The sequence below is a fragment of the Globicephala melas genome, chromosome 13 (genome assembly GCF_963455315.2).
Source record: "Globicephala melas chromosome 13, mGloMel1.2, whole genome shotgun sequence".
NCBI classification, from domain to species: domain Eukaryota; kingdom Metazoa; phylum Chordata; class Mammalia; order Artiodactyla; family Delphinidae; genus Globicephala; species Globicephala melas.
Genome location: NC_083326.1, coordinates 67,332,858 through 67,538,478, shown reverse-complemented (window position 1 = coordinate 67,538,478; position 205,621 = coordinate 67,332,858). Strand labels below are relative to the sequence as shown.

The 205,621-nt window shown below is 49.8% G+C and overlaps 6 protein-coding genes and 1 long non-coding RNA gene across 16 annotated transcripts; 3 read left to right on the top strand and 4 right to left on the bottom strand.

Moving 5' to 3' along the window:
• Positions 1–6,079: 6,079 nt before the first annotated feature.
• On the bottom strand, positions 6,080–38,760 carry THOC5 (THO complex subunit 5). Of its 7 annotated transcripts, none has more exons than XM_060310053.2 (23): positions 38,206–38,760; positions 37,417–37,529; positions 36,066–36,197; positions 33,322–33,465; positions 32,094–32,207; positions 31,848–31,945; positions 29,830–29,976; positions 28,096–28,210; positions 24,536–24,668; positions 23,780–23,812; positions 22,418–22,495; positions 21,711–21,751; positions 21,383–21,482; positions 20,596–20,732; positions 19,650–19,762; positions 15,921–16,022; positions 15,252–15,348; positions 14,622–14,736; positions 12,477–12,580; positions 12,245–12,332; positions 9,969–10,084; positions 9,106–9,296; positions 6,080–6,303 (listed from the first exon to the last, which is right to left on the bottom strand). In XM_060310053.2, the coding sequence occupies exons 3-23, from the start codon at positions 36,159–36,161 to the stop codon at positions 6,240–6,242; spliced, it is 2,226 nt and encodes a 741-aa protein (XP_060166036.1). In that variant the 5' UTR covers positions 36,162–36,197; positions 37,417–37,529; positions 38,206–38,760; the 3' UTR covers positions 6,080–6,239. The 7 variants fall into 7 exon arrangements, with proteins under 7 accessions (XP_060166036.1, XP_060166038.1, XP_060166037.1 ...); XM_060310055.2 differs by having other exon boundaries at positions 37,417–37,491; XM_060310054.2 differs by having other exon boundaries at positions 38,222–38,760.
• A 1,169-nt stretch (positions 38,761–39,929) lies between these two features.
• NIPSNAP1 (nipsnap homolog 1) lies at positions 39,930–55,915 on the bottom strand. Of its 2 annotated transcripts, XM_060310059.1 has the most exons (11): positions 55,787–55,915; positions 48,153–48,280; positions 47,908–47,953; positions 47,563–47,657; positions 44,360–44,430; positions 44,074–44,214; positions 43,739–43,770; positions 43,295–43,389; positions 41,904–41,987; positions 41,151–41,321; positions 39,930–40,262 (listed from the first exon to the last, which is right to left on the bottom strand). In XM_060310059.1, exons 1-10 carry the CDS (start codon positions 55,882–55,884, stop codon positions 41,182–41,184), a joined length of 930 nt encoding a protein of 309 aa, XP_060166042.1. In that variant the 5' UTR covers positions 55,885–55,915; the 3' UTR covers positions 39,930–40,262; positions 41,151–41,181. The 2 variants fall into 2 exon arrangements, with proteins under 2 accessions (XP_060166042.1, XP_030716615.1); XM_030860755.2 differs by lacking the exon at positions 41,151–41,321.
• Positions 55,916–66,098: 10,183 nt separating this feature from the next.
• NF2 (NF2, moesin-ezrin-radixin like (MERLIN) tumor suppressor) lies at positions 66,099–146,136 on the top strand. Of its 3 annotated transcripts, XM_030860757.2 has the most exons (17): positions 66,099–66,661; positions 91,820–91,945; positions 93,889–94,011; positions 95,979–96,062; positions 105,226–105,294; positions 106,135–106,217; positions 112,716–112,791; positions 115,180–115,314; positions 121,905–121,979; positions 123,642–123,755; positions 126,325–126,447; positions 127,110–127,327; positions 128,526–128,631; positions 129,105–129,232; positions 131,257–131,422; positions 132,818–132,862; positions 143,325–146,136. In XM_030860757.2, the coding sequence occupies exons 1-16, from the start codon at positions 66,548–66,550 to the stop codon at positions 132,851–132,853; spliced, it is 1,776 nt and encodes a 591-aa protein (XP_030716617.1). In that variant the 5' UTR covers positions 66,099–66,547; the 3' UTR covers positions 132,854–132,862; positions 143,325–146,136. The 3 variants fall into 3 exon arrangements, with proteins under 3 accessions (XP_030716617.1, XP_030716616.1, XP_030716618.1); XM_030860756.2 differs by lacking the exon at positions 132,818–132,862; XM_030860758.2 differs by lacking the exon at positions 143,325–146,136 and having other exon boundaries at positions 131,257–131,429; positions 132,818–132,930.
• Positions 146,137–151,008: 4,872 nt separating this feature from the next.
• Positions 151,009–154,139, bottom strand: LOC132598367 (uncharacterized). Its single transcript, XR_009566465.1, has 3 exons — positions 153,957–154,139; positions 152,062–152,149; positions 151,009–151,230 (listed from the first exon to the last, which is right to left on the bottom strand). It is a non-coding gene; the product is annotated as an uncharacterized lncRNA (long non-coding RNA).
• An 11,610-nt stretch (positions 154,140–165,749) lies between these two features.
• On the top strand, positions 165,750–177,347 carry CABP7 (calcium binding protein 7). Its single transcript, XM_030860759.2, has 5 exons — positions 165,750–165,941; positions 173,071–173,214; positions 174,014–174,126; positions 174,441–174,594; positions 174,819–177,347. The coding sequence occupies exons 1-5, from the start codon at positions 165,833–165,835 to the stop codon at positions 174,944–174,946; spliced, it is 648 nt and encodes a 215-aa protein (XP_030716619.2). The 5' UTR covers positions 165,750–165,832; the 3' UTR covers positions 174,947–177,347.
• Positions 176,277–201,811, bottom strand: ZMAT5 (zinc finger matrin-type 5). The gene is made up of 6 exons (XM_030860760.3): positions 201,728–201,811; positions 190,462–190,616; positions 185,517–185,579; positions 183,413–183,493; positions 182,045–182,156; positions 176,277–176,694 (listed from the first exon to the last, which is right to left on the bottom strand). The coding sequence occupies exons 2-6, from the start codon at positions 190,586–190,588 to the stop codon at positions 176,565–176,567; spliced, it is 513 nt and encodes a 170-aa protein (XP_030716620.1). The 5' UTR covers positions 190,589–190,616; positions 201,728–201,811; the 3' UTR covers positions 176,277–176,564.
• A 321-nt stretch (positions 201,812–202,132) lies between these two features.
• Positions 202,133–204,108, top strand: UQCR10 (ubiquinol-cytochrome c reductase, complex III subunit X). Its single transcript, XM_030860761.2, has 2 exons — positions 202,133–202,320; positions 203,843–204,108. The coding sequence occupies exons 1-2, from the start codon at positions 202,171–202,173 to the stop codon at positions 203,885–203,887; spliced, it is 195 nt and encodes a 64-aa protein (XP_030716621.1). The 5' UTR covers positions 202,133–202,170; the 3' UTR covers positions 203,888–204,108.
• The last annotated feature ends 1,513 nt before the right edge of the window (positions 204,109–205,621 follow it).

Here is a 205,621-nt window from a genome sequence, read left to right as displayed (position 1 = left end):
AGCTGCTGTGGAAAGCAGTTTGGCGGGTCCTCAAAAAGATAAACATAGAATTAGCATGTAACTGAGCAATTTCACTCCTAGCTATATACTCAAAAGAATTGAAAACAGATACTCAAACAAAAATATACACACATGTTCATAGCAGAACTATTCACAACAGCCAAAAGGTAGAAACAGTAGAAACTACTCTTCGTTGCGGTGTGCGGGCTTCTCATTGCAGTGGCTTCTCTTATTGCAGAGCACAGGCTCTAGGCACACGGGCTTCAGTAGTTGTGGCTCGTGGGCTCTAGAGAGCAGGCTCAGTAGTTGTGGCGCATGGGCTTAGTTACTCCATGGCATGTGGGATCTTCCTGGACCAGGGCTCGAACCTGTGTCCCCTGCATTGGCAGGCAGATTCTTAACCACTGTGCCACCAGGGAAGCCCCTCAAGAGATATTTATTGATCTCCTACTGTACCCACCTTGTGCAAGATCCTGGAGATATAGAGGTGAGCAAGATAGAGGTGTGTTCTGCCTTTTCTGGAGCCTGCAGTCTAGTAGGAGAGCAAATAAAGAAGAGTAAACACAAAGGGTTGTGTAATAAAATTGGTTGTATGTTACATTCTTGTGGGTCTCTGTTGGCTTTTGCCACTCTAGCTTCCATTTTTTCTTTTACTGATAAAAAGAGAAACCACATGTCCCCACTCTCATGCCATGTATTAGGGTGAATAATGATGCCCCAAAGATGTCTAAGTCCTAATCCCTGGACTTTTCATATGTGATTAAGTCAAGGATTTTGAGATGGGAGATTATCCTGAATTACTTGGATGGGCCCAATGTCATCATAAGGCTCCTTATTAGAGGGAGCAGGAGTCAGAGGAGAAAGTGATGTGATGATGGAAGCAGAGATTGGAGTGATGCACTTTGAAGATGGAGGAAGGGACCACAAGCCAAGTAAAACAGGAAGCTAGCTCTAGAAGCTGGAAAAAGCAAGGAAATAGATTCCCTCCTGGAGCCCCCAGCCCTGCCAAAATCTTGACTTTAGCCCAGTGAAATTGATTTTGCACTTCTGGCTTCCAAAATAGTAAGAGAATAAATTGGCGTTGTTTTTAGGCCAGTAAGTTAGTGGTAATTTGTTACAGCAGCCACAGAAACCTAATATAGGCCACGTGGTTTGGGTGACCCCATGTACCCAGAACTCAGAGATGAACATGTTCCAGGCATTGCGGATCATGCACTATCCCCTGGCCTCTGTGATTAGTTCACAGATTCACATGTGATGCAAGTTTATCCAATGAGAGCCAATTCCAATGATATTGTGGGAGCTGTTGGTGCAGAGAAGCCTTACCAAAGGCTACCCCGAGAACAAATAGCAGCAGAGAAGACAGCACCTTGGAATTACTGACAGTGTTCAGGTGACAATGACACGGTTTGAACAGCTGAATCGAGCCATGCCTGAAGTCTTTCTCTGCGGGACTTCTTAGTTACCTGGGTCAATGAATTCTCTCTTTTGCTTAAAAATAAACAAACAAACAAACAACTATAATGAATGCAATTTTTTAGTTATTGTATCAACAAAAATCCAAAAGTTTAATAATATTTTGGTGAGGCTGTGGAGAAACTAGTCCTCTCATAGGTTGCTGGTGGGAACATAAGCTGGTATATCTCTCATGGAGGAGAATTGGGAAATATCCTTCCAAATTATGAAAACAGAGACCCTCTACTCTGGTATTTCTACTTTTGAAAGTTTAACCTACAGATGTATTAGCATATGGGTGAAATGGCTCTGTGCACAGGTTATTTACTAAAGCAAAGGTTAGTAACCAAATATCCATTAATAAGACTAAATAAATTATAATACATCTATTCAATAGAATATTATGCAGCTCTAAAAAAGAACAAGGAAACTTTGTATCTCTGTACTGATAAGGAAAGATATCCAAGATATGAAAGAAAATCAAGATGCATATAGTATGATATTTGTGTGCAAAAATAATTGTGTTTGCTTAAAGAATTTGAAAGGATACAAAAGAAACTAAGCAACTTGGTTGCCTATTTGTGAGGGAGATGGGAACTAGGCAGGTGGGGGATAAGATTGGTAGTGAAACCTTTCACTGTATTTCACTTCTTATGTTTTCTGGTTTTTGAAGTTTGTGAATGTATTACACTTATTCTAAAAATTAGATTTAAAAAACCAATTTGTACACTGTGATCCAAGTTTAGTAAGAAAATAAATGTGCATGAAATCAGAAAATAGAAAACATCTAGCCTATAAGTGGTTATTCTGGATACAGTGGGAAGTAAATATTGTACTGGTTCTGTGGAATCAGGGAAGGAATAGCATAATTTCAGGGTCTACCAACTCTCTGCATTGCCAGAACAGGTGCCCCATCAGGCATTTTAAACCAGTTGCTCACCCAAACTGTCACATATTTTAACTCGAGCTGTTGTTACATCCCAGCACATGGGTGAGTGATTGGATTTTAGGTCTTTTTGTAGGACTTTACATTTCAACTTGTTAGACTGGGTTCATCTTCGAAATATTTTGGGACCCCCATCCATTCACTCATTTCACAAATACTCTGAGGGTCCTTCTCCACCAGCCCCACTGGGGAGTGCTGGGGTTTCCTTTCCCACCTTAGGTCATCTGCAGAGGTGGGGGAAAGCCAAGTTAGAACAAGATGTGGTGAGAGCCCAGGAAGTTGAGGTGATCCTCTGGTGGGGACCAGGACACAGGCCCACAGACAGCAGGGAATAGGTGTGGCTAACAGGCTGTGGTTGGCCTAGTGTGACGGGTAATGAGAGCCTGACTCCAGATGAGGACAGAGCCCAGCTTGGCCACTGACTGGTGGACATGAGGCCGAAAAGGAGGGACAGGGCCGGAGAGAGTGAGGCTTCCAGAGCCTGGGAACACTCCAGCAGGGGAAAGGGCATCAGGAAGGTAAGGCCTTCCTCACTCAGGAGGCCTCTTCTCCAGGTGGAAACCTGGAGGCAGAGACAAGAATCGCTCCCCTTTACTGAGTGGTGCTTGGTGTTGGACACGGTCCTGAGTTGATTCTTAATTCCCACAACCACCCTGGGAGGAAGGTTGACTGTCACCTCTAGTTGCAGATGAGGACCCCCTGAGGCTTCGAGTGATTCATGCAATCTGCCCAGGGTACACAGCTGCTCAGGGGTGGGACAGGATCCAGCTGGTAGGTCTGACACCAGGCTGTAACTCTTGACCACCACAGTTCTCTTGGTGTACTTGTGTTGCTGAAATGAATAAATGGCCCAGAAGGAGCACCAGCCTGAAGCTACGTTGAGCCTGAAGCTACTCTTGTGGAAAGGAAAGCCTTGGAGGCAGACAGACCTCGCTGGGCTTGCATCCTGGGTGGGCAGCTCAAGAACCCTGTGAGCAATGGACAAGTCATTTAACCCTCTGAGTCTCAGTTTCCTCATCTGTAGACATGAAGGGAATGTGTACCCTTGGCAGCCTGCAGTAATTAAATAGGACAGTGAATGTAAAATCATGACTAGCACAGGGCCTGACCCAAAGTCGATGCTTGACATCTGAGCTCAACAGAGAGGCTGCTGAACACCATGGAAAGGCCAGAGTTGGGGCTAGCTACAGAGACAGGGAGAAAGTTCCTTTGGAAGCCTGGCAGCTCTGCTCCATCCCATGGATAGGGCTTTTAGCTTTGTTTCCCCAGAGTGATCATCAGGAATGCCCTTAAAATAAAAGGGGTCTTTGGATTTACTTGCAGAGAAAACAATTAGGGGAGGGCAAGCTTGGAAAAAGGGAGAGACTAGGAGACACAGAGAAATCAAAAATATGGGTAGTAGCTTTAAAAAGGCAAGGAACCTGGGCTGAGTCCCAGGTGTGGGAGGATGACAGAAGGGGGCTGCCATCTGGGATGTGCCCCAGTCAAGGCCAAGGCCAAGGCTGAAGAGGAAGCTTTGAGGTCCTCCCAAGCCAGGCCCCTTCCCCCTAAACTGCCCACTGGTGACACAAAAGGCTCAGTTCAGTAACTCAAAGGGGCTGGATTGTCTTGGGCTTCTCACTAGTTTTAAAACCTTACTCCTGAAGGCCAAAGGATTCTTTTGTTCAGCTTGTTCCTTTCAAGAGGGAAAATCTCTTCTGGAGGGTGACAGGCCCTGATATCCTCTGCCCAGGAAGCAGAGCCTCCTCCCAGCCCTCACAAGCTGTCTTTGCAACCTTGTCCCAGCTCTCGGAGACGGGCTTGTGTGCTGAGTCAGTTTGGCCGCCTTCCAGCCAAGAAGACAGTGAAGGCTGCAATGCAGGGGCCATTAAAGGAACTATTTTTAGGCTCCATTTCAATCTTATTCAGCACAGGCTGTGAGATGCTAGGCTTGAAAGTGGCCAGACCAAGGAGATGCTGGCGGAGACAGAGTCCCAGGCAAGTAGGTCAGGGAAAAGACAAAGAAATCTCACTATGGGAGAGAAAGAAGCTCCCAGAGGTTCATGTTGCTGTCCAAGGTGCAGGAGACAGACGAGGGGAGCTTATCAGAGAATCAGCCCTCCTGCATTACCTGAGGAGTCACCAAGAAAAATGAGGAAAGTACAGCGACTTCCAAAAAGAGACTAGGGCAACATGCACCTGGGGAGCTCATTAAAAATATACCTCCCTGGCTCATCTTAGTTATCTGAGTCCAAATATTACAGTGGGGATGTGTGTTTCCAACCTACTCCCAGGGTAGGTGACTCTCACACACAATGAAGTTCAAGGACCTGAGGTCTGGAGAGTATCTAGGTCTAGAATTCAAAGGAATGATCCAGACTGAGGGGAAGGAAAGGCACAGGTGGTGGTGGTTATTTAACAACCCCCAGAGGTGCCATTCTCCTTTCCTCACTGGTCTCAGGCTTCCACCTATAAAGTGCAGGGTCCTGGCAGGACTAGGAGTCTCTTAGTTCATTGTCAGATGTTTATAACAGCCACCAATCAGGAGAATTTGGCCATCAGAGACAGTGGAAAGAGTGAGGGGAAGGGGGAAAAAGAGCTTTTGCTTTTTGTGCTATGCGACTTTGGCTTCCCCGGCCACCTGCTAACAGCAGGGACTTAGCATAACAAATACCAAGATAATGAGGACCTGCCAAAGCAAGGTGAATTGTTCTCACTCTGCTTTTCTTGGCCACCTAGGGAAAGCCTATCCACACATGCTCTTTCACATTGTGCCTTGGCTCCCACCTGCCCATGCAGACTGCAAAGCCACCCCTTCTTCCCTAAGGAGACACAAAGGCCACATGGTCAGGTGACACTTTAATAGGCTAGAAATAGAAAACCTGTCTTTGGAGACTATCAAGAGCCACATGCTTTACATGTACCTGTCCAGTTTTCCCAGCACCACTTATTGAAGAGGCTGTCCTTTCTCCACTGTACATTCTTGCCCCTTTATCAAAGATAAGGTGACCATATGTGTGTGGGTTTATCTCTGGGCTTTCTATCCTGTTCCATTGATCTTTGTTTTTGTGCCAGTACCATACTGTCTTGATTACTGTAGCTTTGTAGTATAGTCTGAAGTCAGGAAGCCTGATTCCTCCAGCTCCGTTTTTCGTTCTCAAGATTGCTTTGGCTATTTGGGGTCTTTTGTGTTTCCATACAAATTGTGAAATTTTTTGTTCTAGTTCTCTGAAAAATGCCAGTGGTAGTTTGATAGGGATTGCATTGAATCTGTAGATTGCTTTGGGTAGTAGAGTCATTTTCACAATGTTGGTTCTTCCAATCCAAGAACATGGTATATCTCTCCATCTATTTGTATCACCTTTAATTTCTTTCATTAGTGTCTTATAATTTTCTGCATACAGGTCTTTTGTCTCCTTAGGTAGGTTTATTCCTAGATATTTTATTCTTTTTGTTGCAATGGTAAATGGGAGTGTTTTCTTGATTTCACTTTCAGATTTTTCATCATTAGTGTATAGGAATGCAGGAGATTTCTGTGCATTAATTTTGTATCCTACCAAACGTAAGATAGATAACTAGTGGGAAGCAGCCGCATAATAGCACAGGGAGATCCGCTCGGTGCTTTGTGACCGCCTGGAGGGGTGGGAGGGAGGGAGACGCAAGAGGGAAGAGATATGGGAACATATGTATATTTATAACTGATTCACTTTATTATAAAGCAGAACCTAACACACCATTGTAAAGCAATTATACTCCAATAAAGATGTAAAAAAAAAAAAAAAGAGCCACATGTGCGCCAGAGCAGAAAGCAGAGGCGCAGCAGTTGGGTCTGGGGGGAAACAACAGGCTGAGTGGGAGGTCAGCGATGGCTGAAGAATCCTTGAGGATGGTTATATTTAAATGGCTTCATCCTGCTGGGGCCCCTAGAGAAACAGGAGAAGGGAGAATAGTGTTAATACTATACCCTTTGGGCTGATAAAATAAATTACAATTCATCCACACTAATAGGGACTACTATTAGCTGTTAAGGAAAAAAAAAAAAGGAATGTTGTAAGAAAAGCAGACTGCAGAACAATATGAAAGGTGTGATGCACTTTTGAAAAAATGTCTTTATGTGCCTGCAAAGGCATGAACACAAACCTGGAAGGGCCCTCACTGACGATGTGCACTTTGGGGGACAGGGCCTGGGCATCTTCACTTTTTAGTGTTTTTACCAAACTGCTCACTGTTGTTTGTTATATTTAACAACAAACATGTTTTATTTCTATGATTAAAGAAAAACCATAAAATCCTCCTTTGCAGGGAGATTCCCATGCAGGTAGGAGTCTGGGTGTGAAAAGAATCTGTACAAAGTTCCTGCCAAGAGCCACGTGCTTTATACTCATTACTTCTCAGACGCTATTTCTATCATTTTATAGATTTTAAAGATGAAGAAACAGGCTTAGGGACGTAAACTGTCTGCCCAACATTATATGGTCAGAAAGCAGCACAGCACAAATTCAAAACCAGGTCTGATGCCAAAGCCTGCTGGCCACAGGCAGGCTGACAATCACAGCCAAAGCCTGGACCCTGAGAAGCTTAGGTGCTTCAGCTCCAATCCTGAGCCCCCCAAGCAAAACTTCACACAGGGTTCTTTTCCATACAACTCCACAGTGAATGGCATCCAGCTAAAGGGCCTCTCGTTTATCTGCCTATGACTGACATTCAATGGTAACCAGGAGGTGACACCTTGGATCTTGGTCTGAGGGAGGGTGAGAGGCAGTGTGTGGTATGTGTGTGTGTAGGGGTGTGCAATCACTTACTTAAGGGAGGGCTTACTCTGCCTGCACTGTGCTTGGCACTTTGCATGCTCTGCCTGGTTTAATTTCATCCTCCCAACAACACCTGAAGTGGATGCCATTTTAGGGATGAGGAATCTGAATCTCAGAGGGGTTAAGTACAGACCCCAATCACATAGGCTGGAGCTGCAATTTGAACCTAGGCCTTTCTGGCCCCAAAGGCTTTGCTCTTTTTTTTCCGACCGTGCCGCACTGCATGTGGGATCTTAGTTCCCTGACCAGGGATCGAACCCGAGCCCCCTGCGTTGGAAGCACGGACTCTTAACCACTGGACCACCAGGGCAAGTCCCCCAAAGCCTCTGCTCCTAGCCATGACGTCATGTACCTCCCCAACATCAGAAGGGTGCAGTCATCCAGGTAAGTCTAGGCATACAGCTGATGGAGACCCCATAGCCTGAAGGTACCCAGCCACAGGCAGAGCCAGACCTTGCGTTTCCTGCGGCCCAGGCCAGCCCTTTGCAGCCCAGCCCCTTGGCCTGATCCCAGTGGTCAGCTGAATTCCAGGCCAAGAACCTCACATCCCACATCTCATCAGTCATGGAATTAACTGGATCTGAGTAGCCAAAGGAGCACCTTCCCAGAATGTCCTGCCAGAGGAGCTCAGCCTGGGAGACATACCAACCACTTCAGAAAATGGGTCCTTCGGGAACCATTAGATAACAGAATATAAACACTGGCTGTGTGAGAACTCCCACCCTGGAAATGTGCTACAGCAGGCTGGGAGCGGGGGTAAGAGCTGAGTTCTCACGCAGACACACCAAGGAAAGCAAGTCCTAGAAGGCACCAACATCTAGCCGCCAGCTCTGCCTGTCAGCAGCCACTCCGGGGCTGCAGCTGGTTATTATCAGCTAGCATGACAAACCAGGCCAGGTGGAGGTGCCAGACGGAGGTGGGAGGATGCTGGGACAGCTTCCAGGAGCTGAAGCTGGCTGTGTGAGAAGAAGGTAAGGGGCAGGTAAGGCACCTTTTAGACTGACAGAGAACAAAGGGATGTCCTGATTAGATACAGATGCTAGCCCTTCGCAGACATCATTCCTCCCCAACCCCTTGCCCAAAAGGGAAGGGATGCCTGAGCAGTGTGGACTCTATAGAGTTCTGAAACTGGCTCTAAGAACGCTAGTTAAGGAATGAAAGGGAAAGAAAGGACCCAACATCAAGGAGAAAGGAAAAGCAGCTAGCAGTGCCGTGCATGTAGACACGCTAAATACCAAGCTGTCAGGGCCTGCTGGCATTTTCTGAGCCTCGGCCTGTGCCAGGATCCATTCTGGAAGCTTTACATGAACTCTCTCTACTTCATCATGAGTTAGAAAGTAACACCTTTGGGAAAGGTTCAGAGCTGAGCTGAAGTGACTCTTCCAAAGTCACACAGCTGGTGAGCAGGAAAGCAGAGATCTGCACTTGTGTTTGTGTTACTTCAAAGCTAGTTCCTTCTGTGACGCCTGACTGCCTATAGCTGCGATCCCCCGAGATGTTTGAGTACCTTAGGAAGTATAGCAGACTCTGGGGACTGGTGGAATGCATAGAGTTTAAAAAGTTCATTTGGACCATGAAAAGCAAACCTACTGTTTTCCACAGAAAGTAGAGAAAGGCAAGTTCAGTCAAATCCTCTTGCTCACTTGGCGTGTGACCCACCTCTGGGGGGTGTGCATGATGAACAACTGGACCAGGCTGGTAGGATGGGGGCCACAGGGAAAGTTTTAGGAATAAGGGAGCAAGCTCTCCCCAGGAAATCTGGAAGCAGGATTTTAATTTCCACAGTGAATGGAGACTAGTGCACCGGGAAACGTGCGTGCCTTCCATGCCAGGCTCACCTCTGCCCCAGGTCCCTGTGAGAGGCAGGGCTGGAGGTCCCTGGACCCGGCACCCCCACCCCTCCCCTCACCTCACCTGAAAAGCCGCAGACACATTTTCTCCTGGGGAAATTCCTTGGGCCCCTCCACGCTGTCGTCGTGGCTCTCCGTCTCCAGGTAGACATCCAGCAGCACGCACAGGCGCTGCAGCTGGTTCGTCAAGAGCTGGTGGCCGGGCCAGGGGCCACACAGCTCCTTGTAGCACACATTGACTTCACTCTCCATGGCCTATGGGTGGGAAAACCAGAAACTAAGCACCACTTTCAGGCCAGCTGGGTCTGATGGTTTCACAAGAACTGCACCCAGGCCTCCACGGGAGCTGGGCCTCTGCAGATCAAGCCGGACCGACTTGTCCCGAGGCTCCCTCTCCTCAAGACAATGGGGTCTTCCTGATCCTGACTCGGAACTTTCCCTGCCTTGCACATCCACAGACAGAGACGAAGATGTGTAGAAGATGAATCTCAAGATGAGATCCAAATCAGGTGTTAGGGTTAAAAACGTGCTCCATGACTACTGAATCAAATCCACAGGTATAACAATAATTAACAGGTGCAATGATCTCGGACATCATCTCATTCCAGCACTTTCTGTGCATCTGAGTTTATTCTCATTTCCACAAAAGCCCAAACAACAACCTTTCACAGCAGGTATTTATATTACCCCTATTTCATAAATAGGGTGAACCTGTGGACCCCAAGCTAGATAAGGGGTTGGGATGGGTCTGAGCTCTTTCTGCTACTATGTCATGCACCCTCCAGCAAACTCTACAAATCCCGGCAGACCCCTCTGCCCCGGGAATTGTGCCAGTGCCCAAGCCCTCAGCTGCGGCAGGTTCGGCCACTGCCCACCTCCCCAAGAAGGTTCTCCCTGCTCCTCCCACCACCCCCAGCAGGTCCTTACCCGAATATTGTCGTCGTTGTTGTTGGTTTTCTCCCCTTTCCAGTTCAGACAGAGCTGGAAAATGGGTGGGATGGAGGAGTAGCCGGGGTTCAGCACCACGGCAGCCTGGAGCTTAGCTGGGAAGGGATGGGAAAGGAGGAAAACTCAGTTCTGAGACCTGGCTTGTTAGCCGAGGCATGCTCCCCGCTGGACCCCTGAGGGGACACGAGCCACGACACCCCTCTGTGTCTCACATTAATCCAAGTGCTCAAAGCACATTCTGGTACTGACTTTTACTTTTGTTCTAGAATCTCCCAAGTGGAACTGCCAGGTTGCAGAAAGTGAGGTCCTGTGACTCTGGTCCCTCCAAGGACACAGAGCTGTGTGGACTCCCCAGAGTCTGGTCCACAATGAGTTTGCCCAAGAGTTCTATTTACTCCTTTGGCAGAAGTTTGTTTTCATTGGCATTTATTTGCCAGCAAGTTAAGGATTTTCCCATGTGAAGGTTTCCTGTTTTTCCTTTTCAACAATATTGGGTATTAACTGTTACATTAGTCAAATATATTTTTTCTATTCTGTTCTTTATCTTTATCTATTTTGTTATGTGCAGCTTTTTCACAGCTAACATTTAATGACTACCTACTGTTTTCCAAGCATTGTGCTAAGCCCTTTGCACACATTTTATTTCATCCTAATAACGATTCTGAGGTAGGTACCATTATTATCATCCCATTTTACATATAGAAAAACTGAGGCTCTGACAGAAACTTCCTTAAGATCATCAAGCAGCTGCAAAGCAGCAATGCTGAGTTTAATCAGAACTACCTGATGCCAAAGCTGTGTTCATAATCATTAAATGAAATATTTGCATTTTTTAACTTTTTCATTTTTTCTCTGGTGATAGCCTTTGCCTTTTTCAATAGGATGACATTTATCCTTTCCATCAATGGGCTAGGCATTTAGCCACTCCTTTTCATTATTTATGGAGAAAAAAAGGAACTCTCTGACCCACCAGTAATTCAAATAAATAAGAGAACAAGAGAGTGTAGGTTAAAACAATTCTTCCCTGACAGTCACAACAACATTTATTAAAAAGTGACACTTTCCTGTTGTTTCTGCGGTAACAGTTTGCACATATTTCGGGGTTTATCTCTATTCACTAATTTTTGGTTTTTAACCCATACCATGTAACTGTTGTCCACTTATTCATTTAAATTTCACTCTTAATTTTTCAAATTCTATAATGCATCTAATGAAAATTTAAATGATCACATTCATTCCATGTACGAATCTAGAATACTTATCATCTTTCCAAGCTTTCTTCCGCTCAACCAGGAAGCAGAAATGATGTCCTCCAATGACCTCCCACCCTTGGGGCTTTGTAAATTTACTGGATGCATATTTTGTGCCCTTTCAAAATAGCACTCTGTTGTTTAGGGATGAGGTTAAAGTATTTTTTAAAAGGGGAGAGGATGGAAAGCAAATGCAAAATTCCAAATAGCAGTCACCTATCGTCAGGGTGAGAATGAAGTGGGATCAAGGAGCCTCAACTGTATCTGAAATTATTTAATTTCCTCAGAATATTTCTAAAAACATGCAAAGAAAAAAAAAGGAGAAGGGAAGAAATAGAGACAATTGAACATCAAAGAGTGCAAGCTTTCCTGACATGTCTCGTACTGTCTTGGAACTACAGACAACTTCCTCCGCCCGGTGGCCTCAGCACTGAGCCCCTGGGGTGGGATCCTGCAGGCTGTGCCAGACCTGCCAAGGCTGGGGCCGGATGACAGCACCACAGGCAGCATCAGGGTGGCTCCAGCAGGAAACCCTGGCCGATCAGATGCCAGGACAGCTGTGAGGTATCACAGCTCTCGATGCCTCCCAAGTGAGTGCAGGGACTGCAGAGGGAGGAGGGTCCTGCACTTCACATCCTGAGAGTGACAGCCCTTCCCTGAAGAGGGGGACGAGCAAGCATCTGATTCTAAAATGTAATGAAACAAAGGGGCTAAGAGCTCAGGCTCAGAGGTCAGACTGGGTTTGTAACTAAGCCCTACTTTCCTCATCTACAAAGCAGGAATATCACCAGCCCCAGGACTGTCCTAAGGATTAGCTGATAAACCACGGACATGACTGTTGCAGAACAAGTCCTGGCTGAATGCTGCCTCTCACAACTATGACTGTTTGCTAAGTCCCCACTACAGGATTCCAGGATCTTTCGCTTCCTTTGGGCAACTCCCAGGAGTGTTTTATTCTCAGCGGCTCCCCTTGCCTAGAGCAACTGTGATCAGCAGAGCAATTACCTGTGCCCCTTTCCACGAGTGCCATATAGTAGAGATTGGTGTCCCCAGCCAGTCCCGCCTCCATGATGTCTTTGGTAAAATGCAGTTCCTAGAAGTCACCAAGGACAAGGGGTGAACTGCTGGCTCCTCTAGTCAAATCACCTGCTCTTCTGGTGGAGGAGCAGGAGCTGAAAGGTGACGTGGGCCTGCAGTCCCCAGGACAGCAACAGTGGCCTGTCACCCCTCCACCTACCGTATAATCCTCATGGGGAATCGTCACCCACTTCACCAGGCGAGAGACAACCTTTGCAGGGAAGAGGTACTGGCAGTCACTGGTAACTGGCACAATGCCGTGTTCTAAAAGAGAGCAGGACAGGTGGTGTCACAGGTAGAAATCAGCTGTGTAACTAGCTGTGTAACTAGCATCTTCTGTAGGGCTCAGATGGCCCTGCCAACTGTCCAGGTACACTCGGTACTCAGGTGCCCAGGTCAACATGTGCCAGAAACGAAGGCACACCAACCTGACCTTTACCCAGTGCTTGTGCTTGAGGCCGGACCCAGCACCAGCATTCACAGCACTTTATCCTTAATGCAAATGATGGCCTGCCAAACAAAAAAACCCCCTGCAGCCAGAAACAGAGATGTACGGTGTCTCTGCAGCAGTGACTGTTAATTAGACCAAATAGCCAAGAGGGCTGTTCTCAGAGCTCACCTTGATGGAGAAAGGACTGAAGTGTTCTGTGTTGGTTCCTCTAAGGGAAAAGAGCAGGAGGACTGCTCCAGGGTGAATTCCTGCTGGCGTTTCAATAAGCAAACGTGCCAACATGGTAAACGCTGTCCAGGATGACAATCACCCAACCCTGGGACAAAACAAACTAAGCAATGCTGATGGGGAGCAAGTAATGCTGCCCTGGAGAAAATAGGGTCCACGTGAGGCCTTCAGACGGGTCCTGGGAACTCAAAGCCTTTCCTGACAGTGGCTCTTTTAGATCAGAAAGATCTTAACCCTCACTCCTTACAAGTCCCTTGTACATGGTAGGCTCTTACAAGTATTTACAGAATGAACAAATGAAAAGCCCCACATGGCCATCATCTTGGTCAAGGGCTCATCAGAATAACCTGGGACCTTATGGAAAACACAGGGGCTCAGCCCCACCCTGGAGGATGTCAGCTCAGGTGTCAGGGGAGGGATGAGGCGTGGATCCCTGGACAGCTGTATTCAAGTAAGCTGAGCGTAAGCTCCACAAAAGCAGGGCTCTGTCTTGTGCTCATGGCTCTTCTCCCAGCACTATTCTGGCTGCCTGGAATGAATTAGGTTCCTATTAAAACGCACATCAGGACTTCCCTGGTGGCACGGTGTTTAAGAATCCGCCTGCTGGGGCTTCCCTGGTGGTGCAGTGGTTGAGAATCCGCCTACCAGTGCAGGGGACATGGGTTCGAGCCCTGGTCTGGGAAGATCTCACATGCCGCGGAGCAACTAAGCCTGTGCACCACAACTACTGAGCCTGTGATCTAGAGCCCGCGAGCCACAACTACTGAGCTCGTGTGCCACAACTACTGAAGCCCGCATGCCTAGAGCCTGTGCTCCACAAGAGAAGGCACCGCAATGAGAAGCCTGCACACCGCAACAAAAGAGTAGCCCCTGCTCGCTGCAACGAGAGAAAGCCCGCGCGTGGCAACAAAGACCCAATGCAGCAAAAAATAACAAATAAATAAATAAAATAAAATAAATTTATATATATAAAAAAAAGAATCTGCCTGCCAATGCAGAGGACACGGGTTCGATCCCTAGTCTAGGAAGATCCCACATGCTGCAGAGGAACGAAGCCCGTGTGCCACAACTATTGAGCCTGTGCTCTAGAGTCCGCGAGCCACAACTACTGAAGCCTGTGAGCCACAACTACTGAAGCCTGCGTGCCTAGAGCCCGTGCTCTGCAACAAGAGAAGCCACTGCAATGAGAAGTCCGTGCACCCCAACGAAGAGTAGCTTCCGCTTGCCACAACTAGAGAAAGCCTGCACATAGCAACGAAGACCCAACACAGACCAAAATAAATACATAATTAAAAATATATTTTTTTTAAATAAATAAAACGCACATCAAAGTCTGACGTGCACTGACCTAGCATGATGCTCCTGACCAATCTGCTAACCTGGGCGCCCAAAAGGCTTTGGGCTGAGACAGCCCTGGTGGCCCTGAGGAGAGCTCAGACCTCTGCTTGGCAGCCTACAGCTCTCCCCAGTGGCCCAGCTAACACCTCTGCTCAACAAGAGCCAGAAAGCCAGCCCGTTTTGATTTGTCATCAGGATTCAAGAAATCTGAGTGCAGGGCTCCGTTGTCTTTGTCCCTGTGTTGTCTGAGTGGCTCTCAGGTCACAGCCCTAACTAGCACCAGCTTACCCAGGGAGGCAAACTGCTTGTGGAGGGCCAAGCGGGACTGCACCCTGGTCTTCAGCAGTTTCATGGTGGTCTCCATGTGGCTGGCGCTCAGAGAATGGTCAGTGATCACAGTGTGCTGTGGAGGACAGCGAGTGGCACACATGTTAGTAGCTCCCCATCCCTTCCTCCAGGCACCCCTCTCTCCTAGGACTTGCCTGCCCGTGGCAACCTGGACTACCCACGTCCTGAGATGCCTTCTGGGGACAGCAGGGTTTCCCTACTGTGACAGGCCAGAGGCTCAGTCCCAACAGGAACGATACAAGGTGCTGAGATCTTAAGAGGTCCCCTAGGGTTCATTTCTGGCACCTTCGTAAATAAGACCAAGGGGTAGCAGCGCCTGGAGCTGCACTGCACGCAGGGCAAGGATCCAAGTTACTTTGACCTAGAGGGCTAACAGGCTCATGGCAAAGGCAAAAGGTACCTAAACACTTGTAGGCCTTGGAAATTTTAGTATCCTGAGTGGAGGGAAGATAGATCATAGCCCAGAGGGATAGCATTCTGCTAGTTCAAAGTCCCAAAGCCCTTCTGGAGTCTGTATGGGACAAGAGGAATAGAGGTCCTCAGCCGAGGGGACCGGATCAGTAGACACACCTGGGGCTGCTCTTTGGGGAAGTGGAGGCCACCCATCTTCTGCACCCACAAATAGGGATGCCCTAAGTCAAGTACGTAGTCCCTCAAAGTCAGGATGCTGCAGATAAGAACACAGAATGAAATGATTCTATAAGTCATTTCTGCAGTGGTCCCCGGATATATCCCTCCTCCCACCTTCTCATCCCCCCAAAACAGAACGGTCCCACAGGCTCAGCTGCACCCACGGCCAGGCTGCCAGCAAAGCCTCTTAACTTCATCAGTTCCCTACTGTGAATTTCATCTCTCCTAGTCACTTTTCTCTTTTTCCCTTGGCAGCCTTCAACTCATTAGCAAATATCAATAAAAAGGCAGTACACTTGATCTCTTCATCAGTCCACCAATTTATAAAATATTTTTTAAACTTTAATCCTCAGAGAATTAAAATGTTAAATACATCTATTATCACGTTCCCAGAGTTTTGATCCTTCCACCCTTCCCCACCCTCCATGGCCTCATAAGCAGGAAAAGGCATGTGTTCCCTTCTCTGGACAGAGCACTCCCTCTTGCCCAGCCGCCTCCCCTGTCCCCTGGGAGGCCTCTGGCCCTAACAGGTCTCCAGCTTTGGGTTTGAGCCACAGGAGAAACTCAGAAGCAGAGAGGCTGGGAGAGGAGGAAATGCTGCTGACTCACCCAACTTTATCAAACTGATACTGATTGGCTGGATTTGGAGTTTTCTTTCCATGATCCCCAGGATACAAACAGCTCAGTACTGAGTCAGGAGACAGCAAGTCACTGGAAGAGGAAAAAGACTGCAGTGAGAACGCCGGCCAACCCATTGCTTCCACGCAGACGTGGGCATTTGGCGGTGGTAACGCCCCCTCTCACTGATGATCAAAGCCAGACACTTTACATGCCTGAGGTCATCAGATAGTCATAACCCTATGAGGTAGGGAGTATCATCATTTCCATTCTACAGAGGAGAAGATCAAGGCTTTAAAAGATATGGCTTGTCCAAGATCACACTGCTATTAAGTGCTGGAGCCAGGATTTACTCTATTCCATCAAAGACAGTAATACTCTTAAACCACCAATTTTTTAAGAAACCTATCCCTTCAAGAGTCACATGGTGACCAGAGCCTTTTCCTCAGGGGAGCAAAGCCCTGTGACACAATAGGAATAATCAGAATTTTCATAGGAGCAAAACAGATCCCTTCTAACCCAGAGAGATCCAGTGTGAAGCTTTGATATTGTGCTTATCTCACTTTTTACCAAATCTCATGCTATCACAGAAATAGGTCCCCTTTAAAATTCCCAGAAAAAGATATATCACATAGACTGGAGACAAGGTGACCTAGTGCTGTAAGCAGAGAGACACGGTGATGCCACAGCCACCTACTCACAATGGTTAAACATGTAATTAAACGTGACAATCAGAGAAGAGATGGGGAGAGAATGGAGTAATTTGATCACAAAGGTCAACGAGGTCCATTCTTTCCCTTCACCAAAGGGAGTTCCCCTTCGCCTTCCAGGGACAGCGTCAGGAGTGACTCAGGCGGAAACTGCTGCTCTGAGCCAGCAGGCCTCCAGGAACTTAGCACCAGGAGGGTGGCAGCTTCTGGCTCTGCCCTGCTCTCTCTCCTGACAGTGTCTCCCTGCACCTCCACGACCCCCAAGGGTCTCTGTCCCCTTCGCTGCTTCACACAGAGAACCGGCTAGAAAATGAATAATTGTCAGTCTTTTAGCCAATGTTTAGTGACTGTTACTAATATACAGAATCAGCCAAAATGAAACAGAACAGCTAAAAATGCACAAGATTAGGATTTTAAATTGATGAAACCTGATGGAAGAATCAAATCTTCTCGACAAAATTTCCATCTGCAATATGTGGCTCAGGACAACTGAATTTGGTAAAAATAATGGCCATTAAAGAGAAGGCTATATACTCATAAAAATATGGCTATTCAAAACACTATTCAATTACTCAAGTCTTTGTTATAAAGTTTTAAAAAAAGAGATTTTTAAAATCTTCGTAAAGTGGAAATGGAAAATAATTTAAAATAATTCAATGCCTTAATGAAAAACTGATTAATGAATTAAAGTGGCCTAATGGAGATCATTCTGGAAAACAATTTCTTGATGAAAATTCAGCAAGGTTCATATAATTCTGAATAAAATGTTCATAATAAAAACATGAATTTCCTAATGAATTAAGAGATCCTGGCATCAGTCGTCAATGTTGCTAACATCTCAAAAATAGAGACAGCCTGTGCCTCCTGATAAAATCATGCAACATCTCTGACACAGTGCTGCACACCCACCTCCCCCGCTAAAAATGGAATCTGATCAGGTCTCTAACTCTACCTACAATTTACAGGAAATACAGGGGGAGGGAGTAACACGTTCAATTGTACCGCAGGGATGCAATCATCAAAATGCAGCCTGGGGGAAACCTACAGAGCAAACAACCTACTTTCCTCAACAAATAAAAGATGGCAGGACATTCAGATGGGAAGACACCTGAAAGAAGCTTCATCCAGCTGCAACACATGGATCTTAAAAAGATCCAGATTCAAAACCCAAACTGTAAGAACAAAACTAACAAAGAACACTTATAGGGAAATCTGAACTCTGACTAGATAATTGATATTAAGGAATTAGTGTCATACTGTGATTAAACTGAAATTTTTAAAAAGTATCCCTGTTTTAGTTGATAAATAAATAAAACCACACACCATGGTGTCTCCTTTGGGCAAAAGCAGCCTTGAGCAAAGGCCTCTAGGCTGGGAGTCTGAAGTCTAGGCCCAGCACTTCCATAATTGGACATATGCCCCTGAACTCAGTTTCTCCATCTGTAAAACAGGGGGATGAGCTAGACAACACCTGAAGGCCCTTAAAGAGCTAATCCTGGCTTCAGGGTGGTGTTTCCTTTTGGGTTTCCTCCCCTTTGGGGACCAGGGCAATGACAGTAGTGTAGTACCATGGTACACAGGCCCAGCTGGCTTTGAATCATCACTCTCCATGCACTACCTGTGACCCTGGGGCAGCCTCTTAACTCTGCAGAGCCTCAGTTTCTTCACCTTGTAGAGTTACTGTGAGAATTAAATCTGATGATGACAAACAGCTGTCACTTACCAAGCATTTCACCTATGCTAAGCATTTTACCTGACTCACACAGGCACCCTGGGAGGGGATCTAATTAATGACCGGAGTGAGGAAACAGACTCAGAGGTCAGGTAATCTGGCTAAAGGTGCACACACAGCTGTGAGGGGAGACCCGGCACTCGCAGAGCTCATAGCCAGTGTGCAGTCCTGCCCCTATCACGGTATGTGCAGTGCCCCGCAGGGGAGTGGGCTTCAGTGCACACTGGGGCCAGCCTGCAGCCCCGTGACTTAGCAGACAGGACATCTGAGAAGTGAGCAGGCAGAACGATCACGACAAAGAGCTCCACTGTGGCCAGGGCCATCATGGGGCCCTCGAGCTGCTCACTGGACCAGCACTGCAACTGGGTTCTCTGAAGAAGCCAGCCCTAGGCTCCCTCTGCTGGGGTGAGGTGGGAACAAGGTCAACTCCATCCAGAGTGCTCGGGGTGGTCCAGCAACACTCTCAAGCACAGGGACCAAGGATGCAGCCTGAAGTGGGTGTGGACTCTAAGTGCAGGGTTGAAAACCCAGGGGAAACGCCACCATCAGGCAGGCCTGGGAAGAGTTCCATCCCACCAGACCCACGTCTCCCTCACTGATCTTTCTACACCTGACGTGAGGACTCACTGGAAGCAGGTGGGGCAGGGTCGGGAGGTGTGCCAGGCCAGGTGAGCCTATTTCACCCCCAGGCCCTCTCGGTCCTCCTCCCTTCTTCCCACGCTGGCTGTGGAACAAGCAGCCACGGTCAGGGCCTTTCTGGGGATGCTCCACCTGTGGCTGCCACTACGTGCCTCTGCTCACCCTCCTCAAAACCCCCACAGGGACCCGCCAGTCTTCCTCCCACTGCCCAGGTAAGGACAACCTGGGATTGAGCTGAGCTGCAAAGTGAAATCCCAGCACCTTGGGACAGAAAGAGACAAGAAAAAGAGAGGCCTAAATTTGTCAACCTGGTAAGGTCTGCCAAATCTCACTTTCACATTCACACTCTTTCCACTGGTGTAAAAGGTGGTGCCCTGCCCACTCAATTTACAACAGGCTGTAGTCACTTCTAGCATCTGCTGTGTAGTGAGAGGACTTCACCAATTCAAGTCAGTGAGTGCTTTCCAAATACCTGTGATGTACCAGGACTTCGGGGCTGTGTGGACGTGACAACAGAAGCCAGTGTGGCCATGAACTCCACTCAGAGCCAGATGAGGGAGGATCCGAGAGGAGCCCAGCACCAAGGCTGCCACCACACCCCCCTCCCACGCCCCACCCCCCGCAGCACCTGTCCAATACCCTGCACTGATGGGGGTGATCAGTTCTGTGGCAGTTGTCACTTTGGCTTTTACCGTCATGATGTTGAGGTTCATGAGGTAGTAGAAAGTCAGGTGCAGTACACTGTCATCTGGAGGGGAGGAGGAAAAGAAGACATCATTTACGAGTTAAACACTAGAAGAGCGTCAACAGTATTATAGAAAGCAAAGTCAACAAGACTTTTAAGATCTTTCACTATAAAAACAACTTGATGGCAACTTAACATTGAGTAAAAAAAGTCTCTACAAATTCTTTGCTACTACTCTCTCCAAGAGGTGGAGCTTCATTTCCCTCCCTTGAGTGTGGACTGGACTTAGAGACTCTGCTTCTAACTAACACAACATGGAAAGGAAGCGATCAAGGGATCACCAAGTGATATGGGTTAACATCACTATTAACGAGACGAATTGATACCTCCGACCCCTGACAAGACGTGACGGTGAACACTGCCATCTGTGGTATTCCTTCCCCAAAACCCACAACCTCAGTCTAATCAGGAGAAAACAACAGACAAGCCCAAATTGACAGCCTTTCTACATAATACATAAACCTCATCTCCCAAAGTGTCAAGGTCATGAAAGACAAGCAAAGACTGGAGGAGACTAATAGGCATGACGACTAAATGCAATGTGAGATCCTAGATTGGATCCTGGAAGAGAAAAAGGACACTGGTGGAAAAACCAGGGGAATGTGAATAAGTTTGGTAGTTAATAGTACTGTACCAATGAAATTGACACTGATTTTGATTACTGTGGTTAAGAAAGATGTTGATATTGGGGTGAAGAGCAGGTGTGAAATCTTTGTATCATCACTGAAACTCTTCTGAGTCTAAAATTATCTCAAAAATTTTTTTATAAAAAGGCAAAGAGAAGACAAGTGTGTAGAGTGTTTCCATTTATGTAAAAAATAAAAGGCGGGGCTTCCCTGGTGGCGCAGTGGTTGAGAGTCCGCCTGCCGATGCAGGGGACACCAGTTCGTGCCCCGGTCCGGGAAGATCCCACATGCCGTGGAGCGGCTGGGCCCGTGAGCCATGGCCGCTGAGCCTGCGCGTCCGGAGCCTGTGCTCTGCAACGGGAGATGCCACAACAGTGAGAGGCCCGCGTACCACCAAAAAAAATAAATAAATAAAAGGCGAAGGGGTTAAGTATAAACTTGTGTAAAAGCTTCTAAATGCATAGTTTATTTCTTGAAAATACATAGGAAACTGTCACAATGGTTGCCCTTGAAGGTAATGACCAGGACCAGGGTCTGGAAGTCTGGGGTGAGAAGGAAACTTACATCTGACTGCTAACTCTTATCCTGCTGGGATGCTTTACCATGTGCTCCTTTACCCATATGAAGCCAGTTTCAAAACCCACTGTCTCTGCAAAATACGAAGTTCTACTTATATTTATTAAATTAAGCAGGTTGGTCATATTACTCAAAGCCTGCATACTCTTGGCAACTTGTTCTGTGTATCTAACCTGTCAAGTTCAGAAAGAGGTGTAGTTCCATCAAGCATCCCTAATGTGTCTGATGTTTTTGCTATGTTTTCAAAGTTATGGCTTAGGAGGGGGGAAAAAATCAAACTCCATGAAGAACAACAAAGGAAAACAGAAATATGAAACCAGAATCTTTTCCTGGGTAAGGAGGCATCAGCTTGCTGGACCCCGCAGAGCGGCAGCTGGCTGCACTCCTAGGCGCTACGAGATCCCCCAGACCAAGGGGAGCCAGACCTTTGCACCTCAGGTCCAGCATGACGGACAGCGGGTGCCTCTTCAGCATCTCCTTGCGCTTGTCGTCCAGCTGAACTCCCAGTGTGGGTCGCCGGCGTTTCTGGACAAAGGAAAGGGTCGAGCCGGTAAGCACTGCTCACGGGAATCTCCCCCGTCCCCTTCTCCCTGCTGGCCAGGGCCTCACCACTGGGACCCGTGCTTCAGCTCTCCAGCTGCCAGGATCCCAGCTCCCTTTCTTTCAAACCTCTTTCTTCTGCTTCTAGGGAGGATGGCACCCGCCAACTAGTGGGCCCCTAGGGCAGCCGCTCGGCACTCCCCACACTCTCACCGTGGTCTGCTCCTCCTCAGCATCCGAGTCACTCTCGTCATCTGCAGCGACAGAGAGAAGGCAGCTCGAGGTGAGGGCTCCCAATTCTCCTGAGAGCACCTCAACCCAGGGCGCATAATAGGGCCCAGGCTTTTGTAAATGGGTTCCTTTAGAATAAATATTTGCTGCTTCTTATTCAGTATAGAAAACAGAGTGATGCAAGGAAAAGAAAAATGACTTATAATCCCATCACCCTGTTTTTTTTTCAGTGATTTTTAATGTCATCCTATGGACCACAAGCTCCTCCATTGGTGGTGGTGGTGGCAGTAATAACAGTAGTATAAACAACAATAACAGAAGCTCATATAATTTGAGGGGTTACTGTGTGCTGAGGATGATGCTAAGGGTTCTGCATGCATGACCTCATTTAATCCACATAATAATTCTACATGAGGTATTACTATCTTGTTTTGACAGGAGAGTAAACTGAGGCTCCAAAACGTTAAAGAACTTCCCTAGGATCAGTGAGCTGGTGAGAGGCAGGCTGAAATCCAAAGGCAGTGCTTTTCCCTGTCTACCCCGAGCACTAAGACATTAAAGCTAAGCTCCCTGCCACACAGAACCAGTACGGCTAATTACCAAAGGACCAGCACTGGCCCTGGGTGGTGACCTGGCATTCCTGGAACCAGCTACAGTAGACGTGGGGGAGGATCCTGACCACCACTTACCTTGGGAGTCCTCGGGAGGCTTGAACAGAGCCTTGGCCTCATCCACGCTGCCTTCAATCGCCACAGACAACGTCTTATCTAGGAGCAAGAAACAGCTTTCTGTGCAAGTTGCTGAGAGATGGAGCTAAGCTACACGACCAGGCCCGCCCTGGGGCTGCACTTCCTCTGCTTCTGTCACAGCTTCTTACTGACCGGGGCTGGAGGGCAAAAGTCCTTTCTCCAGATGAAGAGGAGCAAGGTGGGAAACCTAAGTTTCCCATCATTTTTTCCCATCATTTACTGAAAACAAGGAACCCAAAATGCAGATTCCTGGCCAAGCATCACCTGAGACTAGGGGTGAATGCTTCTCTTTTCAGGCTTACAACAAGGCACAGAAATCCAAATCGATGGCCTAAAGCCACACGGCACAATTCTACCAACTGTCTTAATGGTTCTCATCCAGAACCTGTAACTGTCCACATTCTGGAAACGACAGCTCTCCCCTCAGTTCTTATTCTCTGTTCTGCACTACACCTAGCACCTGGCACCTGCCTGATACCACAACATTTAACTGGGAGGCAGCAGGACAGTGGGTAGGAACCTGGAACCTGCAGTCCAGTCCCGGCCTGAGTCTCTGCTCAACCAATTCCCAAACTTACAACCTGGAAAGTTATGTCACTGCTCTGAGCCTCAGTTTCTGCACCTATGAAACAGGGACTTGACAAATGGTGGCTGCCCAGTTGGGTTAGGAGGACTGAATTTTAATTATAAAATTACTTTTAAAAATTAATTTTCAATCCTCACAGCAATCCTATAGGAGCAATACTATTACTCTAGCCATTTACAGATGAAAAAATTAAGGCTCAAGGAAGTTAGATACAACAGCCAAGAGGTAAATAAGTTAGGATTCAAGACCAAGTCTATTCAACTTGAGCTTGGTATCTCAAACACAAAGCTAAGTGGCCTGCTCCCTGCACCAGGCCTGACACCTCAATGAGCAATGCCTGGGCCTGCCTCTGTGCAACTCCGTGGGTCTAGCGCTGAGAGATCAGATAGGCCATCACCCTTCCTTCTCCATTCAAAAGGGTATACAGAGACGCAGATAGTCACAGGAGCCTGAAAGGGTTTGTTCAAGTGCACAAAGAGGGATGACAAACTTCCCCCAAGTGGCGGGCCCTTGGGATATTCCTCAGTGGCTGACCACTGCTTATCTCTGACAACCCTCATGAACCATCACACCTCATCCCAAACAAGCTGGCTGCCCCCATTAACACTGGCAAATGCTAGACTGTTCTTTTGACTAGTTTATTCCTGGAATTTTACAGTAAAATGGGAATGGAAACAGGCTGGGTTTTAAACACAAAAGAAAAGAAAATTACTCACCCTGTCTAGGGGGCTGGGAGGATTTCATATGAGCTGATGATGAAAACAGGAGGGAGAAGAAAGGGGAGGGAGAGGATCAAAAGGACCAGGAAGACACAAGAAGAGAGACAGTAATGTGTTGATGCCCATGGCTGGGAGGAGAGGCATGCACTGGCGCAATGTGTGTCTGTCTGATGCAGTGGGGTGGGCGTAGGGAAGAAAACTTTAGGTGCTGGGTGAAAGCTTGCAGTAGGGCAAAAGGCAGGATCTCTAAAAGCTTCTCAAAATCCTAGTGGAGTCATGGGCTGCCTTCAAGCTTAATGAGGACACCTCCTCTCCTTCCGTAATTCACTGTTATGACATGCAGCCTGTTCCAGGGCTTGGTGAAAGCCTGAGACAGCTGGCTGGGACCTGTGTTCACCAAACCCTCTCTGTGAAGAGAGCAGGAGGCACTGATCCACCTGCCAAGTGTGCCTTGATGGGGTGAATGCTTGGGAGGCCAGACAGGCTGCCTGGGCACTGAACACAACAGCCGACCAGTCAGGCTCATCAAAGATTCAAAGCCATCCATTCTGAAATGCCCATCAGGTTAGTCCAGCCTCAGGCCAGCTGGTCAAAACAGCCATGCCGGGCAGTGCAGAGGGGAGGCAGCATCTATCACCTGAGGGCTTCTGAGTAGGGCCAGGGAGCTTTCCTCAGCAGGAGGTGCTTCCAAATGACTCAATTGGCCACAGCTGCTGCTCCCACAGCCCCTCCCTGCCCAGCCCCCATACTCACCACAGGCTTGCCCATACGCAGTGGCCTGGACAAAGAGGACATAGAGGGGAGGTGGTAGGTGTCGGGCTGTCTCATACTGCTTGTGAGCTTGGTCGAAGGGCATAAACAGATACTCCTGCACCGGTAGGGAAGCCTGTGAGCAAGGAAGGAGGGATTTTGTTTTTCTTTTACAGGCACACACAGGAACATGTGGCTTCTTAGTTACTTAGTATACAGTTTTTTATTTATGAAAGTGATAGCAGCAATAAACAGTAAGAAAATGAACTTTAAAAAAAGATACCATTTCGTCTAGCATCAAGAAAACAACAAATATCTAAATGTCAAAAGTGTGTCAACCTCTACACAAACACCTGAGAAATGAAAGATCTAAATGAATGCAGATATATGCCATGTTAATGGCCTCCAAGGCTTAATACCACCCAGATGTCAATTCTCCCCAAAGTATCTATGGATTCAATGCAATCCAATCTAAATCCCAGCAGATGAAAATAGACTAGCTGATTCTAAAACTTATATGTAAATAGAAGAGGCCAAGAATAACAGAGATAATCCTGAAAAATTAAATTGGAGGACTTACATTATTGAGCATCAAGACTTCTGATACAGCTAGAGTAATAAGTCAGTGTGATATTGGTGCAGAGACAACTAGATCACGCACACACAAACCCAAACATATACAGATATCTGATTTATGACAAAAAAGGCACTGCAGAACAGTGGGGGAAAGAATGGTCTTTTCAATAAATGAATCAGCTGAATACCTATGTGGGGAAAGAATCTGACCTTCACCTCACACTATATACAAAATTCACTTCCAGGAAGACTATAGATTTCAATGTGGAAGGTTAAACAATAGGGCTCTATAAGAAAATACGAGAATATTTCCATGACCTTGGGACAGAGAAAGGAAAAGACTGATAACTGGATCATGTTAAAATTAAGAACATCTGCTCATTAAAGGATACTATTATGAAAGTGAAAAGGAAAGATATCTGCAGAAGACTCATCTCCAGAAAATATAAAGAATTCCGGGCAACCCAACAGAAAAATGAGCAAAAGACTTTAACAGGCCCTTCACAAATGAGGTACTCCAAAAGCCAGTTAGTATATAAAATGTGCTGTGCTCAACGTCACTGGTCCCCAGGGAAATGGAAATTTAAACCATAAAAGATACCCTCCAGAATGGCTATAATCAAGAAAAATGACAACATCAAGAGTTGACAAGGATGTGGAAAATTAGAACTTTCACATGGTGATGGTGGGAATTTCAAAAATCAGTACAATCACTTTAGAAAATTGTTTCACTGAATACCAAAACTAAATATACGCATAGCATACTATGATCCAACAATTTCATTCCTGGGTATATATTCAAAAGAAATGTGTACACATGTACACCAAAGGACACGTGTAAGAAGGCTCCTAGTGGCATTATTCGCAACAGCCCCAAACTGGAAACACCCCAAATCAAACACTAAACATCAATGAGAATAAATGAACTCCTGGTACTCACAACAACCTAGATAAATCTCACAAACTGTTGAATCAAAGAAGCCAGACACAGGGCTTCCCTGGTGGTGCAGTGGTTGAGAGTCAGCCTGCCGATGCAGGGGACACCGGTTTGTGCCCTGGTCTGGGAAGATCCCACATGCCGCGGAGCGGCTGGGCCCGTGAGCCATGGCCGCTGAGCCTGCGCGTCCGGAGCCTGTGCTCCGCAATGGGAGTGGCCACAACAGTGAGACCGTGTACCGCCAAAAAAAAGAAAAAAAAAAAAAAGAAGCCAGACACAAAAGAATATGTATTATATCATTCCATCTATTTAAGTTAAAAAACAGTCCAGGACTTCCCTGGTGGCACAGTGGTTAAGAATCCGCCTGCCAATGCAGGGGACATGGGTTCGAGCGCTGGTCTGGGAAGATCCCACATGCCGCGGAGAAACTAAGCCCATAGGCCACAACTACTGAGCCTGCACTCTAGAGCCCGTGAGCCACAACTACTGAGCCCGCATGCCACAACTACTGAAGCCCGTGTGCCTAGAGCCCGTGCTCCGCAACGAGCCACCACAATGAGAAGCCCGCACACCACAACAGAGTAGCCCCTGCTCGCTGCAACTAGAGAAAGCCCGCGCGCAGCAACGAAGACCCGTAGCAGTCAAAAAAACAAAACAAACAAACCAACAAAAACAGGCCAAGCTAACCTGTGATGTTAGAAGTCAAGATTAAAGGTTATGGGGTGGGGGGACAGTGACTGGGAGGGGAATAAAGTATCTTCTGGAAAATTGCTAATGTTCTTGATTTGGGTGATTACACAGATGTGTTCACAAATGTGTACACAGGGAATATCCACTGAACTGTGAGTATGCTTACGAGTTGTATGCTTTTCTTTATATAAAATTATTTTTTTTAAGTAGTATATGTACATTTTTTTTTAAAGTTGTATTCTAGTTTATAAGGCAAAAATTCCCAGTTCCCAACCACCAAAGGTAACTGTTAATGGTTTGGTGTGAAAACATACTTTTCTAAGCACATACATGACTTACACATATATACAGCCATTCGAATACTTTGTAAATGAAGGTATACAAATGGGATTATACATGTTCTACAACGTGCAGTTTTTGATTTCATAATTTAATAGATCTTTCTGTCCAGTTATTCTGTCAGTAACAGGATGCTCCATACTTCCATTATAGGTGTAAGACTGAACCACACAAGAATTTATTTAACCTGTACCCTATTTAGGAGCATTCAGTGTTTCCAGTTAACAGGAAAAATTGAAGTACAACCAAAATTTTTAGTTTCTGATTTTTGTCCCATATGAAGTGTTACTGAGCATATTTGTTAACTCTAATTCTATGCCTAGAGTTGAAGAGAAGAAATGTAGATCTTGCCAAATCCTACAAAAGTGAATTTTCAATTTCACTAGGGTCCTTTTACAAAGTTCCTCCATATTAGCCATTTACCCTGCTTTATAAAACTATATTTAGATCAAACTTGGCTTCACAAAGCAAACAAAAATCAGGTCACCCATATAGAAAGAAATTACATTTTACAGGTAAAGTGGGGACTTTTCCTCCTAAGGTACCTAACGGTTTTCAAATATGAGTAAAGTTCTTTTCAGAGCAAGTAGATTTGCTGAGCAGCTGGCCCCTGTGGTGCAGTCAGGGGGATCTAATAGACATCTGTGGAAGCATGCTTAGATACCTGGGGACTGTGGGCTGGCGGAGATCACGCAAGGTGTAAACTAAACTTACAGTTTGTGAAAGCGTTTTACCCGGAATAGGCGCTGGTGAAAAGAATACGCCGAGGTACGTGTGTGTATACGTTCCAGAGCGAATCCTGCTAGCAATTCCTCCACACAGGACACAACCTTATCACACCTGCTGTGGGCATGCAGACGGGACCATCCTTGCACTGTGCTCTAACACTGATTAGGGTAACAGACCCGACAAAACCCACAGGGTGATGTGGCTGCTGGTGGCCTCAGGTCAGCAATGTGCCACTGAGTGGTGAAGGCAAAGCAAAAGCCGAGGAGGTGGCAGGGTGTGGGGAGACCCTCACCTGCATGATGCTGTTGAGACGAGGCTGGAGGCTACTCAGGTACTCCTTCTTTACTTCAATCTCCTTAAGGATCTTCTCCTTGTTGGACAGGCACTCTCGGTACTTCTCCGCCAGCCTGTTGGGGGAAGACAGAGCACTGTCGCCTGATGCTCTCCAGGGACACCCCAACACACCTGTTCACTATCAGACTCTACCTAATGACAGCAGTCACGATTATCTGCTCATGTTTACCTAGCACTTACTATGTGCCAGGCACTTTGGAAAATGGTGTACAAGCATTATGGCATTTAATCCTTATAAAAACCCTGGAAGATAGGGACTTTTTTTTATCCCCGAAGGAGGAAACAAAGGCTCAGGGAGGTAGATAACTTGCCCAAGGTCATCCAGTAAGAGCAAGCACAGAGCTGGGCTCTGAACCCATGCCTGTCTGCTCCAAAGGCTGTGCCCATGACCACTGGTATCACCTACTGCTCCGTTTCTTGCCTCAGAGGCTAGACCCAGAACTTTCACAAATATATGGACTCAGCAGCTATAGGACACAAATGAGGCCCATGGACCTGAGTGGGGCAGAGTGGGGATAGATTCCAGACCAGAGCCACAGGAATGGAACACTTATGGCTTAGCCAAGGGCAAGTGATGTACTGGACAGGGGTGTGACAGGCCAGCCCCATCTGCTAAAAAACTGACACCAAGTCCCTAAGATCCAGACTCAGGACTTATTAAATTCATTATGTAGACCAAAGGCACAAAATATACTCAACAACAGAAAAAGGTAAGGAATTTAAAAACAGCAGCTTCTCTGACAGAAAACAGAACAAATGTGCCAACCAAAAGCCCTGGAACTCGTGTACAAACATGAAAGGGAAAAAGGTCACCATGATGGAAGGGATGCAACCATAAAAAGTTCAGGATGGGGCTTCCCTGGTGGCGCAGTCGTTGGGAGTCCGCCTGCTGATGTTGGGGACATGGGTTCGTGCCCCGGTCTGGGAGGATCCCACGTGCCGTGGAGCGGCTGGGCCCGTGAGCCGTGGCCGCTGGGCCTGCCCGTCCGGAGCCTGTGCTCCGCAGCGGGAGAGGCCACAGCAGTGAGAGGCCCGCATACCGCAAAAAAAAAAAAAAAAGTTCAGGATGAAAAAAATATACATACCATATTCTAAGGAAGATCTAGATTAAATTATACAGTATAGACATTCTACTTACGGTTAATAAATAAAAGCTCTTTATTAGTACAAAAAGTCTTATATGTAAAGGGGTGCCTCAAAGCATTATTTATAATACCAAAACAATGCAAACAACTTAAAGTCCAATTCAATATGGGAACAATTATGTGATTTACAATTTACCCTGGAATGTTGTACAACCTTCTAAAATAATGTTTGCACAGCTTTGCAATACCACACAAATATGCTTACAGGTGGGGGAAAAGGCAAAAAAAAAATCAGATTAATAATACAAAAGGTATTTAGGTCTTAGGCACTAAAATTTTAAAGAAAAGGTTACTCTTTCGCATAACGGCGTTAAGCAATTCCGACCCCACTTATGATGCAGTTCAGTTGGTCAAGTGTGAACTGCTAAGTGTGAATTAATCACAAAATGGGATTTGGTCTTAGAGACTATTCTGCTGGTTCCACAGTGCTTTGCTATCTGATCCTGGGTCAGGACAAAGCACTGTCCCTCATGGATAAAGGTCCGTGTCTGCACAGGTGAACAAGGGCAGGAAGGAGGAAACGCTACCTTTTCCGCTGCTCCAGCTCCCAGTCCAGACGTGCAAGGGTTTGCTGGTGAGGGTCTCCCATGGTGACTTCCACCTTGCTGATATCTGGAGGAGCCTCCTTATAAAACTCCTCTAAGCTGACCAGATCGATTTCTTCATGCTTTGACCTGCAGTCAAAAACTCAATGTCAGGGCTTCCCTGGTGGCGCAGTGGTTGAGAGTCCGCCTGCCGATGCAGGGGACGTGGTTTGTGCCCTGGTCCGGGAAGATCCCGCATGCCGCGGAGTGGCTACGCCCGTGAGCCATGGCCGCTGAGCCTGTACGTCCGGAGCCTGTGCTCCACGACGGGAGAGGCCACAACAGTAAGAGGCCCGTGTAGCGCAGAAAAAAAACCCCAAAAAACTCAATGTCAAGCTGCGGCCCTCAGAAACCCAAACCGTGGCTTAAACAGGCCCAGAGTTCCACCCCGTGTACGTCAACTCAGCCCTGGTCTACAGCTACCCAGGAACCTAGAATCCAGTCTTCTCAGCAAATGCTCATTAGCAGGTGTTTCAATGTGAAGAGAGGTAGTTGGTGACATGCCACAGGATCCTTATCCATGTTGCCCAAGCTTTATATCCATGATTTAGCTGAAAACCTAAAAATACACTTATGAAATTTATAGACCTCTCCAAGCTGTGCAAGAGAGCTAAGAGCTTAAAGAATCAAATAAAAACACCATGGTCTAGGTCTAGACTGTCAGGTTGAAACCAAGAAATGCCATTTAACAGGAATAAACATAAGAGTCTACACTTAAGTTCAAATTATTAACTGCCTAAATATAGCATGGGGAAGATCCAACATAATATGACCAGATGTGAAAAGATCTAGAGGCTCTAACTGTTGATGTACAGTGACACACAATAACTGAGATGGGGATTTTTATCTCCATTTTTCAAATGATAGAGGCTTCCATCAGTAAGCAGCTTGCCCAAGGTCACACAGCTAGGGAGAGGGAGAGCTGGGATTTGAACCCAGACTGTCTGATTCCAGGGCCCCTGATCCTTCCACATGGCCACCTGCCTCGCTACAGGGTTTGCTGGCTTTCATCTGAACAACGGTTACAGGTGGAGCATCCTATCTTTCTTCTTTTTAAATAGTACTATTTTTGAAACTTCTTGTAAGTCTTAAACTGAGAGTTTATTTCCTCCATGAACCCTTCTCCCAGGTTCCCCCAATGATAATATCTTAGCTAAGCATAATACATTGTCAAAACTAGGAAACTGACAATTGTACAATACTATTAACTCAGGTACCTGATGTGGATTTCACTTCTATTAGTATTTAAATATTATTATGTGGATGGACTCGTGAAGCAGATAAAGAAACCTCTCAAAAATCAGCATACACCAGACCCAATGCCTAACGTGGTCCCCCTCATCCCAAGTTTATTACAAATAAAACCTGACTCCTTACAGTTTACACAAATAGATCTGACAAGGCAAGAACACGTTCCCTTCTCTTATTTTGTCTATTCCGTCCTCTTTCACATCTCTCAGCTTGGATTTGCCAAGGGGCATCACAGTTTAAGGACACTGACAAACTGTAGTTTTTTCACCTAAAGGCAGCTAGGCAGCAAGAAGTTCAGGTTCCAAATAATGAAATCCAGTTGCAAAAATGAATTGCTGGAACTTTAGAGAGGAAAGCTGGGCCAAAAGGTTAAAAAGATGTAATTGGAAGTGAGCTGCTCCCATACAACGTGCTCAGGAATCAAACAGGTAACGCAAAGGCTCTGCCTGCTGGGGAGAGACAACTGTTTTTCACCAGGTTCAGAGCACAAAACTCAAAAGGGTCAGACAGGCTTCTGAGGTTCTTTGTGCAGCCTGGAACTACTGCTTCCAATTCTCCCACTCAAAGTGATCTATTCAGCCTTCCCCCAGATCCTGTAGTCTCCAAGGGCATCTGACTTCTTTTTAAAAAAAATGGCTCATACTGAGCTATGTAGGAAAAAGCAGTTACCAACGGACCATCTTGCCAAAGCCCTGTGCTCCAACACTCACTTAAACTCCAGACATTTGGTGATCTCCTTCTGCAGGTGCATCACCTCATACAACAGGTTCTGGAGCTGCAGGTGATAGGCGTCCACTTTCTGCTTGGCCTGAAAGGAGGACAAGGTCAGAGGTGAGTGGGGCAAGTCGGGGTGGGGTGGGGCAAAGCAGAGCAGCAGCAAACTCAGAAAAGGGGTAAAGGAGATTAAAGATGGGATGAGAAGGAGGAAGAGGAGGGTTAAATCTCTCAGATCCTACCTCATGAGTCTGATCTCTTCCTTTCTTCAACCTGATGTGGGCTAATCGGTTAAGCTTTTTTAGAGTCATGAAATGCACACAGCTCTGGATCTTCCGATCTTCGATCTCAATTGCCTACAGGCCAAAAAAACTGGTAAAGACCTTGACAACTGGAGCTGGCTCAGCTTCCTTCAGCCCCTCATTGCTCATCCTCATCCAGAGTCAAAAACAGACACTAGGGCTTCCCTGGTGGCGCAGTGGTTGAGAGTCCGCCTGTCGATGCAGGGGACATGGGTTCGTGCCCTGGTCTGGGAGGATCCCACATGCCACGGAGCAGCTGGGCCCGTGAGCCATGGCCACTGAGCCTGCACGTCCGGAGCAACGGGAGGGGCCACAACAGTGAGAGGCCCGCATATCGGGGGGAAAAAAAAAGAACAGACACTGGAAGGAGCTCAGAACCATAAGAAGTGTCGGGGGAAATGGAAGAATGACTGTATAAGGGAATGCTTAAGGTTCCCAGGCATAAAAAACTAATTTCTACTTGGACCAAAGTAACAGGAATCAAAGATGGAGCAAAGGCAGCCAATGCAAACAACAGCTGTCTCTACACAATGTACACAGAGATCCTAACAACGACAACATCATACCATACAACTTGACCTCTGTAAACAACATTACAGAATAATTTAAATGAAAATAGCAGAATTACAGCTGTAAAACTTGACTACAGTAAAATAGATAGAATGTAATAATCTTAACAATATTGGCCAGTATAAGAACAAATAAGTGAGATTCCTGGAAAAATATGGATTGTTTTATTTTGAACTTACCCATTTAGTTTTCAGTCACACTGTTTTGCTTCTCTGCTCTGAAACCTTTTTTTTCATTTAATATTAATACTTTAATTTTTGGTCTCTGATTTATTTGTACATATCTAGCCTTATAATAGCAATGGTGATTGACATGTACCATAATTTCTCCACGCCCAGCACTTAATAAATATCATTTGGATGAATTATCAAATTACAGTTATGGAAAACATTAATTATCCTGTACTTTCATGACTGTAATTGATGACTGGGTGGTGATGTTACAATAAATTAATAGGCAGGTCTCTGGAGCCCTCAGGCTCTAACCCCATGATGATGGCAGGACATAAGACCAATATAAAGAAGGGCTCTGATAGGTGCGAAACAGGTCCATCCATGCAGACCCACCAGGTCCGTGTCCTCCCAGCCCCACTCCTTACCACATCCTTGCCTCCCCTGCTCTTCAGGTCCTGGATCTCCGCCATGAGCCTCTGCAACTCCTGGCACGTGTACTTGTACAGCTCATAGTCTCTGCCAGGGTCCCGCAGGTCCACCTCAGCCTCCTCGCTGTAGTATTTACCTTCCTGTGGAGGCAAGGATATAGGCCTTGGGTGGAGAGTAAAAGTCTCTCTGTTGGAACAGGGACACTTGGCTGAGATGAGTAACAGTGAAGCCCCAAATCAGGTCTCTAAAGGATCTGATCTGCAAATCAAATGTTTTTCTTTTTTTCAAAATGGAAAAGAATTCCTCTTTTCCTCTTTCTGATTATAAAATGCATGCTTGGTGTCAGAGATTCAGAACATAGAGAGGAGTATCAAAAACAAAACGAAAACTTGCCTATAATCTCACCTCCCAGCCTGAAGTAACTCCATTGTTAGTATTGTGTATAAATACATTAAAAAAATAAATAAGGGCTTCCCTGGTGGCGCAGTGGTTAAGAGTCAGCCTGCCGATGCAGGGGACACGGGTTCGTGCCCCGGTCTGGGAGGATCCCACGTGCCGCGGAGCGGCTGGGCCCGTGAGCCATTGCCGCTGAGCCTGCGCATCCAGAGCCTGTGCTCCGCAACGGGAGAGGCCACAACAGTGAGAGGCCACAACAGTGAGAGGCCCACATACCGCAAAAAAATAAATAAAATAAAAAATATAAATAAATAAATAAATAAAATAAAATGGGATATTGTTCATGCTATTTAGTGCAATTTCCCATCACAATAAATATAAATCTCCATCAAAATGGCTACATATAGATGAACCAGAATTCATTTAACCAAATTTCTACTGATGGGTGTTTAGACGGTCAAATCAAGCTTTAGCAGAAACTAAAATATCCTAATTGGTCTCCCAGACTTTGGCATAAACAAACACATCTCTTTAAGAGAGAGTCAGTTACAATTAAAAATATTGCATTGCATATTTGAAAGTTGCTAAAAGAGTGGATCTTAAAAGTTCTCATCACAAGAAAAAAATTTTTGTAACAACTATGTAACACGTTGGATGTTAACTAGACTTATTTCGGTGATCTTTTCACAAAATAAACAAATATCAACCATTATGTTGTACACCTGAAATTAATATAATGTTATATACCAATTATACCTCAATTTAAGTTTTTTAAAAAAGAGTCAGAATCAATACCTCCCAAAGGATAAGGTTCTTCGTTAATTTTAATTTCCTAAATCTGAGGAAAGCATCATCTTCCATTTAAGTTGAAGCTGGTATGTTTCTCTATTCTAGTTAAAAAACAAACAAAAACCACAACCAACCAAAAAATCAAGTTAAGTCATACAATCTATGGACTGGGAGAAAATATTTGCAAGCAATGCGACCAACAAGGGCTTAATTTCCAAAATACACAAACAGCTCATACAACTCAATAACAAGAAACCAAACAACCCAATCAAAAAGTGGGCAGAAGAGTAAACAGACATTTCTCCAACGAAGACATACAGATGGCCAAGAAGCACATGAAAAGATGCTCCACATCGCTAATTATTAGAGAAATGCAAATCAAAACTACAGTGAGGTACCACCTCATGCCAGTCAGAATGGCCATCATTAAAGTCTACAAATAAATGCTGGAGAGGGAGTAAAGAAAAGGGAACCTTCCTACACTGTTGGTGGGAACGTAAACTGGTGCACACTATGTAAAACAGTATGGAGGTTCCTCAAAAAACTAAAAATAGAGTTGCCATATGATCCAGCAATCCCATTCCTGGGCACATCCAGACAAAACTCTAATTAGAAATGATACATGCACCTCAACATTCATAGCAGCACTGTTCACAATAGCCAAGACATAGAAGCAACCTAACTGTCCATCGACAGATGAATGGATAAAGAAGATGTGGTGTATATACAGACAATGGAATACTACTCAGCCATAAGAAAGAATGAAATAATAGCATTTGCAGCAACATGGATGGACCTGGAGATTAGGTACAAAGTGAAGTCAGTCATAAAGAGAAAGACAAATATCATATGATACCACTTACATGTGGAATCTAAAATATGACACAAATGAACTTATTTACAAAACAGGTTCACAGACACAGAGAACAGATTTGTGGTTGCCAAGGGGAAGGATGGATTGGGAGTTTGGGATTAGCAGATGCAAACTATTATACATAGAATGGATAAACAACAAGGTTCTACTGCATTGCACAAGGAACTATATTCAAGATTCTGTAATAAACCATAATGGAGAAGAAAAAAATTGTTAAGTCATAAATTAGCTTGACAGATTCAAGGACAGAGAAACAGCAAAAGAAGAACCTGCTGACTACAACAGCACTCAGGCCTCAGAAGACGTTCTTTAGCTACATGGTTCTGGTACTGTCTCGGTAGCAGACCAGGGATGTCACATCTCCAAAGCCTTAGTGGCCGCTGCGGATGGACTGCCTTCTTCTGACCATCAGGAAAGCTGGAGACACACACCATACTAGAATGCATTCTCTGTTCAGGCACTAATCGTGTCTAGTACAGGCTTGTTGGTTCTTGGGATGCTGCAGCTAAATCTGATATGGATTCTCAGGTCTTGAAGAGCCAAGGGAATTCCAGGCACCTGGTCAAACAGAGGCCACCTGGGAGGTTACGCCTATGATCCTCGGCTGCTGCAAACCCACAGCCAGGTGCTTGGCCACGAGCTGCAATTTCTCAGCAGCACAGCAGCCCTGGCTGATCTCACCTGTTCAATGTCAGAACGATTACGCTTCCCTTCAGCTGGAGCTCCATCACTTCGGATCACTTTGGGCTTTCGTTTTTTGCTCGATTCCGATGACATGGTTGTTTGGTGAAGTCAGGAGGAAACAGCAGAGACCTGTTAAGAGGAGAAAGCTTCTGAGCTTTTCCAGAGTTGGAACTGGAGATTTTCCTAGAGTCAGAATACTGAAGTCTAACTAGCAGTTGTGCCCGCTTACACTCTTGGTAACTCAAGAAAAGTCATCAACCCTCCAAAGCCTCAATTTAATCCTCTGTAAAAAGCAGAATCATCCCTCAGACTGTTCAAAATGAACTCATCTTCCCCAACTCCACCTCCTTTAAAGGCACCACCACAACCCCACTGACCAAACTCCTCAGCCAGGCACATAAGCCCATTCTCAACACAACTGATTGATCATTGTGTGCTGGACCTTGATCTAAGCACTTCAAAGGTATGTTCTCATTTGGTTCTTATAACAAGGATCCTCTCAGATATGAACAAGCACCATTTTACAGGTGAGAACACTGAGGGTCAGGAAGGTGAATGACTTGCCCAAGGTCACACACCTAGTGTGCTAAAGCTAGGGTCCAACCCATGCCACAGCAGTGCTCCTGACAACTACGTTACTGTATCTTGTAGTGCTGCCACCATGTCATCTGGCGATGCCATCAACTCCCTGGTTGACGCGAAAATTTAAAAGAACAGAATAGGGACTTCCCTGGTGGCGCAGTGGTTAAGAATCCGCCTGCCAGTGCAGGGGACACGGGTTTGAGCCCTGGTCCAGGAAGATCCCACATGCCGCGCAGCAACTAAGCCCATGCACCACAGCTACTGAGCCTGAGCTCTAGAGCCTGCGAGCCACAACTACTGAGCCCACGTGCCACAACTACTGAAGCCTACACGCCTAGAGCCTACTCCACAACAAGAGAAGCCACGAAGAGTAGCCCCTGCTCACCGCAACTAGAGAAAGCCCGCGCACAGCAACGAAGACCCAACGCAGCCAAGAAAATAATAAAAATAAAATAAAATAGAAAATAAAAAATTTAAAAGAACAGAACATACATTCATGGGCCTCTAGCGTCACAAAGTATCCTCTCTCTGCTACCTCTACTGACTGTCACCAGCAGCCTCTGAGGTGGGCAGCACTAACCCCCCTACCCCAGTGAATCTGTCACCAACACTTATTGAGGGAGCCAATGCCTCAACAGAGTTGTGTCAGAGAAACCCTGGGCTGGAGTCTCCAGTCCTCTATTTCATGGCTGAGTCCTGCAACAAGTCACTTCACTTTTCTCTGCATCTACTTCCTCCCATATCAAATGAAAATAGCCATCCCTACCTCAGAGGTGGCTGTGGACATTAACGCAGGAGGCGCTCCACTGGGGCAGGTGATGAAGATGATCTGAGAGCAGGGCTTTAGATGGTACACAAGTGGTTAATAATGTTAAACACCTACGGAGAAAGTTAATCCCTTTCAATTCTTTTTAGAAACTTCTGATTGCTTCAAGAAGAACGTGTCATTTCCCTAGTTAGTCTTTAACACCTATGAATGACAACGTCCTTTTGTTAACAAAAGGATTCTATCTCAGACCCTTAGACAATGAAATCTAGCCACAATTATTAACGATAACCTTTACATATTAAATACATTAATTTTTATCACTACCTTCTGCATAGGACAAGTGAGAAAAGTTTTCTATTTATGGTAAAGATTTAAATTTTTCTTTTAAAGTAAATTTAAATTTTAAAAGTGACTCAATTAAAAGCCTTTAGTAAACAATCGTACAAGATAAGTTGATTTTTCACAGAGGGACCCGAAAAGCGTTAAGTGTGCGAAATCCTGACTTTGGCAAGACAGTAGACAGTGCCTGGCACACACAAGCGCATAATAAATGTGAGCTGATATCACCACCACCGTGGTGGTCGTTATCTAGAAGCTGCCCCATAAGGCCTGACGATGCTGCAGCCACCATTTTCCACAGGAGGAAACTGAGAGTGCGGCGCCGAGCGGCCGGGGTCCCCGGAGAATAAGGACGGAGAACCGGGTCAGACCCCAGCCCGGGGACGCCCTCGGGAGGTCCGCACACCAGTCCCAGCGCGCCCAGCCCCACCCCGGTCCTCTCCTCACCACACTGCACCCCGACCTGTCGCGGCCAGCGAGCCACTTCCCACAGCTCCCGCACCACAGAGAAGCGGAAGGAAGGAGTGGCCGACCGGAAGTGAGGCGTGGAGGCCGGAAGCGGAGCGCGAAGGGTCCCGACGCAGCCACCAAGCGGTGCGGGCGGCTGCTGGGCTGCAAGGGGTCTAGGAGCTGGTGGCACCTGGGTTGTCTGGGCGGGTCCCAGCCGGCCAACAGCCTCACGCTGCCCTCTGAAACCAGGAAACCGAAGTTGCAAGGGCAAAGACTATGTGCCTCGTTCATTCTTTCCCCAGCGCCTAAAGCTATGCCCAGCAACTAGTAGGTGCTCGGCCAAGTATTTGTTGAATGAATTTGTCGAGAGCCCAAGATAACCCAAGAATGTAGTAGTGCCATGATTTGGACACTTGTGAATTTGCTTCCATAACCTGGATTCTTAACCACTGTCATACTCACCCGAACATCCCACACTAGCAAGAGCAGCAAGTCAAGGTGGGCATTAATCCCATCTAACCCCGCCTCTTTCCCCCCACAAGTTCATCCCCATTTTAGGCCCGATTTGCCCTAGGACAGAGTCACAAATCTAACGCAGCATTTGACAGCTTCAAGTATTTTCTACCCCTGGTATGAATTGTACTGATGAGGTTCAGTAAATCCTACTCATCTGAAGATAGAAACACTGATGTCCTGAATCCCTGGTTATGCAGTGTATTTCCTTCTGCCGTAGAAGGAGGCCCTCCCCAAAAGTAGCTCAGGGAACGCAATAACCTCCAGTGGGGTAGATCAGCCAGGTGGACCGGCGAAGCTGGCCCTGCCTGGGGCACTTGCCAAATTTCCTTGCAGATGAAGAAAAGACACCATGGTTATAGTAAATATTTAACTGGTTCCATCAGTGACTCCACCACAAGTTTTCCTGAAACGGAGGCAGAATCAAGATACTCAGAAGTTCATGAGGTGTGGGGGTCACTGAGGAGGTCCCCAAAGTCACTGACCCCACTAAACACACCTGATGGCCCAGTGGAATGAGGGTTGGGCTGAGAGAATGTGAAGAGGGAGAAAAGGAATACGGGGTGAGGGAAATACGGGACCTAGTCCGTAGTTCTGCCTGCAGGAAGGCAATAGGGAGGGCAGAAGACACTCCCTGCACAGAAGGGCTGGAACAACTTGTTCAAGTTCTCAACCTCATTATGTGGGAAGAAAGAGATGCACCTCTCTCCAACTGTCTTGTATTAGGAACCCCTCCCCAAGTGGTCTTCTGTCATCTCTGTTCTATCTTCCCAATTCTGTATTCCAAATTCTTCAGTTCAAACCCAAGTTCTGAGTTCTAAGTTCTACCTTCTGGGTTCCTGTTCCATTCTGCTTCCCTCCCCCAGGTTCTTCCCAGCTCCCATCCCTTTTCCCAGCCTTTCTGGGTGGAATATGTGGATGTCCTGCTGACTTAGCTAACTTGAGGGTTTTCCCTTTTGCTTCTTGAGGAAGTTCTAGGCTTTTCTCCAGCAGAAGGGACTTGGCTCAGACTGTCCACCAAGTGGGTGGGGCCAGTAGAGACCAGGGAATTCCTGAGAGCCTGGCCTGGTCTGACCTCCTCCCTTCCCACCCCACCTCTAACCAATGGACACACTACCTTTTGTACAACTTAAGCAAAGCTGAGGATTTCCATGGTGATGATTATGGACTGGTGGCCTTGAGATGAGGAATCTTAGGGGAAAATGTGAAAAGACACAAAAGGTTGCTGTTCTTCATTCAGAGAAATTAACAACTGCTTCCAGCAAGGGGAACGGGTGTGCGGGGAAGGTGGGAAGGGTCTGGACAGGGCTGCGAGTCCTCAGAACCCCATCATCCTTCAGCTCCCCCTTCTCTGAGCTGAGCACTACTCCCAGAGTCCACAGAGTCTGAGAGAAAACCAAGACATCAGGGCTGGGATCTCCTCTGTCCATGGCTACCCTGAGGGAGAGGTGGGAGGAGGTGGAGGCAGCGGCAGCATCACTGGAGAGGTGAGATCTTCAAAGGGATCATGATCCGAGACTCCATGTGTCGAACCAGGGGGACTGCAGAGAGAGAGGCAGAGGTCACGAGGGGGCTGAGGTGAGCCAACCGCCCAAAACTAGCCCCTGAAGGAGGAGGAGGCCTGGGATGCTGAGACAGGGAAACCCCACTGCTCTCCTGGAATGGCCCATGGAGAGCACCACATCTCCCAAACTGTGGGATATGAGGGGACTTAGGCTGTGATGAAAGGCAGCTTTTAAACTTTTTCATAATTGGGACTTCCCTGGTGGTGCAGTAGTTAAGAATCCGCCTGCCAATGCAGGCGACACGGGTTCGAGCCCTGGTCCGGGAAGATCCCACATGCCGTGGAGCAACTAAGCCCATGCGCCACAACTACTGAGCCTGCGTGCTGCAACTACTGAAGCCCACATGCCTAGAGCCTGTCCTCCACAACAAGAGAAGCCACCACAATAAGAAGCCCGTGCACCACAACAAAGAGTAGCCCGCGCTCGCCGCAACTAGAGAAAGCCTGCACGCAGCAACGAAGACCCAACACAGCCATAAATAAATAAATAAATAAATTTATTTATTTATTAAATTTTTTTTCATAATTATGTATTTACTTCCTATGTATGTGAAAAAACAACCAGCATAGCTTAAAAGTGATTTCACAGATATTACTGCTTAGGACAAAGCTAGGTGAAGAACAAAGCAGGGGGATTTAAAGGAAGAGATCAAGAAAATAATTGTAGCAGAAGAAAATTGGCAGGACAAAAGCTGTGAGGGTGTCCTCAAGGGGCTAAAGTTTGAAAAACACTGATTTAGTTCAACTGACTCATTTTACAGGTGGGGACACTGCAGCTCAGAGTGGGTCACCCCAAGGTCACCCAGAAGGTCAGACTCTTTCCTCCTGCTCAGTGCAGTTAAACTTTACCATGCTTACAAATTACCTACAGTTCTCGTTCAAGTGCAGATCTTGATTCAGTGCGGGGAGGTAGGGGGTTGAGATTGGGCATTTCTAACAAGCTTCCAGGGGATGCTGACACTGTCATTTGGGACCACACTTGGAAGAGCGAGACTCCCGCTAACTCCTTCAGGAGATGCATTCTCCCACACACCAGCTGTTAAGTGTGGAAGCTCAGCTGTAAGTTCCTTAAGGGCAGGGCATTCTCTGCCTCCCAACTCCCGCCCACCACAGTCCCTGGTACACAGTGAGTGCTCACCCAGCACCTACTGACTCCAGGTGGTTCCCAGGCGTCCCTGCAAAGTGGCAAATGCTGTAGGCAAAAAACTTGCTCGAAAAAATTGACTGTGCGCCTCCTCTGCGCCAGAGTCTAGGCCAAGCACTTTTCATAAATTAGCTTCTCCAGCCCTCTGAGGGAGGCTTTCTCACCATTGCCACCTTACAGATTGAAAACAGCATCAGTGAGGTGAAGAACCAGGCCCAAGGTCACACTGTGTGCTCAACTACAACACTTCTCTGAGGCAGGGACCACCTGGCTGTGTTATTGTCCCTTAGGGCACTCACCCAGGACAGCCTGCATCCCGGGGAGCATGCCACCAGGACAGGAACCTACTAACTCATTGTCCTGAAAGTGAGTTCTCCATCACGAGAGGTAATCAAACAAGGTCAGATCTACTTGCAGAGGGGATTCCATCCTCAGATAGGGCTCTTGGCAGATGACCTCAGAGGAGGTGCTCACCTGTGTAGTAGACATTTTCGTCCCAGCCCCTCTTCCTCCAGGCAGCATTTCTGGTCTCCTCCCGAGACTGCAGGTCTTTATAGGCTGTGGGGGGAAGGCATAGGCTCATTCCTGAGGCACAGAGGATCTGAGCCTGTACCCAGCACAAGGCCCTCCTTCTGGTGCCCCAAACCCTGCCCTGCTGTCTCTTCCTCCCCGGATGCCTCCAACTGTTAGCAAACACTGTCTGCTTTGACAATCTCATCCAATCAGTACATTTCTTGTGTATTTCCAGCCCAGAACTCTCCCTTGAGCTCTAGACTCGATTATCCAGTGTTCACTTGACATTTCCACTCAGATGTGTCAGTGTCTCAAAGGTAACACTTCTAAGGACCAAAAGTACACTCCTGACTCTCCAACCTGCTCCTCCAAGGGTCTCAGTAAGCAATACAGAGCTGCTCAAACAGGAGTCTTGGTGTCCTGGGGTCCTCTCTCCCTCCCCCACCCCAGACAGACAATTCATCCACCAGTCCGATTGGTTCCACCTCCAGACCAAAGAATCTGTGGACTTCTCAGCATCCTCATTGTCACCACCTTAGGCCAGGCCACCATCCTCTCCCCCCTGAGCTACTATAACCATCTCCTGATGCCCCACATCCTCTCTCGCTCCCCTACAAAGTGCTCCCAACAAAGCACATGGCAGCCAGAGGAACCATTAGAACACAAATCAGGTCATTTCATGCTGCTTGAAACGCTGCAGCAGTCGCCCGCTGAAGTTAGAATAAATCCCAGGAATTCCCTGATGGTCCAGTGGTTAGGACTCTACACTTCCAGTGCAGGGGGATCAGGTTCGATCTCTGGTTGGGGAACTAAGATCCCTCAAGCCTCGCGGTGCAGCCCAAAAAAAAAAAAGGAGAAAAAGAAAAAGAATAAATCCCAACTCATCTCATCCCCATGGCCTGCAAGACCTAGTCTAACCTGGTCGATCCACATCTTCCCACTCTCTTCCCCACTCCCTCCACACAGGCCTCCTTTGCACTCCTCAAAACCCTGAAGGCCTTTCCCCGCCGCAGGGCCTTTGCACGTGTTGTTCCCTCTACTTGGAATACCCTTCCCTGGCAATTCACAGCTGACTCCTCATCCTTTAGCTGAGCTTACATTTCACCTCCTTAGAGAGGCGTTCTAGTCTATCAAGCCAATGAAACTTCCCATATTTTTCTTCATTATTTCTCCCTCTCTCTTTATGATTTGTAATAATCTGAAATTATCTTTTTTGTTACTTTATGTCTGAGGTGGTATCTCCCTCTGCTGGAATGTAAGCTCCACAAGGGCCCTAATGTATTCGCATTGTTGACATGGACTGAGAGTAGAGAAAGGGGGCCACAGAGGGTCCTGGAGGGTCCCCAGCCTACCCCAGAGATGGTGCACAACGTATAGCTCTCCTATCTGCGAGAAGAAGCCGCCCACTGCCTCCTGGTTCTCCTGCCGGTACTTGATGGCCCGAGCCCTGGGGATGGCAGAAAAGTGTGGGGCAGAGGCCAGGGCCGGTGCAAAGGGCCCTCCGGGGTGTTCCCAGGCTGGTTTCTCAGTTACACATCAAGGGAGGAACCTGAGGTAGGGCCCTTGGCTCTCAGAAATGATCAGGGACCAGGGTGACGGAGGTGCAGCCGCTGGCTGGGTGTTCTACCAGTGGTCTAGAGAATCCTCACCCCCCTGGTTGGATCATCACCATCTCCTGGAGATGGCATGGAGGATGACGGGTTCCCTGCTACAGGGCCCTGGGAAAGGTGGTCCACCAGGGGCCTTGATGGGGCAGGTGGGCAGGGTACCCCCAACTCCCCAGAACCACCACTCACCAGTTGTTCCCCCATTCGATCATGGTTCCCGGCTGAAAGAGAACCAGAGCAGAGGAGGCGAATGAGCCCCCTTCTGGTACTTCAAGCATCACTGTTGGGTGGGGATGGGAAACTGTCACGTTTCTGCAGCTCCTGGGGCCGCTTCACCTTATTCATGGGGCCCTGACTCACGCCTGGGTGTGCACGTGTGCACACATGCACACACACCTCTGTTCTGGGGCCAGAAGCCCCAATCTAGGTGCTGGGGCACCAGGCCCGCCCACCTCAGGGTACCAGGAAAGCAGCGCTGCTGCAGGAGGGGTGGGAGACAGGCGGGGAGCTGGCGGGGGAAGCACCTTGAGCTTGTACGTCCTCAGCTCGTAGATGTTGGGGCCGTCTCTAGGCTGTGGCTCGTTCCAGAAGCTGAACTCGAGGAGCAGCTGGTTCCTCCTGGACAGCAGCATCTGGCTCCGCTCCTTTCGGAACTCTAGGTACTCCTGCGGGCATGGTGGTTTGGGCACGGCAGCCAGGAAGTGCCCCGGCCCCATCGGTGTGTCCCACAGGGTGACGGAGGCAGCCCCCAGCACAGGGCTGAGCCAGAACCAGCATCTGGAGAGGTTTGCCGAGTGTATGCCAACATACCTTGTTGTTTTTGAGCTTGTTCATGCAGTCCATGAGGGCTGGGTAGCCACCTGAGAATCGCCACAGGTGCACTGTTGGGAGGCAGGGAGGACGGTACAGGTCAGGGGGCTGCGGGGACCCTGCCCTGCTTACCCCGAGGCTGGTTAGGTGTGTATGTAAAAGGGGAGGCTCCAGTCTGGTTCCCTATAGCACCAGGACTCTCTGAGTTCCCTCTGCCTTGGTGCGGGCAGCTCTAGGCAGGCGGAAGAGCCAGACACAAGACCCGGAGACCTAGGTTTGAGGTGCAGCTTTGCCAGGTGGCCTTTGACCCCTCTAGGACTCAATGTCCTCATCTTGAAAATGAGAATAACGCTCCCACCCAAACTTCTTTAAGTAGCAACAAGAGGATCAGACATGAACTTGTACCCTAGGAGCTGCGCATGCGTAAAGCAGACCACCAGGCCTGTGGGGGACAGGCTGGGCCAGAGGAAGGGGTAGGTCTGATGGGCAGAGATGGATGACTCCAAAACACTGAATTAAAGGAAAAAAGCTAAGGAACAGAACAGCATGTGAGGTATGGTACCACGTGTGTTTAGAGGGGGAAGAACATATCCAGAGATGCTGGTCTATGTACCACCTCTTGATGGAGAGCCATCGAGATTGTGACAGGAGATGCCCTTGGGGCAAAGAACTGAGGCCTGGGGTTCACAGGCAGGAGGGAGGCTTACTTTTCGTTGCAAACTCTTTGTACCGTTTGCATATTTTATCACCGTCTCTGTACTGGGTTAAATAGTGTCCTCCACCTCCACCCCCAAATTCATGCCAACCCAGAACCTCAGAATGTGACTTTATTTGAAATAGGGTCTTTCTAGTGGTAGTCAAGCTAAGATGAGGTCATATTGGGTTGGCCCTAACTTCAATGACTGATGTCCTTATAAGAAGAGGGAGACTTGGACACAGAGGGCAACACCACGTGAAGACAGACACCCAGGGAGAACACCACGTGACTAAGGAGGCAGAGATTGGAGCAATGCATCTGTGAGCCAAGGAGTGCCAAGGATTTCCGGCCACCACTAGAAGCTGGAAAAGGCAAGAAAAGATTCTCCCCTAGAGCCTTTGGAGGGAGCATGCCCCTACCGACACCTTGATTTCAGACTTCTGGACTCCAGAACTTGAGAGAATAGATTTCTGTTGTTTTAAGCCCACCAGTAGTTGGTACTTTTTACAGCAGCCCCAGGAAAACCCTGATACACCTTCCAGTAATAAAGAAACCTAGTCTGTGTGCAAGAGAAGGAACAGTCTTGTCATGCTTGGGAGCATGGCTGGGGCCAAGGGAGCAAGGTCCCTAAAAGGTCAATCGGGCAGGCTAAGGCTGAGAGCATTTGGCTGGCCAGTGGCTTGGCATTTCAGACTCTTGTTACTTATCCCCAGCTGGTCGCTCACCTGCCTTTTGACTCCATCTCTGCCTTGATTTTCCCATCTGCAAAACGGTCTGACCCTATGGTTTAAAGGCCTCTTTCCCAAGGGAAACAGCAAAAGTACTGTATGGATGGCAGTCTATTAAGACCAGGAATGCTGACCTGTGGAAGAGGCATTAGCCTAATTCTAGGGGCCAAGAGGTAAAAGTTACAAAGAGGGCATCCAAGGCCCATGAGAAGAAAGAATTTTCTAACAATGATAGTGGACGATGGATTGGAGGTTTTTTACAAAAAACCCGAATCTACAAATTCATTAAAATGTAGATTCCTGAGCCCTACTCCCAGGGGGTGGCTCAGTGGATCTGCTCCCCAGATGATTCTACATAGGGGACAACCCCTCAAGATACACAAAATACAGGGCATGCTTTAAAATTCACGCTCCCATTCCTCAAAGTTCATTTCTCAATTAACAGATACTTAGAAGAATCCAAGAAGTACTGCTGGAACTGATTAGGTTGTACCTAAAATGGGGAAACTGTAGGGGCTGGAACGGAAGACAGCTTTTCTCCTACCCCACTATTAATGTGTCAGTGACTGTTACTGAAACAGAATATATGATTAAGAGAATCTACCTAACTGCAGATCACAGATTTAAAAAACAAACAAACAAAACACATACAATTATCAGGGTAGTTGAAGGATGAGATAAGTTGGCTTGTGTGGTAGTGAGCTCCCCATAGCTGTGAGTGTTCAAGGGAAGCATAGAGGACCCTCTATCAAGGCTGCACCAGAGGAGCTCCCTGTGCTGTACGCAGTCTAATCAGCACTGTCCAAAAGGACTTCCTACTATGATGGAAAAGTTCTACAGCTGTGCCATCCAAGACGGTAGCCACGAGCCACATATTTCTATCAATGGGCACTTGAAATGTGGCTAGTGTGACTGAGGAACTGAATTTTTCATTTTATTTAACTTTACTCAATTTAAATTTAAGTAGCTACATGTGGTTAGTGGTTACTTTCCTGGACAGTGCAGATCTAAATGCCAAGGCCCCTGTAAGTGGCTGGGATGCTGTGAGTGAACCAAATGCATGTGTGGGTCCTCACAGCTGGTGCCAACTGAGGTGGGCATGTTGGGGTGGGATGGGGCATGCTTGGGGTACCGCTGGGAAGCTGTAAGGAACCAGCTCAGACAAGAGTCCCCTTTATTCCACAAATATGTACGGCATACCAGGGGTTCAGTGGTGAAGAAAGGCAGGGCCCCCGCCTGCTTGGAACTCACCACCTCCACGGGGAGACAGACAGAACAGGGCACATGATCAGGGCTGTGAAGAGGCAAGTCCTGGGGGCTGGGGAGCCAGGAGAGGTGCCTCACCCAGCTGGGGTGGAGGGAATCAGGGGAGGCTTCCAGGAGGAGGTGATGTCTACACCAAAATAAAAGGTGAGTAGAGGAGTGAGCCAAGTAGAGGAGGCAAAGGAGAAAGAATGCTTCAGGCTGACGAAACAGCATGAACAAGAGCGTGGAACTAGAGGGAAAAACTATCCATCTGAAGAACAGAAAAGAGTCCTGGGTGGGATCGTGCAGCGAGCAGCAGGACATGGCGAGACAAGGCTTGACGCTGGGCAGGGAAGGGCTCGAGAGCCTCGTGGGGCACCCCAAGGGCAGAGGGAGCCGCCACAGATGTTTGGGCAGGAGAGTGAGCTGACGGGGGCTGCACTTAGAAAGACCCCTCTGGGTGCCGCTGCAGAGGGAGTGGAGGGCAGCCACCTGGGCTGGGCAGCAGTGGCGCTGGGGGGTGGGCAGCTCACCTGCCTGGTCCTGTTCCCCGTACCATGTGTTCCAGTTGCCCACGAGTGAGCAGGGGTAATCCTCATCCAGGTGCAGCTTGGGCAGCACAGCCTCCCTGTGGGAGGGGCACAGAGAAGGGGGAGGGCTCACACCAGCCACCAGAGCCCCTGAGATGAGGCTTCCAACTCAGGCCCGCAAAGTTGGGCCTCAGTCTCCCCATCTCTAAGATGCAGAGGCTGCACGAGAGGATGTGTGGCTCTGAAATCTATACCCCCCTGGATTTCTGCATGGAGAACAGGGCTTGCATAGAGGTCCCCACCCAAGCAGGGACTGGGACACGAGGGTTAGGGTTAGGGTCAGCTCACGTCAGGCTGTTGTAGGCATCCAGATACTCGGGCTTCACATTGTGAACTGCAACAGAGGATAGAGAGCAGGAGGTGAAGCGAGGGGGAGCGGGGTGTCTGTGGGGAGCTGTGCTGGGGGTAGCCCCACAGGGTGTGGGCTTCCAGGACAGCTCGGGATGTCCCAGACCCTCTCAAGTCCCAGCCAGAGCCTTGCAGGCCCCCAGAGGCCCTGGGAGGGCGGGCTGGCCAACTCAGCAGCCACTCACACTGGATCTTGTAGAGGTTGCTGGTCTCCTTCTTGGACAGCAGGGTGGAGTGGGCGTCCTTCCGGGGATCCACCTTGTGTACGAACAGAGAACGGAACCAGCTGCCTTCATTGTCCTTGGAATAGAAGCTGCGGGACAGAGTTCAGGGGGGACCTGCTTACATCTGCTCGGACGTCTTGCTCCCCAATGCTAGTGACACACATTTCTGGGAATGAAGCCACGGAATCCCATGGCAGCTCCAGAAGATGTCATATCATTGGAGCCAGCTGAGCACAGCTGGTCCTTTCTACAGAGATCCTGGCTCCCCAGTTCGCTTCTTGAAGCTCTGCGGAGGCTCAGGAGGCCAGGAGAGGCAGCCCCACCTCCTGCCTCTCTCTCCAGCCTCCCTGCCTCCAATTCACCCCTTTCCAAGAGGTCGTCCACTTGGACCACACAACTGCATCCCTTGCCAAGAGGATCAACCCCGCACCCATCTTGCCTGATGTCCAAAGCCCATGACAGCCCAACCTACCTTGGCAGCCTCCCATCCTGTCCATCCCCAACCTGCGTATCCCGCTCTCCAGCTATGTTTCTCCCTGAACCAACCAGGCTCTTTCACTCTGTGCTTTCTTTGCAATTTCTGTCCCCTCTGACAAGAGGGCTGCACTCACCGTCCTCCCTGGTGCTCACACTACACCTGGCCTGTGCCCAATCCCAGCCCCACAAATGGAGAGCCCAAGACAAGCACACTTTGTCCTTGAGGAGGTCACAGTCTGCTGGGAGAAGTGGACCTTGGAACACAGTTACAGCCAGAGGTCTCTGGGAGAGCCCAGATGTGTTAGCCTGAACTTGGCCTCTGGAAGTCTGGGCTGGCTCTCCAGAGGAGGTGATCTGGCCAGTCTCCAAATCTCCAGGGCTGATTTGGCAGATAAAGGCAGGTAGAGGGGGTCAAAGGCATCACAAGGCAAGATTCATTCACTCATCCAGCCAACACTTAACTGACAAATATCTGCCCTGTGCACATTGCTGTGTTGCTGTGAGAATGAATGAATGAATGACGTGCCTTGTTCAGAGCAGGGGGACCAACCACCAGGTCCTGCCAGATCATAACTGCACTCCCCACACAAGGTCCCAGCAGGGGTGGGGATTACTTTTAGGCTGCCAAATGTGGTAAATCATCTTACTTAACAGCAGTGGTGCAGCTTGTAGCCAGGCCTGAAACACTAGCCTCCCGCTGGATGATTTCTAGCCAAGGAGCCTGGCAGTGGGGGCCCCATCAGCAAGTCCTCTCCTTTTTCAAGCCTCTTCTGTGGCTAGGATAAACGTTTTGTAAATCAAAGTATTGCTTTTTTCCAAAATATGGAGCAAGTACTGGGACTGATAAAATTTAAAAAGCATCTTAAAGTGGTGAAATATTTGTATAAGCATAGAGAAAGATAAGTAACAATCTGTCCCAGACTGCTTTTTGTTGCTTGGTTGGTTGGTTGGTTGGTTTTTGGCCACGCCAAGCAGCCTGCGGGATCCTAGTTCCCCGACCAGGGAATGAACCCGGGCCACAGCAGTGAAAGTGCCGAGTCCCAACCACTGAACTGCCCAGGAAATCCCAGTCCCAAACTGTTAATACTGCTTACCTGGGAGAGGGAAGAGGAAGATGGTTAAACTTTTCGTTATTCATTATAATTTTTTGTAAAGGTAAAAAAAAACTGTTTAAAGTATTTCCAAATTCATAGGCTTTCTATCATTTTGTGTGTATTTGCTTCATTAACAAAAAACAGACAGTTATCGTCAGATGGTCGATGTAGACTGTGAAAAATTTGGAACCAGAATAAGGGAGCCTCACTATGGCTAACGTTGGCTGAGGATATCCTCTGTGCCAGGGACCTGTGATCAGCTTAACGTGATCCCGCTGAATCTATGTAAGGATATCATAATGTTGATATTATTAATGCCCCCATTTTCAAGATGAGAAAGTAGAAGGTCGGAGGTGGGAGGGTTAAGAAACTTGTCCCCAGGTCACATAGCAAATCAGGGACAGAGAGCTCAGGAAAGAACCCAGATCTCTTTCCTCTATAGTCAGCCCCACCTCAGATCTGGCACCAACCTGGGGAACTAGCATCAGGTAGATACTGTGAAGAACCAGGTGTTTTTAACAAAGCCACGGCAGAGGGACCTGACCTTTGGTCTGAATGTAGAGAGGCTGCTTCCGCTGGAAGGGGTGGTGACAGGGAGGGCAGCCACTCCTACTATTTGTCAACCAAGACCTTTGCTCCAGGACTGGGCTTTGAGTAATTTATTAACATCAGCACTGACCAAGATAAACAGCCAAGTGGCCAGCCCTGAAGAGACAGCCTGGGACCCCGGGGGCTGGGGAGTGAGGGGGTCCAGGAGCTCTGATGGGCTCCCATCTCCTCCCACCACTGTCTAATCTTTCCTGCCTCTGGGTCTCCGTTTCCCCACGTGTCAAAAGAGCAGGGTAGAGCAGCCTATCTCTAAGGATCTTTTCTACAAGTCCCAAGAATATATATCCCAGGGCAGGGTCTGAACTTGAAGCTAGCATCCGAGGGTTCACATTTTCAAGAGTTCAAATTTCACTTTCTCAATGAAATCACAACATTCTCCTGTCCCTGAACTCCCCAACTCTTCTCACCCTGCTCTCTATTTTTCTGTAGCTCCTTCTAACACGTTATAGAATGTTTTTGTTTATTATGTGCCTTGTTTATTGTCTCCCACTAGAAGCAGAGCCCCAGGAGGATAGGGAGCTTGTCTGTCTCGTGTATCCCTGCTGTATCCCCAGTGCCTGGAAAAGTGTTGGGGATGTGGCACATGCTCAGACCACGTTTGGGGAATGAGTGCAGGCGTGTGGGGGGACACGGGTGCATGAAAATGATGAAATCTGAGAGGTAAGAAAGGAGAGAAAGTGTGGACCTTGGCTCAGAGTGTGGACTCGGGACTCAGGGGCCCTTTCCATCCCCACCACCACCAGCAGAAATAGTGCTTAAGAACACAGGTTCTGGACAAATCCAGGACTAATCCCAGCCCAGCGTCATCTCTCTGAGACTCATTTACCTCATCCATAAAATAACAGCAATATGATTGCCTTGTAGAGAATGGGGCAGACACGGCAGTGCAGCTAATATCACTCTTCCTACCTAACTTCCTAACTGAGCTCCTGCCTCCCATTCTTTCCCTTTTTTCCTAACCTGACCATCAATTTTGTAATGCACCATGGTTGTGATGCTATTCGTCCACTTGAAAATCTTCTATGGATCCCTACTGCCCATAAAACAAGGCTGGATGTCTCCACTTGGGATTCTAGCTCTAATCTATTTTGCCAAGCTTTCCAGAGTCAGTTCCCCCTTTTTTTTTTTATTTTTAATTTTTATTTGTTTATTTTTTTGGCCGCCCCACGCAGCATGTGGGATCTTAGCTCCACGACCGACCGGGGACTGAACCCATGCCCCCAGCAGTGGAAGTGCAGAGTCTTAACCACTGGACTCCCGGAGAAGTCCCCAATTCCCTCTTAAATTTGGTGACCACAGAGCCAAGATTCCCTATCGTTAGCAACACCTGAGAACGTGTTAGAAGTTTTCAGACCCCATCCCAGACCTACTGCAACAGAAACTCTGGGGGTGGGCCTAGCAATCTGGGTTTTAACAAGCCTGCCAAGGGATTCTGATGCACACTCAGGCCCGAAAATCACTGCTCTAAGGCAGTCCCAACTTACTTTCTTTCCTTCTTTTCTTCATGTAATCTCAGTAAATCATCCCAGAAACACCAAAGAGTCTGGTATCTAAACTATATTAAGAATGTATTAAGGTGGGGCTTCCCTGGTGGTGCAGTATTAAGAACCCGCCTGCCAATGCAGAGGACACGGGTTCGAGCCCTGGTCCAGGAAGATTCCACATGCTGCGGAGCAACTAAGCCCGTGTGCCACAACTACTGAGCCTGTGCTCTAGAGCCTGAGAGCCACAACTACTGAGCCCTCATGCCACAACTACTGAAGTCTGCGCGCCTAGAGCCCAAGCTCTGCAACAAAGAGAAGCCACTGCAATAAGCCCTCGCACCGCAATGAAGAGCAGCCCCCCGCTCGCCGCGACTAGAGAAAGCCCGCGCGCAGCAATGAAGACCCAATGCAGCCAAAAAATAAAATAAATTAAATAAATTAAAAAAAGAAAAAGAAGAACACCCCTTAGGACTAGAAAAACCAGTTCAACCCTTTCCATAAACACATCTCTCCTGGGACTTCCCTGGAGGTCCAGTGGTTAAGACTCTGTGCTTCAGGGAGCTCAGCTGGGTGCTCTGTGATGACCTAGATGGGTGGGATGGCTGGGGGGCTGGAGGAGGGGCAGGGAGGGAGGTCCAAGAAGGAGGGGATATATGTATACATATAGCTGATTCACTTCACTGTACAGTAGAAACTAACACAATATTGTAAAGCAATTATACTCCAATTTAAAAAAAAAAAAAGACTGTGCTTCCACTGCAGGGGGCACAGGTTAGATCCCTGGTCAGGGGAACTAAAATCCCACATGTGGGGCTCGGCCAAAAAAAAAAACCTCTCCTATTTCGCCCTCAGCCCCTCCATCATTTTCATGTGAATATGTCTCGTCTCCCCAGCCACACCGGAAGCCCAGAGCTGACGGTGTCCACCCCTCAAGGTATCAGCACAATGCTTTTAGCATGGGAGTTGCTCAGTAAATATCTGTCCCAGATGAGAACTTCTGAGACACATTTGCACTCTCAATAGGGATCAACGATCTGGTGCCTCACCACATGAAAATGCTCTGGAATGTTCTAGATTGATATGCTAGGAAGTTTGGCTCTGTGCACATTCCTGAAACACTCTTCTGTTTTGAGTTGGCTGAAAGGGGCCACAGGACTTTCCTGGTGGCGCACTGGTTAAGAATCTGCCTGCCAATGCAGGGGACACTGGTTTGATCCCTGGTCTAAGAAGATCCCACATGCCGCGGAGCAATTAAGCCTGTGTGCCACAACTACTAAGCCTGTGAGCCACAACTACTGAGCTCACGTGCCACAACTACTGAGGCCCACGTGCCTAGAGCTCGTGCTCCACAACAAGAGAAGCCACGGCAATAAGAAGCCCATGCACCACAATGAAGAGTAGCCCCTGCTTGCCACAACTAGAGAGGGCCCACACGCAGCAACGAAGACCCAACACAGCCAAAAATAAATAAATTAATTAATTAATTAAAAAAAAAAAAGAATCCACCTGCCAATGCAGGGGACACGGGTTTGAGCCTTGGTCCGGGAAGATTCCACATGCCGCGGAGCAACTAAGTCTGTGTACCACAACTACTGAACCCGCGTGCCACAACTACTGAAGCCCATGTGCCCTAGAGCCTGTGCGCCGCAACTACTGAGCCCACCTGCTGCAACTACCGAAGCCCGTGTGCCTAGAGCCTGTGCTCCACAACAAGAGGAGACATGGTAATGAGAAGTCCGCGCACTGCAACGAAGAGCAGCCCCCGCTCGCCACAACTAGAGAAAGCCAGTGCGTAGCAACGAAGACCCAATGCAGCCAAAAATAATAAATTAAAAAAAAAAGGGGCCACATTTCTGCTTATTGTTCCTGAAGTGTGTCTTTAGAAGACAAACTGGAAGAACTAAAGTTCTGTTAACGAGAGCATTACTGATGCAGCGGTAGCAACTGCTGTGTACTGAGCACTTTCTATGTGCTGAGAACAGATCCTCACAATATGTTCTTGAGAAAAATGAGGCTCAAAAACAAAATAGAGAAAAATGAGGCTCAGAGATGTACCAGGCCTTATTCGAGAACAATTACTCAATGGCCAAGAGGATTCCAATCCAGGTCTATCCGATTTCAAAGCCCACACGGTGTCTATACCCCAGTGGCCCCCAAAGCTCAGAGGCCAGAGGGCCCCTCTAGTGACTCCAGAGAGATACGGGGCAGATGGAGGGTCGGCAGGATTCCCAGGTATCCAAGGTGGGATCAGGGAGTAAGTAACTTTGAAGCAGTCCTTTAGGGACTTGATAAGTATTAATCCAAGTACCTGCACAGCAATCCTACGAAAAACACCAGGCAGGGATCTCCATTCCCACTTTACAGAGAAGGAAACCAAGGATCCCAGAGGTTCAGTGCCCCATCCAAGGTTAAGGAGTGGATAAGGGAGGAGCAGCAGGCTGCCTTAATGTCCCACGCTCCTTTTGTGGCCTCTGGCTATTCGCCACACAAATGGCTTTACCACCAACCAATTTTGTAACCCTGGGGCAGTGTGGTCCCACCCACAGCTTCCATTTCCTTATCTGGAAAACAAGGGGCTCACAGGAGGTGATCTCCCCAAAGCCCCTTCAGCCCTGACATCTTCGGGGCTCATGAAGAAATTGCTTGAGACACAGGTTTGGGCAAGGGGCAACATTTGCAGCAAATTCATCAGCGGCTGGGTACGTCGCACACATGGCCTTGTTAATCCTCAACAACTCTATGAAATACATCCTACTTTATCACCCCCATTTTACAGATTAGGAATCTGAGACTTCAAGAGGCCAAATGACTCATGCAAGGTCACTCCACTGAAAAAGGCTGAGTTAGATGTGCTGGTGCCCGGCAAACTCTAGGTAGGCTCTCTCCATGTTATCAGCTTTCTCCCCAATTACTGGGCAGTCAGGTTGGGGGCACATACCTGGCTCCTCTTTCCCAGCCTCCCCTGAGCCCCACTGCACAGCACTCTAGATCATCTCACAGCAAAGCCTAACAGAACTCAGCAGCTTCATGCCTGCGCTTCTGGGCAGCACAGACCCCTCCTTTCCACAGGTGGGGGGACAGGTGTCCTCACTTCTTTGGCCAATGTTCTTGAGCATACACTGTTGTGAGCCCTGTGCCAGGGGCTGGGGAAACAGAAATATGAGGTGATGCTCTAGTGGCAGGGACAGGCAAGTGTGTACAGGGTGGTAAGAGCAGAGATGGGGGAAGTATAGGGTACTAGAGACGGAGTCAGGGAGGCCCAGCCCTGCCTCAGCCCAGAGCAGGGACCAAACAAAAGCCCAGGCCCAGCCCATGGCCCAGCCAGCCTCCCTCTCCCAGGAGGCCACCAGTTGTGGTGCAAAGAGCACAGGGGTGTCAGGAGGCCTGGGTCCAGACCCAGTGCCGCCACAGGATGGCAGGGGGAGTGACCTTGGGCAACTCACATCCTTTCTCAGGCCTCCTTTGCCCCACTTCTACTGTTCAGGGTTGGGGAGCAAAGGATCTGTGCAGCCACGGCCTTTAGGGATCTCCCATTTGCTCCCCATATCTCTTACCCCCAGAACTTCCGGAAGGAGGTGCTGCCTCTCCTCGAAGCCCCCAGGGGGACTATCTCACAATCACCGCAAAGGCCTGGGAAGGGGCCACTCCTCCTGCCCTCTGACAGCTCCCACTCCCCAGGACCCAGGACCCGCCCCTCTCATTCACCCTACCCTTCATTCTTAGCCCAGAGCCAGGCACCCAACAGGACAAAGACCCTGAGCATACCTTTCCCACCTCCCCCGTTCTTTGACCAGACCTCATCCCCATGGCTCCACTTCTAACCACTAGATTACAAGCCCGAGTCTCTGCCCATCCCCCAAGCCCAGACCCTGACCCCCACGCGTGCACCCCCCACGCGCGCCGCCCCCGCCTGGCCCGGCCCGGCTCATACCGCGCTGCAGCCACAGCCGCAACGTCCCGGCCCCCGGGCCCCGGGCGCCCCAGCAGCCGCCGAGCCGCCGCAGAGATGCTGCACAGACGCGGAGCCATGTTGGAGCGCTGCTGATTGGAGGAAGGCCCCGCCCCCGAACCCGGCGGCGGAGGCGGAACGTGAGTAAGCCCCGCCCCACCTGGTAGCCCGCCCCTTCTCCACCCAGACTGGTGGGTGTAGTCCCTGTGCGTTCAGCAACTTAGATGCTGGGCAGAAGTCCGGATTCTTGTCCTCTGAGCCTCTGCAACCCTGCTGCAGACTTGCTCTGTGACCTGGAGCAAACCCTCTGCCTACTCTGGGCCTCGGTGTCCACCCCGGTAAAACGGGAGCATTGAACAATAATACCAGGGGTTCTTAACGGGGCACTCAAGGATGAGCGGCAGAGGGCGAGTAAGCCCCCTGAAATCGTATACAGTTATGTGCGCCTGTGCGTTCCTGGGCGGGGATGGGGTGGGGTGGGGGCGGCACAGGTAGCGTTTATCACATTATGAAAGGAAAACCCCGTAACGATTTAAGACAGATGGACAAGGCTCTGGGTTGCAGGGACACTTTCTCTCTATCATCTCCTTTTCCCTTTCCATCCGCGCCTACCATCGCTGCCTGGGCCTCCTGGGGCCCCATGCCCTTCTCCTGCTCTGCCCAGGTCTTGTGCCTCACTTCCAAACTAGTCTCCTCTCGGCCCACAATCCCCCAGGTCACAGACCTTAGCAGGAGCAGAGGGCCTGCAGACCCCACAGGGGGGCCCAGGAGCCTAATAACTTCCAGAGAGACTGTATGTGTAAAAGAATGTCCACCCGCTGAGGCTGACACTAACGGTCAGCGTGGTGTGCCTGGGGTGGAGGAGTGAGGACAGGCTTTGATTTTGTGATTCCTTCAGCAAATACTGAGTCCACGTGGCTAGGCCATGTGGTTAACTCTGAGACACCAAAGGCGGCCAGAACAACAATCCCCCAGCCCTCTTGGAACTTAAGGCCTGGCCAGGGAGACAAAATCAAACTGGTACTAACCTCCTGGGCAGAGGCCTTAGGCCTACCCCTCCCCTCCCCTCTCCTGCCTGACATACTAAATATTTACTGAATAAGTGAAAAATATACACAAAAATATTTTTTGCCAACTGTGATAGAGGCTATGAAGAAGTATGTGAAGCTATGAGGACTTATAATGGGGAGCGGGAAAGAGAAAATTCGAGGTCCTATATAGACTTTGAGGGTCAATGATAACTTCTATAAGGAAGTGAGGCTTGAACTATGATTTTTTTTCCTTGTGTTTTCTAAAGTTGCTACAATGAACATGTATTCTTTGCATGATTTATTTTAAAAGGATACGGTATATCATCATGATAAATAAAAACCGAAATCAACTGTTATACACAGGCAGAACCATCAAAATAAATGCAAAAGTATTTGCAACAGATACTGCAACAGATAATAGTATCGCCGGTACCTTGTAGCTAAGGCAGAGGGCCATGAGCCTGGAGCCTGCTCTCTGTGTTAACAAAGAAGACACAGCTGGGCCCAGTTGCTCCTTGGGTTTATCAGAGGGACAAAAAGAGTGAGCTCCTCATTCTGGAAGTCAGCATGATTGGAGGGTTCCCAGACACAGCCACTCAGGAAAAGCCCTGATGGGTAGATGGAGGTGTAGCAAGTAACGTGTCACTGGTGTCATGCTGTGGAGGAACCAGGTGTGGCAGGCGTGTAGAGGTGGGTGTGACCATCTTGATCGGGCCTCACAGGTGGCCTGATTTTAGACCTAAGCTTTAAAGGCTAAGCAGGGAGAGTCAGCCAGAAGGGAGCAGGGCAAGGAGAGCCTCAGGCAGAGGAGGCAGTATGTGCACAGTACGCGAAAGGGCCCCCAGGAAGGAAGAGGTTTGGATTGTTCAGCACCATCGAATGTCATCAGAGTGTGGAGATGATGTGAAGGCATCTCTCTCAGTACAAGGAATACTTTCCTAACAATGGAGTGGGCAGCCTTGGTGACCTGTCACTGGATTGTGCCAACAGAGGCTGCACAGCAACTTATTGGCCATGTGGTGTAGGGCATTTGGCAATCGAGCCACAGGAAGCCAGGACCCCTGGCTTCCAAGCCAGGACAGGGAAGGGCTGGCCCTCCTGGTCTAGGGTGAGAGTCCTCACCAAATTCTTGGTGTTTCTGGCCACTTCTGCTGGAGAAAACAAGGGAGGGCTGACCTGCAGCCTCCTCACACTGGTCTAGGCATTTCTAAGATGGTCTTCCCATCTCCCCCTATTCGAGTGGGATAGGAGGCTCAAACTAGGTCCTCCGGGAGCATGGTCTCACCCCTGACCAGGAGAGATGGGAGATGAGTCTCCATACCCAGGCCATGTGAACCAGTGCGGCTGGCTCACTGGAAATTCAGCTTCGAGATCTCCACCCCCACCCCAGCTAGGGTGATCAGCTCATTCCAGTTTACCCCAGACTTTCCCAGTTTGGGCACTAGATGTCCCCTATCCCAGGAAACCCCTCTATCCTGGGCAAACGGGGATGTATGGTTATCCTAATTGTGGCCCTTTCCCTCTCCCCGGGACACACATCAACTCCACCCCAGAATCTTTTCCTTGCTTAACTAACCCCATTTACCCTGCTTGAAGTGGCAGGGCAGGGGGGCTGTCTTTATGGCACTCAGTGACATGCAATGCTCGTTAACTGAGCACCTGGTATGAATAGGTCCCTGCCCCATGGACCATGCATTCTGGGCAGTAACCAGATGGATGTTGGATGACAATTCTGCAAATAAGGAGTTATATAATTAGACCATTTCCAATTACTGCAGAATAAATTACCCCCAAATTTAGCAGCTTGAAACAATAAACATTTATGATCTCACACGGTTCCAAATGGGTCAGGAATTCAGGAATGAGTGATTAGCTGGGCTGTTTCTGGCTCAGGGTCTCCCACAATTTTGCAGTCAAGATATTGTCTTGGGCTGTGGTCATCTGAAGGCCTGACGGAGGCTGTGGGATCTGCTTCCAAGGTGGGCCACTCACACACCTGGCAAGTCAGTACTGGTTGTTGGCCAGGTGCCTCAGTTCCCTGCCACGTGTGCTTCTCCAGATGCTGCTTGGGTGTCTTCACCCCATGGCAGGTGGCTTCCCCGAGCGCGAGTGATCCAAGAGAGAGTAAGGTGGAAACTTCAAGGACTTTTTTTTTTTTTTTTTTAATTCGGCCAGGCCATGCAGCATGTGGGATCTTAGTTCCACCGAACAGGGATCAAACCTGTGCCCCCTGCAGTGGAAGCGTGGAGTCGTAACCACTGGACCGCCAGGGAAGTCCCCCAAGGACTTTTATGAATTGGCCTTGGAAATCACACTCTGTCATTTCTGAATATCCCATTGGTTACACCTGTCAGCCCTGCTCAGTGTGGGAGGGGACATTACAAGGGTGTGAATATCTACATGCAAGACTCCTGGAGGCTGGCTACCACAATTATGTTCTGCACTAGGCCCAACTTAATTATTGGGATTGGACTCAGCTCTTCAAGCCATCTTCTACGAGCAGGACTCCCCAGCATCATTGTCTTCTGTTCTAGGATCTCCCCTTCCCCTTCTTCTCTGAGGTCCCTTTCTGCTCACCACTGAGTCTGTGACATCTCTTTCTCCTGAACCTGTTCATCCTCCCCTCTCTGCAGGGAGCTGACCCATTTCTTCTTCTCCCTCCCTTGTTTCCCAAAGATGCCCTCATGGAATCTACCTTCATAACTCATTGCCAAGATCTACTGCCCAATCTGTGAAGTGAAATGAGAGGAGCAGGGACAAAGATAGATGGGCAGAGCCAGGCGAAGAGGAGCAGGCAGGTTCATAAGTGTAAAATATGGACAAACCTGCCATCATCTATTCCCTGGGACAAATAGATCATCACCAAATGGGCTGCAGAAGAGCAAAGAGACAAATTATCCAGCTGTGGCAGTGTCACCTGCTCCTTATTGATGGGCTCTTATGCTCGGGCCCAACTGCTCTCTGAGAATTGCATCCTCCAGTTCCTATGAGACCCCGAACAGGAGTGACAGGAAAGACAAGAAAGCTTTTATGTCTCGGCTGGGGCATGAGCCGCACTGCCAAGTTCCAGCTTTTCTGTAGTATGCATCATATACGTATATGAATTTTGTGACTTTGACACAGTGCCACATAAAAACATGATCAAAGTGCCACCCCATGTGTAAACTGGAAATCATGCAAATGCCAGAGAAAGAGAACATTTTAACCGGTTAAATACTGAACGATTTCACAGCTGTTGGGTTGGAACAAATTATAAATTGTGTTTACGCTGATGCCACAAGGCGGCGCCACTACAGCCGGAAAACGACCACATTCTGTGTCACTAAATCACACAGTTCACACAGTTGTTAGCATGCTTTGGACTCCAGCAACTGCCTCTTTGTGACTACTGAGCTGTTATTTTGCCACTCACTGTCATTATAAACAACTTTAAAAAGCTATAACAACGTCATTCAACAACATCGTTCACGAAGTAGAGAGGTCAATGCTGAAAACCACGCCCCCAAATCAGTACTTCGGAGCGGCTATTGGACGTGATAGAACACCGTGAATAAGATTGAACCACCTCCGTGACAGGCGGTGCAGAAAATTTGGGAGAGTGCCAGCGGATAGAGATAACGCAGCAAAGACACGAAGCAGCATCAAAAGCAAAGATATGGTAAGATGGTTACAGATTTACGAGCTGTGCGAGCGCGTTTCATCGCCTCCTTCACATTCATTCCTATGGGGAAACATGGGTCTTGGTATGCAACGTTTTGAATCCTGTGAAGTTTACAGAAGGCATCCTTCCTGAAAAAAATGGGACTTCCCTGGACCTACCCAGATATCCTGGTAGAAATATGGCTCCTGGAGCCCACTGCTCGAAGGGGAATGTTGTAGGTTGAATTGTGTCCTGTGAAATAATAGAAAATCTTTATGTGGTCTCTGACCCCAGTTCCTGGCACCTGAGCTCCTAAAACTCTTGTAATTTCCTAAGTGATAAAAGCACCAGGAGCCCTGTGTATTCAAATTATTTGGTCTTTGATCCTGGTTCCTAACACAGAGCTCCTAAATCCCTTGGAATTTCCGGGGTGATGGGAGCATCTTTTGCTCTAATGAGGCAATGTTTGATGGGCTCCTGGACCGGGGGCTGGTTACTAGAAAGATTAAACCATCATTAGAAGCCTGGAGCTTTTAGCACCAGCCCGCATCCTCCTGGAAGGGAAGAAAGGCTAGAGGTTGAGTTGATGATGGATCATGCCTACATGAGGAAGCTTCCATAAAAATCCCAAAAGTATGGGGTTCAGAGAGTTTCCAGGTTGGTGAACACATGCATGTGCTTGGAAGGTGGTGCACCCCAATTCCATGGGAACAGAAGTTCCTGCTCCCTGGACCACTGCAAACCTCATCCTACGTGTCTCTTCATCTGGCTGTTCATCTGTACCCTTTATTAAATAAAAAACCGGTTAACCTAAGTGTTTCCTTGAGTTCTACAAGCCATTCTAGCAAATTATCAAACCTAAGGAGGAGGTCACAGGATCCCTGATTTATAACCAGTCCTCCAGAAGTTTAGATTACAACCTGGAATTCTGATTGGCGTCTGAAGCCAGGGGCGAGGGTGGGGGGCAGTCTCGTGGGACTGAGCCCTTAACCTGTGGGGTCTGTACTAACTCTAGTTAGTGTCAGAATTGGATTAAATTATACGACATGCAGCTGGTGTCCCAGAGAATTGCTTAGTGTGGAAAACCCATGCATCTGGTGTCAGAAGTATTGTGGGTATGAGAGTAAAGGAGAAACACAGGAGTGTTTTTCTCATATATGTCCCCTAAAAATGATATTGAAGTCCTAAGCCCAGCACCTCAGAATGTGACATTATTTGGAAATAGGGTCTTTACAGAGGTCATCAAGTTATAATGAAGTCATTAGGGTGGGCTCTAGCCCAGCCTGACTGGTGTCCTTATAAAAAGGGGAAACAGACACATAGACAGCCATGCACAGAGGGAAGAGGATGTGAAGAGACACAGGGAGAACACCATGGGAAAACTGGAGCGATGCAGCCACAAGCCAGAGAACATCTGGAGATTCCAGAAGCTACAAGAGTCAAGGAAAAGATCCTCCCCTACAGGTTACAGAAGGAGCAGGGCCCTGCTGACACCTTGATCTCAGACTTCTAGCCTCCAGAGCTGTGAGACAATACATTTCTGTTGTTCTGGGCCACCCAGTTTGTGTGATTTTGCTACAGCAGCCTTGGAAACTAATACAGAATGTCAGCTTGAGACTCAAAATTATCTGCCACAGTAAGGAGCACAGAAAAAGCAGAAAATTGGGCTTCCCTGGTGGTACAGTGGTTGAGAATCTGCCTGCTGATGCAGGGGACACGGGTTCGAGCCCTGGTCTGGGAGGATCCCACATGCCGCGGAGCAACTAGGCCCGTGAGCCACAACTACTGAGCCTGCGCGTCTGGAGCCTGTGTTTCGCAACAAGAGAGGCCACGATAGTGAGAGGCCCGCACACCGCGATGAAGTGGGCCCCGCTTGCCACAACTAGAGAAAGCCCTTGTACAGAAATGAAGACCCAACACAGCCAAAATAAATAAATTAATTAATAAACTCCTACCCCCAACATCTTCAAAAAAAGAAAAGAAAGAAAAAGAAATAGCAGAAAATTTCGAATTAGGCATGAGCATGAATTTTAGGCCAGAAAACAGTCATTTTTCAGTGCCTGCTGTAGACAAGGCCCCTTGCAACCTGCAGCATGCTGTCCTTGGAAGGCCATGGGCCCGAGTTAGAGACCTGGGTTTGGGATCCAGGCTGTATCTCTATTAGGCTGTGTGGTCTTTGGCCAGTAACTTAGCTTTGGGTGTCTCTGTTTTCTTAACTGTCAAATGAGTATAATAATCTACTTAATCATGAGAATTAAATGCAAATGCATGCATATGAAAATGAGCACCAGTTAAAGTTCTATCTATATGTGCTCTTAGGCTTTGGTATTTGCAATCCCATTTCCTATTCTCCCCATTTTAAGTGATGATGAAACGGAGGTCCAGAAATGGTTTAAAAAAAAAAACTTTTTTAGGTTACACAGCACCTTAGAGTGCTCAATAAATATTAATTCCTATTTAAGAGTGACTCTTAAACATGTCATATCATGTATTATTATGCCCATTTTTACAGATGAGGTAACTGAGGCTCAGAGAAGCTAAGTTATGCCCAAGGTCACAGAAAAGTAGAAATTCCTACTCAGATCTGCCTGCTTCCAACACTGCAGGTGACAGTCTGGGCAAATTCAATAATCTTCAGTCCTGGGCCTGAAGGGAAGAGGGTGAGCACCAGTGATTTCCTAAGGCCTTGTAGGTTCTTTTTTTTTAAAAAAAAGTATTTATTTATTTATTTATGGCTGCGTCGAGTCTTAGTTGTGGCACACGGGCTCCAGAGCTCATGGGCTCTCTAGTTGCAGCACCTGGGCTTAGTTGTTCTGTGGCATGTGGGATCTTAGTTCCCCGACCAGGGATTGAACCCATGTTCCCTGCTTCGGAAGGTGGATTCTTAACCACTGGACCACCAGGGAAGTCCCAGGCTATTCAGGTAGGAGCTGTTATCTGCAACTACTTTCATCCAGGCTCAGTGCTTCAGGATAGTGCCTTGGAGCATCCTAGCTATGGCCTCAGGGGAATTCCCTTGCAGTCCAGTGGTTAGGACTCCTTCACTGCCGAGGCCTGGGTTCAATCCCTGGTCGGGAACTAAGATCCAGCAAGCTGCTGGTGTGGCCTTAAAAAATAAATAAATAGATAAAAAAGGCTATGGCCTCAGAAGTCTTAGGTACCAGGTCACACATCCTCATCTTCCCATAGAGGGGAGAGGGGCACACCCTGGTTGTGACAACCAAAAAAAAAAAACAAAAAAAAAAACTCCAGACATTGCCAAATGCCCCCCTGGAGGGAAAGGATGTCACTTGGAGAAACTCTGATCTTCTGGAAGAATGAAGAAACAAAATATATCAGGTGAGATCTGGATTAAAACAGTCCTATATGCAAATTGCAACTCTACCAATTATGATTTTGGGTAAATTACTTCATTTCAGCCTTATCCAGTTTCCCCATGTATAAACAAGGAATATATACCTACCAAATAGGGTTTTGATAAAGATCAGAAGAAGCATGCCAGGCACTTTGCAGAGTATATGGTAAGCACTTAATATATGGCAGCTATTAACATTGTTCCCATAGTTGAGACTGTAAGTATTTCCTCATGTCCTTCACTTATTCATGTAACAAATATTCAGTAACTGGTGTCTGTGTGCCAGGTCTTTCTTAGTAAGCCCTATCTGAATTTTTCTTTCTCAAAACCTTATCTGGTATGTACTACTACCATTTCTATTTATTCTGTGTGAACAGCATTTTTAATGCCAGCATAATATTCCATCATGTCTATTTTGATTCTTGGCCCTGGCCTCCTTTCTGAGGTCCAGACCCATACATCTACCTGGATGTCCCCCAGGAATGTTAACAGCATGTTTGGCCAATTAGCCCAGTGCCTAGCACCTAGCAAGCCCTCCATAAAAATGAGCTATTACTGGCCATCAGTGTCATTTTTAGCCCCTGCTGATCCACCTCCTCTTGCTACTCCTCAGTGGGTTCTCAGAGTCACTTATTTTCTGTCAGCAGTCTTGGCCCTGGGTTAAAGCCCTGATTTGTTGTCCCTGTGGGGAGCCCATAGGAGAATCCAGCCTGGTTTTCCCACCTGCAGGGAAGAACTGAAGCAATGAAAATAGACACTCCCACGCTAATCAGAGTGCCCTAAACAACCAGTTTGGTGGGGAGAATTTGCTAGCAGTAGGCAAGACATAAAGTTCCCCACGGCAGCCTGGCAGCCTTGCTGAGTGTGCCAGCAAATGATTCCTGGGGCCTGGCTGGTGCTTCGCAGGCACCGCCGGGGCCCACGGAGAAAAGCTAATTTATGCTATTAGTATAGTTACATCAACAGTGTCTGCTGAGTGTTCCAAAACTGTATTTCATGGTCTTGGGGCCAGAACAGGGAGGAGCAATTTAGAAGCCACCACCAGGGAAGCAGAGCAGAGTAGAGGTAATACCAACAGCCTCTGGGTGAGATAGGCCTGGGTTTGAGTTCCAGCTTTGCCCCTCACTAGTTGGGTGATAGCCAGCTCTGTCATGCTGAGCTTCTATTTCTTCACCTGTAGGGTTGGGGTGATGCTAATGATAGTTATTCGTGGAATGCTTCTTGATCAACCATTCAGGTATTCAACCATTAAGAGTTATTCAAAAATAGGATTTTTTTTTTAATACACAAAGTTATACTTCCCCACCTCTCACACACACACACACACATCCATATAACCCTTGATGACATTAAAAAAATAAACAGTACACGTATATGATCCGAAATAAATTGGAAATCACACAGTATAAAATGAAAAATGCTTTTTTTTTGGTCCGGGCAGTGGCTTGCGGGATCTTAATTCCCCGACCAGGTATTGAACCCGGGCCCTCCGCTGTAAAAGTGCGGAGTCCTAACCACTGGACCGCCAGGGAATTCCCCCAAAATACTTTCATTTTAAAAAAAAAATCTACAAAAAGAGCAATTTCATAGGATTCAACCTAATATGACCAGCCACCGTTCTAAAGCTTTATAGTCCTCAACAAGCCCATGACGTAGGAACAATTATTACTCTCTCCCTCGGTAATAATAAGAATTTCTTCTAAAGAGAAGAAGGACTTGGGGGGAAAGTGCCGGCTACCTAAACGGCCTCCACAAGTGATTTGAAAGTTTGAGAAACAGAGGTCAGCACATGTAATTAATTAAGCGCTAAACAGGACTATCCGCCTGGTGTCCGAAACACGATCCCCTGGGGGTCCACACGCGGCGCAGACTTGGTCCGAAGGGCAATCCCTCGCGGTACCAGGGGTGACCCGTCTCTCTCGCCCCGGCACGACCCTCTACGTGTTTTCCCGGGAAAGGCGAGCCGGGCTCCGCCACCTCAACCAGTCTTGCTAGAGTAGGCTTATCCCTGCGAACAAAAGCATTCGGAGAGACTGCCGCCTCAGCCACTCAACGCCGAGCCCCGGCCGGCGCCTCCAATTAGATCCGAACTTTCAATTGGTGAAGTGTTGTTGAAGAAGGTGGGACAGAGCGGGAAAGTTCCTCCTCCCTCGGGGTTCTCAGCCAACCGCGGCGTCGGGGCGGCAGCCGCCGAGTTAGGTTGCACCGCGTGTAGTGATCTAGGGGGCCCGAGGGCGGGGCGGGGAGCAGGCCGGGGGCTGCGGGGAGGGGACGCTTCCCGCGGGCACGCGGAGTGAAGACGGTGACAGCCACGCGCGCACGTGCGTGCCCGGCTGCAGCGCGGCCCCGACACCTCCCTCGGCGGCTGAGAAGCGCGCGGGGTCTGGGCCTCCGGCGTCTAGGGGCCCCGTCCCCGGGCGTCACCAGCGTCCCCGGCCCGAGTCCCGGAGAGCCGGGCCGTGCCCGCCCCGTCGGTCCCCGATCGCGATCCCTTCCCGTGGCCGTCAGGGTTCGCCCCCCAACTCCCATTTCGGTTCCCGGGGCAGGGTCCTCGCGGTCCATGCTGGCCGCTGGGGGCCCGCGCCGCTCAGCCAGCTCCCGGGCCGGCCGGCCGGCCACCATGGTGGCCCTGAGGCCTGTGAGGCTCCTCCAGGGAGGCTAAAAGGTCCAGAGCGCAGGCCTCGGGGCGCGAGGGTCCCGAACCTGAGCCCCGCGCCATGGCCGGGGCCATCGCTTCCCGAATGAGCTTCAGCTCGCTCAAGAGGAAGCAGCCCAAGACGTTCACAGTGCGGATCGTCACCATGGACGCGGAGATGGAGTTCAATTGCGAGGTAACTGGCTGCAACGGGCTGCGGCGAAGGGGAGCGCGGCGGGATCCGGCCGGGTGCTGGTCCGGCACCGACGCGGACGCCCTTGCCGCGGTGACAGTGGAAGTGGAAGCTTCAGGATTCTGTTTATATCAGCTCTGGGCAGAGATAGAGTCAACCAGAACTGGAAGGGGCCATCTAGGCCCAAATCCTCATGTTAAAGATAATCGCTGCTTTTTTTCAATGGGGCTTTCGGGTTTGGAAGCACTTCCTGAAGGTTTTCATTCATTGTTACTGCAAGAGTCTGAAAGCATTCGTGGTAGCGAATTCTAGTTTTCAGTGTCACGCTTAAGCTCCAGCTCTATAGAGTTTAAACTTTATTAGATAATATTATGTACCCCAGATATTATAAGTTGCATCTCGTTTTATTGGAAAGTCTATAGTACTTGTTTCCCTTTTTCACAGCTTAAATTTTCTGGGAAAAAACAAAACAAAACTTTGAGGAAAGAGACGGTGTCTTAAACTTTCCATACAGTTTCTATCATGATGGTAACAGTTATCATTTATTGAATACTTCCTAAATGCCAGATATTCATACACTTAATTCTCAAAACAACTCAATGAGGTAGGTACCCCAAACCATATATCTAGTATGGCGAAGGGGGGGTTTTGATTCAAGATCTTAGCCAATACAGTACTGCCTCTCAAGTAGTTTAAGTCCTTGCTACTCAAAGTGTGGCCTGTGGACCAGCAGCATTGGCAGCAGTAACCTAAGTCAGGGGTTGGCAAACTTTTTCTGTAAAGGCCCACATAGTAAATATTTTCAGCTTTGCCGGCTTTAGGGTCTCAGTTGCAACTACTCAACTGAGCTCTACCATGGTAGCACAAAAGCAGCCTTAGACAGGATCAACTTCCAGCATGACAGGGTGAGGAACTCCACTGACCTGGTTCCCTGTAAACTGGTAAAACATTAAAAAAAAAAAAAATTTTAAACCCTCTGGAAATTGTCCTAAGGGCAAACATCCAGTGAAGAAACAGCTACTCAAGAAAATCTATGATAATTCGGTAAGAAAGGCAAGAGTTTGTGGTATTTGTTTTTGTTTTGGCCGAGAGGCATAAGGGATCTTAGTTCCCTGACCGGGGATCAAACCCATGGCCCCCTACAGTGGAAGCATGGAGTCTTAACCACTGGACTGCCAGGGAAGTCCCAAGAGTTTGTGGTATTTGAAGCAAGACCACTACTACCGTCCCTGCTCCCAGCTCTCAACAACGGCTGCAACCCAGTACACTGGGCTCCCTCTTCCCCTAGCTCCCAGTCAGACAGCTTTCTTCCCAGGAGGAGCATGACTTTAGGGCTTCTCCTGCCCAAGGCTACTTGCTGCTGAGGCTAAATCCTGGTTGAGTGAAGCTGAAAGATGGGGCTTCCTTCCTTCACCCAGCTCCTACTTATGGAATGGAAGCTGTACTCTGGGCATGGCCCACCGAGAGTACTGGGGTCCCATTTGCTCTATCCCCACCCTCAGTTTGTGAGATGGTGGTACCAGCCAGGAGAGGCAAACTGAGAAGACCTCAGGCTAGTGTGTCTCCCCCTCCCCACTTCTATCAAGAGCTCAGAGATTTTGCCTGGAGGGAGAAGCAGGCTCCTAATCTCTTCCCAGAAAATAGTGACTTCATTTGCAGTAGAGTGTGGAGAAATTTATGCCTAAGGGTGCTTTCAAGAACTGTGGAGGTTTTAGTGAAAGGCAATTGGGAGGAGATTTGTGGATTTAATAAAGATACAGCCTAGACTGTAAGCCAGCTAGTTTGCAGGAGAGAATAAGACAGCTGGGAAGAGCCCTCCTGGGGTCAGGACAAATATCAAACACTAATCTCAAAAGAGCCACCTTTTGATTGGATTACTTTATAGAACAAGTTATGCCCCAGAGCATTGTTGAAAATAATAGAATAATATACCACAATTAGTGGAGTTTAACAGTTGGGTGTGACCAGGGAAAGAGAGGGAGAGTCCTACTAAGACCACTGTCATCTTGGGTGACTTTGGGCAAATCCAAAGATATGTCTTCCTGAGGAGCAACATCATAGACCTCAACACTGTGACAGGGGAAATAGATTTCAGTAAAACAGTCCAGCCAGTCACTAAACAAATAAACAAGCAAATAACAGTAACCAGCCCAGTTGGGTGGGGGGACCACTCCCTAGAGTTGCTGTAAGTATGTTCACAGAACTAAAAGAAAGCATGATTAAGAAGGAAGGTATAATGACATTTTTGCATCAACTAGATAGTATCAGTAAAGCGATATGAATTATAAAAAGAACCAAATTAAAATCCTGGAATTGGGGCTTCCCGGGTGGCACAGTGGTTAAGAATCCGCCTGCCAATGCAGGGGACATGGGTTCAAGCCCTGGTCTGGGAAGATCCCACATGCCGTGGAGCAACTAAGCCCGTGTGCCACAACTCCTGAAGCCCGGGTGCTTAGAGCCCATGCTCTGCAACAAGAGGAGCCACTGCAATGAGAAGCCTGCACACCACAACAAAGAGTAGCCCCCGCTCACCACAACTAGAGAAAGCCCGTGCACAGCAACAAAGACCCAACGCAGCCAAAATAATAAAATAAATTAAATAAATTAATTAAAAAAATTCTGGAATTAGAAAATACAATGACTGAAATAAAAAATTCACTAGAGGGGCTCAAGGTAGATTCCAACAGGCAGAAGAAATAATTAGTATAGTTGATGATAGATTGATAGAGATTATGTAAGGTGAAGAGTAGAGAGAAAAAGAATGAAGAAAAATGTACAGAACCTCAGAGAAATGTGAGGATCATTCAGTGCACCAACATGTGTAATGGGACTACCGGAGGAGAGGAGAGAGAAAAAATATTCCAAAAAAATTGGCTGAAACTTCCTAAATTAATTGAAAAACAATAACCTGTATATTCAGGAAGCTCAATGAACTGCAGGGAGGATAAACACAAAGAGATTCACAGACACATCATAGTAAAAATGCTGAAAGTCGGACAGGGAGAAAATCTGGAAAACAACAAGAGAAAAATGACTTGACACTTATAAGGGAACCCCAATAAGATTAACAGCTAAGTTCTCAGCAGAAGCTGTGGAGGCCAGAGGCAGTGGGATAACATTCAAAGTGCTCAAAGAAAAAACTTGTCAACTAGGAAACCTATCTCCAACATAGCTGGATATAAATGAAAAGGACATTTCAAAAACAAAGTTAAATAAAGAATTTCCCAGATAAACAAAAACAGAGACTTTGTTGTTTAAAGACCCACCTTACAAGAAATATTAAAGGAAGCTTTTCAGGCCTAAAGCAAGTGACCCCAGATAGTAATTCAAATCCGCGTGAAAAAAATCAAAGAGCACCAGTAAATGTAATAACATAATTATAAAAGACAGTATAAATGTATATTTTCCTCCTTTTAACTGATTTAAAATGCAATTATATAAAATAATTTGTATATAATATACAATAATATTTGTATATACTATATTGTTGGGCCTATAACATGGAAACGTAATATATGTTTAATAGGTGTGCCAATAACAGTACAAAGGAGGTGGGTGAAAACCAAGCTGTAATAGGCTAAGGAAATGATTACAGATGGTAAAGTAATAACTACAACAATATATTGCTGGGTTTGTAACTTTAATAGATATAGTATACAATAATTATAATACTATAAAAAAGGGGGAAGGGAACAGAACTATGTAGAATAACATTTCTATGTAATCGCTGCAGTTAAGCTAGTATAAATCTGAAGCTGATTCTTTTTTTTAATATATATATATATTTTTAAAATTTGTTTAATTATTTACTTTTTGGCTGCATTTGATTTTCATTGCTGCGCGCGGGCTTTCTCTACTTGCAGCGAGCGGGGGCTGCTCTTTGTTAAGGTGCGCGGGCTTCTCATTGCAGTGGCTTCTCTTGTTGTGGAGCACGGGATCTAGGCATGCAGGCTTCAGTAGTTGCGGCACGTGGGCTCAGTAGTTGTGGCTTGCGGGCTCTAGAGCGCAGGCTCAGTAGTTGTGGTGCATGGGCTTAGTTGCTCCACGGCATGTGGGATCTACCGGGACCAGGGCTTGAACCCATGTCCCCTGCATTGGCAGGCGGATTCTTAACCACTGCGCCACCAGGGAATTCCAATATATATATATTTTTGGTGTGAACCATTTTTAAAGTTTTTATTGAGTTTGTTACAATTTTGCTTCTGTTTTTTGGCCCCAAGGCGTGTGGGATCTTAGCTCCCCAACCAGGGGTTGAACCTGCATTGGAAGGCGAAGTCTTAACCACTGGACTGCCAGGGAAGTCCCTCTGAAGCTGATTCTGATAAGTCAGGATTATGTGGTTAAACCCTAGAATAACCACTTTAAAAAAAAAAATCTTTAAAAATACAGTGGAAAAATAAATAAATAAATAGTGGAAAAACTATTAAAGAAATTTAAATGCTTCATTAGAAACTATTCACTTAATGCAAATCAAATAGTAAAGGAGGAATAGAGAATTTAAAAAGACAAGAAAAACATAGAAAACAAAAAATAAAATGGCAGTTGTATCCCAAATAATTAAATAACTTAAATGAAGTGGACAAATTCCTAAAATGAAACCAGCTACCAAAAGTGACTCAAGAACAAAGAGTAAATTAGCAATAAAAATACTACTCACAGTAAAAAACCCATGTGCTACCCACTAGTGGCCCAGGTGGCTTCACCACTGAATTCTACCAAACATTTCAAGATCAATAAATACCAATTCTTCACAAACGTTTCCAAAAAACTAGAAGAGGAGGGACCACGTCCCAGCTCATTTTATGAGACCATCATTATCCTGATACTGAAATAAGACAAAGATAACACAAGAAAACTAGAGATCAATATCTCTTATGAGTATGGAAGCCACAATCCTTAACAAAAATATTAGGAATCCAGCAACATATTAAAAAAACTATACTCCATAACCAAGTGAGATTTATCCCAGAAATGCAAGGTTGGTTTAACATCCAAAAATCAATTAATGTAATATATAATATCAATAGAACAAAAAGCAGAAATTACAGGATTATCTCAATCGATGCAGAAAAAGCACTTGACAAAGTGCAACAGCATTTCATGATAAAAGCACCCAACAAAATAGGAATAGAAGGGAACAGCCCAATATCACACTTAATGGTGAAAGACTGGATGTTTACTCTTTAAGATCAGGAATAAGACAAGGATGTCCCCTCTCACCACTTCTATTCAACATTGTACTGCTGGTTCTAGCCAGGACAATTAGGCAAGACATGAAATAAAAGGCATCTACATTGGAAAGGAAGAAGTAAACCTATGTCTGTTTACACATAATATTATTTTGTATACAGATATTTAAATTATTTATTTAACATCTTTATTGGAGTATAATTGCTTTACAATGGTGTGTTAGTTTCTGCTGTATAACAAAGTGAATCAGCTATACATATACATACATCCCCATATCTCCTCCCTCTTGCATCTCCCTCCCACCCTCCCTATCCCATCCCTTTAGGTGGACACAAAGCACTCTTCTCACTAGCTATCTATTTTACATTTGGTAGTGTATATATGTCCATGCCACTCTCTCACTTCGTCCCAGCTTACCCTTCCCCCTCCCCGTGTCCTCAAGGCCATTCTCTACATCTGCATCTTTTTTTTTTTTTTTTTTTGCGGTACGCGGGCCTCTCACTGTTGTGGCCTCTCCCGTTGTGGAGCACAGGCTCCGGGCGCACAGGCTCAGTGGCATGGCTCACGGGCCCAGCCGCTCCGCGGCATGTGGGATCTTCCCAGACCGGGGCACAAACCCGTGTCCGCTGCTTTGGCAGGCGGACTCTCAACCACTGTGCCACCAGGGAAGCCCTACATCTGAATCTTTATTCCTGTCCTGCCACTAGGTTCTTCAGAACCTTTTCTTTTTAGATTCCATATATATGTGTTAGCATATGGTATTTGTTTTTCTCTTTCTGACTTACTTCACTCTGTTTGACAGTCTCTAGGTTCATCCACTTCGCCACAAATAACTCAGTTTCACTTCTTTTTATGGCTGAGTAATATTCCATTGTATATATGTGCCACATCTTCTTTATCCATTCATCTGTCGATGGATACTTAGGTGGCTTCCATGTCCTGGCTATTGTAAATAGAGCTGCAGTGAACACTGTGGTACATAACTCTTTTTGAATTATGGTTTTCTCAGGTTATATGCCCAATAGTGGGATTGCTGGGTCGTATGGTAGTTCTATTTGTAGTTTTGTAAGGAACCTCCATACTGTTCTCCATAGTGGCTGTATCAATTTACATTCCCACCAACAGTGCAAGAGGGTTCCCTTTTCTCCACACCCTCTCTAGCATTTATTGTAGATTTTTTGATTATGGCCATTCTAACTGGTGTGAGGTGATACCTTATTGTAGTTTTGATTTGCATTTCTCTAATGATTAGTGTTGTTGAGCACGCTTTCATGTGTTTGTTGGCAATCTGTATATCTTTTTCGGAGAAATGTCAATTTAGGTCCTCTGCCCATTTTTGGATTGGGTTGTTTGCTTTTTTCATATTGAGCTGCATGAGCTGCTTGGAGTTTAATCCTTTGTCAGTTGCTTCATTTGCAAATATTTTCTACCATTCTGAGGGTTGTCTTTTCGTCCTATTTATGTTTTCCTTTGCTGTGCAAAAGCTTTTAAGTTTCATTAGGTCCCATTTGTTTATTTTTGGTTTTATTTCCATTTCTCTAGGGGGTGGGTCAAAAAGGATCTTGCCATGACTTATGTCATGAGTGTTCTTCCTATGTTTTCCTCTAAGAGTTTTATACTGTCTGGCCTTACATTTAGGTCATTAATCCATTTTGAGTTTATTTTTGTGTATGGTGTTAGGGAGTGTTCTAATTTCATTCTTTTACATGTAGCTGTCCAGTTTTCCCAGCACCACTTATTGAAGAGGCTGTCTTTTCTCCATTGTATATTCTTGCCTCCTTTATCAAAGATAAGGTGACCATATGTGCGTGGGTTTATCTCTGGGCTTTCTATCCTGTTCCATTGATCTATATTTCTGTTTTTGTGCTAGGACCATATTGTCTTGATTACTGTAGCTTTGTAGTATAGTCTGAAGTCAGAGAGTCTGAATCCTCCAGCTCCGTTTTTCTTTCTCAAGATTGCTTTGGCTATTTGGGGTCGTTTGTGTTTCCATACACATTGTGAAATTTTTTGTTCTAGTTCTGTGGAAAATGCCAGTGGTAGTTTGATAGGGCTTGCATTGAATCTGTAGATTGCTTTGGGTAGTAGAGTCATTTTCACAATGTTCATTCTTCCAATCCAAGAGCATGGTATATCTCTCCATCTGTTTGTATCATCTTTAATTTCTTTCATCAGTGTCTTATAGTTTTCTGCATACAGGTCTTTTGTCGCCTTAGGTAGGTTCATTCCTAGGTATTTTATTCTTTTTGTTGCAGTGGTAAATGGGAGTGTTTACTTAATTTCTCTTTCAGATTTTTCATCATTAGTGTATAGGAATGCAAAAGATTTCTGTGCATTAATTTTGTATTCTGCCACTCTAACAAATTCATTGATTAGCTCTAGTAGTTTTCTGGTAGTATCTTTAGGATTCTCTATGTATAGTATCATGTCATCTGCAAACAGTGACTGTTTTACTTCGTCTTTTCCGATTTGGATTCCTTTTATTTCATTTTCTTCTCTGATTGCTGTGGCTAAAACTTCCAAAACTATGTTGAATAATAGTGGTGAGAGTCGGCAGCCTTGTCTTGTTCCTGATCTTAGAGGAAATGGTTTCAGTTTTTCACCATTGGGAACGATATTGGCTGTGGGTTTGTCATATATGGCCTTCATTATGTTGAGGTAAGTTCCCTCTATGCCTACTTTCTGGAGTGTTTTTTTCATAAATGGGTGTTGAATTTTGTTGAAAGCTTTTTCTGCATCTTTGAGATGATCATATGGTTTTTCTCCTTCAATTTGTTAATATGGTTTTTCACATTGATTGATTTGCTTATGTTGAAGAGTCCTTGCATTCCAGGAATAAACCCCACTTGATCATGTTGTATGATCCTTTTAATGTGCTGTTGGATTCTGTTTGCTAGTATTTTGTTGAGGATTTTTACATCTATGTTCATCAGTGATATTGGCCTGTAGTTTTCTTTTTTTGCGGCATCTTTGTCTGATTTTGGTATCATGGTGATGGCCTCGTAGAATGAGTTTGGGAGTGTTCCTGCCTCTGCTATATTTTGGAAGAGTTTGAGAAGGATAGGTTTTAGCTCTTCTCTAAATGTTTGATAGAATTAGTCTATGAAGCCATCTGTTCCTGGGCTTTTGTTTGTTGGAAGATTTTTAATCACAGTTTCAATTTCAGTGCTTGTGATTGGGTGTTTATATTTTCTATTTCTTCCTCATTAAGTCTCGGAAGGTTGTGCTTTTCTAAGAATTTGTCCGTTTCTTCCAGGTTGTCCATTTTATTGGCATATAGTTGCTGTAGGAATCTCTCATGATCCTTTGTATTTCTGCAGTGTCAGTTGTTACTTCTCCTTTTTCATTTCTAATTCTATTGATTTGAGTCTTCTCGCTTTTTTTCTTGATGAATCTGGCTAATGGTCTATCAATTTTGTTTATCTTCTCAAAGAACCAGCTTTTAGTTTTATTGATCTTTGCTATTGTTTCCTTCATTTCTTTTTCATTTATTTCTGATCTGATCTTTATGATTTCTTTCCTTCTGCTAACTTTGGGGTTTTTTTGTTCTTCTTTCTCTAATTGCTTTAGGTGTAAGGTTTTTGTTTCTTGTATTGCTCTAAACTTCCCTCTTAGAACTGCTTTTGTTGCATCCCATAGGTTTTGGGTCTTTGTGTTTGTTTGTTTGTTTTTAAATTTGTTTATTTAGTTACTTATTTTGTCTGTGTTGGGTCTTTGTTGCAGTGCACGGGCTTTCTCTAGTTGTGGTGAGTGGGGGCTACTCTTCATTTTGGTGCACGGGCTTCTCACTGAAATGACGTCTCTTGTTGCGGAGAATGGGCTCTAGGCACACGGGCTTCAGTAGTTGTGGCTCGTAGGCTCTAGAGCCCGGACTCAGTAGTTGTGGCACACAGGCTTAGTTGCTCCACGGCATGTGGGATCTTCCCGGACCAAGGCTTGAACCCGTGTCCCCTGCACTGGCAGGTGGATTTTTAACCACTGTGCCACCAGGGAAGTCCAGGTCGTTGTGTTTTTATTGTCATTTGTTTCTAAGTATTTTTTGATTTCCTCTTTGATTTCTTCAGTGATCTCTTGGTTATTTAGTAGTGTATTGTTTAGCCTCCATGTGTTTGTAGTTTTTACAGATTTTTTCCTGTAATTGATATCTAGTCTCATAGCATTGTGGTCGGAAAAAATACTTGATATGATTTCAGTTTCCTTAAATTTACCAAGGCTTGATTTGTGATTCAGGGTGTGATCCATCTTGGAGAATGTTCCATGACCACTTGAGACAGAAGTGTAATCTGCTGTTTTTGGATGGAATGTCCTATAAATATCAGTTAAGTCAATCTTGTTTAATGTATTGTTTAAAGCTTGTGTTTCCTTATCACTTATCTGTCTGGATGATCTGTCCATTGGTGTAAGTGAGGTGTTAAAGTCCCCCACTATTATTGTGTTACTGTCGATTTCCTCTTTTATAGCTGTTAGTAGTTGCTTTATGTATTGAGGTGCTCCTATGTTGGGTGCATATATACTTGTAATTGTTATATCTTCTTCTTGGATTGATCCCTTGATCATTATGTAGTGTCCTTCCTTGTCTCTTGTAACATTCTTTATTTTAAAGTCTATTTTATCTGATATGAGTATTGCTGCTCCAGCTTTCTTTTGATTTCCATTTGCATGGGATATCTTTTTCCATCCCCTCCCTTTCAGTCTGTATGTGTCCCTAGGTCTGAAGTGGGTCTCTTGTAGACAGTATATATATGGGTCTTGTTTTTGTATCCATTCAGCGAGCCTGTGTCTTTTGGTTGGAGCATTTAATCCAGTCACATTTAAGGTAATTAGCGATATGTATGTCCCTATTACCATTTTCTTAATTGTTATGGGTTTGTTTTTGTAGGCCCTTTTCTTCTCTTGTGTTTCCCACTTAGAGAAGTTCCTTTAGCATTTGTTATAGAGCTGGTTTGGTGGTAGTGAATTCTCTTAGCTTTTGCTTGTCTGTAAAGCTTTTGATTTCCCCATCAAATCTGAATGAGATCCTTGCCAGGTAGAGTAATCTTGGTTGTAGGTTCTTCCCTTTCATCATTTTAAATATATTGGAAATACCATTTTACCATAATGAGAGCCAACCAGTTGTATGACTAGAATCAAAAAGACATATAGGGACTTCCCTGGTGGCACAGTGGTTAAGAATTTGCCTGCCAGTGCAGGTGACACAGGTTCGAACCCTGGTCCGGGAAGATCCCACATGCCGTTGAGTGACTAAGCCCATGTGCCACACCTACGGAGGCTTTGCTCTAGAGCCCGCAAGCCACAACTACTGAGCCCACGTGCTACAAGTACTGAAGCCCGCTCACCTAGAGCCCATGCTCTGCAACAAGAGAAGCCACCGCAATAAGAAGCCGTACACCACAACGAAGAATAGCCCCTGCTCGCCGCAACTAGAGAAAGCCCGTGAGCAGCAACGAAGACCCAATGCAGCCAAAAGTAAATAAATTAAATAAATTTAAAAAAGAAAAAAAGACATATAGTAACAAGTGTTGGTGAGAATATGAAAAAATTGGAATCCTCATATACCGCTGGTGGTGATGTAAAATGGTGCAGCGACTTTGGAAGAGTCTGGCAGTTCCTTAAACAGTTGAACATAGAGTTACCATATGGTCCAGCAATTTTACTTGTAGGTATCTACTCAAAAGTGAAAACATGTCTATAGAGAAGCTTGTACATGAATGTTTATAGCAGCATTATTCGTAAAAGCCAAAAGGTGGAACAACCCAAATGTCCATCAGATGATGGATGGATAAACAAAATGTGGTCTGTGTGTACAATGAGATATTATTTAGCAATAAAAAGGAAGGAGGTAACAATACATGCTACAACATGGATGAACCTTGAAAACATTATAAGTGGAAGAAGCAAGTTACAAAAGATCATATATTATTTCATTCATATACAAGTCTATTATAGGGATATCTATAATGAAAGTAGATTTGTGGTTGCTTAGGGCTGGGAAATTAGGTGCGGGGATGGGGCGCTATAGCTAAAGAGTACGAGGTTTCTTTTTAAGGTGATGAAAATGTTCTAAACTTGACTCTGATGGCTGCACAACTCGGTGACTATGCTAAAAACCATTTACCTGTACACTTTAAATAGGTGAATTTTAAGGTATGTGAATTATATCTCAGTAGAGCTGTTTTTTAAAAAGCAGACTTTGATAAAAGTAAAAAATAATAGACATGACTTTGTTCCAATAAAACTTGCTTTATGGACATTGAAATTTGAATTTCATGTAATTTTCACAAGTGAGGAAATGTTATTAAAATTTTTTCCCTGGCAGTCCAGTGGTTAGGACTGCATGCTTTCACTGCCGAGGGCCTGGGTTCAATCCCTGGTCGGGGAACTACAATCCCACAAGCCACACAGCATGGCCAAAGAATAAAATAAAATAAAAAAAGTTTTAAACTTAAAAAAAGTTTTCTTCAATCATTTAAAAATGTAAAACTCATTCTTAGTTCTCAAACTGCAGTGGGTTGGACTTGTCTTGTGGACCACAGTTTACTGACCCCTGATCAAAGTTACTATTTGATACATGTTGTGAGAGACTGACCCACAGGGAAAGGAATTTTTTGTGACATTGTTTGGCCATAATTTTGCAATGAAAAACTCTTAGTTTTTCTTCTTTAAACAGACCCCAGACCCAAAGAGGATGGACACTATTATCAGCAATGTCGGGATTTCTCAACCTTGGCACTATTGACATTTTGGCTGGAGGGTTCTTTGTGGTGGGGACTGTCCTGTGAACTGTAGGATGTGTAGCAGCATCTCTGGCCTCCACCCATTGGATTACAGGAGCACCTCCTACCTTGCCCCAGTTGTGACAACTGAAAAATGTCTTCAGACACCGTCAACTGTCCCTGAAGGCAAAACACCCTCCTCTTCCCTCCACCCTATCCTCCACCACATTGAGAACCAGTGGAAGGAATAATAGTAGTGATATTCAGAGAGACAGACTGTTACAACATACAGCCTGTCAAGCTTTAATGTACACATAAATGACCTGAAGATCTTGGTAAAATGCAGATTCTGATTCTGTAGTTCTGTGGTTGACTGAGAATTCTGCATTTCTAACAAATTCTCGAGTGATGCCAATGCTACTGGTCCAGGGACCACACTAAAGTAGCAAAGCATTAGTAGTAGTTAAAAAGTAGTAGTAGAGGGCCTCCCTGGTGGCGCAGTGGTTAAGAATCTGCATGCCAATGCAGGGGACACAGGTTCGAGCCCTGGTCCGGGAAGATCCCACATGCCACGGAGCAACTAAGCCCATGAGCCACAAGTACTGAGCCTGCGCTCTAGAGCCCGCAAGCCACAGCTACTGAGCCCGTGTGCCACAACTACTGAAGCCCGCATGCCTAGAGCCCATGCTTCACAACCAGAGAAGCCACTGTGATGAGAAGCCTGTGCACTGCAACAAAGAGTAGCCCCCGCTCAGTGCAACTAGAGAAAGCCCGCGCGCAGAAACGAAGACCCAACGCAGCCAAAAATAAAATAAATAAATTTATAGAAATAAAAAAGGTAGTAGTAGAAAGTGCACAGGCTTTGAAATAAGACAGACCTGGGCTTGAATTCCAGCTAAACTACTTAAAGCTTGGATAAGATACTCAAGCTCTCTGAACCTCAGTATGCACATCAGTAAAATGGAACTACTATTACTGACCCTGCAAGGTTGTTCTAAGGACTCATGGAATGCTTAGTGCTGGGCAGAAAGGAAGGGACTATAGTTAGCCTAAAGCAGGAGGCTTGGGTCACCATGGGCACTGACTGCCCTGTTGTGATTTGTCCAGCCATCGTATCTCATCAAACCTCAAATTTCCAGTGAAAATACCTCTTTGTAAACCATGTTCAAATATTCTGTCGAAAGTAATGGTAGTTTGATTTATGATGATGGAGAGAACTCTGAGAAGCCACTAGTCTTGCTCTCCTGCTCTATTTTTATGTTGTACATTAACTGAGCAAGATGCTAATGCGAGAAGATGCTAATGCAAAGATGCATTTTGAAGAAAAGAGAGATGGTACTTGAGGAATTCTTGGTTTTATTGAGGTCAAATGTAGGTGGCTTTCTAAGAAGGACTCAAATTCAGAACCAGTGGTAGTTAACATACGAATCATGTTAATGATGCTAATCATTTCAGACTGCAGAGATAGGGGGAAACATCTCTTTCTTGCACCACTTACTGCATTGCATAATTGGCTTGATGCTGTGGAGGATTTTTCCACTTGAAAGATTTGATAGTTGTCATTTTGAGAAAGCGGATGGTGAATGTAATTTGCCAGGAGGCTAAACGGTTTTGTTACTTCTTTTCTAGGTAGGAATTTTACTCTGATAATTCAATCTATCAGTAAGAAGAGCCAAATATGAAAAATTTCTCGAACTTGAGTTGTGAGAGATCCTAATACCATCTTATATCAAAACCAAAGCCTCCTTCTCCTGTTTGTTGGCATCCCAATCATTTTCACATACCCAAGCACAATTATGATTGGATTAAATACCAACATTACAGATCATTCCAGCATACAAGTGGACATACAGTGGTCCATAACGGGCGAAACTTTCAAAAGGAGAAGGCAGAACAACTCTGGTGATTTCAGTAAGATGTTAAATCCTAGACACCCCAAGATTGAGGCAAATGATTCCCTTCCAGGATGTAAACTCCAGGAGGGAGTTCAAGCTGGTGTTTGAACCCTGGCTTCTCCGTGGAGCTCTTCTGTGACCTTGGGCAAATCTCTTTTTTCTCCCAGGCCTCAGTTTTTCCACTGTAAAACAGGGGGAAGAACTTGATTTCAAAGGCTCTCAGCTTCGCATCCTATTTTAGGTGATCTGGGCAGAAGAAGCTCATTGTGCAACTTTCTGTTTCATATTTCCTCCTTAGGTAGGAAGTCATTTCAGGGTTTGAGCATGTAGGTATGAGAAAATCTGCTAGAGGACAGAACAAATATTGCTTAGGGAAAAGAGCCAGCATCCTGATGGGGTAAGTTGGCTTAGGTGGAAGGAAGACCCACCACTGCCCCCGTCTCCCTGATGGATCTTAGACTTACCTCTCTAAACCTAAATACTATTATTCTAAATGAGAATAATAGTATTCGAGGTAGACCTTTACAGGCACTTAGCCCAGGGCCCGACCATAGTAAGCACTTGGTAAACATTAGCTTCATATCATGAGTTGGGAGTGTGAGAATAAAGAGGAAAGGTCTCATGCTAGAGGCACTGTAAATTTTCTCCTTTAATCATCTCCTTCATTTTCTTTGAATCTTCTTCAGATTATCCATGGCTTTGTAATTATAGACCCTCTAGACTCCACAATTAGTCTAAATATAGTGAGCTTTACCTTATGCCATATACTTAAGGATCTTCTTTGTAATATGCTCTATAAATGGTCTCTATTTAGCTTGATGTCCACTGTGATAGCAGGATTCTTTTCTGATTTCTGCCATGCTTCATTATTCTCGATTCCTTTGTCCCCCATGTGTCATTTTGAAATTTTTCTCTTTTGTTTTTGATGACTTCTCCAATTATTCATGCTAGTTTTGCATTCTTCTCCAAGAACATTTTTGGTGCTTGTTTATTCTTAATTTCAGAAGTTAAAAAAGCATTTGTGGTCTTAAAAACCCAGAATTGAGTTTTCTCAGAGCTGGTAATCATTTTAGCCAGCTGATGACGAGGCTTCTCTGGTTTGTGACAGGATGATGTGTTCCATCCTCCTGTCTGTGCTTTGTCTGATTTAGATTCTAAGTCCACATGTTTTAGTACTTTTTAAAAAAATTTTTTAAATTTTTGGCTGCGTTGGGTCTTCGTTGCTGCGCGTGGCTTTCTCTAGTTGTGGCGAGCAGGGGCTACTCTTCATTGTGGCGCGCGGGCTTCTCATTACAGTGGCTTCTCTTGTTGTGGAGCGCAGGCTCTAGGTGCACAGGCTTCAGTAGTTGTGGCTCTCAGGTTCTAGAGCGCAGAGCTCAGTAGTTGTGGCTCACGGGCTTCGTTGCTCCGCGGCATGTGGGATCTTCCAGGCCCAGGGCTCGAACCCATGTCTCCTGCATTGGCAGGCGGACTTAACCACTGCGCCAACAGGGAAGCCCGCTTTAGTACATTTTTGTCAAGCAAAAATTTATTACCAATTTAGTGCTGATCTCGGGAAATCTTCAGTCACCTGTGCTGAGTTGAGGCACTTGTCCTAGTTCAGGAATCACTGCGACACCACTAGGTGGGGTCAGAGCACATCATTTCTAAAGGAATTGGCCTTTTTCCTCTCCTTTTTTTGAAGTACTTTTAAATATAAATTACAATTTTCACAGAGTCCAGGGCAGGAGGAGTTAATCCACTGGGTAACACTTAGTCATGGGTGGTGTTTCAGAGTCTGTTCATTTTACTTCATGTTTAGGCATTTGAAATTGAGCTTTGTGCTGCCAGCACTGAATTTACTATTGTTTCCTATTCATAGCTCTCTGCAGAATTCTTATTCTCAGTGTTTGAAACATTTTTTTTAACATCTTTATTGGAGTATAATTGCTTTACTATGGCGTGTTAGTTTCTGCTTTATAACAGGGAATCAGTTATACATATACATATGTTCCCATATCTCTTCCCTCTTGCGTCTCCCTCCCTCCCACCCTCCCTATCCCACCCCTCTAGGTGGTCACAAACCACCTAGCTGATCTCCCTGTGCTATGCGGCTACTTCCCACTAGCTATCTGTTTTACATTTGGTAGTGTATATATGTCCATGCCACTCTCTCACTTTGTCACAGCTTACCCTTCCCCCTCCCCATATCCTCAAGTCCATGCTCTAGTAGGAAACATTTGTAATCATTGGTAATTGCTGAATATCAACAGCATGCTTGGTGCTAAAAAACTTGTATTTTTCATTAGCATGACAATCACCATTTTTGTTGCATTAGAGTTCATTATTGTAAGTCAACTCCTGATTATTAGTAGTAAGGAACATGATTGCAGTGGCAGTACCTGCGTAAGGGAAAGTAGAAAGCACACAGAAATTAAGTGTTAAGGGTCATTGACATCCCCCAAAACGATTTTAAGATATAGAATGGGATGTTAAAGGATTAAAAGAAAATGATTATAGCAGTGAAAAATACTCCACGGTTTATACAAAACCATCTCAAGCTCGTAGACTCAGAGGGTATTAATCCTGCAAGCCCACTTGATGAGTGTGGAAGCTGAGACCCAGAGAGGTTAAGCGGCTTTCCCAACACAGCGGGTTTGGGTGTTTCATAGCTATTTGACAAGGCCATGATTGCCCTCATGTTGTGAGTTAAATTCCAAAGATAGAGATTGTCTTCTTTACTTTGGAGGAATTGCCTTGCTTTTATAGCATATAACTATTGTTTCTTTTTGCTTTGTCATCTGTCAGCTGACTGTCAAAGCTTCAAGCCTCTCATCTTTTTTCACAGCATTATAAAATTTGGGCCTTGCATGGGGGCACAATTGATTGACAGGTGAAGAAACTGAAGCGCAGTTGAGCTGTGTGGCTCACCCAAGGTTGTGCGTGGTGGACAGGGGAGTTTAGGACGCAGATCCCCTCTCTGGGCTCACGGCCGCTGCTAGAACCTGTCTCCGCTAAAGCAGGCAATGTGCCAGGAGCTGCAAACATAAGAACTTTTCTCCCCCCAAAAAATCTATAATCCATTTTGTTTTGAAAGACTTCTCAGAGTTTAAAACCTCCGTTTTGTGGCTTGCCGAGGCGCTGTGATCTGTTTCTTACTGGTCTCTTGTTCTGTGGAAATTTTTCTTGGTTGGCTTTTTGAGATTTAGATTTCCTTGCCAAGGTATTTTTAGAGAGTGGAGATCAGTATGTGTCCCCAAAGGGGGCGGGTATATACCTTCAGGCCCAATTATGCAATTAGAATTTTAATGAGGAGTGTCATAAATTCTTGCTTCATTGCAATCATTACCTAGAAGACTGTTCTACTCAGAAGGCTCAGCTTAGGTATCATCATCATTATCATCAACATCATCAGCCAACCACAAGCATTTGTGAAGTGGCCACAGATTATACAGCACTTGTGTGAGTCCTGGGAGACTTAGAGAGAGAGAAAGAGGAAAGGAGAAGGGGGGAGAGAGAGAGAGAGAGAGTGTGTGAGTGTGTGTGTGTGTGTGTGTGTGTGTGTGTTAGCCCTTGTCTTCAAGGAATTTATGATCTGCAGAATTGCAGGAAGGACAGGAATCTTGGGCAGAGACAGACACCTCATTTTTCCGTGTATGTAAAGTACATACTAACTCACATATCTGGTATTGTATGCGTGGGAGGGAGACAGTGGTGAGATAAAGAAGGAATCTTAGAAAGGTCTGGTTGTGGGTAACTAGAGGCATGTAGGTTTGCTGACCAGGGAGGGCAGAGGCTGCCTTGTAACAAGGCAGAGCAGTTGGTTGGAGGAGAGAGGAAGTAATTGGTGGAGGGCCTTGAAACCAATGATTTAAATAGATTCAGCATACTAACAGCGATGATTGGAGGGCTGGGAGAGGAAAATTACTTGCTGTGGTTGATTATGGCAGAAACTGACAGGGCAAGATTGGAATTGAGTTTTTTGTTTTGTTTTGTTTTGTTTTGTTTTTGCAAAAAGGAGGTTTCAGGTTTGTGAGATTTTGTGCAGATCGAGATAAGGGATTTGGGGGTCGTGATTGGTAGAGCAAAGAGACGAGTCTCTTTTTTTGGCTAAAATCTTGTTTCTATTTGGAGGGTCTCCTTTTCCCTCAGAAATAATGGCTGATTAGGAGTGGTGTGTGTGTCCTTAACCATGACAGGAAACACAGACATGAGACACAGAACCTGCTTCCATGGTATGAGTCGGGGAGGGTCGGTTTTACACCCCCATTTACTGCACTCTTTTATCCTCTTTGATTAACTGGAATAGATTTTAATGGGACTCATTATTCACTACTGCACAGCAAAATCATTTTTATAACTCTTTCCATTGTGTTTATCTTGTAAATGGAGGTGTTTGGCATCTGTTTTTTCAAAACAGACCAATAAAAGTTGTATTTAGGTTTGGATCCAGCACATCAGCATCTTAAATTCTCAACTCTTCTCTGAAATCAGTTCTCGTAGGGCAGCCACGACTGCAAAAGTCAATTAGGGGTGAACGTGGAGAGGGGAGATCACAGCCCTCCTTGCTCTTGCGTTCCCGAAATCACGGTAAACACGCTACATGTGTCCTGAGCCCGGGGAGGTACGGTCCCTTCTATTGCTCTGTCTGTAAGGGAGCTAACCTTTCAATAGTTTTTATGGAAAATGCTGGGGCAACTTGTGAACTAATTAGAAGAAACCCTGATAAGTGAATGCCGGGTCTGTCCGTCGGTTCTCTTTCCTCTTCTGTGGAGTAGACAGCCAGTCAAATAGCATCTCTTGTGTGGCTGATAATCCTGTCCCCCGACATCTATGAAATGGGATGTCACTTCTCTGCTAGCTTCTCCAGGTCTGAGTCTTCTCTGTAAAGCTGAAGTTTCTCTGGGGCTTCTGATTCTCAGGCATTTCACACATGGCAGCCACATTCGATTCTCTGCACGGCCCAGAGAAAGCAGTGCGAGAAATGCAATGCGAAGGCTGCCAAAGCCAAAAAAACAAGTGGTAGTTTTAGAGTTGTGAGTCTAAACCTGGCCTGTTGTAAGAAGATGTCTCAGACGTTATTCAAAATGCTTCCCCGGTTAATAGACCCTGATTGGTCCTGTAGGTTATTGGTGCCAGTTGCTTCCAACAACAGAAAAGTGCTGCATTCCAGCTACGTTCCTGCTGCAGAGCCTAAGTGCTTAGTGCTATTTCCTTAAAACATTTGAGGTTGATAAATGACAAGCACTTCACTCTGGGTAAAGCTCATAAATCCAGCCCCTACAAAAGATAACAAGCTGACAGCACTTAGTCCTGTTTATAAAGTTCATACACATCCATCTGTGATAGAGGCATGGGATGGATCTGGGAAATAGCACCGCAGCCCGTTAAAGTAATGCAAGAACACAGCCACGATGCAAGACGCGCCGTGCGCCCAGACTCCCTGCCATTTGCCCTGAGCTTCAAGGGCATCTGGAGGCCGAGGCCCACAGAGCTGGAGCCCACAGGCCATGGAGTCCGACTCCTTCCTGCAAATCTCCTTTCTCCCTCCCTCCACCGCTCCTTTTCTGCCTGCAAGATGAGCCCCTGCCTCGTCGCCTCCCTCCCTTCACTGGGCTGAGCAGAGGCGGGGGTGAGGGGGTATGTGGAGCAGTGGAACACTTGCCCCAGGGCGGAAGAGATGAGTTCGGGTGAACATTTCATCAGCACCAGGGACTGTTCTCTTTTTGGCAATCTGTTCGGGAAAAATGACAAACCCTCCAAAAAGGCCTGTAAGTAGCATAAGTGCAAAGCCTGAATGGCTTATGTGCTAGCAGGTATCAGAAGAGAAAATATTTTAATAAAAAAAGAAACACGAGACTCATCCCACTGGTCGTGGCTCCTTAGAGACGTGGCAGGTATTGTTCAGGGGGGCCTGGCTGCTCAGAGCAGGGACTGAACGACCCAGGCCCTGAGTGGCTGTGGTGGGTGCAAACTGTCACACGCGTGGGGCTGAAGCCATGTACATAGTACCGCACTGAACATTCAGTACTGCAGATAGGACAGTCACGCTGCTTGTCAGATACCAGAAGAACGCAAAGAGCGTTCCTTCACTTGACAACAGCCTGGACCCAAGCGGCAGACATGCTGTTCCCTCCGGCTGGAGTGACCTCTCTTCCTTCAGCCCCTTCACCAGAGGACCAGCTGCTGCCTGGCTTTTGAGACCCAGCTCAGACGGCATCTCCCCAGGGAAGCCACTCACAGACCCCCAGGCCCGAGCTGCGTTCCCTCAGTCCTCTGTTCTGTGAGCATTTGCCAGGTTGCACTTTCCTTATCCGTTCACCTGTCTTCCCCATCAGCTGTGAATAGGGACAGCGTCTTGTCCCAGATTCATCATTCATCTCTGGGGCCAAGCGCAGTGACTAGGATGTAGTGGGTGCTCAATAAATGTTTGTCAAGTGAGTGATGGCTCGGTTAGCACGATGAGAATTGATGGTGCCCTTTCTGATCTGCCATCCATCATGCGTGGAGTGGAACACAACTGGAGGCTTTAAACGATGCCCCTTGAGAATATAAGAAGAGGCGGGGTTAGAATGAGTAATCACCACCTTTTATTGAGTATTTACTGTGGCACCTTCTTAGGCTTTTCAAATGTATCAGTGCACTTAATCCTGAGATCAATCTGCTAAAACAGGTTCTGTTTATTATCCCTGTTGCAAAGCACAGGGAAGTTCAATAACTTGCCCAAGGTCACACAGCGGCAGCACTGAGATTCATACCGATGTTAGATAACCACTGTTTCTCTCTGCCTTTTAGACTGGTTCCTGGAAGGAATTAAGCCCTAATCTTCGGAAGCATCCATCTTATGTAATGATTTAGCTTCTCTCCTGTACATCTAGAATGGTACGAGTTATGTTCCATCCTAGGGAAAAAGGAGAAAACAGCCACTCAGACAGCTTTCTGTGGTTCACACGACAGGTCAGAGTTAGGAGACAAAGAATTGGTTTTATTTTTAATTTTTTTTGGCCATGCCATATGGCTTTCGGGATCTTAGTTCCCCAACCGTGCCCCCTGCAGTGGAAGCATGGAGTCCTAACCACTGGACTGCCAGAGAATTCCCAAGAATTGATTTTAGATGGTAGTTGAAAGTACAGCAAGTGTTCCCCAGCCTCTGTTCTCCAGCCAAACTGAACTACAATACTGTCATTTCCTACAAGAACCATCTAGACCTCTAGACCTTCGCATATGCTCTTCCCTCTGCCTGTAACACACTTGCCTGCTCTCTCTTCCTTCCCCAAGGCTGGTCTTCACTTGGCTTCTCTTTCCCACCAGTTCAGATGCCATTGCCCACCCGTTCAAGAGAGAGGGTCCCTCCAGTCCCTGATGTCCCTGTTGTGGCACTGGGTGCTATAGTGCTGACCACCACACCCGGAGCTGATTTGTGTGTGGGGCGAGGGGAATGATTATCTGTTTCTGACAGGTTCACACCCTGGGCCTGTTGTCTTCTGTCCCCCATTTATCCCCTGCACCTCGGCTGGTGCTCGGACACAGCGTGTGTTCACTAAATGTTTGTCGAAGGAGTGGACGAATGGGGGTTCATTTTGCTTTACACTTTTGAGCCTCAGGTTTTGAAGTGGTCAAGTCTGTTCTGTCGCACAGCCATCGTTTGCCACGTCTTGTGTGTGCACACTCGGCGGGTGCTGTGGGGAGTAGAGAGATGACCGGCGTTGCTCCTGTTCTGAGGTGCCTACGATCTAGGGAGATGCTTAGGTGGTCACATCACCTTCCCACATCAGCACAGCGCAGTGGACCAGTGATAGAACTGGAGGTGGGTGTGCTCATGCTCTTGTGAGTCAGCAGCACCAAGGAAGGCCCATTGCAACCCAAGACCTCCCATCCTCAGGGTGTCCCAAGAACCACCAGGAGTAACTGTGACCGGTGGTTCCTGTTTGTGAAGAAGTAGAAACCCAAATTAGGAAGACTAAGCAAGCCTCATACATTTGGGGAAGGCATGTTGAAAAGTGCACCCTCATGTAGGTAACAACACATTGGAGGTTAGATTTAGCCCAAGAGAAAAACTTAATGACTAAAAACTAGAACACTTTATTTTGTAAATAGAGCTAAGACTTAAAATCAGGTGTATTTAGGACATCTCTACTTGGTTTCCTCAGGCACCCTATCTTGCTTTGTCTAGAACTTAATTACTCATCTGTTTCCCTCAAAACTTGCTGCTCCTGCTTCTCCTGTCTTCCATCCCTCCTCTACTGGAACCACCTGATGCTCAAGCCAGGAATTCAGATGTTTCTCTTGATGCTTTTCTAGTTCTCAGGCTTTCTCTCCTTCGCACTGCCTTCATCAAGGTGGGAGTTGGCCTCCCTTCTGCCCTGCTTGATTCCAGGCTCCTTTCCTCCAACCTGTTGTTAGTGCACATTCTAGAATGCAGGTCTGATCCCATCATTCCTCTGCCTCTGGGTATATGGAGAGTCCTGGTCCATCCCCACCAGGCCCACTGAGTTCAGGCTGTCTGTTTCACCTCTGCCAGATGACATGCAGTTCCCTGTAGAGATCATGACGTTTGTCTGTTTTTAGACTTATTTCCTTTTCTCCTTTAACTAATTCTCCCTTGTTCTTTAAAGCTTTTTCCAACCTGGGTCGTTACTTGAGTCTTCGGCAGGGAACATTCTTCCAGAATTTCACATCCTCAGTGTCTAATATTGCTGGGCACATAGGATGTGCTGTGTAATGCTTGCTGAAAGATTAGCTGAGAGGATGGGGAGTTCCCTGGTGGCCTAGTGGTTAGGATTCCAGGCTTTCACTGCTGTGGACAGTGTTCAATCCCTGGTCGGGGAACTGAGGTCCCACAGGCTTCGAGGTGCAGCCAAAAAAAGGATTAGATGAGAGGAAGCAGAGGCTTTAATTCACATTGAGCTGTAAAGGAGCAATAAATACCGGGCTCTTCTGAAAATGGGTTTTGTTTTAGGGTGGGAGAAGAGTGTTAAGATACCAGTTACTTACTGGAAAAGGTGGCTGGGGAGTGCTGGAGGAGAGCAAGATGAAAGGAACCCCACAGAGCAGAAAAAGAGGCGATCTGGGGGGTTGCCTACCTTAGACCACCAAGAAGAAGGCCAGTTGTCTGCTGTAGCAGGCTGCCAAAGAATGTTTCCTTATACAAAAATGGGACAGGTCTACTGTGGGTAATTAATTACTCAGACTCATTTCCAATTTGACACCCTACAATTCTTAAAGTTGAAAATATAAGCCAGGCATTCTGAATCGGTGTGAAAAAATTTATCCTCTCTTCACTTTATTGCAAGCTCCACAGTAGCAAAGACATTGTCTCTGCATTCAACAGAGATAATTTTGCATTTTAGAAACAAGGAAGTAGAAAACTGCATTAATACGAGATTATGTTTGAGAATTTAAGCTCCCAAATCAGGAAATCCACTCACCATTTTCTTGGTAGCTCTCGTTTAGATGTACCACACACCCACTTGCAGACAGCCCCTCGTGCCAGAGCCCGCCCTGCCAGAGCCCGCCCTGCGGTGGCCGTGAGTTATGGCGGATTGGGGATCATTACCTTGATCTTCTTGGCCCTTGGGTATTTCACTTCTCCAAGTTAATGTGTGCTCTTAAGTGTTACATTATCTTGTAGCAAAGTAGTCATTTATAATTTATATACTATGTACTGGCTTAAAATAGAAACAAGAGGATAATCAGCATCCTGAAGCTCCTAGTTTTCCAAAATAACATTTCTTCAGTGAAGTCCGCCCGTAGGAATTAAAACCTACCGTGAATTAAAAAACCCTTTGTCCCAGTGTCAGACTGGGACACAGGTGTGCCAACAAGCATTATTAAGCCTTACAAAAGGGGAAGATCATCTTTTTAAAATAAAACATTTTATTTTATTTTACTCAAAATAATTTCTAAAGAACTCAACCTTTGTAGTGTTGCAGGGGCCCCACTGAAGTCGCAGAGAGGGGACGGGGGCAGGGCTAGAGCGTCTTTTGGAGAAGGACAAAAGCTAGTCCATATCTCCACCCTGCGTCTTCTGCAGTTTCGGTGTGCTTCCATCTAGGCTGCTTCTTTGCTTTTGGACTTTGAATATACACACGGAGAAGGATGGGCTTTCCTGTTGAGTTCCTCGTAGGGAACACGCCGTCCATTCACATATATTAAAAATAGAAGGCCTGCTTGAAAAATCCTCTAGAATCAGGTTTTAGCAAACACCAATCAGATTTTAGAGGTCTAACTTATTTTTTTTCCTTCTTGCTTTTATAAGAAGTCTCTGAACCCTGAACTTCCCCAGTTCCTTTTCATTGTGCATCTTCAGCGTGCCAGGACCTTGGGTGGAAATTTCTAATGAGAGCAGGAGAAGGACAGACGCCCCTGCAGTCAGGTGGTCTTCCTCTTCCGATGTCTGGTGACCTTGTATTTAAATCCACCATCTGTGCCCACCATCTCCGTGATGTGTCTTGTGCTCATCCCTGTACACAGGTGTCCATTTGAATGTCCACCTGATACTTGGGGGCCACTGACTGGGGTCGAGGCCAGCAGCCGCTATGGGTGGCTGCATCACGGGTGGCAACATTTACTAAGCTCCTGGGTATTTTCTTCCCCTATTATGATATTGAACCTGCTTTTCTGGCCACAAGATTGAAGAGCTGAGAAATGGGCTTAGCAGCCATTGCTTCAGGTCCTTTTGAAAATGAGGCTACGGGATTAGCACACTACAGTATATTCCTGTCTGTTTGTCCCCTGGGTTTCGATACAAGAGTTTGGAGTTGCTGCATGTGGCTGTGGGTGGACACCTCCTCTTTGGCCTTGGTTACACATCATGATGGGGAGAGACCCGTGATTGGACTGGCTGGTCTCTAGTGGTTCTTTTTCCCCATGATTTGTGACGTCAGTTACAACTTCGTACCCTATGTTGCGATTTAAAAAAAAATCAAGTAAAACTAGTCTTTACATTTTAAAAAGCTAGCCTTTTATAAAAGGGCAGAGTCATGATTAAAAAGAAAATCAACAAGAAAATCTTGAGGAAACGAATGTCTCTAGAAGCTAACCTTGGGTTAATGGGAGAAGCTTGACTCTTAAATGTGGACGTTATTTACCAGCTTTCCTAAATTGGCAGCTTTGGGCATATTAAGATCTGTAAGGAACTGTCCAAGGGAGGTATTGTGTATGCTTTGCAGTGATTAAGCTATTAAGCTCTAATTATTATTTTCCCACTCATGGTTTTGTGTAGGAAGGTTTACAATTATTTAGGAATTCTGTGCTCCTCAGCCATCTTAGCGTCATCCCTACCTTTCAGAACCTGAGGTCGGGGGAGCAGAGAAAAGGTTTTCCTGTGAGCAGATTACCACTTGGGCTCAGCTGTCTTCCCCTGTTGGTTTGTTCCCTTGCAGATGAAGTGGAAGGGGAAGGACCTGTTTGACTTGGTGTGCCGGACCCTGGGGCTTCGGGAAACCTGGTTCTTTGGCCTGCAGTATACAATCAAGGACACCGTGGCCTGGCTCAAGATGGACAAGAAGGTGGGCCCAGACCCTGATGACACCAGTGGGGCTGGCATGAGCTCTAGATTTCCCCTGAGCATGTGTCTAGCTTATTGCTCATCATGGGGCATTATGGGTACACAGCAGAGAGAGGGGCGGGTTGCGGAGGAAGTTATACGGGACAGGATGCGGGCCTAGGGAGACCCCGCCCCTGTTCCTCACCGGCTACCCCGGGGCCTGCAGAACCACCCAGGACTGACCAGCTGCCATCCCTGGCTTCTTCCTTCTTGTCACTGGGTGTCACCTGATTGCTTCAGGCTTAATGCCATTCTGTTGACTGAGCCATGAGTCAGGCTTCGTGGATAGAAATTACTATTGTATTATCGTTTTGGGTTTTTTTCCCACAGTTTATGTCTTTGAAAGATTTTCTTGGGGCTCCTGTTCTTTAGGGAATGTTTTAGAGTATTTTTGAGAAACACCATGGCCCAACTCAATTTATTCATTAACATGATCTAAGGAATAAAGAGTGCCCTGGTTCCCGCGGTGAAGGAAGAATGTCTATTTTGTTCTCATGATATTCTGGGGCTTCTGAGGCCTGGTGTACAAGTCTGGACTCCCAGCAGTTCTAATGTGGCTTAGAAATGGATATTGCCTCGGGGAACTGCCCTCTGCGTGGGTTCTTATGTGCTCACAGAGACGCTGTCACCTACTTACCTGCCAACCTATCCATGAAGACGCTGAGAGCAGGGCCATATGTTTTAGTCAGTGACTCCTAAAAGACCCCTGAATCTCTGAGTAAGTCAGTGTCTCATTTTTACCCCCAATTACCCCCTGCAATTGCCTACCTCATTCTATTATCTACTACTTTGCATGATAAACAGTGAAAGCCTCCTGTCTTCTACCAGTTTGACTCTAAACTCAGGCGTTCAAATTGTGTTTACATATGTACGCAGTAATCTGAATCTTCACGTTGGGGTCCCTGCTGGTTATAAATTTCACATGGTAATTCCCAACGATCAGGAATGTCCAAGTGCTGCCATGCCAGCAAGAGCGTCCTAGATCAGGTTTATTTTGAATCTCTTGGGCACCACGACCAGGAATTTGGGCAGGAGCCTGGAGAGTTATCTACCAAAGACAGCAAAACCTTCAGTATCATTTTGTGACTCTCGGCAAAGTAAATTTGAAATCGTACCTGAGTGTTGGCCAAATGGATATTAGATTGGGGGCCTCAGGAGCCGTGGAGCCTGCTGCTCAAAGGAAATAAATTATGACACATGTTAATGGAGCCTTGTAGCCTGTCACATGGCATGTTTATGTCCTGAGATGAAATTCATTCTGGAGAGCAGATGGCCCAAGCTTTCCAGTGGGTGGATGAAATTGTTAGAATATTAAAGGCAGAGTGGTTTACTGGCTGTGCTCAAGTATTTCGTGGGGCATCTCTAGAGGTTCCTTGAAACAAAGGGTTGCCATGATGGACGTGTTTTACTTTTGTTGCTCAGTTAATGTTTAGATGCTTTCACAAATATTTAGTTCATCATCTCTAAGCTCCATTCCAGTATGGACCTAAATGTTGTAGGTAGTCAGCAAGACAAAAGAGTAAAGGAAGATTCCACTACTTGAGAAAATTAAAAAACCTTCAGCCTACCGTAAAGGATAGTGCCCAAGGCCTTTGAGTTATAAATTTCTAGTTTTTAGCTATCTCTGTGGCCTTGAAAACATTTGTGCCTGAATCATCTTAGCTCCACTCACCACTTGGGGATATTGATTAATTTGATTAATTCACCATGTGAAGTGAATGTTACCTCCTGTTATAGATGGCTTTGTGAATGCTTCAAACTGTAGAATCACAACCTTTGGGAAATGTGATAAATTTAGAAGGGAGAAAAATGTTTATACACTCCCTGCAGAAGGTCCTTTGATGGTGGCCTGGGAGGGAGAGGGGCGAAACTAGCTTGTTTTTCTTTTGCTCTGTAATTCTGCAGGTGCTGGATCATGACGTTTCAAAGGAAGAGCCAGTCACCTTTCACTTCCTGGCCAAATTTTATCCTGAGAATGCCGAGGAGGAGCTGGTTCAGGAGATCACGCAACACTTATTCTTCTTGCAGGTACCCCTTTCCATGCTACCCCCCTGATCTTGAGAGAACCGCCCCCAGGGGTAGCAGCAGAGGCAGCCTGGGCCAACCCCTCAGATTTGACCACAAATGCCTCCACATTGTGAAAATGTTCTCCCTCTGGAAAGCCAGTCCCTTTGGTTCTATAATGAAAAACAGTCTTCAGGACAGAACTGTACTTGAGTGATGATAATTGGCATCAAATGAAATTGCAAAAGTATAATGGTGAAAGAACACATACAAGTAGCTCCCTAACTAGAAACATCTCTGAAGATGGCTCCTCACTAACTTCGAAGTACTCAATAGTTGCCCAGGAAGTCTAAAAAGAGAGTCTTGCAAAGAGTAGTTCTTCCAGAAATTTAAAATCTGTTCTCATGAAGGCAGGACTTCAGAACTCCAGTGACACTTGGTAAATCCCACACACGTGGTACTTCAAACATCATGTTTCATGCCACTCTTTGTCTATATTGCCTTATTTTCCACCTATTCCCTCATTAGACTGTAAGCCCCTTTAAGGCAAGGCTCGTTGAGTGCACGGTGGGCACCCCGTAAGTAATTGTTCCACCGAATTGAAGAAATTAGGAGATCCATAATTATAGGTTCAAAGACAGCTAGTTGACCATCTAGAGGTGCAGCTAGGGGGACTGGTGTGAGGATGAGAACCTTGTCAGTTTTGCTTGTGTTCCTACTGCTCGCTCAGAGCACTTTCCGAGTTTCACAGTTAGTTATGGTGCTTGGCGCTGGAACGGCTGGTGTGTCCACCATCAGTGACGGAAAAGACCCTAGCAGGGCGTTAATTACATGATTGCCCAGACGTATACATATAGCCTGGCCTCCTATAATTAGTTTGAGCCTCAGATTATTGCATTAAGTAAATATTAAGTTAAATGTAATAACCTCCTCCAATAATTTCTCTTGCACAAAAAAGTTTGCCAAAAAAAGTGTGTGTGTTTGTATATCCCCTCTCCAATATTTTCATGTCAAAGGGAAGCCCGTTTAGTTTTTCTGTAGTGCAGCTTAAAACCGAAGGATTAGAAAGTTGCCCTGCTTTGAATGAAACCACAAAATGACCTCCTAGGCCCCAGAATGTCCTAGCCATATAGAGATGGCTTTCTTGTAAGCAGTGCCCATTCTCCATTTGACTTTGGCTTAATTTCCCCTCCTACTGAAATGTTGGAGCGCTTTCATGGCTGAGCAAGGCAAAATTTACTACTTTTATGAATCTGGTGACTGCTGACGTCTGTGAAAGAGAGCTGGCTTTCCCGTTGTGTTTATTTCAGCATGCCCTCACTTCAGGAGGCTGTCTTGCCTCTATGTCTGGAACATCACCCACCGTACCAGTCTAAGAAATTAAATGCAATGAGATATGTTAATTCAACATTATGGCTTAAGAATTATATTTCCCGGACCTCAAGTGGACTTAAAGGTTAATTGATCAAACTTTATTGCTTCCTTTTTCCTTAGAGCAGGCATATTGAAAGTGATGGGTTTTTTTCCTGCAGTCATAACTCAGTGGCCTCGCTGACTTTGGTCTTGTGTTAAGACTTAAAAGCAGACTCCATTTCCTCTGATTCTGCGTGTGCTCAGCTGGGGCCGAGGCTGCAATCACCACCAGAGCCGCTCCTGACATTTCCCGAGTTCACAGCTCTCCTCCGTCACAACCCAGATGTCAGTCTCTTTTTTTAACTATGAAGATTGTTTTTCCTCTTTGGCATTTGATCACGAACAGAAGAGATTAAGGGTTTTTTTCTGTGTAGCCATCTTACCAATAACTTCTCGGGGACCGAGCTCCCAACCTGTCGGCAGCGGTAAAAAGAAAAAATCGTTCCCTTTGTCAGAAAATCATTAGCAGGCTGGGTTGACAGGCCTCATTAGAACACGCTGCAGTGTCTTGCTGTGACCAGCCTGCACGGCTCCTGTCCACACACACGGTATCATGTCTCCCCTGTTGCCCCTTTCAGGTAAAGAAGCAGATTTTAGATGAAAAGATCTACTGCCCTCCCGAGGCTTCTGTGCTCCTGGCTTCTTATGCCGTCCAGGCCAAGGTAGGCTCAAAGAAGAAAAATGCATTCTTCCTGGGCATTAATGCATGTCACAGGATCACACTAGTCATCTGTTTCTTTGGATCTTCTAGGCTTCAGAGACTTTCCCCAGAAAGTGGGATGCTGTGGCACTTGTGGACTTGGGGGACCACTCTCACTGTTCCACTGCTGTATCATCTTGTGATAGTGTCTGTGTGTGTATAAACGATAAGTGTACAGCTTGATGAATTATCTGTGTAATCTCACTGTGCACACATGGTTAATTATATTCACCCGGCCAACCTCTCTTTTTATTAACTAGGAAGAATGAGGTTATCGTCTCCAGTTTTGGTCAAACATGGCCTTGGGGTCAGAAAGGCCCAGGTCCTCATTGCAAACTCATCTTCTGAGGACCAGCGGCCCTATGCCTCGGGACCATGTCACACCTTGGGGACTGTCCTGCTTCATCCACCTGGATGGACGTGCTGGCTGTGCTTACGGTCGGGTACTGCAGGCTCTCGGCCCCACCAAGCCCAGCTGAGCTGTCTGGTGACCTGAGAGTCTTTCACAGAGAAATCGCTGCAGACTGGGAGTGGTGGGAGAGGGAGACCACTGGTCTTGTGCTTCTGTCCTCTCTGTTTTTATAAGATGCGCTACAGGGTCTGCCCAGGGTGCTTCATGCCCGTCAGATTTCCGACTTCAATCACATGCCACTTTCTCCTGATCCCTCTGCTTATTACCTTTCACTGCAGCATAAGATGACCTCAGAATTGGGACACCTGGGTTACTTTTGTGATTTTGCATAATCTTTTCAGTTATTATTTTCCTTTTTAGTTAGAGGTATCCATAAAGCCATTTCCCTGAAATTTTAGAGAAATTAATAAGACCCTCAACGTCTTAGCCCACTTTTTGGGGTAGCTTAAGATAATCTCAAAACTGGCCTGTCATTTGGAGGAGAAAAGGGTCTGTATGTGCTCGTCACACTAACAGAAGCATCAGGGTCATTTGATGACTCGTCTAATATTTGCTGAGTATTCACTGGCCTGAGGGGAGGTTGTTGACTCTGTCACTGATACAGACACAAGGTGAGTATCTGCCCTCAGTGATTTGCCCAAGGTCATTTGGGCAATCTTGGGTAAAGCTAAGGGCAGAATTCATGGCTTTGGGATTGCATTTTGTGCCTCCCCTATTCCATTATCCTGACAAATGAGTAATTGAGAAAACAGAAAAATGGGCCTTAATTCAACTAAAACATATGCTTCCTTTTATGCTTTGATTAAGAATATTAATAACAGGAAAAATGTGTCCTTTCAATCAGTATCGCCCTGACAGTGATGAAGCAGTTGTCACTTTCATTAAATCTGAGCACTTCCTGGCCCGGAACTGAGCTTCTCTCTAGCACGCCTTCTCCCCGGCTGAGAGGAGGCCCAGGTTCTCAAAGATACTACCTCTCTCTGAAGGGGTAGCCTTTAGTCTCAAAGGCTACATTTTCTTTGCATAAATTTTGGGCCACAAATTCAAAGGCCACCTGTAGAAAAAAAATAACTTTTCAGGGAACCAGCAGATGTTTGCTTAAACAGATTTCACTGTAGGAAAGCCCTCCTAATTTGGATCCTGCTAATTTAGAGATGAAAGTGATTCACAGACAGCATATGGGGTTCATATGGAGGAGCGTGCTTTAACTGTTTTTCCCGGTGTAAATTGTCAGGAACATACAAATAAAGGTAATCTATGGCTTCAAGTCTGCATTTGGGAAACTAAGGATTATTATAACATGCTTCCAGTTTCTAGGACAGCTGTTAATATTAATAGGGTGCCTCTGATTACAATATTGATCAGATCTTACACGCCTGTAGCGTTTTACAGTTTTACAAAGTGTTATAACCTGAATATTTCTTGCAATACTCAATGGAGTCTTTTCTGTAAGCCAAAGAATTTAAGGCTCAGAAAGGACTAATAATTTGTCTGAAGTCACAGTACTTGATGTTAATTTTTTTTTTTTAATAAATTTATTTATTTTTGGCTGCGTTGGGTCTTAGTTGCTGTGCACGGGCTTTTCTCTAGTTGCAGCGAGCAGGGGCTACTCTTCATTGTGGTGCACGGGCTTTTCATTACGGTGGCTTCTCTTGTTGCAGAGCACAGGCTCTAGGTGCACAGGCTTCAGTAGTTGTGGCCCGTGGGCTCTAGAGCGCAGCCTCAGTAGTTGTGGTGCACGGGCTTAGTTGCTCTGCGGCATGTGGGATTTTCCCAGACCAGGGCTCAAACCCGTGTCCCCTGCATTGGCAGGCGGATTCTCAACCACTGCGCCACCAGGGAAGCCCGATATAAATCCTTTTTTAAATGGAGTTTGTAGCCCACTTCTTAATGGACAGGATTTGAAGCAGAATGGAGCTGGAGAATGGAGTAGGGGTGAGAACCCTAGTGTCTGGATTGCATAATTTAGCACTTGCTCTTGCCCTCACTGTGAGAGGGGTCTCTGAGTACGACACACTACCTTTCACTAAATTCCAGGTTCATTTATATGGTCACATCAGTACAAACTTTTCAGTAAATCATCCTGGTTCCTTCCATTATATTCCATTTCTTTTCTTCCACAACCTTTCTGAGACAGATAGGAAATGTAAAAGTGTGGTGGGGAAAGTGAATTGAGCTCATTAACACATGGGATGTAATTACTCACAAATGTATTCATTACAGTATTTCAGCTGTTCAACTGATATAGACAGTTCATTCCAAAGCATAAAGAAACAATTACCCTTAAAGCATAAATACAGATATTAATCACATGGTTCAGTTAACAAGAACCATATTTCTTAGTAGGAGTTTAGGTTTTTTGTTTTTTTTTTTTTTTTTTGCGGTACGCAGGCCTCTCACGGTTGTGGCCTCTCCCGTTGCGGAGCACAGGCTCCGGACGCGCAGGCCCAGCGGCCATGGCTCACAGGCCCAGCCGCTCTGCGGCATGTGGGATCTTCCCGGACTGGGGCACGAACCCACATCCCCTGCATCGGCAGGCGGACTCTCAACCACTGTGCCACCAGGGAAGCCCATTTAGGTTATTTTTGAATCAGAAATATAGGCTGGTTTTTTTGGCCCAGTCATGTGACACACCAAACCATCTTGCAATGTCTTAAGCCACCTGTTGGATTTTATATTGACAATTTGGTGTTTGAAATGTGTTCTTATTAAAAATGACTTTGGGAAAGAATGGTATGTAATTCCCCAATCTTGCAGGGCTGGCCAGCAGATTCCTAGTGTTCAGAGAGAGAAAAGACTGGTGGGAGAGGAGGCTTGTTGTTTCCTAGTGCTCTTTGATGCTAGTTAGGGGCAGAGTGCCAAAAGGCAACTAAGAAGTTGGGTATATGTAAAGTATAGGTAGAGTGGCAAGAGTTGAGGCTGGAGAGGTCTGCTGGGGTTCAGATCATAAAGGGTCTTAACTTTATCCTGTGGGGGATGCAGAGCCAGTGAAGGGTTTATATTTTAGACAGATCCTTTGGTGGCTGTGTGAAGGACAGATTGGAGTAAACCAGTTTGGAAACAGGGAGACCTGTTAGAAGGCTGTGGTGGTCATCTGGCTGAGACTGTGGGGTTCCCAACTTGGGCAGTGGTCAGTTGGATGGGAGGAGACTAACTTTAAAATAATCCAGGGGAAAAAATACCCAGGAGGTAAAAGTTGATATAAATGGTACTATCCTCTGCATATTCCCCTTTCTGGGGGGCTTATCCTTTTGCAAATGGGTATTTTCTCTCACTCAATGTCAATTTTGATATGTATTGTGTTGTACTTGTCGATGTAGCTCATTGATTCTAACTGCTGTATGGTAGCCATTGATGAATAAGCCTAATTTATTTTTCTATCCTCCTGAGGAGGAGGTAGGTTTAGTTTCTGCTGTTTCCCTATTATAAGCAGTGCTTTACTGAGAACTCTTTTATATGCTTCCTTGTGTACCTGTGCAAAAGCTTTTTCCCCTTAAGGTAGATTTCTAGAAGTAGAATTGCAGATATATCCCTGAATATAAATAACTCTAAGGTTTCTAAGAAAAAAGCAGAAAAATGGGAGCAAAGGATACAAATAACAAGCAATTTATAGAGTATGAGAAAAATCTGTAACTACAAAAAGATGCTCAATCTTATTAGTAATCAAGAAAAAGAAGAATTAAAGCAACAATAAGGAAACATTTCAAACCCATGAGATTGACAAGGATTAATATAGGATGGATAAAGAACAAGGTCCTACTGTATAGCACAGGGAACTACATTCAATATCCTATGACAAACCATCATGGAAAAGAATATGAAAAAGAATATACATATATGTATAACTGAGTCACTTTGCTGTACAGAGAAAATTGACACAACATTGTAAATCAACCTCAATTGAAAAAAAAAAAAAAGTAAAATAAATAAATAAATTGAATAGAAGCTCTGAGCTCATTTCCATGCAGGAATAGACTGAATTGGCATAAGCTCTGTGGGGTGATGAGTATGGTAGGGGCCTGTCAGTGAGGAGACACCCCCTCCCCGAGTCCCCGAAATTCCACTCCTAGGCCGCCACTCTAGAGGAAATCCTGCATAGCGCACCCTTTTCACTTAAAACTGTCAGAAGAGATCTTAAAGTACTCAGTTTTTTAAACTATTGAACTGTATTTCATAGAACAGAGGGGCTGTGGTTTATTTAAATATCTTTTTTTGTTGTTTTGTTTTTGTTTTCTTTTTTTAAATTGAAGTATGGTTAATTTACAATGTTGTGTTGGTTTCAAGTGTCCAGCAAAGTGATTCAGTTATACATGTATGTATATATTCTTTTTCAGATTCTTTTCCGTTATAGGTTATTATAAGATATTGAGTATAGTTCCCTGTGCTATACAGTAGTTCCTTGTTGTTTATTTAAATATATCTTTATTGGTAGATACTTAGGCTTGTTTTTCTTTCTATTACTTGTCTATTTAAATGGGTGTAGTGAACATCCTTGAGTACGCCTGTTGGGGCACATACGAACAACATTTGTCTATGATAAATATCAAGAAGTGGCATAAATGGGTTGAAGGATAGGAACATTTAAAGTTTAGATAATGCTAAGTGAAAGAAGCAGACAGGAAAGGCCACATATTGTATGATTCCATTTGTATGAAATGTCCAGATGAGGCAAATTCATGGAGACAGAAGGTAGGTTGAGTGGTTGTCAGGGGACAGGAGGAGGAAATTAGGACTTACTGCTAATGGGTAAGGGATTTCTTTTTGAGGTGATGGAAATATTCTGGAATTAGACAGTGGTGATGGTTGTACAACATTTTGAAAGTACTAAAAACCACTGAATTATATGCTTAAAATTGTGAATTTTATTATGTAAATTTTATCTAAAAAAATTTAAATAGTTATGACCAAATTGCTCTCCAAAAGTTCCTAATTTAACTTCTACCAATAGTGGTGAGAATATCTGTTTTTCCATATCCTCATCAACAGTGGTTGCTATCAGCCTTTTAAATTTTTGCTAATTTGACAAAAAAGTAGATTTTTTTAAAGTTTTCATTTCCTTGATTACCACTGGGGCATCATTTTCATAGACTTATTGGCCATTTGTATTTCTTTCCTCTGTGAATCAAGTGTTTATGACTTGCCTGTTTTTTCCACTTTATTGTTTGTCTTTTTCTAATTCAGTTATAGGACCTATATATTATGGATATTAATCTTTTATCTTTTTTTACATGTCAGTCCTTTTCGTGTTTTGAGTGACTTTTGGAATGACTTCACCAACTTAATATACACATGTTCTTCTATATTTTATTCTGGTATTTTTATGGATTTTCATTTATAGGTTTAAGTCTTTAATCCATCTGGAATTTAGTGACTGGTGTGCGGTTGGGATCTAACTGTTTATTCTATATATGTATTGATTAGAACTTTATGTTTCATGAAATCCTATTCAGAGCATTTGGTCTAATTTTTCGTACATATAAGCAGAGGAAAGTATTTGTCTCTGTTTAAGAAGTGACTCTGAGAGTCCTTTAAAAGGTGAACTCCCTTCTTGAATTTAAATTCAATTGGTTTATATCAGGGGTGGATCCAGGTTTTGTGGGCCCTGAAGCTTATATAATTTAGGGTGTTCTTTTAATGCAAGAACACCAAATTATTAATATAAAATTAGGTACAGGCCCATGCAGGTGCAGAGACCTGAAACCCAAGCCTCATTAGCTTCCCAGCAAATTCACTCCTGCTTATGTTATTGGGATGCCTCTGTACATAAAATGAGGAGGAACAGCCATCTCCATCCATGGAGTGGTCTGAATTTCTTTTATATTCACCAGCCACCACAACTTGAGGATTTTCTTCTTCTTTTGTTTTTTAAAAAGACATTTAAGGGCTTCCCTGGTGGCACAGTGGTTGAGAGTCCGCCTGCCGATGCAGGGGGACACGGGTTCGTGCCCCGGTCCGGGAAGATCCCACATGCCGCGGAGCGGCTGGGCCCGTGAGCTGTGGCCGCTGAGCCTGCGCGTCCAGAGCCTGTGCTCCGCAGCGGGAGAGGCCACAACAGTGAGAGGCCCGCGTACCGCAAAAAAAAAAAAAAAAAAAAGACATTTAAGAGCAGGCACATACCTCAAGGTGGCTTTAATGTTATAAGTGGAATTAGTCCAGTGGAGAAGTTCCTTCAGCAGTGTCTTTGCCACCTCCCCAGTGCTCAGATGTAGCATTTGATCAGTGGAGTAGCTGGGAGCTCAGTATGACAATGTGGATCATTAATCTTGCAAGCCTTTGGAGCCTGAATTTACAGCTTTCATTTTGCATATCTGCTTGCAAAAGCACTAGAGTTTGGTCAGCACTGTTGAGAGGTTTGCAAGTACAACTCACAGGGCTTTCTTTATCATCCTCCCCCTTTAAGAATCTGACAGGCAAAGAGTAACCAGTATCATCATAAATAACGTAGCTGATGACAGTGATACCTGACTCATTATGAGCTGGGCACCATGCAAAATGCTTACCTGACTGTCTTCATCCTCGTCACCCCCCAGGAGGCAGGCACTGTTCTGACCCTTGCTTTCCAGATGGGGAAGCTGAGGTTTAGAGAGAGGGTGCCTGACTCGGGGCCTCAGGGGATGCTCCAGAGCCCGCCCGCCCCCCGCCCCCCCCCCCCACCCCGCTTCAAAATCCTCCAAGACAAATGCTCTCGTTTGACAAATTAGGAAACAGACTTGGAGAGTTGACATGACCTGAGTTTTTAATCTTTTGACATCAGGTTGTATTGAATGCTGTGTGTTAATCATAGTTTTAAAATTTTTATGGGTCGGGACTTCCCTGGTGGTCCAGTGGTTAAGACTCCACGATCCCAATGCAGGGGGCAAGGGTTTGATCCCTGGTTAGGGAACTAAGATCCTGCATGCCTTATGGTGCAGCCAAAAAAATTAAAAAAAAAAAAAAATTTCTGGGTATTTCATTTAATCCCCACAAGAATCCTATAAGATAAATACTGTTGTTATTCCCATTTTACATATGAGAAAACAGACACAAAATTTCTAAGGTCACAGCTAATAAGTGAAGGAGCTGGAATTGAACTTTAAGCAGCCTGCCTCCCATACCCCCTCCCCCCCAATTTCAGGCTCTTACCTGTACTCTCCGCAGAGAGTACTGTTAAAGCTCATACAGTTCCTGACTTATTACACCCCCCTGGCCTTTCAGAGATCCAGAGAAACCAGTTTCCTTCATTTTTTTTTTTTTTTAAATTTTTTTGGCCACACCGAACAGCATGCGGGAGCTTAGTTCCCCAACCAGGAATCAAACCCATGCCCCCTGCATTGAAAGCGTGTTGTCTTAACCACTGGACCACCAGGGAAGTCCCTCCTTCAAGTTTTTTAAATGAAGAAATGCATAGACAGGGTTAAGTATTTAAGTTTGACCAGTTAATTTTTTAAACTGAAAAAGCAATGCACTACAATTCTGTTATTTGCAAGGTAATTATGAGGTTCATAAGAGATATTAATCCTCGGGGCTTTTATAGAAGGGTAGTATGGGAAAAAGTCATGATTTACAGTTGATGATGAACATCTCTTCAGTCTCATGAGTGTCTGTTGGAAAACTCACCAGAAATCTAATTTAAGGTTCTTTGGGAATGAGGGTAGGCCATGTCCTCACCTAATTTGGTGGGATGTAGAGCCAACAGCCTTGTGCCAGACCTTTCTTTTGTTTTTCCAATGTTGGTGGCAAAAAGGAATGTTTATAGAAGATAATACTAAAATACTGAGCTTTGCTGTTTTGGGTCAAAAGAAAAGCCACTGAATGCTGATTGACAAGAGATAGGCTTTGATCGTCTATATATTTTATGGTTAGTTTCTTTTAAAAAATTCCTTCAATTCTGATTATTTCCTGGTCAGACTCACTTTCTAGGAAAGGGGTATTTGTTTGTTTGTTTGTTTTTTTATAAATTTATCCATTCTATTTATTTTTGGCTGTGTTGGGTCTTCATTGCTGCACGCAGGCCCTCCCTAGTTGCAGCGAGGTGCGCAGTTTCTCATTGTGGTGACCTTCCCGCTGCAGAGCAGGGAGGGGTATTTGTTTTGAAATCAGAAAATAAACTTCAAGTTATTGTCCCTGGTGAGTACATTAAAATGCAGGCCCCAGAGTGATTTGCTCTGCAGCTTCAGGAAAATCTGTTAACATTTTACTCATTTCTTTGTCTGTACGATAGAAATGACAGTGTTGGCATCAGATTTTTCCAAAGCATTTTTCAGAGCCTTGATTGAAAGGTATTAAAAATATTGCTGGCATTATCCCCAGCTCCCACCTATCAGTTGGCTCCAATTACCAGCCACTTAGAAGCATTTATAGGTAAGACTCTTATCACTGGTTGCTAATCACAACTTACACAGTTATGTTTTGTTATCTCCTTTCAAAAGCTGTTTTGGTAGTGACGGCTTCCTTCAGGAGTTAGAAAACTTGGCCACATTTCTCTACAAATGTCACATTCTTATTAGCATGTCACCCATCCATCCCTTATGGGATTATGCGACTCTGTTCACAGATATAATCAGTTTTGTATTTTCATCCAAGGATAACAAACTAGCAAGGTTGCAATCTTGACTTGTCATCAGAATTAAATTGCTCCCTGGAGCTGGGAGGGACAGAGGCTGAGTCGACCTGTTCAGAAACGCAGTTGTCTTTAGAATCTCAATCCCACGCTCTCCTTTTCCTCTCCTTCCAGTATGGTGACTACGACCCCTCTGTTCACAAGCGGGGATTTTTGGCCCAAGAGGAATTGCTTCCAAAAAGGGTAAGAAGTCAAATTCCCTGTTTGGGAAGACATAACCAAAGGACCGGAAGGAATATTGGACGTAGGTGGCAAGAACATTTTTATAAATGTTTTGTAATCAATCTCGAATAATGATCTCTGTTAAGAACATTAAAAAGCAAAGGTTCGTGGGATTCATTTGGGGTTGCCAGGACAGGCATGGCCTGCGGATGGTCCTTTCTTTAAAGGTGGGGGAGCTCAGTGATTCCTAGGGAGGGGCGTGGAGCAGCCTGAGTTCAGCCTGGGGAAATGAGCTGTTTGCAGCTGCGCAGGCGGGGTGGATAGGGATGAGTGGGGGGGGGGGCATTGTAGCTTTTAATCCTTGGTGGTGTTCGTCTTGTTCATTAGCCTCAGAAGCAGTCCTTCCCTCCCTTTTGCTGCTTCTGATTTTATAGCTCCGCTCCCCTGTCATGTGTGATAAAGGTCTGCTCCTCACCTTCCCCTGACTTTACCTGCTCCTGTGATGATTTCTGCAGAGGCAAAGGCAGCAGCACGTACAGCCTGGCCCGCGGCTGGCCCGAAATTAGTGAGCTCTGCTCCTGAGCAAGGTCCTCCCCCTGGGCTCTATGGCCCAGGAAAGAGGGGTGCTGCCAGGCGAGGGGAGCCCCGCGGCCTGAGAAATGGTGCAGCTTTCCGAGTTGTGACTCAGGTTGAACGGTGCTTATTTACACGCCCACCTCTGCATGTGACTGGCTCCCTGTATGTGGCTTTTTAAAAATAGCTTTGCTGTTTTGTAAAAATGATGCATAATTATAAAAACACCAAACAATACCAGAACTTTCTTTGTGTGTGGGTTTTTTATTTTGCTCTCTTTTTTGCTAGGTAATAAATCTGTATCAAATGACTCCAGAAATGTGGGAGGAAAGAATCACAGCCTGGTACGCAGAGCACCGAGGCCGAGCCAGGTGAGGCTGCTTCATCACTGATTTATATTACCTTATGGGCCTTTTTTTCTTTCTTAAGGAACTACAAAACTGGGATGTGTTTGTTGAACAAAATGCAGTACCGAAGTATACAGAAGAAAAAGGGAGAGCTGGCAGCAGTGCTGGTCTTCGGTATTGTGTGTGTCCTTCTTCTGGTGCGTGGGGGCGTGGGTACTTACTGCCTGTCAGGATGTACAGACCTACTGCATTCAGTGCTAATTTATGTTCATTTTAAGAATTCTACTGAGTCCCTCCCATCAGGAAGCGTGCACAAACCTCTTAGATAGCCTCATCCACCAGAGGGCAGACAGCAGAAGCATGAAGAACTACAATTCTGCAGCCTGTGGAAGGAAAACCACATTCACAGAAAGATAGACAAAATGAAAAGGCAGAGGACTATGTACCAGATGAAGGAAAAACATAAAACCCCAGAAAAACAACTAAATGAAGTGGAGATAGGCAACTTTCCAGAAAAAGAATTCACAATAATTATAGTGAAGATGATCCAGGACCTCAGAAAAAGAATGGAGACAAAGATCAAGAAGATGCAAGAAATGTTTAACAAAGACCTAGAAGAATTAAAGAACAAACACCTAGATGAATTAAAGGACAAACAAAGAGAGATGAAGAATACAATAACTGAAATGAAAAATATACTAGAAGGAATCAATAGCAGAATAACTGAGGCAGAAGAATGGATAAGTGACCTGGAAGACAGAATGGTGGAATTCACTGCCGTGGAACAGAATAAAGAAAAAAGAATGAAAAAAAATGAAGACAAGGCTTCCCTGGTGGTGCAGTGGTTAAGAATCCACCTGCCAATGCAGGCAGGGGACATGGGTTCGAGCCCTGGTCTGGGAAGATCCCACATGCCGCAGAGCAACTAAGCCCATGCACCACAGCTACTGAGCCTGTGCTCTAGAGCCCATGAGCCACAACTACTGAAGGCCGTGCTCTGCAACAAGAGAAGCCATAGCAATGAGAAGCCCGCGCACCGCAACGAAGAGTAGCCCCCGCTCACTGCAACTAGAGAAAGCCCATGTGCAGCAACAAAGACCCAATGCAGCCAAAAGTAAATAAATAAAATAAATAGAAAGAAAGAAATGAAGACAGCCTAAGAGACCTCTGGGACAATATTAAACGCAACAACATTCGCATTATAGGGATCCCAGAAGGAGAAGAGAGAGCAAAAGGACCCGAGAAAATATTTGAAGAGATTATAGTTGAAAACTTCCCTAATATGGGAAAGGAAATAGCCACTCAAGTTGAGGAAGCGCAGAGTCCCGGGCAGGATAAACCCAAGGAGAAACATGCCAAGACACATAGTAATCAAATTGTCAAAAATTAAAGACAAAATTATTGAAAGCAACAAGGGAAAAATGACAAATAACATACAAGGGAACTCCCATAAGGTTAACAGCTGATTTCTCAGCAGAAACTCTACAAGCCAGAAGGGAGTAGCACAATATATTTAAAATGATGAAAGGAAAGAACCTACAACCAAGATTACTCTACCCGGCAAGGATCTCGTTCAGATTTGACGGAGAAATCAAAAGCTTTACAGACAAGCAAAAGCTAAGAGAATTCAGTACCACCAAACCAGCTCTACGACAAATGCTAAAGGAACTTCTCTAAGTGGGAAACACAAGAGAAGAAAAGGGCCTACAAAAACAAACCCATAACAATTAAGAAAATGGTAATAGGGACATACATATCGATAATTACCTTAAATGTGACTGGATTAAATGCTCCAACCTAAAGACACAGGCTTGCTGAATGGATACAAAAACAAGACCTATATATATACTGTCTACAAGAGGCCCACTTCAGACCTAGGGACACATACAGACTGAAAGGGAGGGGATGGAAAAGGATATTCCATGCAAATGGAAATCAAAAGAAAGCTGGAGTAGCAATACTCATATCAGATAAAATAGACTTTAAAATAAAGAATGTTACAAGAGACAAGGAAGGACATAATGATCAAGGGATCAATCCAAGAAGAAGATATAACAATTACAAATATATATGCACCCAACATAGGAGTACCTCAATACATAAGGCAACTACTAACAGCTATAAAAGAGGAAATCGACAGTAACACAATAATAGTGGGGGACTTTAACACCTCACTTACACCAATGGACAGATCATCCAGACAGATAAGTAATAAGGAAACACAAGCTTTAAATGAGGTAAGTAATAAGGAAACACAAGCTTTAAATGACACAATAGACCAGATAGATTTAATTGATATTTATAGGACATTCCATCCCAAAACAGCAGATTACACTTTCTTCTCAAGTGCGCTTGGAACATTCTCCAGGATAGATCACATCTTGGGTCACAAATCAAGCCTTGGTAAATTTAAGAAAATTGAAATCATATCGAGCATCTTTTCTGACCAGCGCTATGAGATTGCAGGATACAAAATTAATGCACAGAAATCTCTTGCATTCCTATACACTAATGATGAAAAATCTGAAAGAGAAATTAGGAAACACTCCCATTTACCATTGCAACAAAAAGAATAAAATATCTAGGAATAAACCTACCTAGAGAGACAAAAGACCTCTATGCAGAAAACTATAAGACACTGGTGAAAGCAATTAAAGATGATACAAACAGATGGAGAGATATACCATGTTCTTGGACTGGAAGAATCAATACTGTGAAAATGACTATACTACCCAAAGCAATCTACAGTTTCAATTCAATCCCTATGAAATTACCACTGGCATTTTTTACAGAACTAGAACAAAAAATCTTAAAATTTGTATGGAGACACAAAATACCCTGAATAGCCAAAGCAGTCTTGAGGGAAAAAAATGGAGTTGGAGGAATGAGACTCCCTGACTTCAGACTGTACTACAAAGGTACAGTAATCAAGACAATATGGTACTGGCACAAAAACATAAATATAGATCAATGGAACAGGATAGAAAGCCCAGAGATAAACCCACGCACCTATGGTCAACTAATCTATGACAAAGGAGGCAAGGATATACAATGGGGAAAAGACAGTTTCTTCAATAAGTGGTGCTGGGAAAACTGGACAGCTACATGTAAAAGAATGAAATTAGAACACTCCCTAACACCATACACAAAAATAAACTCAAAATGGATTAGAGACCTAAATGTAAGACCGGACACCGTAAAACTCTTAGAGGAAAACATAGGAAGAACACTCTTTGACATCAAGATATTTTTGATCCGCCTCCTAGAGTAATGGAAATAAAAACAAAAATAAACAAATGGGACCTAATGAAACTTAAAAGCTTTTGCCAAGAAAAGGAAACTACAAACAAGACAAAAAGACAACCCTCAGAATGGGAGAAAGTATTTGCAAACGAATCAACGGACAAAGGATTAATCTCAAATATATAAACAGCTCATGCAGCTCAATATTAAAAAAAAAAAAAAAACCCAATCAAAAAATGGGCAGAAGGCCTAAATAGACATTTCTCCAAAGAAAACATACAGATAGCCAAGAGGCACATGAAAAGCTGCTCAACATCACTAATTATTAGAGAAATGCAAATCAAAACTACAATGAGGTATCACCTCACACCAGTTAGAATGGGCATCATCAGAAAATCTATAAACAACAAATGCTGGAGAGGGTGTGGAGGAAAGGGAACCCTCTTGCACTGCTGGTGGGAATGTAAATTGATACAGCCACTATGGAGAACAGTATGGAGGTTCCTTAAAAAACTAAAAATAGAATTACCGTATGACCCAGCAATCCCACTACTGGGCATATACCCAGACAAAACCATCATTCAAAAAGACACATGCAGGGACTTCCCTGGTGGCTCAGTGGTTAAGAATCTGCCTGCCCATGCAGGGGACATGGGTTCAATCCCTGGTCCAGGAAGAGCCCACATGCCGCAGAGCAACTAAGCCCGTGCGCCACAACTACTGAGCCCACGTGCCACAACTACTGAAGCCTGTGCGCCTAGAGCCCATGCCCCGCAACAAGAGAAGCCACCCTAATGAGAAGCCTGTGCACTGCAACGAAGAGTAGCCTCCGCTCACTGCAACTAGAGAAAGCCCGCATGCAGCAAGGAGGACCCAACGCAGCCAAAAAATAAAATAAATAAATATTTTTTTTAAAAAAAGACACATGCACCCCAGTGTTCATTGCAGCACTATTTACAATAGCCAGGTCATGGAAGCAACCTAAATGCCCATCAACAGATGAATGGATAAAGAAGATGTGGTACATATATACAATGGAATACTCAGTCATAAAAAGGAACGAAATTGGGTCATTTGTAGAGACCTGGATGGATCTAGAGACTGTCATACAGAGTGAAGTAAGTCAGAAAGAGAAAAACAATTATCATATATTAACGCATATATGTGGAACCTAGAAGAATGGTACAGATGAACCAGTTTGCAGGGCAGAAACAGAGACACAGATGTAGAGAAAAAATGTATGGACACCAAGGGGGGAAAGTGGTGGGGGCATGGTGGTGGGATGAATTGGGAGATTGGGATTGACATACATTCACTAATATGTATAAAATAACTAATAAGAATGTGCTGTATAAAAAAATAAAATTCAAAAAAAAAGTTCTATTATATGCATATCCCATAGCTTTTGCATCCATTCCTCTATTGATGGTATTTGGAGTAGCTATAGGTCTTTCACTTTTACAGAATGTTCTGCAGTGTACAATCTGATATCATTATATAATTGTATGAGTAGTTCTGAGGATAGATCCTTTAGAGGAGCTGCTGAAGCAAAGGATGTGAGCATTTCGCGTCTTGACAGGTGCCTCCAAATTGCCCTCTGAAAAGGTTGTACCTATTTACAAGCCCATCGGCTGTGTGTGAAAGTCTTCCCCCCCCATTCTCTCCCCAACACTGGTTTTTAACCAATCTAATTTTTGTGATCTAAAAGATGAAATTTTGTATCTTAAATATTAATTAGCATTTCCCCAATCACTTTAGGAATTGATCATCTTTTCATTAGCCTTTAATATTTTTTTTCTCTTCTTCAAATCAACTTCCTATCACATGTTGTTGTTGTTGTTGTTGTTGTTTTTTGCGGTACGCGGGCCTCTCACTGTGTGGCCTCTCCCGTTGCGGAGCACAGGCTCCAGACGCGCAGGCTCAGCGGCCATGGCTCCTGGGCCCAGCCGCTCTGCGGCATGTGGGATCTTCCTGGACCGGGGCATGAACCCGCGTCCCCTGCATCGACAGGCGGACTCTCAACCACTGCGCCACCAGGGAAGCCCACATGTTGTTTTTAACTCTTAAAAAAGTATACCGAAAAGTGGACAAGTCGTAAATATACCACTTGATGGATTCTTATAAAGTGAAAACACCAGGTAACACGAGGTGACAAGAAAGCACGTGCCCCCGATCACTCCTTCCCAGAGGTAACCACTCTTCTGAATCCAACTCCATGGATTAGTGTTGCCTGTTTTAAACATTGTATAAGTGCAATCAGACAGTTTCTGTTATTTGTGCCTCACTTCTTTTATGCAGCATGATATTATGAGATTTCGGTTTGTGGCTTGTAACGGTGGTTTTTTCCATTTTTGTTGCTGTGTAGAATCCCGCTGTATTCATAGACCACACATTATTTATCCATTCCACTATTGATGGACATTTAGGTTGTCCCATTGTCTCCTGGTTTTTGCTGTTACAAATAACATCAAACAATTTTCCAAAGCAATTGTATCAATTTACCTCAACAACGTGTGTGATTTCAAGTTTCTCCACCTGCTTGCCACTGCTTATCCTCTCAGGTTGAATTTTTTAAATTCATTTGAGACCATATTGAGATGGGAGAGAGGGAAGAAGGCAAGGTCATAGGGAGAATTGAGTTAAGATATTTCAACACTGTACCTATCTGGGAGTTTTCTGCAAGTCATTGCTACTTCAAGAGCTTCCTTTAAGTCTGACTCACAACTTAGAAGTGGGTGAGCTGGCTTGGGTTTGACAGCCTGGATAGCTCTTGCCCTAACCTCTAGCAACATCCAAAGGATTAAAATCAGGAAGGTGCCTTAACCTCCAATAACACCCAAAGGAATAAAATCAGAAAGGCAGCTCTCAGGTAGCTTGCAGAGAGAGATACATCATTACCAAAACCTTCTAGGTGAAGAAAGTACGCAATTAGATAAAGCAACAGCTTACGTAAAGTTCGAACATACAAATCCATTTGAGGGAGCAGATGTACTATGTGCTTTTCTTGAATTACTCAAGCCGGGTGTCACTATTTACCAAGGGTAAAGCGTGAAATTGAAGCCAAGAGACACTAATGAATCGATTCCCTTGTTTTCATGGGGACGGGAAATTCTGCTTCACCTCTGTGTGGTGTGGTTAACAGACTTGGGATCGGGCAGAGCTTGGCTGGTAGCTGCCTGGCTCGCGTCTTCCCACAGTTTCGAAGCTCAGCTCGGTGTGCGCCGCCCTCCAGATTTCTCATTTCCGTGCCAGTGACGGTGTCTTTCATTCTCCTCGCAGGGACGAAGCTGAAATGGAATATTTGAAGATAGCTCAGGACCTGGAGATGTACGGTGTGAACTACTTTTCAATCCGGGTGTGTAGAAGCCTCTGCGAGTTCCCTGTGTGTGGGTGGAGACTGAATGAGGGCAGACTGTTAAAACGGGTCCCTCCCCATCCCAGGGCGGTATTCAACAGTTCAGGGGAAGAGGAAGGGGAGGGTCTAAGAGCCTCATTTTCTATATTGGGACTTAAATTAGATCCTAGGTGATTACGTATCAGTGGAGCCCGTGAGGGCCTGGTCCTGTCTGGGCAGAAACCTGTCTGAATGCTCTGGTGTAACATTTGAGTATCTCTGGCTCTGTGAGATCCGGGTCCACAGGGAACACCTGTAAATACTTTCTTCCCCCAGGACACAAGGAGAATAAAGCTGCTTTTACAGATTACTGATTTGTTTGGGTGGGGACTCTCCCTGGCAGGCTAATTGATTTTCTATGCAGACCATTAACAGTCTGCTGTCCTCTGGGAACCCGCTGCTCCTGCACCGGAGAAGCGTTTGTTTTCAGCCCCTGTCCGGCCTTTCAAGCATCTTTCTCCTGAGGCTCTGCTGCTGGTCGCAGCTCCTCCCAAAGGAGTTCATGCGATTTGCTGAAGTATTTCATTCCCGGTTCCAAACTGTAGATGAGTAGACAGTAAAACAGCCATCATTATAGTTAAGGCTTGCTTTCCTTTTCAGGGTTTCCATAAATTTTGTATTAAATTTAGGTAAATTGAAACACATGTAAAATATCCTAGGGATAGCTTTCTACTTTGTTTTCTAAATACGTATTTTTAATGGATCATTTGCATAAAATAAGGCACGCTGACAAATTATGTCATTTTTGTATAGTATACAAATGCCTAAAAGATTTTCCCTAATAACGCCAAAGGTTGTTTTCTAAAGTTTTATTAATTTGTATTTGCTAATTGTTTGGTTTCTTTAAGGTCAGACTCATTTGACACATTTCTGTGGTTTTGTCCATATGACTCCTCTTGCTCCACCACCTACATTCTAGAAAACTAGTATTTTGTAACCTTTCAAAACCAGCTTCTTATGAGGGAATATTTCTACAGCAGACTAAATTATACTATTTTGTGCGTGTGTGTCTTGTATTGCGTGATAGATGAGGCTAATGGATATTTTAGTGTCTTTGTGTTAAAGTTCCCGAAATTTCACCATCACCTAAGGAAGACGTGTGCTTAAAACAATTTGAAAGGGGCTGCTTGAGTCCCCACTTCTCTGTTTATTCTCTAGAACAGTTGGAGCCTCATGATAGGAGGCAGAGGGTGCAATCCATTTTTTTAAAAAACTTAAGCTAGAAACATAATGAAACGTCTTGTTTTCCAAAACGTACTATAGATTTTTAAAGCACAAAGCCTCACTTGTGTTAACACAGTGGTTTTAAGAGCCCTGCAGATGAGCAGACGACTCTCCCTCCTGGTTTGGTGATCACATCTGACTTCAGGTGTTAGCTCAAGTAAAAGATGTATCTCAGAGTGCTCACTCCTCCTTCTGACGCCTGCTGTTAGCCTTGTACTTCTCATCACAGTCCCGGCACCTTCTCGGTTTGCAGACCTTTTATCCTGCCCTGGAGTCTTGGGTCCGTTTCCTTGTTGTCAGCAAGGGGTCAGGTGTGGGGAGATTCCCCCCACTGCCGTACGAGGACCAGACTGCAGCACAGGGCGATGGGCCTGCAGCCCGAAGAGGTGGCTTCCAGGTGCACACTGGTCAGTGATATGGGGGCCCAGGGCGCTTGCCCTATGGGTGCCCTGGCTGCTGGCCGGACTGCCATCAGAGTTACAGCCTGTGTACAGTCTATCAATTAAAGTTTTACACAGCTTTATTGGGGTACAATTTATATATAATTCATTTTGATGTATTTTTCCGATATTTTGTAGTAAAAAGTTTCCAACATGCAGGGAAGTTGGAAGACTTTTACAGTGCATACCTATGTATACCCACAGCCTGGATTCTACAGTTAACACTTTATACTTGCTTTATCACATTGAAACTACATTTTAATGTAAAATAAGGCCATCTGATCCCAGCATTTAGAGTTTTCTTTCTGGTAGTACAATAACCTTTTCTTTTAATATAAGAGGTGTTTAATCCTACAAGTTTTTATTCTACATCTATGATAAGCCAGTTATTTAATTAGCGGTAACAGTGTTTCGATTACCTCTACTTTAGCCATCGAGCCAGTGACAGGAGCCCCCAGTGATCCTTCCGTGGGACACATGAGTAACAAGAATGGTATCATTTTGCCTCCACCTGCCCCAGTTCAGGAAGCTGGAGGCCCCCTGGGTTCTAAGACAACAGTGACTTCTGTTGGGACCTGTTGAAACTTGTCACATGTAACGGTCTATGCCAGGTTCTTCGGGAAGTTGAATAAAATCTTGAGCCTCAGCTGGAGGTGACGGTGGCTGTTCTTTGTCAAATCTACAGAATAAAAAGGGCACAGAGCTGCTGCTCGGAGTGGATGCTTTGGGGCTTCACATTTATGACCCTGAGAACAGGCTGACCCCCAAGATCTCCTTCCCGTGGAACGAAATCCGAAACATCTCGTACAGCGACAAGGAGGTAGGACCTGTCTGCACTGTAGATGCCCTGGCGGCCCAGCAGGTTTTTCCCCATCTCTCCTCCTTCTGGAGCAGCCCCAGCCAGACCGCTCCTTGTTAGCAGCAAGATCCTTTAATTCCCAGGCTTTGGGTTTTTGCTTGTTGATCTTTATAGTATTTACAGAACAGTACTGGCATCCTATTTTCAAACAGCATCACTAAACCCCTCTGCTGACTAATGAGAGGCTGGGAAGCTCAACTGTCAGGACTAAAACCTGGAGAACAGTAAACAAACCAGAAAGTAACCCTTTCTTATTACTTGGCTTTCTATTTCTGGTGAGAATTCTCTTTGTTTTTTTATTTTTAAATAAATTTATTTATTTTATTTATTTTTATTTTTGGCTGTGTGGGTCTTAGTTGCTGTGCGTGGGCTTTCTCTAGTTGCGGCGAGAGGGGGCTACTGTTGGTTGTGGTGCGCAGGCTTCTCATTGTGGTGGCTTCTCCTGTTGCGGAGCACGGACTCTAGGCACGCGGGCTTCAGTAGTTGTGGCACGTGGGCTCAGTAGTTGTGGCTTGCTGACTCCAGAGTGCAGGCCCAGTAGCTGTGGCACACGGGCTTAGTTGCTCTGCGGCATGTGGGATCTTCCCAGACCAGGGATCAAACCCGTGTCCCCTGTATTGGCAGGCAGATTCTTAACAACTGCGCCACCAGGGAAGCCCCTCTCTTTATATTTTAAATGCGGTGTATATTAAACCCTATCTCTGTGTCCAGTGCTTGATTCATGCGGTGCAGAGATATGGGTATACACACACACACACACCTCTCCATAACATGTATATGAATGTATATGTATTTTTTATATATATATATATATATATATAAAATACATAATGTATACATATCAGCAGTGATATAAAGGATATCAGGCCAACTTGCTTACAAGAATTAAAGAAAAATTAAGTTTGAATAACTCAAATGAGCACTCTAACTTAGAATTCAAATATTACTACATAGGATTGTGACTTTTCCCTAATGCTGTAATCCTATATTTATTCATTCTTTGTTAATTTTTTTTTTTAAACATCTTTATTGGAGCATAATTGCTTTACAATGGTATGTTAGTTTCAGCTTCACAACAAAATGAATCAGTTATATATATACATATGTTCCCATATCTCTTCCCGCTTGCGTCACCCTCCCTCCCACCCTCCCTATCCCACCCCTCCAGGCGGTCACACAGCACCGAGCTGATCTCCCTGTGCTATGCGGCTGCTTCCCACTAGCTATCTACCTTACGTTTGGTAGTGTATACATGTCCGTGCCTCTTTATTGCTTTGTCACCGTTTACCCTTCCCCCTCCCCATAGCCTCAAGTCCATTCTCTAGTAAGTCTGTGTCTTTATTCCTGTTTCACCCCTAGGTTTTTCATGACATTATTTTTTTCTTAAATTCCATATATATGTGTTAGCATACGGTATTTGTCTCTCTCTTTCTGACTTACTTCACTCTGTATGACAGACTCTAGGTCTATCCACCTCATTACAAATAGCTCAATTTCGTCTCTTTTTATGGCTGAGTAATACTCCATTGTATATATGTGCCACATCTTCTTTATCCATTCATCCGATGATGGACACTTAGGTTGTTTCCATCTCTGGGCTATTGTAAATAGAGCTGCAATGAACATTTTGGTACATGACTCTTTTTGAATTATGGTTTTCTCAGGGTATATGCCCAGTAGTGGGATTGCTGGGTCATATGGTAGTTCTATTTGTAGCTTTTTAAGGAACCTCCATACTGTTCTCCACAGTGGCTGTATCAATTTACATTCCCACCAACAGTGTAAGAGGGTTCCCTTTTCTCCACACCCTCTCCAGCATTTATTGTTTCTAGATTTTTTGATGATGGCCATTCTGACTGGTGTGAGATGATATCTCATTGTAGTTTTGATTTGCATTTCTCTAATGATTAGTGATGTTGAGCATTCTTTCATGTGTTTGTTGGCACTCTGTATATCTTCTTTGGAGAAATGTCTATTTAGGTCTTCTGCCCATTTTTGGATTGGGTTGTTTGTTCTTTTGTTATTAAGCTGCATGAGCTGCTTATAAATTTTGGAGATTAATCCTTTGTCAGTTGCTTCATTTGCAAATATTTTCTCCCATTCTGAGGGTTGTCTTTTGGTCTTCTTTATGGTTTCCTTTGCTTCGCAAAAGCTTTTAAGTTTCATTAGGTCCCATTTGTTTACTTTTGTTTTTATTTCCATTTCTCTAGGAGGTGGGTCAAAAAGGATCTTGCTGTGATTTATGTCATAGAGTGTTCTGCCTATGTTTTCCTCTAAGAGTTTGATAGTTTGTGGCCTTACATTTAGGTCTTTAATCCATTTTGAGCTTATTTTTGTGTATGGTGTTAGGGAGTGATCTAATCTCATACTTTTACATGTAGCTGTCCAGTTTTCCCAGCACCACTTATTGAATAGGCTGTCCTTTCTCCACTGTACATTTCTGCCTCCTTTGTCAAAGATAAGGTGACCATATGTGCGTGGGTTTATCTCTGGGCTTTCTATCCTGTTCCATTGATCTATATTTCTGTTTTTGTGCCAGTACCATACTGTCTTGATTACTGTAGCTTTGTAGTATAGTCTGAAGTCAGGAAGCCTGATTCCTCCAGCTCCATTTTTCGTTCTCAAAATTGCTTTGGCTATTCGGGGTCTTTTGTGTTTCCATACAAATTGTGAGATTTTTTGTTCTAGTTCTGTGAAAAATGCCACTTTGTTAATTTTTTAAATTAATTTTTATTGGAGTATAGTTGCTTTACAATGTTGTGTTAGTTTCTGCTGCACAGCAAAGTGAATCAGTTAAACATATACATATATCCACTCTTTTTTAGATTCTTTTCCCATATAGGTCATTACAGAGTATTGAGTAGAGTTCCCTGTGCTATACAGTAGGTTCTTATTAGTTATCTATTTTATATATAGTAGTGTGGATATGTCAGTCCCAATCTCCCAATTTATCCCCTCCCCCGCCCTTTCCCCTTTGGTAGCCACGTTCATTGTTAAGTTTAAGAGAGTTTTTGAGCATCTCCTTTGTGTTAGGTTTTGTGGGAGAAACAAAGATGTAGAGAATGCAGTCTCAGCCCTCAGGGAAGTTATAGTCAAGTAGTGACTCAACTGCCGTGATACATAACCTCAGTGTGAGCGGCTGGTGACAGAGGTGGTGATGATATGGTGCTTTTCCACCTGCCAGCAGCTTTGCCCTGGCTCTGATTCAGTTTTCACAAGAACACTGCTGTGAGAGTAGGGGCTGTGTTCTGGTTGCTCTGTGTCACCTCAGGAAGCAGAGATGCAGAGGGATCAGGTGACCTGTGTCTGGTGAGAGGAATAGCAGAAGCCACATCCCCCGAGTTTCCAGAGAAGCACAGAGGACGGGCCCTGAGACTCTGCACCAGGCTGAGGAAGGCAGGCCCGGGCGTGGACTGAGTAACAGAGACGGCCCACGTGGCTGCCTGCAGAGCCCCCACCCCGTGCAGGTTTCCTGCTTTCTCTTTCCTCGTGTAGCAACTAGAGGAAAGGAGCACCAGGCCCCTGGTTGCCAGTATGTGGTTGAGATCCACTCGGCCATGCTTGATGAGACAGATTGAGCTTCTTAATTCAAAACATTTTGGCTTCTCAGATTTTTGTAAGTAATCCAGGAGATGAGCATTTAGGTATTTCTTTTTTAAAGCACTTAAACTGAAAGTTCTACGTGACTTAAAGCAGTAGGTGTGCTGGTAGTTTTTCATCTCCTAATTTCATAAAGTCTATTTACTGCACATCCACAACTTTGCGTGCTAAAGGCTCCCAAAACACTCATCCTTCACGGAAGCCAAGCAGTGAAGTCTCCCCTAGTGCGATGGCTCGACACAGTAAACTAATATTCCCTCTCCCGGGGCAAGGCGCCCCCGAGTTCCGTCAGGTCACTAACTCGCACAGTGCAAGGGCCCCAAGCTGGCTTGACATGATGAGAAGTAGTCTTGGTCATTATATACAACCACCATGCTGTCACAACAGAAGTGCTGGTTTATTTTAAGTGAGCCATTGATTCTGTGTGCATGCCCCGGCATGGCACAGAGCCTGTGGTTTCCCCACTCCTTGAGGTTTCCCACTGACAGCTCTGGGCTTTGATAGCAGGGCCAAAAATAAGCTCACGAAATTCATAAATAGCAGCCTACACAAGAGCAATACTGCTTCTAAGTTCACTTGACCAAAAGCGAAACAAAGGACCGTTTTTCTGTCCTCTGTGTGCTAACCCCTTGTTGGACAATACAGCATGTGAAAGAAATACCCAAGAATAGATCTTCCTAAACGACTTCATCTGCTTAGCAAGTCTTTCTTGGGAGTGGATATTCATGTTTAAAGTGCATCTCTGTCTATGACATAAATCACAGCAAGATCCTTTCTGACCCATCTCCTAGAGAAATGGAAATAAAAACAAAAATAAACAAATGGGACCTAATGAAACTTAAAAGCTTTTGCACAGCAAAGGAAAACATAAGACGAAAAGACAACCCTCAGAATGGGAGAAAATATTTGCAAATGAAGCAACTGACAAAGGATTTAATCTCCAAAATTTACAAGCAGCTCAATATCAAAAAAACAAACAACCCAATCCAAAAATGGGCAGAAGACCTAAATAGACATTTCTCCAAAGAAGATATACAGATTGCCAACAAACACATGAAAGGATGCTCAACATCACTAGTCATTAGAGAAATGCAAATCAAAACTACAATGAGGTATCACCTCACACCAGTTAGAATGGTCATCATCAAAAAGTCTACAAACAATAAATGCTGGAGAGGGCGTGGAGAAAAGGGAACCCTCTTGCACTGTTGGTGGGAATGTAAATTGATACAGCCACTATGAAGAACAGTATGGAGGTTCCTTAAAAAACTAAAAATAGAACTACCATACGACCCAGCAATCCCACTACTGGGCATATACTCTGAGAAAACCATAATTCAAAAAGAGTCATGTGCCACAATGTTCATTGCAGCTGTATTTACAATAGCCAGGACATAGAAGCAACCTAAGTGTCCATCGACAGATGAATGGATAAAGAAGATGTGGCACATATATACAATGGAATATCACTCAGCCATAAAAAGAAACGAAATTGAGTTATTTGTAGTGTGGTGGATGGACCTAGAGTCTGTCATACAGAGTGAAGTAAGTCAGAAAGAGAGAGACAAATACCGTATGCTAACACATATATATGGAATCTAAAAAAGAAAAAAAAAAAGGTTCTGAAGAACCTAGGGGCAGGACAGGAATAAAGATGCAGACGTAAAGAATGGACTTGAGGACACGGGGAGGGGGAAGGGTAAGCTGGGATGAAGTGAGAGAGTGGCATGGACATATATACACTACCAAATGTAAAATAGATAGCTAGTGGGAAGCAGCCGCATAGCACAGGGAGATCAGCTCGGTGCTTTGTGACCACCTAGAGGGGTGGGAGGGAGACGCAAGAGGGAGGAGATATGGGGATATATGTATATGTATAGCTGATTCACTTTGTTATACAGCAGAAACTAACACACCATTGTAAAGCAATTATACTCCAATAAAGATGTTAAAAATAAAAAAATAAAAAAAAGAAATAAAGTGCATCTTTGAAATCTAGGATGTGTCCGGTCTCATCAGGAATGAATGAGAACAACAGTTGCCGTTTTTTCTTTATATTCGACCCTGCCTGGTAGTCTGGCCCTGGGTTCTCCTACTAAGCTACCCACCCTCCCACCCGCCCATCCATAGCATTCCTCTTTCTCTCTCCTTTGCTTTTGTAGTATTTTCCTTTTCTACTGCAGTCCATTCTTTGTCACTCTTTAACCGTATTCTTTCTATTAACAGTTTTCTTCAAACCATCCCCATGTTTGGAAATCTGGGGTGACACCCTGTATGCTGTCACATCAAATCTAAGCCCTTCTGACTGCCCATCCCCAGCCCACCTCACCAGCCCCGACTCCTGCCATCCTCCCAGTCTAAACCCATGGTTTTATCTTAGTCATCAAAGAGTTAATAATCACACACACACACACACACACACACACACACACACGCGCGCGTGCGCACTAACACTGCTCATTTCCCCATCTCTGCCTTATTCCTATTGCTTGCCCTGTCCAGAATGCCCCTCCATCCTACCTTTTAGCTTCTCTGTCATATTCTTTGTCTAAGACCAGCTTATGTCCATACTACCCTGAGGATTTGTGACTTGTGCCACCCAATGAGGCACTAACACGTGATGTAATCTCTTGAGTAGTTGACTCTTGTTGGTCTAGTTCCAGCCAGGTGGTGAGCCTCCTGTAGGCAGGGCCGCCTCTGCGGCGGCCCTCCCAGTGTTGGCCTCAAAGTTGGGCCTGTCAAGGGTTTGTATTTCAGATTTCCAAGCCTAAGATGGTGCCGAGAACCCAGCTTCCAGGATCCTGAACTTCCTGGGCACCATGAAGCCAGGACAAGGCATGGCCTCGTGCTGGAACTTTGCTAGGGGGGGTTGCTGCTTTTGTGGAATTTCCCAGTTGGTGGCAATGTTCTAGGCTATCAGACTGAAACCGTTTTCTGCTTTTTCCTTTCAGTTTACTATTAAGCCATTGGATAAGAAAATTGATGTCTTCAAATTTAACTCCTCAAAGCTTCGTGTTAATAAGCTGGTAAGTTGAGATCCTGGTTTTTGTTACAGACTGTAGTTTTTCTGTGAAATTGAAAGCCGTTTTTGAACCAGTATCAGAGTGACATGTTGTGAGGTGTAGAATGATAACTCACTTGGTACGTGCTTCTCTGATCAGCCTTGAAAGATTTCTCTTTAGCGTAACCTAAAGAGTCAAACGTACATTTTGTGATGAGGAATTTCTAAAAGTTATTTTTATTGAAGTACTTTATACATATGAAAGAATATGTATAATGTATACATGGGGTATAAAGAACAACAGAAATAAACAGCTACCTACCCACCACCAAGCTTTAAGAAACAGCACACTCCCAACACTGTGGAACCGCCCTTGCATTAGCACCCTGCTGTCCCCCCTCTCCCCAAAGGTGACCACCATTCTCAGCTGTGTGCTTAATATCCCCCTGCTTTTCATCAGAACTTTAGTTCGTATACGGCAAGTTATGTATGTTTTTGAAATTTATGTATGTGCTATCAACTGTGTTCTTCTGTCACATGCCTTTTTTACACATTATTTTTTGAGATTTATCTACGTTGATGCTCAAAGATATGGTCCTTTCATTTCACTGCTGTATAGTATTCCATTATATATTCTGTTAAAATATATATATATATATATTTTTTCTCCGTTCTCCTGTTAATGGACAATTAAGTGCTTTCTGCATCTTGTATCTGCCCACTGGTGCGCATGGGCAATTGCTTCCGTGGAGTCTAGAGAGTGTCTTCACATAGCCCTGCATGTGGTATATGTCCAAATTCAAGGTTATGTCACGTTGTTTTCCAAAGAAGGTGAATTAATGTACAGATCCAACAACCCTGGGTGAGACTTCCTTTTGCCTTATATCCTATATCCTCAGCAATTGTGTTATTAGCCTTTAAAAATGTTTGCCAATCTTGTGCATTTAAAATGGTATCTTCAGTGTCATATTAATTTGCATCTTTACTAATGAGGTTGAATATCTTTTTGTATATTTATTGGCCAGTCTCATTGTCTCTTTTGTCAAACTTGTTTCTTGTCTTTTGGCTGTTTTTCTTTTGGGTTGTTTGTTTTCTTTATTGGTTATCTCTTCTTCCACTTTGTGTCTTATTTTTCCTCTTGCTTTTTATGTCTTAACAAATTTTAATGTAGATAAACGTATACATCTTTTCCTTAACTATTTGCGCTTTTTGTGTCTTGCTTGACATCTTTCCTTATCCTGTGACCATCAAGATATTCTTCTATGTTCTCTTCTAAGAATTTCCATGGCTTGATCTTTGCACTTAAGGCATTAATTCCTCTGGAGTCGAGTTCTGCATGTGGTGGAGGTGGGGGAATCCAACTTACTTTTTTCCCACGAATGACTTGTCGTCCCAGCCCTGCCTGTTGAACAAGCTTAGCCGTCATCTTCCCTGGTCTGCGGAGCCATGCCCTGACTCCGCAGAGTGAGGGGCATCAGAAGACAAGCTAAATGGCACCCCTTCCTCTCTTCACTGTGATTGTCTCCAGAGCTGAGGCCTGGAGGCCACAGGGAGGACGTTGGTGTTTCCCTCCATACCTTCTCTCAGGTTCCCCACAAGAGCCCTTGGACCAAGATGCTGTAGCTGCTGTGCTGTCTCAGTGGAGTCAACGTGTGGGTATAACATTTCTCCTGCTTTCATTGCACAGATTCTCCAGCTGTGTATCGGGAACCACGACCTGTTTATGAGGAGGAGGAAGGCTGATTCTTTGGAAGTTCAGCAGATGAAAGCTCAGGCCAGGGAGGAGAAGGCCAGAAAGCAGGTGAGCAGGTGAACTGCCGTTGTCTCCTGGTGGTGGTCTCGGCCGGGAGGTAAGGAGTGGTCATGGGCTCACAGGAGTCCTTTGAGCACGGATCTGCCTACTCTTATTTTATTCCTGTTGGGTCTTTTTGGCTGATGAGTAAATGATGGTGGGATGTCAGCTCTGGAAATGAGGAATAAACTCTAACAGCATATCTCAAAGACACATCCCTAGTTATTTCTGCAGTGAATTGAGTGAAGTGTGATTAATGCACGTTGTGGGCAGAGATAGCCAAGCCCACATGTATCCACCCACCTATCCACCCATCCATCCATCCATCCATCCATTCATCCATCGTCCATGCAGCTAAGCTTTCATTCTTTCTGCCTGCCTGTCTCCTGTGCCCAGACTTCTCCTTTTCTAATTAGATGGTGATGGAATGTAGGGCAGCATCTCTGCGCCCACTGCTGGAATTAGACTCCGGCCGCGCTTCCCCATTGCAGGTCAGCCCAGGCGGCACATCGCCCACAGCAAGAGGTGCCAGGAGCACGTTATCAGCAGTCTGGACGATCTGCATCATTGTTTTCTACTCTTAGACCTTTTTGACTCACCGCAATCCGCACAGCTAATCTGAGCCCCGCTGCTGAGAAATATCAATCATGGCTTTGGATGAACTACTAGACAGAGTAGCAGCAGCTGCAATCGGCTGCCCTTAGGACTTGCAGGCTTGGAGGGGTAATAATTAGTCTGTGTGCAGCTCTCTAATTTGGGTCCTCCGACGAAGCTGGCTCCCGGCCCTGAGGTTTAGAATGAAATGCCCAGTGTGATCCATTGTGCTCTCGGCTCCGTCTCTGTGCTCTCGGCTCCGTCTCTTTGCTCTCTGAGATGGCAGGCCACAGATGTACTCTTCGGGATGCTTTGGGGTGGGGTGGGGGGCAGTGGAATGGATTTTGCTGGACAAAGAAATGCTCCTGGGCCAGCACAGGGTCATAGTGGCAACTTCAAGAAGAGCCCTCTCTGACCTCTTTGTCAGCAGAGGAAAGCTTAGAAGTGAGAGATCTGATCACGGCAAGGAGTGTGTAAGCCTCCAGGCTGGCAGAGAGTAGCTTGAACACACCCCTGGACCTGCACTGCCTGTAGGATGGCAGATGCACGTTCCTGGCATCTGGCAACCACAGGTCAGGGGCTCCATGGCCCAGCAGTACAGACATTGACCTTGGAGCCAGATGTGAAACTTAGTATGTGACCCTAGTGATTGACTTACCTTCCAGATCTCGGTTTTCTTATCTGTCAAGTGGAGCTAAGTATCTCTCTTCTGTGTCTCAGATCAGAGGACACACTGTACCTGAAGGTCTTTGTGAGCTGAAACCGCTTTGCAAACAGGAGGTCCCTTATGATTGGGGTGGAGGTCTCAGGGAGGGTGCAATGCTGAGAGCAGAAGGGGGTTGTAGACTTTTTTCAAGTGGAGGATAATGGGGATCTAGTCATCCACCTAATGGGAATTGTAATATGATGGAAATTAGAGAACAAATCGGCCAAGCTTTTCATTGACCTGCAAGAGGAAAACTGGAGAAAAATTTACTGTATTTTATTGCTTGTCTTTGCATTATTCCTTTGAGGCCCAATGCGTTTTTTTGACTTACTATTTAGAAAAAGCAGCAATCTTAAAAATCTTGTGTTTGGGAGAAGATTGAAGCAAGAAGTAAGTAATTAAATGTGCTTTAATTATTTAAGGAAGAAAATAGTGCAGTGGTCACTTCCGGCTCCTGCTTTCTGAACTCAGCTAGAGCCCTAGGATCACAGAGAATAGCACTTGTCCTCTGCTTGTTCCCCTTATTAAGCTCGGCATGTGGCCCAATTAATACAGTGATCCGGAAGGCAAGGGAGGCGGCAGCAGCTTAGTGCTGGTGCCGTAAGGATCAGGGCCGCGTCCTCACTCCTCCCCCCCGTGCTCCCTCCTGTCACAGGCCTGGCTCAGGAGTTGCTTTCGCTTGAGGCTGTGGGGGTCTGTGCTTGGCTGCCGCCGCCTCCTGCTGTGAAATACGATGTGTGAGCTATTGATGCATCACACGGATGATTCCATCTTCTCCGAGGGTCAGAGGCAAGAGTGGAGCTACTGTTGATGAGATTAGAGGTGTGGGATGGGTCCGTGTGGATAAGAAGTGGCACGGTGGCTCACGGTGGTGGAGAGGGACACGTGGTCTATCTCTGGAGCTGCCCCTTGGGGAGAAGGAGCCTGCATTGTGTCCTGTCAGCTGCAGGGCAGAGCCACTGGGGTCTCAGGCACGTTGGCCAGGTAGCTGTTTCCGTACCCAGCGTGTACGGATGCGCCCGTACATCCAGGTGGAGACTGGCTCCGTGTTCTGCTGTTTGTTCATTTACAACTAGATGATTTTTCAAGGAGCACGGCTTTCCACTCTAGAGCTGGTTTAGAAGGATGGAGGGTGGTGGACAAGGAGAACGACACTGGTACCTAAAGTCCAGGGAAGAAAAGGGTCCCCAGAGGGGAGACCCTGGGCACTGGCTGTCCTCAGATCTGTGGCACAGCAGGTCATGGGCCCTGTGACCAGCGGCCGCTCATTCCCCCTAGATGGAGAGGCAGCGCCTCGCTCGAGAGAAGCAGATGAGGGAGGAGGCTGAACGCACGAGGGACGAACTGGAGAGGAGGCTGCTGCAGATGAAGGAAGAGGCGACGATGGCCAACGAAGCCCTGGTGACTTCCAAGGGGCTGGGTCCTGGGAGGCTACTCGGACTCCCTCTGGTTCTGGAGTTAGGCCCCCAAGGACCACAGATTAGGCACATTTACTTTGACATTTTGGCTTAAAATTATTGTCTTCCTCTCCGCCTGTGCTTCCAGGAGCAGATTTAGATTGAGTTCAACCTCCAAGTGCAGGCAGACTCCACTCACTGTGGGTCACCTTTCCCGCAGGGTGTCTCAGCCTTGGCCTGCCCCACCTCGGGGCCAGGTCATCCCCTGGTGGGGGCCATCCTGTGTGTTGAGGGCTGGTTGGCCGTGTCCCTGGCCTCTGCCCACTAGATTCCCCTATTTGTGACAATCAAAAATGTCTCTAGACATTGTGATGCGTCCCCAGGGGGCACAGTCTCCCGTGCTTTTGAAGCACTTATTTAAAGAGAAAGGACAGAGTTAAGCTGGGTTTCTCCCTCATAAAGTGTAGCCTCAGCTCAAGTGGTCCCCATGGAGGGACCCTGAAGGGCCTTCTGAGAAGTTGAAGGGTGTGGCTTGGGGACACTCAGTGGCAGGGCCCCAAGGAGTCCAAGACCTTGGTCCTTGCTGACCTGAGTGTCTGAGGCCTGATCGGGGCGGGATGACAGGCACAGGGCTCCTGTTCCCGCTGAGCACGCTCTTTTCTCCAGATGCGGTCCGAGGAGACAGCCGACCTGTTGGCCGAAAAGGCCCAAATCACTGAGGAGGAGGCAAAGCTCCTGGCACAGAAGGCGGCAGAGGCGGAACAGGAGATGCAGCGCATCAAGGCCACGGCCATCCGGACGGAGGAAGAGAAGCGCCTTATGGAGCAGAAGGTGCTGGAGGCCGAAGTGCTGGCGCTGAAGATGGCTGAGGAGTCCGAGAGGAGGTCAGCATGGGGGCGGGGAGGCCCTGCGCTGGGGCAGAGCCTGCGGGCAGCTGCTGACTCGCCTCCCGGGCAGGGGCAGAGGCTCCTTCCCGCACAGGCCGGTGGGGCTGGAGCTGGACGGGCGCAGGAACCTAGTTCTCCTGTCCAGTGGACTCTGGTCGGGCTGTGCCTTTGCGATGAGCCCCCGTCTCTGTGATGCTCGTGTTTGCAGGAAGACCATCGAGCTTGTCCACAGGCTGCTGTTAGCTGAGGAGACGTGAGGAGGCTCTTCTGACATTTACAGAATGTGCTTCTTTTCCCTTTTGGTTTGAGGGGTGTGTGGGGAGACAGCAGCTATTCACCTTTAACGCTTCCCTGAAGGTGGGAGGGGAGGGCAGGGTGCCCTGGCTCACAACCAGGTCGAAGGATGGGACTGTAGTCTGTGCTTTTCAAAGACAATTGGAGGCTCTGGGCTGTGCTGGTTCCGCAGCCGTCAGACAGCCCTGGCTCATTCCTCGCGGCACTCGGTCTGTGGGTTTAGAACACCTGAATTTGGCTTTTCACTGCCAGGGTGCAGTCGCTACAGTTTCCTCTCCATTCTTTGCGTGTCATTCTGGGAATACGGTTCCACGTTTCCTGCCCTGCCCCAGGCTCCTTTCTTTCCATGTGCGGTCACTTCCCCGTGAATGATGTGTGTTGGGCTGGGTCCCCTGGGTCCAGTGTCCTGACGAGGCACGAGGCCCTCAGCGACGTACTTATCTTCCTGCCCGAGGAGGTTGTTTCACTTGGGGGTCGTGAAGAATCAGTTCTTTCACATCCTGCCCTTTGTGATCCAGTATGACACCTTTGCCCAGCCCACTCTCACCCAGAAAGAAGCAGAGGAAGCTTCTAGCCCCTCCCCCGATTTCCCTCCCCCTCCCCCAGTTGCAAAGGTTCATCCTTGACTCTTCTGGCCACCTGCTTCACTGCTCTCCCAGTTTTGATTTAAACTGGAAATCAATTGAAATGAACAATACCTGGGAATGTTGTTCCTGCTTCGGAAGTTCTGATTTCATGTAAATCCTCCCCCACCCCCCAACCCCCGTGCTTGTTTGCCTGGTCTGGTGCCACCCTCAGGGTTAATCCAGCTCCCTCCTCTCCAGGGGTCAAGGGGGAAGAGGGGTCTCTTTCCTCCTCCTGTCATCTTCTGTGGAGCTGAGGGCCCCTTCTCTCCTTGCAGGGCCAAGGAGGCAGATCAGCTGAAGCAGGACCTGCAGGAAGCCCGCGAGGCAGAGCGAAGAGCCAAGCAGAAGCTCCTGGAAATCACCACCAAGCCCACATACCCGGTGAGCCTGGGGCTGCCAGCCGCGCTGCTTCTCACCTCGTAGCGGTCCCTTCCCTCCCAGCCCTCCAGTTCCCCTGGTGGGGCCTTCAGGGCGACTGTTAAGCAAATGCATGGTGGAGCGAATGGTGCAGAATGTTCTAGGGCCTTGAAAGAGAGATGGGACGTAGGGAGGTGACTTGGTTTAAGCAAAGTAACAGAGGTGGGAAGCAAAGTGGTCCAAGGGGTAATAAATGATACCATTGATGATCTTATAGGGCAGATGGTGGGAGAAGTAGATTGGGGCCGTATTTTAGATGACCCTCTGATCTGGGAGGAGAAAGTCCTCAAAACAAATCTAACTGCCTCACTCTCTGCTTCAGGGGTGGGCACGCTGGGTCCAGAGCCTTTGTGGCCTCTGGAGGGGTGGGTGGTTGACGCAGCAGTGCCCTCGGTTCTTGTGGAACCGAACCTCCTAATCAGATTTCTCCTTCGTAGCCTATGAACCCACTCCCAGCCCCACTGCCTCCTGACATACCAAGCTTCAACCTCATTGGTGACAGCCTGTCTTTCGACTTCAAGGATACTGACATGAAGCGGCTTTCCATGGAGATAGAGAAAGAAAAGTACGGAGCCCCCTCCCCTCCCCTGTGCCCCGCGTGGGCAGCCTGGCACTAACTCCTACAAAGGTTTGTTCTGTCCTCACCCACTGGGAGAGGAATTTCCTAATTGGAAATGAAGGGCGACAGACCAGCATTCATCTTCCAGGATAAAAATGACACTTGATTGGTGATCCGGAGTTTGTAGTGACTCCAGAGCTCACCTGAAGTCTAGGACTGGCTGTCAGAGGTCTCCAAGCCAGTCAGACCGCTGTTCACGTGGTGGTCCATGGTGGTCGTGTTCTAACCTGGTGATGCGACATGTTTCCTAGTTGTGTTCTCTGGCGGCTGAGCTCTGTGGCGGGTCCCATGTCTAGAACAAGGGCGAGAGAGAAGAAACTCCAGCTCAAGGCTGAGGAGGGCTAACGGCTGGGGCTACAGTCATCTTGAGCAGCCCTGCTGCGGGATCCGCACTTTGAGCCCAGCGTGCCCTGAGCTGTCTTCCTCCTTCACTTTATGGTCAGGGGACGTGGCTCTGAGATGGAAGGGAGCCCCACTGCAGAGGGCACCTAACCGAGGTCCCCTAATCAGGGCCGTCGGTAAATCGGCCATCTGTGCCATGGCTGGGCAGGGAAATGTCACAGTAGCTGCCAGGCACGAGGTGCCTGGGTGACAGGGTCCTTTATCTTTTATCTCATTTCGTTCCCACCAACTGACTTCAAAGGTAGGTTTAGTGTTCCCATTTATAAATGAGAACCCAGATTTAGAGCATTTAAGGAGCTCACCCAGCACCCCACAGCTGATGAGGGACAGATCCGGGGTTCAGCGCTTCGTCCGTCTGACTTTGCGGCCCATGTGCTTTCACCTTGTCTGGTGTCCTCAGGTAACCCTCTCCGTGTCCAGCACGGGCAGCCACAGGCCGGGCAGTAAGGCTCTCTGGGCTCATGTCCTGAGGATAGAGGGACCCAGCGTCTCTGTCTGTGGCACCCGCAGCCCCTCCACTCGTGGTGGAGTTCCCTCTGCCCTTCACTGTTTTCTAGGCGTGCTCAGCAGTACACGGTTGTGTGACTGTTTCCTAGGCGTGCTCAGCAGTACGTGGTTGTGTGACTGTTTTCTAGGCGTGCTCAGCAGTACACGGTTGTGTGACTGTTTCCTAGGCGTGCTCAGCAGTACACGGTTGTGTGACTGTTTTCTAGGCGTGCTCAGCAGTACACGGTTGTGTGACTGTTTTCTAGGCGTGCTCAGCAGTACGTGGTTGTGTGACTGTTTTCTAGGCGTGCTCAGCAGTACACGGTTGTGTGATGACTGTTTTCTAGGCGTGCTCAGCTGTACACGGTTGTGTGATCAGGGTGAGGCTGCTTACTGCTTTTTCACAGTTCATGTTTTTTACTCATTACCTGTGCGCACCAGGCACCACCCGTGCGTGGGAATCACTGCAGAAGGTCCCTTGTGTCTGTGCTACCCAGTTTGCCTGGCTGTGCCCGTGTAGCTGGACACCCTGAGGATGGCTTCCTTCATAGATAACCATGTGTGCTTGCAGGTGGTGGTGGGCATCTTTCTATTCCTGGTGTTTGCTGAGTGAGCTTCTGTCATCTTTAGGAGATTATGTCCCAAAACAAGTAGGGATGTGGCCATGGCCTATCAGAAGAGGTCACTAGAATGGAATTACTTCTCCGAGAAGGGCTGAGACAAGATTGTTTTGGATGCCAGGAGGCTTGTTTCTTGTGTTGTTTTCTGTGTAGAACTAAAAACTATCTGTTATCCATTACAACTGGTATGAGAGTTTACTGAGGCTTTCCTACACTTCCTTCTGTTTAATCCCGACCACAGCCCTGTGATCGTTATCCCTATCTTATGGATGAGGAAACAGATGCAGAGCAGTTTAGTGACTGGCCCAAGCTCCCATGGCCCGCGAGTGGCCAAGCAGAGATGTGAACCCCAGGCTCAGACCCTGGGTCCCAGGCCAAGCAGCGTGTGGGTCTGGAGCCTCTCGGCCACGGTGCGCCTCACTGTTTGCCAGACCCCATGATACTCTGTCCTCTCTCTGGCAGAGTGGAGTATATGGAGAAGAGCAAGCACCTGCAGGAGCAGCTCAACGAACTCAAGACAGAGATCGAGGCCTTGAAACTCAAAGAGAGGGAGACGGCCTTAGATATTCTGCACAACGAGAACTCTGATCAGGGCGGCACCAGCAGCAAACACAATACCATTAAAAAGGTACCGAGTCTCTTGTCTTTTGCTGATTAGGGCAGTTGTTAATGAAATGTGAGGTTGGCATCTGGTTTCCTCAGTAGCCGAGTCATTAGACTGTTGTCATTTTTTGTATGTACCTAGTTGAGGAAATTTTTTGACTCACGCCAGAAAGGGAATTTAATCTGCCAGTGTCTGTGAATCCATTGACTCGATGGAAGGGGAGCTTGTGTTAAAAGCTCTGATGAAATGAATCACGGTTACAGGACAGGTTTTGATCCATCATTTAGCAGTAAAGCAATTCTGTCTTTTAAGCCGAGGGGAGTTCTGCCCAGGGAGCTGCCTTACTTAATGAGAAAGCAAAATGAAAGGGAGGCTGTTGAGAATGGCCTCTCCCTCTCGTCTTTTTGCGTTTTTAAGTGGCAAGGACTGTAAAATTCTGTTCTTGATTTAGAAACCAAATTCTGAATTTTTAACTTTTTTCAGACTTGAAAGGGAGTATCTAGAAGAACCTTAATGTTTTAAGAGATGAGACTTCATTTATGTTGCTAACAGTTTCATGTCTTTCTCCACGGATATTTTGAGCTTTCAGCATTTTGGAGGAAGTTAAATTCCATACTAACTATCAGCCCAAGAGTGTACATCTCTTACGCTGGGCAAAGCGGAAAGGTCCTCTCCTGCCAGGTGATGTCAGCTCCTGTCTCTTCCCCCAGGACCAGGCTAACACCCGTAAAATGGGGGTCAGTAAGACAAGGCTCTTCATTGAGTTTAGATGGTGATAGTTAGATGTGTTTCACTTTGTACGCTTTAGCGTAGTCTTTAAATTGATCTCCCAGTTTGAGAACTGTCTGTTTTCAAGAGATCTGTATCTACCTGCCATCGTTGAGGGGTACAGTCGGGAGCCCTGAATCCTCCCTCTTGACTCCGGTTAGTATTGGCACCGAGTAGAGAATTCCTTTTAATAGCGTGACCTGGAGGGAGAGACCTTTCCACAATCCACGTTCTTCTTTCCTCCAGCTTCTGTAACTTACCGGGTTTCCCTTCCAAACCAAATTCTGAAACAGTTAGCAAAGGGGAGCTGGAGCGAAGCTTCAGCCAGTGAGCAGAGAGAAAGAAGGATGACTGGGCCAGTGAGCCAGTTGGGCCTCACAGGAGCTGCCTCGGACCCCTCCCTGACCCACTCTTCCCCCGGGCGCCGGGCACAGGCTCATCTTTGCCACTGCTTCCATGAGCCGGGCCCTCGACCACAGGGCCCTGGGGTGCTGAAAGCTGGGGAGACCCGTTTCCAAGCCATAAAAACACACAAATGAAGTGACTTGTCACAATTCAGGCCTGTCTGAGCATTTTGCAAATGGCACGTGTGGCATTGTTGATATCACAGGGTATGTTTTTGTTTTTCTTCATTTTATTTTGCTGGTTTAGCCTCAAGCCCAAGGCAGAAGACCTATCTGCATTTGAGCCCTCAAAGTAGGTTATTCCCAGGTACTCTGTATGTGGTGATGGGACTGACCTCTGTGATACTAACCCCTGCATGAGCTTGCCTGTCTCTGTCCCCGGGCCGTGCCGAGCCCTCCCGAGGGCAGGTGGCGCCTGGGGACTGGCCGCAGCATGCTTCGAGTCTGAGAGCAGGCATCCGCCCTGTGGGGCCAGAACAGCCTCCAGGGTCCAGAAGGCTGCCTCGTTCTGAAGAGCATGTCCTGGGGCTGTAGGACCAGCCGTCCTTCATCTTGTGTCGTTGTCGGGCTGGGGAAGGTCATGGCTTCTTGTCCGGTCAGGTCTGTCTAAAGTCCTTTGTCTTGGTGGCGTACTCCTTAGATAAATAACCCTAGCATGGAAACGGGGTCAATTTGGGTGTTCTTAAGACTGGTGCCTTTAAAACGAGATCAAGACCTTTCATGTGGTGACAGCCTCTGAAGACCCGCAGTCATACCTGGCGGCTTCTGGTCGTGGGATGAAGGGGCTGCCCGTGTTCCCTCATTTTCCTCTAGAGCCTCCCTTTCTGTACACATCTATTCTCTTTTCGAGTACAGCAAACCAATAACACAGGGGTCGATATGCAGTCAGGCTAAGCGGACTCTGTTCGCCGGCACACTAACGGCCACCTCTGCCCGGGCTTCTCCGCAGTCTGGGGCACGGTCGCAGTCGGCGTGAATTCATGTCGGGACAGAGAAATCTGGGCACCCAGCAGACGGGTAGTCAGTGCTCGTGGAGTGAATTAATTGAATAATTGCTGCTTTCCTTCTGCAACAGTTCATTATTCTCCCAACAGGCCTAGGCAGTGGAGAGAATTTATTACGCGCAATAATAACATCCTGCCTCTGCTCCTCGCCTGCTCCCCAGTAGTACCCCCGCCAGCAAGCCCACCCACACCTGACAGTCACATGGGATGTGTCCTTTGGTGTCCTCACCGTGCTTTCTGCTCCTAGAATAAAATAAGCCCATTGGAAGCTCTGTGCGAAACAGTGCGATCTGGCATAGGATAGGTCCTATTTGTGGTTGCTATTAAAGTCCCAGATGGATCTCATTAGAAGATGGATTCGATCTGTCAGTGGTTCCAGGAACCCATGGCGTGAACCACAATTTGCGTGTGACACTTTTGTTTAGCAGGCTCCTGTTTCTTCAGCTTTCATACCGCACGCTGGCGCTGAACACGCCAGCACCAAGCGGCGCATGCTCCACGCCGGGCAGGTGTGAAGAGCACGGAGTGGGCGGGCCGGGTGGCCCCTCTGCTCAAGGGATCACCCCGTGGCACCCAGAGGACCCCGGGGCGGCTCCACGGTGGCTTCCTGGACCCCGTGGCAAGCACAGGGGCATGCAGGAAGTCCCTTTTTGTCTTAGTCTGTGCTGTCAGATATTCTCTGCATGTGACCGTCCTGTTCTACCTTGATATGATTTCATCTCTCTTCTTTCTGTAATGATTCAGAACGCTTAACTTCTTCAGGGACCCAGTTCTGACCGTCAGTTCTCACTGAGCTGTGATTATAGACAAATGATGTTTGATTTGTAGTCAAATGTGTACCGCTCCTAGGACATGCACAGAAGCCTTTTTTTTTTCTTTTTATTTAGTGTCTTGATGTGAACTTGTTTTCAAAGTATTCTGCCAAGCTCCAGTTAATCAAGAATTCTGATTAATCAAGGATTAATAAAATGGAGTTGGCTCTTAAGACAGCTGGACTTAGTATCACCAGATTAAATAGTGGCAGCTTTTGCTACACGTGAAGTTGGATGCACTTTCCACTTTCTCGACTTTGGTGGTCCCTGTGGCCAGTGACCAAGCCTGACAGCCAGTCACCTGCTGTGCTGGGGCGGCTCTGGCCTTGTGCCTGCTGTGGTCTGGGCTGAAGTGAGCCTAGCTGATGAGAAATACCACGGCGGGCTTTGAAGTGTGGGCGCCTAGAATGTCAAGGGCACAGCTCCATCTAGAAAGTCCGGGATGAGAAATGCAGACCGGTGGTGAACTGGAGAGTGTCCATTGTCCTGAAACTTGTCATTAATCTTGGTTCAAACCAGCCTGCATTGATTTTTGTTTTGTTTTTCATGTCTTTTGATCATACATTTCTTCAAGGAAAGACTGGTTCTGCTACCCCCCGTGATCCGGGTGTACTCCTCCCCGTTGCTGTCTGTCCTCTCCTGCCTCACCTCGAGGCTGGTGTCTGACCCTGACTCATCAGGACCCTCCAGGGCTGGTGACTCTTAAGCTAATTACAAGGGTTTACCCACGGGTTACATGGGAATGCTGAGAGGCAGTCCAGTTTTCTTCACCAGGGTTGCCGCTGCTCTGCCACTTACTATCTCTAAAGTTCTTACCTTCTGTTAAGGGTCAGTGTCCTCACCTGTAAAAAGGGAATAAACAGTTCGTCCCCCCCCAGGATTGTTATGAGAATTTAGTGAGTTCACTGTAAGGACTCAGCGAGTGCTTAAAATTATATAAAGAAACAAATCTGCTTGTGAGCCTGGGCCGAGGGACGTACCACAGTTACGTGCACAACTTGTGACACGCGTATACAGTAAGTGTTTTAGTTTCCGTGTGTTTAGAGGTAAAAACTTTTAAAACTCCAGAATGAACTCCGCTGACTGTACTATCTGATTTGGATTTGCAAGGCTGTATTTTTCTCCTCCTGCTAATCTTTTTTTTTTTTTTTTTTTTTGTGGTACGCGGGCCTCTCACTGTTGTGGCCTCCCCCATTGCGGAGCACAGGCTCCGGACGCGCAGGCTCAGCAGCCATGGCTCACGGGCTCAGCCGCTCCGCGGCATGTGGGATCTTCCCGGTCCGGGGCACGAACCCGTGTCCCCTGCATCGGCAGGCGGACTCTAAACCACTGCGCCATCAGGGAAGCCCTCCTCCTGCTAATCTTAACTCCACATTTCAATTTTCTCCCAATCGATAATCAGTACAACTGGTTTGGCATTTGCATCTGAGTCCCAAGCGGTGCTAGTGATCAGAAGCTGCCTTTGGGAATGTAGATTTGTGGCATTCTCGGGGGGAGTGACCATGACATGTATTCCTGGACTCTGGGTCTTGTGAGCGAGGGTGTGGGGTCTGGCAGTGAGGCTGGGGGAGGGGGACATGGTGTCTTGGGCTTGAACCTCTTGCCTTCAGAGCCACTGCACTGATGAAGTGAGTGGTGGCCAGGTGTGACTTAGCTGGGCAGCACATTCTGGAGGTGACAACACGTTCGCACCCTTCATCCCCTCTCAAGGGACAGCTTCACTCCCCAATTCTGGGCTGGTATGAGCACCAGGAAACTTGTCTTTGTTTTTTGTGCCCGTGGTCTCTGAAGAAGCACAGGATTTCAAAGGCAGTCGACAAATGAGAAATCCTGTGGGTCATAGAGCTTAGAAAGCTTATTTTTTTCGTAAATGGTGTGAACCATCGAGGTCTAGCTGTGGCTTCCGCTGGTGGAGGAGCAGGAATGAGGAGCCTCGACATTTATCTGAAGCTCCAGCCGCCTCTCTCAGATCGGGAAGACATAAAAGTTCAATGTCATCTTCAATTTGCATGGACTCCCTTTGGAGATGCAGGGCTGGCCGAGTCAAGTGGAGCACTTAAAACACCAGGGAAGTGACAAATCACAGGGCGAGGGTGAAGAAGCGTGAAAGGCGTCTCCCACAGTTAAAGCAACCAGTCAGGCCTCCCTTGTGACCTCCATCAGCATCGCCTGCCTGGACGGGGGCAGCTCCACAGGCTGCGCTGCCCGTGTGGTGAACACATTCAGCACCCCCAGACCCCGCTCAGGGACCCACAGGGCTCTGCCTGCTTCGGAAACCCTGTGATGTCTGGTGGAGCGTCCCCTGCCTTGGCTCCCTGGCTCCAGAACTTTCCCTTTGTGAGAACAGGGCAGATGTGGTGGGGGGAGGGTGGAGAAGAAAGGGGAGCAGGAGTGGAGTGGGGAGCAGGGGTCAGCAGAGGCACCAGGTGTGGATGAAGAACACAGGAGCGAGGGCACTGGCTCCGTGGGAAGCTCGGGGGAGGCGTCGCAGGCATGGGCTGGTCTCGGGGCACCCTCCTCCTGGACGTGAAGCCTGGGCTCATCCCTGAAGGTCATTCCCTCCTCACGCAGACTGAATGTCCACGCGCCTCTTAACTGTCGAGCGCTTCCAGTTTTCTTGCTTGTTCCTGGTAGCTCCCTAGGTAGAAGATTCTACCAGCCTCTTTGCCAAAAGACCACGATCCAGTCCCTCCCTTTGGTCGGTGGGCTTTACCTGGTCAAGCAGTTGCCCTTTGGGAGGCGTTGAGGAGTGTGCAAAACCTGCCTCGCCCTTCTAGGGTATTTTACCACCATTTGGAAGTGTCTGAGGACATTAGTGGGCCTTATTGGATGCAGTAAGACATCTCATTTGGTCCCTCAGCACTGAAGATACGTTTCAGTGCAGCATTCCTCCAGCACCTGATTTGTCACTGCAACAGCGGGAGGGAAGAGTCGGGATGCAAACTCATTCTGCAGGCTCGAGGTTCTATTCTTATGATCCTTGCTGTGATTTCCCTTCTGATATTGGCAATTTGAAATGACATCGGTCTATCTGCCCCATTTCCCGAAGGTGCTCGTTCAGAGTGCTCTGTGCCCATCAGTTAGCCTCCCCCTGCCCAGCGAGGTGAATCAGGCCGATTCGTCCATTTTCCAGGTGGAGGAATGAAGTGAGGACCTGCCAGCATCACACGGGCAGCTTGAGACATGGGCAGATACCGGTTTCCAGGCATCATCCTGCCACTTTAAGTCCCTAAAGGATTAGTAAACCAAAGGCACCCTCTGGGTTTTCCCAGGCATATTTCTCTCTAGAGCAGATACAGTAGCTGATACCAAACTGGATTTGTTAATTGTGGTGGACTCGGCCCTTCATCCTACCTCTGCTTAGGCATAAGTGTGTGGACAGCTCTCTCCCCGTGCACATCACCAGATGGTATTTGGGTACAAGCTGTCAACTAGCAAGACAGCTGAATAGCTTAATCTGACCCGTTTATAGCAGCCATCCCCCTTCACCGGCCCTGCCCCCTCAGCTTTGATTTGGAAGGGGAATGTTTATCACACCCCAAACCAGAGATTATGTTGGAATTTGCTGCTGCTGGATTTGGCTGTCACCTTCCTGCTCCTGGTGGAGAATCTGCCTGTCCTTTTGTATCTGCGCCCTCCCCCGCTCCTTCGTTCTCAATATGTAGTGGTTGAGAGGAAGTGTAACATGATTTTAGGGCTTGCATTTCAATTCCACTGCATTTTTATGGGACAAGCAGAGTCTCAGCGCCTAGAGTTATTAGGTTAGTATCTAAAATGGGTTCAGCGTTGTGGGTCTTTTTGTTTAAAATGAATTAGACGCTCCCCCACCCCTTCTTCTCTTTTCCCCCTGGGGATGAGTGGATTGAGGTGAGGCCCCCAGAGACTGGTTGGAGGAATCCTGGAGCTCTGGTTAGTTTTCTTCTCCCAGTTTAATTGTAGAGCTTCTTCTCTCTCATCATTGATAGCCGAAGTGGCTCTGTGTCCCACCCACCCCCTTTTGCTTTAGGAACAAGATTATCACAGTGCGGCCTTGTGAATCAATTTCTCTGTGCTGATGAAAGTGTAATTCATTCTTAATCAAACAGCCTTGCTGCTGCAGGCTCTGTGCCGGAATACATTTAGTTATTCTGTCTTCACTTTGGGAAGCAATCCCTCTCAAAAGGACTTTTGGAGGAGAGCTGGAAGGAGGGAGCTGGCAGCCAGCCTGGGGCTGTGGTTTTCCAGCAGGGGGCACTCCTGGGAGTGAGGCCGGAGGAGCTTCGTAGCTGGAAGCCTTCACTGCAGAGCAGGCCAGGAAGGATCGGCAAGCCTGGTGCTGGTCTTGGTGCTTCCAGGCTTGCTGTCTCTACACCCTGGGGCCCTCTCTCAGGGGCAAGCCAGGTCCTTGTATCTAGACGGGCTGCCTGAAACCCTCGCCCAGTGAGTGGGAGCCCGTGAGGCTGCATATTGTTTGCATGCCCGGGTTCAGGAGAGGCTGCCGGGTACCAAGTCCTTCCCTAGGGTTGGAGGAACCAGCCTCCTGTCTTTTTAAGGAGACAGAAGTGTCTCCCGAATCTGATTCATTAGCTGGTGGAGGTGTCTGTTCGGTGATACTGCACACAGCTCGGGTGGTGTGAAGAGGTCTCGCCCTGCCAGAAGGCTCCCCGTCCTGCCCTTGCACAGCCTGGTGGCCGTCACAAACAACGGGCAGTGTGATGGGGAGGTGGCTGTGGGGGAACTCTGCCAGGCTGTGTCTATCAAGGCTGGGCAGGAAGAAGGGGCCAGGCCACAGGTGGGCCAGAGCGCCCCCAAGACAAAAACCACACCATACAGATATGCAGCCGAGAAAGAAGAGGAAGTTTGTCTCCTCAGAATGGAGCTGGATTAGTGACAGACTTGAACAGCCGGTTCAGTCAAGAGAGAACTTAATTCCTCCTGTATTATTCACACGGCGGATTTTAATCAGATGTGAGGAGACAGCTGCAAGAGAGAAGCGGGTCAGTCCCGTGCCTGGTGAGGAAACTTCATGTTCTTTTGTCATCTTCAGGGAACTGGTGAGAGGAACGTGGGGTGCAGAGCTCCCGGAGGGGCTGGATGCGGCCGCCAGGACTCCCTGGCCGCCTCTGTCTGGACCCAGGGGGAGTTTTGGACGGTGCGGGGCAGACGTGGCCACCAGTCATGCTCGGGCAGAACTCTACCCGCGTGTCCTCAGAAGGATTCAGAGAAGGTGGACCAGACTTGACAGGTCCCAGAATGAGGCAGCCACTGTCCAAGAGGCCCTGCTTGTCTGTCTGCGTAATGAGGCCTTTCTGCTTCACCACCTGCTGGAATTCGGAGTCCGCCCAGCATGGCAGCGTGGTCGTAGAGCCACGTTCTGTGCACCTGGGGAGTCCCCCATGGCACCGCCCCAGTCCTGGAGGTGCTGCCCCCCAAGCAGTGGGTCTGGGGTGATGACAGGTGTTGCTGGATCACCAAAGGGGCTGCAGGGTGGTGGGTGGCCCTCGCGGCTGACTCCGGCTCTCACCGTTTGGCACCGCAGGATGCGAGGCCCAGGGTGGCGGATCATCTCTGTGGTCCCTTTGCCACGCTGTGTGGAGAGCCAGGCCCGTCCCTGAGCAGGAAGGTGTACCGAATGCTGACGTGGCTTGTACACCTTGGGGTAGGAGAGGGTAGCGGGAATCCAGGATGCTTGTGAGCCGATTTCCAGGAGTCTACGAAGACGACCTGCAGAGGCCGTTCCCTTTTTGAAGGGCTAGCTTTGTGCTGTTTCCTCTAAGCCTTCCCCTCCTCCTTTACGGATACCTCCTGCCTGAGGCTACACGGTAAATGTGACAGTGAGCTTTCTAGAAAGAGCAGGTGGTAAGAGATCCCACTGGTGAGGGGAGGGCTGGGGTGTGGGGCGGAGCCGGGCCGGGAGCGCAGCTGGCAGTGCCTGAGGGGGAACCTCCCTGCCCCTGGGCTTGAGTCCCCATGTGGAAGAAAGAAGCCCAGGCTTCTCCCCACAGACCGTCCTCACTGCCCAGCTCCCCGGCCTGTGCTCCAGCATGAGCAGGTCCTGATGCCTGAGATGAGGGACGCTGTGGAGGTAGGGCAGGCAGAGGAAGGGTTCCAGCCGCGCCAGTCAGCTCGTGCGGGATTATCCTCTGATGACGGGCTTCCTGTTGGAATTGGAACCACCACAAACTGTACAGAAAGGGTGAAAGGCGGGGGCGGGGCAGCCAGGTCTGCCTGTGGGCCGAGGTGGGACGCTCCAGTGCCCTCGGTGTCAGCAGCCACGTCCGCCACCTCCGTCCGGTGGCTCTGCCCATCCCTCCAACAGCCTGGAGACCATGGTACTGTCTTCTTGCCGAGGCTGCGCGTCCAGGGTGCTCTCCTGCTTCTGCACGGCCAGCGTTCGATCTCGCACCACACCTCTCCTTGGGCTGGGGTGCGACTGCTGCTCTTGTGAGATAGGAGGTCAGTGCGGGCTGGGATCCAGGGCAGTGTGTTGCCCACTCGAAGAGGCCTTTGCCTCCCAATAAGCACACGCTCAAGTGACTGGAGTCTGGCGCTGCCAGAGCTGCCAAAACCCTCCACTGGCACCTCGAGGGGATAGCCAGCACGCAGCTCCGGTAGGAGGATCCAGGAATTCTTGGAACCATCATTGTACAAACAGGCAGGAGGCTCTCGGAAGCCCCCACAGCCCGGGCTCCGTGCCTGGGGAAGAGGCCAGGCCTCTTGGGGGCATCTGCTCTCCCTGCCTCAGAGGCTGTGAACCCTGCCTTCGCCCTCACCCCTCCAAATCTGCCCTCTGCCCTGCTCCCCCTGGAAGGAGAGGAGTCGGAGCTGGGGGAGGGGCGACGTGACACTGCTGTTAGTAACACCAGCTGTAGCGTTTCACCACGCGCCAGGCACGGCACCGAGCGCTCTGTAGAGTTTCTGTCCCTCCGCACGTCACCCTGCGAGGCAGGGGCTGCCACCACCCCTGCTTCTCGGTGGGAACTGGGGCCAGACGGAGTCAGTGACCTGCCCAGGACCACCCAGCCGCCCAGATGGGCTTTGGGTTGGTCAGTCTGGCCGTGCCTGTGAGTGACTCAGTGTATGGAAGGAAGGGCTGCGGCAGAGGCCCCGTCCCCTGCAGGTCCCCTGTACCGTGAGGAGCCGGCCTGAGGTCTCCCCGGGAGTGTGGGAGGAACCCGAGTGGAGACACGGGGTTTCACACCTTTTGATTCACTTTCCCCCAAGAGCCTTTTTGTCCCGGTGGCTCTCTGGCTGTCTTTCTTTCTTCCCCAGTTACCATCCTTGTTCCCATTATCACAGAGCACGTAACTCCCGGCCCGTCTCCTCTGCTTGTGTTTAGGGAGAAACCCATCCTTCTAGAGGGAGTTCCTTTTCAGCAAAGAAATGAAAGGTTTCTCCACTCCCGTTGGAGCTGGGCTTTCCAAAGGGTTTCTGAAATTGGTTCCACTGAAAAAAAGAGCTCAGATGTCTCCTTGCATTTAGCTTGTTAGTCAGGAACTTCAAGGCCAAAAGATTTGGCAGGATTTAAAGAGCTGGCTCTCAAGCTGTCTCATTTTGAGTGTACTGATGCTGCGTGTCTTTGATGGTGAAGTGGTTGGTTTGGAGTCTTCTTCCCCCACCCTGTGGAGAGCCAAGCTCTCTTTGGATTCAGGGACTGCCAGAGGTCGAGGGAATGGGCCAGACCATCTAGCCTGGCCCCATGGTTTAACTCCAGAGAAAAGCGGCTCAGAGAGGTCAAGGGTGTCCACTGAGGCTACACAGCGAGGTGGTGACGGAGAATTAGCGCCTGGGCCTTCTCAGCCCCAGGTGGAATTCTCAACTTTCCCCTGCATCTCACCATTTCGTTATCGTTATCACCTACATCTCATTCACTCAACAAACTGAGCTTCTGCTATGTGCAAAGCACTAAGCTAAGTGGTTTGAGGGTATGAAGATGAACAGTACGCACTCTGTGTCCCCCCTCCCTGAAGACACTCCTTAGCAAAATCCCAGAGCTGGGTATGGGGCACACAGTCTCACCCAAGTAACTGATTTCAGGAGTAGAGCAGGAAGCAGGGCACTGGGGGTGCGCCCATGCCAGATGCTTCTGTTTGGGGAGATCCTGGGAAGGGACCTCCCGAGTTGGGGGATTGGGGTTTGGCAGCCCGGGAGGTCGCAAACCCTAGTTAGTGCTTTATCTGCCAATCAGAGAGCTCCACCGCCGATCCTCCCTCTCCCTTCCACGTCTTCTCAAGCTTGTGCCGCTCAGGACAGCATTCCTGGGAAGGCCTCACAGTTTCTGCCCAGAGGACCGCCCCATGTGCTGCGCCCTCCCTGCCTAAACCAGCCCTACCTGGAAAGCCAGTTGCCTCCCAGTTTGTGGATGGAAACCCCCTCTCAGCTGCCAGGTCACGGGCAAGTCTGCTTTGGGGCCACCTGGGGAGCCAGGAGTGGAAAGGATGAGCTCTTCCTCACCTGACACAGGCCTGCCCTGCCCGAGGCCATGTCTCCTTGCCCGAGCAGCGTGCCCAGGGCATGAGGACTGAGACACTTGCATTGCTGAGCTGGCCCTCGAGCCCTGGAGCGGATGAGCACCCAGGCTGGGACCAGCACGGACAGCACAACAAGAGGCATCGTTAGAGACTCCTTTGTAGACGGGGATGTGAGAATCTATTAAAATGCCCAGGGTTCCCCTGCCCTCTGTGAAAAGGCGACATTGATGACATTTTCCTGCTGACATGCTTCTGCCCACCAGCCATCCCTCCTGGCACGTCCTCATTTGTCACCTCCTAATTTGAGTTCCTGGGCAAATCTGGAAACTTACTTGGGATTGACCACGAGCTTCTTGAACATCTACTTGAACCGTCTTCCCTTTCACTCCCAGCCACCTTTGAGTTTAGTCCGGGAGGCAGGAGGGCATCCTGTCGTGAAAGAGCTGAAAGCCAGCCCCCCTTTCACTTTCTTCTCTGCTTCCTTGCAGCTCACCCTGCAGAGCGCCAAGTCCCGAGTGGCCTTCTTTGAAGAGCTCTAGCAGGTGACCCAGCCACCCGAGGATTGGCCACTTCTGCTTGCAGCACCGATGGGATGGGCCTGACACCGAGGGAGCCATCCGTGGGCGGGCTGGATGGGGGCTTCCTTGGAGCTCTGGAGCTTTTCCTGGCTGATCGGAGAGCCCAGCCCCCTTCACGTGCAATTGCCTTGAACTATGACCCTGCAGAAGTATCTCTCTTGGGGTTCTAGTTCTCCTGACCTGAGTCTTTAAATTTTTTTGAGTATTTGCCTTTCCTTATCTAATGTGGGATTCCGTGCTTCCTTCGTCCAAAGCACCCTGGGGTGTGTGTCTTACTGTCCACTGCTGACCTCCCAGCCCTGTCTGGGAAGTGGCTGTAGGAAGTGAAGTACACAGGCCCCCTGGAGACCGGAAGGCTGGTGGCATTCCCCCCCACCCCCAGGGTTCCAGAAAATTCATCTCCTTCACTGGTGAGGAACTGGCATGGGAAGAAGTGTGGCCGCCCAAGCCCAGGCCCACAGCAACCTGCCTGCTACACGTCATTGGAGAGCGAGCCAGGCGATGGGTCCTCGGCCTAGGCACCCCTGAGGTAGCCCTCTGGCTGCCAGCTGGTGGGGAATGGGAAAGGCAGCTGTGCCTGGGGGAAGACCCGGCAGAAGCTGTGATGAAGGGCTGGCTGCCAGCAGAGGGCCTGGGAGGCCAGCAGAGCCGTGTAGGAACCTGCACCCTACAAAACACTCGCTGCCTTTCTTCTGCCACCTCAGACCAGGGTCCAGGAGGCAGGCGGGGCCCTCTGCAACCGTAGCCTCTCTCGCACGTGGCAGGCGGGGTGGGGGGGGCTCCCCATCACTCTAGTCAGCACCTGGCAGCCCAGCCATGACCGGGGTCTCTGTAGGGCTCTGAGGCCCCGACACCCAGTTCCACTGGCCCCAGTCTGCCTCGTTGATCTGAATGGTCTTTCCTCCCGGCCACACGCCAGCAAGGCTCTCCCCTCCGTGGCTGTACCTGGGCCTGCTTGGCTGTTGCCCTCGTCTCCTTGAGAGCCCTTCGCCTTATGTTCTCCCCTGGGCCATGTGAGGGAGGGGATGCAGGTGACCCCTCACAGTCAGTGCTCTGCACCTGCCGACACACGACCCCCGGCCATGCCGGGTGGCAGCAGGTCACAAAGCCACCCCATGGCCCATACTCACTCCTTGGTTTGGGGCCGCTTTCCTGCCCTTTCTTCTTCCATGGCTGGTGGTGCTGCTGTGACCCGCCAGGCCATTCACATCCTTCCGATGAGGCTGCTGTGCAGAGCCGGGGATAAGTGCTAACCAGTGAAAAGAAGTGTATTAAATGAAGGCGTGGGAGGGCCTGGAGATTTCCTGAGGGCAGAGGTGGCTTCTGGCAATCCTGTGTGGTTTTGAGAAACTGAGAAGCTCGCAGAGATCCTGCCAAATTCCGTGGTCAAGCTGACCTAGTGGTGTCCTGGGCTTGCCGCCACCTTCTTGGGTCACCTTGCACGGTGTAAGCCAGCCCTATGTGTCCCCCCAGCCCCTCAGGACATGCAGGGTGGGACTCCGAATCTGGACACTAAGCATGAATGTCTGTAGCTGGAAGGTTCCCTTGTGTCTCTCTGTCCCTCCGAGGCCTCTTCCCCTGAGACACGGTCCCCGGCGGGGCTCCTCCGGCCGCGTTTGTAATGTAAGGTCTGACAGTTGTGAGGCTGTTTCCTCAGGCTCACCACCCATCCCTAACCTGCACAGTTAGTCTGTAACAGTGGCTGTGGGCACAGAGCATGGTGGTCATTCATAAAAATGTTGTCAGGCTTTGTTTTTTTATTATTTAACTGCTGTGTGTATGTCTGAAGTCTGGGAAATGCCGAGCCATGCAGCCACAGGGGAGCCGGCTGGGATCTGAGCTGTGGAGGGAGCAGACTCTGGAGGGCCGGCAGAGCCTGGCTCCAGCAGGGACAAGGCAGCTCTCCTTGGGGACGAGAGCTGGCAGGTACCTCCCAGAGATGAACAGGCGGAGAGGATGGCGGCCCTCAGAAATATCTTGAGCCCCAGTGGAAGAAGGAATGAAAGCAGAGCTTGGTTTTCAGGGCGTGTGCCAATGGCCGAGGTGACTGTGTGATTTGTAAGTGAATGAGCTTAGGTCTTATTAAGTAAGGAAGCCCCCGACCTCCATTGAGAGCAGGGCCCTGCCCGGATTGTTTCCTTTGAAGTGCTCCTGTTGGTCCTTGGGCAGAAGCACCGTGCTGGTAACACTCAGGGAGGCTGCGCTGGCAGCCCCTGGCGGGTCCACGCAGGGCACCTCGTTGATCTGATTTAGGCTCCACCTCAGCCCCAGCGGCTCTGTCCTGTGCTGTCCTCACAGTTATTTGCGCACCCACCGGGCCCTGCTGGACAGCACCCCGCGGCACTACTTAACGCTTCCTGAGTGATCGCGTTCTGTAGTCTTGGGGACAGGTTTCTCTCTCCCTTTCTTTTCTCTTTCAAATCAAAACCGCAAGTCCTGAGGGTAACAACCTGCGACTGGCTAAGCTTCGCCTGCTGGCAGGACTGGGGCCTGCAGGCCCCTGGAGCGGGCGGCCTTGGCAGGGAGATGGCCTCTCCCAGCCTCCCTGGGGCCAGGCTGGCCCCTCTGGGCTTCCAGGGAAGCTCCATCCACCCGTTTTCAAAGACTTCAAAACCATCCTTCTTCCTATGGGGCCTCCTGTCAGGGCCACACCAGGGAAGGCTATTTTCTATTCTGGGGGGTTGTTGTAATTTAAATGATTGTTTTAATAAAAATTCTAAGCTGTAAAAAGTTCGTCTTGGGCTCCCTCAGTTTGCTCGTTGCTCTGGCCATTGAAGTGGTGACTGGGGCTGGGGGGTGGCGGCTCCCTGATGTCTGGGACCTCAGCTCCAGCCCCACGTCTTTGGTGGTGAAAGGGTCCCCTTTTCCAGGCTGACGACAGCACCGCGACTGTGCCTTCACCAGGACACCCCTCGTGCTTCCCGTGAGGCAGGCCCTGTACTGGGTCCCAGTCTCTCCATGTCCTTCCCACACCCCTCGCCTGTCCTCAATTCTAGACCTGAAAACTAGGGCACCAGACTGGGCAATCGCTCCAGGCACTCCTGCTCTGGAAGATGGGGCGTGGGCAGCATGCAGAGCCACTGGGGGCCCAGGCACAGCCTGCAGGACAGATGAGGCCCTGCTGTGGTCACAGCGCCACATGCCATTCACACTTGGAGTTGGGAACGACCGCTGCAGAGCTTTGGGGTTTTTTTGCTGGTTTTATTGTTTTAGTCAACAAAAGTCCTTTATTAAGACCAAAACTACTATAGGATAATTCTATCCCAAATCACGCAACCTAAAATAGAGATTCAGGTGGCACAATATGTTCTCAGGACTTCTGAGGGTCCACAGGGCTGCCTATCAAAGTACACAAAACTTTCCAAGAGTTTGAGTTAAATATAACCAGCTTTTTATATACTTTGGAAAGATATGAAGTTGTAAAACTAGAGAATTTTGAAGTTTTTAAACATTTTGTTAGTTTTAAATGTATAGAATTAGTAACTAATTCAACTTTTTGTTAGATGAATAATATGAGACTGCTGCGTTTATTTTTTAGCTGAAGTATAGTTGATTTACAATGTGTTAGTTTCAGGTGTGCAGGAACTGCTGCATTTCTTAAATGTAGGTTATGTTATTTTCAGTGATTGGAAATAGTTTTATTTCCTACGTAGTCCAAGCTGGAGAAAATACTTTATAAATACTGGTCATTTGAAGCTGTCCAGACAATATTTTTACCTGACTTTTTTTTAAAAAGCCAACTCCTGACCCCCAAGAGATAGTAAGGCTCTCACAGATCCCAAGGGCTCCATTCAGTGGGGTTAGAATTAATAATACTGATATTTGGGTATTGGGAGACAGGTTGAATTCTCCTCTGCTTTTTTTGGTTTGTTTTTAGTTTGTTTTGACCGTGCTGTAAACCCAAAGCTGCAGGCCGGACCTGGGTGTTTAATTGTGGCATTTGCAGCCCGGCCCCATTAGGTCCTTCAGTGGCATTCCTGCCAGCACTTCATCCTTTTCTGTCGTCCTCGCCTGAGCTGAGCACCTGGCAGATGTCCCCAGGGCTGCCCACCCCAGAAGCCTTCGCTTTGGAGGAGCGGGTCGGGAGCCACCCACGTATAACAATGAGTTGGCAGCCGGACTCTGGGGGGAAAGGTATCGGTGAGAAGATTGCTGCAACCATGTCTAATCTAATCTCTTGAGCGTCTGAAGAAGAGAGTCGAGCCGTCTGTGTGTTCTCCGTCTCCGTCTCAGACAGCCCAGGCAGCTGAGAGAGGCCAAGGGCTCCTCTCCCCTCCCGGGCCGCGGCGGGACTCCCTGGCAGCCTGTCATTACTGCATTACAGCAGGATGCTGCGGCCACAGTCCCGGCCCTGGTAGGGAGTCCAGAGCTCGCTTACACGGAGAAGGCTCAGGGCTGTTCAGCACTGCCAGGACCTGAGCTGACTCAGAAGAACCCCCACCGGGTCCCCTCCCGGTTCCCACTTGATGCCCATTTCCCACTGGGGTAGTAGCCCCAGAATAGCACCTGGCATGTTGCCTCTGAGCCAAAGAAATCAAGACATCTCCTGGAGAGGTCCGCAGCCGGAGCTGCATGCTTGCTCTGTGCCTCCCGGCTGCCCCTCTGTAACGAGGGTTGGCAATGATGCCTCTGGGTACCTCTGAGATGTTGTCAGGATAACATGAAGAACAGACACAAAAAACACTCAGATTTCTAAGGAAAAAGAGACGAGGATGTGCAGCAGTACCACCGTTATTTACAAGTAACAGAAGCAGTACACATGAAGAAACATGAAATCTTTTCTTTACACCCAGCCATGCGGAGGGCTAAGGAAACCACATAGCTGAGGGGCTCAGGGCCCACAACTTGGAACTCAGAAAGACCTGGTTTCAGTCACTTAGCGGCCATGTGATCTAGGCAAGTCACCTAAGTTTTGGGCACTGCAATCTCTTCATCTAAAAGGGGAGTTTTATAGGGTTTTGTGGGGATCGTTTATGCCTGGGAAGCTCTAAGCCCAGTGCCACAAGGGGAAGGTGACTGTCTCTGGATGCTTCCTTTGGAGGGGTGGGGGGCTTACAGGAGGAAGCAGGAATAAAAGCAAGTGGACACCCAGAGGAAGCCCCAGGTCAAGAGGGACCAGGCCCCCCTGTGGCCCCCACATGGGCCCCATCCCTCCACCTGTACCAGGAGCTTAATTACCTGCATCTGGCCTATTTGTCCTCACTGTGTTTGCCCAGTGCCAGCTGCAAAGCCCAGGAGATGATAGATAACCCAGGCTGGGGCTGCCTGGCTTTGTCACATTAATACCTGCTGCTCAGGTCAATAATTTACTGGAGGCTCAGGGTGGGAGAGCGGCTGGGTGGGCAGCCCTTGGCCCTGCACCTGGAGCAGCTCCCTGAGCCCGTGGGCACCTGGACCATAAAAACCCACTGCAGACGCCGGGGGTTGGGGCCTTGGGGGGAGGGTCGGCAACGGGCACGGCAGTGACCTAATTTTCTCTTATCAGGCATAAGGAAGAAGTCCCCATGGAATCTTGCCCATTTTCAATATAAATAATGTAATTCCCCTGCCTGCCTGCTCAGGGAGGAAGGGGCAGCCTTTGATCCGAAGGAATTAAGTCAGTAAACAAAAGCGAAGAAGGCTGCTGAGGTGTCTCCTTGTAGGCACCTGCTGTGCCATTTACCCGAGAGTGGATTGGAGTTAAATCCAGAACGAGTGAAGTGGACCGGTGGGGACAGCCTCTCTCCTGCCCACCATCCCGCTGGAGCTCCCTTCATCCAGAGATACCTTCCAGTCCCCCCCACCCTCCCCAGCAACGGCCCAGCTTGGCCCTGCATAGTTTCCAGGGGAGGGTGATTCCGAGGGAAATGCGTGTGCAGAATTGGAGTGGTCTGGGATTGTCTGGGCTGGAGAAGGGCTCCCCCCATGGGAGGAAGGGGCCCGTGGCTGGCAGAGCCACCCAGACTGATTGTCCCACCCTGGCCTGTCGGGGTCCAGCCTGCGCTTCAGGAGAGCACCTCCCTGCTTCCAGCCGTGTGGCCTTGAGAGGGTCCCTTCCGCTCTTGTCCTCGGCTGTAGGTCAAGTTTGGACCAGAGGAACCCAGACCTCTTCCAGTTCCAGCCGTCTACGAATGTCATGTTTCTAAAAGAATTCCTCAGGCTGGTCTGTTTCACCCTCCAGGGAGCCGAAAAAGACAGACCCAGGATACCAGAGGGACAGCCGCGGCGCAGCTGGTCTTGAACCAGGCACCCTGCAGGGCCAGCGAGCTTCACCCCATCCTCTCTCCCAGCCCCAGTCTCCTCTGGCACAAACTGGGAAGTGGCAGTTCTGGTGCCAGCCCCCGAGTTAATGTGAAGGGCAGTGGGCACCATTGCAGGGGCCTGGCACTGCCACCTGGGCTTCCCCGCAGCCTCCTGCCCGGCAGCAGGTTCAGCTCCTGACAGCCCAGGTGGTGGCTGGGGCAGCCGAGTGCACGTCGGCAAGGCCTGCTGTGGCAGGTGCTCTGCTCTAAAACCCACGGGGACCCCGCCTTCTTTGTCCACGCCTACACCCCTCCCCCAGCCTTCCTCTCCCAGCCGAGTTCCTGAGGCAGAATCTATTAAGTCCTTCATATTAGCCGGCAAAGGGGGAAACGGCCCTCTTTCATCTTAACTGGAGTGAATTTGCATTAACACCTGGGGAGTTCTGTTTGCCTTGAGAAAGCACATTACTATTCTGAGCTGCACACGCGGCGAAGTATCCGTACAGCTTTTTCGCGAAGTATCGGTACAGCTTTTTTCTCCTCCCCCCTTTTTTCCCCCCGGAAAGGGGAGAGTGGCTGGGGATGCCAGGGCTCCCCGCTCCACATAGGAAGGTCCCCGGAAACGCCGAGAAGGGGGAGCAGGGAGCAGCTCTCAGGGGGTGCAGGCGTGCCCCGCCCCCGCTGCCCCCTCCAGGAGGCCGTTAGGCTCCAGGGGCCGCCCCCACCCCAGTGCCCTTATTTGCCAAGCTCTGCTGTAACCAGTTCGTACTGGGCGTAGGGTAGAGAGGCCCAGCAAGGCAGCATTCTGGGAGCCGGAGCCCCACCCCGAGGTGCTCCTTAGTCAGGGAAGGGGGCGGGGTGATGCGGATAAATCAGGGGTGGCTCCCGCTGGGCGGAGGCCAGCAGTGACGACGATGTGGAAGTCACAGCGTTCCAGGTGGGTCTGACCCTCCGGTTTCAGAACCGGCGCCAGCCCACTCTCCCGTCCTGTCACGGAGGCAACTTAAGAGTGTTCGCACCCAGGAACCGTGGGGTCTAGGCCGAGGGTGGTTGGGCATGGTTGTCACGTCTCAGATCTGGAGATGGAGGATCTAAAAGGAGAGAAAAGGGAGGAGGGCAGGGGAGGGAACGGTGCACAGGGAAACACCCCCCCCTCAGCCCCTCGTGCTTTCCAGTTCTCCAGAAGGCCCAGCTCCTCCTCCCAAACCTGGAAAGGATGTGTACCCCCCTCTCCCCCACTCTAGCTCCCATGGGCCGGGAAGCTGAGGGGGGCTGAGAGTCCCATGATGAGCAGGGGAAAAGCAACACCCTCCGACCCCAGGCCACCCCCACCCCACCTCCCACCTCCTGGCAATCCCAGGCGACAGGGAGGGGAGGAGGATGCAGGGCAGACAGGGGTCCAGGCCCCATCCCCTCTGGGTTGGGGAGCAGGGCAGAGGGAGGGCCCCACGAGGACCGGGGGTGGCACCGCAGGGCTGGTGGGGGACAGTGCTGTTCGGAGGAGAGGGCTTGGCCTTTCGAGCTCCACATTCCTCTTCCGCAGGATCGATTCAGTTCCCAGCCCACCACAGGGTCATCAGGTTCTGAGCCAGCACCTGCCACAGCGAGAGTTTATTAAACAAGGCCTGCTGCTGTGTGGTTATAGCTCTTCACTATTAGCTCGTCCTGATTCAGGTATCAAAGGAGACAGCTCAGGGCAGCAGGGGCCATTGTGGGCAGGGAGGGCTTCTCCCATAGCTCTGCTCCCACTCCTGAGCCCTGGGCAGCTGTGCCCCTCTCCAGACCACCCTGAACTGCCCCCCTCCCATGAAGACAGGGGCAGGATATGACCAGCCACAGAGAACCCTCCCTGCCCTGAAGCTGGGGCCCTCACAGGTTGACAGCAGGAGAGGGGCTGGTGGTTGCAAATATCCTTGAGTGGGTGACAGCTGCAGCTGCCTGGGCACAGCCTTTGGGACCTGGGGGGAGTCTGGAGGGTCTGGGAGCCCTGGGCTGGCATCAGCATTCCATGGGCATCCCTGGCCCCTGCCCGCCCCCACCCAAGACTGGGTCCATGCCAGGTGCCACAGCTACCTCTCTCCAGTGACATTTACCAGCTGGGAAGTGGCCACCGAGACGTGAAATCAGGGCCGGCCTGGGGCTGGCCCACTTCGTTAGAGCTGGCTCTGCTCCACTGGGTAGGTCGGCACAGGCCAAACACAGCCCCGCCCCGCCAGCCCTCCAGCTCCTCCCAGCCGGTCCAGCCCCACTGCCTGGCTCAGGGGAGCAGGCCTGGCCCCCCACCCCAGCACCGACGCTGTCTGCTCTGGCCAGGCCCCGAGGAGGATGAGATTTACTACAACAGTGATCCGTGTTGGCCTTGGCACACCTGGCCAGTCTCTAATCCTCAGCCCTCCCAGCAGGGGCACGTTCACCACCCTACACACCAGTCCCAGTTCACGGCAGCAGCTCCCGCTTTGGTCCTGGCTGCATCTTGAGGCCACACGAGAGCCCTGTGCTGTCACCATCGCTCCCCTGCGGGACAGGAGGAGAGTGAGGCTCGGAGAGGCCACGTGACCTGGAGCTGGGGTGCGAACCCCGTCCTACCTCCGCCTGGGCTGTTCTGCTCCTCAGCTTCCCAGGAGAGGCTGTCCCTCGGGCCCAGCCCAGAGGCGGGTGGGACAGAAGTCCTGCCCTCACGTGATCTGGGTGTGGCCACCGGCCCCCTGAGGGGGCTCAGCAGTGGGGACAAACCCCAGGGGCAGGAATGGTTTGGGAGGGGCTGTCAGGTTGGGGCTGGATTCTGGGAGAGGCGTCCTGGTGCTGGCTCTCACCCCCACAGCAGGGGAGGAGCTGGGGATGCAGGGTTGAGCTCGGTGCTGTTGGGGGGCACGGGTTCATTCACGAGCCCCCCGCCAGGCACTCCTCGTTGAGCCTGTCCCTGGGCCGCATGGAGCGAGTGCAGGTCTGAGGCGCAGATGTGGGCGCCTCCCTCCTCCTCCTCCCAGCTGGGGGGCCCAGGCAAGTCAGGTCACCCCTCTGAGCTCCAGGTTTCGAAGCTGGAAAACAGGGTCACCGATGTCTGCCTTGGATGACTAAATGAGAAGAACGCACTTTAAGTGCAGACTGTGCCTGGCCCCCAGGGTGCCATCGCTGCCAGGGAGCACACACCACAGCAGAATGCTGTCTGCCACATTCCCAGTATCTACCATGAGGGATGCAAAACCCAGTCCTGTAACTTCCAGGGTGCGTGGGGCAAGCATGCGGCCGAAGCCTTCTTGTCTGATTCCCTGGTGCCCAGCACAGAGCCTGGCCCAGAGTGGGTGCTCAGTACTTAACTGCTGGGTGAATGGGTCTCAGGCGCCCCCATCTGTGAAATGAAGATCTTTTTTTTTTTTTGAAGACCTTTTCTTTTTTTTAATATTTATTTATTTACTTAGGCTGCGCTGGGTCTTAGTTGCGGCATGCAAACTCTTAGCTGCTACATGCATGCGGGATCTAGTTCCCCACCCAGGGATCGAACCCAGGACCCCTGTATTGGGAGTGTGGAGTCTTACCCACTGGACCGCCGGGAAGTCCCTAGAATGAGGCTCTTAATGCCCAAGGATCTCGCCCCACTCCCTAGGCCGTTGTGCAATTCAGGTGAAATGATGGCTCAGAAAGCATTTGTTTTGATAATTAATATGCTGAGGAGGAGGGGGAGGGAGGCAGTGACCTCCCAGCAAACTGGGTGAGGGCTGGGAGAGTCCAGGCCACGATGTCCCCCGGCCGCTGGTTGGGTCAACTGAGCTGTACTTACCGTGGGGCCTGGTCGTTACTCAGCCACCCCCACCCCCAGCCCTCCTGTCCCAGAGGAGCATCCATCAACGTCTCCTTCGCCCTGTTGGCCCAGACAGTTAGGCAGTTCTGCCTGAATCCAAGGGCCCCGCCACTCAAAGCCACCATCACTGCTTCGCCCCTCCTCCGCCAGGGGCCGGGCTGGGGGTCAGGGGTAGGAGTGGGGGGTGCGAGGCAAGCATGGTACCTCATCTCTGTGACTCCTCTCCTCTTCTGGGTCAGGGGGCACTGCTGTGTCCCCATTTTACAGATGAGGACATTGGCTCCCAGAGGCCAGAGACTTGCCCAAGTTCACACCCTGGAGCTGTCACTCAAATGCAGATTGGGGTCCCCACTTTTTACTTCTGCCGCCCTTATCCAGGCCTCAGTCTCCCCTGTGCTGAGAGAGCTGCAGACTTCCTGCAGGCTCCAGCCCCGCCAAGCCTGCTCACCCCATCCCAGCCTCCCAGGGACAGCGTGATGGATGAGGGTCCCGTGGAGGGGCAGGTGCAACACGCCCACACACCTGCGGGCTGACCGTTGGGTGATGGATCTCTTCCTCCTCTCCCCTCCCCAGGGGCTCGGCTCCATCTGGTCCGGCGCCGCGCCAGCCTGATGGATGGGCCACCCGCCGGGCCACCCTCGCTGTCGCTGCCACCCGCATCCTCGTAGCTGTGCTCCAGGGTCAGGAGGGCGGCTCCGCAGCCCCTCATTCAGTCATTCAACAAACACATGTTTATCAAGGGCCTACTATGTGCTGGAACACAGAGCAGGCAAGACAGATTAGGAAACCAGTTGTCACCCTCCAGTGTAACAAGTGTGGCCACAGGGCAAATAGAGGGCAGCTGTGAAAGCCAGAGGAGGCCTCTGACTCGAGGGACCAGGGTGATGGTCTGACTAGGGCAGAAGGAGCAGCTTGTACAAAGGGCCAGAAGTGAGAAAAGCAAGGGATGGTCCCACAGCTGTGACAGGTTCAGAATGACGGAGGCGTGGAGACGGGATGGGGCGGGGGCCCAGGGAGGCTGGGGGCTGGGGCGAGGCCAGCTTGGTCTCGCCTCTGGATGAGGGGGAGCCAGAGCCAGGTTGGCGCTTCAAAAAAACCCCACTGCTCCTGGGGGAGGACGGCCTGCCGAGGGTCTGTAGAAATTCAGGAGCAGAAGCAGGCCCTGGCAGGTGGGACTGGAGGGGGCAGCAAAGGGGAGGGAGTGAAAGATTCTGGAGCCAATAGTGGTCAGTGGCAGAAGCCATGGGGGTGATCGCGTTAGCCCCATTTTATAGATGAGGAAACCAAGCCTTGGAGACGGGGCAGGACCTGCCCAAGGTCACACAGAGAGGGAGAAGCAGAGCTGGGCTGGAGGCGAGGTTGTGTGGGAGCCACTGGCCCCTTGAGCCCTGACATCTGAGCCTCGACCCCAGCCTCAGCCTGGCTTGGTGAGGGAGTCCAAGGGCAGCCCCCACCGGCACGGGCACCAACTTATTCAGGGAGGCAGCTGTCCCCTTCGTGCTGCCACGGACAGGAGCCAGGCAAGAAATATCGCATCATTAAAATGACAAATCCCTTCACTAACTGAACTGGAAGGCCTGCCTCCCTGCCTCATATCCCTTAGCCCCCTCCTCCCCCGCCCTGGGCTCATCACCCCTCCCAGACCGGCAGGAGAGCATGGCGGGACCACTGCCTCGCCCCCGAGACGACCTTGGGTCTCCAGCCCTCCAGCAGGGACCCGGGAGGAGGGGGCCTCTCCATTCTACAAGTGGGGAAATAGAGGCTCGGAGAGGGGACGAGACCCTCCAGCAGGGGCTCCCTCCTCTGCAAGGGTCCCGGCTGTCAGGCCCCCCCACCCCACCCCGACTTAGCAGCAGGGGCTCCCCAGGTGACCTCAAAGGCCACATCACACCCTGGGGTTCTGCTCAGAAGAACGAATCCAAATTAAGACTCCCATTCCAGAGTGCTACCTCCATCTGCTGCAGAGCCTTCCCCATCCCTTACCTTGAGGGGTACACTTTCTTGTCTGAGCCCCACCTTGTGAGGAGGATGGGGCACGGGTGGTTCTCCTGGATTTACAGGCAGGAACCCTGGGGCCTTAGGCAGGCTGCTGCCCTCAGTTTCCCCATTTGACAATTCCTTTGGACCAAAGCTGAGGCCGAATTGTGCGGGGCCTGGTGGGCGCCGAGTGAACATCTGTCTCTCCCCATGCCCACCTGTGTACTCCCACACCTCATCCATGCCTGCGTGTCCAGAGAGGCCCACACGTGCAAAGTGCATTGCACACCCAGACACGTGTGACGTGGGCCCCAGCCCTGGGTTCTAGGGGCCCAGGTGCTCAGACCCCTGCACGTGCCTATCCCCCCTGGCACACACGTGTGCACACACCCTTGGCTACAGACGCACATGCACAGGCCCACACCCCTCATGCGTCCAGCAGACCTGTCCACGAACATCTGTGTCACGTACCGACAGCCGTCGGGAGCCCCACATGGAATCCGGGCTCCTCTGGGGAGCAGGGAGTGAACAGATGCCGGGAGATGCCGCCTGGCTCCACAGGCAGCCTGGTTCCCAGAATGACCCCCCCACACTCCCCAACCGTCCTCCAGGCCCAGCCAGCAAGGACGCGCCATCCGTCCGCCCAGTGTCCTGGTCTCCTTGGATGCAGACAGATCCCACGGAGGCGTCTGGCGCATCCTGACTCGGCCGCAGCAACTGCACCAGCCCTCCCGGCCCCCTTCCCTGTGCCCAGCGCTGTCCTGCCCGTCCTTCCCCATCTGCTGGGCAGCGGCACCAGCCCCTCGCGCCCCACCCTCCTGGGGTAGAGAGGCGACTTCTTTCAGGAATCACCACGAGGGGTCTCCCAAGCCCTCCCACCTGACCTTGGGCAGTCCTGCCTCCTTCAAGACCTCAGTTTTCCCCTCTGGAAAATTGGAGGGAGGTTGAACTAGAAATTTGCCAAAGTCTTCTACGTCTCTGGCTGCGCGATTCTCCCAAAGGCCAGGAGAGGGAAGGTGGGGGAGGGGGTCAGGGGGAGACACAGGGAGGAGGAAGCGGACTTTTAGGGATAGCCCCTCCCTGGCCCAGCACCAGGCCTAACAGGGTTGGGAGTGGGAGCGCCCCTGAGCCCGGGGCTGAGCCCGTGGTGAGCATCCTCTCAGGTAATCCTCCCTGCCGCCTCCCAGTGGGTGCTTCATTGCCATTTTACAGAGGCGGAAACTGAGGCCTGGAGAGATGCCAGGAGGAGCCAAGAGCCCCCCAGCTCCCTGCACTTCCCCACACCGAGGGCCACAGTGTGAGCGCCACGCGGGAGACAGCTCCCTCCGCACTTGCTGTCCTGCCCGAGGTCAGGGAGGGTGGCATTCCGGGAATGGCTTTCTCCAGAGCCAGGCGCCTCCCCACTGCCCGCTCCCGCTCTGGCTCTGAGCCCACCCCTCGGCACTGCCCATCCATCTGCTGTCGCCTCCTGGCAGGGCCACTGGGCCATACATCACCCAACGAAGAAGCCTGAGGCAGCCTGGCCAGGCAGGTGGGCTGGCGCTCGCCCTGGAGGGACCCACCCTGGTGCTGATGGTGGGGTTTGGGGCACTGACTCTTGCCTGTGAACAGGGAGCTGGGGCCAGCAGAAGAGGGGTCTCCTTGGAGTCCCAAAGCCCACCCCAGAGGTAGCCGATTCCTGCGGGAGGAGCACAAAAGAGGCAGTTGGAGGCCATGGGGTGACCCGAAAGGGAGTGTGGGTCAGGCTGATGGCCGTGCAAGTGGAGGGAACCGAGGTGGAGCACTTGGCAGGAGGATGGGGATTTTTATCTCCCCAGCCCCCATCTGCCGAGTAATTTGCTGATGTAGGTCGCTGGGGCACTGCTCCTTATGGAGCCATGCTGGGGGGTGGGGAGCCAGAGGGAAGGCTCACAGGTGCGGGGGTCTCAGTCACCACCCCACCCCATGTCAGCCTCCTGGCCCCCTCAACCTGCACAACACACCCCCACACAACCTGCCTTCACCTCCCAGGGCTGCCTCGGTAGGGAGCCTCCAACTTTGCATTCATTCATTCAACACCTATGTATGAGCATCTGCTCTCTGTCACAACACTAGGGATGCAGCCGTGAACAAAATCCAGCAATAGGCAAGAAAAGTGCAAGCCAGGACAATAAAGCAGGGCAGTGGGAGAACAGGTGTGGTTTGTCTTTTGCTTTGTTTTTTTTAAGCAAGTGTGTGGCCAAGGAAAGCCCAGCAGGAAGGTGACTTTTGAGTAAAGAACTGAAGGAGTGAGCGATGAAGATGTCTAGGGGGAGAGCATTTCTAGCAGACAACACAGCAAGTGCAAAGGCCCTGGGGCAGGAGTGTGCCTGGCACTCTGCCAGGTGAGGCAGCTGGAGCAGGTAAGCAAGGGGAAGAGTCGAGGGCAGAGAGGTGAGGAGAGAGGTACACTGTGCTCCCTTGGAAGAAGGTGGAGGGAACTACGCCTAGGTTAGGAAAGTGACCAGTGGTAGTTTAGCGGACCAATGGGAGGGCCTAACATTGGACAGAGGCCCTCTGTCCATGGTCTGTCTGTCCTCCCTCCCTCCCTTTTCTTTTTTCTTTTTCTTTCCTTCATTAATTAATCCAGCAAATGTTTATTGAGCGCCAGGAATCATTGTAGCCTCTTGTGAACTCAATCCAAAGGATTCTCCACCCTGCCCCCCTGACAAGACACCTCACAACGTCTGCCCCGCATGCCTGGGGTGGGCCTGGACCCCCCCTCACCCCCTCTCTATGCTCCAGATGTCAGCCCGTGTGTCCCTCACACAGGTGCAGAATGGCAGCGATGTGTGTGCAGAAAAGCCTCCAAATGCCGGTTTCCAGGGCTGGTGAGTCTCAGACGCACATATGAGGCCAGAGTGGAGCACACACAGGCTGTCCCCTCCCCTCCCTGGGCCTCAGTTTCCCCATCTGGGAACTGAACAGGGAGAGAGGACCTAAGACCTCTTTCTGATTGCCCAGAGCCCTGGGAGCACAGGGAGGGGCTGGGCTTGAGGGAGCCCCTATACCCCGTTCTATAGGGAACTGAGGTTTGAACTTACAGGTCCCCTCGTGTCGTGCTCGCCAAGGCCTCCTCCTCTCCTCTCGACACGATGGAACCCCAGGTCTGAGAGGGGCATGTGTAGACCCTGGCTGCCCCCGCCCCACTCAGCTGCCCCAGGAGCCCTGCTTGGAAGGAGCGGCACAAGAGCAGGAGGTCCCAGTGGTGACCCAACGCCAGCCAGGGAAGGGCCCCCCCGACCTGCTGCTCGCTGGCCCTGGCCCTGCATGGCCCCCCAGTTCACCCTGGCCCTCCGTAGCTCTTCTAATTACATAGCCATAAAGCACAAATCTCTAACAATCCAATTAGTAACGCCATTACTGCTCTGTCCAGGATTAAAATTACCAATTAAACTGCTGTCGATTTTATCATCACTTAGGCTCGACACAACCAGGGCACTTCAGGCCACAGAGGCCCATTAGCGGCCCCTTTAGTGGGGTCTGACCAGGGCCAGGGCTGGGGGCCTAGCTCAGCAGCTCAGAAGGAAGTCCCTCCACCCACCACCCCTGGCGTCCTAGTGCCCTGTCCCCCAACATCAGGGACTCCAAAAGATCATAGCCCTGTTCCCTACGGAATCAGAAGCGGGCAGGGGAGGAGGGACTTCGGCAAAACCAGCCTCTACCTGGGCAGCACCTCCAGTCTGCGCCTCCCCCACGTTCTCCTCAACAGACTCACCGTTTCATGGCCCCGTGTTTCAGTGCCAGGCCAACCTGCACAGCTGAATCCCAGGACGAGGGGCCGTAAGCACTCATCTGAAAGTCTGGCGCCCACATCCCCTGCCCCCTCTCTCTGCTACCACAGTGCCCTCTGCCCACAGCCTCGAGGTGCCATCCTTACACGGTATCCCCACTGTGCTGGGGCACCGCTCTGATGAGCTACTCACAGATCAGCACTGTCCATCTCCCAGGTGACAAGCAGGTGCTCCTTTGGGGGACCCTCAGTGACTTGTCTCAGCACAGGGGAGATCTTGGAGCACAAAGCCAGAGGCCAGGGAATAGGCAAGTGCTTACCCTGTCTGGAGGTGGGGGGAGTGAGCTCCCCGTCCCTGGAGGTGTGCAAACACAGGCAGCACCCAGGCCTCATGGTGGCAGGTGGAGGCAGAAGCTCACACATGGAGAAAGGTAAATGTTAGGCTGGATGATTGAAGCCAGGTAAGTAATTTGCTTCTCCTGAGAAAGAATATGAGATGTTAGGATCTGAGAACCCCCTTGGGAGGGCCAGAGGGTTCAGTTGTCTGATCTCCAGCCCTTGCCCTGGAGGTGCTTCCACAACAGGGGAGGGGCAGGGGCAGAGGAGGGGAGGGGGAAGGGCCCGGGCAGCTGGAGACGGAGGTAGGGACCAGCTTGAGAACTCAGCCTGGTGTGCTAAGGGCTGCCGGTCCCCGGCACCGCAGTGACCCCTCTGAGACACCACAGGAGCAGTGACGGCGAATGTTTGTGCTGTGCCCTGGACCCCGGGCTCAGTGCCTTCCCTGTCATCCTCCTCCTGTGCTCATCCTGAGAAATGGGTACCCTTATTCCCAGGTGAGGCACCAAGACTCTGAAGTCCAACAACTTGCCTGAGGTCGCACTGTTTCTCTCTCCGGTCTGATCCCAGAGGACATGTCGTGTGCAGAGGGGGCTGCAGGGCCCTCCCGCGAGGTCTGCACATTTCAGCAGCTCCTTGTTCAAGTGGAAGCTTATGCACGAGCTCTTTATGTCACCCAAAGAAATGCAGAAAAGGAGAGGCACCCTCGTCCCACTCCAGAGACGGCCAGAGCCTGCAAGGAGAGGCAACCTCCTCCCACCCACACCCTTGGCTGGCGCTCGGGCCGGCAGGACTTGGGGCCTCTTCTGGAGGAGCGGCTGCCCTGGGCAAATCGGTCAAGCATCTCATCAGAGGCGACAGACTGAGGCAGGGATCTGGGAGCCCAGAGAAATTAGAAGCTGCCTTGCGCCTGTCTTCTGCCAGCTGCCACAGCTGTCACTCAGGAAGTGGGCCTGAAGCAGGGGCTGGGCCCCTGATGCCCCAGCCAGTCAGCAGCCTGCCCAAAGGGGGAGACCGAGGCCCAAAGGGGAGCAGGGGCAGGGATCGCTGTCATTTCCTGGGATGGACACGACCAAGTTCTTCTCGCCCTTGCCCAGGCTCAGTTTCCCCGACCAAGCCTTCTTCCCTGGAGCAGTGGTTCTAACCCTTGGAAGCTCCTGGCAAGCTTTTTAAAAGTGCCCTTGCCCAGGCCCCAGCCAAGCCGACTCTCTGGGGTGGGGGGGCCTGGGTGGGTGCCTGAGTCTGTCTCTCCCAGGCCAGGTGTTTCGCACTTATTGACATCAAACCCTGCCGCAAGGACTAGAAGCTTCTCTGCTCCTATGGCCATGCCTCCCTCTGCCTGCCAGACCATTTCTGGGCCCAGGGTAGTGTGAGAGCCAGAAAGGGAGGCGCTAAAGGTCCAGCTCTCAGCAACGCGTCCCAGCACTGTGTGTGCTGGACAGGGCACCAGGCACCTGTGTCATCTCATCAGATCCCAGCAGTCCTCGGTCGGGTAGTGGTAGTCAACCCTATCTTACAGAGGAGGAAACTGAGGCAGGACTGGGTGTCACACCCAGGGCACAGAACTGGTAACAGCAGCCGGGTTTCATGCCAGCCACAATGGACTCCAAGTTCAGTGCTCTTTTTCTACCACCAAGCTGATTCTCAAGGAGTAACAAATTTAAGGACTTGTCCCTTTCACCCTGTTTCCCTCTCATGGACTCTGCCTCCTGCTCTGTCCTGTCTACCCCTGTCACCTGTGGGAGCTGGGCATCTAAGGGCTCAGAGAGGGTGCTCAGGGGAAGGCAAGATCAGAGCAGACAGGGGCCTCTGGGTCCTGGCCCGCACCCCTCATGGCTGGGTCTGCCTCTGCAGGTCTATAAATTCCATTATTCATCAAGTGACTGTGAGTTTTCCCGGATGATGAATATTTTATTCATCTCCACACACTGTCCCCAGCGGGTTCTTGGAACAATATTGTTCCCTAGCCAAGGATCAGAGGCCAGAGCCTCTGCCCTCCCTGGATGTGCCCTTCCCCCACCAGCACCTCCCTGCCTCCCCCAGCAGTCCCCAGGTTTGGGCAGGGCTGTGGTCAGTGGCCCCAGCAAAGCCTTGAGCTTGGTGCTTGCCCTCCCTCCATTTTGATATCCTCTTCTGGATAATGGGTTCATGTATTGCCTGTCAGGCCCTCCCGGATCCTTCCACAACTTTACCCAGTATGGCTTGGCCCTGGGCTCTGCCAGTAGCTCTCCCTGGTGCTGAATGTGGGTGGCGACAGGATGCTGGGGAACATGCTGGTTTTGAGATGAGAGGGCTCCAGTCTCTGGCAGGAAGGCAGCCAGCCTCTGGACAGGGTAGTCCCCACTTCTCTCCTCTTGCCTCCCTGCCACTTGGTGGATTCTCCCAGAGTCACAGATGGGGCACCTCTCCTCGGGTTCCCGGCACCCTGAGACAAGGACTAGTGGGGGAAGTCTGTGGAGACCCCTCTCTGGAGGGCCCATGAGTCTCCTGGTGGCACCCAGGGAGTGCAGTGTGATGGCAGCGGCACCTTCCCCAGATGGGGGAGTGACAGACACAATTCACACCCTGTGATCTCACCATCTGCTCCCCTGTGACGTGCAGAGGAGAGGACGGGGCTGCAACGCCGAAGGGCGGCTGGGCTGGTGTGTGATCCTTCGTTCATTGATTCATTCTCTCATTCATTCTTTCAGCAGATGTTCATCCAGCCCCTGCCACTTTCCCAAGCCCAGCCCAGTCCTGCACCAGGCGCTCGGATCTGGGAGGTGCAGACCCGGACCCTGCCCTCCAGAGCTGAGTGGGGTCCTCACACATCTCTGAGCTTTTGCCCACCCTTGCTCCTCCTCCTGGAGTTCCCTTGACTCGTAGTAAGAGCCACCATGTTCCGTGCCTGAGCACTTCGCGTGCAGGAACTAAGCATTCCCTCTGGGGGCTGGATGTGTTCCTATTTAACAGGTGAGTAAGCTGAGGTTCAGAGACACCCAAAGGCACATGTCCAGCTCTGGGTTCTCCACGCAGAGCTCTTACTGCTCATGGCACTGCCTCCTCAACCAAAAGCCCCGTTTCCATGTCCTTCCTCTGTAAAAACTGCCCCCCCGACACCTGCCCTTCAGCAGGCAATGAGCTTCGGCCTTAACCATGCTGCCCAGCCCTCTGGCGCTTGCTCTGTGAGCCCCAGGTACAAGCAGCTCCCCCTCATCCTCTGACTCCCAGCCTGGCTTGCTCGCAGGACCTAGCACCCAGGGGCTGCCCACCGGAGGGCCGAGGAGGTCGATGAAGGTTCCCAGAGGAGGTGGTGTTCCTCTGACCCTGGAAGGGCAGGGAGAGAGCAGCATGGCCCAGAGCCTGGATTCCCATCCCACCCCTACCCAGCTCCTGCCTTGAGCTTGAACCCCAGCTCTATCTCATAACTCTGCATGACCAACCTGGTCCCTTCAGCTCCCTGAATGGGGTTGCCCTTGACCGTGAGTGGGGTGTGGCCAAACTGCCTTCAGAGTCTTAGGGGACTCTGTGCAGGTCATATGCACAGCCCAGGTGTAGCCCAGGTGCAGCTGGTGGCGTGTGGAAGCTCCCTGGACACACAGCCAGCTCCATGGGCCTCCATAAATATGCCTGAGGTCAAGAATGGCCCAAGCAGTGGGTGCACCACGACCTTGGTGCTATAATCTCTTGGTGCTATAAACCTGGAGGGTCCTGTCCCTTTGGCCTGGTGGGAGCCTGTCCCAGGGAGCAGCCTGGTCACAAGATGGTCACAGACCAAGGCTGAGGCCAGGAGGAGGGCCCATGTCTTAGCAGACACCCACACCTTCCCTCAGCACAGATCTGCAGGTAGTGCTAGTCAGGCCCACACAATTGATTTTTGCTTGATTTACTCGGGGACTGTTTCTGCCCGTCCTTTGAAGATTCTCTGCCTGGACAGCACGGCGGGAGCCACAGGGGATGCAACGGGAGCTCCGTCTGGCGAGCGCCAACATGCTGTGTGGCAGCCTCTTGGAAAGTCACCAGGAGCTGGGTTTCCCACCAGCCCCTCAGCAGGTCCCAGCCTACCTTCCCTAGACGTGGGGGTCCTGATTTAGAACTGGCTAGCCACTCAGTAAACACCAAAGGATTGAGCTGCTGTCATTCACACTCCCCATCAGTACGTTGCAGCTATAATTATTATTATTGCATATTCCTTGGGGGGGGGTTTATGCTAATAGTAAACTCCCAAGAGACACAGGGAGGCCCTGCCAGGCACCTCTCATATGTTACATCTCTTCATCTTCACACTGCCCGGGAGGTAGCACTGCCACCCTCACTTCACGAGGGAAACCGAGGCCCCAGGAGGTTAAGGGAGGTGACTAAGTTCCTACAGCAGCAGCCCCAGGTCTGTCTGGCTCCGAGGTCCAGGTTCTTTCTTCCCCATTCCTCTGCTCCAGCAGAAGACCCGAGGGAGCTCAAAGCACTCAGTTTTAAGGGTGGAACGTCAGACCCGGGACTGGTGGACTAGGAGGGCTTCGGGAGGGGCTTTTCTGGGGCCTCACACAGCCCCCAGCCCCAGGTCCTAATGGGCACCCAGCTGGCCCATAGCGGCTGGGGAGACAGACAGACAAACAGCTGGGGTCCTTCCTGGCTTCTCTGCAGGTTGTAGATGCTGCTGGGAGCCGTGTCCACAGCCAAGTCCAAGAAGTGCTGGGGCCCAGGCCTGGCCCAGCCCAGCTCAGCCAAGGCTGGCATCTCTCCCTGAGCCCCTCTCCCCAGGCCATGCGACAGGGCTGTGATTAATCAGCGACAAAAGCAGAAAAACGTAATCAGCCTGGGAAGGGCAGGGCCGTAGAGGGCCGTGGCAATCAGCTTTCCCCTGGGGCCGAGGGCTGATTGGACCAAAGGGGGCAGGGAGGTGGTTCCGATGGGGCCTCAAGGGGCGGGGTCCGCAGCTGGGGCCATGGCGAGGCCAGAGGGTCAATCCCTCCTTCATAAATATGCATGGCGTCCGCGAACACAGGCCCACACCCAGGGGCCGCACACTGTCCCCCACCTGCCCACGGGTTCCTGCCCTCCCCTCCCAGCTTACAACCTTGGCACACACAGGTGTCCACACACACTCCCAACATGCGTTCATCTGCGTGTGGACTCGAAAACACATGTACACACCCTCATGGATAACGGATATATGCACAGGCATACTGCTCCCACGAACACCTGACGCCTCACTCCACGCGCACACAAGCTCTGGGGCCTGGGAGAGCCCTGCACAAGTATTAGGTCTAACCTGGAGCTATGTGAACTGACAAAGCCTCACACCAGTCCCTACAGGCACCCAGCCACCTCTGTGTCCCGCACTGCCTCTGGGGCCTGGCTCCCTCTCTGCAGGCTGAGCAGTGGTGAGGGCTTGGGAAGGAGGCTCCGCTGTTGGAGGCAAGGTCAGGTGCGCGGTCTCAGCCACAGGGCAGGGAAGCCTGCCCCAGAGCTGTCCCCAGCTCCTGCCTGCCGGCCCTGCCCCATGACCTTGGTCAACGCCCTTCTCTCTCAGCCTCAGTTTCCCCACTTTGGAGCCTCTCCTGGCGCCAACAGTGTGTGATTCTCTTCGAGGACCCAGGCGCCTGGGGCAGACCTCCCCTCGCTGCCAGTTATCTGGTCCTCAGTTCCTAGCTCTCAGTTCATGGGGGTGGGGGCCAGCCAAGGGGCTGGAAGGGCCCCACCCCCACCTTAATTTAATCCTGGTGGCTGCGGACTTGGTTTATATGGGCGCTGGGGGGGCAAGTTATCCTCCTCAGGGAGAAAGGGGAGCCCGGGACAAAAGGGAGAAGGAATCCCCGGCGGGCGACGGGCGGCCGCACAGGGGCCGGCGGCGGGAAGGGGCGGGCTGGGTTGGTGGGGGGAGCGCGAAGGGGGCGGGCGGCGGGCGGGGGAGGCGGGGAGCGCAGCCAGCGCGGCACAGAGCGAGCGAGCGAGCAGGGGAGGCTGCGAGAACCGGAGCGGCGGGCCGGGCGGCCGCGCCGGCGAGCGGACCAGCGGGCGGCGAGCAGCGCGGAGCGCGCGGGGCACCGAGGAGCGGGAACGGCCGGCGTAGCGCGCAGCGGCCGGAGCGGAGAGGCCCGAGCGGCGCCGCCCCCGCGGCCCCTGCGGGGCCCCGGCCGGGAGCCCGACGAGGGAGGGGACGGCATGGACCGGCGGCCCGGGGCGCGGGGGCGCTAGGCCCCCGGAGGGGCGCCCCCCGCCTCGCCGCCACTGCCGCCGCCGGGCCGCCCTCCGCAGCCGCGCGCCCTGCCCGCTCCAGCCGCCCCCGGGGCCGCCGCCGGCCCATGAGCCCCGACCTCAAAGTTTGCGGCGGGCGGGCGGGCGCGGAGCCTCCAAGATGCCGTTCCACCCGGTGACGGCGGCGTTGATGTACCGGGGCATCTACACCGTGCCCAACCTGCTGTCGGAGCAGCGCCCCGTGGACATCCCTGAGGACGAGCTCGAGGGTGAGTGCCCCGCCGGGACCTCCGCCCGCTGGCCCTCCTACCTGTGCGCCCAGGTGAAGCGCGGTCTAGGGGCGCAGGGGCGGGGGGCTGTCTGCAGGTGCCGCTTGCCAGGTGGGCACTCCAGCAAACAGCTGCGCGGGGAGGCAGGACGAGTTCGCACCTCTGGGCGCCGCGGTGGGGGTCGCCAAGGCGGAGGGGCGGCCCAGCCCCTGCCCGCGTGGTCCCCCGCGCTGCGGAAACTTGCCGGGCCCTGCAGCGGGGTCACGGGGCCGCGCAATCCGCGGTGACGGTGCGGCAACGCGGCGGGTTGGGTTGGGGGTCTGAGCTGTGTCCCCTCCGCCGGCCCGGCCAGAGCACCCGCATCTTGATCCCCTCCGCGGCGGCCGCCCGCGGCTCTGCGCTGGCATTGACATTCCGCTCGTGTCGCTTTTAAAATCCAGTCTGCTCGGGCAGCGAGAGAAGGGGAGAGGGCGACTGCCCTGCTCCTGCCGGCTCCCGGGATGCCCGCAGCCCCTCTTACGGCCGTAGCCCCTTCCCTACAGCCCTGCGGGGACCCCCAGCCTGGAGCGCCAGGAAGGCGGCCCGGGAGGTGGTGGCGACAACAAGTGGCCAGATTGGGCGGCTTGGTTGAGATAACCAAGCCTGGTAGGGAAAGGCAGAGAGGCCGGGACCTAAATCTGTCCCCCTGGAGTCCCTCCACCTCTGGACATGAATGGGGACCTTAGGCAGCAGGCTAGGCGAGATCAGAGCAGATGGCAGAGGCCAGGGTCCCTAGACAGAGGCTTCTGAGGAGCGATGAGACCCCTGGGGCCTGCGAGCTCTTTCCCTACTGGGCTAAGGACAGGTGCTCAGGTTTTCCCTCCCCCCAGACCTCCTGGGGTCCCATATGGAGTGGAGTGAGGGGCTCTGGGCTGATGGGAGTCTTGGCCCCCTGGGATCTGCTTGTCTGCTGTTGGGGGAGGGGCTGCGATCACCCAGAAGCTGGGCCTCTCTTCAGGTACCTTAGGTCCAGGGGTCTCTGTGATCTGGGACTCAACAGGGCCTTTGGGGGGTGCAGCTGAGACACCAGCGCAGTCAGGGATGATGGTGGGAGCACAAGCCATGGAGAGAGATCCAGCCTCATCCCCCAGCCCTGGAGGGAGCAGATCCTGGGGGAGTCAGATGGGATCAGGGGGAAGATCAAGGGGAGAAGGCAGCTACCCCCACCCCACCCCACCCCCACCCCCGCACTGCACCACAGACTATGAGCCGCCTGCTTCTCAGCAAGTCCCCCCAAAAGCCTCCAGAGGTTGGGAGAGCCATGGAAATGGAGCCTGATGTTTGAGGTGGGCAGGACGGATGGATGGGTGCCGCTACTGGGTCTCTGGCCTTGAATTCCAAAGCCCAAGTCCCTGCCCTGTCTCGGCCGAAGCCCAGGAACAAAAAGTCTCATCCAGGGCTTGGGAAAAGGAGGGAGTATGATGAGGGACAAGAGGGCGGGGATGGGCATAGGCTTCTCTTCCCTAACGCTGTCTTCTCCTGCCCTGGGCCACTGCAAACCTCTACCAGTTTCCCCTCCACAGACCCTCACCCACACCTTCCTCCTGGCTACGCGGGCAAGGGTAAACATTGTCCCCCTACACCGGCAGCTTTCCCCTCATTCCCTCCCCTTGCTCCCAGCACCCCACCATGACCCTGGCAGCCCTGCTATGGGCCTCAGTTGTCCCTCCTCTCCTGATCTCCCAGCCCTGGAGTACAGACCCCAAGGAAGGGGAGAAGCTGAGGAGGCTGGGGTGCAGGGGTGAGCAGGGCACAGGGAGGGCAGTCCAGGGGCAAAGAGGCCGCAGGCTCCCCTTGGACCGCATGGCGGACATGCTGGCAGGAGCCCAGGAACGTTAGTCACCAGCCACACCAAAACGCACTCCCTGCTTCTCTCCTGTCCACTTCTCCTGGGCCCTGTGAAGCAGAAGGACCTGGCACAGGGGGCATCTGAAGGACAGAGCCCTCCCTGGGGTGGGCGGGGGGGGCGTCATGGAGCAAGCAGATGCCTGGTGGCCCCAGCCCATCTCCCGGCCTGCGGGCAGCCATGGATGAAGACAGGAAGTCCTCTGTGATCGGCCCCCTTGTTGGCTGCAGGCACTCTGGAAGCCCTTCTCCTAGGAGACCAAGTCTCTGCAGGCCCCAGTGGGCCTTGAGTGCCAGGGGTGGGTGGGAAGGGTGACCATCCACAGCACAGATCCCCCCTCTGCCCCCTCCACCTCCCCAGTGCCTCATCAGTGCTCCCGCCCCAGGGTAGTGTGGGTAAGGCCCAGGCTCTTTGCTGGGAGGATGCCCATCACTGGGGGAGCCACACATGCCGAGGAGAGGGAGCCCGGTAGCTTGGGATGAAATGCTACAGACAGTATGTGCCTGCCTGCAGAAATCCAGGGGGTGGTGAGTCCGAGGGGGGAGGAGGACTAGGGAGGGAGGTGGAGAGCACCGGTTAAGGTGAGGGCTTCCTAGCCAAGCAGTGGTGGGTTCGAGTTCTCTGCTCCCTCAATTTATGGAGTGACCTTGGGCAATCACTTGCCTCTCTTGCCTCGGTTTCTCCATCTGTAAAAGGGGGTTGACATTGCCCCTCCCCAGGGCTGCCAGTGACAGAGGATGTGATGAAAGTGCTCAGCACAGGGCCTGGCATGCAGTGGGGACTCGGGGACCGGGACGCAGTAGCAGGGAGGCTGAGGGGTGGGGGTCAGGGAAGGCCCATGAGGAAGGAACACGGGATATGCAAGGGGGCCAGGCCAGAAAGGCAGGCTGGGGGAGAGGGTGGGTGGAAATGGCCTTGAAGGTCTGGCAGAGGCACCTGGGGACCCCTGGATGGCAGTTGGCAGGGTAGACGTGGCTCGGCAGAGCTGGTCTGGGTCCTCCAGCCTCCCTTGAGGTGGAGGTACAGGATCTCCCAGATTCTCCCTGAGATGCACACAGCAGAGCTCCCCTGGCCTGTGGCAGTGCTGAGGCTGACCCCAGTGGCATCGACGGGCTTGAGCACCTGAGGGTGGGAATTGGGGCAGCTGCAAGCCCTAGACTGGCCCTCCCTCTGAGAGGGGAGGAGGAAGACGGACGGACAGGCAGACAACCACCAGGGCAGAGGTCTGGGCTTGACACTTGACCTGCTCAGTCAGATGGTGGAGCCTGCAATGAGAGTGGCCAAACGGGGGCGTTCGGGGTATGGGGGGGCAGAGGAGTCCCTTTTCCTGCCCCTCTTCTCTGCGAGCCCAGCAGCCGCCTCTGTCAGGCTGGAATCTCAGGGAGGCCAAAGTGCTGGGGTGCGGGGCCAATGCTGCGGAGAGTGGCTGTCGCCGCAGAGGACAGACACTGCCCCCCTCAAAGTGACCTCCAGCCCACGCACCCCCTCTCTGGACTCTGGCTCCCTGACAGTGCTGGCATCCCTTGGGGGCGGTTGGGGATTCAGGCCCTAACGCAGCTTCTTGGGCCGGGGAGGGGATTGAGGGCGTCAGGCTGGAGGTGGCAGGTAGGGACCAGTGTCGGCCCAGAAACCCAGAGGCCCTGCCAGCCCTTGCCTGGGCCAGGCTTCCCCATGCCAACGTGGAGCACGGCAGGCTTTCCCTGGCCTCGTGGGGAGCGAACAGAGTGAGGCTTTCGGGGAAACGTGCCCAGCTGGGATGTGCCGATGGCGGCAGCAGCAACAGGACACCCACCCCACTCTGGGAGCCCCCAGCAGAGTCCAGGCTTCAGAGATGGGGCAAGAGTCACGTTCCCATCTCACAGGCGAGGCTCTTGAGGTTCAGAGAGGGAGGTCACTCGGCTGCTGAGTGGCAAAGCCAGACTTCAAGCCCGGGCCCCCGAGTCTTGGCACCAGCAAACAGGAAGGCCGGCCTGGTGCTTGAAGCTCCCCTAGTCCTCCCTCTCCTTCCGGCTCTGCCAGAACGTCTGGGATGTTCTGATTTATAGCATCGTGTTCTGAGCCAGGCCCAGCCCCAGCCAAGCACTTACATGCTTGATTTTCTTATTTAGTCATTTCCGCAGCCCCATTGTACAGGTGAGCAAACACCCACTCAAAGGCACCCGACCAGGATGTGGGAGAGCTGGGCTCTGACCCTGAATCTGTGTGACTTAGTGCTGATTCTCTGGCCGAGAAGGTGATCCCCGAACTTGGCCTCAGAAATCAGCTGGTGCTGGGTCACAGCTCTGAGCAAGGGCGAGGACACAGAGTAAGACTGAGGTTGTGAGCCAGGCATGCCAGGGAGGAGTGGCTGAGGCGACACATGAATGAGGAGGTGGCGGTCTTTGGATTGATCTAGTGGTCTTGGAAGGTTAGTCCTGCCTGAGAAAGGGCTGCCCCTGGGCCTGTCGCCTGCCCACGGACCCCAAGATTCACCTGCCCTCCACTGTCTCCTGTGCATTTTCTCAGGACTTTTAGGAGATCAGGGGCTCCAGTTGAAGCAGCCCTGGGCTCTGGGAGCCACACCTGGCCCCTGTCAGTGTGGGAGGGACAGCCTGGACCCCAATTCATTGCAGGGGAGAGCCAGCACCCACTGCAGGTCCAGGGTTTTGCCATCCCACCCTGAGCTCTCCCGACCAAGCACCCAGAAGGATGGGGTGCCTGCCTTGGGTTCCCCAAACCAGCCCCTGACCTGGGTGGGTCTGAGGATGGTTCCCCCACCCCTGACTTCGGCTTGATCCCCCTCCTCTGGGTGGCCCATGGAGTGAGGGGGTCCTTAGGGACTGCACAAGGGGACAAGCGGCATCCTCAGCCTCCCTTTCTGCTTCTTGCCTGCTTGGGGAGTAGAAACCAAACGCCTGCCCTTACTAGGATCATTTGTAAACTAAGGGTAAATGGGCTCTGAGCGATGACCCCACACCAAGTGGAGCATGAACTTCTGGTCAGCTCCTTTGTGTGTGTGCTCCAGATGGGTGGGCTCCCTGAATCAGTCATTCATTCACTTAACCACTTATTAGCAAATGGTTATGCTTGAATGACAGGCACTGTTCCAGGGAGCGGGGACACAGCGGTGAACAAGACTGACCTGGCTCCTGCTCTCATGGCGTCTCATAGTTCACAATCTGATGTGGTCAGGAAGGAATCCTTGGGGGAAGAGTGGGGTCTGTGGGAGCCCAGAGGAGGGCCAGAGTCAGCTGGGGGGGGCGGGGGGGGGGGCTCCAGGGAGGTGATGCCATCCACGCTGGGAACCAGGGATGTATCAGAATTCACCGTGGTGAAGGGAAGAGCATTCCAAGCAAAAGGAGCCTCATATACAAAGGCCTAGAGGTGGAGCAGCCCTGGTGCCCACCATGACTGAGGTGGGCAGAGCCCATGGCTGGGTCAGGAGGCCAACAGTGCCAGCCAGAAACCTAAGTGTGTGTGTGGAGGCCTGGGCAGAGGGTGTGCCTGGCTGCATGGTCAGTGCCCTCCTCTGAACCCAAAGACTCCCAGGTGATTGGAATTCCCTCAGCAGCCTCTGTAACTGCTGGGCCTCTGCTCACACACCTCTGGGGATGGGGAGCTCACTACCTCCTCCGTGGCCCTGGAAAATTCAGGTGGGAGTTGGCCTGGAGTTCCCAGAGTCCAGGGTTTATAGAAGCCTCTGGGCCTGGCCCAGATCTCCCTTCCCAGCTGCTCTCCTGGCCAAGGGGCCACTGGTTAGGAGACCAGGTTCTCAGGACCTGCCTGGGATGGGTAGGGGGTGGTCCAGAGTCAGAGGGTCTGGGGGCCTAGGCAACTCAGGTGTGGCCCACTGACTCTGTCTTGGCCTGCATGTCAACTGGAACCTCCAGGCATTGGCTATAGATGCCAGGTGGGAAGAGCCTGATGAAGTTTGGGGCTTCAGCCCAAGCCACCTTGCCGTGTGGCTTGGGACACATGGCCACCCTCTCTGGGCTATAGTGGGTCCAGCAGAATCAGGGGATGACCCCAAGGTGCAGGATCCCACAGTCAGTTTCAGGGGCTCACAGACCCTCTAGGCCAGGCCTGGGCCAGCCTAACTCCTGCCCTCACCAGAAACAGCCCTGACCCCACACTGGCCACCTAGCCTCTCTGGGCCTCATTTTCCAGGCAGGCAGCGTGGAGCATCTCATCTGTCTCTCCTTCCAAATGCACGCACGCACGCTCGCACGCACGCACGCTCGCACGCACGCACATGAGCTCACCTCTGCCCGCGAATTGAACAAGGAGACCCCCGGGAGCTGGAGCAGAGAGGGTGGGAGTGGGTTGAAATTCACTCCCCATCAAAGGGAAATGTTCTGTAGGACCCTTCTTGGGCTGAGTAACAATGAAGGGACAGCAAACAGAGAAAAAGAGGTGAAAAAAGGGTGAAATGGGGAGAGGTTAGGACCCTTCAACCCGCAACAGTTCCTGGATGTCCTTGGTAAAACTCTTTCATCCTTACACCATTACCGCCCATTTTACTGTGGGTAAGACTGAGGCTGGCCCAAGGCCACTCACTGGGTTGCTTGTTCCCAGGCTCCCAGCCCAGTGCCTTGCTCCCCACCCCTGAGTCACCCAGGTCCTCAGGCCTGTCTCCCCCTCCATACAATGGGGGGGAGTGACCCCCCGCACCTGAGCTGGCCTGGGGCTGCTCCAGCCCTCCTCTCTCTTCCCCCAAACCTTGGGCTCCATCTGGGAGGCAGTCTGCACTGAGCTGTCAGCCCATTAGCCCGGAGCCGCCATTAATGAGTGCTGGCTGGTGTTAAGGAGCTGAGCCTGGGGAGGAAGTGCGATGGGGATGATGGGAGGGGGATGGAGGGGGGGTGGTAGGCAGGGAAGCCTTCGGCAGCTCACAGAAGCAGCCGGCGTCCTCCCCTGCACCGTGGGACCCGTGGTATCGGCCACACGGGGTCGTTGTGAGCACGCCTGGAGAGGCTGTGGGAGCCTGGCACGTGGAGCCGGAGACCCCCGGGGCGGTCTTGTCACTGCCGCGGGGCCTGGGCACCTTTGCTGCCTGCTTGGCCTGCCCTGAGCTCCAGGGAGGCAGCGCTGTAGTGGACTCTTGAGCCACCTGCTAGTTCTCTCTGACCAGACCTTCGGGCTCTAGAGGGGAAGGGGGGATTCTCCATCCCGGTCTCAGGATGTGGCATCTGGGATCCTGGAGGTCTGGGGAGTGGGCTGCCGGGGACAGGAGTGAGGTCTTGACCTGCTCTGCTCCTCCCACAGAGATCCGAGAGGCCTTCAAAGTCTTCGACCGCGATGGCAATGGCTTCATCTCCAAGCAGGAGCTGGGCACGGCCATGCGCTCCCTGGGATACATGCCCAACGAGGTGGAGCTGGAGGTTATCATCCAGCGGCTGGACATGGATGGTGAGCCCTGCCCCCTGGCTGTTTCCTCACCCCTCACCTGGTGGTGGGGGGCAAGTCTGGGGCCTGAGCCCATAGGGGGCCTCTCACTCTCCCCACTCCCAGCCAGCCTTCCAAGCCCATGGCTTGGGTTTGCAGCTAGGTCTGGCCCCATTTCTTAGCCTGGAGAATTGAGGCTAGAGAGAGCGTGACAGCCCTAGCCATACCCAAAGGTTGGAGATTCTGCCCCTCTCACTCTGTGTTCCAAGAAATTTTTAAAGTACAGGAAAGCAGAACGGATATACTAAATACCCCATTTCCCATCACCAAAAATAAAAAATCAATTTAGTTGTAAATATTTGCCACCTGGCATTTAATCAAGGAAAAACTCATAAGAACCAGTAATGCCCAGTGCCCTCCGCTCATCCTCCTCTGGCTGCCTCCCCCACCTCATCTCCACCCAGAGAGCAGGTGATGACCTGGGCAGGCGGTCCCCCATCCTGAGCTTCATTTCCTGTCTGTGTGGTGGGGAGGATGTCCGGCCCCACCCCTGCTCCGGGACAGCAGCAAGGTGCTGGGAAGCCATGTAGGGTTCAGAGGGAAACGCGTCTCCCACACGCAAGGCCTGCTCAGGGCCCACCTGCTGTGCGCCCCCCCACACTCCCCACCTTGTCAGGTGGGGCCTCAGCACACTTGGTGGCTTCAGCATCAGCCCAGAGACTGGCACATCAGGCTCTGAGGAGGGGACCTGCCTGAGGTCCCATGGTGGCCCAAGGTGCCCAGGTGCAGCCTCACCAGCTGACTGGAACTGTGCCCGCTCTAGGTGATGGCCAAGTGGACTTCGAGGAGTTTGTGACCCTTCTGGGACCCAAGCTCTCCACCTCGGGGATCCCAGAGAAATTCCACGGCACTGACTTCGACACTGTCTTCTGGAAGGTACTCCCTGGCTGATTGGGACCCAGGGCTGTGTGCACAGTGAAGGGCTGTACTGGGCCAGTGAAGGGTCGGACCCACACCATAAAGGGGGGGATGACACCCCCAGGCTCTTTCCACTGGACGTCTTGTCTCCCAGCGGGCCATGGGGTTCCCTGGGGAGGCTGGTGTTGGTCGAGGACTCAGAGAATGGAGTGAGTGGTTCCCAGCCTTCCAGAATCTGGAGGCTTGTCACTGGCTTGTGTGGCTGCAGGTGCTGGGCGGGGGGGACTGTGGTGGTGCTGGTGGCCAGAGCGCTGTGTCTCCCCCCACCCAAGTGTGACATGCAAAAGCTGACCGTGGACGAGCTGAAGCGGCTGCTCTACGACACCTTCTGTGAGCACCTGTCCATGAAGGATATTGAGAACATCATCATGACGGAGGAGGAGAGCCACCTAGGCACAGCAGAGGAGTGCCCCGTGGACGTGGAGAGTGAGTGACCCACCCCGGGACCCCACGGGCGGGCCAACTGCTCGGGCAGGGGAGGAACCAGGGGCTTGCAGAGGGGGGCTGGGGGCCTCCTTGCCTGCCCCAAACCTTGCATCCCCGTGTGCCCCGCGGGACGAGCCCATGTGCAGAAGGGCAGACAGCCCCTGAGTCCGTCACTTGGCTGTCCCCTTCTCTCTCTGGTGCTCCCCGGTGGCGGGTGGCCACAGCCTGCTCCAACCAGCAGATCCGTCAGACGTGCGTGCGCAAGAGCCTGATCTGCGCCTTCGCCATCGCCTTCATCATCAGCGTCATGCTCATCGCAGCCAACCAGGTGCTGCGCAGCGGCATGAAATAGGCGCCACCTGGGCGCTCCATGGGGCGCACGGTGCGTGGGGCCCCCTCCACACCCACCGCCGTCCACAGTCCTCTCCCTCCACCAACTCCCTGGGCCACCACCGCGTGTACTTCAGGGCCTGGGCGTCCAGCGGCACCACCCCGCCCGCCCCACAGGCCTTGCATGGAGCTGTGGCCCAGCTGCAGAGGGCCTGGTGGTGGCTCTGAGGACGGCCCTGGCCCTGGCCCTGCCTGCACCCTGCCCTGCCCCACCCTGGCCTGTATGTAGCACTAACTTTTCTCGCTGTGCAGGGGCTCCTGGGAAATTAAGGAGGAATTTATACAGGGCCCAGTAGCTGCAGGTCCCTTGGGCAGGAGGAGGCATTGTGTGCCCAGGGCCACATAGCCAACCCAACCCTGGTCCCTCAGGTCTGCCCAGGGCCATGGAGGGGAGTGCAGGGGACAGAAAGCCTCCTGCTGGAGGGCAACATGAGGCTGGGGTCTCCTGGGCCCTTCTCCCTGGCATGGCCTGAGGAAGCCCCCGGCCTTCTGCTGAATCCCTTCCTCTGACCTTCCTTAGACTCAAACCCAGCCCTCCTCCACACACCCACTAGGGCTAGAGAATCAGCCCATTTCAAAGATGAGGACCCTGAGGCTCAGAAGGCTCCCAGATTTGGCCTCAGTTCCCCCATCAATGGTGATTTTTAGGCAGGGCAGAAGCTCACAGAAGATGGAGCATCTGAGGTGGCCCAGCTGCCACCTCATGCATTGGGCCCCCCACCAGAGGCCCAGTGACCTGAGGGCCACATTGCCCACGAGCACCCCAGCACAGTGGAGTGCAGTGGAGGCAGGAAGCAGAGTTGGGGCCCAGAGGCTGCGAACCCCCTGAGCAACCTATGTGGTCTCCCTACCGACTGGGGGGCTCCTCCAGGGCAGAAGCCACCCCTGGTGTCAGTGCCAGGAAGTTCAGCCAGGCCACTCTCCCAAGCTCAGGGCCCGTCCTCCTGGGTCGCCCACTTCTCCACACCATCCAGGCTGGAGACCCGGCTCCCATCCCTGCCCAAGCTGTGCCATCTCACGGTTGGGCACCAGCTCAGCACGGGCTGATGTGGGGGCCAGGACGGCAGACTGAGTCCTCAGCTCTCCTCCCCAGATCTGGGGCTACTGCGCGCCTGGGCGAGTCACAGCCACACTGGCTGCCCCCTGCCCGGCTGTGCTGAGCCTCTGCCGGCTCCCAAGGGAGAAGGGCAGCAGGCACTGGTCACCCTGGAGAGGACCTCACCTCACTCCAGCCCTGCCCATCATCTGACCCAGGGCCAGAGCACGGAGCTGAGGGCGCCAGGCAAGGAGCAAGAGCAGCCGCACGATGGTGGTGACAGACTTTCTTTATAAACATCTGGAAGGAAGTCTTCTCAAGATGTCCCGTTGGGGTGGGGGGTGGTGGAGCTGCCTGGCTCAGAGCCAGGACCAGGGCTGCACCTGGTTGGGGAGGACTTAGGCCTCAGAGAGGTCAGGCCAGGCCCGGTCTTTAGTTTCAGATGCTCCATGGGGTGCAGCAGGAGGGGGCCTGGGTGTCCCCCGTACAAGCCCTTATCTTTATTGTGGCTGATTGGAGGGCTGACTAGGCAGGGATAAGGGACTCAGCCCCACTGGACGCTGGGCTGCAGGGGCCAGCCCCCAGGCGGGGGTGCCCGCAGGGATGGAGGAAGCTCCTGGACTGGTGGCCAGCCCACCGGGTACTGGAAGACGGTGGCTCTGATGGGTTCAGCCCTAGAGGGAAAGAAAAGAACAGAGAATTAGTGTGGAGCACAGCTCAGGCCCAGGCGGGGGCACCCCTCTCCAGCTCACCCTCCCCACCACCCCAGCTGTGGGCAGGGGCAGCTGCCTGTATCACCTTTCTGGAAGGCAGAGTCTCAGAAACACGCAGACCCTTTGAGCCAGCCACCTCACCTCTAGGATTGAGCGCAAGGAAATAGGGGGGCTGTGGGCAGAGACTGAGCTATAAGAAATGGAAATAACCTAAGTGTCCACCTCTGGGGGACTAATTAAATATATATGCACGTCCACAGCAGAGAATGCTATGCAGCCTGCGTGAGAATTAAGGCAAACTTATATGCACTGACGAGGAAAGGTGTCATGATGTATAATACTGTGTGAGTAGGGAGAAAAAGCAGCTTATAAAATAATGTATATAGCATGATACTATTTTTGTTTAAAGATATATAGCATATATAAATGCATAAAAAAAAACCTGGAAGACACAGCAAAATGTTAACAGTGGTTCTATCTGAGCGGTGCAATTATGGGTGATTTATTTTTACTTCTTTATACTTTTCAAGAAAGTTTTTCAAGCACGCAAGACTTTGAAATGAGAAAAAAATATTGTCTAAAAATTTTTTAAAAGCCTTATTTCTCATGCTACTTACTCCCCTTCCCCTTAAGGTCCACCGCCCCAGGAGCCACCTCCTAAGGCCCGGGGCCTATCTGAAGCACCCACCCTGTGTGCTCAGCCCGGGGTGGCCCTGTCCTAAGGGAGCCGCTGAGGCGCACAGGCGGCCTCCCCACCAACTGCTCCACATTCCGATCCTTCTGGACTCGACCCCCACTCAGACTGCCGCTCCAGGGCTGCTCTGCCCCTCAGGCTACCTTGAACTCACTTGGGAGCTCACGTCGCCCCTGTAGGACTGGAGCTCTCCAAGGGGGAGAGACCAGGGGATGGGGTGGCGTCCATCTGCTCCCGCAGTGCCCAGAGCCGGGCCTGGCACAGGGAGCCACCCAGTGAATGCTTGCTGATGACAAACAGCCATGCTGAGCGCTATTACTGCCTGGATACTTCTCTGGGCCAGACAGCACAGCCGAGAGGAACCTCAAGAATCCTTACTGAACCCCATTTTATAGATGAGGCACTGAGGTGCATGGAATCAGCCCAAACGACACAGTCTAGAATGGGGGGGTGAGAGGCCGGAATGCCACCTACACGTGGACCCCAGATGTTGGCCCCTCATGCTTCTGCCCCCAGCCCAGCCCAGCCCAGCCCACCCCCAGGTCCCACTTTCAGTGAAGGTGAGGCCCTGGCAGGCTCAGGGGCCCAGTGGCCAGGCCTCTGCAGGACGGGAGCGTCCCAGGCCACTGAGAGGTTTGAAGCCTCGACCAGCCACCCCTCCTGGGCCTGACCTGCTGTCGGACCCAGAGCAAGGGCTTCAGGCAGCCCCGGTGCAGCCTCTGCGGCCTCCCGTGGTGCGAGGACAGGGGAATCCCTGCTCGGCAGCCTGCTGCCCACTGGAAAGCACAGAAAGCGGCTCCCAGCATGATTTATGGTGCCGGGGAGATTTTATAAACTCCACCAGGCGCAGAGAAGGGTGGGAATGGAGGAGGCTCCGCAGTTGCTGGAAGGGAGAGCCCCAGCTGCCAGCCAAGCCCCGGCTCCCCGTGGGGCTGGGGTGACCGCAGTTCTCCTGAGAGGGTGTGATCCATCGGGGAGCCCCTTCTTGTGAGCCTCAGGCCCTTCCTCTAGGACACGGGTCAGACTCCCGGGCAGCTGAGGCCTCCCGCCAGGAGAAGGGTGCGTTCCCCGGGCCTCAGACATGCGGGCCCTGAGGCCTTGGAGCACACCCCTCCAGTCTGCACAGAGCAGACGGGGACACAGGTGCGTAGGACTGTGCTCGTGGCTTCTCTCTTGGCCTGTCTGCCCCGTCACAGGGACAGGGCAGCTCTCTTTCACCTGTCCCCAGCTATGGTCCTAATTAGAAGGAGAGAGTCTTAGGGAGGCACCTGGGCCAGAACAGTAGCACCAGCCCTGAGAGGGGTGCAAAGGGGAAGATTAAGACGGTTAAAGTCACAACCTGAAGAGCCAACAGTGGAAAGCAGGGGCGAGCACTGGCCTCGCAGGGATCAGCCTGCTCACCTGAGGCTGGCCCCTCCCTCCCCCTACTGTCTGCTCCCAGCAGGTGCCTCAGGGTCAGTCTGCTGGGGCACGGGGGTGGGTGGGGGGGGTGGGGGGGTGAGGGGTGGGACAATGCACCAGGCTGGGGCCCCATTGAGCCTCCATCTCCCCTTTACAAGGATGGTTAGCCTGGCTCACCTTGAGGGTTCCGCTCAGCCTGTGAGGTCAGAGCCCTCGGGTCTGGGTGGCCCCAGGTGGGCCAGGCAGCCATCTCTGCCCTGTGTCCTGGGGGGAGGATACAGACACCCAGAGAGGAAGAGGGGCCACCAGACCCGTCCCCACGAGGCGCCCACGGCACTAATACTCAGGAATAGTCCTGCAGGCCGGGACCCTGCTCCCCCAAATGCTCTCTCATGCAGCCAACATGTCCTGGGTCTGCACCAGGCTGATGACAGTGTGAGCTCAGGGCCGTGAGCGGGAGGCCCGGGGGTGGAAGGGGAGAAAGGGGAGATGTCTCAGCTAAAGCCTGAAGGATGAGTCTGACTTTGCCAGGCAGACGTGGTGGTGGTGGGACAGTTCCAGGCAGAGGAAATAGTGTGCACAAGGTGCCCGCAAATCAGAAACGCCCCACCACACCTAACCAGCTGCCAGGCGTCCGGCGGGACTGACAAAGAGGCCAGATGGGAGAGGTGAGAAGGTGACCCTCAAGGGCCGTGGAGGCGGCAGGGAAGTTCTCCGGGGCCCTGCAAACTGGGCTGTGGAGTCCGGGTCCCCCCGACGGGGAGGAAGCCCAGGAGGGTTTCAGCAGGGCCGGGGCCAGGGAGTGTTCTAGAAGCTGGTTGGGGCTGTTGTGTGGAGGATGGACTGGAGGAGCAGAGGCAGGTAGGAGACCAGGAAGGGCTGCCGTGACGTCTAGGAGAGCCAGGGTGGGTGAAGGGCAGAGAGGGCACTGTTGCCACAGGGCTGCCTTGATGGTAGACTCAGGGAACAGAGAGAGGCAGCCTCCTGGCTGCAATCCACCCCCCTGACCCCGCGGAGTGGGGGCCAGGGACGCAAGGGCAGAGCCCAAAGCCTGTGGGCTGCAGGGGGTGGGTATCATTTTTCATGAGACCAACCTGAGGGGAGAGGGCTGAGGAAGACCGAGGCTGTGATGGCAAAAGCAATGATAAATGGTCACCTCCCTCCTAACAACCTCCTTTTCTCAAGGCTGGACTGGCCTGCTCTGCCCAGAGAGTAATTCATTTTGGCCCCAAGCCCTCAGGAGGCAGGTGGACTTGTGCAAAGGCACAGAGAACAAGTGGAAAAGCAGGTCCCCTGGAAGGGGCCAGGTTGGGTGGTCAGCGGGAGAGGAGCCCAGGGGATAGGGTTCAGCCTAGGGTGGTCCCCAGCGGCAAGCTCTATTCCAGTCACTGCCATCCCAGCAGCCGGCTACTGCCACTACCACTGCAGACTTCCGGCTTCAGTGGCCAACCACTGCACTGGCCCTTGGCCAGCCCTAGACCTGGTAACAGAAGTGGCCCAGGGTCCAAAGCCAGGGCAGGGACCTAAGCTCTCTCTCAAGTGACAGCTGAGTGCTGCTAAGGGTAGTAGGTGTGTGACCAAGGCAGTCACAACCTCCTGGAGGGGAAGAGATTCCTCAGCTACAAACCGGGGGCACCAACCCCCCTAAAGGCCGGGGCTGAGTGCCGGGCACACCACAGCACCAACACACCTGATTATCACGTGGTCACCACTCTTCCTGCGACTCTGGGCCCGTCATTCAGCCTCAGTTTCTCCATCTTGTGCCCTAGTCCTCTGAGTCTCATGGTCACAGGCACGCTGCCTTAGAGAGCACAGGGACACATCTATCCCTAGGAAGGGACTTCAGGGCACCCATCTCTACCCACCCCCACGCCCCCTCAGCCCAGCCACAGGGTCTCCCTGAGCCCTCGGCACAAGCCCAGGGGGTGCCCAGGCCTCTGGGGCTCACTCCCAGCAGAGGAACCATGGTGGCGGAGCAGGGAGGCAGCTGGGTCCAGGGAGTGGGGGAGCGGGGAAGCCCCCAGAGTTCTCTGAGTGGCCTCAGCCCCGAGCTGGGGTGCAGGACATGGGTCCCTGGACCAGTCCCGAGGGAGGTGCCCACACTACCAAGATCACAACCACTTCTGACAGGACCAGACGGAAGGGATGTCACATTCCAACACAGGAGTCATGACTGTACTATATATTTTCAAGGTCGGAGGACAAACTGGGCACAGATTTAAAAACAATTCAAGTTAATTTTAAAATAGCTTAACAAGCTCTCCTCACTGAGGCACGGAGAAGGCAAGAAGCTTGGCCCTCATCTCCTGGCGGAGCCTCAAGGGAAGCCTCACCTCTCCCACAGACTGTCCCAGCCAGGCTGCTATCCCATGAGGCCACCGGGTCCCAGTGCAGGACAGGAAAGGAGGCAGCCCAGCACGGGGTGACTTTACCAAGTCAGGCAGGTCACAGGCACATCCTTTAGCCCTTTTCCTTCCTTCTCTCTCTTTCAATACCTGGTAGAAGACCCCAGGAGCCCTGGCTTTGGTCTTGGCTGTGACCTTGAAGAGGAGAACCTGGGACGGCACACAGCACACACCTGTGGGCTCCTGACCCAGGGTGCTCCCCATACAAGGGGTAAAGCGCACCCTGTCCACTTATGAGCGTCCTGAGTGCTGGGCCCAGGCAGCAGCTGGGCCAGCCCCACCCCAGCCCCCTCCTCGAGGAGGCAGTGGGACAATGACAAAGAGCCTGTCACATGCCTGTGCAATCCCAGCTGTGCCTGCTCCGAGCTGTGTGCCCTTGGACAAGTCACATCATCCCATGAGCCTCACTTCCCCTTCTGCAGGGTCGGAGCAACCATGCCTACCTGGCAGGGCCTAGAGGGGACAGTGTGGTGACTGGCTTTCTGGGGCCTCAGTAACCACAGTCAGGCCTCTCCCTCTGGCAATGGACTTGGTAATGTGGAGTCAAGCTGGCTTGGCCACCTGCCCCCTTCAGCCACTGCAGACTCCACTAAGGCAGGGGGATGAGGCCTAGGCCAGGAACCTTCAGGCAAGTGCCCTTCAGCCTCTGGCCAGGGCTTGGGGACCCAAGAGCTCCCGATGTGGCCCCCACCTGAGGAGTCCTTTGGGGGCACCTGTGTCTGGTCCCTGGGAAGTTCGTAGAGACAAGGGCAAGCTGGCTGGGGTCTTGCAACTGGAGGGCATGGGAGAAGTGGACCCACAGGGCCTGTACCTGCTGCTTGGGGCCGAGCTCAGCTGCTGGGCTCTCTTCTCCAGCCAGTCCTCCACGTGGACCTCAGGGAGCTCGGTGACGTCTAGTGGCCACTCCCTGGCCCACCTCTCCTCTGTGGGGATAGACAGACAGGCAACTGAAGGGCATACTCACCCCCATCTGAACCCCACACTCTCACAAAGCAGCTGGAACCTTCCAGAGGCGGGGGGGTAGGCACAGGCTGGGAGGCCAGGAGCAGGTCCTCTGGCCTGTCCCCATCCTGCAGCCACCTCCCCAGGTAGCCCCTCTGGGCCTCACTCTGCTTCCCCATGAAGTGAAGGCAAAACACTGGCTGCCTCCCAAGCTTTTTGGAGTTGGACACAGGACAGTTGAGAGCCTGGTCCTCAGGAGGGGTCCAAACCTGGGGTCAGGGAGGCAGTGTGGGCTGCAGAACAGGGCAAAGCCTGCGCTCTCCCACCACGAGTCAAAGGCTCTGAGAGACCATGGCTGGAAGAGCTGGAGATACAGCTGTCACCAGGACTCGCTGGCCTGGCCCATAAGGCCTCACTTCCACCCTGGGAAAGCTCCTAGAAACCTGTGTTTGTGGCAGGGCTGCTGCTACACTGTCATCAGATCCCCAGGGCAGGGCACTGCCCACAGGGTCTGACTGGTCGGAGGGGAGTGAGGCCTATTGGTGGATGAGGGTGAAGGCCAGGCCACCCCAGATGCTCGCTGGCTGCCCGAGGCCACGTGGACAGAGGAGCCGCACTGGATGGGGGCTCACATGAGGCTCAGTTTCTCCATCCATTCAGTGAGGGGCTGCATGCGAAGATCGATAAAGACCATCTAAGTGGGAATTTCCTTATCTCTAATTGGAGCAGTAGGAAGTGAATTTCCCAAAGGCAGACATGCCAGTTTCCAGAGGGAAGCTGAACTTGCCCTTCCCTGTAGTCCCCAGGCCTGAGCATCCTGAGGGCAGGGGAGGTGCTCTCTTTATCCCCTTGTCCCCAGAGCGCAGTGGGGGATCTGCCAGCGGCCGAATAGGGGCTCCAAACACATTGCCTGATTGAGGAAGGGAGGGTGGGTGTACATGAATGAATGCCAGGCTAGCAGGGCCCAGGTGGGGCTGAGGCACACCCTCGGGACTCCTGGACAGGAAGCCATGCGTGTCACTTTAAACCCAGCCAGGCACATGGATGGGAGCTCCCTGGCTCCTTCCCCACTCATGCCTGGGGTGGTTTGAAAGCAGTTCCTGATGCCCTGGATAGCCCTCAGCCTACCCCACATGGCAGCCACAGAAGAGGGGGAAGGGGGGAGACACAGGGCAGCATTCCCCTACATCCCCCCAGCACCCACCCCTGCCCAGCCCAGGGTCCCAGTGAAACGCACCCTCCACCTGCATACTCAGGTCCTGCAGGTCTCGCTCTGACATGTGGGAAAATCTGCAGTTGGAGCCAAAGTCGCACTGGCCTGCAACAGGAGGAGAGAGTCACTTGCTGCCCGGGATGGACTCCTACCATTGAGCTGAAGGGCAGCCTGATGAGGGGCCACCAGAGTTTTAGGGGCAGGGTGTTAGGGACTAAGGAGTAGCAACTCCAGCCCTGAGGAAGAAGCTGGACTCTCTCTGGCCCAGCCATAAGAGCAGCCAGCATGGCCTGTCTGGTCCACTAGGCCCTGCTCACAGCCCTTCCCTGGCCGGGGACCAAAGTCCACTGAAGCCTTTCATGATTGGGTTCCATAAGTCTCTGCAGGCTTGTCTCCTGTTACCTCCCCTTGCCCTGGCCCGTAGCCCCGACTAACTATGGGTGGGTCCCTGAGAGGGTTCTGCTTCCTCACACCCCCGCCTTGGTGCCCCCTGCCCATGGCAGGGGGTGGGGGGGGAGGAGAGCACAAGTAGCTGGACTGTGCCCCAGAAAGGCTTTAATGGCAGCTTTGTCAAGGAGGTACCAAAGTCCAGGTTGGCTTTCCAAATCTCAACTGGGGAGACCAAAATGTTTCTCAAAATAACAGGAGACTAGGGGGAGGAGGGATAAATTGGGAGATTGGGACTGACATATCCACACTACTATATATAAAATAGATAACTAATAAGAACCTGCTGTATAGCACAGGGAACTCTACTCAATACTCTGTAATGGCCTATATGGGAAAAGAATCTAAAAAAAAAAAAAAAAGAGTGGATATATGTATATGTGTAACTGATTCACTTTGCTGTACACCTGGACTAACACAACACTGTAAATCAACTACACTCCAATAAAAATTATTAAAAAAAATAGGGCTTCCTTGGTGGTGCAGTGGTTAAGAATCCGCCTGCCAACGCAGGGGACATGGGTTCAAGCCCTGGTCTGGGAAGATCCCACATGCCGCAGAGCAACTAATCCCGTGCACCACAACTACTGAGCCTGTGCTCTAGAGCCCGTGTGCCACAACTACTGAAGCCCGCGAGCCTCTCTGTGCTCCGCAACAAGAGAAGCCACTGCAGTGAGAAGCCTGCGCACCACAATGAAAGAGTAGCCCCTGCTCGCCGCAACTAGAGAAAGCCCGCACACAGCAACAAAGACCCAAAGCAGCCAAAAATAAATAAATAAATAAATTTAAAAAGTCATAATAATAGGAGACTAGAGGTGTCCTAAGACAGCCTTGCCTACCAGCAGCGTGTTCACATCAAGGTGCAGCCCATGGGGAATGGCAGCCCCTGATTCGCAGGCCTGGTGCCCATTCTAGGGGCAGCATGGTCTCCTGAGGGGAGCACAGCCATTCACCCCGCTCTCCTAGGCCAACAGCAGTACCTCTCCTTGGTGCTAAGCTCCCTTTTACACCATGTTAATCATCATGGCTTTCCTCTTTGCCTTGGCTGCTAGGAAACTCAAGGCCAAACCCTTAGAGTATACAGGACCTCAAGGCAAGCATGGAGGAGACTAAGCATTCTTCTGGCCTTGTCTTATTTTTCCTACCCTTATTTTCATCTGCCTTTGGCTCCTTCACTTACTGAGGTTTTTGTCTCTTTGAACTATATGCATCTTTATTAGCTGCGTACTGAGCAGTGAAATCAACACCCAGCGTCCTTTGTTCTAACCCTGAAGCTTCTCGGCATTGTCAGGCCTGTTCCTGTCTCCAGCCCTGCCTGCTGGGAGGGAGGGCACAGTGGAGGTCGGGCACAGTGGAGGTCAGGCTCCCAGGCTAACTTAATCAGCCAGTCTATTACACCTATTAGTATCTCCTGGATTTACTTACAATCTCCCAGCCCTTGCTTGTTCTGGGTAAGCTGATAAAATCACATTCTAGGTCTGAAGAGCTGAGGACCAAGCCCTGGATGTCATAAGGCACAACCCCTGGGAAGGCCCCTGTTGACTGTGTCAAGTCAGCTGACACACCAAGGCCACAAAGCGGGCTCAGGCGGGAGGGTGGGGGGAGGCTGTGCAGAAGTCCAAGCAGACCAGACAGGGCACGCTGGTCCCTAGGGGGACCTGAACGGAGTAGAACACTTTACCTGTCAGTAGAAACTTCCTGCAGGGCCGCTTGTTCTGCTCATCCAGCAAGATGGCAGCTGCATCTGCGAGGAGAGAGGATCTGGGTTCAGACTTTAGCTGCACACAGGCACTTCCTACCACTGAGATCAGGGAAGGAAAGAGGTCCTCATCCACGGAGGAGTGTAAGAGGGGATGACCACAGGTAGGGATGCTGGGCAGAGGGATCCGAGCTTCAGGTGACCTCAGCCCCACCCACCCCACCTAGACCCAGCCAAAGGCCAGGGCCAGGTTTGAGGTCAGAGACTCTCAACTTTGCACAGTAGATCATATTGGGAAGTGTTTTTTTTTGAAGTCTTGGTACCAGAAGAAGACTTCTCTGTACTGTCTTTGCAACTTCCTGAGACTCTCTAATTATTTCAAAATAAAAACCTAAAAAGCCCACCAGTAAACCCCAGGGCCCAGGCATTGCTCCATGGCCAAGGCTGTACCCCACCTCCCTCTGTTCCCCTCTCACACTAGCCACTGGCCTCAACAGGACTTCCTGGCAATCTTTCTGGATATGAACCTTAACCCCGGTTTCCTCCGATTTTTCCTACTTTTACTTTCATCATATAGGTACAGTTTAAATCTTGTATGCTCCTTGGTGGGCAAGGAATCAATCAGTCAAAATCTGTAAGTGAGTGAGACAAGTGAGGAAGGTGCCCTGACTCAGAGGCCCTCATGTCGCCCTGGAGGAAGGAGAGGCCAGGTCTGAGCTGTGCACTTTCCCCGTCCATCTGCTGCCTTTTCTAGAGGCTGCTGGGGTAAAGGAAAGACCATGGGCTACTGAGTCCAGGTACACAGGACCACATCCACCAAATGTCACCATGACCTCCACCTCAGAAGTCTAATGGCTGTTGGAAGCCTTATCCCACCTGACTTCTGACTTCTATGCTTCATTTCATGGTGTTAGCTATTGCTTTTCACTGGATTCCAAAGTCACCGAGTCAAAATAGTTCCCCTGGTGTTTCTGACCTTCACTCTAAGAGCCCCCTGGGTCCTCTGCTCTTCTTTGTTTAGATTTTCTGTTACACTTTCTTGTTTCTTTCCTAAATTTATTCGGAAGTCAAACACATCTCTGCTGGTTACTCCAAGATGGAGACCTCACCACTAAATTCCTACTTAGCCCTCAAGTCAGACTTTCCAGCTGGAGCAGGTAACAAGCATTTCCAATCGAATACTCTCCAGGCCACGTCCAAATGGAGTGAGGGGTTAGGTGGGCTCCTCATTAACGAGCCCTGACTGGTAGATGAACTCTAAGTCTCAGTTTCCCCATATGTAAAATGGGAGGAAAATTCTCACCTGGTAGGGCTGCTGTCAACATTTAATAAGATAACAGATGGAGAGAGCACAGGGCAGAGGAGGTCCCACATTAGAATTGTGGGAAAGTGGGGCTGGGAACGGCTTCAGCATCATGGTCCCCGGGTGATGCTAATGTGCAGCCAGGGCTGAGAGCCTCTGGAGTGGCTGCTCAACAAACAGGAGCAGTTCTGACTCCATTTCCTCCTCATAAACCCACCATTTACATGAACATCCCCATTTTGCAGACGGAAAAACTGAGGTTCACACAGGGAAAGGGGGCACACACATAAGAAGTGGCAGTGCCAGGTCTGAACCCTGGCCTGTGCATCTCAAGCCCCCACCCTTTCCTGTGTGGTTGCTGATTTCCTGGTGGCTGGTGAGTAGCCGACTCTGAGGGAGGCTCCTCACTTCCTCAGGGCTGGCCTGCTGGGGTCGAGAGTTAGCTATCAGAGGACTTACTCCCGGGGCGGCCTGCAGGAGCGTGGGTGGGCCAGCAGCGTGGGGAGAGGGTCAGCACTGGACTTGTCAGACTCAGCCCACCCAGCTGGTGCCAGAGGCTTTCCCTGGGGAGGAGGGCTGGTGGAGGGCGTGTGGACATTGCCCAGGGCCCCACTGGGGTAGGACAGCTAAACTGGAAATGGGGCTGAGTCTGAGTCTTAGACAAGGGGCCCTGGTGGGGTAACTCAGTATGGGAGAAGAGTTCCAGGCTGCCCAGCATCTGGCTGGTGGTTCTCAACTCCAGCCACACGGCGAATCACTAGGCAGCTTTTAAAGTATACACAGCCCAAGCCCATCTTTCTCAGGTTCTGTTGTAATTCATCTAAGGGGAGGGCATGAGAATTGCTAAAAGCTCCTTAGTGATTCTGAAGTGCACCCAGGATTGAGAACCCCCAGCCACAGGCCCTGCTCCTCCGCCTGGCGTTCAAGGCTCCTCATGATCTGACCCTATTGGTCCTTCTCGCTTCAGCTCCCCAAATCAACAGCTGCCCTGCTGCCCTGGGTTTGTTTGCTTGTTCATTGAGATATTCATCTAACAAACATTTACTGAGCGCGTCCTGTGTGCCAGGCGCTGCGCCAGGATGAGGATTTAGTGGAGAACAAGTCAGACCTGGTCCTTCCTTCCACTCCAATAGTCACACTAATCCATGTGGATATAAACGGGGTAAACAGCCAGCACGCAGCCAAATGACCTGACCTGGCCCAGGAGTTGGAGAGGGCGTCCTGGAGGACTGTCTGGGGTGGGGAGGACAGCAGGAAAGCCATGCCTGCAGAGGGGACAGTACTTGTGGTGGTCAGTGTGGCTGGAGCTTGGAGGGACAGGTCAGCAGGGCTTGGAGGCCTGGGTGGGACAGGGGTTCCACCCAGAACACACTGTTGTAATGGGGTGTGAGGTTACACAGGAGAGGGGCCCTGTTTTATTCACCTTTAAGTCTTCAGAGCCTCTCTGGGAGCCAAGGACACGCTAAGCGCTCACCAAGTGTTGGCCGAATGCATGAGCCATGAGATAAAGGGTACAAGGCCAATCCTTTTGTGGACCCATAAGCATCGTTCTTACTTAGTAAGTCTTTACGTGCCATACAGTCATCAGGAGATTACTGAGCCCCGTCACATCCTGGGAGGGGGGGTATGGCTATTACAGCTGTTTTACACGTGGCAAAGTTAGGGCTACAGTGCTAGTGAGTGACACGTTGGGACTGACATCAGGCAGCCCAGCTCCAGGGCCCATGCCTGTCCTGACCAAGGCAGATACGTTGGGACTGACATCAGGCAGCCCGGCTCCAGGGCCCATGCCTGTCCTGACCAAGGCAGATACGTTGGGACTGACATCAGGCAGCCCAGCTCCAGGGCCCATGCCTGTCCTGACCAAGGCAGATGGATCATCAGCCCTCTGAGGGTTAAGGGACTTGTTCAAGGCCATGAAGCCGGGAGCAGAGCAGGTCTCGAGTCCTAGCTGAGGCAGGGTACCCTATGCCCTTGCAGAGACTGTGCTGTGTGGTTGTGCAGGTGAGCTGGAGCCCTGGGGAAGCCTCCCAAGGAAGGGGAAAGAGCTCATATGTCAGCTTGGGGACCAGGGTGAGGTGATGCACTGCTCTGGATTTCTAAGTCACCACCTGTAAGTGGGGCTCCCTGGCCTGCCCAGCTTCCCTCGAAGTGCTGTTTTAAGGACTGGATATGGCTGGGGATGTGAGCGAATGCTGGGAACCCTGAGAAGGGGCTCGTGGCACCCACTGTTTCATCTTTTCTATAGCCCTCTTCCAATCAACCTGTACCCACGGGGCCAGGGTTCTTGGCTGAAAGTCTGGGACTAGGAACAAACACCAGGATAACCTTGAGGCCTAGCACCACACCAGATCGCAGCCCCTACTGGATTTGGGGTACAGGGAGCCTCTGCCTGACACCAGGTTCAGAGGCCTCTGAGGCACCTGGGAGACCCCTCCGCCCCTGAATTCCCCTCTGCCCCCACTCCCAGCCCCTTGCAACCATAGCCACGCCTGGTCTGCTGAGTGGCTTGGCCACCCTCCCTCACCCAAACCTGCCTCTGCGGATGGGGGTCAGGGGATCAGTGTTTTTTATTTTAAGGTCTCTAGGTGATCCTAACTCAAAGGGTTTAGATCTGCTGCCTTACAGAGTTACTGAGAAAAGCAAATGACAGACCATGGAAGGCACCTGGCATACAGCAGGCACTCAATAAAATGTGAGTGATCTGAATCTGAGTCACAGACCAGGGAACTCTCTGTCTCCCCTTCTGAGCTGCTGGGACTCAGCTCCTTCCTTCCAGCCTCTGGGCCCTGTCCTGGAATCCTGCTCCCCAGCTCATGGAGCACCGGCCCTGCCCCGGCTCATTCCAGGAGCTCCTGGTCACCCCACCCCACTGCCACAGTCCCCCTCCATTTGTCCAGCTCCTGGCGCCTCTCTCACTACGGCTCAGTGTGGCTAAAGACAGCAGAGCAGCAGCAGCTCCCCTCCAGCCAATGCTCCTGGGTGCCAGGCCCTGTGCCAGGTGCTTATGGCCTTAATTCCTTTGCCTCATAAGCCTTTCCCAGAAGCAGCTCAGTCATTCGACAGCCATTTACTGCGCCCCCTGCTCAGGCAGCAGTCGGCCATCGCCATCAAACGTAGCTCCGGTCGTGGTGGCTATTGCCCACAGCCCTTCAAAGGCTGCCCTCTGCCCATCCCCCTTACCGTGGCCTCTGCAGGCCTGCACGATCTGGCCCCGGCCCTGTGGCCAGCCTTGGTCCTTACCATGCTCCTTCTCATCCTCTCTTTGGCTCCGAGAGCAGCTGGCAATTTGCCCTCTACCCAGGATGGAGCACTGGCTTTTCCCTACCTTTCAGCTGTGGGCCCAGACATTAGCTCCTTAGAGAGGCCTTGTTCGTGGCCACAGTGTCCCCAGAGCCTGGCAAGGCGTCAGAGAACGGAGCCCTCAGTCAGGATTGCAGGGAAAGGAGCTCGCCTTCCACCTGCCCTTCTGAGGGCCCATCTGCCCCAGGGGCCAGCAACCCAGGCCTCCTCTCTTTTGCTCCTCAAAGAGCCCAGCTGGCCCGCAGCGTTTCCCTGTCTGATGATAAGAAAGACTGGAGAATAGGGCTTCATCAGCCCGGCCGCCAGGCCGGCAACACCCACCTCGGAACATGTCGTACCAGAGCTTCTTGGCCTTGAGGTGCTGCAGCCCGTTCAGGTGCTTCTTGCGGTTGTGGAGGTTGTCCTGGAAGGAGCGGTCGCAGTAGTCGCAGAAGTAACGCTTCCCCATGGTCACCCCCACCAGGTGCTGCTGCTGCCTGGGAAGTCGCAGGGCGCTGGGTCAGAGCACAGAGGAAATGCCACCACCCTGCCTGAGCACGCCCGGGGGCCAGGCCTGCGCCACGTCAGGAAGGCTCTACTTACCCACACCAGCTCGTATGAACTCCGCAACAGCCCATGAGGGGCTACCCGGGCAGATGCTTATGGCCTGAGAGGCCTCATTCCAGAGGGGTCTTTTAACAGTTCTGACACCCAGCTTCCACCCCAGGTCGGTTAAAGCAGAAACACAGTGGGTGAGGCCTGGGCATCAGCATGTTTTAATGCGCCCCAGGGAATTCTTGTCTGCAGCCAGGCTGGAGAACCACCACCTCACCCACTCTGGACAGCACCCCCCACCACCTCTGACGTCCCCTCTCCTGTTCCTCCATGCTGGCCGCACAGCCCCCCTCTCTGCTCCTCACACGCGCCAGGCACATGCCAGGCACACGCCCACTTCCTGCTGTTTGCACCTGCTGTTCCCTCTGCCGGGATGCTCCCCCCGCATACCTGCCCCGCTTGCTCACTTGACTCCTTCGATCTTTGCTCAAATACTACCTTCTCAGTAATCTCCCATGACCACTTTATTTAAAATTGCAGAACCCTCCACCTAGCTTTCTCCATTCCCTGCTTCACTTTTATCACCTTTGAAGTAATAAGTTACTTGTTATGTTTATTATATTTTTCTTTCCTTCAACAGGAATATAAATCCATGTGGGCTGGGATATTTTTGTGTTTTTGTTGTTGTTTTTAGGACACTCACACTTTATTTTTCTACATAAAATTTACAAAGCCCCAGCCCCCAAAGTGGTGCACGGTACAGAGTAGGCAACCAAATATTTGTTATTCAACAATGAGTTAATTCCCATTTTCCTTATGGGACAACTGGGGTTCACAGAGAGGAAGCGATTTGCCCAAGGTCACACAGCTGGTAAGCAGAAGGCAAACCCAGGTGCCCTAAAATCCCGCTGCTGGTGTCCTCCCTTCCACAGCCAGCTTAAGGCTTAGAGAAGCCAGAGGGCTCAGGCAGAAATGCACACAGCTTCCCAAGGAGACCAGCTAAGCACTTAGGTGGCAATCACAGAGGGAAATGAGAACGTTTCAGGGTCTTCAGACACTTAAGACCCCTCAGTCCTGGTGACCACAGCTGCCACTCCTGACCCAGGAGATCTGCAGCCATGACTCAAGGCCAGCCCTTGGGTCCCCGTTTGGTGTCAGAGGACAAATGGGTTCACTCAGGGCCACCAGGTGGGATCTGCAAAGGCTGAGCCCAGAATAGCCTCTCATCTTTCAAGTCCTATAGTCTGACCCCTCATTTCCCAGAGCAGGTTCCTGAGGCCAAGAGGAGGAAGAAAAGTGACTTCCCCAAGGTCACGAGGTAGCAGCCCAGGCCAGCGGCAAAAGCCCCAGACTCCCAGAATCTGGCAAGTAAAGTTAAAGCTGAGACCTGACCCACAGGGCAGAGAGATGGGGGAATACGTGTTGGGAAGAAGAGAACGGGGAGAGACACAGAGACAAATAAGCCCCTGGACAGTCCAGGCAGCCAGGCGAGGGATGGAGGAAGCCGCTCCTGCGGCAGACAGCAGCCATTAAGTCAAGGGCTGTAATGGGATCACGAACAGTCATTCAAAATGAAAACGTATAAAACCTCTCTTCTCCCATTACTGCTGAGAAACCGCATCCCAGACACGCGGACTTGATATATTAAATTTGGCAGCTCTAATACACCCCGTCTTGCCAATAAACTTATAGGAATTGGACTGAAATTGTAAGAGATGAACGTTTAACGGCCGAGTGCTTAACTAAGCCATTCATGAAGGCTGAAGCTCAGAGGAGCCACTGGCTCTGGAGCATAAAGGAGAGGGGACGGGAGGGCCAGTGGGAGGGGCGTTCCTCCAGGAGACTGATAAGGAACAGTGGCTCTGCGGCAGACTTAGCTAGGCAAAACCACACAGGGCACTGGGAAGCTAGCTGTGTGACCCTGGACCTCTCCAGGCCTCTACTTTCACTGTAGGAATATGGGGCGGTGGGTCCAACGGGTTGGCTGATTGCTTAGGGAGCAGCACACAGAAGTTTGAATCCAAATGAATTATTAATAAAAGAGTAACAGCAATACAAATGACACTAATAATGTCTGGCATTAAGCAAGTGTACAATAAATGTTATGTAATATTTGATGCACTAAGCACCTACTATGTGCCAGCACTGGGCTAAAAGCTTTATAATCCATCATCTCACTTAATCCTCAGGACAACCTGTGAGGTTTCAGATGAGGGAACTGAGGCTCCAAGAAGTGAAGTGACTTAGCCAAGATCATGCTGCTAGAAAGCAGCCGAGCTGGACTTAGGACACAGGCAGGATGGCTCTAGAGCCCACACTCCTAATCACTTATGAAAGTCGCCTCCTAACAAATCATACTGATGACAGCTTTCCTTTACTCACTACACCCCCAGGACCATGTGGCCCCTTTAAACCCCAAGAGGTATGTATTACAACCTCATTTACGATTGAGGAAACTGAGGCCCAGAGAGGTGCTGTGAGGTGCCCCAGATCACACTTCCAGGAAGGGCAAAGCAGGTCTCCAACCAAACCACCAGGAAATGAAGATCGCATGCCCCTCTCCCAACCTGCCCAGCAACACCGATTCAAATGATGAGCCCCTCGGGGCTGGGCTGTGTGTGCCTGTGTGAGCGTGTGTATTTGTGTTTTCCCCTCTCTCTCACATGCACAAACCATGGGGGGCACACCAGCCTCAGCTGAGGGCCATCGTGGCAGCGCTGCCCACCCGTGCCTCCCTCTGCCCACCCTGGCCACCCCTCATCTGGCACAGGGGAAGTGCTCAGCCGTCCAGGACGGGTCAATGGACTTTGTGTCTAGTCCCAGCTCTGCCAGGTGAGGATGTGGCTCTTGCCCTCTCTAGGCCTCGGTTTCCCCACATGTGAAGTGGGACGCAGACAGCTAGACCGGGCACACACACACACGTGTGTCACTTAGCACAGAGCCTGGCCCACAGGAGGCCCTCCAGAAACATTGGCCATCATCACCATCATTATTATTAGCCTCCAAAAGCCTGTATTTCAGAAAACTGAGACTCAGAACAAGGAACAGGATATCAGTGCCCAAGTGACCTCTGTGGTCAGCTATTCCATATTACAGATGAGGCAAGTGAGGCCAGTAAAGGGAACTGAGTTGTCCAAAGCACACAGCACAAGGCAGGGGTGGGACTGAACCTCAGCCCCTTTGGCAGGCTAAGACCTCTGCCTGCACAGCAGCTCTGCAGAGCCCCCAATGCCCAGGAACGGTGTCAAGGGAGCAGAGCGGCTTTAGAGGGGCCAGCACTTCCTGCCTCCTTCACAGGCCTGACCCCATGGAGGCAGAGGCCCTGTCCCTGGTTAGGAGCTGGCCTCCAGCAGGGTGACCTCACCCAGGCATCGTCCAGGTGTGAAGTTCTAGAGCTCCTGACCCAACTCTCTCCCGCTCCAGTGCCCCGGCGCACATTAACAAAAGATGCGGCTGCAGAATCCTCTGGACAGACACAGCACCGGGCCAGACACACAACTTGGCAAGCAGAGTGTATTTCACTCTGCCTCACCTCGTAGCCAGGCGTCCTTGCACAAGGCACAACCTGCACCACCGCACTTGGCAGCCCTGAGTGGGAGGTCAGGGAAAGGGGAATGGGGACAGCCGGACGTCTCTACGGCACCCAGACACCAGCATGGGGTGCTGACTAAGCTGGCCCTCTCTGCTGTGATTCATCCTCGTCCTCTGAGGCTGGCGCGCTCTGCAGTGTGTGAGCGAGGTCCTGTCCGGAACACAGGACCATCCGGCCCGACTCCCTCACCAGGAACACAGGCAGTGCCACCCACCCACTCCCAGAGACCAGGTCCACGGTGGCGACAGCATCTGCTGGCTCCCTGGAGCTTCGCCAGGTGACAGGGTGGCTCCTCATGGGCACGGGGCAGAGGGCAATGCTAGTGGGACCACCCTCTGAGGTCACACAGGCCTGGGTTCAAATTCTAGCTCCACCACTAGGAAGTTATTTCATCTCCCAGAGTCTGTCCTTAGCTATAAAACAGGGACCCCGCCGCTGCTGTGAATTTACCACCACAGAGAATGGGGGCCGTTACTGCTGTTGCCATCATCCCCTGGGAGGCTCACTCCCCTCCTACCCCCAGCGCGTCCTGACCAGTTGATTTAAAATTGCAGCCAAAGTCACAGCAGCAAACACGTCTGCCCCCTCACCACCTGCTGTTTTCCATAGCTCGTCTCACACACTGATTTACTGTCACAAGAGCTGCCTCCCCACTAGAATACAGGCTCCACGAGGGCAGAGGGTTCTGTCTGTCCAACTGCACCACCCGGAAGAGAGGATCAAATGCATAACTGCTGGTGGAATAAGCGAGGGAGCCACCTGTGGAGCCCAAGGCCTCCCGCCCTTTACTCACCGACCCTCTTCTCCACAAGCCTGAATCCGGGGACAAGGACGGGGATGAGAAGAGAGACATGTAAGGCCCCCAAAAGCAGGTCTCTGCCACCCCCACCCTCCCTGCAGGGCTTCTGTCTCCAGCAGGGCCCCCACTACCGACTTAGACCACACCTGGTGAGCCCACGGCACCTGACTGCAGGCCTCCGGGCTCAAGGAAAAGATGACCAACGAGTTGAGACGCTGTGGGGTGGAAGAAGGAAGAAAGGAGAATCAGATTTGACTCCTGTATGCTAGGCATTCTCTTATTTAATCCTCACAGACCCTCGGAGTAGATATCAAGGCATCCACTTCGCAGATGAGGAAACAGGTTCAGAAACTCTCACTCCTATTTTGCTCAAAGCCACGACCGGGAGAGACACTGATAAGGAAGATTTCTCATCAACCTGAGTGCTGCGGGTGGGCCAGTGGTGCTGAGGGCCCCCGTGCACCTCCTGTGGAGCCCTCACCAGGCGTGCCAAGGCACACCGGAGCCAGCATTCACACTGGGGCCTGGCTGACCCGGGACCCATTCTCTCCCCACCCCACCGCTCCACCGTGAGGCTGGCTCAAGGCAGACATCTGTGCTTCACTGATATTCTTGGTTGCTTTCATCACGTGCGTCTCAGGTACAGAGCTGGCTTTGGCACAAGGCTAAAATCAGTCAACAGCTCGGCCGTGGCCAGGGGCTGGGATGCATGCTGTAATTATACAGGACTTGTGCTCACCACATGCTGCCCTCGAGCTTACCTGTCATTTCTTCTAATTATGGCACCACCAGACCCCAGGTGAACAGCAAACCGCAGCCAGAGGACGGCTTTACTGCACGCCCACTAGGAGCATGGCAATGTCCCAGCGCCACATATGCCCGCCATCTGGAGTTGGCGGCATCGGACCCGGCCCCTGCAGGTGGTCTGCAGACTGCCTGCTCAGGACCCAGCTCCAACAAAAGTGCCAAGAAGATCCAGATGTCTCCCCTGATAGGAGCCCTGATATGTTAAGGGTCTCCCTCAGATGTCCCAGGGTTTTGTAGCAACCACGAAGCTTTCTCATCCTGACCTTATTCACGTGTTCACTTTTTTTTTTTACATCTTTATTGGAGTATAATTGCTTTACAATGGTGTGTTAGTTTCTGCTTTATAAACGTGTTCACTTCTTAAAGTAAAGTATATCATCCACTCTCAGCAATATAAGGCAGTGGGGACTCCACCCACAGAGATTTCTTAACTCAGCAGGTCTGGGACAGGGGTAGGGTCTAAGGAGGCCCTGATGCAGAGCCCACAGACCATACTTGGAGAAATGCTGGTCTAAGGGGGGAGATAACAGACTGAGGAACAGAGAAGGAGGGAGTTTGCCTGAAGTCACACAGGCCACACAAGTCAGCCCTTACTGTATAGCCATCCACCCAGGCCTGAATCCCAACCCTGCCACTCGCGGGCTGTGATACTCTCATCAAACTACCTACCCCTGAGCCTCATCTGGAAGTCGGGGGTAATAATACTTTTCACAGGAGTACTGTGAGGATTGAATCATGCATGCTAGGTGCTTGGCAGAGTGTCTGGCAAGCCAGTGCTGCTTAATGCACATCTGTGGACGTGGCAGCCAGCCTCTGTGGCACCCAATGACCCCACCTCCTGGTGTCTGCACTTTGGTCTCCCGTTCCAAAGCATATCAGGGTTGGTCTCTGTGACTAAGAGAAGAGAGCCGAGGGATGGTATGTCACCCCCAAGATCAGGTTATAAGACAACATGGCTTCCATCCTGGTGTCTCCCTTTCTCTGATCACTTGTTCTGGGGGGAAGCCAGCTACCATACTGTGAGCAGCCCAGTAGGGAGGCCCACATGGCAAGGAATTGAGACCTCCTGCTAACAGCCAAGTGAGTGGGCTTGGAAGCAGACCGTCCAGCCCCAGTCAAGCCTTCAGAGGAGGGCAGCCCTGGCTGACAGCTTGACAGCAACCTTGTGGGAGACTCTGAGCCAGAACCACCCAGCTACGCCACTCCCAAATTCCCAACCATCGGAAACCGTATCAGATAATGTTTGTTGTGGTAAGTCACTAAATTCTAGGGTAATTTGTTATGCAGCAACAGCTAACTAATACAGTGAAATAAATGAATGGAAAAGCTAAATCACTTTATAATTTGTGATGGCCACAGGTACAAAGTGCCCCACAATGCAAAACTCTCCTGAGTCAAGTCAAAGGAGGGCCCCCCTCCCACTTGCATATGCACAACCCTAAAGTTCTATGATTCCCTTTTCAGTCATTCATTCACCAGCCAAACACACTGAGCACTTCCTCTATGCCAGACTGGGGTTCACGCTTCATGACACAGAGTCCATGCTCTCACGAGAACGTGAGCTGAGTATGTGCTGGGGATGGGTAGCCGACAGATGTGCCCCCAGTAACAGTCATAGGTAACAAGCTCTGTGCCGGGGGTCCCAAAGAGGGGCGCCTGCATCCAACAGGGACTTCCTCCAAGGAAATGATCAGAGATCATCTCGAAGATCTAGGTACCAAGGTGAGCACTGCAATGTAGCTTGTCCTGAAACCAAACTCCAAATGTCCAAGAGTAAAAAGAGCTGACAGTTATCCATTGCTCACCACATGCCAGGCAGACCGCTCAGGGTCCTGTGTAGAGAGGGGGAAGGGGTTCAATGATGATGCACAAAGCCTACCATCCTCATTTTACCCTAAAAATAACTTTGGGTAGAGGGAGCCCACAACTGGCAAGGAGCAAGAGTAGGGTGTAAGCCAACCTATTCAATGGTGCCATTAAAAATCAAGTCAGGGTTTCCCTGGTGGCGCAGTGGTTGAGAGTCCGCCTGCCGATGCAGGGGACACGGGTTCGTGCCCCGGTCCGGGAGGATCCCACATGCCGCGGAGCGGCTGGACCCGTGAGCAATGGCCGCTGAGCCTGCGCGTCCGGAGCCTGTGCTCCACAATGGGAGAGGCCACAACAGTGAGAGGCCCGCGTACCGCAAAAAAAAAAAAAAAAAAAAAATCAAGTCAAAGTAATACATCAACTATACTTCAGTTAAAGAAGAATCAGTCAAAGGGAACAATTCCCTACAGGGACAAAATGTTCATTCCATATTGTAAATGAAAAATGACTCATTGTCACAACAGTATGTACAACATGATACCACTTTTTTAAGGAGAAAGAACTTCCCTCCTCAACACACACATATACACACAGACACACATACAAAGACTGGAGAAGACACAAAATATTTACTGTAGTTATGTCTAGAGAATAAAATTACGATGTGCGGGATTTTTTTTTTTCATTTTGTGTTTTTCTAAGTTTCTACTTTTGGCGTGTATAGTTTTAAAATTTTCCCCAAAAATTCCCTTCAAAAAAGTGGGAAATTTGTCAGGCAGGGATAAACCCTATTCCTTCTTCCTTAGGAGGCTGCCATGGATGGTTCCAGTGACCCGGTTCACCTGGATGAACCGGCCGGGGGTGGTGTTGAAAGGGATCTAGCGTAAACATTTTCCTCAGTCCAGGCTGACGGTTGATAGGACAAGCCCTGATTCCAAGTGGACCTGGCCCAGTTAAGGTCAGCTGAACCCAAATCTGGGCTCCAGGAGCTTCAGGATGGAGACAGTTTCTCACCAGATAGTTAGAGGTCCCAAGAGGCCAGAGTTTCCAAATTGGAAAGGCAAAAATAGTCTGAAAGAAGCTCTTGAACCATATACCCTGACTCATATAAACACCTCTGCCTTTCCCTTCTCTCCCCACCACCAAGTCTGGGCTCCAAATACCATGTGACTCTCTGTTACCACTGCCCAAGTCAGGTCTCACCCCTTCACATCTGGACCAGCCTCCTTAGTTCAGCCCACCCTTGGCAGCATCAGATCAACCCTCTCAAAACAACTCCTCAAAATTTTCCATTGCTCCTGGTGAGGAGCTTATTAAAAATGAAGTCTCCTGAATCAGATTCTCAGGAATTCTGGCTCAGCAGATCTGGAGAGGGGCTCAGAAATTTGCATTTTAACCAGGGACTCTAGCCACCCCCAGTAGGTACCCCCAAGAAATAAAAGTCTGGAGAACTGAGCTTCCACTGTTCATTGACCTCTTCATCCCCTGCATCCCAAAGGCAGCCTTTGCTGAAGGCAGTCACTCTGGGTAGACACAGCCCACAAATCTGTGTCCCAGTCAGAAACTGGTCGGACTATGAACCACCTCAGTAAGCTGAAATGGTAACCCTGACTTGATGAGAATGCTAAGCACAATTTGTTAGAGTGGATAAAAGTGTTTTCTTACTGGCTAAGCGTCCTGTCACACTCCAGGAAAGCTTAAAATTGAAAACAGAGGTAGTAGACTAAATCAATTATTGTACTAATGTTCCTGTCCTAAGATTATTAATAATCAGTGTCTACCTGGTGCTTAAAAGTATCACATTGAAAAGAATTTGACATGTTGAGTATATAACAGAAAAGCACTGTGATTCCAGTTTAAAATATAAAAGTTAAAATATGTAGTTAGGTAATTGATAAAGTATCTGTCAGTAATTTATATGAAACTTGTGATTCTAAGTTGAGGGGTCAGCAATGGTTGGAAACACTGGCTGCACGTTAAAATCACTGAGGTGCTATAAAAGCTACTAAGGGTGCCCGCCATATCCTAATTTCTTGTCAGAGATGGAGCCTGTATTTTTTGAATCCCCCGACTGAGAACAAGTTGACAAAACAGAATTTGACTAAGTTTGTTAAAAGTATTGAAAAGTATTAAAATTTATTACATTTATAAGGTTAATTTATTAGATTTTCTAGTAACTGTTTAAGTATTCTGGGGAAATTATGCTTGTTAGGTTATATATCTGAAGTACTTAAAAAGAAAATCAAATATATTAAATGTATAAGTGGACTTAAACGTGTAAGGGAATGTAACTGAGCTGAAGATAGGGCTGAATGTTTAAAGGAATTTAGTTTGTTCAAGTTGAGTTCAAACATTAATCAAAGGGAAAGTTAAGGTCATTTTTCTAATTTTTCTAGATTTATGTAAAGAATAATAATTTCTAAGTTGAAATCGATGGCCTAAAGAAAATTAGATTTTTAAAAAATTGTTGCTCCAAAATGAGAATGAACTAAAAAGGCAAAAAAATAAAACAAGTCCCACCTTAACTCCCTGTGGTCTTCCCTACCCATCTCACCTAAAATAATTCCTCCCTCCTCTGAACTCCTCATCTGGGAAGTTATCAGCAAGATATAAGTATTCTTTCCCAGAAGCTTCACAACTTCCTGCCCGAAAGGGCTACCAGGACGCTTTGCAAATAGGAAATAACTGCATGGTGGATATAGAGCATTTCACGTTTTTCCTACCAGTCCCCAAACAAGGCATTACTGTTGCTTTTACAAGTCAGAGGCAGATCCAGGTCTCGAATCCAGTCCCTGGTTTTCAATGCCACACGTACACCAATGACTTTTATCTCTGGCTCAGGCCTCTCCTCTGAACTCCAGATCCAAATCCCAATTAGCCTCTGGACCCTCCATTTGATGCCTAAGGGGCAGCTCAAACTTAACGTGGCCAAACAGAACTTAAGATCATCCTGTTGATTTTAAGTTGCTGAGGTCAAAACTTTGATGCCATTCTTGAGTCCACTTTCCTGTAAGCCCTTACATGCATCTGTCAGCTTGTTCTGTTTGTCCCACCTCCAAAAATACATCCCAAATCTGATCACTACTCTAATCCACACCCTAATCTAAATTACCACCCTGCCTCAATTGACCCACCACAGCAACTTCCCCTCTTCAGTCTGTTCTCCAGAGCAGCCAGAAATGATGACATTAAAATGTAAATTAGATCATGTCACACCGCAGCTGAAAACCCTTCATTGGCTTCCTAGTGCAATTAGAAAAAACTAAGACTTTTTACCACGGGTTACAAGGCCAGATATGAGCTGACCTGAGCCTACTTCATAGTCCACTCTACTTTTTCCCCCCTCAAACACCCCAGGATAGAACAGCCTCAAGGCCTTTGCACCAATGTTTTCCTGTTTGAACGGCTACCATTCACTCAGGTCTAGGGTTAAGTGTCGCCCTGGGGCCCACCTTGTCTAAAATATTACCACCACCACCCCCTCCCCAATCAACCTTTCTTCAGCTCTTCAAAGCATTACTTGTCATTACTGCACCTTCCCATCTACCCATACACAGTAGAATGGGCGCTCCATGAAGGCAGGGACTTGTTCACCGCTGGGTCCCCAGCGCAAGGCCCAGAGGCACTTAGAAAACATGTGCTGGACGGCCCTAGTCCTCCAAAGTCCTTGCTATTTCTATTCCCAAGAAGGAATGAGTGGATCTAGGTCTCCTGCCTTCCAAGCCAGGATTGCCAGCTGCGAAACCCAGGGATGAGGGTAACATGAAGCATGGGCAGAATCGCCACTTCCCCTGAGGCTGGGCAGAGGGATTCAGTCCCCAGGACCCGACTTGTTCCACAGGCTCCAACTCTAGCCCTGGACTTGGGGCTGACAGAGACAGGACGGGGGACAAGCCTGGGACCGGGCACCCAGGCCTCGCTCCCCTATCCACTCCGCATTCCGTTTAATAGTGTGGCCCGCCGCGGGGCTCGCGGACTTAGATGGAAGAGCCCAAGCCCTCCCGTGGGGGTAAGGACACTCGCCCTCGACATCCCGCCAAAGAAGGTACCTGGCTCCGCGGGGCCCAACGGCTCTGAGCTCCTCCTCCTGCGCCCTCACGCCACGAACTGCTTACTGGGATTTGTAGTCCTTCCTTGGGTATCGGTCCACCCTTCCCAGAAACCTTTGCGAATCAAAGCTGAGACCGTGCAGGAGGAAGCGGAGAAAGCGCGAGGGCTTCTGGGTGTTGTAGTTTAAAATATTCAATCAGCAAGAAATGATTGAGAAGAAAAATTCGGTAATACATTTTACCAACTATTTGGGCTGCCGTGATCTGGATTTTAGGAGATCTGAATCACGCGCAAGCCATCAGTTACTTCCATAGTTCAAAACGACGAGCGCTGAGATCCAGAAGAACTACAAATCCCATAAAGCGTTACAAGTTGAGGACCTTTGGAGAGAAAGCTCGGTCGCGGTGCATGCGCGGTGGCGCTAGTTCGGCAGCGGACAAACATGGCGGGCCCGACGTTGGCTGCGAGGTTGTACTCCCTGCTGTTCCGCAGGACCTCCACCTTTGCCCTCACCATAGCCGTGGGCGCCCTGTTCTTCGAGCGCGCCTTCGATCAAGGCGCGGACGCGATCTACGAACACATCAACGAAGGGGTGAGGGCCTGGGCCGATCCTGACCTTGGGGCCCTCTGAGGGGTGACAGAGTGAGGGTGGGGCGGGATTCAGTCTACCTTTACGAGGAGGGGGGGATCCCTGGGTGTCTTCTGTCTGCAGACTGCCGTCTGTCCGCTCCGCCCGGTGTGAATCCTAAAACGTTCAACGGGGTCAACAGATCCCACTTTGCAGGGGTTTTAAGTATTGCTGTCTTCCGCCCCATACACCCACTTGCCCATTTGCAGAAGCGAAGACTAACCTAGTGAGAGCAAAGGACTTGTTAGGGCTACATCACCAGGGAGTTAGAGGCAAGTCAGGGCTGGACCCGGGACCCCCTATCTCGTCTGAAGGTTTCAAGGGCAGATTTGAGCGGGCGACGGTCGTGAAAAGAACAACTCTTTAGATACCGTGGCTGGCCTTTTCAGATAGCACTTTTCAGTTACAAAGTCTTTCCATGCTGTCAGCGGTGGTATTAGTAATGGTTAAGAGTAGGGTGGGTATGAAATCAGAGAGCCCTGGATGGGAATACTGGGCCTTATCAATTAATAACTGTGGCATTAAGGTGGGCGAGTTTCTTAACCTGTCTGAGCTTCACTTTTATCTGTGGAATAGAAATGATAATAATAGCAACTATCTCAGGGAATTATTGTGAGGATTATATGAGATGCAGGCAAGGTGCCACAGTACCTGGTAGGTGGTACTCCCAAAAAATGTCATTTGTTACATTCCTCACGAGAAAGTGGAAGCATAAGATAGAGCATAAAAACACTTTTTAGACTCACTGTGTGCCAGGCACTGTGCTGGATGCCTTGCCTGCTTTCTGTCGTTAAATTGTGGCTCATACTGGGGAAGGTCTTGGACAAATAAGGCCTGTGCCACCACTCACTCTGTTTTTAACTTGAAGCGGTCTGGCCCTACAGCTCAGGCAGGCTCTGTCCACTGGCCTGTGGCCAGGTCAACTTTCTGCCCTTATGAAAGTGCTGCTACTGTTCATTTTCAAGCAGTTCCTCTGGCCGTTTCCAGTGTGTGGGGAAGGCATCTCAGGATGTTGTCATAACCCACCCATCTTTGTTGCTTTTAGGAATGAGAATACAGCTAGTTCCTGACCCAATGATCATAGGTCTGAGGAAATTATTAAAATGGCTCAATGTGAAGTATTTGGGGACCATGCACTTAGGACCTCTTGAGTAATACCTGGGAGTTGAAAAATGAGACATTTTCCAGCCTCTGTTACTTAATAATTGTATGCTCAGGGGGTAGGTCCCTCAGTCTCTCTACCTGTTTCCTGTAAAGTGAGATCATGCCTTCCCACTTACTTCACACACTGATTGAGAGCATCAGAGCATCCTGTAAATGTTAGGAATGTACATCAAGCCTAGTACTGCTTCCAGTTTGCCCACTGCACGCTGTCAGCACGTGCTACATGTTTCTCTCAGGTTTGTTTTAGAGACCAGGGCAGTGGGAGGAGTTATAAAATGTGAGAGGCAAAACTAAGTTTGTGGTTCTTGTCTTTAAAACGCAGAAGCTATGGAAACACATCAAGCACAAGTATGAGAACAAGGCGTAGCTCCTTGGAGGCCCCAGTCCAGGCCAGAAGGACCAGGTCCACCCACCAGCTGTTTGCCCAGAGTCAGGGCCTCAGCTTGAAGATGAAGCTCATGTCACTCTACACGGGCCACCTTTAGCTGTTGGCATGAGATGACGTCACCTGAGAGACTCTTTAACTTCTGCTATGTTTGAAGTATGTTTAGTCAGAGTCATCAACAAATAAATGTAAATTGTCCTTGAGACCTGCTTCTGCATGGGGTGCTTTTTAACTACCTGATCTTCACTTAACAGTTATTTGACACCACTTCAAAGTCCTCTGCGAATATCTGAAGGGCAGATTCCATTATTTTGGGTTTCCCATTAACTTCCAAAGAAGAATTGTAGTTTTCAAACCATGAGCTAGAGTTGGTGATGTTATCTTCAGCTTTGGCTTCTAAACCAATAACTCCATTCTTAAGTCAGGCAGAGGATAGCTAACTGGCTTGGCCCTAGGGAAGCTCTGTGGATCCAGCGGGGGAACAAACCATGGCCTGAAGGTTTAGTCTCCATTCTGCCTTTAACTTGCTGAGTATCTTTGGGTAAGCTGGCATACCTCTCTGGGCCACCGCTTATCTTCTGATGGCTGTAAGGGACGTTGGAAAACATGCAGCATGGCTGGGAGCAGCCATGGAGAGCACTGGGATGTGCTGAACAGGAGAAGAGCAGTTCTGTTTGGTAACTGGCCTGGGAAGATGAGTGACTCACCTGTCTGCCATATTTCACCTGGAGCTTGGCATGATTGGGCCAGAGCTGGATCAACCACCATCAACTAATGGGGAAGAGTCAGGTCGGGAAACACAGGGGTAGGAGAGAACCTAGGAATTGCCCAGTTTGCCCTACCTGAGGCATATCTTAATGAAGATGAAGTCAGGCCCTCGAGAAATCATGACATGCTAAAGGTAGTACAGCTCTGGGGGCCAAATCAAGACCTGAACCAAAGTAGAGGTTCATTCTAAGACTGATTCTAAGAATGATTTCAGCATTAATAGAGGAACACTCTGGGGGTTGAAGATTGCCACTTACTTTACACTGTTCCCAACGATTTGAGGGCAATGTGCTGGTGAAAAACAATAAAGCAGGGAGCATTCTCGAAGAGTTATTCTACATTATTCTTGAGCACCTGATGACGAGCTCAGGGCAGCAGGGTTAGAATGAGTTTAGTTGATCACTTGTCTCGGGGCACATTCAGCCCAAGCAGCAAGCGTATTCCTAAGCCATTCTACATTAAAATGCCCTTTACTGGACTTCCCTGGTGGTCCAGTGGTTAAGGCTCCGTGCTCCCACTGCAGGGGGTGCAGGTTCGATCCCTGGTCGGGGAAGATCCTGCATGCATTGTGGCCCAGCCAAAAAAAAAAAAAAGACGCCCCGTTATTTATCATCAGCATTTCTGGGCTGTTGAGGTTGTTTGTGTGTGTATTTCCTTTCAATAAGAGCCAACATTAAAATAATCCCTGTTTTACTTATTTTAGGGGATTGAATATTTTCCACCCAGAACCTCAGAATGTGACCTTATTTGGAACTAGGGTCTTTGCAGATGTAATTAGTTAAGTTAAGATGAGGTCGTAATAGGTTGGGGTGGGCCCTAAATCCAATGACTGGTGCCCTTTTAAGAAGGCCATGTGAAGACAGCAACAGAGATTGCAGTTGAGCTTTCATAGGCCAAGGAATGCCAGAGATTGCCAGCAACCACCAGAAGCAAGGAAAGGGACAAGGA

Excerpts from the sequence above, each read along its gene's own strand:
- THOC5 (XM_060310053.2), bottom strand. The coding sequence starts at position 36,161 with ATGTCATCGGAATCGAGCAAAAAACGAAAGCCCAAAGTGATCCGAAGT. Across the intron at positions 22,496-23,779 it reads CTCCCAGCCCCCTAGACAGG|ATAAGACGTTGTCTGTGGCG; the intron begins GTGAGTAATTTT and ends TCTTGCTCCTAG. Across the intron at positions 14,737-15,251 it reads TCCCCAAAGAGCAGCCCCAG|CACACTGTGATCACTGACCA; the intron begins GTGTGTCTACTG and ends TGTCCTCCACAG.
- NIPSNAP1 (XM_060310059.1), bottom strand. The coding sequence starts at position 55,884 with ATGGCTCCGCGTCTGTGCAGCATCTCTGCGGCGGCTCGGCGGCTGCTG. Across the intron at positions 47,658-47,907 it reads GATGCCTACAACAGCCTGAC|GGAGGCTGTGCTGCCCAAGC; the intron begins GTGAGCTGACCC and ends CCCCTCCCACAG. Across the intron at positions 43,390-43,738 it reads ATCGAATGGGGGAACAACTG|GGCTCGGGCCATCAAGTACC; the intron begins GTGAGTGGTGGT and ends TGCCATCCCCAG.
- NF2 (XM_030860758.2), top strand. The coding sequence starts at position 66,548 with ATGGCCGGGGCCATCGCTTCCCGAATGAGCTTCAGCTCGCTCAAGAGG. Across the intron at positions 66,662-91,819 it reads AGATGGAGTTCAATTGCGAG|ATGAAGTGGAAGGGGAAGGA; the intron begins GTAACTGGCTGC and ends GTTCCCTTGCAG. Across the intron at positions 128,632-129,104 it reads CCACCAAGCCCACATACCCG|CCTATGAACCCACTCCCAGC; the intron begins GTGAGCCTGGGG and ends TCTCCTTCGTAG.
- CABP7 (XM_030860759.2), top strand. The coding sequence starts at position 165,833 with ATGCCGTTCCACCCGGTGACGGCGGCGTTGATGTACCGGGGCATCTAC. Across the intron at positions 165,942-173,070 it reads CCCTGAGGACGAGCTCGAGG|AGATCCGAGAGGCCTTCAAA; the intron begins GTGAGTGCCCCG and ends CTCCTCCCACAG. Across the intron at positions 174,595-174,818 it reads GTGCCCCGTGGACGTGGAGA|CCTGCTCCAACCAGCAGATC; the intron begins GTGAGTGACCCA and ends GGGTGGCCACAG.
- ZMAT5 (XM_030860760.3), bottom strand. The coding sequence starts at position 190,588 with ATGGGGAAGCGTTACTTCTGCGACTACTGCGACCGCTCCTTCCAGGAC. Across the intron at positions 185,580-190,461 it reads CTGGTACGACATGTTCCGAG|ATGCAGCTGCCATCTTGCTG; the intron begins GTGGGTGTTGCC and ends CTCTCCTCGCAG. Across the intron at positions 183,494-185,516 it reads CAGGAAGTTTCTACTGACAG|GCCAGTGCGACTTTGGCTCC; the intron begins GTAAAGTGTTCT and ends CTCCTGTTGCAG.
- UQCR10 (XM_030860761.2), top strand. The coding sequence starts at position 202,171 with ATGGCGGGCCCGACGTTGGCTGCGAGGTTGTACTCCCTGCTGTTCCGC. Across the intron at positions 202,321-203,842 it reads ACGAACACATCAACGAAGGG|AAGCTATGGAAACACATCAA; the intron begins GTGAGGGCCTGG and ends TTTAAAACGCAG.